Here is a 285,243-nt window from a genome sequence, read left to right as displayed (position 1 = left end):
CGGGCACTTTGTATTTCTGCAATTCGATACCTCACACGTGAGCCTGCGGGGATGGCAAACCTGCAGAGTTCTAACTGAGAGGCTGCCAATCTAATACTGTCCTTAGCAGATTTAAAAGAAAAAAAAAAATTAAAAAAATAAAAATCAGACTTCCACCCATTTTTTGAAACCGACTGCTTTTGCTGCTGTGCCAGGAGCCAGCCATGCAATAAGAGCTCTCACTGCATCTATTTTCCTTCCACAGAACCCTCTAACACCACACAGTTGTAAAAGCTGAGGGAGTTTGTGCCAGGTCATGATGTGGAGACAGGCTCTCCCAGGGAAACTCCCAGCACTGACATTTTAGCAAAAGGGCTGTTAGATATGTCAGCTTGAGAGGAGAATTAAGAGATCCAGATATCATGACTGTGCATGAAATCATCCTGGGGGACAAATTCGGGTTTTGTAGTTACATTCCTGATACCTCCCCACATTCCCCTGTGCTCCATCAGCTGTGCACAGCCACACTGCATACCCTGAAGACCCAGTACACTGAGAAAAACACACACAAAAAAGGCATGTTTTGGAAAATAATTTCCAAGATAAATCTCCTAAGTGTCCGTATTCCAAAAGCAGTCGACATTTTTTGTTGGGTTTGAAATAAGCGAAACAAAAATCCAGAATATCTGATTTGAAGGTGAACACAAAGCATTGCAAGAACTTGCCAGAATGCTACTGGAGGCGCAGTGAACACCACTGTGCTCATGCCTAACTTCAGAGCAGTGCTCAGTAAGTTTTGTCATCTTTTGATGTTTGAAAATACTGTAGAACAAAGTGTTGTCTGATCTTTTAAATTCTGGTTTTACAAGCATCAAGGCTAAAAAAACCTGAGCCCAATAAAACAGGTGCCTTTTTTTGTTGGAAGTCACGGGTGACTTTTTAGCCTAATATCAGGGAAAAGATGCTTTTCTGATTCTGCTGATGGTGAGAAGTTAAATGCAGCCTTTGGAAGTATTGCAGCTTCTCTGCCTTGCTGGAATTTGGGAGCCAGAGCCCCTCAGTCCTATTACACAAGCAACAAGAAACAGCAGCACTATCACCATGATTTCAGGGTCAGAGCCCTGTTCTTTGCTCTGAAAATGATCACACCTTTTGTGTTCAAGTCTGCAGCCTCAGACTGTGACCTCTCCTCAAAAAATTGTCCTCATCCAGTGGGTGCAGAGCCTGGCTCTCTTCTCTCTCTCTTTGGACAAGTCTTGTCCTTGCAGGAGGGGAGTTATCCTGGGCAAGGGCTGCTATCCCAGGCTTATTGCACTGAATGGCATTGCTGAGTTCAGCTTCTTCTTTAAAAAGGTCCAGACAAGACCATATCAAGTGCTTGAGGCTGTACCACCTCTGGATACATGGAGCTGAAGGGAATTCAGTGCTCCACTTTCACGGCACTGAAACTGGGATTGGATTTCAGCTGAGTGGCTCGACAGAGCTCCCTCAGACCTAAAGCAAAGCTCCATCCCCTGGCTAAACTTGAGCTTAAGGAAAATTCTCACACTCCCTGAGAGGCATGGAGCTGAAAGTTTTTCTGCCACGTGTAGGAGAAACACTGGGAGACAAAGTGCTGGCCAGAGCAGGGGATGGCTGAGCAGGACTGATCAATCTGCTTCACCCTTCCACCAGCCCGAGGCAGAGCAGAGATTTGGGCACCTGCAGCACCAGGTCTCATGGACCAGGTGTTTCTCTGCACTCCCTCAGCAACCCCAGATCCTTTTCCATCCAGCAGTGAGTTTCCTCTCCAAACTCTTGTCAGCTGAAGCATTCAGATCTTACCAGGCCAAAGGCAGGAAGGACCCTCACATTCACTGCCTCATTCACTTGCCAACACCACCACAGGCTACACAGTCCCACACTGGTGCAGCTCCAGCCCAAAAGGTCTCCCAAAGTTAATAACCCCTGGTGTAACCTGGTCCCTGTCCCCCTTTTCCTAGCATGCTCCATCTGAATACCCTCGTTTTGAATCAATGCAAGAGCAATTACTTTCATTAGTAAGAGGCTAATGAGGTTATTCCTGAAGTCAGAACCAGATGATCAGTTTGAAGGCTACAAGAAAGGGAAGGCAACTCGCTTGGGGTTTCCCCTCTACACCTCTAAAAATTTAAATTGTGTTCATTAAAAAGAGATCAAAATTCCACCTTAAGCAAAAGCCCAAGACAAGGCTCAGAAGAACTCAGCCTGCTGCTGGCCAAGCAGGGGTCAGTCCCTGAGAGTGTCCTGAAGAAAAAATGCAGCCTTAATCTTGCATGTTTTACTGAAGGCACTTGTGCAGGCACTGACCCAACAGCCTGCTTCTCATGCTGGCCACCTACAGACAGCAGCTCATGCCCTGGGGCCTCCTGGATCTTCCTGGCTGTGAAATAAAACACCCAGGGGGCTTCAGAATAGGCTCGTTCTGCTGTTCAGCTGCTTTGCCCAAGACTGCATCCAGGTCTAGCTTATAAACTGGGTCAGACCCCCACACAAACCATTTTTACATCTCAGGCATCACACTGACAGCAGAGCCTGCCTCTTTATCCACCTTAAAAGGTAAAACATCAGAGCATATGGCCTGCAGTAGATATTAGGGTGAGAAAAAAGGCTTTCTGAGCTGAGGGAGAGGTAAGCATCATGACAGACTGCCCAAGGAGGTTCCTACAAGCAGGTTGGACACATATTCCTCAGGTAAAACTAATGGCAAGTTGGCCCTCACCAGGAGCAGGGCAGACCAGATCCCAGACAAGGTCTTTTCCCCTCTTGTGCCAAAGATTTTGTGCATATCCTTTGACACCAACATGGTGAAAGGGTTTGCTTACAAACATTCTCAGAAACAAAATGCTTAGATATATAAAAACTTCTCTGAGGAAATGATTAAAAGGAAAGCAGCTTCTTCTGACAGCTGATTAGACATCAGAAGGGTTGAAACCCCACTCAGTGTGACTACTCCTAGTCTACTAAAATGAAGATATTTTATTTAATTTACAGAGCGAGAAAGAGAGCAGCTTCTGCTTCTCCAAATTGTCACTGTCCTCCATGAGCTAAAAACACCTTCCAGTACATGAGAAATTTAATGTTCCTGGTCCCCTTTCAGTGCCCATTGCCACAACCTATTACACAGATGTGATGGATTTTTGAACACAAGATCTATTATGTTTCCTGCCAGAGGCTCAAATGCACACAGGCACTGCAAACACGTTGCCAGGTAGTTACTTTTTATACTGACTCAGTATTTGCTGGCAGTCCCTGCCAAGCATTTCTTGACCCTTACCAATAGGTTGGAAAGTCAGCGCTGCTAATGAAATTCTTTGTGTTATCTGAAAGATCATCTAAGATCATCTTCCCCCCCATCCCAGGGTAAAATTCGAGTGATTGGATTCTCACACTCAAAGAGAAGGCAAAAGGCAAGGCAAATTCTTACCCCCAAGGAATTTGTGATACCCAAGGCAGAACTGGCATCACCTTTCCGCCCCGCACATCATTTGTTCTACAAAATCCTGCTGGACTGGAGCGGTTTTACAGCCCCACAGGGGAATTATTGCCCCCACCTTGGAGAGCTTTATCCTCCGGTGCTTTTCAGCCCAGGCCCTCTCAGCACCACCTTGGGAACCAGAATGGCGCCGTCCCGTTCCCATCCTGTGCCAGCCAGGAAGCCCAGCAGCGCCTGCCCAGCGCCAGCCAGACACCGCCGCACATCACAAAGTGCAAGGCAAGTTCTTCCCTCGCGCAGCCAGAGCAGCCATTTGATAATTAACCACGGGGCCGAGGCAGACGGGCCCGCAGGAGCGGGCGAGGCTCCGGCAGCGCCCCGGGGGCTGGGGCTGACCCCGGCCCCGCGCCCCGCGCAGACACCGCGGCAGATGTGCCGGGCTTCCCCCCGAGCCTGGCAGATGCCGGCCTCGCTGGGAAAGCGCTAAATGGATTCTGCTGAATCACTGCGGCAGATGGCTCGGAACACCACCTGGATAGCACAGAAGAGAGGGAGAGATAAAGGAGGTTGGGGAACAGAGAGTACCTAGTGTGTGTGGGCTGAGCTGTCCCCGGGGAGAAGTAACCTGTGGGTAAGGTCGGCATGTGAACTTTTGTTTTCCCAAATTCCTGCGTTATGAAGACTGAGGACATCAATTTCCTAGAAATTCTATCCTGACATGTACAACATACATTGTTTAAACCCCCCTCCTTGGGAAAAGCCTTCAAAACCCACTGGGATGGCAGAGCCCACTCTTTGCCACTGGGAGATGCTGGCAGCACTGCCTGGCTCGGGTTGCTTTGCTGGTGGGAGCATCAGCCTTCATCCATGCCTGAACCAAACTCCTCCAGCTGGGGTAGCGTACAGACAAGACTGATGCGTTGGAGGCCAAAGAACATTAAGAAGGATTTAGGAGAAGTTGTTGGGTTTGTGTTTGTGTTGTTTGAGGGTTTTTTTAGAGCCAGGTTGGCAAATACTTCAGTTTTCTGCAACAGATCATTTTGAAAGGGCAGGGGAGCCAGCTGTGCACAGAAGCGAGCAGCTGTACAAAAGAGAAAAACAAACAGGAAACAGGTAACAATAACCAATGTGTTTGCTCACTCTCCTCCTGTTAAACAGCAATTTTTTATTTTATTTTTTTTATTGGGATGAAAAGAGCATGTCAGGAAGAGCAGAGAGCTACAGCACACACAGAGGGTGCCTGCTTGGAAAGCACTTTGCATCCCACCTCTGAAAAGGAAGAATCCGGGATGCCTTGGTCTGATTGTCAGGAGACATGGCTGCACAACCTGCAGCACCTCCAGCTGTGTGGCACATCACACCAAGTTTCTTGAGACAACGTTGCTCTCCAGGCAGTCGGTCACAGCTCTGCCCATGATTCCTCCTCCTCCCAGGACAAGGCATTTTCACACACCAACTGCACCGCAGGCTTGACTCCATTTCACTTGAGCCCAGCTTTGTCCTGCATAGGCTGTTTTTGCTGGGTCACACCTGCCATTGATTCCCTCAGAAAACAGCTGCTGTTCATGTTCTGCTGTTCACCTTGCTCAGCACAAAGACACTCGTGGGCAAGCCAGGCTCAGGGTGGCACGAGCTGACCTCGAGCACAGCAGAAACTGGAAGGTGACAGCACTGCCAGCCAGCTGGGCAATAACACAAAGATCCCTCTACTTCTCATGAGGGAACCTCCCTCATTAAAATTCATGCAATAATTTAATCAATTTAAGCAATAAATAAGATCCATCCTCACAGTGCTTCCCCACAATGTGGAATCCAACAGCACCAGGGACACTTTTATGGGTCAGCATGAACTCTCCTCATGCTTTGGAGGCACTTGGTCCAAACCCAGACCCCACCACCTAAGCCAGGAAAAAGCCACTTCTCTGTGGTCTTCAGCTGCACAGCAGCACTTGGTGACACATGGCCAGATGCACCCAGAGAGCCACAGCCACCTCTGTGCCTACCAGACCACTTCCAGAAGGCACTTAAGACTTCAAAACAAAAGCTAAAAATAAACAAAACCATTTCCCAACACTCATCCCAAGGAGAACCAGGCTGTGCAAGGGCAGCACGAACCCCAGCTGCTGGCAGGGGCACAGCTGACCCCTGCCAACCCAAGGAGCCCATCACGTGCTGTAATCCTGGAAGGTGACAGCCCTTGCAGCATGGGATTAGGACAGCAGATGCTCCTGGGGGTCACCCCCTTTGCTGCAGGTTTCAGGATCATTCCCAACGTGGCCAAGAGCTGGCAGGCAGGGAAGCCTGCCCAGAGCAACCCCATTGCTTATTTGGTACATCCACAGCCTGCACACCCCCCTTCCCAGTCTCCACTTAGTGGCCTGGTTTCTTCTCAAAGCTTTTTATATTTCACATTCCTAAGATTTAATTATGTTATCAGAACAACAGGCATCAGGATTTGGAGTGCCAGAATTCACATTAGCAATTGCTATCAACAAAGAAAATGGGCACAGCATGCCCATGCCAGAGGAGATGTGGGCTGCTCTCCTCAATCTACTCACAGTTATTTATAGCCTGTTTGCAAGCCATCCACCTCCCAGGTTTAGCTTCAAGCTTGCTTCTTTCTGAGCACCCTCTCTCTCAAAGAAAAGCCTTTTGCTTCCTCCTTCCCTAGCACCACACTCAGATTTGGGCAAATTTATTTATTTTTGGGGGGGGGCAATATCAAACACCTTTGAATCCACAACAGCAGAAAAGACTGGAAACAAGAGTGCCACAAATAAGCAGCTGCAGGGCCACGTAACTCTCAGCGGTAGAAATTAAAAAAAAAAAAAAAACTAAAAAAAATTATATATATTTATAGTTTTTAACACTTCACCACATTGCAGCAGATCACCACGCATCTTCAGCAGCTTTCAGCCCTCCCCACAGATGGGGATGCAGGCACAGGATCTCTGAGGAAGGACACATGCTTGAAGGCAAGAAATACCCACCTATTTTGAGACTATTGCGGAGAAACCGCTGCGTGGTAGCGGGAGGGGAGCGATGGCTGTGCCTCCACACCAGCATTAACCATAACCTGCTCATCCTTTAACCAGCACCACGCTGAGGCAGCCCCACTCTGCCAGCATCTTTTGCTTCCAGATAATTAAGGAACACAAGACACAGTGCTCATGGTGCAGGTGCAAACCTCCCCTGAGCAGCTCGTGCGCCTTCTCCCTCCAGTCCCAGCTCCTGCTAAACCCAGCCCAAGGATTGAGGCAGGTGTTAGGAGTGGGTCAGAGCTCAGCTCCCCAGGGCTGGCAGAGATTCTGCACTTGAGAGAACGCCCTCATGCCAGTCAGCCAGCCCTGTGATGGGTCTGCATGAGTGTGCTGGGCTGTCCTCACACACCATGTCACCCCCGTGCTCACAGGTTTGTCACCTGGCCAGCACCAGCATCGCTGGGGATGGCGCTGGCCCGCAGCTCCCCTGGAGCATCCAGGGAACACTGAGCCCCAAAAGAGCCCCCAAAACCCTGGTCAAAATGCAGAAGTGGTGCTAGGTTAGGTCCACCCCTGTCACTAAGGAAATGTTCAGTCAGGCTCTGACTGAGACACGGCAGCTCCTTACACGCCTAAAATTCCAGATGGCCCTGAAAAAGAAAGACATTATTAGAGTATTCTGTAATAAATTTTTTTAAAGTGGCAAATTATCAAGTACTTGCAATTAATGTAATCATTAGTAATACATCATAAAAAATGGCAAACACCACGCCCCTTCTGCTAAAGGGGGGAGGAAGCTCAAAGCTTACAATTCTACCAAGTTTTATTTCATGTAAATTTATAAAGACAACAATCCTAGTCACGATTGTCACATTGTACAGCACATACCAATACAGTTGCAAACAGAACTCCACGCAAAACTAAGCGCTAACAGTAGCCTGAATCACTCTTCCTGCGATTGTCGGGTCTAGACTAACAGTATTACACTAACACTGAAGGAAAAATAGTTCACTATAAAACAGTGATAGAACATTTTTATAAAATATATTCCATTCCAATAGCTTTTCTACATACTGTATACTATAAAACTCTCCCACAAAAATTAGTGTCTTTAAATATACATATTTAATCTGAACTGCACCAAGATTAAAAACAATTAAAAATATCAATGATTTTTTTTTTTTTACATTAACTTCACAGTATTTGTTTGTAGTAGAAGACAAATCCAGTGTTTAAAATGCAGAGCAGGACTGTTCCCTATGGAGACAGCAACTGCCCCACAGAGAAATAGTTTATGAAGAGACAAGCCTTAAGTGTGCCATGTTTCAGTTCTTCTCCGCAGAGCCATGAACCATTTTGAAAACATGCTCCGAGCTATTGCAACTTAAAAATAAGAGACACACAGAGAAATAGCAAAAAAAAAGTCACCTTAAGAACAAAAATAAGTGCAAACATTTCTTTACTTTAGAAATTCAAGCTAAGAGGAGTGGGAACACAAATACCAGACTATGAGAACAGCGTGTTCATGATGTAGTCAAGGATGAGAAAGTCTTTTTTTTTTTCTTATTTAAAAAAAAAAAACCAACAAATTTTGCCCCATATTCACTGCAGCACAGAGCATGCTCATAGCATCAGTTTAATGAATTATTTCTATACTAAGATCAGACAAAAACTTGTTTCAACTTTTCCCTGCTCCATAGGCTAATGATGTTCTTATGGCACATCCTATTTTATGATCTTCTAAAAAAAAATAAAAACAAACAGTAATTGAAGACTGAAATGCAAACAAAAGTGTCACAAGAATGCAAAATTAAGATTACCAGCTTCAGTAATGCTGACTCTACATTAAACTCTTTACATGTTGCTCAACATGCAAAACCCATTGTTATAAAATTTAAGTGTAAATTAACTAGTTTTGAAATAGATTAACAGTAATAATTCCACTTCAAAAACAAAACAAAAAAAAAATCTAATAAATACTATATCAAGTATCTTCAGGAGAAAAAAAATAACTTAATTTTAGTAGAAAGAAAAATAACTTAATTTAACTAGATTTTGTTCAGTGCTATTTCCAATCACAGCAAAAATAAAAAAAGGAAAAAAAAAAGAAAAAACTGATTAAGTAGAATAAGACCACAGTACCAAAGCCACTTATGTTCAAGATACAGTACTCTCCCACAACTTTCATATGTAACAGGTTCAGCAAAAATATTTTACAGTTGAGAAATTAAACTGAAAACAAACCCCAAAACTATAAATAAAAGCAAAATTTCACATTACATGTACATTCATAGTTTAAGAGATGAATAATAAGAGGCTGTAACAAGGATATCCTGATTTTCCTTAAAGAGGAAGTACTTATATAAAAAAAAATTCAATCCCATATTATTTATGTAGGTAGTGCTCAGTTTTTGGACCAGAGGGGGAAAGGCATTGGGAAGGTTTTTCTTCATAAGATGCAATACAGTATTTTAAGCACAACTTTTAAAAATAATCTAAATCAGTGCTTCAAATTCATTTCAAAACACACGCTTAAGTTTCACTAAACAACTCCAGGAGTGTCAAGAAAGCTGGTGAAGCAATGCTAATGCAGCAGAAGGACATTCACACCCCTCAGATATTATTATTATTATATTTCAGTCCCATGTACATGTACCTTGAATGGGTAATTTGACTGGAAGGGAACAAAGTGATATCCACCGACATGCACAGACCAAATGATGATCTAACAGGCAAGAATGTGAATCATCTGGAGTAAAACTGGCTATAGTTACAGGCAGCCTCAGTTTACAAACAAACTAAAAAAAAAATAAAATTACCCCCAACAGCTTCCCCTGAAAAGGTGGGACCCGGGGAAGAAGTCAGGCCACACTTTTCCTCCAGCGGTTCATCTTCGTGCTGCCTCTTGGGAACACCAGCAATTGCACACAATTTGGCTCAGAGGGAATTGCCAACTTCATAAAAATAAATTAAAATAAAAAAACAATTTCACGCTGCTGGTTTTAGCACGACAGCAAACTTTTCGGGCAAGACAGCAGGGCATCTCCTAACGCACAAGGCATGAGTTACTTTGAACCAGGAAACCCCAGAAACCTGGTATCAGGAGGGGTATTTGGCCACTTTGCAGCTGCTGTTCCCTCCAAGGGTGATGGGATCAGCCTCTGGATGTCCATCTGGGAATGAAAATATTCACATATTATACACTCTTTTTGTATGTCCTAGTGTGCATCCTTCGAAATTTCAGGAGTGAACAGGCTGCAGACAGAAAGTGTTTTTCCATCCACAATTTTATGCTCAAAAGCAGCTTTTCAGCAGGTCAGCCCAGTGAGGAGGATGGGTGGGAAGGGAAAATTTAAGTCAAGTCCCAAGGCAAAAACTTCTCATTTAGATTTTAGGACCAACTGCAGAACTGTATTAATGGAATAAAGAGAATAAAAAATGACCAGTACCAAAAATGCAGCCAGGAATCCTCAACCCCTTCAAAATTTGGGCCAATTCAATGTCTCATCTAGCTCTATAAAATAAAAGTACATCTGCCCACTTGCAATGTGTGGACAGGTTTCTCTACACCAAAATGTATTTAAATCATAGTTCATCTCTTCAGATGTTCCTCTGCAACACACAGAGGGCATTTGGGGAACTTAATGGAAGGCAAATTTTTCTCCAGAATGTGCTGATAATCTTTTTTCCAAAAAAAAAAAAAAAAAGGAAAAGAAAACCCAAACCAACAAAACCCTGACCACAAAGCAAGTGCTTCCAGTGAGAAAACTGATGCTAAATCATTGCAGAATTACTTAAGATCATTTCACATTAATAATGTAACATGGGTGCACAAGAGAAGACCTAAAGGACCGTGCTGGGAAGGGTGGCAGGGGAAAGGGGGGGAGATGGAGAGGTGGAAGGATTGCATTAAAAGGCCTCTGGAGTGTTTACCGCTGCATCTTTTAAAGATCATATACCTGAAGTGAATATCACCAAAATAAAATAAAGGGAGGAGAAAAACAAAATTAAAATTCAGATGCTGCCTTTTTTTTTTCCTGTTTTGTTTTAAAAGAATTGGAGGGGGGTTGTAGATATAAAAAAAAAAAAAAAACCAAAACAAAAAAAAACCCCAAACGAAACAAAACACAAGTCACACATCTCAAACAACCAAGGACTTTACAAGGCCACAATGAAATTTGCGGATGTGTCTGTAGAGATCCCCGGACTGCGTGAAGCGTCTCTCGCACCACTTGCACCCGTGGGGTTTCTCCCTGGTGTGCACGACCGCGTGCCGGCTGAGGTTGTGGGAATACTGGAAGCTCTTCCCGCACTGGCCGCAGGTGTAGGGCTTCTCCCCCGAGTGAGTCCTCTCGTGCCTCTTGAGCGTGTACATGCAGGAGAAAGTCTTTCCGCAGAGGGTGCAAGTGGGCACCGACCCGTCGGGGGACAGGCGGGTCCGCGAGCCGTCCTTGTCGCGGAAGTGAGAGCTCAGGTGCAGCTGAAGGATGTGCGGGCTCGGGAACACCTTGCTACAGAGGGGACAAATGCAGATATGCCCAGGAGGCACCAGGACGCCCGAGGCGATGTCCGACGAATCCATGTCGTCCTCGCTCTCGTCTCGCTCTTGATCTATGTCCTCCTCTCGGGCATGAGAGCTGCCATTCCCCGCGAACATGTGTCCTAACCCTGTCACTAGGCTTTTGGCTGAATTCCCAAAATGCTGACTCTCTGGACTCCTGGCTTCGCTGTCCTCCTGATCTGACAGCAAGTCTTGTTCATCTTTAACAAGTGGCTCGGTACCCTGCTGCTGGCTGTCGGAAGCCAGCTGTCCAAAGACATAGGAGGGGTGTAAGGAATCTCTCCCCGGCACGGGCTTGAAAGACAAATCCAGCGCGCAGTCCACATCACTCGAAGCCAGGGGATGGTTAACAGACCTTTGGGACAAAGGTCCTGTGGAACTATTGACATTAGCCTTTGTTTTTCCAGCTGCTGCGGCGCACGGTTCTGCCTCTGTCGGCACAGAGCTGACACTTATATGATCAGAGGACCAGGCGGGGTGACTGCTGACCTTTTCTTTGCCTGCTGCTCTCTCGTATTCTGCAACGCTGAATTTTTGTTTGTTTCCTGGGTCAAACTCGTGGACCAGGGGCACTCCGGCGTCTAGAAAATGCTCCGCTTTCTCCAAACTAGCCGCCTCATCATTAATCTTCTCTTCGGAACATAATTCTTTATCTTTCAACTTGCCCTTGCAGACTTTCACAATGTCATACATGTGAAGGTAGCTCGCCGCAGCCAGCACATCTTCCACTGGGAGACTGTTGAATTCCAGCTTTCCCTCGTACATGAATTCGAGCAGCAGGCTGAAGGCAGGGGCTGTGACAATGTCACTGTTCAGATGCACAATATCCCTTTTGTCTAACTGGTCCCTGTAGAAAAGATGGAAGTACATACTGCAAGAGGCAAGAACGGCTCTGTGAGCTCTGAATTGAGCTTCTCCAACTAAAACAGTACAGTCACACAGGAAGCCCTGGTGACGCTGCTGACTCAGACACTGCAGCAACTGGCGGCTATGGTCTGGAAACTCCATTCTTCCTTCATAACCTGTTCAAAACAGGAAAAACTTGAATGCTACTGTAAACTAAAGCCTCCTAGCAGCTGTAACAAACAGATCGGCTTTTTGGTAACCCAAGCCAAAGAAACAGCCTTGGAGATAACATTTACTGTTAATTGTCTGTAATAGTTTTATTAAGGGGGGAGGAGGGAAAAAAAAAAAACCACCAACACAACATGTTTCTCATCCTTTCGCACCTGCTCCGAACAGGAAAAACTTGATTGTAAGTAAACAAAAGCTAGTAAAGCAGCAGCCCCTCCAACCTTTGTTTCTCCCACTAAGCACTTTAATAAAATTATGCAGAGGAGAGCGCACACACACCCCCGAAAAGAAAAAAAAAAAGCATCAACTCCCAGGCTGTCTTCCCAGCAACGCTAACTTGGGGCATCTTTTAATAAAGCATATTCCCCGCGTCACGCACGCACACACACGCACATTTAAACTTTATCCTCAGTCGTTATGCACCGAATCACAACAAAACAGCGGCGGCTGGCGCTGGGGGAGCGGCGGCTCTGCGGGGAGGGGGGCGAGAGGCCCCGGCCCCCGCACGCCAAAAAGGCGGGGGGGATAAAGGGGGGAGGGAAAAAAAAAAAAAGTTTCCCTTGAAGTTATTAAAAGGCAAGGAGGGAAATAAGCGGCGGAAGGCCGGCGGGAGGGCAGCACGGAGGCTGCAGCCGGCGGCGTGCCGCGGCCGGGCGCTTACCTTGCGCGGGGCGCGGCGGGGCCGGCCGCGGGCGCGGAGCCGGGCGGGCAGGAGGGAGCGCGGTGCGAGTGCGACCGAGGCGCGGCGGGAGGGAGGGAGGGGGAGAGAGAGAGAGAGAGAGAGAGAGGCAGGCGGGAGGGAGGAGGAGGGAGGGAAGGAGGAGTGCTCGGTTTGCTAATTACACCGCAAGCTGGAGAGTCAGCTGCTCTGACTTCACTGCGATGGAAATGCTACCTCCAGCTGTGCGCCTTTTAATGCCATATGTTACTCCAAATCTCGCTACCAGCCAACCACAGCTTGCTGCCTTTTAAAGTTCCAGCAGCCCCATTTATAGCCCGCGATTAAATCCCACAAACTTGCCCCGAGCCCGCCCCCCCCTCTCCGACACTCTCGCCACCACCAGCCCCCAGCCCGGACCCCACCTCCCGCCGCAAAGTTGCTCCCCGCAGCCCGCCGCGGTGACCTTCGCCGGTGCCCGGCTCCGCGCAGCGCTGAGGGGGCCGCCGAGGGGAAGCGCCGCGGAGCCGCTCCCGGGATCTCCCCCTCGCACAGCCGCGCTCCCCAACTTTGCGGGGAGCACTTTCCCCCGCCGGGGTGTGGCGTGGCGGCGAGTTCCCCCCGCGCTGCCCCGCTCCGCGGGTCCCCCCGCGTTACTCACCGGCGGGCGGCAGCGGCGGCGCTCGGCGTCCGCATGTGCGCGGCGGCGGCGGCGCGGGCGCTCCGCGGGCGCGGCGCGGGGCTGTGGCGGAGCAGGTTGTTCGCCGGCCGCTCTCGCGATACTTTGGCCGCTGCGAGCCGCGGGTGCGGTGGCGAGCGGCCGTGTCCCCGTCTGGAGCACACAATGGCCCCGCCGCCCCGGCCAGCCCCGCCGCCACCGGCCGGTGCGCGCTGCCGGCTGCGCCCTCCCCCTCGCCGCCTCCTCCTCCTCCTCCTCCTCCCGCTGCTGCCGCCGCTGCCGCTGCTGCTGCTGCTGCCGCCCTCCCCTCCCGGCCGCTGCATTGGCAGCGCCGCCGTCCCGCTCCCAACTCCGCTGCGCCGCCGCGGACAGGGCGCGCCCGCCCGGCCGCTGCAGCCCGACGTGCCGCGGAGCGCGGAGCGCGGGGCCGGGGCTGCGCGGCCGCGGGAGATGCGCGGAGCCGGGCCCGCCGCGGGGCTGGGGCGAGGGGCGCGGCGCTGCCCCCCCGAGACACACACACACACACACACACACACACACACACACACACACACACACATACACAGCCCGGGTTTGTCTGTAGTTGCGCGCCAGCCGATAAATACCAAATGCCGACGGATTTCTCAGGATGACCTTTTCGATAGTTGATTTGAAATTTAAATTTTAATTAGCTGTAATCGCATCAGGAGTGAGCGCCCGGCGAGGAGGGGGCGCGGGGTTCCCGCCGGGGCTCCCAGCCCGCTCGCACCCGGCAGGCGCGGCCGAAAGCGCCGGGAGCTGCCGGAGCCCCGGTGCCGCTGCCCGGGATGCCGCGGCTCTGGCCGGTCCCGGAGCCTCGGGGCTGCAGGGGGCTGTGGATGGAGGCTCCGGGCCGAGGTGGATGTTGGCGTTTTTGAGGGATGGTGGGTGAGGGGGAGTGCAGAGGTGGCGGAGCACCGGGGGCACTTCAGAGCTCCCCAGCGAACGCCGTGCGTGGTGCCAGCTGCAGTCTCCAGACTGTGCTTTAGTCTCCAACAAGTACGGCAGGGAAACTCCTTTCCCTTTCCTTCCTCTAGGTTGCTTTGCCTAGATCGTAATATCTGCAAAATAGCAACTTTTTTTTTTTTAATTAATCCATTTTCCCCCCACATTTTTCTACAATGGTAGCATTAGCACCTTAAAACATCAGGTTTAATTTGGATTTAATCTAATTTAATTTGGATCTCTGATATATCAAGGCTCTTTGTCACAGGAGCTGGGGTCTGCATCACCAACACCACTTTTCTTCCACAGACCTCAACTGTTTAACTCCATTGGCAGTGAATGCCAGGATATTTGGGTGGGTTTGAGCATTAATGATTGCATTGTCACAAAGCCCTTCTCAGAGTAGCAGCATTTGGTAATACTGTCAGCTGTAAGGTTCAAACTGGAAAACTCCAGCTCAGAATGTGGAGGTGCCCAGCTTCAGCAAAAGAGTTAAAGGTCCTGGGGTTAAATCAGTCACCATTCAGTAAAGCTGAGAGCTTTATCTGTTTGTCCACCATGGCAGACAGGACTGGGGAGCTCTGTCTGGTTAAGACAGTGTCATCCTGCAGTCACAGCCTGCACAGGCTCCACCAAAACTGGAGTAATTTCTTCCCCAAAATGCAAGAGCAATCTCCATGAAGTTACCCCATGGATTTGCTAACTTGTGGAGTTTTGTTGTCTTTGTACATTGGAAATGTTAGGCAGAATTTTGTACTCGTAAGAATTAGGATTCTTGGCAGAAATACCTAGTTTTGTGTAAGTAATAATTCATGTTACCCTCTCCCCTTTAATGAATAAATTGGGAAAAGACAAGATTACAAAAAGAACCCAGGTATTAGTTCCTATTTGGGTGCTGTAAGCTCGGTGTAACTGCCTACAATCCAGCAGTGTCTTATTTTTAGGAAGCCAATTACAATTTCACAGTAAGTCCGTGGTCATTATCGGGTTAGAAGTGTCAGAAAATACAACAGCATTCCCATTTCCTCTAAGTATCCATTTGGCATGTTGCTGGCTTGCTTTTTCAGGACCCAGACACACTATACTCACCTTCACACCAAGGCAACGCTGGGTACAATGCAGGTGTTGTACTGATTTAGCCACGGCTGTATAAAATACTGGTAGTACAACTCACTAATGTAAACAAGCACAAAGTCATTACTGGAAGCAAGGCAACAGGAAGAACTGCCCCAGAAACTTTATTCTGAGAGCTCCTGCGCTTCTGACAGCCCTTGTGGGAGCACGACAGGGTGAGCAAAGGATCTGCTTTCCTCTGCCTGGCCCCTGAGCCCTTCTCAGGCTGAGGGCTCCCCTCCCACAGGCCCAGAGGAGGCTCTGTTTTCAGCCCTTCCCCAGTGGAACAGAGCCAGGCAGAGCTGCTCGGCCAGCACTGAGCTTTGTGGCTGGTGCCTGTGCTCACAGGAGATCACAGCCCCCAAGCAGCACGATGGCTGAATGGGGATGGGGGCTGATGGAAGCTTTGGGAGTGACTGTGTTCAGCATCCTTGTGCAGCTGTGTGCATTCCTGGGTCTGGCTAAAGCTCTCCTGGGCTCCAGCAAGTCTTTTGCTGCCTATGGAGCTTTCCAGAGTTGAGAGAAAGCCCAGCTTTAGGGCAGAGAGAGTAAAAATCAGTGGTGCTGGCAGGGCCTCCACTTGCCAGGCAAGGCTAGCCCTGCTCCTGGTTGTTTTTGCTGCCTGGACACCAGCCAAAGCCCACAGAAATTAGTAGAAAAACCAACTGGATCAGGTCCATAAAGCCTGAGGACTCGCTTCCATTCTTACCCCTTTGATCCAACAAGAGTAGGTATTTACTGAGTGGGGCCTCTCTAGCCCTCTTTGTTGGCCAGATGCAGAAGCAGTAGCAACAGGTTTTTCATGCCATTTAATCGTTTTCTCTCTCACCGCATTGGGCAGAAGCCTCTTTGTGTTTGTTCCTACATGATTTCAGTGCTTTTATGTTCCTTTTTATTTTTAATAGGACATCTTCTTTGTGATAGTCCAGTTGTATTTCAGAGGGAGAGTCAGGGCCTGAGACTGTCTAGTACTTGCAAGATTGAAGCTATTTTAAGTGCATTGGTCATAGTGAGGTTTATTTGCAGAAGTTCTTCCAAACTTTTTCAAAGGCTGTTTTATCCCTTGCAGACAGCAGCGAGCATTAGAAGGACCGAATGCTTCATCCTCTCCTGTGAAACAGGGAGGAATTTAACCCCAAAAAATGCAGACCTGCTGGTGGTAAGACAAGGAGCTGCCCTTGGCATCCACGGGACTTCCCCAATTAGCAATCTCCTCCAGCACCTACCCTGCAGTCAAACCCAAGGTCAGCATTTGGGGGTTGCTCAGTTTGCAGCCAAGCCATAAAAGTGGGCACGACTTTCCCAAAGATCTTTTCAAGCATGTCATCCAAGACTCCAGAAAGCATTAACTTGCACTGCTGCCATTCCAGACATTAATCAGAGCATATATTGCAGACAGTCTCCTCAGCAGTGTGCTTATGTGAGTCGTATTTGTTTTATGGCTGTCCTGCTGATTTCTCCCCGATAACGAGACCCTGCGTGTGCTGCAGTGTTTGTGAGAATATATTGGAGCAGCCAGGGCCATTGTCAAATCACCCTAGCAAATGGAGAGGCTGGTGGCACTAAGCTGCATGTATAAATTACATATTGTTCTATTTGCCATAACGTGGCTGTCAATAAGGCTGCATCAATCTAGGAACAGGCATTAAAATCAAAAAGGACTCTGCAAAGGTGCCACTGGCACAGGTCACATTTGACTCTGCAGTGAGAGCTTGTAACATCCCTGTCCAAGCCAGCCAGGCATTTAATATCACACCTGTACCTTGGCTCCCCTGTCAGCTTTCACTCAGTTATTCATCTTCATAGTTTTATTCAGCTTGTCTAACCCTTGGCGTCTGGTTGTTTGGGTTTTTTACAGTCTGCTGTATTCTGTTTTTCTGGAAATGGTAAATGAAGGTACCTTTTCAGCCTTTATAAAGCCATTGCTTTTTCAGTAAAGAGAGCATGCTTCTTGCTTTGCAATGGTGAAGGAAATTTGCATGGCATTGACAAGGCACACTCTTCTTTTAGAGTTTTTTTCCTCTTTCACTCTTGTACATCACCCTGGCAACTGTATTTTAACATTGCTTGGGTTTTCTTTGCCAAATTAATTTAAAAATTCAAACAAAATTAAGCAGGTTCCTTCCTTTTTAATATTTGTTTTATTTATTTATCAATGCCCAGGAAGGAATCTGAGAACCCACATTATAAAATAACAGGTGTACAGAAGTTTTTAGCAGGATAAATAGAGAAGGACAGTGAAAGACCAGTGGACAGTAAGAGACAAAATTGGTGTCTGTCAAAATTTATCAAACCCAGACAAAAGTCTTTAAAACAGCTCAATAAGGGTCCAGTGTAGAGTTACTAATTTCTTATTAAAGGAGAGAATTTAATTGGTGTTGCTCTATTTGTAAGCAAATAATGCACCATGTTAACAATGCACTTTATTTTGGTAACTCCCAGAAGAGACCTTAATACTGCAGAAGTGTTTTGCTAGATTAGGACTGGGAAATCTCAGGATGAAAATACTTGCTAAGCAAAAAATATAACCTAGAATAAAGGGCTTTCATTCTAAAGATGTTCTCACACAACTTTTGCAGCAGTTCCTCAGAAAACACTGCATCCCAGGACAAATCAGTGTTACCACAACTACTGCCCTGAGCTTTGTAAGGCAGAGATCTGGCATATTTATCCCACTATCTGCAAAAGGTCTCTTAAGCAGGATCCATTCCTCTCCTGGGACTTGTGGGGTTGGCAGAATGTGTTCTTGAAACAAGTGTTGGGTTCCTCATTAGATAAATCAGCAATCTCAGGGCATAAAAGACTCTGTCTTTTCTCACATGTGGGGTATATAATATCAGTCTTCTCTTTTGCTTTTCCATGGGGTTTCCAGATCAACCTAGCCTGAGTACAAACAAACAAGCATCCCAGATGCCTGTTAAAATAAGGAAATCCCAAACATCTTGCTTTTCTCCATTGCCCCTATTAAAACCTCCCTGTTACACAGTTCAGGCTGTCCTTGCTACGATGTGATACCCACTCCTGCCTTCCCAAACACATCCCCATAGCTGCAGCAATCACCTCTACTATTCCCTTATCCTTTTATCAGGGGCTGAATCAAAACCAACCTCTGTAACTTGGGGTCCTCACACTGGTATCATCTGCTAACCCTATTCCTTACCCTCCTGGGATGTTTTCCTCTTCCCTCACCCTTGTATCCTTTTTGTGCTGGCCCCTTCAGCAAAGGCAATTCCTGCTCTTTGCTGTGCCTCAACCTTGGTGTTGCTCACAATGTAGTCAGAGGAGCTGGGATGAGGATTTTGGTGACCCTGGATAGGAAGGATTTTGGGTGACTGAGGGAGCTCTGTGCAGAGAGAAGCTGGGTTCAGTGGGCTGTCTCTGCTTGACTCCTTAGGGAGCCTGAATTCCAAACCTGTGCCTCTGAGAGCAGCTCAGCTCCAGGTATGGATAGAGAAATGGGAGGCTGGGCATGAGGAGAGCAAGACAGACCATTTTTCTAGTCAAAATGAGCTGCTTTTGTCTCAGGGATGTACAGTAGCCATCACACTGGTTGCTCCACTTCCCTCTCATGTATTCCAGGTGGAGGGGAAGTCCAGGGAATGTCATGTAAGAAATGCAAATAAAAATGTCTTTCTAGACTTCCTTCTCTTACGTACTGTCTGCCAGAACCTTCGCTCCCCTCTCTTACTGTTTTGCCTATGGATGCATTTGATGCTTTTATGTTGCTCTTCTGGTAAAAGAAGAATTACTTGCTGTGAGTTTACATAACTTGCCTTTTACTGCTCTGGAAATGAATATGGGACTTCAGTCTTAATTAGACTTTCAGTGTAAGTCCTGCTTTAATGAATTGCTGAAAGATGTGAATAAAATTAAACTTCAGAATGTGGCTGCAGAGTTGGATACCTGAGGCTGATCACCCCACTGGGTCTGTGGGAGGAGGAGCACTTAGTACCAAGGTGAAGGTGCAGTGAGGGGGAACAGACTCCCTGAAACCTGAGTAAGTTTGAATTTAGATGCAGGTAGACCCCTGCCTGTGGAAGAGTTTTGATTTCAGAGCCTGCATTTGTGTATTCAACACTTTGCTCCTGCATCATGGCTTCACAACACAGCAACAGACTTCACTGCTTCAGGAAGTTCAGGCTGCAGGCTGAGATCCAGGCTATCACATTACCGAGTTCCTCTTGCAACACAGCCACCAGCCTGAGCTCCACCTCACCCAGGGAGGAGAGGGATTTCAGCGGTTTGCTCTTGGAAATAAAGTGGGATGGTAGAGATGTCAGAAAATGTAAAAAGCCTTGAGAAAAATATACCGGCTCGTTAAGATATACCCCCGATGCTTTTGCAAAGTGTCTGTCTCACCTGGTGAGCCTGGTGACACTTCCTAAAGAGCAAAAGACACTCAGCACCACACTCAAGCTGGAGGCCAGCCCATAGCAGTTAATAAGTGAAAGGAACCACCTGGAATGGTGATCACCTGCCAGGGACCTGCGGGTGTCGCTGGTAGGATGTCACCTGGTCACAGCACGGTGGGATGAACGGAGCACTGCCCTGGAAATGGTGCTGTGACCATCTGTAGACAAAATGGGGTTTTGTAGAAGCTGGCACCACAATGAAAGGCTCCTTTGCAGAAGACGAGGAAGGGGCCAAACTAAAAGTAAAACTAAATGGACTGGGAGAGATGCAGAAGTAGCAGTGGGCCAAAACCCCGTGGTTTTTACATCTCCCTTTTTTGCCTGACCTTCATGACCCAGACTTGATGATGTGCCATGGGGGAATGGACCCCTAGGCTGGGGTGACTGTAGGATCCAAGGTTTTTGTAGCCAGCAGTGTACATGGTGTGAGGTGCTGCTGCTCATGCCTGCCTTTAATTCCATAGTCCAAAAGGCTAAGTGCTTTCTTTCAGCTGAGTGAAGCAGAGATGGCCTCCAGCTCTAGTCCAGAGCAACGTTCAAACTACACCTTTGTAATCAGGATACTCTCAGGCTCTCTGCTTCATCTCAGTGATGATTATAGGAGAGTATTTGTGACTATATGAATTTAGACCAGACTCCTAAGAAGGCAGGGACAGAAAAGGAAAGCAGAGGTCCTTTTAAGATCAGTTCTAACAAAAATATAAAGAGGAATTTTTAAAAATTTGGTTATTGAGATTTACTTGAATTTCCCCAGCTCTTTCAGCACTGCATTTGATGTGGAGTCAATACTGAGAAGATCAGCTCTGATGGAGAAGCTGAAATCCAAACAATTTCTCTCTTCTTATTAGGAGATCAGATTGCCCACTTGATTCATGTATCCAGGTAAGGTGGGCAAAAGTAGTAAAATTTATGTAAAGCAGAGATGAGAAAGAAAGGAATTGTAAGGTAAATGATGTTTGGAATCATAGGGAACTCTGGGGAAATAAGCAAACACAAAGGAACAGGATAAGGATAAGGAACACAAAGGAAACACAAAGGAAAAGGATAAAAATGGCCAAAAAAGCAAGTTTTATTTACTGGAAAAATAAGATGGGTAAAGGCGAAATCCCACTATCCTTTACTCATGCAAGGATTCCTGTTGACTTAAATACTTGTGTAAAACTATTTCTCTGGGTAAAGGATTTGTTGGACCGTGTCCAAACCCGGGTTAAGGTTGATGTTTTCACAGAGGCGGCAGCAGCCTTTCGAATGCCACCCTGGGCAGCAAACCACATCCATGGGACACCTCTCACAGGACACAGCACACAAGTGAGCAAACAACAACAAGAAGCAGCCTCTGCTGAGGTGCTCGGGGTGGCGGGGGCTGGCAGGAAGGTGACTCAGGGCTGCAGGAAGGGTCGGGGGTGCCGGCTCCGCGGACCCTCGGCCGCAGCTCACGGCTGCCAGCAGCACAAACTCACACAAGCTGTTCTGGCACCTGGCCCAGAACAACACGGGGCTGTTTTTTCCCTTTTGTGCTCAACTCTGTTGCACTGGGACAATGTGAGATTTTTAATTTTATATACAGAAGGAAGAAAGAATTCGACCTTTTCCTTTTTTTTTTTTTTTTTTTAACTTTTCTGTTTCTCCACTGTACTTATCTTTATGTGTGGTGGTGTTACAAGGCCAGGTCAGCAAATACTTTGTTCCAGTGGCAAGTTTTTTGTGCAAAGGTCGTAAGGGGTGGCTATGAGTGATCAGGGCCTTTTTAATAGTCACAGACAGATGTGCTCCTCCTGCCTTTAATTTGCTGCTTCTTCTGTGGGCTGCCAGGTCCAGCTGTTGCAGAAAGAGGGAGAGAACAACAAGAAGAGCAGTAGAAGGGAGGAGTTTGGTGCTTAAAGCCTGACAGACAAATGAGATAAAAAGTCCTGTGTCCCCTGTGCCCTGCTCTTGGCACCAGTGACTCAGGGAGCCACGTAGCAAACCTTGCACTTGTCCAGGTGTGCCTCGATGGAGATGCAGAACTCTGGCCAGCCACGGCTCTTCCCACACCTTCAGCAGAGCCGTCAGAGTGAGCCTGCATGCACCTGCCCAGCAGCACCAGCCAAGGCTCCACTCTGCCAGCCTGAGCCCAGTCTGAGGGAGAGCTGCTCATCACCCTCATCCTCCTGCAGGAGTTTGCATTAGGTGCCATCAACATGCACAGCCCTGGTGTCACTGAGGCTTCACTCCAGGCAGGTGCTCCCTGGATCAGGACCTAAATGGTTAATTTTCAAGTGGCTTCTTAGAGCAGATGTTCCCATGTGTATCCCCTCCTTCCTTCTTCTGACACATTTCCTACACAAACAGCAGATTGCATTGCTGCTGTCCTTTTGATCTGTGGGAGGGGGAGGAAAATCCCACACAAATGATATTAGTTCTCTTTTCAGGCAGGCTGGTGATGGTGGGTATGGGCATGTGCCTGCCTCCCACCTCTCCCTGCCCAGATGCTTTTTCTGGGACTTTCTTCTTTGGTCCCTGCCCACTTCTGGAGCTGCTTTTGAGGTTGCTTGCCTTAAAGTCTGGAAAGAAAGAGGAGGTAAGGATGGGAAAATTGAGGAAAAATTGTTGTTGCAAAACACTGCTGTCTGTCTAAGCATATCCAGAGGCTGGGATACTGTCTGCTCCATCTGCTGCCACCCTGCTGGCTCTTGTGCTTGGGTACCTGCACTCTTTGTGGGCACTGATGAGTTCAGCCACACTTCCTGGGTGAGGCTTAAGTTCTTTCCAGTCAGAAGACTCTCTTTGAGCTTGTGTCTAGATCATTCCCAACCCCAAACTTACTGTCCAGCCTAGTAGTCTCAGGTTGCTGAGGGACAGCTCTTGCAGCCCCAGTGAGAGGTGACTCAGGATGGGGTGGCAGCACACTGCAGGGTCAGATTATTATGGGGAGATCAGGCCTTCCCTTCTTCTTCCAGGATAAGAACCAGGACCAGCAGAAAACTCTGCAAGACTGTGGGTTCAGGATGAATTAAAGGAGGTGATTCTCTATGGGATTGTAGTTTAGGTGTGCATCTCCTTGATACAGCACCTCTGGGGTGTCAAGGCTGCATGGGTTTGGAGGACCATGAGGAAATTTCATGGTTAATAAATTCATCAAAAGGTGTTAAATGCAATGCAGAGATTTGGGTTTATAAAGCCACACAGTGCTGACAGCGTGAAGAATATTCTGGGGTAGCATCACTGATTGCTTACCCTGTTCTTACATTCATCTGACCACATCACTGCTGTTCTATTTTGGAGAGAAGGCACCAGACTTGATGTTCCTCTGCTCTGTCCCAGGATGACCTTTGTTTGTACATTATTATCCTGAGACAGAAGAAAGCTTCCTGTCACTCTGCCATGGGTGGCACTTGCAGAAGCCCTCTAGATATGTGATGGGGATGATGGAGGTAAGGTGTGATGGAGCTGATGGAGTCAGGGTGTGGTGGTCACTAATTTTTCTAGCATCTCCCACCTGTGACTTGACTGGGGTGAACAACACAAACAGTTCTGCCTGAGCTCCTTCCTAGAAAGGCATTGCTGTTCAGGAAGGAGTTTTTAGGATGTCTGGGGAGGCCTAACACTGCAGTGTCCCTGTCCCTGCCACAGCAGCAATGTGGGTGCACTGACACAGGGCAGGATGCACATGTGAAGTAGCCTAGCACTGAGCTGCCTGCTGCTGAGACATCTAAATGTAGCAGTGGAGTTTCAGAAATCAGATTTTTTTCTTTATTTAATTTTGTATTTTTTTCTTGCTTTAGCATCATCCTCATTTCTAACCCTCAGCAGTGGGCTTACAGCATCAGTGCTGTGTGCCATGGCCTTTGGAAGCTCCCATAACAAACACCTGATTATGATGAGGTCGATGATTCTTGAGGCAGGGGATGGGAGGGCTCAGACGTGACACTGTGACCAGCCAAAGCAGCAAGGCAGGGAGTGACTGATTGAAATGCTCTAAATAACAAATTCTTCTAAACCAAAACCAATTCCAAAGAGACTCAGCATATTTGCAGATGTTATTCATATAGAAGGAGAATCAAATATCATCAAATAACCCACTAAGCCTGACTTGCTCACTGGCTTAGATGGGATAAGCTAAGCTTTGCATGTTATTTCGCTCGATTTCTTGAGCTTGTAACCAGAACCAGGCAGTTTGCAGCAGTCAGCCCTCACGTTCAATTCAGCTCCTTCTTCTGTTGCTAAATTTATTCAAATTGCCCAAGAGTGTGCACTGGAGCCATCTCCATGTGGCTGTTCCCCAGCATTTCTGCAGAGACATCGAGTACACAGGGATCCTGGGTGCGTGTGAGGGGGAGGATGTGTGCACCATGAGCCTGGCTGGGCACCGCCAGCACCTCTGCCTTCCCAGAACATCTGGGAGAGAGCCAGAACATCTGCCCCTGGCACAGGCCACCGGCCTCAAGCAGTGCTGCTCTTGCAATTGCTCCCACAGCAACAGGCAGCAGCGGGAAAGGGAAGAACAGGCTTGTTACACTCCTGCAAGGAAAAGTGCAGGTTGCTCTTCTTTCTTTTTGCTTTCTTCTTTTTGCTCTTCTTTCACGGTGTTTCACACACAGTGGCTTTTACAGTTTTGTTTGGAATGTTTCCTAGATGGTGATTTATGGATATCTCTGGATTTCACAAAGGTCTGATGATTGGTGTTTCACCCTGTCTGCAGGGGAAAAAAATCACCTGCCCAGTTCTTTGTTTTCCTCATTTACATTTTTTCATTATTCCTCATTGCAACCCATCAAGTGAGCTCTCAATTCTAAAAGTACAGGGGTAGAAAAGCTACAGTTTGCTCTATTTTCATTTCCCTGAAACTTTTTTGAAATTCATGAAATGATGAGAAGTTAGAGACTGCAAAGAAAAAGCAGCCAGAAAAATGGGGACAGGAGAATCCCTCCCACTTGTCACCCTGGCATCACCCCAACATCTTTCATTTCATTTTGTTCAGCAATAACAATAATAGGAAACAGACTTTTTAATCAAGTTATCAAGTGTCCTTTGTGAATACTCAAAAAGGTAATTGTTTTTTTAGTTTACTACCATAAGCACTGGGCTTCATGGCTCAACAACTGGAAATGGAAAAGTTAAAAAGAAAAGCAGGTTATGGTAGGGACAGTCCCAGTCACCAGGAGCTCAGACTGAATAAGGGAGACAAGGATTCCCCCACAGGCATCAGAACCCTGAGGTCTCCACAGACCATGAGGGTACACTTGCTCTTAGACATTCAGTCCATCAGACCATATTGGCTCTGCAATATCAGTAAAAGCTGAAAGCAATTCCTTTGTGCCTTTCCCAAAGTTGCCAGCATCCCCCAGTCCCAGCCAGCATCTGTCCCGAGGTACAAGCTGTCCTTCCCTGATGCTTTCACAGGTTATCCCAGGGCCTTAGGTGGTTATCTTTCACATCAGGAGACTGTATGATGCATTTCAGCTCTTAAAAATATAAACCTACCAGTTTCATTGCCTTATGTATAATATGTTTATGAAGAGTGTGTCCATACAATTTATACCACTAAATTTTCAATGCTGTGGCAACCCTTAGTAGCCTTAGATGCATTCAAGAATCAAATTCTTTCCCTTTAACATCAAATTGTTCGTTATTATGTGATTTATTCAAAGGCTGCAGCGTGGAAAGTAAGAAATGCCTGTTGTTGCCAATAATATAATCACATGTAGGGCTTAATCCTGTAAACATGCACAAGGAAAGTTACTTACATATCTAAATCTTTGGTGCAAGCAGCCATTTGAATAAACTCCTCAGCCTGAACATGCATCTGTACAGTATTTAACATGTAGGGTTTGAGCCAGCCTGGGGTCTTTGTGCTAAATATATAATAATTATTATAATGAGGGTATTAATGATTTGTTTGTGTGCTCTCTTACATCTAGTGCCAAATATTATACAGAATGCGAATCTGGGAAGAATTTAGCCCTTCACATTTTATATCTGTAATAATCCATGACTGAATTGCTGGATTCCATCTCATTTGTATATGCCATATTTTTTTCCAGAACATCTGTTTAAACCCACACTGGATAGCTGCCAGATTAGTGGAAAGGATATGGTATAAAGAAGACTTTTGTTTCCTCCGAGCAAGGAGAAAAAATAAGTTACAAGTTGGTGCAGATTGCCGAGAAGAAGCAACTTTTTCTCTCCAGAAGCAGATGTCCTGTAGTGTTTGAAAATGAAATGTTTTTGTGTCTTGCAGGCAAAGGTTCTGTGCTTCAACAATATTGATTGTCAGTTAGTGCAGGCTGTCAGCCTGCCGTGGTTAACCTACCAGTTGTTGGAGAGACAATCACGAGCAATTAAGAATCACATTTCGCAGTTTCAAATGCATCCATATTGCCACTTCATTCAAAATCCTTTTTTTTTCCATATTGGAAAGTACATTGGTGAGAGAGAGAGAGAGAGAAGGAGTTTTCTTTTTTCCTCCTGCCAACCATATTTTCATTGCTGGCCAAATTAAGAGAGATATATAATGCTCATAAAGTTGCTGCAGTTTCTTGATTAAAATCTTACATCCAGCGCTCCCTTCAACATCAATCTATATTAATAAGGAGGGAGCACATTGCATTGCATGTCTCTGTGTTGTGCCTTAGACACAAAGCACCAGGGAAGCACCAAGGAAAACTCAGCTGCAGAACAAGCAGAAGCACAAAGAGGAAAGGACTGTTCTTCATGAGGACGGATCTTTGTGATTTGAAACATGAAAATGGATAGGAAGATTAAAACCAAGAAGAGCCAAGGGCTTAGCAGCTGAAATTACACCAGTGCTGGCTATGCAGCAGCACTGGGAATGGCTGATAGAGGCAAGGTAGCAAAGAGCTGAAATCAACCTGGTACACTGAGAAAAACAGCCCAGGTGAATGAAAATGGAGCACTACAGATTCCCAAAATCAGCAGTGCCTGGCAAGCCTGTGGCTCTTGCCACCCCTCTGCCAACCATCCTTCAAGGCTTCAGTAGCTGGTGGCCCTTTAAAGAGGAATATCAGAGACACTGGGTCTGGGCACTCTCTTCCCATAACTCAATTTGTCACAAAGCCTGTGCCAGGCACAATGCACGTTAATTTGTGACAAACTGTGCAAACTGTCACCTTAGTTGGTGGTTTCAGTCCAAACACCTGGGAACCATCTCAACATCATAAACCAGCATGACTTAGAAGGACTTTAGGCAAAGACAAATCCTGCCTCCTTTTCCAAAACTATTCAATAAAAAATCATTTCCTAAAAGCAGCAAAAAAATCCATCAGTTCTTACAAGACAGCACACCACTCACAGCCTCAAAAGAGGTTTCTGATCATCAGATGACTCCCATCATGGTGTTTCTCCCCACCCCAAACCTCAAAAGGATTAATACAGTGAAATCTTCAGAAGCCCTTCCTGTGCCTCTGTAACCCACCTCTCATGAAATCCTTGTGTTGTCTGGGTCTATAATGCTCGGGGGAATGGGGCTGGGAGCAGCACTTGCAGGTTTTGTTGGTGAGAATATGGCCCTTGCAGACACATGGGGTTCTGCCTTATACACAGGGAGAGCAAGAAAATGTCAAATCCTAAGCAAACCCATATACATCATTCAGAGATTGTCAGGAGCAACCAGCAGAAAATGTCAGCACATGCTTCACAGCTCAGAGGATCAGAAAAAGAAGTTGGCTGTGACCCTGTCCTTGGGAAGGGTTTTTCCCCCACCCTGCACTCCCTTCCAACAGCATTGTAAGCACAGAGCAGCATCCAAACACACTAAGCCAGCAATGGACTTGAGCTGAGTCCCACTGAGCTGCTGTAGCATTGCAGCACTGATGGGTTAATACAGCGAAATCTTCATGATTTAGGATCTCAGCAGAGGTATTTCAGAAAGGATGGGCAATTTGGGTCAGCAGCATTGCAAATGAAAGATGCTCAAACTGGGGAATCCAAAGAAAAAAGGGAAATTATGCAGCTGAATAATATTGAAAAATCATTTCCTACATGCAAATGCACACAGGTTCTGATACCAAGGCTGATGTGAGTGTAGAAGTGAAGAGTTTCATGTTTAGTAAGACTTTGTCAATTCAAAACTTAGATTAAAGGGATTTCTGCGCAGTAGCACTCTGACCATCTTCACCTCCTCTCTGTACAAAACACAAGTTTGTGGTTTTACAATCACATTTTCCTATTTTTAAAACATGTTTTCTCTGCTGTCTTGCTCTGTGAGAAAGACATTGAAAGTGCAAGAGAAACTGTCTCAACAGAGGAAACTGAAATGGTTTCGTGCTTGACATGTGAACAAGGGAACAAAGTAAACACCGACAAAAATAGAAAGCAGTGCTTTATTTTCTCTCTGATCTTTCATTTTTAGGGGATATTTGTGATTACAGAGAACTTCCAACATTTCAGGCAAATGGGAAATTTTTAAACAACTGATGTAAAAGCGAGTTTAGGTGCTAGCATGCGATGAAACAATATCTTATTCTTACTGACAGCAGGATACAAAGATTGTTTGTGTTCAGGACTCTTCCTGAACTGAGCGAGAGCAATGGATAAATGGCTTTAAATGGACTGCAGACCTTTGCAGCACACTCCATAACTCTGATAGCTCTGTCTCTTTGATTCATCTAGGGTTAAGCATTCAAGAAAACTAAACATGATTTTTCCCCCCTTCTCCTATGTCTGTCTTTGAGCAGAGGAGGAATTTTCTATCAAGCAATTCAAGCTGTGGAAAAGTACCCTGAGCACCTCACTGCTATTTATGATCCCCAAAATCTTGCTCCTGGTACCAGAGATGAGAAACTTGAGAAAATCACTTGGTCTTATGCTAATCTCGATCAAACTGTTGACACTGACATTAAGCAAACATACTGGGGTGTAATTACATTTCACACTGATCCATGAAATATTCATGTAATAATAACGAATACATACATGCAATCCTACAATATCATCATCATAAACTGTGGTCAAATACGTATGATATTTGCAATTCTTATACCTTGTTCATATAAATAAATATTCATTAGAACTGAAACTAATTACTGCATGGTTGATGACAGCTGAGAATATTAAGCACCACTACTGAATAATGCCTTCAAAGACAATGAAATGACATTCATTTTTAAGTTGGGTCAGTTTATTTCTCCAGCTATGATAATATTTTTTCCCCAATGGAAAGAATAATGTTTATACTAATTGTCATGAGAATGTTTAAGCATTTTCTGTGACTAGTAATCAAATTAGGGAGCTGCAAGTGTCTGAAAGTACACCAATGTTAGTCTATTTTCATATTTAAAATTGGCCTTTCCCACAGCTCATTCAAGTTTATGTTCTAGCCACATGTCCCACAGATAAATAAACAGATGCTCTATATAAAGAGTTAGATCATATTCTGAATGAGTGAGGAACATATGTCATCATTAAGGGAAGCTTCAGTGCCAACGCTGGCATTAAGGTAGAGGAAAGAAAACAAGGAGGAACTTGAAATAGAGCAACATAATCCCAAGGAAGTTGTCAAAACCAGAAGAGAGGTTATTTGTGCTAGAGTTGGCAAGAAAATGTTGTTCGGCAGTTTTTACTGAAAAACAAAAGAATAGCTAGAGGAAATTTTGATTTTTAATTAAAAAACATCCTCTGTTGTTGGTAGTTCTGGCCTGAAACCAGAGAGTATGTTTTTTTACCTTAACATGCCAAATCCCTGTGTTTTGTTTGCACTGAACTTTTTGTGCAGTGTTTGAAGCGCCCAGTTTTCCAGTGAAAACAAGAAAACAAATAAAACTGAAATTTCCTAGGAATATTTCTCTTTGTTGGAAATCTAATTTTTTTTTTCAAGTGAGAAATTTTCATGTAAGTTTTTTTTCACATGCTGCTGATGAAAGGAGGATATCCAGATATAGCTGATGATAGATCTTTGCTGTCTGAATGCAACCAGATGACATTGCCTTTATTGTTACTGTAGTGTTGTGTGCTTCATAAATAGAGACTGGAAAGACAGTTCATGCCCAAGAGATCATTGTAATCTAAATATAAGTCTAGAGGCTTTATTTATAAAATGTACAGAATCAGGGGTTTTTAATTGCATGCAGAAATATTGTTCAGAGAAAAGTACTATGCACACATAAAAAGAATTTTAGTTCTGAAGTTTTGAGAAAATTGTAAGTGAAAGCTCATGCTATAAGTGACAATAAAAAAAATAAAAGAAGAAAAAAGATATTTGCAAATACTTTAAGGATTTAACTACAATTCAATCATAGCAAATGAGCAGAGGACTGACACAGAAAACCTGGAAAAGACCAAAATCCCCCTGAAGAACCAAAAGAGGGAGGTGAAGTCTGTCATGGGCAGAGATCACTGATGCAATCAGAGGGTTTATGCAGGATATTGATCCAGGTGATGGTTGATTTCCCTAAATAACAATCTTTCAAAGATGCATCCAAAGGTGTGGTGAATAATAATGCACAAGATATCGGAAGGAACAGCAGAGCTGCTGCTACTCCGATTTTTATTGCTAAATTCCCTAAAAAAGGGTCAATTTTTTGGTTTTGGGGTATCCAAGGGTGGGAAGGGAGAGACTGTCTAGAGGAAGAGGAAAGACCCAGTTGACTGCTATCAGCATGGGGGGATGAGGATCAGGAAATTGGGGGCCATTTGGCTGATGGTACATGGAGAGGAGGGACGCTCTGCATCTGCACAGCGCGCACCATCCCTGGGAGAGGCTGCTGCTTTTAGCAGCCACTTTTGGCTGCCAGTTGCATTGGTCAGTGGCAGTGTGTAAAGGTTTGGCAGTACACAGCCGGATCTCTGTGAGACTTGGCTGCCTGCACCATCTTTTTATGTACTTGATTTGAGAAATGAGTACACGACAGAAATTTCTCATGGCCTGACGCAACAGAAAACATCCAGTGCTTTGTAAGCTGAAAAACTCCCTTAAAGCCCCAGATCCAGGAAACACCCGCCTGGCACTCTGCATTTGGAAAAGAAACTTTACAGGAAAGTTGTTGAAAGGCTATTTGGGGCAGGATTGTTTATACCAAGAAGCTTTATGGTATTTCTTGTCCATGGTTGTGTAACTGCCCCTCTGTCCAGGTGCCCAGCGTTGCCACAAAATGAATCTACACCAACCAGTCTCGGATAACAGGTCCTGACCTCCTGAAAAGGGAGTGGGGGAAAGGGTGGCCTAGACCAGGGTGGCCACTGTATTCTGAATATTCATTCAGAATATGATCTAGCCATTGTTGTGGCCATGACCATCTGCTCTGGGACCCTTAGATAGGCCAGTCTTCTGAGGCTGACTGGAAGAAGAGCAGAGCCATAGGTTGCCAAGCCCAGTCAGCAGGCACTGGCAGGCAGTTCGCAATCAGGTATGTTCCTACCTTGATTCAGCTATTTCATTTATGGGACTGTTTGGGGGAAACATCTGGCACAACATCTGACTGACACATATACAGCTACAGAAAGCTGATAAAAACCAAAGCAGCTATTAGGGATAACAAAATGAATTTTTGTGCATCTTAAGCCTCATTCTTTTCTCTCAGCCACCAGGAGTAACTCAGCTGAGGTCAGTGAAGGACAGGCTAAAGACGGTGTGAGTTTTGGTTAAAATGTTCCTGTCTGATGAGACGTTCTCTTAACCAAGCCATCCATTTCCCCACTTGCACCATCACTGATTTTGTGTAGGACCTGGGATAGTAATTTTTCTTTCCCACACCTCAGTTTCTCTCTCTAAATGACAGAAACAAAAGGCTGCTTTGGTCATACAAGTTGATATCTGCCAGTGCATTCTAGAAGAGCTAAACATAATTACAGCCACTTTGGCTCCATTGATGATTGCATGTAACTTTTGGTGAACATTTAACAAGCAAAGGTAAAACAGGATCAGGAGCTGGAAAGTGAAATACTTGCAGTTTAGCCTGAATGTAAAAAGCACGTCTTCAGGACAAATGATGAACATTTGTCATCATGAACAGAAGCTGTTCACCACTGCAACAGCTTCCCAGCAACCATGGTGGATTCTCCATGCAGAGCATTTACAGGCTGCCTGGCTTTTTTTCTAACATTAAAGACAGAGGATCCAGAGGACTAGAAATGTGCTTTAACATTTAGCTTTCCTGTATCCAAGAGCTGCTGTCCCCAGTACTTTAAATTAAAGATAAGAGGATGATGTGAGGGAAGCCCAGGTCCCCGTGGGGCTCAGATCCAGCTACCGCGAGCGAACAAGCCGCCTCACGTCAGCTGAGATGTGGTAACTCTGTGGGTGCTTGCTCCTACAAGCAATAACAATAGCTCCCTACAGCAACTGCAGGCTGCTGCCTCAGCCCTGTTTCACCACAAGCCAGGGCCATTCTGCTGCTTTTACAGGAGGCAAAGCAGGGCCATGGCTGTCACCCCGCTCGGCTGGGCTGACAGGCAGCAGCTGGTCAGAGGGCAGGAGCTCCACTGAGACCTCTCCAGGGATGTGGTCATCCTTCAGACATCTTAGAAGTGGATTGTGGCTGTGCAGTGGCAAAGTTCAAACAGGAAGCCCACAATCTTCTCCCCAGGTCTACGTGAAGTTCTACGGCTTCACAAGCAGTCGCTGCTGCTGCTGCTGCTGCTGCTATCCAAAAGAAATGCTTAAAATACTTTCTGCTGTTGGAATATGCCAGAACAGCCCTCCTCCCACATCCAGCCCCCATATGAAACGATCTAAATGCAAAAGAAATGACTAAAAGGGTGTTTTTGGAAATAATTAGGTCAATTAGAATGTAACAAGGAGAGTGGTCTAGACATAGAGAGCATTTAAATTAGAAACAAACTACTCCATTTGGGTTCTTCAGTTCAATCAGCTATTTAATCATCAATTCATCTATGTGAATTCCTAGCAAATTAGGGAATTTGCTAATTTAATGTACCCTCAAGGTGGTGACTAAATTATGTATCAATGTCACTGATGCCTGCTCTGTCTAAAGCAGGAGAAACACAGTCAAGCTCTTCAGAGTGGGGCTTTGGTGTCACACACTCTCCAGGGATCACACAAACTGATGTGTTTTAGAAAGGTCTGTAAGGGTAAAATAGAGACTTTGGTTCTGCATTAGCCACTCTGAATTTTCTTTAATGTTTCCTTGCCCAAACCTGGAGCCCAAGCACAAAACTGCTAATAAATGGGAGGGAATTGAAAGGAATTTGTTTCTCAGCTTGTCCTGTACTCTGGAGTGGCAGGTGGCCATTTTTGAAGCCAAAGGTAATAAACAATAATCACTTTTATAACTGATACAGTATGAGCAGGTCTAAAAGTGGAAGGTGATATAGGAAACCATAGCATCCTCTTACATGATGTGTTAAGAAAGTAGTCCTGGGGCATGTACAGCATGTCTCCCAGGCAATAGGAAATGCTTTCAGTGTCTCAGAAAATGCCATCAGTGGAGCTAACCCTTACCTGGGTGAACCTGGCCCCTGTGCAAAGCCACACAAGAGTTATCCATCACTCAGGTCACTCCTCTAATTGTGACTGACACATTAAAAAAATCTGTTCTGACTCTATAATTGATGCCCTGCCAGAAGCCAAACTGTCCCTCCTCTGGGGCTCAGATGTGATCATCTCACATCCTTTAGGACTGACACAGACTGAAGTCAAGCTCTGAAGAAAACAAGTGTGTGGTGTGTCTCTGAAAGGGACCTTTGCAGAAAACATGGGTGGGGAGGAAATGGAAGGTGAGAAAGTTGGGTAGAAAGGAAAACAAAACTGGAATTTTTGAAAAATTTTATTTTGTGCTGCACAATCTGCATGTTTTACCCTCTTTGCCATCCCTTTCATTTAGACTCAGCAATCTGAGGAAGCCCCCACTGTGTAGTCAATAACAGGATTCAATCCTGGGTCCTGCCTAGAGCAAAATGGATGCTATTATTTGTCACACAGTAGCTCTGCTTAAACACCCCATAGAAAAGGGTGTGCTGCTGTGTGCTGAGAGCAGGCTGACAGCCCCAGAGATCCTTTCTGGATGGAGTGGCACCTCTACAGGCAAGAGGCAGCATCCTTCCAGCACGAGGTGCTCTCTGTCAGACACTGTCATCTGCAGGGGTTCCTGAGAGGTGGCACGGTGACGGAGCCAGGCTGAACGTCACAGGGTTCAGATGTTTCTTGAGTGGTGTTCAAATGCCTGGAGATAGAGGGATGGGTGCAGCCTTGGCAAGATCTTAAAAGCAAGATAAGGAGCAAGGAATAATTAGGCATCTGACTGGAGCTGAAAATTCACATCTCTCCTCAGGATTGGTGAACAGCTTTGGCTAAAATAAGATGCAATTTGAATCTCTGCCAGTTGCCTGTATTAAGCTGAACCCTGCTTTTCTTTTCTTTTTTATTTTTTTTCTCCTCAAGATCAGAGATTGCTTTGTTCAATGTTGGAGCACGTCAGAAATTCTTCTGTGATCCTTGGAAGCCTAAGTGGGGGAGAAGAAGGAGTTGCCATATTGCTGCATTTCACACCTGGTGCAACCAAGTGAACGCTGCCTCCAGGTCTGGGTCTGGGATTCAGCAGGGATTTTGTGAAATTGCAGAAGCTGCATAGATACAGTTACCCACTTTGCTACCTCTCTGTGCCTGTTTTTAGGACATTTGTCTTGGTTAAATATACACTCCAAAGAGAGGGACCCACTGCTCATGCTGGGGCTGGCTGTTTTCAGAGATGTTTGCCCTTCAGCCCAGGAGCTTGCACAGAGATCCATAGCTATTCCTTCCATAGCTATTCCTTCCATAGCTATTTGCTGGCTTTAAAATGACTTGCACTCTTCCCACATGGGCCTGAAATGGCACAGAGCTGGCCTCCCCAGGTCCTTGGGATTCTGAAAGCTTGCAGGCACCATCACTGAAGCCCAGAGCAGACCCAGGAGAGGGGTTTCAAGAAAAATACCCTTTGACTTCAGCAGAAAGTGAGATTATTTGGGCAATACATGAATACACCAAGTATAGACTAATGTGGTCAGATCTGAAATGAAAATAAAGACAATTTTAGCATTCCTTTACAGTGCCTGATTGAAGAATTTGGTCACATGGCAGGAAAGAAGGTCACTGATGAGATCTCTTTTAACAGAAGCTCATTCGTATTTTAAACTGGTCACATGCCTTCTCATTTGTGTCTTCTCTGATGTGAGTCCCCTCTTCCTTCATCTTTATTTACACGAATCTGTTTTCATAATTTGCTTTGAATTGCAAGCAGACTTTTCTCTGTCAGCCAGTTTGAAGGGGCAGCAGAGGCATCCCCCTCTGCTTGCCCTGTGCCCAAGAGGAATCGTTTCTCCTAAGGAAAGCATCATGGCAACTGCTCTGACACGATGCATTTCATGCTGACTGGTCAAGATCAATTTTAGAAACAAACTGTAGCAGGCAAGTGTTGCTACTCTTCCATTTGTCCCTGCAGTCAGGCTCACATCAAACACACTCCACGTCACGTCGCGGACCCAAAGAAAAGGTTTGCAGCCAAAGCAGTGGGACTCACAGCTAACACTATCAGAAGTGTTCCATAGTGATGGCAAAACACAGATTTCTATCACAGAAACATGGATCATGCTCAAGAGGACAGCAATGTTTGCAAAAGCGTGCAGTACATAATGAGGAGAATTTCACCATGCACAGCAAGGAGATGTGGCGGCGGCTACAAAGCAATAGATTTAATTCATACCTGCAAATAATTTGATCTTCAATTTTCCTCCACGTTACTTTCAACATCCAAACAGCTTGTACAAGCTATCAACGGGCAGAAATTGTCAAGGAGTTATGGCTTTTTAAGATCTGACTTTCTCAGCAGTTGCAAACGCAAGAGCAGAATGCTGATTAGCCCTAAGATGACATATGCATAAGTAAAAGGACCCCAGGAATACAATAATTCAAGGCTACTTCAAATGGATTGTGTTTTTGTAAACACTACACAAACAGTGATTGGGGGAATCTGAGCCCCGAGCTGAAAGCCAGGCTGAATGCATTTCCAGGGAATGTGCAGTTAGCACCTCGACTGTGCTAAGATTACAAGGAGCATTTTTGACTATTGCTAACTATACATTGGAGCTGTGTGGGTCAGCGTGGTGACTCAGCAATCAAAGTTACTTCATCCTGCTGCAGAGGACTGCAGTTTGGTTTCCAGCACCACATTTAGGATTTCCAGGGGGAGCAGGAGATGAGTCAGGGAATTAGAGCAACCTTGCATTACTTAACTAGTGCTTGTGGCTTGATCAATGGCACTGGGAAGGCTCTGCTGTAGGGAACCCCTGCAACAGTGTCGCAGTGTGCTCGCTGCTACAGAGCGCTGTGGAGGCTGCCAGCGCACTCAGAAACAGGGGGGGAAATAGAGAAGACAAAAAAGATACATACTGTGAGCAAATAATGTGAAAAATTGCTGTAGCATCACATGGCAGGTATTATATACCTTATTGTGCATGAAGTGATGCATACTGTATCCCATCTGCGATGCAGGCAGACACAAAACTTCTGAATAATAATAAAATTACTAAAATAAAAAATACTGCTAAAAAATACTGCTGTTTTATAGGTATAGCCAATTCCTGGAATGTACACAAACCCCACAACATTCCTCAGAGCAGGAGTGTGTCCTCGCTGGTCAGCTGCAACATCGGGCAGGTAATTAACAAATGCCTGGATAAAACGAGCAAGGTCTTGTTTATCAATCAACATCCTATTAATTAGCTCACATGCCAATTTAAATTGAAGTGATTTGTATTAATAATGGTCGTCTGTGCAAGTTGTGTGGCTTACCTGCAGGAATCTGTCCTTGCTCCTGGGCTTAAATTTTGGCACGTATTCCAGCCTAGGAAATACCTTCACAATTTCAGAACACTGATTTTTGAAAGCTAAACAGCTGTGTAACTGATAGCTACTTATTAATAGAACCTTTACATGGGAAACCATCACCTGATAACTACATCTGAAGTGAAAACAGAATAACAGTGTTATGTAAGAAACTCTCTAACTGAAACCATGTCATAAAAAAGCTCCAATGACACACATAAAGGGGTAACATTATTTGCAAATTATAATAATGGCTTTCCACATCTGTTCTCATGAAGAGGGAAAGCTGTGTGGCTGCTGGTATTTTATTTAAGGTTTGGATCCATCCCATATTGCTTTACATTTTGCAAAAAACCCACAAAACTATTACTCATTCATTTTACCTTTCCTTATTTTGTTAAAGGCAGTGCTGTAGCTCAGGTTACTCTGAGGTTGTCATCATCCTAAGATCAGGTCAAGCCTCTTCTGGAACTGAATTATCCCAGGTGTGCTTTCAATTTAAAAATGACTCTGTGAGGACAAATATTAGGACAATCACACCTGCTTCTGTGCTACTGCACGTGATTGTTATTTTATCATTTATAGACTTGTCAGGGCTCCCTGGTGCTGTCTGCTGTCCTCACACTTCACAAGAAGCAATGCCTGCCCCAAGGAACTTATAATCAAAAACCGCAGAGTGGGCTGAGAGAAGGGAATTAATCAATGATTGACTTTCTCTGCATTAAATACAGGAGTATCTGAGGCATGGAGATTCAATGACTTGGCTAGGTTATGCAGAGAGTCTATAAAAGAATTGGGAATTGAAAGTAGCCCTCTTCCATCTAAATCCAGACATGTTGAGTCATCAGTCAATAACAAGACTGATTTCCATGGCAGTGGTGTTTGGAGGCTTTAATCAGGTTTCATGTCCTATTATGCTGGGTACTGTGTAAATATAGAATAACAGATACTCTCTGCCAGCATGTCCTTAAACAGATCCCTGCTGATTTCAGTGGAACTCTACACATCCAGAAGGGTACCCTGGGGTAGATCTGATTTTCTAAATAGGGATGAGGCACAGTAGGTGGGAGTAAAACCTGCAGGATTTATGGGGAATATACCATTATAGGCAATGGGTAGCAACTTATTTGATCCCTTGTTTTATTTTGGAAAAGGTTAAATGAACGAGGGAAAATCATTAACTTTTTCAGTGATAGTCTGGTACCTATACGCTTTGAAGTATCTCAGTAGTGATGTTTTACTGAAATGTAAAATTTTTCTGCCCAAGAATAAATCAAAACCACTTAAAACAACTTTGGCAAAGCTCATCTCCAGTTTTGAACACAGTCTTTAGCAAAGAGCAACCTCATTTCTAGCTGGAAAGGTGGGACTGTGAAAGGTGGATGTAAAATAAAGATGCTATAATGGGAGAGCTGTGAGCACGTTCGGAGGACATCTGCTAAGATGTTATCGGTGGCAGAGAAGCCCTGCCCATTCGGTGACATCATTCCCCACAACTGCCAGCCTGTCCTGGCAGGCTCCGGGGCTGCAGCGGGAAGGGAATGCTGTGTGAGAGCCAGGCTGGATGCGGCAGAGGAACACAGTGGGCTCCATTCCCTCCGGGCTGCCAGGAATAAATGGCTGGGGAGCACTCGCTCCTCCAGCTGAATGCAGATGACAAGGCTGAGGGCGGGGAAGACTGCAAGGCCAGTGAGCAGATTGATTTCTTTCACGGTTGCCTTTGTTATTTTAAAAGCTGGTATGTTAGATGAGCACCAAGAAGCTGCTGCAGAGATAGTGCTCAGCACAGGACATGGACATGTGGAGAGGTGGTTTCTGTCCCACACTATCCCCTGTCCTGACTTACACAGGCTCCTCTTGGATCCAGCTAATGCATGAGCCCTTCTGCTCAAGGCTGGGAAGCTGAGCAGACAGGCAGTGTCCAAGAAAACTGATGCTACGTGCCAAGTATGCTGAAGGGTGGGGTGGGCAACCAAACAGGCACTTGTTACATCAGCACGTGTGCAGGGGCTTTGACCCTGAATTTTGCAGTTCATGTGTCTGATTCTTGCTCCTAATATCTTCTTAAACTTCTCCCTAATATCTACTTTTGGTTTCAATGTCTTACTCTACTAGCGTGCTTGATTCAGGACTGTGTTGTTGAGGCAGACCTCCAGATCACATTGATTTATTGCTGTTAGGTTTGTGTCACAGACCAGTCTGGCAGTGCATGAACTGAGCGCCCTTCCAGTGAACCTAAAGCAGTGTGATCCTGCAGAGCAGTTCACATGAACTCCGGCCATCAGAGTTATCCCTTATATATGGATCCCATATTCTATATACTACTGGGTATATAGTCCATGGGACCCCATTAAAGCTACCCTGAAACACTCCCTCTTTTCTGAAACACTGGTCTGGAGATGGAGTCCTCAGAAGACCACTCCTCAGAGCCACTACTGCTCACACACACCAAGTGCATTGCAGCTTGTTGCTCTCAGGGAACTTCAGGCTGAGGGTTTGGGCTTGGAGAGGAACCCAGACCCCTCAGAGCAGGATGGACATAACTCACTCTGGCCACAGAGCACAGCAGCCACAAGCCTATCTGTAGGCACAGCTAACAAAACCAGTATATAAGTAGCCAAAGGCTAGAAAAAGCACTCAAAAGTTTTGTGACAAAAAGACATCTTACAGAAAAGGAGAACTCAGTGATTTCACTGAAGGCAAGTGATAGCATAAGCTTAGGCATCAAAGAAACATAGGAGAGAGATGCTCAAACAAACAAACAAATATTTATAATATATAAATTATTACTGCACCTTTCCTTTCACAGGACTGCTTCTTGTATTACAAATAAAGCAGAATCTGAATATAGATTAATATAGATCAGTAAGCACAATTTTGTGGCTGCAGTAGCCAGAGTGTCAGACCAGACTGATGCTGAAACAATCACTTCTCCCCTTAATTTTCCAAACTATATAATTTTGAGCAGGTGATTCAAAGCATAGGAGATTGTTGTGCACATGCAGATGCCATTGAAAACACACTGAAGAAATTACAAGCAATCCCCTCTCTTCTGACATTATTATGAAAATGATAAAAACATGTGCCAGTCCCCCAGGTAAATGTCATAGGTATATACACTTTAAAGAATATGGGAAGCCCCTGTCACCATAATGGTCAAAACCTTAAAAAGTTGATTGCAACTCTTGCTCTTTAGGAAACCGCAAATATCATGAGGAAGACTGAGCTGCTCTGTGCTGGCTGTCACCTGGAGATCCATGTGGCACAGAACCCACTGCTGTGCCTGTGCCCTCATCCAGCAGAGTGGCTGCTGCTCCTTTCACAGAGATCTGTTTGTGGGGATCTGCAGGGGTAATCAAACACTGAAACAGCCCCCAGGTTAATATGCCCACACTGTGTTTGGCTCTGTAATTTTGGGTGAAGAACATAATCAGAACTGGGTGTGAGAGGATTGGGAATGCAACAGGAACCTGAAAGATTTTGCTTTTCTTTTAGTCTGTGTCTGTAATGTCAGTGTTTCAGTCTCAGAAGATTTGCCTATCTGACTATAGTTAAGATTGTGATGTTGTCTCCCACAGATCATTGAAGTTTAGCTTTTCTGGGTATCTTTCCTGATCTAAGAATTCATGACAAGTCACTTTACAAGGAAGGGGGAAAAACAGTGGTTTGAAGCAGACTTCAGTCCCTTCACATCAAAGCCCAAGTGTTCTGATGTGCCTGCAGTGCCTAACGGTGCCTAGTCCAGACTGAGACTTGTGGTTATTATTGTAACAACAAAAGCAACTGCAGTGGGGTATGGCACACAACTGAATATTTGCCATTTTTGTGTTTTATTCAGTGCCTTTCTATGCAAACCAATTGGGTTCCTGTTTATGCATCAAACTCCCCACAGCACGTTTGCCCCTTGTCATGGCTATCATATTCCTGGTGAAGAGGACTGTACTGCTCTCACTTTGGGGTTAACAGCATGACACCCTGCCATCCTAGGGCTGTCTAGCTTTAGCATCCCAGGAACAGAAGCAGCAAACCAAAGCTAGGTCTCCTGTCCAGCCTGTTCCAGGACTTCCAACAAGCCATGAGGAAGAGCAGCAAGGCCTCATTCAGCGCTGCTCTCCAGCAACCTTACCAGTTCAGCTGACAGCAGTTTTGTAGGAAATTTGTTGGAGAAGCACAGATGCACTCACACATCTATTCAGTCTCAAGATGAATTTCTAAAAAGCAAATGCACAATGTTTCAGCATGACTATATTTATTATTTTTTCCAGAGAACCTGGTATTGTTTTGCTATTGAGAAATATATCTTCAAACATTGGATAGCTCTGTTTTAGAAGCATAACTATGTTTATTATATTTGGCACTGTGAAAAGCACTTCTAATTTCTATTTTTATTGAGCTAGATTTTTCTCTGAGTTGTTTGTTTAAAAGTTAATAATGCCTAGACTGAGATACCAGCTCTGTAATTCTAATAAGATGTCATATAATTTTTTTCCTCTGAGTATGTCTGAGTACAGCCCACCTTTTAAAAAGGGAGGAACAAATTCATTGTTGGCCCACAGAGGTCCTGTCATTACTTGAATCATGGAACAGAGCTTGTTCTACTGGGGATTAACTCAGTAATTCCACTTCATCTTACCATGCTAATCTTTCTTCTTATGCCTGACTGGATAATTTTATCCAAATCTTCATAATTTAAAAATTTAGAAATAACTTTTAAAAGTGATGTTGAATTAATTGTTACCTATATATGTGTTAAAAATGGATGGGAACAGGAGTGCCTGCTCCTCTGGTGTGGTATCAGTACACTGTCTGGAAATCATCCATTCTTTGCCACTAACTCCTACATGCAGTATTTTCAGGTAATGTAATACCAAGGCTCAGCTGATGCACCTTATCCTGAAGCACTTAATAAACCAGAGTTAACAGATGTGAAATCTGAGGAAGCACTCAGGGAAATCTAGGGACTTCCCTGAAAATTAGGGTTTATAGACTATAATCCCACTGATGATAGCTGAGTGATAAAACCCACATTGTTTGTATTTATAACAATTCTTGAGTGATTTCATTGTTCTCAAAAAAAAAAAAAAAAGCTGCTTTTGTTCATTGTTGATACAAAGTCACTCTTGTTGTTGCAGACCAGGCACTTCCTACTTTACCTGGGTATTTTTATCCACAGTACTTTGCTGTGTTTGAGAGATAAGCCCTTTCTCCAGACTCTGAATCACACTTCCCCCTCAGATTTGGGGAATGTCAGATCCAGATGGGGATCCAAACTTTCTAGTTTGGGCCTGTCTTTCATCATGGTAAATCAACAGTCGGCAAATCTAAACAATATGTTCATGTTGAAATCTGGAGGGTTTTTTTTAATTGTACTTCCTTTCTAGCAAACAACGGACGTTTATTTTCTTCTCTTCAGGACAGAAAACTGTTTACTCTATGATCTTATTTTTTAAACTGCTGCTTCATTTGCAGGGGGAAGTCCTAATGACCTTGCTCACCACGAAGCCTGGGAGCTTATCAATCAGGAGAGGGTTTGTCAGGAAGGTGAGAAAGCTCTCCTGAAATCAGATCTATTACCAGAGATCCCCCTGCCCCCACTGTCTCACAGCCAGTGAACTCCTATACTTACACACATTCTTTATTTCTAGATGTAACCACAGCCTGAAGGCTCAAAATTAGTTGATAAATTAATTTTGTCCTTGTTTTTGTGAAGTAAAATACATGTCCTCTGAGCTGCCTGCAAGTTTTGCACACTGATGATGAATTTAATTTTAAATATATCTTTAAGGACTACCTACATTTTAATACACACTAAGTATTTTGTAAGTAATGCATGGTAGGTCAAAATGTGATCACAAACCCAGATTTTTCTTTTCCATTACCTTTACATCTTAGAGAGTTCCTACAGCCATCTCATTCTGCCCTGGGTAACTGGGCCAGTACCACGGGGCCTGCTTACTCTGCTAAAGTGCCTGAATGGTACATTTTTAAAACTGTGCTGAAATATGCCCCAGTAAACCTAAAGGTGAGGCACAGAAAATCCCACACTGATGTAGCTGCTCTGCCAGCAGGAACTGCTCTGTATGTTGGTGGGAAAGGAGGCATTACTCTTTCTTCACCCTCCATGAAGAAAAGTGAAACATTTCTCCTCTGCCTCATTGTTGGCTCCTCTAGCACACCAGTGTACCCAAAATCCAGGAATCCATTTGATGCTCAGGAACCCTGATGACAGATATGATCAGTCAGACCTAGCTGATCAAAACGGAAGAAGAAAGTGAATTTCAGTAAACATTTACAATCATCAAAATGAGGTAGTAAAAAAGCATCTTATTATATCCAATAGGTTGGTAAAGGCAGAGCTGTATTCCCCAGCTTTAGTGCTGTAAATGCGTTTTATGCACTTTTATGTTGCCAACAGTGCAAAGCTGTGGGAAGATGTGCTGTTTCCTAAATTCCAGGCAGCTTCCGATTGCAGAAATGTGATCATCAGTAATCGTACGTTTCTGAAGAAATCCAATCAGTTCTTACAGCCCAGTTAACGTTTATGGCACTGTCAGTTTGAGAATAAGCAAGATCTCTTAATGACCGAAGAAGACAAATTTTGATAGTGGGAGGGCGGAGAAATGTTAATCTGTCATTGGTGTTTCCACAACATTGTTTTTTAGAGCAGAATGGCTCTCAAAAACCTTACCAAAAATATTGCCATGCTGTAAGCAACAGTTGAAGCAATTTGTCATGTTTTGAGCCATTCCTACCGTGAAAGCAGGACGGCCTTGAGTGCAACACCCAGAATCACTACCCCAGCCCCTCCACGGGCAGTTCCCTAATTCAGCCTGTCCAATGTGGAAAGGGATATTGGAGCACGCTCCAATGTACTGTGGTACCTCATTAGTTAATCATCTGGTATTTTATGGGAGTGTAAGGAAAAACTCTGAGGGCAGAGAAGCAGAAATGGCACCCCATGCTTTTGGGGGGAGCTTGCTGGAAGCACCCCAAGAGGTTTAAAGGAGCCCGGCCCTTCCTAGAGTCTGAAATCCTGGGGCTGCCTGAGCCTCTCATCTATGTGGGGCAGGGTCCCTCTTTTTTGGGGTTGCCTTTTGTCCAGAGAAGGGCACTAATCTGGTGAAGGGGCTGGAGAACAAGTCTTACAAGGAAGAGCTGAATGAGCTGAGGGTGATTAGCCTGGAAAAAAAGAGGCTCAAGGGGATTTTATAATTCTCTAGAACACCGTGACAGGAGGGTGTAGCCAGGTGGAGCTCGGTCTCTCTACCCAGGCAATCAGTGACAGGACCAGAGAACATAGTCTAATGCTGCACCGAGAAAGGTTTAGGCTGGACATTAGCAAGAAATTCTTCACAGGAAGAGTGTTTTGACATTGGAAATGGGCTGCCCATTTCAGTGAGAGGTGGTGGAGTCACTGCCCCTGGAGGTGTTTAAGGAACGACTGGATGTGGCACTTAGTGCCATATCTAGTTGACATGGCGGTGTTCGGTTATAGGTTGGACTCGATGACCTGTCCTTTCCAACCTAATTGATTCTGTGATTCTGTGAAATTGTCCATGCTCCAGGCAGCCGTTCACAGGCCGAGTCAGGGCAGGCCACATCCCTCCGCTCCCGGGGCACAGCGTCCCCAGCGCTCTGCTCCGGGGCCGGGCCGCTGCCAGGAGAAGGGGGAACACCGGGCCGCCCGGGGCCAGGAAACGCCGCCCCCGGGGCCTGGGGCCGGGCCGGCGGGTGGGCGGAGGGGGCCGGGCTGGCGGGCGCTGCTCCGCCGCGCTGTGGGAGCTCGCAGGGTGGCGAGGCCACGAACCCCGTCCGGGGAGCGGCGCAGAGCGGGGCGGCCCCTCGGCACGGGCGGGAAGCGGCGGCGGGACCCGGCGGCCGCTCCGCGGAGGGTGCGAGCGAACGAGCGCCGCGGAGACGCGTGCGGGACGAGCCCGGCGCGGGCGGCGGGAGCGCGGCCCGGGCTGCGGGGGGAGGCGGCGGCGGAGCGAGGCGAGGCGAGGGGCGGCCTCGCAGGGCGGAGCGGCGGGGAAGGCGAGCCGGCAGCCGGAGCGGGTGTGCGAGCCCCACGGGCCGAGCGCCTACGAGAGGGGGAGGAGGAGCCGCCCCGCCGACCGGGGATGGTGAGGAGGAGGCGGCGGCTGCCGGGAGCCCAGTGAGGCCTTCGCTCGGCGCCCGCCGCAGAGCCCGCCCGCCTCGCCGGCCGCCCCCTTCCCCCGCTCGCTCGCTGGCTCGCTCCCCGCCTTCCCTCCCCTTCCCCTGACTCCCTCCCCGGCTCCCTTCCCCTGCCGCCGCCGCCGCCTCCTCCCCGGGCTCCAGCCATGTAAGTGACCCGCTCCCCGGCTGGGAAGGGCTGGGGGAAGGAAGCGCCGGGGCCGGGGCCTGCTCGGCGCGGCCGCATTGTGCGGGACCGGGAGGGAAGGGAAGGGCCGGGAAAGGGGGCGGCCGCTCTCCCTTCGCCTTCCCCGGGCGTGGGCTGCCCCGCCGGCCCCCGGGCACGGCCAGGCGGGGTGGGGGGCGAGGAGGCCCGGGCGGTAGGCGGCCCCGGCCGTCGGTCCGTGCTGCCGGCGGGCCCGGAGCGGACAGGAAGCTGTTGGCTCCCCGGGGATGCGGTGGGTGAGAGGGCGGCGGGGCGGGGGTCTCCCCTCGGGCCTGCCCCCGCCCCGGCCCCTGCGCGAGCATCCCCCGGGGAAACGGCGGTGGGGGCGGCTGGGGGGTGCCTTGTGATATTTCTTGTGATATTCCTGAAACAGCGTCGAGCAAAGTAGCCGAGGGCCCCCCATTTTCCCACCTCCCCCGCCCCCATTTTCTCCCCTTGTCTTCTGCGGCCGCGTTGTTCAGCCCAGCTCCGCTTTGCGGACCACTGAGTGTTTGCGGACGGGGGTGTGATTCCCTCCGTGGGCATTTCGTGTGTGTAGGTGGCTGTGCAGCGCTTGTGGACTTGATTTTTTTTTTGTCTGTCTTTTTTTTTTTTTCTTTGCAGTCGTGTTTTGCAGAGGTGTAGGGAGCTGTCTGCAGAATCCCCCCCGCCCCCCCAGGTGAAGCAGTTGCCGAAATGTTCTTAGAGACTTATAGGACTCGTGTCTGTTTCTTTGTAAAACACGTAATCAAGCATATAAACGTTCTGGTACTTTCAATTCATTTTACTGACAGGACGCTACTGATGCAGATACAGCTTGCACCTTATTGGTGGTGTGTGCCTACCCCCCGGCCACCCCGGTGGGAAATATTTAACTGTTTTGCTTTGTTTTCCTACCACCTCTATCATGTAAGAAGCAAATCCATGATTTTCACTTGTTTGTTTTATTTATACCACAGGAGGGATGTACATTTCAAAATACAGTTATAAAAGGGAGTTAGTAACACTTAATGCTCAAGAGTATTTGTTTGCAGGTAAATAAATTTGACATACTGCATGACTAGTAATTACTTTCATGTAGTAGTTAGTTTCATGGTGACAGCCACAACATTTGTCTGACTTAGCAGATTTAAAGACACTGTGGAACTACCTTTGATTTTTTTTTTAAATAGTAGGGTTTGTGTTGTGTGTGGTGTTTATAGAACTGTTTTTGGTGTGCAGCAGCCGTAAATCAAATTTAAGAATTGATCCAGTGTCCACAAGTCACTTTCAGCTCCAGTATTCACTTACGGTCTTATAAAAATGTTCTGCAAGTGATTACATTAACGATTAAATAGTTTCACAACTGTCTTGATTTCTTTGGGGACTGAACAAAACCTCAGTTACAAATACTTTAAAATGGAATTTGATTAAATATATCTCAGGTTGGTAGCAGAGTTCCGGGCAGCACAGTTCTTAAATTATATGAGCATAAACTGTAAAAAGACTTGTTCTTGTTTGGGAGCATAAAGAAGATATTGTCTGGGCTGCAGAGGGGCTTATGAAGAAGTCACTTTTCTGCCATCACTCAGTTTTGAAATAGGTAGCTTAGTTTGTCCTGTCAAACTGTTGTTGTGTTTGCAGCACAGACAGTGGATCAGGATGTCGTAACTGTGGCCCCTCACCTGAACAGCATTAACCTCCTGTCTATTGATCAGAGACAGGAGAGCACAAATATTTCAAATTACAGTTTTGTAAACCTAGATTAGGCTAATAGATTGGAGAAAAAAAAGGGGGGGGAGGGGGGATGTGGCTGTAGAGATTTTTGTTTTCCAGTTGCCATTTTCCCCATAACTTAGTATCTGAGAATCCTTTGTGAACCTTGTGATCTGCTGCACTTGCTGCCATGAAATTCCAGTATGGATGTGGTGTCTTGGACAGACAGAGCACACAGTAGCAAATACTGGTGGCCACACCTCAGTCGTGGCCCACAATGCCTTTTTGTAAGGGAAGCTAAGATGGTGGCACAACCTGGTCCTTCTAAGCTTCCTTGAAAGCTGTCTGCCCAGATTTGGTAACTGGGTCATGGTGCGAAGCTGCTGCCGGCTCAGAGGGCCTTGAGCGCGTTGGAATCGCTGCAGCTCCCCTGAAACAGCCGGGGCCGGGTTTGCGTAAGGCAGGAGATGTACTTCACTGGTCAAAGCCTGGTGGGAACATCTATCTGTACGCTCCACTTGGAACGCTGGCTGGAGCCCAACTTTGTTGTGTCTGTGCTGTTTTGGTGCAGTTGGCTGTCAGCTGGGAGCTTGCACTGGGGAGAGAGGGAAGGTTGCTCGTGGCATCCCATGTAACGGGCCTGAACGCACCGCCCTGGCCTGGTCCAGCTCCTCATCTGCTCTCATGACAGTGTCATGTGGCCACAGTAGGCAAACTTGGGCAGCTGGATCTTGTTTTGCCTGGTCCTGCTGCTGTGCGTTATGAGAACATGTAAGGATGTGCAGCACGTTGGGCTCAGAGTGTCCTGGGAGAATCAGGACAGTGCCACACCTGGGCAGTGGGCAATGCTGGTGGTGTGACAGGCAGTGTTAGCCCAGGGGAATGCTTTTTTGTAATCTGCTTTCTGATCTGGGCTAACGAGCGCAGCACAGACACAGTGTGATGTGCCAGGACTGAGGCTGGTGGGTCAGTCTCCCTTTAGTCCCTTGCTTGCTCTCCCTCATGAAGATGAGGTGATTACCGTAGGTGCTCCTGCATCCCATAAGCTTAAGCTTCAGCTTAATGGAAGACTTCCTTTTCTTCCTGATCTGATCTAGTGTGAGTGGAAACAAATACAAAACTTTGCACTGAAAAGAGGACAGGAAGTACGGATGAATATTTCTACTTTCTTAGAGAAAAAAGAAAGTGAGGATAATGTATAGAAGAGAACAAGAGAAGGAGCTCTAACATGACTCTCCCAAATACGGGAAAGGTGGTTCTGCTCCACCTTCTGTTGGATACTTGGTTTGACTGACTCCTTAAAGCAGGTTTCATTGCTGCAGTGCCTACAGAAGTGAGTTATCTCATTATTTATGAAGAACTTAATAACCTTTAAGGCATTAATATGTATGCAGAACTGGTGTCACCATGATACAATGCTGATGTCATGCCATTCATGATTTACAGCACTTCAGCTGCGTGAGGACTATTGCAGCGTTAAAAAAAGTATTACAGAAATGCATGTTGAAAAACAAGCAGAGAGAAGACTAAGAGAAAGACCAAGTTGTTTAGCTTTTGACAGTATTCAGTCCTGTGCAGACACAGACTGGAGCAGCCAGGTCATACTTACCTCAGATGCCCTCTCTTCACTGGGAACCATTCCTAGATGGCCATAAATGAGGACTGTAATCATTCCTTTTCTTTTTTTTTTTTTTCTTTTTCCCCTCTAAGGATTTTATGGAAAAGGAACTTTTTCTGGTTTACACATCTTCAGTAGCACATTGACCTATAGTTAACTTGCTCTTCTATTCCGAGAAATCACTCTTGCTTGCTGCCACTGTCTTCAATAACATCTCTTACTAAAACAGATGTATTAGGCACAGCTTGAATGTGTGATTTAAAATACAGCAGATAGAGCAGGTTTGCTGCTGCTGGAGCTGTGCCTATGGACATCTTGTTAGACAGTGAGAAGGGATCCCCAGCTCTTCACATTGCAAATTAAAAATAGCTTAAGTTTTTCCATGTGAATAAGTGCTCTGACATGGCTGACTGAAGGACTGAGGTGGGACCCATGATGCAGGTTGGTGTCAGGAAGTGTTTAATGTTTTTCCACTTTGTTGTGCCATGGCTTCTTTACAAAACTCTCCACCCCCTTCACCACCCCTCTCCCCTGAAAGGAGGTGGGCAGGTAAAGACACATCCCTGAGAGCACGGCTTCAGTAGCAAGTGGGAAATGTTTCTTGGGTAGAAATTGTAGGGAAAAGGCAGTCCAAGCTGCTTGGACACCACAGAGAGTAGAAAAAGTAGTCCCTCTGAACTTAGTATTTCTTTGTTGATCTGCTTTTTTTGGCTCTGTTGTCATTCAAATTTGGATTATTAAATGACAGCTGAGCTGATGACAAGCAGGAAGCCGCCAAGTTGTAATCCTGACAAGTGTTAAAGCAGGAAAACCTGGAGTAAGTTAGCTGCAGATTGGAGAGTTATGGTCTTTCATGCTTTTTTATGTTTTTAATAATAGTATTGCCCTTTCTACAGCCTAGTTTGTCTTGTAGCTTCCATTTTTATGTATGGTTGTTGGAAAGGATATTGATTGCTCAGTGCCTCTAAATGGTTGAATTCAGATGTAGGATGCAGAGGTAGGATTGCACAGTCCCTGCACCCTGTGTGACATAGAGTTAAAGTGCTAACTTTCACACCTGGGTGTTGCATTTCCATACTCAAGCTGTGATAATCTTGGGGGTTTTGTTCAACACTTTGCAAATTGCTCAAGCCTCTGACTGAGGTCTAGTCTCCTCTTGCCATCAGCAAGCAAGTCTAGCTTGCATGGCTGTTGTGCATTGTGCATGGCCATTTTGAAAGGAAAAAGCCTGCTGTGTTTGTCAGGTTCTATCCTAATTGCTCTGGAGCTCAAGGAGTTTGTTCCAAGGTATCTCTGGCAGCTGTGGATTACTGGTCTCTATTCTGCAGCATACAGTGTTCTCATATTTATTTATGAAATTAGGAATTATTACATGTCACTTGTTCCAGTGTAATTTTTTTTGTGTATCTTCACTCCCTCAGGCAAACATCTGTTTCATGGAGTTGATAATTCTAACTAGTGAGATCAGCAGATTTGTAATTTGGAAAAAAAAAATCCAAACTCACCTTGTTTCTGGGAGAACTTCAACATAAACTGTTAACTGGAAAAGCTGAGGAACAGTAACAAACAGTGTAGGTTTGTAGGCAGAGTGTCAGGGGAGTGACCTCCTTTCTCCATCCATTTCTGCTGGCAGTGATGGAACTTGTTCAAATTCCAGCTCTGTGCTTTGAACACGGCCTGTTTCAGATCACTGGGATGTAGTACAAAGCCCTCTGCCCCTGCTGGGGTTTCAGTTCTAGGTTGAATTCATTTTGACCAGCTGTTTTCTTCCGTCCAGTGTTGTGTCTTAGTGAGTTATGGGGAATTAGTTGCTTTTTAATCTAGTTTCTGATGGATGGCTATCACCTGCAATGCTCAGAGGTAATTGATGCACACGTGCCAAATGCATGCAGAGATGGTATATATTTGTCAGGTGGGAATGGGATGTCTCTGTGGTAGGTGAGAGACTCCAGTAAAAGCTGGGTCTTTGGTGGCAGTTTACAAATGCTGCTGGGTTTTGTTTTATTAAACTTGATGGTTACTGCTGGGAATTTGTCACCAGTTGGGTTTTTTGATCATTCAAATAATACCAAATTGGATGGCAGCATGGACACTTCAGCGTGCATAGAAGAAATAAAGAAAACAGGGAATATTTGTACCACAAGGAGAAAAATAATCAGATTCAATTTAGAAAAATAATAAAAGTTAATGCATTTGGGAAGAGATTACATTCAGTGAGGGAGAGAAATGCACAGAATGTTTCTGTGGTAGTCAGCCACCATCAAGGCACATTTTCAATAAGAAATGGCAATCTTGAGCTATTTAGAGAGGGATTTTGTCTCATAAAACAGAGGGGTAAAAGTCCCAAGTTGTGCTTGGGTATATTTCATTGTGAGAAAGGCAGCAGCAAACTGCAGTACAGTTAAGAAAGAGCAATAAAATTGATCAGGGTGCTGTAAGGGCTGGTTTGGTAAGGTACGTGAGCTTATCTGTGGTTGTTTGTATACATCTAGGAGAGGTAGAAATTAGAAATATCAAAGTTAGAGAAGATACTTTTTGGGGAGTCAAGGAGATCTGAGTGGGATTAAGGGGATGATGCTGAAGGTAGGAAAATATTGAGCAGGATAGGAATATTTACTGTCAGAGGTTTATCTCTAAGACACACTGTGTGCTGGTTAATAGACTATTATAAGGCTGTAAAGAAACCTTCCAGGAAATGTTCTGGAAGTTTTCCTTACCAGGAAACATTGCAAACTGGTTTTTGTGATATTTCAGAATTTTTATTGTTGCTAAGAACGAGGTGGTGTTGCAGAGATGGAGGACTACTAGGGAAGGTCTTGAATCCACCTGTAATTCAGACAGCACCTGGTAGTGTTGTGAGTCTGCCCATGATCAGCCTACTCAGTGAAGAAGCAGGACTTTAGCAAACTTGTATTTTGGCACCTCTACCCGCCAAGATAAATTCTTGTGGAGAGCTAAGCCCTTGCTTAAGATTTGTAGTAATAATAGAACAGAAAAGTCCCAAACCAGCAATGCAGCAATGAAAACTACTCCCTGTTGTACACGTTGTTGTACATCTGCGACGTGCTTTGAAATGATGGTGTACTCTTCTTTTGATCCTTTTAGAAATAGCTGGAAAGGAGGAAAACGGAGGAGAAACCCTCATCCCTCTTGTGGAGCCTTCTGCTGGAGTTCAGGAATTTCAGCTGAGTGATCTTTTGCCATAAACTGGTTTTCAAGAGACATTCCTGCCATTATGAATGAAGTAGCGATAGTGAAGGAAGGCTGGCTTCACAAACGAGGTGAGTGACTCTTCCCTTCTGGACAGTGAAATGACTCCAATCCCTCTAATTTGGTGTTTAGCAGCATGTCCTCAAATAATCCAGTATTTTCCTGTTCATCCTAGTGGGAAACAGCACATAGGGAGTGTGCCTGACTTTTTTTCAAGTGTTAGAAAATGCATGCATAAGGGGTTTTCTTGTGTGTGTGTGTGTTCATGTGTTCACCAAAAATAGGTGTCAACTGCTTTGAAAATGATGATAAAAGTAGCAAGTGAAGGAGATATTACTTAGAGTGCTAGAGGTTAGACTGTAGTAAATAATTTTGGTTTGTTTGTAGCTTTCCTTTTTATGCTAGAAGGGACAATTAAGATCAATATTTTTGATCAGTGAAAAGTATGCCTGTATTTTGTGAGCAGTTCTGCGCTTTTGCAGAGACTTGCTAGAAAATGTGCTATTCTGTGTGTGTCTGAACTGCTCTGGGTACCAGTGTCCTGGACAGGAAAAACGGCCTTGAGTTTCTGCACTCTGCATTTTGCTTGTACCATGAACAACATTTGATTTTTATAAGAAGTCTTTATTCTTGACAGAGTGGCAAAACTGAAAAGACAGTCACATGTATGGTTAGGCTTTTGCCTTCTTTTCTTCCCAAAACAGTGTGTTTGGGTTTATTGGGGAGGTTTTCATTTTCTAGTATCACAGCATAGATCCTTTAGGGTATTACCTGTTCCTTTGTACTCTACTATTGTTTCTTGCAAAGGAGAGAGCAGTGTTAGGTACTTTCCATGATAGTGTCTCTTTTTTGGACCAAAACCAGGATCTGTGTGCTCTAGCAGTAGGGAAACTTACATGGTTCTGCAGACTCAGGATATTTCTAGAGGGTTTGCAACAACTTGCCTGAAGGTGCAAAGGTGTATCATAATCATTTGTGGAAGAAATTTGAAATGCATTATCATAACCTTGGTAAAGGCTGGTGGTTCTTTGGCAACAATAAGAAATATCTAGGAATTTAGAAAACATGATCATGTGTATTTAACAGGGTGGAAGTGTACATTTCTAACAATAGGATATGCAGTGTAGTTTAGCAGATTGATGCTTGATGTACAAATGTTTTGTTTAGGTTTTTTTAGAGGAGTGTGTGGAATTTTTTTTGTTCCGGTTTATTTCAGTTGGAAACACCTTTGCACTCATTAGCTTAAGTAGCTCATTCAGTAATTCTGGTGTACCCAGGCTGCTTTGTTCTGACAAAGTATTTGAGAAATATTCTGTGTTTGGATTAAATAGAAGAAAGAAACACAGAATTATACTTCCCATTCCCATCTATGAATGTAGAAACTCTTCAAATCAGAGAATTTTTTTTTTTTTTAGTTTTAAACAATGCTTTCAGGCTGAGGGTTTTTGATCATCTGTTGTTGCAATTCTTCTTACACTTACCTGTAATTTAAAACAAAAGATCTGTTATTTTGAGGTGCACTGCACAAAAATCTGAGGGAGAGACATTTATTTTAAACAGTGTGGAAAAGGCATTGTCAGGATGATTCAGAGGCACATGTGTCTGAAACTTTTAAACAATCGTGTTGTATTTCAAGTTTGTCTGTGTTTAGTTTTGGGAATTGAATTTTTGTTGTTTCTAGGATTACAATAAAGCTACTTTCGAGTAAGGAGACCTCTGGAGGAGGTCTTAGTAAAAGATGCCCAGATCTCCTGATTTTTTTTTTTTTGTTATTTTAAAATTGCCTTAGAGAAACAGATTATTATCTCTGATGGATTGCTGATAATATTATGATGAGATTACGTGCTGAGCACATTCCAATTTTCAAAATGTTACTCTGCATGTTCCGCATATTTGATGCTGCAAATTTGTGCCTAAACTCCTAAACTGTTAAACATACCTTGGCATTTTTTGGATGCCAGGTTTCCTAATCTTTTTAACCTGTTTCCCAGTGTCCTTTTGCCCTCTTGGTATGTGCAGGACACCTATTTCATTCCAGTCCATTGGCTTTGCAAGTGTTAATTTGGTGTTGAGGAGGTTTTTAGAAAGCAATGCTCTATTTTCTCTTCAGCCTGCTGGTGTCAGCCCTGGGAATCTCTTGGTTTTTGTAGCTGTTCAGGGATGAGTTGACAAATTCAGTTCATTTGGCTCTGTCTTTGCTGGCGAGTAATTTACCCACTCTGTGTATGCATGTGTTTTGTTAAACATCTTTTTTTTTTTAATAATCTACATTTATTACCAGACACTATCAGTTTGCTGGCTCTACTAGATTAAGTGCTTCAACCACAGGATGTTTCCAAAACTGATGTCTGATACGGTGAGCTTCTGAAGTCAAGGCATAAACAATAATTAGTGCAGGGAGGGACTGCTAAAGGGGGGATTTCAGATACAAGAAACATATATGTGTGTGTGTATATGTATATGTGTGTGTGTATGTATATATATAATATTTTAGATAATTTATAAAATCAAAATTTGCGCTGCATGTGCACTTTAAAGATCCTAAGGTTTTCCACATGCAAATATATTAGGTAGTGACTGGCTAAAATCCAGACTGGGCAATGATGTTCTCTGAGCCTAACATTCCCCATGGCTTTGGTTGGATTTGGTGTCTCTCACAGTTCCTGTCCTGTCACAGTCAGACAGCATGGCTCGTGCAGTTAAACAGTTGCCACGTCTCACCCCAGCAGTGGCTTAATTTTGGTGGTTTTAATGATTTGTGTATGTATAAATCAGGCTGCAAAGTGCTCTGGAGCCCTTCTGGATGGCAGGTGTAAGTAAGCATAAAGCCATCATTAGCAGGAGCAGGTGTTTCGGCCTGGCAGGGAAGTAGCAGGGCTTTCTAGAACTGTGTAGTTGTTTTCTTCTGTCAGCATGCTTTACATTTATGTTTTTGTTTCCAAGATTAAAAATACAAATGGAGAAATGAAATTCAACATTGCTGCCTGACCGAGAGCTCTTGGCAGTTCTCTAAGTCAGTCACTGAAGGAAGCTCCACTTCCAGTTTGTGCAGGGGCCAGTTGTGTCCATGACATGTCTAACATCAACCAGGCAGAAATAAAAGAATTAATGAATGAACTCTGCCCTCCCCATCCCTTTCCCCATTGGTGCTGTTACTCAAATCCCAGCAAGGACAGACTCCTGTGTGTATACCTGCATGGCTGGACTGTTCCAGCACACCGGTGGGAGCTGTGAAGGAGCTCAGGCTTGGGTTGGTGCATCCAGCCTGTGTGTGTACATCCAGGGTATGCAGCCCCTGCTTGTGTGACACTGAGGGTTTTGTTTAGTGTGAAAGGATGGGGGAAATGGTTCGATGTAGAGGTGCTGTAATTGTGATTGAATATGAGGAGAGAAGGAGAAAATTATCTGCCCAAATTGCTGCTTGTTGAGCTCTGAGATTATAGGTTTTCTGAATACATGTCATGAGGATCCTTCATTTTGGTTGTGTGTGGGGAACTTTTTGGAGAACAGAGGTGTACCCAAGTGTATTTTACTTGCTTTACTGATCCATTTTAAAGATCTCATTGGATTTCTTGCATCTTTCTGCTCTTATCCCTGTTTATAAAGGTCCTTCTATTGTTTTCAGTCTTCATCCTGTTTTTTTTTTTTTTTTTTTAAAGTCTTTCTGCATGGCTAACAAAGAGGGGATTGTGTGTTTTGATACTCTGTCATCTCTGTCCTCCCTAGTATGTCCGGTTTTCTTATTAGGGCATAAACTTGTATGAAAAAAAGGAGTCTTTTGGAGGCAGGGAAAGAGGAGGAGGGAAAAATACACACTGACATTTGAAAAAGGAAATTGAAAAATCTCCATTTCTCAGTCTGAGAAATCAGAAGCAATTATAAGGAGCTGGAGAGACTTGTGTATTCATCCATTAATATTTAGCAGGAAATGCAGAGCTATTTTGTTTTTAAATAGCATATTAACACCACATAGTAATTTTAACCATGAAAACCATAACATGTCCTCCAAATGCCATTTTTTATGGACTTCAGGCAGGTAAAACTATTTGACTGATGGAGTCTGTAGCTTACAAACTGATCAAATCTAATAGAGGCCTTAAAAATGAGAAATAATACATAAGATACCTACTCCACTTCTGGATATAATACTTTTTTTTCTTTTGGTTAAAGAATTATTTCTGTAATGAATGGAGTGATACAGACAACCTAATAAATAACAAGTGGCCCATTGTGATTTTTCTTGCTATAGCTTCATTGCATAAAGGGGATGCAAGATCCGTACGTAAAATACAAACCAGGACTAAAATGCTGATTGTTGCTCTTTTAACTTTCCCTAGCAGAATAGCACAGATGGTGAACTTTACCTTTGTTATTTGGAGCACAGGTTTGTACTTCCAGTATTCTGTTAGTGTGAATCAAAAGAGGATTTTACAAGACGTGACCAGATGTATTTTTAAGCCAGGGAGTCTCTGGTGTTGCTGTTGTTCTTCACCTCTTCTTTCCTCTCTCTTTTGTTCTCACCATGTTCCCTACCTCTTTTTCTCTGTGTATGTGTGTGTGTGTTTTATTTTGGGATGTTTTTTTGTTCTTGCCTTGGCTTCTGTCTGTCCCTGGGATGTAGTGATGCACTGTCTTGGTGACCTGTGTAGTCAGAACCTTTGAGGTTCAGATTAGTTCAAGGATCGTCTGCCTTTCATGGCATTTCAAAGAATGGCTGTGGCACTTGATGCAAAGGATCCTCAGAGCCATCTGAAAAGATGCCAGCTACAGAGGGCACAGCTGCTTCAGGGGGGAATGGAAAGGTAAGAAACAAGATAGGGGCTGAATGAAGAATGGAGTGGGGAAGTTGTGACAGAGGGAAAGAAGCTGATGCTGTTTCTAGAACTGAAGGGCTGGGTTTATAGGGAAATCTGTTGCTCTTCTTGTTGGAAACAAAAGATAAGCTGTGTCAGTTTGTGGTTTTCCTTGTGTGTCTCTTTTTCAACACAAGGGGCAATAGTTTTGCAATTCTAGCTCTTGGTTGCTTTCATTTTGCTTGTCCTGTTCTGGGAAAAGGGGACTGGGGAGGAACCAGGAAATTGTCAACTAATAAATCTGACCTTGGTGGTAGGCAAGATGCTAGAGACATTAAGAAAGGATGAGATCACAAAACATCTGGAGAAATATGAGCTGATAATGGCTAGTCAGCTAGACGTTTGGAGGGTAATCTCATCTGATGGAATTATTTGTGGAGTGATCATAAGAAACAGGCTGGGTCCAGTGTACTGTAAAAAATTTGCTCTGGATGACAGGAGAAGTCAGAAACTGAGAATCAGCTGGTGCAGTGTAACTGTACTGTACTTCATCTTTGAAAGAGCTGGTGTAGCCTAGAAATGGCTCATCTTCCTTTCACAGAGCAGACTACTTGTCTTGGAGTGTTTCTGTACTTTCCAGCAACCTTTCAGAAAACTGTCTTCCAGAACATTTTTGCATGAAACCCTTTCTTTATTCTACAGCTTCACATTTTTGAAGGGTGACATCCAAATGTTTCTTTCTTCGGTAAAAATTACTTCCAAAAAGTCTTTATTCTAACATTTTCACAAAACATTTTCAGTTCTTTAGAGAAGTGATGCTGGGTTAGATGTGTTTTTCACTGATTGTAAACTGACTAGAGCTTACTTGGAAGTGAGACTGAGCACTCTGTCTTTGAATGGCAAAGAGGAAGAGCTGGGATGTTGATGCCCAGGTTATTTATGTCAGTCCTGGAAGTTTACTTTCATATTCTGTTTTATTGCACATCAGAAGCGAAACAAACTAGGTCTCAATTTTATCTCCAAAAGTGGGGTAGCGTCATAGATTAATGTTACTTGTTATTAAAAGGGATTTGAGAATGAGGGATCTAGGACGTTGCAAGCCCTGTAAAAACAAGTCTAGGAGTGCATGATACAGTGGATCATGCAGAAAGTGCCTGTATTGGCTTTGATTTTCTTTTTCATGGTTCCTTCCTTTTCAAAAAGGGAAAGGTAGGCCTCTGAAAAAGAAAAAAAAAGCTCTCCATGTTTTCTGTTCTTTTTTTCTCTCAGTAGGCATATTGAGAAGTCATCAGGTTTGGATGTAGGAAGAAAGAAGTTCTGAGTGAGAATGCTATTTTGAGGTAAAGAGAAAGGAAGAGAGCAAGCTTGCTCATTCCTGCAGAGGTGATTTTAGGCAAGGTGCTGTGCCATGCATTTAAGATTTGGCGCCTTGTCCTCACTTGGAAATATCTTCCCCTGCAGCCCCTGTGTGGATGCCAGAAGGTTCCTTCCCTTCCAGCTGGTGCTGCTGCCACTGTGTAAGCACTGTCAGCTGCACTCCTTGTCTTTGCCTGTGCCTTCCCCTGCCCAAACTTGCTCCTGGTTATCCCTTGTAGCCTCAGATTTTGCCATCTGAAAAAGCTGGTGAGGACTTCGATGTTCTAAGAGCAGTACATGGTGACATGAGGTCTCTCTCCTTTCATACACTTTCTGTGTCACTGATAATTCTCTTAAAAATTGGAGTCAGATTCATTTGGGAAACAGACCTTGATATCTGCTGGGGAAAAGGAAAAGGATTTGCTTAATAGCTCAACGTTTAATTTTAATATATTTTAAAAGAGAGAGCATTGTAAAAACCAAATACTTGTCAGCTGTTTGGGGTTTTCCCCATTTTACATATTGGAGTAACTGATTTACAAAGAAAAAAATTAGTTAAGCCTTATTTAAAAGTCATCTCTCATGGGGGAAGACAGAGGAGGGATTATTATTTTCAGATGCATTATGTTGTAGGTACAATATGCTTCTTAAAGGGGGAACAAAAACCAGGAAACTATGTGAGGAAAGAGGAAGAAAAAGAATGGAGAAAGAAAAGCACCATATTAGGTGTGAAGTAGTGTGTTTTTGTGAGAAATATTTACTGCAGCTGAAAGGGGGAAATAATGAAGGCTGACTTTGAGTGCAGTTGGTAAGCATGCTACAGACCTCTGGGGTTATTCTCCCACCTCTTCAAGCTGAGCCAAAAATGTGGAAAAGATAGCTAGTCAAATAACATTGTGAAATTTGTTAGTTTATTCAAAAGTGCATGGTCATATTTGAGGACAGCTGAGGTAAACAATCATCACAGACTGTGGGCAGTCAGTTACTGTTTCCCCTGAGCCTCTTGGGTAAGCTGGGAGAGCATGTTTTGAAGTGCTGTCTAAAACCCAGGCCTTTGGTGAACTGTGTGTAGAAATACACTTTGGAGTCAGTGGTTCTGTGCATGGTGCAGTGGTATTTCATGCTCTTAATGAGAGTGAGTGCAGCATCTGAGTAATTCATGGGGCTGTCAAATCAGTCTCCTCTGCCTTGGCTTTACTAATGGTCTCCTAATGAGAACCACAGGATAAGCATGCCAGAAAAGTGTGCTTTGTGTTGGTGGTGAACCAGAGCCTTCACAGGAGATACCTGTTTTGGGAGGGAGCTCCAGCCTTGGAATAGTTGGGGTTGGAAGAGGCCTTGGAAGATGATCTAGTCCAGCCCCTGTGTCAGAGGCAGGCACACCTTGCCCTAACTAGACCATGTTGCTCAAAGCCCTATCCAAGCTGGCCTTGGACAGTTTTGGGGATGGGACATTCACAGCTTCACTGGGCTGCCTGTGCCAGTGCCTCACCACCTTCAGAGTGAAGAATTTCTTTATTAAATATTACATAGTCTAAATCTACTCTCCTATATTTTAGAACCGTAACCTGTCACAATAGGCCCTGATAGAAAGCCTCTCAGTCTTTCTGCCCTCAGTATGTATAAAAAGTGAGCAGTAAGGTCTCTAGAGCATCCTCTTTTCAGGCTGAACAGCCCCAAACTCTCTGAGCCTGTCTCCATAGGAGAGGTCTTCAAGACAAGCATTATTTGCTGATGGAGACTCAAGAGGTTGACACTGGTGTGCCCTGAAGTGAACTGGTGCTGATGGAGATCAGGCTGCTTACAGCAATTGCTACTAATTCTCAAATTTTAAGTGTAGCCCTTATGTTTATGTTGGCTTTATAAATCAGTTCCCACCTGTAGAAGTCCCAAGGTTTTGAAAGTTTTGCCTATTTTTCTTCCTGAAACAGAGAAGTTTGCTAGTCCTCATGATGTTGAGAAAAATTGGAAAAGATAAGCAGAGCCTGCTTCATGGTTTAGAATAAGCAGAACAAAAAGGGCTGTTTAATTACTTGTCAGAAAAAAGCTCAAAAAATAGAGGATTTGAAATAACTTGTAGTGTGTGTTTTTGTTTTTCTGGCCTCCCAGCCTTACCCTGCTATTTCTGCAATTGTGTCAGAGGGTCTGGGGATCACAGAGCACATCCAGAAAGCAGGCAGTATGAAAAAAAAATTCTGATTACCTGCAAGATGCTTGACAGGTCTAATTGTTAATAGAAACATAGAAATGAAACCGTATTTGAACTGCTTATTTTTTTTTCAAATTCCTAAAATGAATCTTAAGATTCAAGAGAAAAAATACTGAGTCAAAATTTTGCTGTATCTTCTGTACAAGCCTTTGTATGTGCCATATTACAAATGACAACATATTGCTGCTTTGTGCAGAGTGCTGTAGTTAAACTGGTGTGGAAAATATTTGCACTGAGTAGGGTTTAAGCCCAGAATTACAAGATTGCACACAATTCTGTTTATTTTTGGTTTTATGCCTACATTGGAGTTTCTCAGTTGGAGTATTAGTAAATAGTTACACCCTTGAACAACCTGTTAAGCAGCTCAAAATCCATTGCCAGGCCTCTGCAGTGGGAATACAGCTTTTTATGTGCTGGTTGCTTTTCAGGGGCTTCCAGGCATGGATTGTCTGGTCTGGTGTTTATACATGTCATATACATACTGTGCCTGTCTGTGGTCAATACATCATCTATAAATAGCAATCATTTAACTAACTGAAAGTGTTTTCTTTGTAATGTAGATTTTTCTTTGTCTTGTTTTATTATTTTTAACTTTTGATCATGTAGTCTCTTTGCCTTCCTATGCTCATTAAGCAGAATGAAAATTTGGGAACACCGAGGAATAATTCAGGACTCAAATGTGTAGTTGCATAGATTTAGCTGTATTAAATGTTTATTATTCTACTGGAAGTTTATGCATAGAGCAGTCTGGAATCCAGTTGTGATTATCTGTGGTGACAGTGCTGGTTGTAGGATTTGGAAGTTGTTTTCTAGGTGGACTTTGATTTCTTGGCATAGGATATGAGTCCTATGCCAGTATAAATTCACTGATGAAGTAATTTTATGGGAAGTGGTCTTCATGCTGCTAGGGTAATGTATTGAGAAGACCACCTTTCAAATCATCATGGGTTTTTTTCCATAATTTTTTTTAAAGAAATCCTGCCTTTTTACATGGTTGTTACTAAAAAAATTGTTTATCTGCTTTAGTCATAGAATGGATTGAGTTGGAATGGACCTTCGAGATCATATAATTCAACCTCCCTGCCATGGACAGAGGCATCTTCCACTAGATCAGGTTGCTCAAAGCCCCATCCACACTGGTCTGGAACACTTCTAGGAATGGGATATTCAAAGCTGCTCTGGGCAGCTCATTCTAGTGCCTCACCACCTTCAGCCTAAGGAATTTCTAACCTAATCTTATCTAAATATTTTCTCTTATTTTGAAACCATTCTCTGTCGTGCTGTCACTGTCTGCCTGTGTAAGAAGTCATTCTCTCTTTAATCTCTCTTAAAAAATGAAATTGATTACTTTAATGCTGTCTTTGGTGTTATTTTTCAGACAGTGGAAGAGTAGTGTACTGTTTGACCTTTCTGTTTGGAGTTTTCTTTGCATCAGGGATAGCTGTAAATCTGGTCTTCCTTTCTGATGTAGGTATATTTTTACTCTAGCAGGAACATTTGAAAGGTATATAACTGATGTATCTCCTGATGTGGAAGTCAAAGTTGCCTTATCACTTGCATGATAAGAAAAGCATTTATTCTAAATAAGAATTAGGCGAAAATTACGTTTTCATTTGTGGAAAACCACTGCAAACTTCCTGGCAACAACCTCCAGCTGACTTGCAGTATCTCTATATTGCCTATTGAACACTTGTGACAGCTTGTTTCTGTTGTTTCTGCTGAAGTTTAGCCTGTAAAGTCAAGATATCTTGATCTGAGAGATGGGAAGATGGTTAAATTGCATCATCATGGAAGAATAGCAGCATACTTAGCTTTAAAGCCATTCACGACTACATTGGCACCCCTTTGTTATACAGTGTAGCTGAAAACGAACTGCAGCAATAATGAACCAATCCATCTAAATCACAGCAGCTGAACAACTGACTGTTCTATCTCAAAATGCAAATGCTTTGTGCAGAATGGATTTAATTGTAAATGTTTGCTTAGTAGGGAATATGAGCCTTTTAGTTTGTGACAATAATTGTGAATACAAAGACCCGCAGAATTTTAGGGTTTACATAGCTTGTCCCTGTTCTCATAACAATATTTCAAAGTCACTTTTTTAAAATGTACCATTTGGCTTTTTTCTAGCCAGTGAATAGAACTCTAAATGCCCAATCTCCAAGTGGTGTTTTGGAAACTGAAGGATAAATTTAGCTCTGTGTACTTTGATCAGGCAGAATTTTTTGTTATATTTCTTTCAAATCTATGCTAGAGCTTTTATGTAGCTTCAGATAATAAGAGGGAAAAAATGCTGACTTTCAGAACTTGAATTTGTTTTGCTGTGCAGAAATGCCAAGTGTAACTTAGAGTATTAAGCATTTTCTTTGAGATTCTAGTAAGGTGCCTCTCAAACAATTAAAAGGTTACTGTGAGGAATTTCTTTTGTAGTCAAACTAACAAGCAAAACCCCTCTGTATTAAAATCTTCATTCTTTGTTAAATTCCTGAAGCCTGACCGCTTGAGTGCAGCTCAAGAGGGTGAATCTCTCTCACTGATTTGAATTAATTAAAATAAAAGCAGCATTGTAATTTTGGGAAAGGAAAAAGCTTACTGAGCTTCATCAAAAAAAGCAAGAAAGCAGGAATACCTGCCTCCAGGCTGTTCTTAGGTATCTGTGCAAGGAAAAACAGATATAACTTGGAAAACAGACACACAAAATGTGCCTGTTTATGCTTCTGTTGGCATTTTGTGTGTTCTTTAATAGCCTTCACATGTGGATTAGTCCTTGTGAAAAAAAAAGGCAACCAAGCCCCCTGAAGAATAGGCCTTTGTGACACTGGAGAAGTTTACTGTGCCAAAGTTATGGTAAGAATTTGTAAATTTTGGCTGCTGAAGTACTTCCTTCCCCTGCTATGTTTTTATGTTGGAAGCTTGTAAGTGTGGAATAGAGGGTGTTTTTTGGTTTGAGTTGTTTTTTCTTTTTTTTTAATGACAATGCAAACATTCATTTCACAAACTAAACCGCCCGTTCACATGACACTGCTGCTGTATATAAACACCCTGTTGATCTTGTTCTGCAGAAGTGTTTGTTGGGCTTCCTGAGTCATACGGAAATGCTCCACTGCTCCTCTTGCTGCTGTGCTGTGCACTTGGGCTCTATCTGCTCAGATGTAGTTTCCAAATGTATGTCCCTGAAAGACATGGTTTTTCTTGGAACAGGGCCTTCCAAGTTGGGATGTTTTCCTGCGCCTCATTTTCTCTCTGTCTTTAAAATTTTTCATTCTGCTATCTCAGGAACAGGTTTTTACTTAATTAAAGTTGGACCTATTGAGAAGATGTTTGGTGCTTCGTAGTTGCAAACCTTTCTTCCTCTTATATGTGATATTGTTTCTTCACACAGATCTTAGTTTGAGGCAGGCAGTAACTCAGGCTGAAGGAGCTGTGCAGAGCACACAGGCCCAAGAGGATGCTGCTGGCTGCACTGCCAGGTGAGCCTTCCTGGCAGCCGGGGATGCAGTGTGCAACACAGTTGACTTCACAGGGGTTCTCTGGAGCAACCAAGGGCAGAATTAGAGTCCAGGGCTAGACTGTCATGGTGACAAAATATTTAGAAAACATTTTCTTGCTTGAAACAAAAGCTTGGATTGTGCAACACAAAGTGCTGTCCCAGTGTAATAAATGATGCTGTGTATTTTTAAAGGGTTCTGTGTGTTCCCTGACTGTCAGCTCTTGCCAGATTCAGCATGTTCAGGTAAAATGAGGCATTTTTTCTCCAGACTCTTGCTTTTACAAGCTGGGTTAATTGTCACCCTTTATGCAGTGGGGTTGCAAAGATGTGGCAGCCAAATGTGACCTCACATTTTGAACACAGTGGGACATCCCTGTTAAAGACAGATGCAGTGGAGCAGTGTCCTCCCTTCAGCCATAGTGGCACAGCTGCATTAAGATCTGTTGCTTAAAACTTACACTTTGTAATTGGCCTAGACTGATCTGATTTCTTGTGTGCTCTGTGACTAGACCTGGTGATTGCTTTTATTGGGTTAGAATGTGCTGTTCTTGCTGCAGTAGGAACTTTTTGTTCTGTAGGTGTTTCATCCTTCTGTAATAACTCATGTAACTTTCTTTTTGTTAATGCCTGAGGTTTTGTGATGCCCCAGTCTTACCAATATCTACACTCTGACTTCACTCTGACAACAGAAGCCACAGGTCTAAAGTGTCTGTAAAAGATTGTTCATTGGGAATAATATAAAATGATTTTAAGATGAGCAAACCTATGAGAACAGAATGAAGACTGCTAGCCAGCCATGCACAGTTCAGTTCAGCACACTGCACCATTTGGCATTAATGCATATTTTTCCCAGTCTAGTCTGTGTTTCCTGGGTAATATCAGTTGTAATTTCAGAGAGAGCATGATTTTACATGTATCCCGCCTTCTCTGCCTAGAGCAGCAGGTGGCCAGATTTCTTTCTGAAAAACAGTGACTTGTCTCAGCTCTAAGCAGATCAGCTGCAGCGACTTTTTTAATCTTCTAAGTTCCTGTAGTTGTTGGACTGTACTGTTATTCTTGAAAGTGGAAAACAGAAGCAAAACATGGAGGGGGGGAATATACTTTTCTAAGGTTTGCATCATCTTGCATCTTTGTATGCTTGTCATGTAACCGTGTCCCATTCAGAGTGCTGCTCTGAACAGAGCAGAGCTCGTTCTTTAGGCTGCTGCTTTGTCCCTACCACTAGTTCCTCTGTTGCATTGAGCTACAAAACCAGCTGCTTTTTCTTTTCATACCTATTTGTACCATCTCTAATTTGCTATTAAGATGTTAACTTCTGCCTCCCCTTAGCCTAGCATGTGTCTATACTGTGACTGCAACGTAGAGGCAAGCAAGCAGTTTTTCCTGCTTTCTCTTGTGCTACCCTTTCACACTTGGGAATTGGTCCCTGTAAACAGCTGCAGTGCTGCTTTATTATCCTCTTCAAAAGCTCTGGCTCCTTGTGTTGCTTATAAAAGGCCCCAATGAACTTGTAATGTGTATGTACTGAGACTGCTGTTCCCAGCAATGCCCAGTATTGGTCCCCTTTTTGTGTCTGTCTGTGTCTGGCTTTCCATTGTCCCTGTCCTGTGACAGTCAGCTCCCAGAACAGGGACTGTCTCGTTGTTCCATGTGTACAGCAGGTGGCTCAGATCCAGATGTGTATCTGAAGTTGCTGTGTACTGCAGTAACACAAATCATTATGTTACAGAAAAGCTGCATCTAAAATAGGGGGAAAAATTCAGGTACACTGTAGTAAGTTTTAAGTACTTTTAAGGGTTGGGGTTTGGGTTTTTTTTTTTATTAATCCTCTGGCTTGTTACTGGTAGGATTTTGCAAAAAATGGGTATATATGAAGTTCTCTTCACATTTTAAGAAACCTTTCCTATGGCCAGAGGAAAGCTTTGTTCTTGGGAGCTGCTCCAGGCTACAAGGAATGGGCTACTTCATAACAGCTCTTGTTGGTTTCTTGGAGAGGTTTGTTTATTCCTGTGAATAGAGTGGGTGTGCTTATGGCAAAACCTCATGTTTCTGGAGACTTTCCTCTTTTCAGGCATTATTTTAGAAATGGAATGACACACAACAGGATGTGTGGTTGTAGATACATGTTCATGCTTCAGGGCCCATGCATACCTTTGTGACCATGTACAATCCTGTGCTTTTTCTCTCATCATTCATGTGGTGAAATAAACCAATGGAGGAACAGTGGATTCATTTCTCCTTTTTATGCCCAGAACACACAGAGAATGTATTGATACTCGTCTTTCTGTTGACTCTTAGAATGCTCAGACCAGTTATTGGAGGTAAGGAGATAAAAATGAGGACACTTGCCCATGCAGGCTTGAGATTTATTCCTCAAATTTGATTTGAAAATTTCAATTTGACAAAATTGCATCTGATCTATTTCTTGTGTTTGTATGGTTTTTCATTCTGAATTACCTACATGTAGTATTAGTGCTAGGAATTCTCTTGCAGCATTCTGAGTGGCTCCACTTTGGGAAGGGTGATCAGACCAGATCACCTCAAATGGCTCTTTTTAACATAAAGTATTCTGTGGTTCTTGACCAGTTTAATACTGGGATATTGGGGATCTCATGCAAAGCTCACCCTGATTTTGAAGGAGAAGAGCAACTTTGTATGTAGAGGTGTTTGGCTTTATGTTTTCATATTCCTTGTGATGGCCATCAAAGAGAAAATAAATAGCAATTCCTCAGTTGTCAACAGGCCTTTTAATGTTTCAGTGCTGGCATGTCTGTTCTTATACAGAAGTTGGCATTTTTCAAGGGAAATGTTCAAAACTTGGAATAATAAACAAACTGTGCTTATTTACTACTTTTTGTAAGTGCTCTGGGTCTGAACCCAAAAGTTACTTTTTGCTTTAGTTGCTAGAATTTCTAGTTTACTAAGATTGCTATGTAGCTGTGAAGCTGCTGGAAGTTTTGCTTTCGTTTGTTTATTTGGCTCTTGTTGCTGTGAGGCTTGCTGTCAGAAAGTAGAAATGTTTCTAACCTCATCCCAGCCTTTCTCCTTCCCTTTTTTATAGTCTTGGTATATAAGAAAGGGGAGAAATTTGGGTGTAGCAGGATGTGTGGTGGAACTAACTCTGTTCTTTCTGGGCACCTTCAAGCAGTGCTTCTATTTTGTCACTGGCAGGAGTTAAATTAGGTGCCTGATGGTGCTGCCTTCAGAAGAAGCTGGTTGGCTCCAGCTCCTTCAGACTCTGTGGCAGGGGAGGTGTGATTTAGGTGCATGTTGTGTTGCTGGTGGCTGGAGTTTGCAGCAGCAGCCTGTTGTGAAAGTTGAGGCCTGGGCCATGAGGTCCAGCTTATCAGCAGCAATTGCCAGAATAGTCCATGGATAGCAGAGGTGGCCTGGAAGCTCATCATGGCTGATCTGGTGTCCTCAGCCACCACCAACTCACAGATTTCTTCCTTTGACCTAATCATTATAGTGGCTGTGTCATTCATCAAGGCCTGTTCCTGATGGTTTAGTAGCAGTCTTGTCATTTTTTGGCCACTGAGCTGAGCAGTCACCTTTTGGAGTCAGATTTGATAAACCTGATGATCCATGGTGTGATGGATCTCTGCTGTTTGTTCCAGGGTAATAGTCACCTCAAACAACTGACATTAAATGCTGCTTTATGAATGCCCTTAAATTGTAGATTATTTCATAACAGGTTCCCTGGATGGTTGCAGCTAGAGTCCCAGAGGACAGAGTAAATTTTGGACCTGATGTGCTGTTTCACTTAAAAAAGAGAGCCTTTGAGGGCAGGGTTGAAGCCTGGCTCAGCCAGGAATGGGAAACCTTAAGTAGTATGCAGCCTCTGGAATTTGTTTTATCTGACACAGTATTGTGTGAAGTCTGGAGCCAAGGTCTCCACATGAAACTACATTAGGCCTGTGTTTGGATCTGTGTATGAAAGGAGATAGCTGTACTACTGAAGGGACTTTTTTTTTTTATTTCTTATTGTTGTATAACCTAAACTATCTAGAGCAGGGAGATTCTTGAAGGATGCGTGTCTAATACCAGCTTCCTGTTAAACTTTCACTAATTATTTTAAAATTATACTTAGAATCTGCAGTGGATGTTTTTAATTTTCTGCTTTGAAAACTTGATACGTCTTCCTTCCTTTTCCCACAATACCAGGATAGTGGTGGTTATTTTGGAAATTGTTTTCCTTGTTCAGGTTTGGATTTTTGCATGCAAACAGCCCTTATGTCTGATACCCTCTTCCATTTTTCTTGGGCTGGAAATGCTGTTGCTAAAAGACATATCCATTATCCATTCCATGGGGCCCAGAGGAGCTTGGTAGGTCAGTCAGATTGAAGGCAGAGCATCCAGGAGCTGAAGAGGTGTCTGGAGCAGGAGGGTACCATCCTGGAACTGAGAATTGAACCCAGTCTTCCCCTGCTCTGCCACAAACTTCCTCCTTATACAATCACCTCGGACAGGGTTATTTTTCTCTCTGTGTGCCCCAGTTCCCTCTCTGTAAAGTGGTGATAACAGCACTTCCTTGCTTCATGGGGATGTTGTGAGGACAAATGCAGCTCAAGCTGTGGGGCTCTTGGATACTGTGGTAACTGGGAGCACAGATGGAAGAAGGGAAATGTTCCACATAAAAGCTTTCTGTTCTTTGAGCCCAGTGATAGATTATGGCACTGATGTGAGTGTGGCTTCCACTGAAGTCGTGGCTTGACTGGTGCTGTGTCTTCCCTTCAAAGGTTTCCTTCCTTGTGTTTGCCAACAGGGAAAGCCCTTGACGTGGATGTGATTGTTTGGGTCCTTGGCTGCAGGCTCTGTGAGCCCAAGAGCCTGGGTGACTCTTGCTGTCTGTTTTCCAGTCTGGCCTGCTCACAGTACTGAATGGAGTGTGTGCTTCTGGCACCAGTCACCCAGGGCATTTCACAGACTAACTCACAGCCTGGAAGGAGTTAAAAATATGTATGAATGTATTTTCAGTTGTGAAATCCAGACTGCTGTAGCAGTTACTCTGAGCAAGCTCTGGACTGCAGTGTGACCAGAAGAAAGCAATTGTCCCTGACACAACTGGTTAAATTTCATAGAAACCACATCCTTTGTGTTGCCACTGACAACATAACATTCCTTAATGTTTGATTTCAAGCACAGCTTTATTACCCAGCTGTACATGCAAACATACTTTCTTCTAAAGAATTTCTGTCCAGAGTCATCGAGTGAAGCTCTTTCCATTTTAATGTGGACTTCTGGTCTTGTTTATATATAGTACAACCAGGTAAGAGACAGGAAACCTATCTGCTTAATATGTACATTGTGATGTGTCTAAAGGGAAGGAGCCAGTGAGTTGAGTATTTGTTCAATTGAATCTTGTTCATGCAAATAAGTTTTGTTTTGGAAGCTTTTTGGGCCTTGAAGTAGAAATATATTTCATTTATTGCTTACTCCTTGAAACATGGGGCTCATGTCATCTTTCTTCTTCACCTGCCTTGATAAATTCTATATTTAGTCATCTCTGCCCATCCACTTGAACAGGACAAAAATAACTTCAGTGTAATCCATCCTCTCCTTTCCTCTCCACTCCTTCCCTCCCCTTTCCTGCTGCTAGGTTTAGGGCATTCAGTTGTTTGGGAAGTGGTGTTTGTTTTGCTTTGTTTCCTTACAAGTAGGGTTGGAGGGCAGGAGAAAACATTTATACTCTGGCATAAAGTTGTTGTGAAGAGTATGCAAACTGTCAGAAACACTTCCTCCTCTCTTAGAACATTTGCTGAGGGGTCAGAGTGTGTGCAGAGTGTGTGGAGGGAGGTGGAGCAGAGAGGTTGGGAAATGACTTGCATGTGGCATACATCTGTCTGACAAAAAGCCAACCGTGCCAGGGGATAAATGGACAAACAAATAGTGTTTCAGTTCTGAACTCAGAGGTTCAGAACTTAAAGTTTGCACAGGAGCAACTCTTCAGATAAGTTTCCAATTGGACCTTGACTTGTGTTGTGCAAACACATAGTAGCTAGCACAGAGGAGTCTGTCCTCTAAAACCGTGCCTGGGAGAGGATCTGGGCACAGGCTGTGCTTTGCATGGCTTCTCCTGTGTCCTTCAATGGGCATATATATCTATAAAAATATATATATTTGTGTGTGCATATATACATGGCCAAACACAGATCAACACTGGCCAAACCCCCAGAAATATTTAAGCTATAACCCCTTGCCTTTAGCATGAATTAAGGTGAAGTAGCATTTCTGTTAATCTGGCTGTGAACATTGGCTATTTTTGGGTTGGATAAAGAATGTCCACTGAATTTACCAAAATGCTTGCTGTCTGTGTTATCTGAAATATTATGGTCCTCCACTATTAAGCTGATAGGGATTTAAGGGAAAGGGTATTGTTTTGGTGGCTGCTTTGAAATACAGCCTGCCAAGTTCTTGTATCTTGAGCTGAGTGTTGGGTATGTTGTTGTTCCTGACAGACACGTTGTCTGGAGATGTAGAGGGACTGATTGTTCCAATAAAAAATGTTGCTTTTTGTAACTCAAGCATTTTTTTTATTAAAGGTGTTAAAGAGGGTGATGTGGAGCAGAAAGATTGAGGGTAAACCTTTTAATTGATGCCTAATAGAATTCAAGCTGTTTTTCATTAAATTTTTCATTTCAGTATCTATTTTTCAAAAGAAAAGAAAGTGAGAAATTTTCCTTTTTTTTTTTTTTTTGCTTATTTTTTCATTCACAGAATTGCTGCAGGACAGAAGGAAGAAAGAGTTGGTTTTGAAAATTGGTCACAATTTTAAAGATTAAAATTGTTTGTTCTTCCTCCTCTTTTGCCTGTGTGCCAGCAAAAGCCTGAGCCATGTGGCAGGGTCAGAGTGGCAGCGCAGCCCCATTTTGAGTTGCACCCTGAGTGATGTGGGTGTGAAGGACAACTGATTGGAAGGACACTGATCATGGAGGGTCCTCTTTAGTGTGAGCTGTGTTGGGCAGTGCAGTGGAGCCACTCACCAGACCTGGCTTGCACTCAGGAGCCAGAATCCTGGTTTGAGCCTCCACGCTGTGAATTTGTAACAGGGCTCGCTACCAGCGCCCACCTCGCCTCTGTGCGTGGTGTCCGATTCCCTCGGCCCCCTTGCTCAGCCCTGCTTTTAAAGCAAAGGGCACTTGAGTTTCTAGGAATGTTAATTCCTTACTTTGCAAGCACAAATACGTGCTCAGAGTGTTTGGAAAGGAGCAGGCCCTGAATTTAGAGCTTACACTCCCAGGCACGGGGTAATCCTGTTAGGAGTCTGGACTGCTGCGAGGGTCCCGGGCAGGCTGTGCTGCCTCGCAGGCATCTGCTTCTCTCCTGATTGAGTCAAGTCAATATCCTCAAAACTGTAATTTACACTGTAATGATGGATTACACTTGTCATGGTTTACAGAATTTTGTGTTGTGTGTTTAATAAAAGAAAACGCTTTCTAATGCTTATTATTTCTGAAGTCCAACACTTCTGGACTAAGGCTCAGTGTATGCAAGGCAAACTATGCCTTAATTTTACAATTGTCTGATGGGACTTTGCGATTTATTTGTTGTTACTTCCTTAATGATGTTGCAGTCAGAGGCACTGTTTTGCTAAATGTTGTGTAAAAAGTAAATTGTAGCACAGCAGATGTTGGTATTTGGATGGATGTCGGTGCAATGGGGGGACAGCAACAGTCATCTCTGTCAGCTGTCTTCAGGCTCGGCAGGCCTGCTGCGTGGTTACTTTGGTGTGTAAAAACAGCTCGTTTTGCAACTGGGAAGTTTGGCATTACATTTGGCACTGAGCCATGTAGCTGGGTTAACACAAGTGTTTATCCAGTGATTTTCTCAAAATTGGTAACTTGGAGAGAATGTTATTAAACTTCAGTACAAAGAAAGGGGGGATATGGATGGATCTCTTTCAAAAAAAGGCATTGATGTTTATAATCCTAAATTCCATTTAAAAAAAAAAATCCTTTTATTTCCCTCATCCCTGTATTCTTTGCTTTTTCATCATCATCCTTTTTCCAGCTTGCTGTTTACAGTTTCCTTTTTAAGGATTAAGACATGGAAGCATACCTAATGAAATGCCATAACCACCTTTTTCTCCATCCTGTGTGCTGTCATGAATCAGGTGCAAAGAATAGAGGACTGCAAATTAAGGTGTTTAATTGCCACCACCCAAAATTTGGTAGAAGTTCCAACTGCAGCATGAAATGAGAACCTGCTTGTATGCATATCTGCAGAGCAGTTGATTTCTATAATATAAATTATTGTAAATTTTACCTTTGGGTTAAGTGCAATATTCCTTGCAGGCCATCAATAATTTTTCATAGAACTCCTGTTAGTTTTGGATGTATTTTTTAATGGAAGTAGCAATTTAGGCTGCATTTTCAGTGAGGACAGGCAGGAGCATGTAGGTGGTAGTTTTGCAGAGCAGCAGTTTCAATCAGATTTTATACCTGAAATTTGGAACCTGTTGATTTAATGCTCATTCGGAAACTTTATCATAAAGGATTAATTTTTCAAAGCCATTTTAATCTTGTATTGCATCTGTGATTAAATATCTAGATTTCTTGGAAAGGCTTCCATTTCTTTTGAAATTGGGAAAATGATTATACTAGGAAATTTGGATTCTCTGATGAGGGGAAGAAAAGTGTATAGAAAAACATTTTCTCAAACCAGTGATAGTGACCCAGTAGTGGACTTGTGCTTAGTTAATCTTGTAGTTGAGCTGCAATTTTACCACCAAATAAAATACCAGTACAGTAATTTTCATTTGGGTCCTTTGTTCTCTCTCTTTTTTTTTCTTTTTGTCTCTTTTTTAAAGAAGAAGGTGTTACCTGTATTGTCCAATTTCTGTAGCCGAATGTGTCTTCATTTAGAAAACTGTAATTTGCAATCAGTCTGCCCACAACCAAGGTTCGTTTAGTATGCTGTGGATAAATGAAAATTTTAAGTGTTCAGTGACTGCTTTTTGGAAACATTTTTGTCCCTTAGTTTGATACCCAGGCTGTAATCCTGAAGTTAAAAAGGGGATGCGGAAATAAATGTGCAACAGCAGTAAACAGGAGAATAATCTAAACCCTACAGCTTCCCCAGCCCAGAGGGTGGTACAGTCTTTGTGGGCAGTGTCACACAGAAGGATTTTCCTGTGTGTTGGCTGTGCCTGTGAAGGAGCAGGGTCAGTGCAGGGACCCTGTGCTCCCAGCCAGGCTCCACGTTAGCTCTGTGGAGCATCCCTGCGTGTCTCTGTGTATCTGAAGGATTCAGCTTTGAGATTCCAGCTTGCTGCATTTGGCTGCATGTCAGCAAGGAGGTGCTGAGTGGGGAGCATACTCTCCCCACATACTGGGCACAGCCTGTGCTTCAGCTGCCTGTGTTGGTGCTGGGACAGGAGCAGGAGAGGACTGGTGATGGCCACAGGCACAAGTGGCATGGCCTGGGGTGGGAGTCAGGCTGCAGCCTCTCCCTGCCCTGCCTGTGCTCTCAGCCCAGTCAGTGCCTTCCCTTCTGCCCACCGGAGACCCAGCTTGTCCCTTTGTCAGCACTGCTCCCATGCAGCTGTTTCAGCCAGAATTGTAACCATGTCTTAACTCATGTCTAGCACAGTTCTCAATTCCCCTCCCACCTTACTGGCAGCTGCAGGGTTTGCAGGGTGGCCTTGCTTGGCTTGACCTTGCTTGGCTTGGCTGAAGTGGCAGAGGAGCCCCCAGCAGCTGCCACCTGAGCTGGAAGCATCAGCTCAGGGACCAGTGGCAGGCAGTGCTGTAAAACAGGGTGTGCTAAGCATCAAACAGTGCTTGCACGCAGGCTTTTCTGTACATGTGTCTGTACCTTCCTTGCCAGAAATCCCTGAGGCACCTGGCTTTCAGGAATGTTACCCCAGGTGACCTGTAGGGCTCTTTCTCTCTCCTTTTTTAAAAAATGAAATTAATAAACAAGAAAATGGAAAATAAACAAGAAAAGGCAAAAAGCTGTCATCTAAAAGTTAAAAGCTTTATTTATGGTTTTCTGGTGTTCTCAGAATGTGGCCATCTGACTTTCCTGGAGAGTTGTTGTAGTTGTTGCAAGTTCTACACCTGATGGGTTTCTGTAATGTGGTTAGGTGAGGGATGTGTTTTGGAGTTTCTTTGGCTTCTGTCCTTTGGGGACATCCTAGTGAGAGTGGGAAGGTGGAACTACAGAGTGGGCTGTGTTCAGTTATGGGATGGGGCTTTCAGGATTTGGGTGGATGGAGGAATGTGAGCTGTGTGGTGTGCTGTGCATGAAAAACCAGGTGTGGAGGAAAGGTGAGGCTGATGTGGCAGTCCCTGACCTCAGAAGATCCAGTGAGGCAAGTACCAGATTTGATGCCCACAGAAACTGGTGTGAGTTCAGGGCAGGCTGGGGGTGATGTTTATTTTAACACTGCTCATAGGAGCAGTTTGAATAGAAAATGGAATTTTTGCCATGTCCTTCCAAAACAAAAGTAAGAGGCACTGCAGACTAGAAACTGTAATTCAGGCTCCCATCTTCTGTGTCCATCTGCTTTCCACTTCTCTGTGGGATGTACTGTTCATTTTTTATGCTATTTTTAAAATGAAAAGTGACTTTAGCGTAGGAAAATGCTGTTGGCAACAAGAAAATTAATTTTTGGTTGCAGTGTGAAGGTAGGTAGGTCTTTATTGTGTCTTTTTTCAGGTTGATCTTCATTTCATTCATCCTTGTGTAAGAAACAGATCTTTGTGTGACTGAAATGCATTCTCTCCTAGAGCTTGGAGCTGTTACAGAGAAGTATAATGAGGTTAATATAATAACTTCGAGGCTAAAAAATAGTTGTGATTATATGCATGTGTTTTTAGTTGTATTTTAGACATGTTTCATTGTCACAGGGCTAAATTGTGGTACCACTGAAATCCAGCATGAACTTTGCTGTTCGATTATATTAAGACTCAACATTTTTACTGTCTTTTAAAAAAATAAATGAGATGTAATAGTGTGTCTGACTGAGCTTGTGACCCTGTTGAGGCAGCAGTGTGGATTGTGCTCTGCTTTACAGTGACAACACACCTTAGTTCAAGGCACAGAAGTCCTTGGCAGAGTTTCTTATGCCTGGGTTACTCAGCTAAGCTTAGCACCAGAGCTGCTGTGGCTTTTCTGCTCTTACGCTACTCAGTGGTGAAGTTGCTTTAATAAATTCTCAGCATGCAATTAAGTTACTTTGCAAAATTCCTCTGAAATGAGGCAGCACTCCTGTTATCTGGAGGAGATTTTCATTGCTGAGTTTGGGGTAGTGACTCAGTAAAACTTATCTGTGGAATACTAAATTTGGAGGCGTAACCAGGAGGTTGCCATGATAACAAATATTAGGACTTGCTTTCTGGGAAGTGCTCCTAATTTTTCCATTGATGGCCATTAAATGCCTCAAGATAGATGAAACTTTTTATTAGAACTAACATGGTCTTCTTGTCCTCCTCCAGGATTTTGTAGACTTGCTAGTGACTAAATGAAGAAGGGAAATCCAAATTAGCCCCAGCCCTATAAAGACACCACCTCTTATTTAATGCCGTTTCTTATTTTTTCCATTGAAATGTTTGTTTAACTTAGCTTTCATTCATCTTTCTACGAAATATTTATCAGTTTGTATAAACATTTTAAAATTCTACATTGATTTTATTTTCTTGGCACTTTTAAGAAATTTCCTGATGCACAGCATGATCACACAATTACTGGTAGAGCTTTTATTGTAAGTGACCGAAAACAACTCAGTGCATTTATGTTGAAAATTAGGACTCAAACCCAGAAGCTAAAGAGTTACAGTACAATGTGTTAATTTCTTACTCTCCATAAATTGCTTATTTATTAAAATCCGTGTCCTGCAGCTTAGTTTTTACTAAGAGAGCTTTTTTCCCCCTCTTCAGACTGCCTCTGTAGTTGGTTCATATCTATTTTAGAAATGCCACTGTTTCCATAAATCTCCCCTAAGGTCCTTTAACCTTTTTTTCCCCCTCCATTTCTTTACAATTCCCCGAGGTTTTGATTCACTTTGTGAATGACACAATGATGTGGTAATGGGAGCCTAGAAGAGCAAGCCAGGGACTCAAGGAGTGGTGGACGAAAACATCCTCAATGTGGATGTTTTCTGTTTTCTTCGAGGCTGTGTCCTGCTTTTTCCCTCCCCTGTTCTTGCTTTCCCATGGGCTCCCACCCCTCCAAGCTACCAGGGTATCTCTCAGCCTCACCAGCTTTGGGATTTTAATGAGGAACCTCTGCTGAGTACTTTCCAGGTTTAATGTTCATAAAACAAATAAATGCATCATAAAAATCACTCTTGCCCGAGTGTTTGACTCACCTAATTTTTTTTAATGGGGCAGAGTGAGAGAAGGGTCCTAAAATAATTTTTAATCAATTCATGGTGCTTTTCCTGAACATCCCCTATGTTTAGGTTGCTTGAGGAATAAAAGTTAAAAACCTGACCTGTGATTTCACCTTGATTTGTTCAGGAAAAGCTTTGGTTTGTGGATGTTTTTTTGCTTTGTCCCCTCAGACGCTCTGCCAGTCTCTAGATGGGATTTACTTAAGAGCAAAACTGGATATGTCATACTCAAATCAGGCATGTGTTCAGATAAGCACAAGTGTCATGCCTAAGGATTCTTAGGCAAAAAGGTAAAATCGTTGAATCAACTTCCAGAAGCTGTCTAGAAAAGCCCATCCTTGTTCAAATACACCAGGGTGTGGTGTGTTTGGTGTTTCTGCTTTAGCTTTTATTTTTCTTTGTATTTGTAGTAGACATAAAATCTTTGGAGCACCAAGTCATGCTGTTTGTATAAGTACATGGGGTGTATTTAAGAGCCTGATTAGCAGAAACACTGACCATATTCAGACTGAGCTTGAGGAATAGTTGTAGCTACCTCCTTCCTCTAAGGGAAGATATTTAAAAACTTGCAGAGGCTCATTAGCTTAAGTGCCTTGTTAGCTGCTTGTGCTATTTTCCATCATAGTGTCAAGGTAAAAATTACTTGGGGAGAAATAATTGTTCTAAGTATGCTTAATTCAGTTCAGTGAATCTGACACCTCCTCTGTCATTTTTATTTATTTATAAAAATGGGAGAGAGTTGGGCACCTGTCAAAAGCAGAGAAACACATGATGGCACTTTCTGTTACAGGAATGTTTTATTTTGTTAAAATCCTGTAGCTGCTTGCAAGTTTATTTCTAAAGATTTCTCTAATCATGTTGGACACCTCATGGTAGTTTTAAGTCCTTTTGTTCACACCATGAGGTAGTGAAGATGCAATTCACTCTGAGATTGTTTCCAGTATAGCTTAAGAAATCACTTTATATTTTCCTGTAATTTATGTAGCTATCCTTAAAACTGCTGTTTTTAATGAAATTTCATTTACATCTTCTCCCACTGGAGACAGCTGTAGGTTAGGACTAGCCTGACTAAGCTGTGCCAAAGGTAGGAGTAAGGAGTTTTTTACATGCTGATTAATTCTCTTTTGCTCCTTTGGGAATATCTGGTATTGCTTAAATTGATTGCTGTAAGCAATATGGCAACATTTTTGACCTTCTAAACTGAAATTCAGCAAAAAAAGAAAATAGAAAAATATAAACCTCCATGTTTCAGTTTTACATAACTATACAGTTGAAGTATAGTGGTAAAAACAGGGGTGTCATTTTCTGCAGTGGTGGTGTTGGCTGGTGATCTCAAACCCTTTGGGAGAGATAGAATCTGAGAACGTGGTAGTTGTCCGTCCCCTGCACAGAGAAAGTATCGGGTGAGAATCTGTTTTTCTTTCTCTGTAATCTGGCTTCTCATCTCTCCCATGGCCAGCTTTGTGAATCAGAGCACCCGATGCCTTCCTTAGGTGTCTCCCACCTGCACTGTTGTGTAACTACAGACAGGGGCAGCTTCCACTACGTTTACTTCTCTACCGAGCTTTGTGGGAAGCCCGAAGCCAAGGCTATGTGCTGCTTTCTGAAGTTAATTTACAGATGTGGGGTGCCAGGTGACCAGGAGTGTCCTCCCACAGCTCCCTTTGTCGCACAGAGACCAGACGGCTCATCCATCACCCTTCACCCCACCTCCGGTGCCCGCCTCCCTCCTCCCCATATTCCCCCAAGATATGGTAATGAAGCAGGTGCCCTGGACTGCAGCTCTCCCTGAGCTTCAGAAGCAGCAGGAGGTTTAGAAAAGCTGAAACCAAGGAGGAGGAGGCAGCACTTCTCCTGAACCTGTTGGCAGTCGGGTCAGTCACGGCCATGCACCCCACAGCCATCGCACTGCCTGCGGGGGGAGAAAGTGAGGAACCGATTTATCACACCCCAATCACCCCAGTGGGACCGCGGGACCCCACAATCGGGCCATGGCAGGCACGGAGGAGCTGAGCCGTGCAGGGCTGGCCTGGTTGGTGGTGGCCATGCTCAGAGCTGTTCCCACAGTGGCCGAGGGCTGCGGTGACCTCCCCGCCGGGAGAGCCCCGCCGGAGCCCCAGGCTCCTCATTGAGATTCCAGGCACAGGGAGCGCCTCTGCAGCTGTACGCTGGAGGCCGTGGCCGAGGAGGCATCCAGAGAGGGGCCCCAAAAAATCATCAAAGAAGCGGCCCCTTCGCTGCGCCTCTGAATAGGCAGACAAACCAGAGGTCCTCCTCTCTCCGCCAGCGTGTTGGGAAAGACATTAACATAACCTCTTTTTCTTTCCTTCATTTTAATTTCCCCAAGCTACCGAAATGCTACTGTGTTTAAATATCATGTTCTGACAGTTTGCATCGGGGAGCGAAGAGTGGTGCACCAGCCTGGTGGGTGTCTGTGCAGCTATTTTTATAAAAAACGAAACTTACTTGAGCTGAGAGTTTTCATTCAGGTCACCCTAGACTTAATTGTTTGGTGTCAGGTCGTTAAGATCCAGAATTAGCTCCCTGCACTTGGAAAGGGCTTGCTTCCGAGTGCTTTAGAAATGCAAAGGCAAGTTTTCAAGCCCTGCTTTCTTTTTCCAAATCTGTTTTGATTTCAGCTGGTTTTGAAGCGAGTGGACACTTACTCAGTTTACTCAAGCAGCAAGAACTAACTGTAAATCCGCATCCCACTCTTCAGCACGAACGAGATGGCAGCTCCTGAAAGGTTCGCATCTTTAAGGAAATTGGCGTCTGTTTTCGGAGCCCTTATTAGGCTGACAGGATGCAGACCACTTCTCATGGCCATTGAGGCTCAGAAATGAGTCACTGTGCTTTGATGGGTGGCACATTAGCGTTTCGATTGGAATAACTTTCATGTTCCCTCGGACAGGAACTGGGGCTGTACAAGCAGGGAGTGCCCTACATCATCAGAGCGTGTGGGAATGTACAAAAGGCTTGCATAACTCAAAAGCTCTAATTTTTTGAGTGTTACGCTTAAATGCAATGAAAGGTGCTACTTCTGATGCTCAGAGCAGAAAGTTTAATGCATTATTTATTGGTAGATTTGTGGTAGCCACCTGACTGCATTTCATATAACTGAGACTTTGTTTTCAGTCAGTGCCCCTGGGCTTGTTACCTGGTTACTTTGGGCCATAAGAAAGTTAATAGTCGCTCGGGTGCTTTTGTAAATATCAAGGGTAGCATTGGATGCTGACTTGGTTAACCTAATGATTTTTTTTTTCAAACCATTGGTATGTATGAGTTGATTAAAACAAAAGCAGAGGCTTCTTAAATATAGTATGTTCTGAATTAAAGGGTGTGGTGTTGGCTTTGAATGAGCTTGATGCAGCAACAAGCATGCAGCAGTTGGTAAATAAAGATGGATTTTCTTTTGTTCTGCTGGTGCTTGCTGCTCATTATTCTCCACTTACCCCGTGAGCTTCCCAGGGAGTGGCAGCTGTTTCTGATGTTAGACACTCTATCAGTGGTAGACAGCTCCAGATTCGGTGAGATACTGTTGTGGGGAGGAGAGGAAAATAATCTAACCCTGCATTATTGTAAATCCTCAGTAGAATTAACTTTTCATGAGCCAAAGGAGTTTTGTGTTTAACTTTTTCTGAAATATTCAGGCATAAGAGTGCTTTGCAGTATGTGTTACAGCAAAAAAGCTTTTCTGGCATGAGATGGATTTACATTCTGAGTGTGTGTTAAGTATTTTAATGTGCAGTGTGTGGGGGCAGGCACAAGGCAATAAAGGGAAATCAGTCTATAACAATCTTTGTGTATGTTTCCAGATATATACAGTTTGGGAATCTTTGCAATTTGGAAATTGCTCGGAGTAAACAGAATGATACATAAAGATTTTAAATAATAAAGCCAGCAAGCTACAGAGGAGTCTGTTTGGTTCCAGGATTTTATATGTAGGATTTATAACCCATGCTTTTGCTTTCCTGTCTCTGCAGTGTTAGCATTCTGTTACTGAAAACAAAGAAGGCTCTGCCAGGGCATTACACAAGCAATGAATCACAGAGGAAAAAATGTTTTGCTTTGTAAATTGTTCACTTTTCCATGGTGGATCACTATTTTTTTTTTTAGTGTTGTCTGATAGAATTTGCCACACATGCTTGCATTTACTGTACTCTGTATGATTCTTTCTAGTGTGACTACATAACTGCTAATATTAGTGACTTCAAGTAACTTCTTCTTGTGATTCTTAAAAACAAAACCGCAACAGGAACAAAGAACACAGGGCAAAAATTGAAACAGCTCAGTTCACTCTTGAGGCATGACAGCTTGCTGAGTATATTGGAGGAAGGAAAAGGTGTTGATGTTTTTCAGACAGCTTTGTCCCAGCAGTTCCACATAATTATTTTTTTGTCTGTATTGACAAACTCCTTTTCTGCCTCCAGTACTCAGATTTGCTGTCACCTTTTGATGTGGTCCTCGTGGGCTGTAGGCCATTTATAGTCTTTTAGCTAATCATAAAACTATAAACTTGTTTCTTAAGAATATGCACTTTGTACATCTTTTTGATGACTGTTGGTGAGTCTGTGTTTCCGAGGTTCTGCAGAGGAGTGATGGCTTGCTCAGGCTTGAATGTAAAATTATACTTGGAGATCATTTCCTTGGGAAGTCACACACCAGGCAGTGTCTTGCCACTTTTTTGCAGGATGCAGAAGTACAACCTCAGTGTGTTATATAACAAAAGCTTGTACCACAGATGCTGCACTGTGCCTCATACTCTCCTTGGCAAGAACAATAATCAGTAATATGTTGGATTGCCATATTACAGTATTCATTAAGCTTCAGACACGTGGAAAAAATTTTAAATAAAATCATGTTACTTATTTGCAAATTAAAAAGGTGGATCAGGAACCATAACCAGCTAAAGCAGTGCTTAAAGGAAGGTACAAGTAGAATGATCCCTGCAGAAAGGCTGGTGGTAATGAAATCCTGGATTTTTCACACAGAAGCAGTGAGTGTGGAGGAGGATGCTATATATGTATGGAACGCACAATTTTAAAGACTGTGTGATTAATCCTGTTAGAGGATGTGTTTCTAACAGAGAAGCAGATCGGTGGGATAAAGCTGTAAGGAAGTATGAGAGCCAAACATAAGCATCTAATCTTAGAGAAAGTCTCCTGTGACAGTACAGTGTCATTCTGTTTAAAATTATGTGTACTTTGCTGCAAATAATCAGATAATAATTTCAGAATCTACAAAAAATTATTGTCCCCTCTGTAAATGCCAGTGGGGAGGATGTGTAGCATAAATGAGGGAGTAAGGGAAGTAAAAATTCTCAGTCTTGTCCCTTTTCAGATATTATTTGTCCCATCCAATCTGGGTTTAGTCCTAAGTGCAGATTTGATAAGAGGTGTTGGTAGTCATTAGGTCTCCTGGGTGTGCTTTATGCAAGAGAAGAAAATACCAATGAGTCAGGTATGTAACAGCCCATTCCAAAATCCTGATAGTCTAGGCAGCCACCTTCCCAGCCTGCTTACCTGGCAAACCTCTAGTCAGGAGCTGGGCTGAGCATGCCAGTGTCTTCTCGCCCCTGTAGTCACATCTGTGGTGTAACAGTAATGAGATTGGAGTAATCTCGCTGATCTGGGCCGAGTTGGACTGATAATTTAAATGTGAAAGGCTTCATAATCTCCTGCTGATCCCAGAAAGTTTTTGGCATTTAATTAAGGTCAGAATTAAAAAGATGATGACAACAAAACCTTCTACATTTACCTCCTTGCCTATAAATGTTAAACCATGACAGGTGAGTTCTGAAATTCCTGGAGCGATGATGACACTTTCGTAAGCACCTTACAGGCTGGTGTAACACTTAGGGCAGTAACAGCCCTCGCTAAAAGGAACAATGAGAAGGTTTGTGCTCCTTTTCCTCTCCTCTTTCTTGCCCCATACCTGTTTCATTAGTTCACATGGTTGTTTTCTGCAGACATGGCCACTGCAAAGGTGACTCTGTGTGACTCTCCCTAACAGTTCTGTAGCTCTTAGTTTTTTGGTTTAGATGAGGAAATTGAAATCCCAGTGAGGGCTAAAGAGGTGAAAGCAGCTGGTGGGGCTGTGCACACCCATGTCTGTGTTGTGTGGGTGTCGGGGTTGCTTCTGCTTCTGTGTGCAGGAGGGAGAAGGATGAGTGTGAGCAGAGAAGTGACACAGCTGCTGCCCAGAGCAGGTTGAAACTGCACCACAGATGGAGAGGAGCTCTGTGGGGACAGGAAGGAGACAGAGCAGCTGCAAGGGAGTTCCTGGGGCAGGGTGCACTTTCCTGGGAGAGAAATCACCAGCAGAGGAAAACTGAGCAATGGGAAAGCATGAGAAGAGCCTTGGAGAACAGCAGAGCCGCAGAAGGTTGCCAGAGCTAATAAATCTGGTGAGCCTTCTCTCATCTATCTTGGTTGTTTGAAGAGCTTGCCAGGAGGTGAACCTGTGGTCACTGGGCACCAGCCACTGCAGGGCAGCATTACAGGGTGCACAGTGGTCCTGCTGTGGCAGGCTGGAAAGTTCAGCTCTGAGTGTGCTCTGTCATCTTCTCAGTGTTAAACAGACCAGTGAGAAACCATACAGAAGGGAGGAGGGCATGGTTGATGTGTGGCTGTGGGTGGTTTGTAGTTGACCTCTTGCTTTTAAAATGTTTAAATCAGTTTTTGGGGTGAGCAGAATTGGAAAAGTGTGGCCAGTACTGTGTTTAGAATAACACCTTGAATGAGATTTTTGTGACTCAGCTGAGTAGAAACAGGACCTTTTAGGACCTAGAGGGGCAGCTTGACACCATGAAAAGCTATTTGAGATTCTTGAGACTGCCTCAGAAAACAATGATCTGGTAAATGAGCAGAAAACTCAGGCATACTGACAGTCATCCAGAAGAGCCATCGATGGGATTTCTGCTTCCTTCCCTGAAGACCTTAATAAATCCAGTAAATAACTGAGGTTTTGATTAACTCTTTTCTTCTTATTCTGCTGCTGAACATTTTGAATGTGGCTGTAACGCAGTCACGGAAGTGTCACCTGTGCAGGTTACTCAGATGAGCAGTAGCATGGTGTGAGCAATGGGTGTTTCCTCAGACAAAGAAAGGTGGCATATCTTTCAGAGTAGATGTTTGTTTTTGACTTTGTGGTGGCTATACATCATCCAGTGTTTTCTCCTTCATATTGTGATATATCATCTTGTGTTTCATGCTTGAGATGTTGTGAGAGAAGTGAGTGATGTTATGTAACATAAGCAGAGAATTATCTTCTTATGGTCTGAAAGTGACTGTTGGTTTGATAAAGCAGTTGACTAATTAGTAAATTACCCATTCTTGTTTAAAATACTTGCGCTGCAAAATGTAAATGAAAAAAATTTCTCCACTTGTCAGTATGAAAAATGACAATAGCAAAAATAATACATAGGACATCTGCTCTGATTTTTTTTAAATTTACAATGCATTTAAGGCAGATGTTGCAGAATTTGAATGGAAATCAAAGTAGATGGAAGAACAAAACATAGCTGTTTACCTTTTGTGAAGTCCCATTTTTATGGCTAACATCACTATCAGTATGTGACTCAGTGCCTGTGTTTTTCCACTGTTTGTATCAGACTGAACTGAATGTTCTTACAACTGCTGCTGTCAGGATGACATACAGTTCCAATATTAACAGAAATTATTGGTGTGTCAGTATTTTGGGGTGTTTTCTGATGTTGTTTCCCTTTGTCCATCCTCTCTTTCCAGGAGAATACATCAAAACATGGAGGCCGCGGTATTTTCTCTTGAAGAATGATGGCACCTTCATTGGCTACAAGGAGCGGCCACAGGATGTGGACCAGCGGGAATCACCTTTAAATAACTTCTCAGTAGCTCGTAAGTGTTTCTAGCTGCTTCCTTGTCCACTTTGGGGCTGATGTCTTCTTGTAACATAGCTGGGAGGCTGCATCAGTAACATTCAGATCTGCCCAGAGCACTGACTAAACACAAAGTGTGTTTATTTGAGCTGATAAATCCCACTGTATTTCAGGAATGATTGTAAGGTGGAGGTTTGATGCTCTACTTATTTTTCTTGGTTTTTTTAAGTTTTCTGGTAATTTAGCATTTCTGGTTATTGAATAAAATGGGTTTATTTGTTAATATTTTGTATATATGTTAGTCAGCAAATTGCTTTAAAGTGAAAATTCACTCAGGTGCATGTACTTGGTGGGTAGGTACAGCAGAAGCATTTCTGCCACCAGATCTGGATTCCAGTGGCATTGACATTGGTCAAAGTTATTTAATTGTCAGCAGAAGAGAAAGCAGAGTGAGCACATGTTTTCATGAAGCACACTTGGATTTTCTTAATTTTGAACACAAACCCATAGTTCTTCTATCAAAGCCAACAAAAGGGTTTGGAAATAATAACATCTCCTAACCTCTGCACTCTGTAGTATGCAAACATTTCCGACTTTGCTCAGGTGCTGCAGCACAGGATGTGATAGAAGACTCTGAAGATAATTTCCTTTTCTTGCTCATGTTTTTAACTTTTCACTGTATACTTCCAGCTTTTATTTTCTCCTGTTCTTAATCTTTCCTGTCTCGTGATCTGCCTGTGTCTCGTTCCACCACTTAAAAGTAGATCATTGTGGCACGTTGTATTTAACAATGATCTGTTCCATGTTCCTGGTGACTACTGGAAGCAAAGCTCTGCAGAGAGAAGGGTAGGGGCTTTCCCTCTTCATTACAAGGTAGCTCAAAATACAGGGGATTCATCTTTGTAGCTGATCATTAAGCAGGTATTTATTTTAAAACACCTGCTCCTGGAAGAGGGCTGGGCAGCAGTAGGAATTAATGGAAATGTTCATTATTTTTCCTCCAGTAGCAGCACCTACCTGTTGTGAGTGATGAGGGAATACATAATGGACATGCTGCTTCCTGGTGCCTCTGTGCAGGATTCCAAGAGTGCTTTGGGGCTTTTTGTGTCGTTTGAGAGGGAGAATTCTCAGAGTGTTTTCACTTCAGTAATGACATGGTACTTTCCTCTTTAGATTGGTATCTTCTTACAGATCAAGAAGGTAAAGCAAAGCAGAAGAAAGCCATTAATTTATAAATTAATTCAGTACTTGGTCTATAGCCAGAGGCTTTTAACAAATGCACTTTCTGGAGGACACTTCCATCCTCTTGCTGCTGCTAACTGCATTACTTGGGCAGCTCAGTACTAAGGAGTAAAAATGTGTCCATCACCTTTTTTTTGTCTAAGATGCCTTTAAAATGGGTTAACTTAAATCAGTTTTCTCAACAGCAACATGGTGCTTTTTTGGCAGATTGAGCCCATTAGTCTCAGCATTTATAGATAAACAGGTTTGTTACCATGGCATTGGAGCATTGTCAGAGAAGACACAGCACGTGCCTATAGATAGATGAGTTGTGAGAGTTGCCTGTAAGAGGCACTGTGGGCTGGTGGTGGGTGGGAGGATGTTCCTAGCAGTGACTCTTGCCTGGTGGCATCTCAGGAAGGCCTTGAAGATTGGAGTGGGGCCTCCTTGCTAGAAGTCATTATTGTGGATTTGGGCCCACAGAAGCAGCTGTTTCCCCACCAGGATTTAATTTCATGTAGGCAGCAGCAGGCAGTGCTGCCAGCACTTCTGTCCCTTCTGGGTGCCCTCCACACTTCCACAGATTGACAGAATATTCTGAGTTGGATGGGACCCACAGGATCATCGAGTCCAACTCTTCATGTAAATGGCCCATATGGGGATTGAACCCACAAACTTGGTGTTATTAGCACCAGGCTCTGACCAGCTGAGCCCATCTCAGGGATCACTTTGGATGTACTTTGCACCACAGGCTTTCCCTTTGAACCTGCTTGCCTGATCCTTTCATTCAGGTTAACATCTTGTGTTAGTGTGAATGAATTTGAGCTGTCTCTGGAGGAAGGCTCAGGCCAGAGCACAGGCCTGCAGAAGCCTCCTGCCAGTGAAAGGTGGGGGAAATTATTTTGTAAAAAATGAATTAATTTAAATATCAAGATTAAATATTTCGTAAAAATTAATCTTTGTTTTGTTTTCGTCCAAGAGACCATGATAGCCCTGACTTTTTTTGTTAATTAGTGAACCAGATTTTTTTTTTTAATGAGATGGCAGGCTGTCTCTGTCAGTCTGTTCTTTGGAAGTGGTCCCATGTTTCTGATTAAAATCTTTACCCTCTTCTGCTGTACAAAAATGTAGGCTTTTTTATCTTTGCAAGTAAAAGGAGGTTTTTTTTAATGGGGGAATTTTATTACTTGTCGTGTAAAATTCATATTGAGTGATTTTGTCAGCACATGAGACGTGGGAAATAATTAATGAGAAAGCTATGACAGAAGATAACAACTAATGGTCACCTGTCTTTTCCTTTAATGGGTATGAAGAAAGTATAAGCAATAAATAGTGTGTGATTTCCATGTGCTTGACAGTCCTTTCTTTCTCCCACAGTGCTTTTTCCTTTTGGTCTGTGAGGGTTTTAATTGTACATTTTTGAAAACTTGTTTCAAAGCCCCTCTATCTAAAGAGAGGCATACTATTTATTTAAAATAACCTTTTCTCCACCTAATTTTCCTTTTAAAATAATTATATACTGATGTTTGCTGTGCTTAAGGAGTTTATTTTCTCTGGAATTAACCTATTGATGATTAAAAAAAAAAAATGACAACAGACAAAAAACAAATACAGAAGACCCCAAAGTAACACTTGTGAAGCATGGTGCCTAAATGTTTGAATTTTATTTGTGTTTTGTGTTCTGTACTTTACTACTAATAAGGTAGAAGGAATAAAAAAGTCTGTACCTAAAAGTTCTGCTCCAGAGCTCCTGCAGATGAATAACCAGTAGAGGCTGAGTTGTAAATCTGTGAGATAAGTAGCCTTCATACCAATTGTAATCTCGGATTATCATCTATGTCTCCCTATTAGGTTATAAGCCTTTAAAACCATATAGCTGAGAAAAGCAGTATATTGTGAAAAACCACATGGAGAGAGAGGCTGTTCCTGTTAGAAAGGGATTATTGCTGCCGGCTGTCAAAAAGGAAGATGGACTGTGGTGGTTTTGTTGTACTGCTGAAAACATAATTGCTCAACAATACGAGAGCTCCTTTTGGGACAGGACTGTGTGTCTGCAGTCAAGCAGTTTTCAGAGGGCACAGGATGGCCAGATTAGTGGTTGGATTTTTTGATTTTTTTTGTGTGCTGCTACTAAGAGCCACCTTTGTGCAGGTCTGTAACTTGGTGCTCCTGGCCCCTCACTTTTGCCGTGCTGAACAGTTCAGAGTTGAATCCATCCAGTGATGTTACAGAAAACAGACACTTCAACATAATATTTGTGTTTGTCTTCCAAGAGTTTTATTTCTTCATCATTCTATTTTCCTTATTTACCTTTTTCCTTTTTTTTTTTTCTGTTTTCTTTTTTCTGTTTCTCCATACCCTTCCTTAAAGAAACCAAAGTAGGAATAGGAAGGATTCTTCCTTGACATTATTGTTTTAAGTGTGATGTCATTATATAGGGAGCAGAGTTTGACACTTTCATCGAAAGTAATCTGCCTTTTAGCTTAAGTGCTGGGAAAGCAAATATTGTGACATTTTAGAAAGTCACTGGGATAATACTAAGTGTCTTTCAAATACAAAATGGTAATTTACATTTGAATGCCTTGGTGTCTATTCCTGTTAGGAACAATTTCTCTGTCCTACTTACTTTAAAAGACCAAACGCCAGGAAAGAATCAAGAGGTTCTTTAGAGAAATTTAAAGAATTTTCAACAGGCTGCTGTTTATAGTACCTACTCTAGTGCAAATGGGGAATACTTTCCTGTTTCACAGGAAAAACTTCCTTCAAAGTGGGTAAGCGACCCTCAGCCCCTATTTGAAATGGAATGTTTTTATAGCAGAATCCCCAAACATGCCATAAATCAGACCTAAAACTAACACAGCATCTCTCTCTGCTCCGCTGGAGTGGTGCACATTGCAGTAATACATTGATGATTAGAGAATGTCAATTTTGGATTTCTCTAACTTCAGCTACAGTGAAGAGCACGCAGTTGAGTTTAAAAGTAAGAAAAAAAATACTGTTTACTTGTTTACAAATCCATGTGATTATCATACATGGTGAGAAACAAGTGGTAGTTTCAAACTTCTAGAACCTATATGGTATGGCATTTTGGTAAAGGAAAGCCTTCTGTATTTCTTGATATGTGCTGTTATGATTGAGCAGGGTAATTAGACAGCATATTGTTCACTAAACAAAACAATTCTGGGTGACATTCCTGAATTATAGTGGTTATTAACTGACAAATCTCTATTATTCATCTTGCTGTATGCCTTAAAGATTGCTGGATCAGCAAGCTTAACAAATATCAATGGACAGTGCTGATTTAGGGGAAGAGTGACATGTAATTGGTCCCTGTCTACAACAGGAAAAACCTTGTGTGGTTTATCATGCTGTAATTAAATGGTTAAATCTAGAGTTCTTGGCTAGTTTAAATATCTATACAGCTACTTCAGAATATGAATCTAAAGTGTTTTTAAAATCTAAGCAAAACCTCTGTGGTTATTTCTTTATGATGCTGTACTTTGGGATAAGTATGGGAGAACAGCTCTGGGTTAGGAAATAGCCTGATGTTGTTCTTGAGTCTGCAGCCACATTCGGTGTCTTAGGGCTGCATTGTGCAGGCTCCTGGAGGACAACCTCAGCCTCCCTCTAATGACATTAAGCAGATAAAAACGGGAGGCAGAACAAACAAACAACAAAAAAAGAAGGGCAGCTAAGGAGGTGGGAGGTCTGGAAGCAGGAGTGAGATCTTTGGGGTGGAATTTATCAGCCCCAGGCTCACCCCGGGCAGTTGTGTTTGGCTCTCACAGAGGTGGCTGCCAGCCTGAACCCAGCACGGCCACATTGCTGCGTGGAAGTTGTTTAATCTGAATGAAGGAGTGCCATTTATTGCACTAAAGCCTTTGCATGACTCATTAATAAACTTTCTCTTATCTAATTGGAGTGCTTTAGGAGGACGCAGTATAACCTCAGCGTGCTATTAAAGAAAAATGATATTTTCTTGTAATGAAAAATGCAGAGTTACTAATTGAAAAGCTTATAATTCCAGCAGCAAATGAGGCATGAAATACACTGCCAAAAATACAGTGCTCAAAAACACTGGCGGTAAATATTTTATCTTGGTGCTAATTAAGAGCTTGAACTTAAAACTGAGCATTCTAAATTTACACAATAATGAAATTAACCTAATGGTACCAGTGCAACCTTAGTAATGTGTACTGTTATTCTGGTGGATTCTGTCCTCCACTTGCACATTGCTGATGGTGGAGGAAGTTCATAGCTCTAGCAGTAAACAGAAATTTCTTCTTGTCTTCATAGTGCCTTTTTATTTATTTAGGAGTCTATTTAGAAACTGAAGACCATATAACAGCAAGCTTGTGGTTTCATTAACTGCAAGGAAAAGAGTTTAATGCAAGGAAAAAACTTCTACAATTAATTTTTTTTTTCCCCTGCTGACTTGGTTTCTTAATTTGACTTTCCTCTGGCAGGATCTGTTTAATTAATTAGCTTTTCTATTAACGTTTATCAAAAAAATGTGGTGGTTTGGCTCCTGTTGTTATTTCATTGATTTTCTTCTGTTTTTCAGATCTCTGTTAGTAGAGCTAAAGTGTACCCTTTATCCAGGAGCATTTTCTGGCCCAAATTTGAAGGATAAACACTTGTAACGTCCTAAGAAGCTTAAAGTAAAATTTAAAAATTAAAAAAAAAAAAAAATTAAAATTTCAAGATTAAAAAAAATTTAAAATTAAAAAAAAAAAAAAATTAAAAATTACACTCAGGTCTCGACAGAACATTTTGATGAAGGAAGTGGTGGCTTAGCATGTAGCTGTAATTCTGTAACCTTTTTAGGCTATGCTTAGAGCCTGGCAGGGATGGAAGCTGCTCACACCCAACTGCTGCAGCTCTCCTGGAGGCTTTTGGAGTGGGGTCTTCTCAGGGGGTGCCTTTGCAGTTTGATGTTCCCTCTAGTGTTTGAGGACTGGAAATGCTGAGTCTGATCTTCATCAGGTTGCTGCAAAATGATCAGATGTTCTTCCTGCAGCTCCCTGGAACCCACGGACAGGGTTTTACGTGGGAAAGTCAATAGGAGGGGATGTGGGGGCTTGATTTTAGTTTCAGTGTATGTAATTGCTGCATTATCAAATGGCTTTGGCCGTGTGCTGTGCTCTGGATGACCTTTAGAGTATGGGACCTGAGTCTGAATGGTTTCTGTGTTATCACATCACATTTCTGCTTACCTCTATGGGCAGACCCAATGTGGAGCCTTTCAAAGCAGAATTTGATTTCAGAGCTGCTTAGATGGCTATCTCCCAAGCTATTTATTGGTTTCATCAACACAGTAAATTGTCTCAAGTCTCCTAAAGAAGTACTTACAGAGATTTCTATGGCTGATTAATTGCAACAGTTTGCTAGATAAGAATAAAGACAAATGATTATTTAAACCTGCTTATGTACCATGACTCTTTCTTCCTTGATTGTGGTAGAGTGCCAGCTGATGAAGACAGAGCGACCTAAACCAAACACATTTATCATTAGATGCCTCCAGTGGACCACAGTAATTGAAAGAACATTTCATGTGGAGACTCCAGAGGAGCGGTATGTTTCATTCATATTTAATGCATAAACTCCTTGCAAAAGCAGATGCAAGTGTTCAGCATTAATAGTGAGTCCTCTGCTGAAGCTCTTATTTATCAGATGATGTACGTCTGGACTGAAAAGTGACAAAGAATTTTTGAGTGCCTTCAGTTTTAGTGCATTTTCCAGTATAAAAGCAACCCTAAAGGAGGGTTTCAGAGAGTGGATTTTGAGCAGTGTTTGTAAGTGAATTGTTGCTAGGTTGGGTATCCAAAATGGACAGGTGCAGGTGTGTACCAGCACACAGGTAGTTATTTCTGGAATGTAAGGTTCATTTCTCACTGGAAATGTTGTGGTATGTAAAATGAAGGGTTTCTGACCTGGGAGTTTCTGGAAGGATGAGCACAAATGAAATAGAGATTCAGGCAGAGTTGAGTTGTACCAAAATAGTGACCTTTTAAAGTCTATTTAGACACCCTATTTCTAAAGGAAAAGTTAGTTGTATCATTGCTGATTGCTAATGTTTTATGCAAATTAGATAATAAAGGTGATAGTTATCTGCTGCAGGTGCAGATTTCTGTTTCATCTTTTAGGAAACAAAGCTAAGAGCTACATCCTGTGCTCTCATCACTGGAGAATTGATCTCTTACCTCCAGAGAGAACAGTTTTCCAGCACAGCTATAACACAGCAACTGAGTATTTAAATATTTACTTGCTCTCCAGAAACGGAACTGAAATTATTCCAGTATCATTGCCCTAAAGGAATGGATATCTTAAAAGCCTGGTCCTCCCTAGATATGATCCTAGCACATTTTTATTTTGAAGACCACTAAATTGTACCAAGAATTACTCACTTATTTCTTTCTTAACCTTTGCATGCACTTTGCATGCTCCTTATTATTGTTTTTGATTCTGTTACAATGATCACAAGAAGGTTTATTCAAATTAAAAGCAAAGAAAAAGAAACTTGTCCTTGTTTCTTTTAGGAACTTCGTGGTCACTGACCCTAAAGGGAGTGAATAGCAGTTTCCACTTGGGGGAAGATTGTATTTCAGTCTTGTTTTGTTCCCTCCTAGCCAATTAAGTCAGCTTTGTGACACTTCAGGGCTCAGAGTGTTAGTCACCTCTGTTGTGTATACTCTTGAGACATAAAAGCTGAGGGTGAAATTCTGTTCTCTCAGAAATCAAAGATACTCACTTCAGGAGGGCTGAGATCTCAACCAAGTCAGTAACAAAAGAGATATGAAGGTCAATATGCCTTTAGCTTCCTATATGCCTTTAGAACCAATGTTTGCTTTTTTGAAAGAAATGGAGAGAGAAAAATGTGGAAGAAGAAGTTCTTTTTGTAATAATTTTGAATGTAAAAATATGATTAGTAAATAAGGGAATTGTTTAGTGTTAGTGGTGGTGAATAGAGCAGTCTGTGCTGGGAATATAAGGAGAATGTTCTGAGTATTTGACATCACCTTGCTGCCCCATATAGGGCTGGGTGAATTGTGCACAATTCAGGCAAAATCCAAAATAAAAATGCACAAGGCAGGGAAGACCTTGTGTGGTGCAATTTTTATTAAAATCTTGTATTGGATACTTTTTCCCATGGACTTTGCTTCCTCTGGGGAATGATCTGCCTCTTGCATCCATTATAAATGGAAACTCACATGTTCAGATATGATTTAAAGAAAAAAAAAACCAGCTTCATAGGACCAGTGAAAAATTGGACATTGATAAGGATGGCACAGCTGCACTGCAGATTGTGCACAGAGTTGTTCAGCATTGGCTGCTGCTGATCCTGCTGTAGTAGCAAAATATTTTACCTGAGATGTCCTTAGGAGTAGAATTGAACCAGTCCCTAGAAACACCAACTAAATCACCACATCCTGTTCCCTGCATATTCAAAAGACAGTAAACATGCAAGTGCATATAGTCCACTGGAGGTGTCTTCAGCCCCTGTGTGTGTCTTTAAAGCCTGTCCTGAGACCCTGGAAGCCCTTATGAGTTGTACTCTTTATGTTCAATAAATTTGCAGTGAAATCGAGTGAAGGCCAAGAACTTTCACTTCAGTAGCTTCAAAGGTGTGAAATCTCCCCAAGGACACTGGAGTGGAAGTTGTCTCCATGGGAGTTGAAGGGGTCACTGTTAGAGCACTGGTTGCTGAAACAGCTGTGGAAACTTTATCATAACCAAGACCTGTGCCTAAGATGAAATGTCACTGCTTTTGCTGACATTCTGCTAAAGTTTACACAGCAATTGCTGTACTAATGCCATCATCTTTACAACAGAAGAATAACCTAAGTGTCCTGAGCTTTAAGACCTTTTCCAAGAACATCTCTTGCCACTGCAGCCACTAAAATTCGGGATCCTTGTTTGAAGAGGTGCCATAGTGTCCCCGGAGTTGGATGTGTGTTTCAGGGCACCACAGAAATGTAGAAACTGTCTTTAATTGCTTTGTGTAAGCCTTTTGCTTTTTGGTTTTGGCAAGTCTGTTTTGGTTATGTAAACCTCTGTATGACCAGGTCATATCCTGAGCTGTTGACTGACTGCCCATTAGAAATTCTGTTATCCAAAAAGTCTTGTATTATGTCCAGACTGGGAGGACTTCAGTTGTCTCTTGTTTCTAGTATGATTAATAAAGATTTTAAAAATGCATTTTTACAGTGCTTGAAAATGCACATAATTCATATCTTCCATTGATTCATGAGAGAGTATTAGTGGCTCTGTATTCCTTGGTGATCCTTGCCATGGCGATGGTAATCTAAAGCCACAAGTAATTAATGCTTTTGCCTATATTTTGCCAGGGAAGAATGGACAAAAGCCATCCAAACAGTAGCAGACAGCCTCAAGAAACAAGAGGAAGAGATGATGGATTTCAGATCTGGCTCTCCCAGTGATAATTCAGGTGCCGAAGAAATGGAAGTTTCTATGACAAAGCCAAAACACAAAGTGGTAAGTGGGTATAACAGGAATGACTCTTTTAGGTCTTCTCAAATATAAACAAGAAGTAGCCATCAAGCTGTGTCTGTACCCCTGACAATTACATGACTGGCTGTAGATGCAGCTTCTGGAGGAAACAATTGTCTCAGCTGAGCAGAGCCTGCCTGGTCTGCCAGAGTTCTGAGTTCACGTGTCCTTACTGGATGGCTTTCAAGGCCAGCTCAGGTCTGGCTTTGGTTTGCCCATTTTCCTGTGGTACAGAGCTTGAAACCAAAGCTCCTGTTGGACCTTGTGACTCTGTAAACTCCTTGCAGGCTGGTGCAGAAGTATTCTGATGGATTTGCAGGGTTTAGGGTGGGTTCATGGATTTAATTGCTCTGAACTAAGGGTTTAGGCTAACTCCAGTCAACCACTGCAGTGTCTGTCCATAGTGCTCCTACAGTTTGGGATTTTGCATTAGGCACTACCTAATCTGAATGCAGAGGGTCAGCTAAGGAATGGCCTTCCATGGCATGAGTATGTGCCAGAGGAGATCTTTGTCCTGTTGAGCCTTTTTAGGTGTCTGTCTTCAACTTCCCTTTATTTCTTTCTACCCCATTGTGTTCTCTTTACTATTTAGAAAATAGTATTTCTATTTTCAAAAGTTTTCCCACCTGTTCCTGCAAGAGGGAATTGATAGAACCTTTCCCCATGCAAATCCATTGTCTGTGGATTTTAGGTGGCCAGTTCCTTGTGTCTTCATCTCACCATTGTCATCCTCACCCACTTCCATAAATTTGTTTCCGTTTTGTGAAAACCAATGAAGTTTTTCTATAAAAAGATATCCACCAGGGTCTTCACTAAGCTTGTGTGTTACCCTTGTGTCATGTCAGTGCTTTCATAGTGATGTGGTTGGCTACTTTAATGCTACCTGTGTCAGAGCTTGCCAGCAGGCTTCTGGGTCTTTGGCTGAGCAGATCCTGCTCTTGCTGAGGAATCCTTCATAGAAATGCAGGAACCACCTCATTCATCATCAGATGGATACAGTCTTCTGAACACAGCGAAAATCTCTTCCTGGACATGTTAGTGAGGATAACCAAATTATTATCGGGGTCCTGGCATCCACTATATTGAGCAATTTGGCAGAAAATCTCCTCACCCAGCTCTAGGGAAGAATATGGAAGTTTGCTGTTAGGGGCATCTTAAATTTCTTCCCAAACTGAGGCTGCAGCAGCCTCTGGTTGTGTCAGTCCTATTGTTGCCATGTTGGCAATGGTCACGGATCCAATGGTAGAGTCTCTGCTCAGCCTCTGATTCCTCCAGTGTTTTTCCTCATGGTGAAACTAATCAGAGTAAATGGCTGATCTGGGAGGCAGTGTCAGAGACTGGAAAGATGTCTCAAGATATTTTGGGGTGCATGTGTGTGAGGTAAGGGGACAGTCAGCCCTTGCTCTGGTGAGACAGTGAAGTGCCCCACACCCCCCTAGAGCCTGTATCCCAGCCTGGCAGAGCTGCCAGTCACTGACACACCAGAGGCAGTGCTCCATTCTCCCTAACCCAGCTCCTGAGAGGCCAAATGAACACAAGTCCCACCTGGGGGAAGGGCCAGTGAAGGCCAAGGGATATTTAGGGTCCAACACGAGGCCATCACCTTGTCTAGATTCTGCCTGTACTTGGAGTTTCTGTCTGAACACATCTGGAACCCAGGAGTTGGTAGCTGTATTTGTGCTCTTCTAGATATTTTCTATCTTTTTCTCCTCATTCCCTCTTGTTGGCATATTTTGAGTAACTTACCATCGAATGGATTTAAAGTTTGCTAAGGTGAATGGTCCAAGTTAATATTGTGAGAGGTGTTTTATGTTGATTGGATATTGTAGTAAATCTTTATCCAAAGTTGCCTGATTTTCTAAAGTTTGCCAGGAAGTGTTTTGTGTTGTTTTTGACCTCATGAGAATATCTGGTTGGTATTTCTTCCACACGTCTAGCTCAGAATAAGGAGAAGGTAGTTTTCAGTCAAAACCTGTGTTTGCTGGCAAAAAGGTCATGGAATCCCAGGTATGGAAGCTTGATCAGACACAGACATGTGGTCTGAGAAAATCTGGCAGAAAACACTGGTGTATATTGAAGCTTCGTCAAAAGAAAGGAGGAGTTCCACTTCGGAGTGCTAAATGGCTGCCCAGAAAGATAAAGCAGCACATGTTGGAAGGGTCAGGGAAAGAGCTGATGAAGTTGCAAATTGCCTCGGAGGCTGAAACAATAGCTCGCCTCAGGGTGGAGTGAGAATTAACAGCCCAAAAGCAACTAGCCCGAAACCTGAGAAACCAGTTAAACAACTTCGTGCGGGAACCAAAGAGCTTTAGAGTTGCAAATTAACACCATTGAGGAAGCTGTGGAGGATGAACCAGGGAATCCAGCCTAGGGGAGGAGTTGTGCCTCCCTGAAGGTGTTTTCAGTTCTCTTTGCTCTTCGGAGGAGTTTGATGCAACAAAGCCAAACCCCTTCCCAAAACATAAACGCCGCCCATCGGTAAAAAATGACGTGGTGGGACTCTCTGAGCCTGATGTCACTGATGTCACCTCTCTCTGCACCTTGGAGAAGGGGTTTGGCTCAGCAAAGCCAGCCCCCACTGCCCCCCACCCCAAGTCCTGCTATCCAAAGGCAAAGGTGATGGTGATGATATGACACTCTGCAACAGAATTGGTTAATTTGCAAGGGAAAATTAGCAGTCCTCCTAAAGAAAATAAAATTGAGAATGTTTTGAAAATTTCACTGATGGGGAGTGAAACAAAGCTTTCTGAGGAGGGAGTGACGTATTGTGCGAAAAGTTTAAACCTGTTGAAGTGTATATTAATTTGTTGGAGGGGGAAGAAGTCATCCCTCTCCCCACTCCAACCTGTGGTAAACTGCTGGAAGAGTATGGCAGGCAGTGGGCTTCCAGCCAGTGCATGGGAAACAACCAGTGCCCTGTTGGCCTTCTCCAGTGTTATTGTTATTTATTGCAAAATTTAAGGATCAAGCCCAAGATAAAAAACTCTCTGTGCCAGCTCCAAAAAGTGGGAGAGGGTGTTGAATTCAAAGTTTCTCTGTATTTGCAATGAAGTTTTGCAAGCTCCTCCTACCCTGCCTCCTCCTGGCAGCAAGGGGGTATTGAGCCTTCCCACCACCAGAGGTGGGACTGCAGAATCCGTAACCTCTGGGGGAAAAATACTTTTGTCATTGTACAAATTTGTTGTTCTGGTCTTGGTAATAACTCTGCATGTTCAAGTACATCCTGACCAGACAGAAGCCTAGGTATGTATCTGGAAGTGGAATGAAGAGCTTCTTAAGCATTAGTGGAAAGGACTTTAACTATACACACAGCTGTGAGATCTGCAGCTAGAGACATCTAAATTATGTGATTAAAGTCAGCTCTGGACAAAGAGGAGCACAGAGGGACTGTATTGAACAATATAGTAAACAGCAAATCCATTGGAGAGAAAGCTGCTGTGAAATCTGAAATCTAAAATGAAATACATTAAATGGTTTATCATCTTTATTTTCAGAACAGTGTCCCGAGTATGCCAGCACTATTGTTTGCTTCTGGTTTAGTTGACCATCCTAGCAGGACATAGTTCCTAACAATTGTAGTAGCAGGTATGGTTTCAAGGTAGTGAGCAAGAAAGAAAAGAGAATGGTGTCCTTTTCCCTAAGGACCACTGTAACATCACACACATAGAACAAATGTATGTTATTGGTTGGCTTTTGGACTGGAGTCCAAATGTGCAAAATTGGATGTAACAGAATATGTAGATCCAATGAAAACTGTTTTGTCTAAAGTGAAAAGGCCTCAAAAGTATGGCTGGCTACTCTAATTCAAGTTGGCCTACGTGGGTGAGAATGCTCATCAGTGTTAAGGTACTAGATAACTTAAATTTCATTAGTGATGGTTGCATTTTTTATATGTTCTAAGGTTATTTTCACAGTCTGTTAATTATTCAATTAAACTTTCTATAGCAGAGAACACAAAAGATTGCCAAGTAGATGCTTCCTCTTTTTGAAGTAGGTTGGAGTGTGACCAAGTTTTCTCCTAGAAGTGTTCCATGAGAGGATGAAGTGATGATAGGACAGAGGAGTTGCTGTTCTTTGCTGCATCAAGCGTTTACATGTTTTTATCTTGAAGGGTTTTAAGATATTTATGTTCATATATGTTTGTATAAGTTTGTTGCTGCAATATTTTGAGATGTTCATATTTTCCCTCTGGTTGCCAGAGTGAGTGGAAAGATTCCTCCCCCCTGTTTAGTTCTGGGGGCTCACACATAGGATTTCATATGATGATGGAAACAAGTTTGTGTACCTCTTCCTGTCTTCTGAGTGCAGAGTATAAAATTACTGTATTGAGGGAAGTGTATGTAGTAATGATGAGCAATGTGTGAGGCATGATTGTACAGAAGCAGGGAATGTTGAACTGTTGGTGGCCCTGGAATGAAGGAGAAAAGGGGCTTCCCAGTGGAGCTGGGAAGTTCCAGCTGTAGATGAAGAAGGCATAAGTGATTAAGAGAAAAAAAAAAGGGGGTTTGAGAACTGCTGAAGAGTCTGGTAAAGTTGGAAAGTATCTGGTCCAAACTCAGGACCTTGACTAAAACAATGTGCTGAGGAAGTTGGAATGACTGACTGAATGTTGGTGTGTATTGGACCCCACCCCTGAGGCAATTCAGACAATTAGTAGAATTTTACTGAATGTTTCCCATGGTGCCCACTGACCTCTTCCTCTTTCCCTGGGTGCAGGTTCTGGTAATCCCCCTGAAACTTGCTTGGTGGGAGGGATAACAGTGGCAATTTGGGATGTGTGTATTTGTTCAGGTGGTGCTGATACCTGGATTATCTTGAAGATAATGGACTCCAAAAGACAAAACAACCTAACTATTGATCCTTACAGAGTTTGACAAGGAGTGCAATGTATTGCACTATCAATAAGTCATAGAGAATCCTAAATTGAACTCACCAAGCTATTTTGGAACCCAGCTTACAGGTCCACCAAGTGCCAAAAATAATTGCATAAAATTGTATAAAACCTCACAGAAAATGAGTGCTGTCTCAAGAAACACACAGGAAATCATGAACCAAACTTCTGGACTCTTCAGGCACTGCGGCTGAAAGAACGGTTCATGAACTCTTCCCCTGGATCGTGATTAGCATCTCACCTCACCTGCAGTGAAGAGGGAGGGGAGAGCACTGCATAGGAGGATATTAACTAGACTTATGTTTTGGTTATTGGAATAGCAATTGACCATTATATGAGTTTTAGCGTACTTTCCTCTTCTTTCCTTTCTGCCGTCTGCTAGATCAGACCACAGGAGGAAAGGTACCATTACTGTGGTCCTGTCTCGAGGCATGGAATGGTTGTCAGAGACTGGAAAGATGTCTCAAGAAATTTTGGGGTGCATGTGTGTGGGGGAAGATACAGGTGAGGCCTTGCTCTGGTGAGACAGTGAAGTGCCCCACGCCCCCCTAGAGCCTGTATCCCAGCCTGACAGAGCTGCCAGTCACTGACACACCAGAGGCAATGCTCCATTCTCCCTAACCCAGCTCCTGAGAGGCCAAATGAACACAAGTCCCACCTGGGGGAAGGGCCAGTGAAGGCCAAGGGATATTTAGGGTCCAACACGAGGCCATCACCTTGTCTAGACTCTGCCTGTTCTTGGAGTTTCTGTCTGATCACAGCTGGAACCCAGGAGTTGGTAGCTGTATTTGTGCTTTTCTAGATCTTTCCTATCATTTTCTCCTCATTTCCTCTTGTTGGCATATTTTGAGTAATTTACCATCGAATGGATTTAAAGTTTGCTAAGGTGAATGGTCCAAGTTAATATTGTGAGAAGTGTTTTATGTTGATTGGATATTGTAGTAAACCTTTATCCAAAGTTGCCTGATTTTCTAAAGTTTGCCAGGAAGTGTTTTGTGTTGTTTTTGACCTCATGAGAATATCTGGTTGGGATTTCCCCCATATGTTCAACTCAGAGTGCATGAACCACTGGAAAGCCCTTTCAAAAGTCCCATTGAGCAAGTAGATAGAGACCTTACAGGGTGTAATTTTGTCTCTGGTTTTTGGTACTGCTCAATGAAGCACAAGAAAACTGATCTCCTAGAGAGGTGGGGGACATCAGAAAAAAGGTGTGGGTTTAATCCCTGGAATCAGAGCAACATTTGCCTTTTAATGAATGTCTGCACTGGCTAGGAGGTCAGAATGGCCGTGGATTAATATGTTCAGTGTTACTTGTACAGTTCAGTGTTGAGTCATGCAACAGAGCGTTCAGTTAATTGAAAGCTTATGGTTTTCTGTAGATAGTTTGATTGATTATCTTTGGGAGTGCACTGGCATTCATTTTTGTGGAAGAATCATTTCTGCTCCTGAATTCTACTAAACAAAAGGATTAAAAAACCCACATGTGCAACATATGCGATGCATTCTCATGTGAATGAGAAATTCTAGTCTGAGAATAATACACTTCTTGTTAGATCATGTAATTAATTTCTTCTTTATCTGTATCGTTAACAGACCATGAATGAGTTTGAATACCTTAAGCTACTGGGAAAAGGCACTTTTGGAAAGGTCATTTTAGTTAAAGAAAAAGCAACTGGACGGTATTACGCTATGAAAATTCTGAAGAAGGAAGTTATTGTAGCAAAGGTGAGTAGATGGGAAACTCTGGGATGTGATTTACCCTTGATACAGCCTGTGTCAAAGTCATGGGAAGGATTCTCAGTAGTTGTTAGTAATTGCTCTGTTAGTGTTTGAAATGGACCCCTGATCTGGGGAATCACTTTGCTGATTTCCTTCTGCTTGCGTTTCAGGATGAAGTAGCGCACACGCTGACAGAAAACCGGGTTTTACAGAACTCTCGGCACCCCTTCCTAACAGTAAGCATTTCTGCCTCTGCACAGTGTAACTTGATATCACCACCACCCAGGCTTTCCTTATATTTTGTCTCTTAATGCATCTGAGGTCTGTGTTTACAGAGTGGCTGAGTACTTTTGTAGCCTTCCATTTTAGGGGTGTATAAATGAAAATACTTTTTCAAGTTTTCTGATTCTTGCAGGGCAGGTCCTCAGCACCTCTTGAAGAGAGTGTTTCAGGCTGTGGTTTGACATTAGGGCTCACCCATTTAATTGCTATCTCAAGAGGAATATCTGCTTTCCTTGCCCTTCAAATGTTTGGTCTCCCTGTTGTGGCAGAGGTCAGGGTGACTCTGCTTTTGTCACAGACAAATTCAGGAAGATATACTGGGCAGAAAAAACTTTGATTTTGTCTTTGTTGTTTTTTTTTAAGCTCCCAGATACAGCTCACCAGTGGCATCAGAGCACTGGTAATGCCAGCCAAAGGATAGTGGTAGGAGCATGTGGAATGGGAAGGAGAAGAGCAGGACTGTGCTTTATCTGCTGCTTTCTTTTTGAATTGTAAAGTCAATCCATACTTTCATTTTAGACCTCCATTGCCAGCAGTCTCTCTGGGCTGAGTTCAGATATCTAAGTTCCATCTCAAGATTTTGTTTGTAATATTTACTACAAGTTGTCCTGAATTTTTTACAACTGCTTAAAGCCTCTAAGAGACTGTGTAGGATCCTGGTTGTTTCATTTGGCCAGGTACAAGGGCTTAGCTCAGGAACTCAGACCTTTTAAGCATGACCTCTGGAAGTAAATATTGCTTGTATTGAGTAAAGTCAATAGTGTTGACATGTCTAAAACCTGGTTATTCATTTTTCCAGAAAAAATATGACTGGTTTAGAAGTGCCACCCTTTATAATGAAGACCACAATATCATATTCAGTATTTTCTTTTCAATGCTTTTATAAACCGAAGTATCCAGAACAAGGGCTTGAGAGAATCGCTACAAGACTGGGTCTAGCTTGGGTGCTAGGAAAAAGTTCTTACCCAGAGAGTAGTTGGACCCTGGAATAGGCTCCCCAGGGAAGTGGTCACAGCACCAGCTTGTTCACCAGAGTTCAGGAAAAATTTGAACAACACTCCGAGGTCCCTTGTGGGATTCTTCGTGTGGTCCTGTGCAGGGCCAAGAGTTTGGCTTGATGATCCTTTTGGGCTCCTTCCAGCTCAGCACATTCTGTGATGAAAAAACTTAATACTATGGCAAACAAGTTGATGTTACTCCAGGAATCCCTGTGGCAGGACTATACACGGGCACCTTGTGACTCTCCATCACAGCCTCCATGTGGTCTGTTTTTGTGAATTGCTCACAAATTGGTATTGCCAGTGTTGGCCAATCCCCTGGCAGGCTGTCAGCAGCAGCAGGGCAGAGGCCAGGGGGCTGGAGTGTGAAAATATGTGTGTTTCATATAAGAGGTCTTGTAGCCAGTGTGGTGAAACCTTGTGCTCCAGGGTTTGGTTGTGGCCTCTTTTCTGTCAGTTGAACCTGTGGCCAGAGGAGGAAACTTCAGTCACTGTTGATGCATTCTGAGTCCCTGTTAATGGGCCAGAACTTTGTTTTGCAGCATTTTAGGTGATGATGATAACTTTTGCAAGGAATTTGTTTAATGTTTTATTAAATTTTTTTAGTGAAATAAGTTGGCAGTTTCCTCAGCGGCAACAGGAAAATAAAAGTACTATATAAGATTTAAGGACAAAACATTCACTAAAATAGAAAATTTCATGTCTGCTTCTGAGAATCTATTAAAAATGCTTTTCTGATTGTCACTATGATCTGTCTTTTAAGTTTTGGTTTAAATCTGTTTCAGGCTTTGAAGTATTCCTTTCAGACACACGATCGCTTGTGTTTTGTTATGGAGTATGCTAATGGAGGGGAGGTAAGGGAAATACAATAATGTTTAATACTTTAGGATTTTCCTGTTCTACTGCTAATTTTGCTTGACATTATTTAGCTAAGGCCCATTTTTGCAATTCTAATTAATCCAAGTTGTCCCAATTAAACAGAGCTGTTCACAGGTTTAACTAATATAAAGAAGTGAGACTCATAATTTTTTCAACTCCATTTTTAGAACATAGAGGTTTTGGGCATAGGTTCATATTTTACATGACAGCAATATATTGTAATCTGACATTCAGAAGTTCAAGAAGGCAAGGTTGCTTTCTAGTTGCTCTAGCTGTCAGACAAGTTTTAACACTTAATATTGTGAGTATACTTGGAGGGAGAACTAGCAACTGCTGTCTGCTATTACAGTCAGGAAAGAAAAGTTGGAATATTAACATTTCTCTTAAATCATGCATTAGGCTTTAGTTTTAACATGTATTTGTAGTTCAGTCAAAAATAGTTTTATAATTTTCTGACCCTGTAAGACTGTAGTACATGTACTGGTTATTCACATGTACTGGTGAATATGAGACATAATTATCTAGTAATTTAATTTATGATGCTTTTTAACACATTTGGGAACTCAGCTGGGTGAGGGCGGGAAGGGGTTTTCTCTTAGTTAATAGCATCTTCCAAGCAGGATGGCTTGTGAACTGCAAGGCATAATTCAGACACATTTAAAGGTAACAAATTACTGTTCTTGTAGTTATTTTTCCATCTGTCAAGAGAGCGTGTCTTCTCTGAAGACCGTGCTCGGTTTTATGGGGCTGAGATTGTTTCAGCGCTGGATTACCTGCATTCAGAGAAGAATGTGGTTTATAGAGATTTGAAGGTACGTAGAAAAATCATTTTCAGGCTTTTGGGGTTTGGCTTTTTGTTTGTTGTTAAAAAAAGCAAATGATCCTGAACTATTAAGAAATCCTTTCCTGACTGAACTTTATCCAAACTGTTGCTGCAGCTGTTGGGCTGGACTTTACAGGATGTCTAAAGCCTTTGATAGTCCAAGAAGCTGCATAAGGCATTTATTGTGACTGGCAGCATTTCAGAGAACATGAAGGGTTACTGGGCTACAGGGGTTTCATTTTCACTTGCCTGCTTATGTTCTGAGAGAAACTTTGCTGGTGCTTCTGCACAGTGGAACATAATCCTGGTCTTAGCAGAGAGATGGAAGTTCACACTGCATGGATGTTGTGCTTCCTTGCAGTGTGCTCACATCATCTTCATAGTAGCTGCTTGCAGTTAGAAAACTGCCTGTGTTTCAAGTTTCTAATTTGTTTGGAGAGCACAGAAGGGGCTGTGATTCCCCTGTAATGCACTTTATTGATACATTGAGGAAACTGTTCTAATACCTGGGTGACTTTCACAAAAATTAGAGGCTCAGGGTGGGATGAATGCCATGTGCTGAGCTGTGAGTAAATGTATGTACTGATTCTCATTTAAAGGGTCTCTTTGGAAGTGGTTCCCTAACCTTCCATATGATTTCTGTTTTATTTATTTTATGCTATTACTTACTGGTATAGATTATTTAATAAAATCAGAGCAGGGATGAAGTTGTGTGAGGGAGAATACTTAATATACTTTCTAAAGAACTGGTGTTCTATTGATGATGATACTGTAGAAGCATAAATACAATGTTCATGTTCTGCATTCTTTCTGTATATATGGTTGGTTACCCCAAGACTACAAATTAGTTACTTTATGTTCCCTAAAGAATTGAGCAAAATGTTACCAATGTATATTTACATTTTACATGCTCTGGCTATGGTCCCAGTGAGGATGAGGTTCAAAACTGATCTGCAAAATTCATGTCTTCGATTATCCTGCTCAGAATTAGTGTATGTTACAGGTAATCATGTCTTTTAATTTGGCTTTTCTTCCCAGTTGGAAAATCTTATGCTGGATAAAGATGGACACATAAAAATAACAGACTTTGGACTATGTAAAGAAGGCATCAAGGATGGAGCAACAATGAAGACTTTCTGTGGCACTCCAGAGTATCTTGCACCAGAGGTATGTTTATGTTGGCTGTTGTGTTAAATTGCCTTCTTTCACGCCTTCCGTGGTAGCAGTAGGAGTACAGAATAATTCCTGTGCCATGATGTGCTCATGCACTAACTGCTGTTATATAATTACACATCCTGAGACTCCTTTATTCATCATGATCTGGAACACATCTTTAGCATAATGATACATGATAATTTTTTGGCAGGGTAGTTTCTTCCACTTCACAGAGTATGTACGTTTTACTGGAACAGTGCTTGTTTCTTGTATCAAATACATAATTTTTAAAAAAGCCCTTTTAATCACTTCAAATATTTCATGATAGATTATCTTTTTTGCAGCTTGCTATGTGTTTTCCTATTTGAAAGGTTATCAGTAGGACTTCACTTGAGAAGTAGAAGTATTGTCCAATTCTTTTACTGTTTGAGGGCAGTCAAAGGTGACATGCTTTCAGAAACAGGACAGACCAAGCTGTTTCTGCATTATTTAGCATGGCATGCATTAAAAGTGCTGACTGTTTTATGACTATAAAAGCGCAGGATATTTCTCAGTGTTGATTTGAGCACTCCTGTTTCAGAGGAAATAAATTCAGGCAGGGGATCTCAGTTCCCAAACAGTCTTGGGTAATTTTTTTTTGTGGAGATTTTACTTTTTCCTTTCCAAGTGCAAAGTTCAAATACATGTTTGCAGGTTTGTTCCTGGAAGCACTCTGAGTTGTGCACAGAGGTGGTGTTAGAGCTGGGGGTGAGTTGGGGTGGATGAGAAGTGGGGTCAGGTTGTAGGGGATGTGTGTACACTCGTTGCTCTGGGCATGTTCTGAGCAAACTCCTGGACTCCTAGGGCATGAAGCCCAAGCCAAGGTGGGGTGCCTTGTACAAGGGATGCTTCCCTTGCAGTTGGGCTTTGCTTCCCGTGGCATTTGCATTTCCATCCTGCTCAGAGCACACAGAGAAGTGAGCCTTGGGCTGCCGGCAGGTTATGGATTGTTGGCACAGCTTTCCTCTGAGTTGGGAGACTTGAGCATTGCAAACCTGCCTTGAATTGAACTGTGCAGAAGTAACAAAGATGGGAAACCAGCGTGGAGGAGGAATATTTCTGCTGCGAGCTGATGTCTTTGCTGATCAGCACCTTTGTGCTCCCTGCTTTCATAGTGGTGGCAGCATGCTCTTGGGTTTTGTTTGGTTTTTGTTGTTTTGGGTTTTTTTTAACTCCCAGCTGCTTTCAAGGGCCTCCAGTCCTTTGTAATAATGAAGAACGTGGGCACCTGTCGGAGTAGCTTGCAGCAAAGAGGTGGAGCCAGTCTCGTGGTGACTGCCAGCTTTTCCATGGATCACCAGAAGTCTTCAGTGAATCTAAATTGGGGTCCATGCACCACAATTTGAGATTTACTGATGCAGAGAGTAATTAGCAGCATGACAGAGTGTTTATTATTCATAAACATGCCTTTTATTTAAGCTTCCCTCTTCAAATCAATTGCTGAACTTCAGTTTCTCATCAAGGATTTTATGAGGATGCTAAAAATATTTATTGTTTTGGTTTTTCCTAACTTGAAATGTGGGGATTCCATGTGCAGACAGTTGGGCTGTTCTTTCTGTTCTGTTACTTGCTGTTATTTTTTCTTTTTTAATATTTATGATGAGTTGGCTCATCCAAAAACCCTGAAGGACAAATCCTTTTGATTAACTCAGTTCTCTCACTTACTTGCAAGTCCCATCTGTGAGTTGGAGTGTTAAATTCTGGGGAGGCTTTTGTCATCTGGCTGATAGCATGCAAAAATCTGGAAATTGTGTGCAAACGATCTTCTGTGCATTTGAGGTCATACATCCTTCAAAGCAGGGGTGTCAGTGCTCCTGTCTGCATTTGTAACTCGAGTCCAGCACAGCACTGTGTCTGTACAGTTGTTGCATCGTTGTTTTTAGGTTCATACTGGAATCTCATGCATGAATGACAGTGACTGAGCCATGTCAACTTTGATGTGTCAGATGCATCAATGGCTGTGATGTGTACAGCTGTTCTGCCTTCTCTTTTGAATTCCATCTCACAACAATCTAGAGCTGCTCGTTAAGAAATTATGATCCCTTAATTTAGGTGAAATGACCTTGTTACTTTACTGCTCCCCAGCTATCCAGTGTCTTGCAGTAAATCATGGATGAGTGCAATATTTTTTTTGTTACGGTGCAGTGTTGATACTCACACCATTGCTCTCTTCTACCCAATCACCAATATGATGATATGTTCATTGTGCTAAAGAACTTTGAAGAAATAAGCATTTTATATTCTGTTCAAAATTAATGGAAGTGAAGGAAATCGTTGCAGTTAGTAATCTAGTTTATAATACAGAGCATTAATACACTTTTTAAAGTAACACGTGAAGTGTTTGCTGCATTTCAGAAGCACCTGTAACATTAACTACGTGCGCAGCAAAGACCTCTGTGGTTTTCTTTTTCTTTCAGTCTCTCCTATTGCATCTCTTGCAGCACTTTAAAAAACAAAAATACAAATCGGAGGCCGTGTGAGTGTTTTATTTTAGGCAAGCCGAGCGTAGGGGAGTGTGAACAGGAAGCGCTGGTTGAGCGGGGTGACTCAGAGCGGGAACTGCATTGTCACACAAACTCCGTGAGCCGAGGGGAGCCCAGGGCTGCCGTGCCTCGGGACGGACGGGGCCGGCTCCTGGAATCCAGAATTGCATTGTCACACAGTGTCCATGAGCCCAGGGCTGCCGTGCCGGGGCCGGCTCCTGGAATCCAGAATTGCATTGTCACACAGTGTCCATGAGCCCAGGGCTGCCGTGCCTCGGGATGGATGGGGCCGGCTCCTGGAATCCAGAATTGCATTGTCACACAGTGTCCATGAGCCGAGGGTGCCGTGCCTCGGGAAGGACGGGGCCCTTTCCTGGAGTCCCAGAACTGCGTTGTCACACAATCCATGAGCCCAGGGTGCCGTGCCGGGGCCGGCTCCTGGAATCCCAGCCGGCGGCAGCTGTGCCGGCCGCTCCATGGAGGGGGCAGCTGCAGAGCCAGCTGTCGTTTGGTGTGAATCATCCGGCCGGGGATGCTGGAAATAGACCGACGTGGGGTAATCCAATACCTGGCAGCCTTTTGATTTTTACTGCAGGCCCTCTCCCTCGTTCAGATAATTAAGGGGAATAATTAGTGAATAAAGAGAGGCAGAGTGCAAACAGTTGTTATGTGAAGTGCCTCGATGGTTCTTTTTTATGTGCAAAACCTTTAAATCAAGATTTATAAGATGTAAAGATCTTGCGTTTGTTAAACTTGCACTGACTTGGGCTCTTTTACCTTTTTAATTTTGAATGTTAAGTATTCTGAATCTCAGGAATGTAAAGCTCACACAGACACTGTCCAGTGAGAAAACAGGATGGTGGTGCAGTTGTGGTTCATGCTTTTGGCAAGAGTAAGCAGCTCAGTGCAGGTCCCTGCAAAGAGCAAAGATGATAACTAAAACCTGAGGACAGGGTTTGGAACATGAGATGTTGGTGTCAGCTACGGACAACTGCATAGGAGACACAAAGTCTGGAGAAGTCCTGGTAACATCCACTGCACAGGCCACAAAACACTCCCCACTCCCTTCAGCAACCCTCTGTGCAGCAGATCAGAAATGCACTGTGGCAGGGCTTCTCTGGAGCAAGCAGGAGAGGTGGAGAGCACTGCTGGTGTCCCAAGTCCCTGCACCAGCTCCTGCTTTGCTAGGTGGAAGTACCCAGGGGAAGGGAAGAATGAACTGTGCTGGGCTCCTTTTGCTGTGAGACCTGGCAGAAATCCACCCCACTGACTGTTCCTGTGTTTGCAGCCCTCTGAGCAGAGGCAGAAGAGCCTTTGGAGCGGGGCAGAGGGTTGGAGGGGAAACATGTCCAGACAATTTGGCTGCCATTTTACAGCCTGAGAGCTGGTCAAATGTTAGAAGTGTTGTTCTGGCTCTTAGTGTTTAATATAGATTAGTCATTGAGTATTTGTGGGTGGTCTTTTAGGATGTGCAGAGCCACCACTTTGGGGTGCAGGTTGATAAGATGATGGATATGTTTGGCTTTTTGCTTGTGAAGGAACAGGTTCATGGCCTTTTCTCCATGTACTGGCTCCTTGGTGGGTTGGGGTTTTTCTAAAAACTTGGGTCCTGTTTGGAACAGTTTGTGATGAATAAGTGAGAGTTTAACAGCTCTGTAATGTGAGAACAGTTCTTGGCCTTTGGACTTTCAAAGGTTGTGCTTATCATGACTGTAATATGAGGGAGGATGGGAGAAGGAAGACAAGGAAGCTGCTGTGACACTCCTGCTGCCTCCTTTTCCCCCTCTGCTCACTCAGGGTGGTGAGCATGGATGCCAGTTCTTTTCACATGGTTCTTCTGCAAATACTCTACTGTTAGATATGGCTGTGTGATCAAAGATAGACTTGCTGGGGTAAATTTTGCTTCTTGAGTTCTGTGTTCATGCCTGGTGTGGGAGTATCTTCTAAAGCCTTTTCCTTGCAATCTGCAGGTTCTGGAGGATAATGACTACGGCCGTGCAGTGGACTGGTGGGGATTAGGAGTTGTGATGTATGAAATGATGTGTGGACGGCTCCCTTTCTACAATCAGGACCATGAAAAGCTCTTTGAACTCATCCTGATGGAGGAGATCAGATTTCCACGCACATTGTCACCTGAAGCAAAATCCCTCTTGTCAGGCTTGCTGAAGAAAGACCCTAAGCAAAGGTGAGGCTGTGCTTAATAGTTGCACTTTTTTAAGGTATTTGAGACAAAATCATAATTTAATTTTTAATCCATTCAAATTGATTATCCAGCAAGATGCAGCAAGTGGATGTGCTCATTTATTTTTGACTTTTTAAATGAGCTGACAGTGTAAATAGTGACACGAAGCAGCTTTGGTGCTGAACTTCAGAGTATGGCTGCCATTAAAGTAAAACTATAGCCTGGGAAAAAGCAAGTTAACCCTACCTTTGGCTGTAATGAATCCAGTGGCTGCTGTGATGCTCTACCCCAAATGCTTTTGCCTTCAGTTGCAGTTGAGGCTGCTGTCCCTTTCCTGAATTTTTGTCTAGATCTGTGCCAGTGGTTTAGCATCCTGCTTTGGACAGTAGGTGGTGGTGTTTGTACCATGTTTGTAGTGGAGTTTATACCATGCTCAATTGACTTTTCCTATTTCCTCCTTTTATTTTTGTTTTTCTTTTATTGCTGTATTTTTTAAAAAATAACCCTTGATTTAAAAACAGAAAAAAAAAAAAAAAACATTAAAAAAGCTCCTAATGGCTAACAAACAAAAAATGGAACAAGATCCAAAAAGGATGTTGACCTTGACAGAGATAAACATCAGTTTAAAAACCTGCCATCTTGTCAACCCAGACATTTTTAAAACAAATAATATTGTGACTCTGCCCCTGATCTCCTGTCCTGAACCTTCCACTGTTAATAGGCCCCAGATAGGAAACCTTTCATGTGAGGTGCAAGCAGGGAATTCCGGTTTACTTTCTGGTGTTTGTTTAGTCTCTGTGCTTGTGTGTGCACATAGCAGGAAAATGGGATTGCCACTACCTGGATACTTGTAGAAGGATTTCTGTCATCCCTGTAGGCTATTTCCTTCACTATTTTTTGATGGAAAATCCTATTGGGAGGTCTCATAATGCAAATGCACAATTTTTAATGTTGGAGGATTCATCTTGGTGGTGCTGTGGGGAACGTGGCCAGCCCTGTGCAAGGTGGCAACAGCTGCAGCACCTCCTGAACCCAGTGCCTGTGAGGGGACCTCCAGGAGAAGGTTGTGTAATTGATGAGCCCCCAGGCTCTGCTCTGCAGCCCCTGCCAACAGCATTCCTGTCCAGTAAAGCACTGGGTTAAATGCAATTGTGACCCTTTCATAGCTTATTCAGGTGGGGCCTTTCAATCACTGGGAACACAGGCAGCATCTGCTGCAGTTTGTTCTTAAAGGAGCATCTCTGATGAAGCAAAATGCAATTTGTTTACAAACAAAGAATGCCCACTCGTTTCTAATTACAAGATTTTCCCAATGCCAATAATTACTCCACAATATGCTCACTTCATACAAATAGCCACTTCTTCACATGGATCTTCTGCAGGCTTGGAAGCAGTGCTGCTCTGATCTGGTGGACAGATGATTTTCATGCTGCTGATAGAAATAACTGTTGACTAGACAAGCCTGCACACGTGCCTTATTGTAATTATGCCTAATTACACTGGTGCTTCCCAAGCTTTTTTGGATCATGGACTGTTCTTAAATACTGGTTTCCCCCCAGTCACTGTTCCCATAACTTCTTACCTGAAGTTGTAGTTCAGCAAATCCACCGCACTTTGTGACATTTCAGGCAGCATGGAGAACTGATCTGGAAGCACTGGAGTGGAAGTCCTGCATCCTGCCCTTGTAGTGTTATGTTCTTTTTTCTGGGTGGTCTGGGTGCTGGGGAGGATGCCTGGCATAATTGGTAGTTGACTCACAGTGTGCTCATGGAGCCATATGGACAAAAAACAGCCAGAGAGCTACTGAAATACATTCACTGAAAAGTTATGTAATGTGTGATAGTCTGTGCTTTGGGGAGCCACTGTGTAATTCAGCAGAAATGCCCTCTGGTGCCAGTGGTAGACAGAAGTTAGTGTCATTGTAATGTTTGTGGCAGAAAGCGTCAGAATTGGCAGCGTAGCTTTGGATGAGCTTCAGAGTGAGATGGAGGAGGCAGCCAAAACCATGGGAAAAAGGAAACTGAGAGATGTTGTCACTTCCCCTGAAATCATCAAAAAAACCTGACCAACCCAACAATAAAGGTTGATACAATGAAGCTTAGTGCCAAGGATACTTTAGGTTAAATATCAAGGAGCTAAGTAATTGTGATCGGTATCAGTGAATTAAATCTTAAAAATTACCTGTTGCACCTGAACTGGATATACTGAAACTGTGTTAGCACACTCTATTCAGTAATACCAGTTCAGCCTCAAACTCCCAGGCATATGGAGAAAATGTGAAGAACAATAAATTGCATTCTGCTTTTAATCATAGCTGTTTTCTCAATTTGGTCATATGAAATCCATTTTGTAAGAGAAAAGGAATTTTGAATTTTCTTTTGGGATTGATAGAAGTTTATTAATCTTGTAATGTGAGTCCTAATTTTCCTAAGAAGGAAAAAATCTATTCTGTAAATATTTCCTGTTAATGTGACCTGAAAATCCCCTTTGCTGCTTTGTGACATGAATCAAATGAAAGAAGGTAATCAGAGCATATTTTCGTACATGAAACAACAAATTTTTTACCTTTTATTGTTCTTCCTGTGGCTGTGGAGACTGCAGCCTGTGAAAGTGGGCATGGATCAGAGCACCCTGTGTAAGCAGGCTAAGTTTAGATGGCTGGGTAGGTTTACAATCAGTGTCTTGCAGGCTCTGAATCTTGGCAGGTTTTTAACTTGAGAGAACTTGAGGATGGTTTAATCTGAAGTGCCTTAGTTCCTTATCATGGGCCAGGGTTGTTCAGCCTTTCTCAGATGGGGTTTGTCACAGGCTGCTTCACCTGCCTCTGGTGCTGTTGGACCTTGCCATTCAGCAGGAATGAGAGGAAGATGATGCAGCATTTCAAAAACACCTGTTCGAAACATGTGATGCCTTCAAAGAGTAGCAGTTGTGGCTTTGGAGAGCTGAAGCTGCTCCCTGGAACCTGGTGGTCAGTTCTTGCAGTCACAGGGAGATCTGGTACTTCATTCTTCCCTGGCCATGAGGGTTCTCTCCATATCCAATGAATGTTTGGTCACAGAAGTTCAGGAATGTCAGAGTCAATCGAGCCCTTACTTGCATAACTCCTTGGTTTTTTCCCTAGTGAAAGGAGGAGATTTGTAGTTAAGCTGTGTGTCCTCTCTGCTGCTCTGCCACAGGAAGCTTAGGTGGCTCTTGAGCACCCTTGCTCTCAGGCACAGGGAGATCTGCAGCCCTCACAGCCACTGCTGGCATTGGAAGAGTTAGAGGTGACACTTGTGGGGACTTCAGGGGCCTGAAGGTGCTCCCAGCTAGCTGTGGCCAGCAGGAGGAGGTAACCTTGAGGAGCTGGTCCTCTTGGAGAGCACACTTGGGTGCCTTGTGGACATGCAGAGTTTTGGAGCCACACATGACAGGTGACTTGTGTTTGCTCTGAAATGTGTGTGCCTTGAGTAGGAAAGTGCTTCTGTCTCCAGGCAGCTTCAGGGTCCTGTGTATCAGCTGAAGTGCAAAATGCTCATGTCTTCATGTTTCATCAGGTGCTTTGAGACAGGCTGAGATTTAGCTGTTGTGTATGATAATTTTAGTCAAAATCAGTTCTGTCCACAGTGATTTAGACAAACTCAAACAGTTCTCCCACAGAGATCTAAATTGAAGCTGAGAAAAACATAAAAGGCAAGTTTACAGGATTTTTTCTCCCAGCTTTCCAGAAATTACTATTTTAGAGACTTCCCAAGCTTCACCAACCTCAAAAATGACTTCTCTCGATTACTGATGTGAAGTGGGAGCTTTTCAGGGCTTTTTGGATCTGCCATGTTTGTGTCACATGCATGTGGTTAATGAAGAAGTGGGGAAGTAAAGCTCAGCAGACAGCTGGGAGTTAGCATTAGGCTTTCCAAAAGTTTTAATCTCTGAGCAGGAAAGCACCCAAAGACTCTGTGTACAGGGCTTTGGGAAGATTGTGGCCTTTTCCTTCCAAATATGGAGTCTTCCAATCATGCTATTCTCAAAGCCAAAGACAGCTTCTCTATGCTGATAGTGCCAGTCACGGGAAACTGATGTGGATAGAGCTCCCAAATCCTTCCTGTGGCTATTGGAAGCCTCTGAAGGTAAGGGCCATAGTAAAGTAAACTACTGGTGTCCATCCTGACTGTATCAGAGGAGGAGAAGTAGGAGTCTGTGTGCTTGGAGCTGGTGAACACCAACAGCCTTGGCTGGGCTATCGTTCTTGAGCCTGGAGGAGATGTTTGTGCCATGGTAGAATCAGGTTTGGGGGCAGGGCTGACTCAGAGAAATCATGTGAAGACAGGGCTGGAAAACCAGAAGTGTGCAGGTTTCTTTTTAAAGAGCTGGGAATGGACCTGGGAACTGAGCACTGTTTACTTCTACAAGTAAGTGGGCAAGGAGAGATACATTATTTTTCATGTGATTCACTAATTGCAATCTTCCTATGTGTTTACAGACTATATTTATACATATATGTTAAAAATACAGTACAGCAATTTTTAAAAATTATTTCTGTATGATATATCTGTGGAATGATGGCTGACTGCCCTCAGTTTATAGAGCACAGACGTTTGTCATTAAATGGTTAAAGGGACTTAAAAGCAATATGCAATTTCATAAAAATTTAAAATGTGAAAATAATTTCATTTTAATATTGATGTTGCACTTTATTAATAATTTTCACTTTTGGATTTAACTAAAATAAGAAAGTCTCTCAAGTGTAGATAGAAGTTGAATGAATTACCAGAATTGTTTGGTGGTCAGGTTTTGAGGGGTGTTTTTTCTTGTTTTTCTCTAAATTGATTTTGGCTTCCATACTTTCTGTTCTGTTTCTTTATATACTGTAAATTTCTGTAGCTTTTGCTTTTCAAGTCCTGTATATACTATTTTTGATTCTGTCTGAGGACTTAAATGTGCAGAATTTAATTTATTATCCAGGAACCTCTTCAGAGCTCTTATTTTTGCTGCATTTTACTTTATTTATTGCATGTCCCTATGAAAGATAAACCTGCTGCTCTTTACATTCTCACTGGTGCCTAATCATGATTTTTGTGTTAGTTGCCAATTTAATTGTGTTGTCCTTGAGATGGACCTTTTGTAATAATTCTGGAAAACAAAACTGTATTTTGGAATAAATCCATATCCAAAATACGAGGTTTCTATTGTTTCACCATTCACTTTGACTGGATTTGTGTCATTTTTAAAAGGTAAGTAAAACATCTGGAGTCTTTCTTGGCATTTCCCTGAATATGTGTTTGCCCTTCATGGAACACAGGCTCGCATTAGATAACATATTCTGCAAAGCACTTGTACATGGCTGCAGCCAGCCAGCCTTCCTGCCTGCTTCTGCAGAGCACATTCAGGTGCTTCTTAGCTCAGAGTCACTGCTGAGCTCCTGTGCAGTCTGTTGACATCTGTGGATGAAGAGGATTGACTCCACCCTCTCCATCAGCCATCATCATTGTGCTGTGGAAGCAACAAGGAGTCTGGCAGAGCCTTGGCAAAGCCACTGCACCTGGAGGGAACCGGCCGAGAGATGATTACTCACAGAGTTTGTTTCTGTTCCCAGGCTGCCCTGGAGTTTGTCTCTGTTCCAGGCTGCTCTGCAGCTGTACAAAGTGCTGCCAGGCAGATGGGAGAGCTCTCATCCAGCTTGCTTTGGCCCCTGGGGCTCTGGGGTGGACTTGGGTTGGTCTTAGAGCTCACCTGGGGGGGAGAGAGTCCCCCAGGTACTGGGAGGCAGGGGAGCTGTTCCACTGCACATTTCCAGAAGGATGATGGGGAGCAAGCCCCTTAGGTCACTGTGGCACTGTGATGGAAGAGGGCAAGAAGCAGGAACAGCCCCTGGACTGTCAGGCACCTGTGCTGCTGGGTGTCCCTGGTACAGCTGTGGCCTCTGCCAGTTTCCCTTCTCTGAGATGGTGCTGGGGCATGGCTGAGGGCTTGAGTGCCTCAGGATCCATTCCCAGTGAGCACTGAGAACAAAGTGTCACAGTATTTGACTTTTCCATGCTGAGCTGTCATCCAGTGCTGTCCCAACAGCATTGTGCTTTCATGCTGCATTCCAGAGCATGCAGTGTAAAAATACCACTTCAATGGGTTTTAGCACAGCCTTCATATTTTCTCTGATATTTTGAACCAAACCCCTCCCCTCTGTTCCCAGATAATCATGAGCTGGGGCATGGGGTTACCACAGGTGGCCCAGAGGACATTCAGGGCCAGATGTTGTGCACAATGGATGAGGCCTGGCCAGGTGTTGGCTCCAGGCCCAGAGAACAGCCCTTGTCCCTGATGTCTGTAACAGTATAACTCCAGCCTGGCTCTTGTAGAGTCATTGCTTCAAGCTCTGGAAATGGGGTCAGTATCTCAGCTTGCCAGTGGCACCAGGCATGGGAGAACAGGCAGATCCTAGAGATCAGCCTGGGTGAGCATGGTAACACCTGAGCATTGTTTTAACCTTGTTACCTGAGTCTCCTGCTGATGACCCAGTATCTGTTTTGTTCTCTCAATGCCTCCTTTGCTTGCAGATGTGGTTCAGTCTTTTAGAGAACATTTTAACCTCCACAGCAAAATTTAAGCATCAGTTAGCTCAACACTGCAGCAAAACTGATTGCATCTATAAGCTGTGTGGACAGTTTTATTTTGGAATAAAAGTGCTTTATCTTGATATACCTCAAGTCAATAAAACACCCTTTGTGCTTTCCTGAAGCCAAGGAAGAGGAAAGATTTGCATATGCTGTGATATTATCACTGCAGTTGTCAACTGTTTTCTTTAATGGAAATTTAAATCAGGTTGCATAAATCAGTTTGCCTTAAAAAGCCTGGTCTCTCTTTCACTTCAAATTCAGTTTTACTGCTGCCATCACTGTGGTCTAGAAGACTGTAAGGGGTAGTTGCATGTTAATACAGAGAGAAGGATTTGTGGCTCAGACCTTTTACTTTACAGGATCTGCTGTGGTCCCCAGGACAGCATCATTCCTGAAGGGCAGCTTTTTTGAACTGTGGTTATTGTTTTTTCTTTGTCTAAGAGAGACATTTTTTTCTAATTCTGTTTGTTATCCTGTTTTTAAATCTTTTAGTGGAACTGTGTTGAAACCTAAAATAGGCCTTGCACAAAAAAACCAAACACACAGCAAATGCTAGAACTGCTCCCAAATGCATTATATAAACTCCAAATTTCTTCAGTACACTGCAATAAAAATTGTATTAGAAAAAATAACTACTCAAACATTTAATTACTTATTTTGCCTCCTACAGGTTAGGTGGTGGTCCTGATGATGCCAAGGAGATTATGCAGCACAAATTCTTTGCTGGCATTGTTTGGCAAGATGTATACGAGAAAAAGGTATTTATACAACTGTTCTCCCAAGGTGAATTGTAGCTGTGGATGTATCAAATGTTTCAAATTTTGTTGCTCTCTAAAGGTACACAGAAACCCTCCACAGAAAAGGTTTGTAGTTGTTTTTAGCAACAACTTAAAATACTGTGATCAGATTACTTCTGGATTTTTATTTTGCAGTGATAGGAGTATCTTTTAATGAGATACATGGTTTTATGGCTCAATAAATAGGATGTAATCAAAATAGCTTCCAAATTTAGGGAGTATATAAGCTTTTAAAATGCCTTTTTCTATGAACTCTTGCTGCCATTTCTTGCTGTTGACTGAAGCCTCCCTTGCAAGCCCAGAGTTGCTGTTGGTTCCTGAGCATCTGAAGCCAAACTTCCTTGAGGGAGTAGTAGAAAATGAGCTCTTCTTGCCCATTGCACTTTTCCTGCCCTTTCAATCTAATGTCAGCATTCAAGACAAGTCCAAAACTGGACTTACATCAATCCAAGCCTAATACTATTTTTTGTGTGTGACAAAGGACTGATATGATGTGTCTTCACTTGGTGGTATTTCTCATGGGTTTTCTTTGAGACCCACTGGGTTTGTTGGCTTTTCAGTGGGAGCTGAAGTCAAAGAGCCCAACCCTTCCTGTAAGAATGTGTTTCATCAGTTGTCTGTGCCTCAGTGCCCCTTCTTCTCAGATAACTCTTTCACACCTCCAAGATGCCCTGCTTTGTGCTCTAAGGGTGGTGTGCTGTTGTCCTCTCACTTCAGTTCTCAGCAGACACATTCTCATAGCACTCATGAAATGCAGCCAAATGTGAGTCTGCTGATTCAAGGCTCCCATCTACTGGTGCCACATGATCTCACTGAATCCCAGCCTTTCCTGATTTCCCTCCTTCCCCCAGCAGTCCCTCGTGGTATCAGATCTCATTTGATCTCTAAATGCAGTTTGGTTGTCCCTCCAGTTGGTGGGAGCAGGTAAGAAACTTGGCAGAAACTGAGTTCCCATATTGTAGTGCCTGTATACTGCTACAGAGAGGGCTCTGTTTCCTTCTTTTCTTTCATTTCCTCACAGGTCTGTGTGGCTAAAAGAACTGAGAAATCATAAAACAAGTTTTTGTGCCTTGAAAGTGTGGATAAGACATTAAAACCTCAGTCCTTTCAGAGCATCCCTTGAGGGAGAGCTGCATGCAGTCATGAGGGCAGGAGAGAGTTCCATGGAGTTTATTCAGTATAACATGAAAAGAAGATCTGAATTCTTATTTTAAACAGGAAGTTGTCCCCATTTTCACCCAGCTGACAAACTGAATGCTTGAGGGTTTGCTGGTTTTTTGCAGTTTAAGGTAAAAAGCTGACAGTGGGGCTCAAATATTTTGAGTAATTTGTCATTTGGTAGTAGTGTCAGTTCCCTGAACAGAAGAGAAATCACACAAGCTGGAGACAATATTTTATTTATCTACAGGACTGAGAAAGCCTTCATAAATTGTTCCATAGTGGTAAGGATTCTGAAAACTTATCAGGAAATTCCAAATACTTGCATCTTTAGAGAAAACTGTGTGCTGATTGAGACTATTCCTGACCTTGGCATATCCAAGGAGTCCAGATCCTGGCTTTGCTTGTGTCCCATTAGTGTTTGCATCTGAGGCAGGCACACTGTGCAAATGGAGAGCCTGTGAGTAGTTTCTGCCTACATTCTGGTGGTCCAAAGGGGGCCTTGCAGCATTTACCTAAAGTGCAGTCCCATGGATTAAAGGTGCATTTTGTCAGCTGCTGAGAGCTGTTTGTGTGCTAAGCCTGGTTCCCCACCATCTCCAGTAATGCTGGGTATTTGTATGAGTATGGGCTTGGGTAATCCAGAACATTTGCTTTGTAATTAAGCTTTTTGCAAACATAGCCTTGCTTTAAATTACAAGGAGCTTTGAATAACTGGAGTTGTCCCCCAGATTTAAAATGTTTATTAGCCTCACTTGGCAGAGTGCTGTCTGTCTCTGGTGCAGAGAAAGGTGCAGCTTAATTTGCAGTATTTTGCCCACCCACAAGCAAAACATACTCAGAGATTTTAATCACATGGAGATTTTTTTCAGGTCCCTTTTCTCTCTTAAACCAGCATGAGCCTGTGGGTACCAATGCAGGTCTGCAGCCGTGGGAGGCTACAGGTGGCACCTCCCTGCCAGTTGAACTGCAGAGCTCTTGCAGTGACAGCTTTCCAGTAAAGTGACATATTTGCTTGTTAAAGGCAGCGTTGGAGCTTTCTGCGGCTTCCCCTCTGTTTCCAGCTTAGTGCTCAGAATTTGACAGCGAGGGGGAAAAGATGTCTTGTGGGTGCATCATAATCTGTCTCAAGTTGCTTTTAACAGATAGTAAAATAAAAAGGAAAATGATCCAGGCAGTGCTAGCCCATTCTACATGTGTGCTGGCTTGGGATTGCTGCTCTGAGTGGCTCTAATGTGCTCAGTTCAGGTGGCTGCTGCAGTGCCCAAGCCCTAAATCACCCCGAGCTGTGCACAGCAAGCAGAGCAACTGGGGGCACTGTGAGTGCCAAAACCACCATTAGCTTAAAAGGACAGATAGAGCTGCACACACACACATGCACAGCCTGTCAAACCCAGGCTGCTTTGGGAAGTAGGCAGAAGCTGCTGCAAGGAGAGAGAGGCAATAGAGTTACATGAGGAAGAATCTTCCTGCTCCACAGGGCTTTTATATGTAATATGTTGGTATGATTTGATTGAGAAGTGTTATTAACATTATAATGTAAAGCATTCCCTCTTCAATAGCTTCAGGCGATGCAAGGCTCAGAGTAACTCCTGACTTTAGGATATCCTATTTCCTGTTCTTTTTTAAATTCAGGACATAAAGACCACTTCTGAGGATCTAATATTTTTTTTGTAAGGGTAATGTACCCAGCTCCTTTAAGCCATTCTTGGGCACAGAGAATTGTGAGTAACTGGGAAAAAAAGATGATGAATATATACTATAATTGGGCTCTCTTATAATGAACAGAGCTTTTATGCTTGTAAATTTTTAAGGATTGATTTTAAACAGTAAATGTTTCTTTGTATGTGGGAGCACTGGCATATGTATACATTACATTTCTTAATGTCTTTACATTGAAAATGAATGCATTTGATTGGATTGCTGTTTGTAAGACAGGACACTGTTAGGTGCTCTCAAAACAGATCAGAAAGACCATCCTGGTGATACGGAGATTGAAAGTTGACAAACAAATGATTCTTCACATCCAAGCAGGAGGTAGAGTTGGAGGTGGGGAAGAGGTATTTTGTGTATTCCAAGATTTGCTGATGTTTTCCAGGTAGTGATTTCTGTTGGCGTCGTTCTTGTTTGTACAAATGCAGGAGTGCATGTCTGGGGTCACTGCATAATTCCAGTTGGAGCAATTTACCATCCACCTTGCTAAACCTCTCCCTGCAGTTTTGGATTGGAAGCTTGAGGCTTCCTCAGTCATGCTCCTGAATTGCTGCCCGGTGTGGCTGTGCGCTATTAAAAGGCGGCCCCGCGTAACCCCGGTGGTGGGCGAGCAGGATCCCTGTCCCTGTGCACATCCTGGTTCTGCCCCCATGCAGGGGAAGGTGGGCAGGGTCTGAATCCTTCTCCAGTGCCCTCCAGAGTTGTCCACGTTCCAAGTGTGTGCATCTGTATGCAGCCAGCTCCCCGTCCCGCTTCCCCGGCGCGCTCCTCCTCCAGCCCCAGCCAGGCAGCTCCGCTCCATCTGGAGCTGCTCTCGCCAGAGCTTGCCTAGGTACACATGGAGGATTTCCAGCCTGTCTGCCCGAGTTTCAGGAATAAACCCCAACAAGTGCAGCTCCTGGTGTAGCAAGAGGAGGATGTTCACTGCTGACTGGGCTCAGGTTTTTGTAAGCACTCCAGGTTTTCGAAGTTCAGAGTTGACATCAAACTGCTTTTGGGGACTGTGGTATTTTCAGGGTCCTCCGTGGCAGGAAGGAATGATGAATCTGATTCCATGTTCTTAGAAGGCAAATTTATTATTTTATTATATTATATTCTATTAAAGAATACGATACTAAAACTATACTAAAGAATAGAGAAAGGATACTTACAGAAGGCTTAACAAGATACTAATGAAAACTTGCAACTTTCTCTAGAGTCCTGACACAGCCTGACTGTGATTGGTCATTAAGTCAAAGCAATTCACAAGTTGGATAAACAATCTCCAACCACATTCCAAAGCAGCACAACACAGGAGAAGCAAATGAGATAATATTGTTTTTCTTTTTCTCTGAGGCTTCTCAGCTTCCCAGGAGAAGAAATCCTGGTGAAGGGATTTTTCCAGAAAATAGGATAGTGACAGGGGACCAGGAATATTAAAGCTTAGTGTTGCCAGAACCTTGGCCTAGGTTCTGCTGGGTTGGTCAGACCTCCAGTGTGAGCTGCATGGGCACAGTAGCACTGTACCTGAAACTTCTTGGTGAATGTTACAGCCCTTGTGGTGACACACAGGATTAGCTGATAAGTTTCATATCACTAAGCATCTTTCTTAAAAATTTTCATCCTCCTTAAGCATAAATCTGACTAGATGAGGTTGACAATTTCCATATAATTATGTGGTGAACTAGTATGTGTTGTTATTTTTAGACACTGGTCAGCATGTTATTACTTGAAGAAATTTTAGGATTCTAAGTTTTCTTGGTGCCGTTAAATCCTAGAGAAAAAAAAAATGCCTTAAATGCCCCATAAAAAGTAAGTGCATACCTAAGTATTTTTTACTATTTATGCTTCCTTCTTTGTGAACTGGTGTTTTTTAGACATTTTAGGAAGATAGAAAAAGGCACTGTAGCTTATAACTGTATCAAGTTCTACTTGTTTCAAACAGCACTGCAAGAACCTGTAAAAATGGACACATTTTTTTTCTTTCCTTAGCTTGTACCTCCATTCAAGCCACAGGTTACATCTGAAACAGATACAAGATACTTTGATGAAGAATTTACAGCACAGATGATAACAATCACTCCTCCTGACCAAGGTAAAGGTTTTCCAAATGTTTCCCACTGTGTTCTCCATACCACCAGAAATAATTTGCTATGATGACTCTCTTCTACCCATATGAAAAATTATCAGTTTAAACTTGAGGGTTTTCCATATGCATTTGACCAAGAAGTTGGTAAAATTAAAAACCTGCTTAATAAGAGTGAAATTATTTGTACTGTGGTCTTTTCCAAATTTGCACACCCCCACTGGAAATCAGTGATAAAAATGTTTGGCTCATATACATATCCACACATACTGTGTATATGCAAGCACTCAGTTGAGCATGGGCTAATGTCCCATCAAAATATTGTATTTTTGTGATAACTGAGCATGTTTGATGCTCTAAAATAGCAATTGCCAAAAATTCAGAACAGTGAGTGTGGATTTAAGCAATGCAGCTCCTAGCAATTTTAAATGGACATCTGAACATCTATTTTCTGAAATAACTTTACCATGCATTATCTTATTGTTGATTTGCTGAAAATAAAAAGGTAGCAAATGTTGCCTAATGTTTTTTATTCCTCTTTCAGATGACAGCATGGATTGTGTAGATAATGAGAGAAGACCTCATTTTCCTCAGTTCTCCTACTCAGCCAGTGGAACCGCTTAATGTTTTGCCATTCAGAAACAAAACAGACTGCATTTTGGGGACCTTACTTCAATGGACACTAGAGAACTTTCTATATTATCAAGTTACAAACTGTGTTTGTATTACGACTTAGATGAATTTGTAGGAAGCCTCACAGATTCTGTATTTAAAACAATTCTTAATGCGTTTTTGAGAAGGAGAACAAATCCATTCTTTAAGTATTATGTCAAGGCTTTTATGCTGAATCACCATAGGTTTTTAAGAATATACACCAAAACTGTTTACTTTAGAAATAATTAAGGTATTCAACATATCAGCAACTCTGACCAGAAAATCCCCTTATTTTATTTATTTCATACAGTTCATTATCTAAATACAGAATCTGCACTCTGATCAATTAGATTTATATAGGAAGATATAAGACTTTAGTAGCTAGTGCAATAATATAAGCAACAAAGTGAACAAACTCTGGAGGGTTAAGGTTCAAACTCATTTTGGACAGCAGTGAAATGTCATCCAACTCCAGAAAACCAACTATAGGAACAGCATTAATGGCCTCAGTGAGGTAAATCAAAAAGCAAAAGTTATTTTTGTTATAACATCTGCTACAAGACATTACATATCAAACTGAATCCGGTGGGATTGCCACACCGTACAGATGAGTATTTCATTCTAAGCAGTGCATTTAATGATTCCGTTTGCATAGAATCTAGGAATACTTCATAGGATTGGCTTCTCAGAACCTAGAAAACGCTTGATTTACCAATCTAATATGAAAGGCAACAACACAAAATCACCCACTTCCACCACTGTACAGAAATACCACACAGGTCTAAGTGAGAATCATCCTCATGAGCGAGTCAGCCAGACACGAGTTCATTTGGCACTGAAGTAATGACTTGTTGCCGCTTTTTTTTTTTTTTTTTTTTACGAAAAGATATATGAATATATATAAACACTTAATGAATTTTTGCATCATGCCAGATCATTTCTTCTTTCTTGAGTGTGCATTAAAGGTATCAACCAACAGTTCATGGTGCCTTCTCACTCTTGAAGATTCAGTTTAACAGTGTTTCCCATGTATAAAAAAAACTAGGTTGAAACTTCATATGTGTTTGAATAATAATGGTGTTCAAAAAGTGAACTCTTTTTTTGTTTTTCATTTTTAATCTTAGTGGGAAATTCCCCACACCCTATTTTTGTTGTATCATGTTTCTTTGTAATTTTCATAAAAGCAGTCTTATTCTGTCTCTGCTGCAAATAAAGTTATTCCATTGTAGGTTGCGTTCTTTAAATTGCGCTTTTTTTTTTGCTTTTTCATTCTCTTGACTGTATAAAAAATGATGACATGTATTCCAGTTAAGTAGCATTTAATATTTTTATTTGAAAGGAATTATATTATGAAAACCCTCCCTTCCCCTCTCCATCAGACACTGCTGTGTGCTTGCACAGAGAGCCCATCATCCTGACTTTTTTTAACAACATTCAACTCTAGTATTTTTACTCATGATATGAAAATTTCCCTCCAAATACTTAAATAAAATTGCTTTAACGAGTTAGGTTCTTATGTCTTGTGGTAGGAGCCTTCTGAATTTATAGAGATGCAACAACTGCTCCAGTTTCTCAAGTGTGATGTGCATATCACTGAGGGATTCAGGTTGTTCTGTTCCTCCTCAGTTGTTTCATCTCTGTGCTGATCATTATGCAAAGATAATTTTGGAAAACGCTTGTTCAGAGAAAAGCAACCTGTGCCAGGAATAAATTGTCTTGAGGTGAATGAGGACTGGCCTTGTTTTGCTGCCCTCCTGGTGCCAGCAAAAGGCCCTGATCTGCAAAGGTATTTCTGTTCCACCACCCAGGCCAGCCTGTGCTGCACAATCTCCAACACTCTCCAGGCACTAATGTTAATCACAGTTGGGAGGTGCTTACAGGAGGCTGGAATGTCCCTTTTCAAACAAGAATACAAAGAACAAGATATGAACATCCAAGAACAACTGCAGTGTGCTTCAGAATAAGCAGCAGGAACTGCAGCTGTGGTAAGCCGTTAAACATCCAGCACGTTTTTTGGTTCAAAGAATAAGCTGTAATTCCCAGTGCAATTTACTGTGTGTTTGTGCAAGGGGGAAGGGGAAGAAGAGATCTGCGTCTCTGTAGGACTGGTGCTGGACAGCCTGTCCCATTCAGCAAGTCTGATCTATCTGCTCTCCCTCCTTTGCTTCCAAGCCTTCATCTACATCTCCAGCCAGCCCAGGGACCAAGTCCAAGGAAACTCTTCTGCAAGTCTACAAGTCTTGACAAGTTCTGAACCAACACAGCTTTGTGCATCCAAATATAGGCAACACTACTGAGCAAAGGTTACCATTATCTGCCCCAGGAAAATCTGCTGTGTCAAGTTCAGGAGCAGGCATGGATCAGGTTGTTTTGTTGAGGCTGATTATGTCTCAATGTTTTTCTGCCAGTTGTTGCTGATGGATTGTGTTAATTCCCTTATATATTAAAAAAAAAAAAAACCAGCTGCCAGAAATCTCTGAATCTTAATATTGTTAGCAACTGAGAGCTGTGAGGGCCACACCTGAATGCTGGACACATTCCCTCATTTTGCCAGTGATTGTTCTAAATGCCTTACTTGTCCATAATTGAATGGTTATGGCTGTTACCAGCTGTATATCTGCAAACATCAAATGTGTTCTTTACATTTTTAACACAGCAAATCCTACTGCAAAAACCTGTGACCTGTGTCATTCATCTCAGATTCTTTTTGTACTGTATATGCAGACTGCTTAACTCTTACATGTTTCTTTAGCTCTTTGATTTGAAACCTCAGAACTTTTCTAACAGTTGTCTACAGCCAGAACCTCCCCATTTTTTCTTCTGGCATTGAAAAATGTCATCTTGCTGAGGTGTTGCACATTGCAGCAAAGCTGGTGCATCCCAGGTTTTGAGCACCAATAGTGGATCTATGTTACAGCCCAGGAATGTTGTTGTAAATTTGAACTTGGAGAAAAACAGGGAGAAAGCCCCTTGGCAAGAGCACATGGGTAAGTTCTCTGTGTGCCTGTGACTGCAGTGTGGAACTGAGGACAGCTGGGCAGTGGCTGAAACAGATCCACTCTGAGTGCTGCTTGGGGTTGAGACATGGGCTGGAGCCAGGTAATTCTGCAAATTCCATTTTATACTCCCTGGTGTAACTAAAGCATCCAGTACAATCCCATTAGGATATGACAGGCTGTTCTCCCTTTGAAGTGGATGAAGATAACTCTGGTTCATAGCATTCCAAACTTTGCTCAAACTGTGACCTCTGCCCCCCACCCCCCCCCAGTACAATAAGCAGCTTTTTCTTCATTTTTCTTTCTGCACCTTCACTCCTCCAGCAGGTGACCTCCACCTGCTCTCCATCTCTCATACTTGCCTTGAGTTCTAGCTGTTTTTTTTGAATTTGTTCACAGCTTTCCACCTGAGAAACAAATTATTATAGTTTTGGAGGTCTGGGGGCAAAACCTTGCCTGGATTGTTTGAATTGGACGGTCTTTGTTTTAACTAGTGGGAAATTTTTGTCTGCTGCTTTGGATTGTGCCCATGTGTTGAAGTGCTCAGTACACCAGCACTGTTTTCATACCCCTGAATGTTTGTGGGGCCTTCTCAATCTTTGTCAGAGAAAATACCCTTTGCTTCTTAGAGAGCACATGCCAGAACAGATTTTTATCTCCAGTAGCTGGCGGTAGGATGGTGGTCTCAGATCAGAAGTCACAGCCCACAGTGGGCGTGCAAACTCCAAGGAGAGAGAGGTGCAGAGGGGGAGCCCACACACAGAAAGTGCCCATGCAAGTTGTACAGATGTGCCTGAGAAGTTTGGGAAATGATGATTTAGCAGGTCCAGTTTATTTCACTTTTTTTAGAAGAGCTTCAGAGGTAAAAACAAAATTGAAGAAACAGGCGAATGTAAAGGATCCTGTTTCTTCAGCGTCGCAAATGAGTGTTTGTTTTCCACTTTGAGCTCAATTTTTGTAATAACAGGGAGGTTAATTGCCACGAGGAGTAGCAGGCAAGGAACACACAGTGCCTGTAGTGAGCAGGGTTATTGTCCCCCTGCAGCTGAGAGTGCAGCCGTGTGCCCGCTCCCTGCTGCAGCATATGCTGCATTCTAATCAGCTGGTGGCCTCTTGCTCTCTGCCCAAAATCATTTTCAACAAATGCAATTTGTTACAGTAGTTCCTGCTTGACACTTTTTAAATTTTCTGTAACTGATGGTCGCCACCCTGGTTTTGTGAGCGTGGTGGGTTCCTAAGGACCAAATCAAGGTATTCATGTGTAAAAACTCCACTTCCCTCTGTGGTTTTTCAGCCTGCACATAGCTCAGTTCTGTTTCCCGTTTGCTGAAGTGCTGCTTCACATGGGTTTTTTTTTGCCTGTAACTGGGTTTTTTTGCCTCCTCCCAAAGACGGGCTTTGTGTTAAATGTTACCCTGTTTTCCACACTTTGTTAATGTGTTTAGTCAGGTTACTGTAACTGCTTCTAATGCTGCATTTCACTGGGGCTTTGAATTTGTTTCCCGAAGATAAATGGCAACGCAGCATTTGCTTTATTTTCTGGATTATGAAGGTCTTTCAACTTCTCTACAAATTATTACATTCATCCTGCAGAAGATATAATTATTTTTATGCTGGAGTCAAAAGTCTTCACAGAGGACACACAAACTCTTCCCAAACACTGTGATCTTTAGTTATTGGTAAACTCCCTGTATCTATTCCTTTGTGCTGCTGTGTCCTTACAGTACTGATGCTGTTGCCCAGGAAGTTGTGTAGTACTGAAAAAAAATCAATATCAGAACAAAAAATAGTGATTGTGATCTTCAGCAGAGTGCCAGAGAGTTCATAGAAATTGGATTAAAATGAACATGAAATCCATTCTTAAACATGCTGGACTCGATGGTCCTTGTGGGTCCCTTCCAGCTTGGTTTATTCTGGGATTCTGTGCCCCTACTCTGCATTAGGACTTACTGCACTTTAGAGGCTCCTTACTCTTTTTATTTTAATTTATTGGGACACAGATCTGACTGCAGAGAACAATTCCAGCACCATCTCCCACACACAGGACTGGAGTTCATACGGCATTTGAGTGATTTTTTTTTTTCCTAAATAGCTAATGAACTTTTTTCACATACTTGATAAATCGCTCCAGTGACTTTTAAAGGCTTTATAGATGTGCAGAAAGATCAGAACATTAGCCCTTCAATGAACTTCCAGAACAAAAATGGAGTGATATTGTTAGGATGGTTGCAGCACATGGTAAATTTTCCATATGATATCTTTGGCTGTTGTGATTGTTCCTTATTCTGATAAGATTGGGAGAAATGAAACTAAACAGGTAGACAGGAATACCTGGTGCCCATTCAGTAATGAGTGTAGAATGAAACTGAGTAAAAAGCAGAGAGAACAAAGTCTCTTGGAGCAGCTGCAGATTGGAAAGTTGCAGAGGAAAGAAAGTGGAAGAAAGCGGAACAAAATGTACTTATTTACGCAGGTGAGGTCATAAATTTAATGTGTAACTAAGATAAGGGATTAAACTTAGTATCTCCCTTTACCTGATTGTAAAACTTAGAATCAGGTTACCTCTCCAAAGTTTTACTTTCTGTGGTGACTTGCTCAACGTGAAGGAAGTGGGGATCAAAGGTGGCTGCTTGGTATTTAAAATGATATTTTTTAAAATTCCCGTAAGTGGCAAAGGGAGTTGCAATGAGGGCGATGCTTCCTGCACTGCCCAGTGATTTTTCAGGTAACTTTGAGAAACCTCTCACAGCTGTGCCTTGCTTGAGGTGGGAGAGGCATCCCAGCAGTGCAGGAAAGCACCGAGTTTGGCTGGAGGTCGGTGTGTGAGTGGCACGGAGCTGTCTGGGGTTCCCCTCTGCAGAACAGTTGTGTCAGCTTTCTTTTCAGATCACTGACAGTAACTTGGCCTTTATTAGCAATCTCTCTATAATCTCACCTCACAAGAAAGGAGAAGTCAACAAGGACACCTCAGACAGGGAGAAAACCCTGGATATAAATCCATGTATTTTCCCAGCGGGTTCAGCTGCAGTTTCTCTGAGCAGCACTGGATCCAGGCACGCAGGCTGGTGGAGCCCCAAGCACCCGAGGCTGCTGCACAGGAAGGCTGGAGCAGCACAAAGAAGCTTCCAACTCCCCATCTGGAAAAGCCCCCACAGGAGCACAGGCAATGGCAATGCCATCTGTCTTCTGCTGAGCAGAGCTCCTCTCCTGGGAGCAGGAAAAGCTGGCACATGGAGGTGGGCTTTCGGTTCCCTGCTGCACAGAGGTTGGACGCAGATTGCTGGGTGGTACCTGTAGACACCAGCCTGCACTACTGAGTTCCTTTTCCCTGTTTTTCAGGGTTTTTCTTTTTCAGAATTCCAGTTCTCTTTATTTGCCTTTTGCCTTATGACATCATTCTCCTATCTATGCCCAGCAGACAAGGAACAATGGATTCCTTCGTCCTCTTCTCCCTTGCTTTCATTCTTTTTTGTGCCTTACCCTGTCTCTCATCTTCTGCCTTCTAGAAGGGTGTGTTATCAACTGACAGAATATCTCTTTAAATAATTATTTTCCTCATGCTGGATGTTCCTTGGATCACTGTGGAGACCTCCTCTGACCCCAATCCATAGGAACACTTACACTGTCTGTACAGAGCAGGTCCTCAAGGTTCATCTTGACTGGTGTATTTTGGCATAAAATACTGGCCTAAACAAAGAAAAGAGCAAGTCTCCCATTGAGTTTTAAAGTGATTTCCTATTCCTATTGGTATTTTTAATATCAATTCTGCTGCAGATAAGAGGAGGAGATAAGTGCCCAGTGCCTTGTGTCACACACTGTTTCTGCTTTAGTAGAGTTAGAAAGGAATTTGGTTACCTACCCCTTACTGTCTGGCATCCATTTCTGTTACTGGACATACCTAAATTTGTGTGAACCTGATAAATATAAAAAACCTGGGGAAAACAAAACAGAAAATTTGTCTGCCCTTTATCTCACTTTGCTTTGCTTTGTGGTATGAACTATCAAGTTTAACCTATCTAGAGTTCTCTAAAAATGTAGAGTTAAGTACCTGATAAGACACTAACTGAAAATTGCTGATGGAAAATATTTACATCTTCTCTTTAAAACTCTTACAAACACTTAAGAACTCATTAAAATGTGGGAAACTAAACCCAAGCTACTTCAGCATCCTCAAGTTCACAGCTTCAGTCTGCAGCCTGTATATCCTGAGACCAATTTACCCACTTTTCTAGGTGTGAAAGGCTTGCAGTCCAACTCAACAATATTGATAAATCTCTTGGAACTCGAGACTTAATGCTGTCTTTTCCCATCCTACTGCAGAACCAGGGAAAGCTTCCCCTCTCTGGCAGCCAGCCCACATTATCCCCTGGGTACCCACTGATCTCATCTTCTAAGAGGAACTGAGAGGGAATTCCTGCCAGGCAGCTCTGTGGAAGTTGCCCAAGAAGTTTTAACACCCTATTCCTGGATGATATTGTCCCATCCTATAGTTACCCTGCTTGGCTCCAGCTAGTCTGCAGATGCAGGTTCAAAATAAAATCAACCTCCATCCTGCTCCCTCCCCCCTTATTTGGGCAGCTAAGTGAAATCCAAACATATGGACTCCATAAATCCTTTGTAAATGGTCTCGTGTGAAACACTCAGCCAAAGCCATGGTTATCATTAAACAAATAATGACAGCACTGGAACAGAACACGAATTACACACGGGGCAGATCCTCAGCTGTGCAGCCCAGTTTGCCCAGTGACACCAGGCTCACTGACACTGGTCCCTTGGTGTTGGTGCTGCCTGCTATGAAACCAGCCTGGAACCCACACAATCCTCCTGCAAGGATTCCAGGGGTGCCCTGCAGTGCCAGCCTCTGAATGGAAGGAGGTTCTGCAGAGTTTGTGGAGCAGCAGGATGTGAACACCGGGACAGACTGCCCAGGGAGTGGTGGAGTCACCCATCAGCCTGGGGGTGTTTAAAAGCTCTGTGGATGTGGCACTTGGGGACAGGGTTTAGTGCTGGGCTCGGCAGTGCTGGGTGAATTGGATGGATTTGATGTTTTTTACAACCTAAATGATTCTATGGTTTTGTGAGAGCGAATTTTCAATAAACACAGATTGTAATCAAGAATGCATCCACAGCTAGGCAAACCAGAGTAAAACAACTGAAATAAAATACTGCTAGAGAGGTTTAAATATAGACTGACTCGAAAACACGTGAAGAGCTGTTCTACTGCTGGGGCAAACTGTCTCTCAGTAATATGAAATGCCACAGGGAATGTGTCAGAATAGTTTGCCACAACAAATAAACACACACACACCCCAACCCACTGAATTTTTTCAGTAATTATAAACTCTTACATGCAATCTAGGTAATCCCAGAACTTTCTGAACAGTTATGAAACTGTGGAGCACATTGCATTAAAATATGTATCTAAATAATCGTCTTAAATTTATTTTACACCTTCCAAGGAGCTCAGTTCATCACACTTTTGCTTGTGTGGCATCTGACCAGATTGTCAAAACCCATTCTTACAGGGTACTGCAGGGTACTATAACTTAAGTGATTCATGCATGCAGCTGTTGGAACTGCTTGTTGGGTTGTGAAAAAGCTTGTGGTGCCAAGTGCTGATCTAGGAGAACTCAGATCTCCATCAGCCGCCTTGGCTCCGAGCTGTTACTGAACAACAGATGGTAGCAGGAGTGAAGCAAACTAAGAAAATATTCTAAGTTAAAGGCCTCACAAGAACTGAAATTCTTGAGAAAACACAGAGAACAAGTGTTAAGGTTGGAACTAGTTTCCATGTCCAAGTGATGTATGCTACTAAACTTTAAAGGGTGCTCTCATTTCTGGCAGCACTTGTTTTGGTGGAAGTTTTCATTTAACTTGGGCAGAGCAGCCATGTATGGAATTAATATCCCAGCCATTTCAGGGACAGCTCAGAGCCACGATTTCTGCTCATGTAGCTGCACTTGCCACAATGTCTGGCACTAAGGGAAAGAGGAAAGAACCTCAGGTTGTGTTGTTCTACAGTAGATCACAGCAGCAGCAGCAGCAATGAAGGGACAGCATCACGAGCACTGATGATTTGTCCAGCAGAACAAGGACAGCACTGCAGTTCACAAATGGGAACTTGTTAGTGCTAAGGGGAACAGAAGTGCACAGGCTCTCACTGTGTCCTTATCAGCAGCAACAGCACAGAAGGGACAAAGCCAGTGCAAGATGTAAGAAAAACTGATCTAGCAATGATCTCTAACACAATAGTGCACAGTGTAAACAGAGTGAAGTCAAGTCTTGTACCAGGGAAGAAAGGAAGTCCCTCCAACTCCATGTTCAATAACTTCTAGTTTTTGGTGTCACCAAGACAGCACACTCCAGTATCAGCTAGGTGAGGAACAAGAGGTATTTTCAGGACTTATAGAAGTTTGTGTTCAGCAGTGCTGATCCAAAGTCACAGGAATAAAGCAGTTTTCTATAATATTTCTTTACTCCCTGTCCTGGCTGAGCAAGAAAGACCCTGCATTCCTGTGACACATCTCAGAACACAAATTCTTCAAACCAGCTCTGTAAGCAGCAGTACAGGCGACTACACCCAACTGAAACCAAGTTCTCTCATTTTTAGAGAAGTGAGGACTTCCAGAACAACCTGGAGTGAAACCATTCAAGAGAAGAGAAAACAATTTACAAAGGAAATATTCAAACTGGCTTTCTTAACATTTTTGGGAGGAGACCATGAAAATATGCACATTGACTACATATTTTCAACCTTACATTTTACTGTACTTTTAACTCCTTATACTGGTTATCCCAACTGATCCCAGGTTTCATTTTTACTGCATTTAAAAATACTTCAAAATCTATTTTGGGGCAGTAAATAATCTTGCTATCATGGAAAGCAAAATGAGAACAATCAGATTACTCATTTGGGGAGGTATTACTCAGTGCAAGAAAGCGTGGGAGAACCAAGCTCCAATGAATGCAATGAAACTCACTGGGATGAAATACATAAAAGTGCATTAAATTCTGTATGTAAACTACTTGGTTGAAAATTGAATCATTTCTTTAGGTTCAGAAATCAATATTCAGCAACGTGCTGCACTCTACAGCGCATCCCACCAAAACACCTAAGGATATGAGTAAGTTTGATCATATCAGTAGTTCTAGCAGAGTAAACAGGATGTAGGAGTGGACATACTCATTGCCTTTTACCAGTTCCTCATTTCTGGCAGCAGCAATCAATGCTCAGGAGAGCAGAAGATCTCAGAGTGCTGAAGAGTTTCAATGGCACTATAAACTCCTAAGTGTGTCCACACCTCAACACAGAGCCTTGAAGTCTTCAGAAACTCATGAAATCCTCATGCTTTGGCAGACTCTGAAGAGCACAGATGTGCCCCACGTGTGCCCTGGAAGTCACCAGGCTTCTTATTCCCCTCTGTGGTTTCTCTGCACTGCAGGGTCTGCAGGGCCACCAAAGCCTGTGTGCAGCAGCAGCAGCAGCAGCTCTGGAGCTCTGGCACAGTGGGGTCTGTGCTGTCCCTGCTCCTGCAGCCCAACAAGGTTTGCCTTTCCCCTGGCAAGGACACCTCCATTTCTCTCCTCTCATCCAATGCTGCTCACCTCATCTCACCAGAAACACCAGTGGCCACATGCAATAGGTCCACGATAAATCTGTGTGACTGTTCCCAATTATGTTCCCACCCTTCCTGTGCCGGGATGTGGAGCTGGACACAGCTTTTGTGAGGATTCACACCATAACATTCCTGAGGGCTGAGGTCACACTGACCAGCCCATCTTCCCCAAAATGTTCTCCTCAAAGACTGGCACAACTCTCACCTTTTTTCCACCACCAGGACCATCCCTGAGGTGCCAGTGCCAGTCAGCACCCCACTGTACATTTCCTGCTCCAGATTCACAGTCCTACCCTTGGCATGGACATCACTGTACTCTTTCACATCTTTGTGAGAAGCAACTTGAGTAGGATATTGATTAAATGCAAATAAGTGTGTAATGTGTAATTTGGTTTGTTTTTTTTTTTTTTTTTTTTTTTTTTGGTGGGGTGGTTTTTTTGTTGTTGTTGGGCGTTTTTTTTTAAAGAAAAGTGTGACATAACTTACATGTTGGCATATAATCACCCTTATTTGTCATACTGATACATTGGAATTCAAAGAAAAAATGGGATCAATTTATACTTTTGCATCTGATTTACATTTTGCTCTCGTCTTTGCAGGCAGCAAAATGGTCTGGTCTGAATTTCAGGTCAAATTTTATGAATGGTACAAAATATCTGGGATTAAAAAAAAATCTATTGTGTGAACATTTGACCTACAGATTAATGAGGGGAATATTTTAAAACACACTTCCTCTCCAAACTAGCAGTCCAATTACTACAGTATCAATAGAGCAGTGAGGACTTGAGAAGAAACCCAAGAATTTGGGTAACAAAAGGCATAAACCCAACGTCGTGCTGCCACCCCGTGGCTTGAGGATAAAACTTCTGCTGCGAAGCTTGGAGGAGGGATTGTTTTATCTTAAACCTCTAATCAGATTAAAGAGCACTTCTGCACAAGGAGCCGCTGGCAGCTGGTGGAATTCAGTGCAAGTCTGAGAGAATTCGTACAGAACAGATCAGGACAGCACTGGTGCAGGTTACCTGCCCTCAAAACCTTCAACTGGGTCTTTGTCAGGCAAAGAAGAAACAGAAAAACATCTGAATCTTACAGAATAAATGAGAAGAGGATCATTATTTAAACTATGACACTTGAGCAAAACAATGTAAGAAAATACAATTAAATAAATCCTAACATTTAAAGTAAATCCTATAACCACAAAATGTTCAAACAAAAATAAGCTCTGCAAGAGATAAGTAACTTAATATCTATCACAGGGTTTTAATGCAAATCACAGCCATGAGAGTAAAAACTTTTAATAAAAGTGTAACACATAATAATTTGATTCCAGCTGAGTTTTTCCCCAGAGGAAGAAAACAAAATAACAAAAGCCCAGAATACACACCACCAGCAAATATTAAAGCTTGTATTACAATTGTAGCAGTTCAAAATTCAATCAACTGTAAAAGCTATGGTATTTTAATATCTATCAATATAAAATATCTATACAAAAAAGTTATATATGTGTGTGCGTGTGTCTTAGCCATTAAAATATACAACATTATGTGATCACTTTCACCCTATTCCAATTTTAAGAAAGTAAAATAAAAAGTAATTTGGAAGAATTTTATTCCAATTTTCTACCCACAAGTATTTGCCTTCAAATTAAACAGCTCCTACTTATTTCTTAAAGAATCATTTACATTTCCTGAGCTTCTTGGCTGCTTTTAGTAGGTTAACCAATTCACCTTACTAAAAACAGTGTTCAAAGCTTTGCTACCTTCCCTTCCCAGTAGTGAAAAGCTCTAAAGAGAGTGGAGGAAAGCAGGTACAGGTGATCTTCCTCAGCCTTACCTGTCCTCACTCAGAAGCCTGCTGGGGGCAGGATGCTCTCTGGGAAGAGCCCTCACATCCCTCTCCTTGTCCAAGCTGCCACAGCCCAGGTTGTGCTGCCAGGCTGGGCTGCTGCAGCAGTTTTGTCCTGAGTGCTGCTCTTGGGTGGGTTGAGGTTTTCCTCTCCCTCCCTGGACAGCCCCACATGCTCCTGCAGCGGTCTGGATCTAAGCTTAGCCTGACAATCCATGGTAAAGCACTGCAAAGAACAGAGGATGGAGCTGGACAGACACAGAACAGGAGGGGCTCTGCCACACTCTGTCAGCACAGAGGGCTTGGTGTTCAGGCAGTCAGGGCTCCTGGAATCCAGCTGCGGGGTAAGGGCAGCACAAAGAGCTTGTAGTTGCAGAATTTGCCATGATGAAACAGTATCACACCTAAGCAAAAGCTACAGAGCAGCAGGAGATGCAAGTTTGTACACATATTCCACAAGTGGGAGCTTAATGACAGGTAAGTTTTGCTGGGATTCAATTTTTTAATCCAGTTGGATCCTGTCAAAACCCAAAGCCATCACACAATGACTGGTAGGGAGCATAGTGAGACAGAAGTATTTATTCCTTGCATGGTGCTGGCATTTGCTGCTGTCTCACCAACCCAGCCAGAGGCCAGTTGACAGTTTACAAAAGAAAAGAGGCCCAGCAAACCTGGGGACAAAGAAAACTGTTTTCATTTCTACTTCTTGGCCGCACCTCTTCAAAGTAAGATTCAGATTTAAGCCCTTTGCACATTGCTGCCACTTCTGATGGCAGCAAACCCAGCACAGAACAAAGCATAAATGCCTTGCCCATACTTGTAAGGAAAAAAGGACATTGTCTCTCACTCTCACCTGCATTATTTGGGTTATGCCCTGCCCTGAGATAAAACACAGCTTCATTTAGTTATCACCTGTTCAGAAAGGAATACCAAAAAAAGCCTATGAACTGAGTACAAGTCAGAGCCCAAATGTGTAGGACACTAAAACAAAAAGAAGGGGAAGAAGCTGAGGTGCTGCTGTATTAAACAAAAGACACATCAATCACAGAATGGAGAGCTAACATTTATTTATTTTTAATTTTCATGTTGTCTGGATCACTGTAGGATGGCTCACCTTTCTCTTGGAGGAAAGCAGATTTCTGGACTGAACTGCAAAATACTGAGAATTCCTTTGTGTACAGGACAAATGCTATTGAAGAGACAGCTCAAGTGTATTTGTTCTTCTCAGTGAGCTTTTTTACAATGTTGTGGGTTTGTTCTAATACAGTCTGGAGATACTGGAGATTACTGCAGTCATTAACCACCTCAGACTGTCCTTAAATATCTGATGTCTACGAAACCACACATTTCTAGAACTGACTCAGTTAGTAGTCTTAAGAGAAATTGTTTTATCCTGATCAGATCAACTGACTTCCTTTTGGACATAAAGGTCTGCTCTTTGAGACACATGTCACCAGTAATGACACACAGGCCTCAGAAGTTTCTCATCCATCTGTAAAATCATTACTGCAGGATATTTTTACCCATCAATATGCTGGCTCCTCAGGGGATCTCCTTCCCTTGGAACAGCAGGCAAACTTTGATTTTTGACACTTTGCACTGAGTGGGAGGGGAAGAACATACAATTACAACAAAAAAGCACAGGATTGAACCCAATTTCCTGCTCAGCTAATAAACCAGACAATTTCTCTGGCTCTCATTTACAGTCCTAGGGGTACCCTATGTGTTGTATTGTAACAGCTCAATGATCAGTGGCAACAGACAAGTCCTTGTGAGGAGGAGCTAATTAGGCAAAGAGAAAAATCTTTGTACTTCTCACCCAAAGATTCTTCCCTTCACACAGGTTGGGGTCTTTTTCTGTAGGCATTATAAAGATTTACAAACAGTCTCCAGTCTTACCTCCCATTGTTTATCTGAGAACTGCAGGACTAGAAAAAGAACTTTCCTGAATAATATTTGAGTCTTTTGGTAAACACAGGCAGTTTTGTCACCTTCTGAAGCCAGAGAAGCAGATGTGGCAACCACTAAACCCCATTTCTCACATGTAAGAAGGACCTCCCCTCTGCAAGAGTTGGCCATGCTGCTCTGTGCTCCTCCTGCCCTTCCCCTCCCAGCCCTCCTGCTTTTCTTCTCCCAGCTCCTCACCCTGCACTGGGTATCCATCCTAATGCACAGCCATCTTTCAAGCAGCTAGAGGATAACAAATAACAACATTAAGCCATGAAATTTATGTCATTGTTTACAGAGGACAGCTTTCTATGAAATACAGCAGTGACTAAATGAGCCAAAAAACCATTTCTATCACTAGTTTGAAACACAAATCATTTGTAAACAACACATCTCATCTCTCCCAGAGCCTAGAAGCAAAACATTATTTTCAGTCTCTCACCCTCAGGAGAGACTAAGAAAAAGCAGACACACACTTAAAGGTTCCGTTTAGAAAAATATACTTTACTGAAAAATGCTTTAGTTCATTGCCTAAAGCTTCAAATAAAACACAGCCAAGTTTTTAAACTCTTTCCTAAAAGTAACATCTAAATGCAGTAAACCACAGGTTCTTCCCATCCATAAAACTGATGGATTTTAAGCCAACATTTTGTGGCTTAAAATGATTGTCACAGGAGCAACACTTTTATCTGCCCTGTGACACCAGCTGGGAACTGCACCAGAGATCTGCCACCACCCTGACTTCATCTATTAGAGCTTTGAAAAGACAGGTAATGCTATGGAATTCCTGCACATCCCAGCTAATTCTTCCACTACCAAGTCACCTGAGACTTTTTTGTTTGTTTGTTATGGGAATGAAGATAAGACACATTTCAGAGTTGCTCAAAACAAAGACTGGAGTAAGAACCAGTAAAGTCTCCCATTTTAACTGGCTTCAAAACATGCAGAACAAGAAAACCAACCAGATCCATCAGCATGTCCAGGCTGGCACAGATGGTCAGTCTAAGCTGGCACAGATGGTTGGGAGTGAAGTGACACCCCTCAGGAAACCATGGAGTGCACAAATGCTTTCAAAGTGTGCCTGCACAGTTACACAAAGTGCTACACAGGCCAGAGAGGATGTCATCCTGCACCTCACTGTGGCTGATACACCCAAAGCCATGACACTGCAGCTATGAAGAGCTGCTCTCCTGCAACAGCCACCCCCACCCTTTGCTAAAACATTTACCATTCTCTTTGGGGAGCTGCAGGATTCTGACAGGCAAACACCCAGAGTGCCTCCAACAGAATGTCAAATAAAGGTGTCCCCACGAGGGAGAAGTCAGGCTCTAAAACTGCACTGCAATGGCCTTTCTATCTCTTCAAACAGAAATGGCTAAAGTGGAGGGAAACAGGTAAAAGCAGGTTACTACACCCAAAACATACTAATTACAGCTGAGAAGACTGGGAAGCATGAGTGGCAGGCTTTGCTTCAGGAGTTCAGGGCAAAGAATTTCAGAAACGGACCATTAGCTGTGCCACAAGGATTTCTTTTCTTGTGTGTGTCAAAACTACTCCTTTTATCCTACAGTCTGAAATCAGCCACTCAAATCAGCATTTTCCTGAGGTAAAGAGCACTTTAGTTTTCTCTAAGGCATGTTGATTTGCCAGATGAAAAGTGGCTTTTTTTATAAAACAGAGCAAAATCAGTTAAAGAAAACTACTTTGAGGGGCTGTCCAGTAGTACTTTACTTCACTCTTACAGCACAAACAATACCAAGCCTCTGCAGTGATTTGAAAAGAAAATGAGGAATGAGCTGGTTTATGGAGAGGTACCCTTGAGTGCTGACCATTTTTCAGCCCACTTCATGAGCTATTTCTGAGTGTGTATTCAGAACAATATGAAGTTTACAGTGTAGGTGATAAACTCATACAGATAAGTTGCTGGAAGGTACTGGAAAATTCTCATTTACTAATGAGAAAAACTTTCCTGCTCCAAGTCTGGTGTGTTACTGTTCCTTCTATCAAAGTTACCACAGAAAGATTAAAACCATTCAAGCTGTCAGTAAACACAAGATGTTCATGATAGCTTAAAAAAAAATTAACCAGAATCAGCAAATTCTCTTATTTGGAAAAACCTTCAGGCCTGGCTGATTTTCCTAGTAAGCTCACAAAGGAAATGTTGTGTGTCCAGAATGGATTCACACTCACCTGGAAGTACAGAAGGAGAAACTGATTTCTATTCTGATCCCACAAAAGTGTGTCCTAACATGACCAACAAGCGAGGAGAATATTCTGAATCCTGTATCACATCAGGAACACCAGGTAAGAGCACAGAGTGGTCCCTTCCAGACAGGCATAGCACAACTAGGGAAAAGGAGAAAGCCGACTCAAAATAATCTGAAAAGCTTTAAAATATAAATGTTTATTTAGCTACAATATTTAAAAGTACAATATAAAGATATAAAACATAGAAATTCCATAACTAATTCACATGCTAAAAGGAGTATTTGATCAGCTGCAAGGAGAAGACTTCATGAAATTCATGGATGTTTTAGCCACAAGGGTTATTTCATCAAGTTTCAGACTTGAAATACTGAACAACCACTGCAGAGAACTTGCTCTCCCACATCACCATAACTAGGGAAAAAAACAAAAAAAACCAGAAGAAACAAAAGTCAGAGTGCCTACTGTTTCTGGAAAATAACAACGGCACACTATTCCATTATCAACTGCAACCATGGGACTCCCACACAGCACACTCAGTATTTCTTTATACCACAGGATTGTTAACAATGAGGGAAAAAAGATTATTCCTTGGAAGTGCATGCATTCAGCACTGGCCAGCATGCTATACTGCTGGTGGGAAAGCAAGAGAAATTTTTGCCTCCTAAAGCATTTAAGCAAGAAGCTGAACTAGACTTGTCCTATGGTTGATTAGAGTGCTTCACACATGCATCTTGGTTTGCACGTTTCAGACAGTTTTACTGCTGCTAAAGCATGGGAAGACTTTAACTCCTTTTTGTGTATGAGCTAGATATCTGCTGCACCCGACTATCAGGCAAATTAAAATTATCAGGTAATATCTGATATTAATACCGACTACCAGGTAATTAAAATAAGCCTCCAAACTCGAGAGGCACTTACTCAGCAGTGGAGCACAAGGAGCAGGTGACCGTGTTACAGCAGCTGCAGAGCCTGCTGCAGCTCTGGCAGACGAGCCGGTCACACTGCGCACACGCCTCCTTCACATCGGCCGCTCTCACACACGACGAGCAGGCTCTGGACGCTCCCAGCGGCGGAACTGCTCGGCAAAGACACGGTAAAGAAGGTAAAGAATGGATGAGCTTTACAGCAAGGCAGAGAAAGCAGCTGGAAGTCTTCGGGGCTGCAGAGCGCGGCGCCGTGCACAGCTACAGGTGGCAGCACTTGGGTAATGCCAAGGGACAGGGAGCGCTGCTTGGAACTTCCTTGGTTCTTTGCTCAGTAGCAAGACTAAGGGATGATAAAACAGAATATACGCACAGCAATTCCGAAATCCGAATAGACTTCCTTTAAGGAAAGTCAGTAAAGAAGAACTACACTGCACAAAACTATTCATCATAGTACAGACCTCCTTGGGAGGGGAAGCCAAGGAACAGCACCGGTCTCTGTAGTGACCAGGGAAGAAATAAAGGGAATGGTCTCAAGTTGCGCCAGGGGAGGTTTAGGTTGGATATTAGGAAAATGTTCTTCACCCAGAGGGTGGTCTGGCACTACAACAGGCTCCTCAGGGAAGTGGCCAGGGCCGCAACCCCGCCACAGTTTAAGAATCATTCCGACAACGCTCTCAGCCTCACAGCGGGAACGTCGGGGATGTCCTGGGCGGGACAGGAGCTGCACCTCGCTGTGTCCCTTCCAGCTGAGGGCATCGCGCGGTTCCGTGACACGGCCCGGGCACTCACCCCTGTCCGCGGGCCGCCGCCGCAGTTTCCCGTCGTGGCCGATGAGGAGCTGCCCGCTCCAGCGGGACCCCTCGCCCGGCGCCTCCCCGGCCGGCCCCGGCTCCGCCGCACGGGCCGCGGCCGCCGCGCCCTCCATGTACGCCTGGGCACCCCTGAAGAGCAGCCGCCGGGTCCTCTCTGCCGGCCGAGAGGAGAGCAGAGTCAGGGGCGGGCTCCTCATGCCCGCGGGCCGCGGCGGGCCGGCACATCCCCCCGGCGGGGCGGCCGGCCCGGCGCTCCCCCGTCCGCGCCCCGCTCACCGAACACCTCCCGCCGGTACTCCTCGCCCCGCACGCCGCGGCTCAGCTCCCGCAGCCCCACGCGGGTCTTCAGCTGCAGCGGGGCCGCGTCCCCGAAGGGGCAGGAGCGCTTCGGCATGGCCGGACCGACCCGCGCCCGCCCCGCCCCGCGCCGCGTCACGGCCGCGCCACCGCCTCCCTCACATCCCGGCCGGGGCACTCGGGAACCGCGGCCGCTCCCTTCTTTCTGCAGGAAAGCGAAAGTTTCGTCCGCAGCGCAAAATTTCCCTTCCCGCTGCGTCCCGAGCGCCCGGCGGGGTTGGCAGAGGCGCCGGCCCGGCCCCGCCGCCCCGCCCGCTGCCACCGCCCCTCAGGCGTCACCTCCGTGCGCCCGGAGCGGCGGCGCGGAGCCGGCGGGTCAAAGCGAAACCGATTTTGGGACTCGCGTTTGTCAATAAACTCAGAATCATGGATATGCTGGGTTGGGAAGGAACCACGAGAACTGAGTCCAACTCTTGTCCCTGCACAGCACACCCCAGGACGCGCACCATGTGCCTGAGAGCATTGTCCAAACACTGCTGGAACTCTGTCAGCCGTGGGGCTGTGACCGCTGCCCTGCGGAGCCTGTTCTAGTGCCCGACCACCCTCTGGGTGGAGAACCTTTTCCTAAACCTCCCCTGACACAGCTTGGCCCATTCCCTCACGTCCTGTCGCTGGTGGCCAGAGAGAAGAGATCAATGTCTGCCCCTCCTCTGCCCCTCATGAGGAAGTTGTAATTGCAGGGAGGTTTCCCCTCAGTCTCCTCCAGGTTGAACAGACCAAGTGCCCTCAGCTACTCCTCATACAGCTTCCCCACCAGACCCTTCACCTTCCTCGTGGCCCACCTTTGGAAGTGCTCTTATAGCTTTAATCCTTCTTTATTTTGTGGCACCCAAAACTGCCCCCAGCACTCGAGGTGAGGGCAGCCCCAGAGCAGAGCAGGACAATCCCCTCCCTTACTGGCGATGCTGCTTCTGATGCCCCAGGACAGGATTGTCCCTCCTGGCTGCCATTCACGGCTGACTCACACCCAAATTCCCATCAAGCAGGACCCCCAGGTCCCTTTCTTAGCTCCCCAGTCTGTCTCTACATTCAGAGCTGCCCTGTTCCAGGTGCAGAAATCAGCACTTTTCAGTTTCAAACTTCATACAGTTGGTGATTGCCCAGCCCTCTAATTTGTTGAGATCTGTCTGCAAGACCTCCGCCTTCCAGGGAATCAACAGCTCTTCCCAATTTTATCTGTAAACCTACTTCATATCCTTTCCAGTCCTGCATCCAACTCATGAACCCTCTTTTCCTTTCTTAGCAGGCCCCCACACCACACTGGGCTCACAGAGTTCTTTGTGCAGCCTAAAACCCCTGCCCAGGCCTGGGCTGTCTGAATGCTGTGGAACCAACAAAAATGTGCACAAGCTTGAGAATTTCCTTTTTGAAAGACCACCAAGGAGGGGGGAGAATCCCTGTCTGGCCAAGGGGCTCTGCTGGGCTCCTTGGCACCAGCCAACATCAGGAGTGGGTTCACCACTTATGGGCACAATGAGTTTTTGGGCACTGACACCCAGTTTCAGATAAATCTGGAGTTCCCCAAGACCTTCTGCTGTGAAAGGGAATTACTGCAATTAATTTGCTATTTACAGGTGGGCTCTATAGCACCCCAGGTGTGGTTACATGGGTTAAAAGTATCAGATGCTGTTTCAAGTGGCAACCAGTCTGGGTACTATGTATATTTTGAAAATACATTGTTTTCCTCAGGGCAAACAAGTTTAAAACTGATGGAGTTTAGGCGCTGTGTTTGTGTCGCTTGAAGGTGATCTGTCAAGACAGTTTTATTTCTTCCAGACACTTTCCTTTCTTCCAGAGGTCTCTGAATTCAAAACTTCCCCTGTATGTACTGTGGACAGAATCACAACCAAGTATAGGAGCGATTTTTCCATGAATGAACTTACAGTCTGCTAAGGACTTGTTCCTGGTTTCTTTGTTTTGTTCTGGTCAAAACCAAGTTATGACTTGTGTTTTTTCCTGAAAAAAACCAAAGAAACAAACAAAAACTCCAAACACCAAAAACCAAATAATAACAACCTCTTCAAATAGCAGTGACAGAATGAGTATTTTTAAAAAAGGCTTTCATTCAGAAACTCATAGAAACTTCAATGTACATTTTCAATACTGGCACAAGATTTAGAATGACATAGATTAGTGTACTGAAAATGGGCCACAGTACCTAATGGACTAACTCTTGTCTGGTTTCATTGCTTGAGTTCTTCCAAAATTGCTGAAACCCCAAGACCAGTGAGCGCAGTACCTGACTATGGCTGGAGGATCACAGGCTATCCTGAGTTGGAAGGGACACACAGGGATCATCAAGCTCTGCATCCTGGCCCTGTCCAGGACAGCCTTAAAAATCACACCAGTGCCTGAGAGCATTGTCCAAACACCAAAATGATGAGAGCGAGTTGCTGAACTGCTGATAGTTTGCAGGTACAAGCACTCTGGTTTCATACAGATTAATATGATTTTTAAATTATTTTCTGTAGAGCTGATGAGCCCAGACTTCTGGTCTGTGGAGCCAAAGCCATGGTTGTAATTCATAGCAATTCCCAAAAATCCCTTCTGAGCTCTGAAATCTTACTCCTGCCGCTCTTTCTTTATCTGCAAGGATTTATACTTTGGCTTTTTCTGCACATACCTGCAAATGCATGCTTAAGGATGTTCAGCAGACTTTTCCAACTGCACACTGAAAACTCATGGCCTTTTCTTTCTGGCTAAAGAAACTATTTTGTAAATATTCACTCTGATGTCCCTAAAGTTCTCTGAGGAATATTGGTTAATCAGAATGTAATCGCAGTGTGAAAGAGCCCTGCCAGGATAGAGGACAATGGAACACACATGTTTCACTCACATGGCATGGGATAAACAAGGAATGAAACTCAGCTGTCTGAGAACTGGATGAAATACAAAGAAAGAACTAAAAGCACTGTTCCACTTGAGGGGAAGGAGTGCTCTGAAACACTGATCTCAAATATGAAGTAGATTTGAAACGGAGCAGCTCATGGTGCAGCAGTGCTGCTGGTGCTGTCATTGAAGAGTAAATTTAAGGGCACTTTTGCAGAATCACAGGATATTCTGAGTTGGAAGGGAATCACAAAGATTATCAAGTCCAGCTTTTGCTGAGGGCTGATTACATTTGACACATTGCCACCACTACCCCATTGCAGGAATCTTCGGTTGCAGCTCTGAGTCAGCCTTGGGTGGTGACATTTCTTAATTGCTTTGTGAGACTCACCTTCACCAACATCTGCTACTGACCAGCTCTCTCCTCTTTTCAGGCTATGAGGGCAAAATGATTCTGTCTGCTCTGTGCCAGCAGGCCTGAGCACCCTGCAGGGAGGGAATTGCTTCACCTGCCTGTCTTCTGAATTGTTACCCAGCAGAATGGTGCTGAGTGTTTTATTAGTTCCAGAGCAGTGGGCCTTGAGGAAGATCCACTGGTGATTTAGAAGTAGATAAATAGTGATCCAGGCCTTAAAATACTTTACCTATTCCTTCAGTTTTACTTATACCAAAGCCCTCTTCTCAATGTGCTTGTAGTAAAATTTTCCAATTTTTTATATTCCTTCATTACTAGGCTATTTAGAAAGATATCAAAGCACATCACATACAGGTGGCACTCTGCCTCCTCCTTTAAATAGGGACTATCCTTAGGGAGTTGAATTGGTATCAAATGAGTCTTTTTTGGCCAACTCACTGGTTCTTCTTTAACGTTTTCATGCTAAAATGGTTAAGAAATAATCTGGAAATTCTTTCAAGTGGGAATTATATTGTAGTAGCTGATATAGTTGGCCATGTGGCAGCACGCAGTCTGTGTTATGTGGGGTGGGCTATCAGGGTGGGCACACATCCCCTGGTGGCCTAGGGCAAAGCACCACACCCCATGTGCTCAGTGTCACTGCACTGTCCTTTCTCTGCTCTGCTGTATGGATCTGAAGATAAAAGAATCCTCCTTGCATAAAACTGCTTTTACTGGAAGGTCTAGGGGCTGTTTCCTTTCTTCTGTGTCCTTTTCCTAGCACATCAGCCTTAACAGACATGTTTACAGCTGGGATCAGAGGGCTACACCTGGTTCAGACATTATCTGTTCACAAGAGCATGTTGTTTCATGAGGACTTGCTAGCACAGAGTTCATGCCCTCATCTTGACGAGCTCTTGATGAGGTTCATGCATCCAAAACATATTTGACAAGCCAGTGATATGCAGATTAAGGGCTGGCTCTTGAGAAATGCTGCTGTTTAGGGAAGGCTCTGCCATCTTGTCACCCCAGCCAGTGCTTGCTCTTAAATTAGCACAGCATGGTTGAGTTTCAGAGCGTGTTTCGTTCCTGCTCAGCAGATCAGAGCACCCAAGGGTCCCACTCACTAGAGGGCACCCTCAAAACTATAAATTATTTTTGCTGTTACAAAGATGTTATTGTTCTGCTGACAGGGGTTTACAAAAGGGCTGCTTTTCCCAGTTTTTTTCATGTTGTGGTTGTTGTTGTTCCTCCCATAACGTGCTTTCATTTCTGTTGCACTGTTTTCTTTCAGTTTGCTTCTTTCCAGGTTATTTTAATCTGTCATGAAAAACAGAATATGAACTCTGACAGTGAGAACTGCTATCACTGACCTAACATAGTGCCAAGGGTTCTGTTTTCTTTCTCTGCAGGCAACAATGTTTTTGATTTAATGCCAGGTGATTGTCCTAGGAATTCTTTAAATCTTTGTCCAAGTAGTGCTGTCCATTATTGAGTGTGGATTTACGTGGGAGAGGCTCTGAGAGGTACCTCTGTCCTTTCACTATCCCTGCACAGTACAAATATCCTCTCCCACACATGGCTTGGGAAGGGATGGGCAAAACCTTCCTCCCTCCACATTGCAGCTGCATCCAGCCCTGCTGTTATTATTTTGTTGTGGAAGTGAACCCTTGTTTGAGACAGCTTTATGTTGTTCCTGGTTTGCTCTCCTCTCTCCATTCCCCAGAGCAGCCATTCAGCTGGAATAACTCAGGGTGCATCTGCTCAGCTCAAAGGGGCAGTGTCAGTGCAGGCTGGCCAAGAACCCAGCCCTGCACTCACCATGTCTAACAAACCATGCCCAGCAGCAGCCCACAAAGTGTGTTTATTTTAAATGTGTGTGGCTGTGTTGTCAGCCCTGCACAGAGAAGATCTCTGTGCACAGAACAGAAGCTGCACAGAGTCAAGGCAATTCCCTGAACGTTGCCAGAATAACATGCCACAGCTACAGGGACCATCACAACACTAATGTGGAAATTTCCTGAGCACAGCCTTTGCAGATGAAGTCCATTTATGCAGGGAAGTCTTGAAGGCACTCATTCTGTGTGCTCTCTGCTGAGCAGTTTGCATGAGTGGTGTGGTATAAGCTATAAAAGTAATGCTCAATCCTAGGCCTACCATCCAGGGTGCCAATTAATAGAACGAGACTTTTTGTGCTGCTGGCATGTTTCCTCTGCATGGAAATCATCAATGCATTTTGCACAGGGCTCAGACTTTTATCAGTACCAGCTTTAGTATTTTAATTACATAGTGTGGGGAAAATCAATGTCTAATAGGCAAAATGCCTTATCCTATTTGTAATGCCTTAACTAGCTAACTTATTTTTTTTTCACTTGACTTCTTTTCCATGTATATTAGAATCTATTATAAGTTATTCTGTGTATTTATGCTCAGTAGCTTCTTATCATGTATTTACATTAATGTTTTTTGATTTTTTCTGCATGAGGATATCAGAGAAGATATTGCAACACAATCCTATCCTTCTTTTTTTCTTTCCTATCTGCAAGATTTAGAAGATCCCCAGATTGTCGGTGAAGGTGTTCAGTATTGCCTCTGTTTCTTATACTGATCCATTATTGCTACCTAAGCCATAGGAAGGGTTACTTAAATGTACAAATGCATCACCAGTGTAACTGGTTCAAATATCAAACTGTGCTACTGGCATTGAATAACTGATGGAATAATGAAGAAGAGTAGCCTGACATTCCTCCTAGCTCTTCACAATTCACAGCCCCCACCCAGGAATGGATTGTTTTTCAGGCCAGGTCCAGCACCCAGCACATAAGCTTCCTGCCACTTTATTCCATCTTCAGTTATTCTGGCAAAGAAGAGAGATGTTGCTTATTGGAGCTGTTGCCTATTCCAGTACCCAATATACACAAGTAGAGATCACTGATCACAGAGTCACTGGAGGCACATTATTTTTTCTGCAGAACATACAGTACTAAAAATCAGTGGACCAAAAACTCAGGGAATGGGTTTGATGTCTTAGTCCCCTTTTCCAATAATCTCCTTTGGAAGCTATAGATAGAAACTTAATGCTGTTTCAGAATGACAAGGCAAGCCTTTTGTGAACTTACTCAGTAAATGTCTTCAAGCTATATTTTATCTCAGACAGACATGACTGAGGCCCTGTTGGTACAGCTACAAACTGCATTCCTGAATTCTGAAAGAGCCCAGCTTCCAATGAAAGCATGAAAGACAGATAAGAGTCATTGCCAAGGTCACCACAAGGGCATAGCCTCAATGGCTGCTAGAAATGAAGCAGCAGAAAATTGGAGTACAAAATCTGAACTGTTTTCAGTGCTATGGAGTGGTAACTGAGCAGCAGATCTGTGCCTGTGGTACTGACATACATGTGACTGTGCACTGGGAGCAAAACAAGTCATCTATAGCAAGACAGAGTCTTGAAACTAGAATATCAAATTGTCTTGGCAATTCTCCCTTTCTTCTTCACCCATTTGTTTAGGATGCAAAACATGCCATTACAAGGCATGCAGTACAGTGGACATGTAGCAGGAATCTGTGGTACTACTCATCAACATGAGTAATGGGAAACACCTTCCCTGCCTCTCCTGGCCTACTCCTGGCCAGTATAGCCCACCAGACCATCTGCTTTATTCAAGATGCAAATGCACTGCTGGCTCATGCTCATCCTGACATCTCATTTAAACCTCAGGTTGCCCTTGGCAGAGCTGCTCCTTAAGCAGGTGCTTCCCAGCCTGTACTGAGATGTGAGGAACCTTGGGCCTCTTCCTGAGCTCCAGGAGCTTTCCATGGTCCAGCCCCCAAGCTTATAAATTTTTCAGCCATTCTGGAATTCAGAGCTCAAAGGGCAAGTTTCCATTCATGGTGGAGGGCTGCACTATTTTAATAATCTCAATGAAAACACAACTTTAATTACGATAGGTTTGACACAGTGAGTTTCCTCTTCAGAAACAAAGAACACCATGAAAAACCTCTTTATGATCATGACTGGTAATACACTGTATTTCCACACTCGTCATTTTGTCAGACTCACCAAAAGCTGACTCCAGCACCATTTGCTTGGGAACTTTTCCATTTACAGGCCAGGAGGCCAGGCTGACAAACCTCAGTAGCAAACACCATTTCCTCATATTTCAAGAATTAGGCCAAGTTAGCAGGAAAAGTTTTGTCTTCTGTAGCAAAAAATGTACACTGCCACCTCTGCTGGAAGGGCATGTATAGCTGACTGTCCTTAAGACAGTCTTTTGTATATTCTGCAGCCCTTAAGAAAACTTGTCTCCAGCGACTCAGCCCAGGGTATTTTAAGGATTTCAGCAGCCACCTAAACTGTCTGAAGGGCTCTGCCACTCCTCAGGCACTGTAAAGGTATCACCTGAAACCCAACACTGCTGTCTGGGACTCTATTTACAGCCCTGCAATGTAAACTCTGGTATCTACACTCAGCTCCTGAAAGGCAGTGCCTGTCACAGGAAAGGTGCATTATCCTGAGACTGTGGAAATATTAAAATACATAAGTGTTTGGGGTTTTTCTCCTGACAAAGACATTTTCTTGCCAAACACATTTATTTAGACAGTGTTCAAATTTGTACTGCTTTCATCTACTGAAAAATGCAGCTGTTGGACAAAATTTTTTACATTAATGGAAAATATAAAGTGTATGTGCTTCTCTCCTGTTTTGTTTTTCTTACCATCTCACAGAGCTGATGGGCAAATATTTAATGAACAGTGTCTGCTCCAGAAATCTACAGATATATTATCTTAGAACAACTAATTTCCTGTATGTACATAAGAGATTAAATGGCAAAATCTTGCAATCATTCTGTAAAACATGCTCATTATCAAAGCTCATTTGTGTTGGACCAGTGCTTTGGGAACAAAAGGATCCAGTTCCCTACCTCCCTGAAGCAGCCTGTACAATCCCACTTTCCCCATGCCATGGATCCATGTAGCACCGTGTCAGCTGAGCAGGCTCCATGCTTCAGGCATCCCCTTTGTCACTGGCAATCTGGATCTGATAAAGAGACAAAGCAAGCACCGACACACTCATTAGTGACCGACAAACCACCAGGCTGCAGCCCTGATGGACTGCCACAAACAGGCACTTGTAGAAATGAGATGGCCGGAGCTGGGTTTCCTTTCCTGCCTGATGCCCAGTTAAAAGGGTAATGTGAGCTCATCATTTTGCCAACATCTGACACTTTAAACAAGCTCTCTGGTGCACAGGACATGTTACTGTACAGGAGGCAAGGCCACTTCCACAGGGAATAATTAGAGGGCTAGAGCTTGACCCGATGTAAAGTATTACTGTCAGAGCTTAGGGGCAGGAATGTATTTTTTTCCTCCATCCCAAACATCAGACACAGCTCTCCAGCTTGAGGTTTTTTGAATTTTTTTTTTGGGTGTGTGGTTTTTTGGAGGTTGTTTGGTATTTTGACTTTGGCATTGCCAGATTGACATGAATTTAGATGACACTGCCTAAGATGCTTCAGCTACCAAAGACCATTCTATGTGAAATTATACATATGTGTGTGCATATATGTATATAACTGATGCAAAGGAAATGAAGAAATACTAATTAATTAGCAGATCAAGTCTCTCACAGGTATCAGGCATTGCCCTGAGTGCTGTGTGAGGCATTGACCTGCTGTCATTTACTGGAAAGGACACTTACCTGCTGTTTCTGACTCCTTCTAAAACAGAAGAGAAAAGGAGTGGTTTCTATGGAGGCTTCTGGAAGCCCTAACACACATGCCTGAAGCACAGTCAGTTTTAGAGGTGGTAATTTTTATCTGAGCCAGTATTGACTTTTGCTTTCTCTCAGTGTTGCTGATAAAGAGCTTCATGGAGTTCCCATCAGTTGTTCTGAACCAACTTTTATTGCAAGAGTTTCTGCATCACTTAGAAAATGTATTTTTCCTTATGAAACCATTGGTGACTCAGGTGAGCTAACTAAAGATGACTAACCACAAACCCCAGTGGTAAAGGTAGATCCCTGCTCAGTCTGTGAATGGGAAAGGGAGACAAAGTTTGTGGAATTTGTGAAAAAAGGCCAAGTACTGAAAATCTATAGACTGAGAGAAAACGTACCTTCATTCACTAATGCTGCTACTTATTTTCTAAAATTCATGAAATATTAAACCAGGTTTTGTATGAAGTTTATTTTGTTAAAGAATAAGAGGAATAGAGACCAAGAACTGTTACTTCAAATCCATTTTAATACATCTTCAAGGACAAAATAAACAGGTGTGGATCAAAAATCATTTGAAAAAATCTGCATAAGTTGTAAGTATAGATTGCACATTACTATGGAAATGCTTCATTTTCTTTCCTGTTATAAAGTGCATTATGCCAGAACTGTAAGACCATATATAGCCAAATACAAAAGCTTCAAAATCCTATCCTGAATGTGTTAGGAAATGTAAATCTCACTAGGAAGGCCATATTGTAAGTGTCAGAAAATATCTCAAAAACATTACTATGCAGGAGTGAATCTGTAACTGCTATTTTAAAAAACTGTAATCTTTACCACAAATTATGGATTTTCAGTAAATATTTTCCCTTATTCTTCCATCCAGATATCAAACAGGATGATGCATCAGCCAGTTTTAGCCATTATTATTGAATTTGGCTGGGGAGAAAGAAGTAGTTAAATTAATCACAGTGATTGTTATTAAACGAAATTCCAAACAATACAAAATAACATACATGGAAAACAGCCAAAATTAAAGGAAATTTATGTTAAAATGTTCCTATTAAGCACTGTGTCTCTCAGTAGATTAAAGAGATTTTTCATAAAAGCCTGAACTTATTCACATTTAACTCAATGACAGCACATGTAAAATTTAATAGGAGTAGAACTTTTATTTAAAATAGCCATGCTATGAAATGAAATGCATGATATTATTTTTATGGTAACAGAGTAAGTCATGGGATAATTGCCTGTTACATCATGCTCACTGGCAACATCACTGCGTTTTTTGATGAATCCTTGAAAGCAAGGACAAGCCATGTGGATTTAATGGATACTTAATGGAAAAATGGAAAATAAAAAGATTAGATGGAAAGCAATCCTGTGAAAATTATGCTATAAAAGCTATTGTCTCCAATATGCCAAATACTCAGTTTGGAGTTGATAATTTAATCCAGTTATTCAGCACACCAAGTGGCTCGTTAGTCACTGTGGACTTTGCCTATAAATCAACCAAAGTTTAAATATAGTGGCCACCTCCCAGCACAAATGCATGAGGAAGATGGGGCCAAGAAAAGGAACAGCTCTAGATCATTCAGAAGGCAAATGTCACAGGGTCAAGCCGTGTGAAAACAAAACTTAATTACTGTATCTCCAAGCATCTTTATGCTTCAAGTACCTCATATGAATGAGGCCCACTTCACAGTGCTTGTGATAATTAGCACTTAGCAAGTACCTTTCAGAAGTGCTTGGCAAACATTAAATAAGGTCAGAAATCTTATTGGTCTTTCATCAGCTATAACTATGATGGGGAGAGCTTCCTCCTCAGTTCAGATCAAGGACTGCAGGGCTTGACCCAGGGAACTTCAAAAGGCAGTACTGAAGAGGTGAGGATGTATTACTGACTGCAATTTTACAGATTGCAAAACCAGCAGCAGTGAGATTAAACAATTTGTCAAAGATGGACAAAGGAGTTAAAACAGAAGTAAGATTCACAGCTTTGGGATCTTTTTTGTTGGGTTTTTTAAGAGACAAAAGGTATTTGCTTGTGCATTAAGCCAGACTCTATAATGAACTGGGGCATGGAGAGACTGCACCAGAACTGGATAGTGTAAGAAATCTGCATTACAAGCAGCAAAACATCCAGAAACAGTTGCATTTAGTCCTTTGCACTGGTACTTTTAAAAGTGTTTTTTGACAGAAATGGCTTTGAACATTATTTGCTAATTGATACTGAGTGAGATGAGACAAAGGGGATGAGTATTGGACATTTTCCTGACAGGTTTTCCTTTTTTTCCCATTTTTAATGCCAAGTGTCATTGTTTTGTACCCTTGGAGTTACCATGTCAGAAAAGGGCTGTTTTTACACACTGCATAACGGCACCACTGAGGATGTGATGCCATTTCTACACCCCATGGGAATGATACAAAAATATTGTTTTAGCTCTCTGAGACATATATTAAAAAGGAACATCTACTTGGAGAATTTTGCAGTTAGGGAGTAACTCTGTCTCTAGAATGATCTTGTTCCTCTACAAGAGGTAGGCCTTTTTTGAGAGCTCTTGATGCATAACCATTACAAATTAGAAGATCCACAAAGAAGTCCAACTACATTCTTGAAAGTTCTGGGACCTCTCCACAGCTTCTACATGTCCCAACCCTGGCTGCCACGTGTCATCCCCTTCTATAAATAGGCATTACATTTTGCTGAGGAAGGTCAAAATGTGTGAGGGGTGTAAATACTGCAGCAGTCATCATTGAGTCATGCATTGATTTATTCTTGGAAACCTCTGAGCTGTGGAAGCCTTACAGAGCCACAAGTCCCAAGTTCCTCAACAGAGTACCACAGGAGAACTTGGGAAACTTCAATCACAGCACTAGCAGGAAGAAATGTCCCAGGTTTGTGGAGAAAATGCAGTGTGCTGTTTCAGCTCCATTCTTTTCATGTGTTTTGTACCCTGAGGACTCTCCTTCCACCTTCACTCATTCCTTTTCCTACTGCATAAAAGGGAGGCCCCACACCTGACAGTCTCCAGCCTGTTAGTACTCAGAATAGGTCAAAGAATTATTAAACAGGTCAGATTTCCCCAGTTTGGCCCCTTTACAGATGTTATCTCAGTTACTTGAATAGGCTTTGTGATAAATACATTTTACATTTTAGCTGCTCTCCATTCATTTTAGTAGGCTATCAAAAAACATTATATAAAAATTACATATAATTGTGTTTGCCTTGCTTTGTGCAGTCAAAAATACTCACCTGACTTTGCTGTGTTTTATAAACTGAAAATATTTATAATTCAACCAATTTCAGTGCATGGTATCTATTGTAGTACTGCCAACCCAGATACACAGATATTTTAACATATGAAGAAAAAATCCAAGCTTCACAATTCTAAAGTTACCCAATAATTACCTCATGAGGCTTGACACTGGTTTCAGCAAGGAGAAATACTATATAGGTGTAAAGTACTTTCAAATAGTAACATGGATCAATTGAAAAAAATTATTTCCATATTTTGTTAGGAGTACTTTTTTGATGATGGACACCAAGGAGATTTTACACTGAATTTACTGAGAACTTAAATAAAATGTTACAATACAGAATATATGTTTTTTTTTTTTTTCTATTTAATTCCTAGAAGAATTTGTTTGTTTTAAATAGCATTTCCATTTCAAGAGGAAGAAGCAGTAAGGAACTGATGAACGCCAAGTTGTGCTTCTCATCACTGAAGTTCTTCATTTGTTTAAAACAGCTGGATCATCGACTCTCTTGATTTCCCAACTCCAACCCATTTAACTAGGGAGGAAAACACATCTGTTAGAACAATTACTGAGAGTAAACACTGTAATCAATGAGCTGGAATAATTTTCACCTTTCATCATGTTTCACTACAGACTGACCAATTTTAGGGAGGAAGTTTCATTGTCAAAAATCCCTCTACTCCAGCTGCACTACTGGACTAAAAGTGGAGTATACTGAAGCTTGAAAGCATGAAGTAATAATACCATAAACACAAAGCATTGCAGATGAAAGGCCTAATAGAAGGTCAGGAATGTTTGTTGCAGGTTTAAGTGCAATTGTTTTGAGTGACAGGATGTTCAGCTACATCCCTGCAGAGAGGAAGCCAGAGTTATGTCAGACTCTGAAGTCTGCATGATGTGGAACAGGAGATAGTGATGCCTACATACTGTAATATTTTTAAATGTAAGGCTCTAACTATAAACATTACCCAGTGTGAGCAGCCACCCCAAATTCCACACTGTAGCAGTTCCACTGCAGTTTTATTGCCCATGCTATGGAATTGACTGTGGGTAGGTCTCCTTTAGCCATCAAACCTAGCAAGGCATCTTGACTTTGCACAGCAAACCAGAGGAGTAAAGGTAAGGGGAGCTGTATTTACACATCCCTTGTGTGTCCTTGACCACACACAGGCCATTCTCTGAGTTTCAGTCTCTGCTATCAGATGTTTTCTGACCCATGACTGATACAAGAATTGCCATGGCTGTAACCAGCCTGTACTCCACTGATGTGACCTTTGAGGTGCTTTATGGAAAACAAAAGCACACATGCCAGCTGACTAAGTTTGTTACTGTGGAAATTCTCTTGCAAATGCCACCATTCATGCCACACCTAGCTCTTGGCACATCGAGAGCTCTAGCAGTTAGGTTTGAAGAAAACTGGGTGGCTTGACCTTTGCAGATTGATGTTAAGATTCTCATTTTTCCAGAGTGGAAGAACTGGGCTAAGCAATCTTGTACCTGTTATGCAACACAATTCCTTGTATGAGTAAGAATGGAAAAAAACAAACCAAAACAAAGACATCTAAGTTCAAACAGGGATGCAGTGCAGGATGCAGAGAGAAAGGGGGAGATGAGGACATCAGCCTCACTACACACTGAAGCACAGTGCACAGACCCCCAAGTTTTCACTGACAGAAGGTGGCCATTTGCCAAGAACAACACATGTTTATCCTTCCTCTGGTTAAATCCTTGCCAGCAGCAGCTTGGAGCTCTCTGCAGCACTGCAGACCTGCCTGCTGAACACCCCCCTTTGCTGCTTCTTGGCAAGCTGTCACCCCCATCAGCCCAACCACTGGTACTTTCATTCCCTCCTGCCCAAATAAAGTGAATCCAACTACCAATTGAGCACTTTCACAGAGCTGTGTCTGTCTGCTGTGGCATCCTCATATGGACACCTACAAAGGAACATACCTGGCACACCAACATGGTTTTCCACACAGCGGATGTAATTCTGGGCCTTGGGTGGGAGGTCCTCCCATTTTCGTGCTCCAGTTGTGTCAGCTTTCCACCCAGGCATTGTTTCATACTCTACTTCTACCTTCTGTAGTATCTCCTGGTTAGCTGTGGAAGGACAACTTTTGTCACATTTGATTTTAGCTGCTCTGCCTGAAGAGAACAGACCTATGGCTCTTGAACAATAAATTCCTTTGACAGCAAAAATCTGAGAGATGAGGAAATAGTATTTTTACAGGTTTATTCAATCATTCACTCCTTTATTCTTAATTGAGGTTAAATTCTGATAAATCTGATTCAAGAGGATCCAGGCATGCAGTTTCCTCTTCCAAAAACTGTAGAATGTACTCTCTGCTGTCAACATGGAGTCAACAACAACATTACAGTTTTATTTTTGAGGAAATAAGAGTTTTTGAGGTTTACAGTACTTCCACTTTTTGTTTCAGATTTGCATAGAATAAAAGAGTAGACAAGGCATTACTGTGTCAGAAAGTTCCATCTTTACACAACAAGGTTAAATCAGTCTTCTGAAAAACTCTGATGTCTACAAGCTTTTCCCCACTGGAATTCTCATTATGTCCACAGCCAGGAACCACCAAGAGTGGTGGGAAAGCTGGCTGCTGCCAATCCACCCTGTGGCTCTGGAATCCCCTATAGCTCAGCAGAACAAACCCCTTTTCTTGGCAGAGACTGTTATGTATATCTTGAAAACATCATTAATGTAAAAACATTATATATCATTACATCTAAAAAGTGAATCATTATTGAGAGGGCAATATATATTTTTATTAATCACAGTGTTGTTGCTGTTAATAAAGCTTAATAAAGCTATCTAGAAGCAGATTTATTCTGCTGGTTTCCATCTCATTTTTGTACAGCTTTTATTTCAATTTTGCTTCATTAAATGCTATTGCCAGTGATGCACAGTCACTGACTCGAGTCTTGCTGACTTTCAGCCTCCTGATTTTGCCAATAAAAAATATAATGGCACAACACATTAGGGCCTCTCCCCAACAAAAGATTTTATTTGTTCTGAAGTTCTTGTACATTGTACACAGATGCAAAGTAAATGGAAAATTCCAATGTAATGGTACAGCAATCTTTACACAGATACTGCATTTCCATAAATTGCCATAGATTGTCTTGTGAAAAAGAAATCAAGTCTGATTTTAAAAAGCAAAATTGGCTTAACAGGCAGGAAAGAAAAAAAGGAACATAGAGGTTTAACAACTTACCTGGAAAATATGGAATTCTTTTTCCACCCAATTTGTAGGCAACACCAATTTTAATTTCATCAAGGACATCAAGAATATCCAGTTTTGTCAATGCCAAACTGCACAAAAAACATCAGTTAGTTACACACATGATGAATCCCCTTTTTAATACTTTCCTTCTTTTTTTTCCCCTTTCAAAAATCCAGCTCAAGCAACCCAGCCAGAAGAAAGACACAAATGTATTAAACTGTTGTTAACTGGATTCACACCTCTGGGATGAACACTCGCCTGAGATACCACAAGACATTTCCAAATGCTTGGCTGCTCACGCAGGTTCAGCTCAGTGCATGGAAACACACCCTGACTGTGGAAAGGGGCACCTGCTGGGCCTGGTTTAGATGGGTTTGACACATAACATCACTGACAGGGACTATTTCTGTTATTCCTACTCATTCACAACAACTGTCTGACAGATTGAGTGACTGAGTACACTTTTATAACAGAACAAGCATAGTCTGGTTACTAAAACCACATGTGCAGCTCATTAGGAAGGATCCCATCCCGCCTTTCAGTGACTGGGCTGTGCTGTCAGTTTAATGAACCTTATTAATTTTGTGAATGAACACATCAGGAGATAAAAATGGAACCTCGAGAAGAGGCATTATTCCACTGTATTATTCAGTGAATTGAATAAAACTGCATTTTAAAACTAGTCAAATTCTCCAAAACAATATTCTAGATGTTGCCTGGCATGAATCTGAGCAGCTAAGGATTTAGACAGGTACGTGCATATAGTCCAGGCTATATGTGCTCAATAAGTACATGATGAATGAAAAGATTAAGAGACTTTTTGAGAAAGAAGCACCATAGAGCCAGTTCTTCAACTTTTTTTAATCTCCCCATGTTTTTTAGCTATCACAGTTATCAGAGAAGACTTAGTTTTGTTGATAGGAGTGCAGTAATTACACAGAGCAGAAATGGAAGGAAACGTAATGCCTTCTTAAAATTTTCCACATAAACTAGAGCTGCATAAGTTAAAGCAAAATATAAATCCAACTAAAAAAACCACCAAAGGTAAAAACCCCTTTTGATAAATTAATGAACAAGACCATTGTTCCTTTGTTACATTAGTAGCATAAATGATATTAAATTATGTTTCAGTCTATAATATATTAAAATGCCCAGGGTCATGCATTTGCATATATTTATAGTTTGTCTGAATGCATCAACCAAAGAAGCACATGGTCTCAAAGAAAATAAAACTTGGCCCATTAAAAGCAGAATTTATAACACAGTATTTCACTACACCTTTGTAAATAAATGAATCTGGAATGAAAGCTGTGCCAGTTGCTGTACCCTTGTATCACTCCATTAATTTCACTTATCAAGGCAGTGGCTCCAAATGTTGCAGAATTGGTCCTACAAGTAGGATCCGTAAGAGTCAGCCAAACTCAAACCCAACAGGTTTTAGACCACGGCACAAGTCAGTATGAAAGCAGTGGATCAAAAACACTGGAGTAAACTGTTAGAAAACCAATATATTGATCCAATCTACACTGGCCATCTGATGAAAGCAAAATGAAAACATGTACCAAAAAGCACAGCTATCATGTTGCAAAATCACTTAATTTGAAAAAAAAAAGTCAAAGAAATTAGATTCTTATTAGCATTAAGACAATTCTCAGTTGCCCACTGTGCATCATTGTATTGCTTAAAACGTGACACTTTACTGGACTTATATTATTGTTACCTACATATTTATTCTGCGAAGCACAAAATTATCCCTTCCAAATGTAGCGCAAAATCTGTGATGCTTACGCAGTGAATCCGTTGATCATATGAGCATATTTCAAAATGACCAGATCTAACCAGCCACAGCGCCTCTTTCTGCCCGTAGTTACCCCCCACTCATGGCCACGGGACTGTAAGAGATCTCCAATTTCCTAAAATAAGACAGAGAGAATGCTGATGGTGTTTCACTGAAAACCTGGCTGGAAAACAAATACAAACAAATACAGACAAAGAGCAAGAAAAATACAATTTTTCCAATTTGAAAGCTTTTTTTTAGGAAAAAAAAATTACTAGGAGAGGACTAAGGCATTTAACAATCCCCTCATGCACAGGATTTTTGTATTGCTAGCATTTCAATTCACATATTTAATATAACTTTCGTGTTCCAAGGAGAGACTTTTCTCCCTTCTTCATCCAATAGGAAGATTTTCTTAACAATTCAGTCCTTTATAAAATTTCGTTTGCATTTAATTTCTTCATCTGTTTTTTTGACATCTTTTTGGGGTCAAGACTTGGTAAATGCTTGGGACAAGACCAATGCTTGTACAAGGTCTAGGTCAAAACACCTCCTTTCTTCTACCACAGTGTGAGACTGCCAGTTGTTCCATTCAGACTGTCAGTGGCTATACTATGGAAAAAATAAAGAAGGAAGAAACTTTATGTTCATGATTCATAAACCCAAAGGATACCATCAACTCATCTGAGCCATTAAAGAAAGGATTTCAGTGACTAAATCCTTAAATTAGATTCAGAAGACTGCCCTAGAGATTGCTGCTTGCATGGCTCACAATCAATATCCTGAACTTTCTAGTTTCTTGATAATGCAAATAAACCAGACAGTTTAAAATAACCAAAATCTCCCCCCTTCTTTTTATCGCCCTGTTTGTGCATGGCTGGCTGACACACACACCACATTTATTCTATAAATCACACAGAACACAGGCTGTTAAGCACAGAAGTTGTTGTAATTTAAGCTCTTCTGGGATGCACTGACAGTTCCAGTCCACAACAAACTCTCTCCACTGAAATACACCTAATGATGTTACATAAGATGATGACATCTGTTTTCACACTGATCATTACAGCAGAAGTGTGGTCACTGCAATGTAATATCATCACACTCATGTTTCTCATGACAAACACCATAATGTAATTCTCTTCTCTTCATGGGTGTGCTTGCTCAGCATTATTATCACCCTGCTTATTTATCAGTGGAAAACCCTTACCCCATTGTGTCAGGACCCAGGACATTCCTCTGGCTGCCCTGGGTGATTTGAGACCCTGGCAAAGGGCTCAGAGACCTTGGCATGGAGTCAAAAACAGCTGTGCCTTTGATTTTAGTCAATGGAAAAAATTACCAACTTTGTGTGAAGAGTTACAAGCCACAAGAGTTTGAGTAGAATGATAGTTAATTTGTCACAGGGTGAAAAAGTAGAATTTTGGGATTTTAGAATGGGGGTTCAAGAAGCAAGATGGAGGAATCTGGGCATGTCCCGTCCTTCTTCTCTTTCTTCTTGTCCTCCATCTTCTGCTGGGATGGTGACACTTTTTGATTGATTTTGAGTAGAGACAGAGTGTATAACATAGGTGATAGGTATTGGAAAATTATTGTAAATGAAGTATACGTAGTTTGTAGTATAAAAAGTTAACACCATCCCAAGGGCAGTCACATAGATAAGAAAAAATAAACAACCCTGAAAAGCAGAACCGATGAATCTTGACTTCTTCTTTGGTTGCTGGGCTGGGAAAAAAAAGACTTTCAAATAACTCAGAGGTCATCTCAACCACAGAAACCTTTACCCCATTGCACAGTTACTTGTTGCCAGCTGTGCACAGCCCATTTTGTAGCCTACAAAAAAAACCTACATTGATCTGCTCGGTGGGGAAGGCGCCGATGCCCACGCGGGTGGTGTACGCCTTCACCACGCCGTACACATCGCCCACGTGCTGCGGAGGAACGCCCAGCCCGGTGCACACGCCGCCCACGGTGCAGTTCGAGGAGGTCACAAAGGGATACGTGCCTGCCAGGAAAACACAGCAGCACAGCCCTCTGTCAGCAATGGGTAACAAACAAAGACTGGTTTTTATCCGTTCAAAGAAGGTTTTTGCTTCTATGTTTGGCTTTAAAGCTAAACTGGAACTGCAGCCAAAGAGGGAGGCAAATGCTTTTTATTATGTGTCATTCATCCTTTACATCTTTCACCGAGGATTGCACACAAGGGAGAAATTCAAGAGCATCTCAATATTACCTCCATTAGGCATGGGATCTATTATATGATGCTTCTGCTGTGTAAAGTTTTTTTTTAATGTTCTGTGTATCACAGAAATTATTTCCATTACGTTCATGGAGAGCCTGGTGTAAAGGTCACAGACTGGCATTCCCAATGCTCTGCACAAGTGGCTCTGAGTATTTCCCACAAATTGTCTAAGTCTTAAGAGTTACTTATGATCTCTACACAGTGACTCTGGACTGGAGAATCTCTTGAGTCCTTAATTTTTTCTTCATTAATTTAATTAGACTATTGTTAAGAAAACAGAGCAGAGACCAACTGTAGTGGCAAGATTCAGAAGTTGCTGCACCAGTTTAATCCTCCTCCCATGGCAGAGGAATTACCTAAACTGCACTGCAATGAGTACCTGGATTGTTTGGCAACGTGCACACACATTTAAAAGCAATCAAGACAAGAATATCTGCAGTGAAATTTCAGCTGCACTGGAATAAACTTCAGTAAAAATCAATATTTGAGCACTAAACACTAATCCTGCTAATGATACAATCTCTGTTTTAATGACTTTTACTTCTGGGAGATCTGTTCCTATTAAGGAAAGACTATTTTCTCTATTTTCCTGCTGTTTGCAAAGTCAATATAAATACAAATTAAAACAAAACTGATGTCTTAGGAGTTAAGCTGAGTTCACAATATAACTTACCAAAGTCAATATCAAGTAGTGCTGCATTGGCTCCTTCAACAAGGATCTTCTTTGGGGAGCCATGAAGAGCTTCATACATAAAATACACACCATCTCGAACCATGGGTCTTATTTTTTCAGCATATCCCTGCAAATAGAGTACAAATGTCAGCTTCCCCAGACAATAGCTGCAAGCAGGGAACACTGTGTTCACTTTTGAAAGACAAAACATACAGATAAGTCTAAGCTTCCAGCCTCAATAACTGTGTTTTCCTGAAAAATACAACCATTAGTTTATACTCCTTTCAATCTATTGAACCACTCATATAAGAAAACTTGACTTATTATGGCATTAGAATGCCTTAATTTCTGTGTCATTGCTGTTCACAGAGATGTGGTGTGCCTACTGAATTTTGTTGCTATAGTCTTTAGATAGTGTGTTATAGTCTAGCCACTGAGAATGGGACTTAGAACTAGTCCAAGCACCAAAAGACAAACATATCAGCCCTTTTGAATATTAAAAAATATCCTCAGGGTGTCAGCTCCAAAAACTTATAAGAAAAAACACGGGAAAGGTAAGAGATATTTTTAATATCCTCTTTTCTTACATATCCATGAAAGCTGTTTTACCTGCGGGTCTTCTAGATTTATTTGCAAAAAGACAATTTTCTTGTAATACCAGGATCTTGAAACATGCTTTCAAAAACAATTCTTCAGTAAGCAAGGAAGTCCCACTGACACACTGGACACTAATTGAAATCATCACCCTGCATTCTCTTCTCTTCTTTGATACAACAGTAATTTTAAACAACATTCAAAAAGTAAAATATTAGAGGAGAGTTAAATCCTCCACAGAGCTTACATTAATGCCTACAGTAAGAGAGAACATTCTACTAAAAAGCATAGCTACTGTTTATTAAAGCTTTCATAATAATGAACATATGTATTTTTCATATAAATTAGCTCAATAAGTGGTATGTCTGGTACACTTCATTTTTATCTTTTAAAATTAAAATAAATATTTCAAGTGATAAATCCTTACCTTTAGCTTTTTCAATTGTCCTTCTGTATCAATTTCCAATGAGGGAAACATTGACTTGTACTGTTGTGCCAGGTTTTTAAATCTGTAAAATATTGAAATTGTATCTATGAGGAACACAGTCACAGAATCACAGAACCTTTGGCAAGAACTCAGTTTTTATTATGCACAGTATATAATGAAAGCTATAGGGAGAAAATACTCAGAACTCTGACACCTCAACCAGTGCATTTCCCAATTTTCAAAATTCTAGTTTAAATTATGAGAAACTCTGTGAAGTACAGGAAATACACACACACATTCTTTCCAGTTTTCTTCTCCTTCTAGACAATTTATATACATAATTCAGACACATATTTAAAAACATCTCCTTAAAAGCAAATCTGTCAGGCAAAATGTATCACTCTTTAACACAATATTTACAAATGAAAATAGTTGTACCTTGAAGAAAATTCATCAAAGTCAGAGAGGAGGTCACAAATCCGAAGGCCTGTTCGTGCAGCTTTGGAAGAATATGTTGGTCCAATCCCCTTTTTTGTTGTGCCAATACTAAGTAAAAAGAAACACCTCCCTCAAAATGTATAAATACATGCAAAAATACACTTTATGCCAAGTAATTTTGTCAAAGCGAAATCATATAATGGGCAGGATGTCTGAGACATAAAAAGATATTTAAGTTTTATAATAATAAATATATTAACAGCTTTCAGGCTTTGCATAAGTATTGCTAATATTTATGATATTCAGTAAAGCATGAGGCCTTGAGTCTGGCTGACAGTTTGTTCACTAACATAAGTAAGGACAGAACAGAAGCAAAGAATTATTAACATCAACAAGGCTCTTCAGAGACAAACAGCATTTCTGTTTTCCAAAATTACACCGATTTTCCAAATTTGTGTAACTATTAATGAAATGAGGGTGTTGGAAATATTTACTTTTTGCCTTCTTGTGCTTGACGTTGCACTTCCTGGAGCCCATCTACTGCCTGGTGAAAGTCAAACACTGCAGTGGAAAATCAAATGAATATAGTGAGACAACAAAGGAGAAAAATATTCTTGAAATCACAGACATCCATAATTTCAAGACAAAGTGCCTCTGCTGTCATTGACACTGCACAGGCCTTCTCAAGTGAAAACAGAGGGAGAATTCCTTAAACATTGTGAAAACATGTAAAACATCACTCTTCAGTGGACACAGACTCCATTATCATGCTTCAAATTACACAACATAATAAGAAGCTGTGTTAGATCAAATACACAGCCGCTCTGTGGAATAATAACTTAATTTAACCTCATGAGCTAAGCAATCATTTGTGAGGGCTTTTTCCCCTTCACTCTTCACTTACCTATGTGTGCTCTATCTGATATAATCAGTCTTTTCTCCCAGTCTTTCAAACCTGCCAAAAGATGAAGAAAGGTAGGGTTTCAGCTGTGCTGATTGGTTGAGCTTTGGCATTGATTTTTACTTTTTCTGTCTTTTTGCTAGTTTATATGGCTTCTTGTTAAGATAACTGTAGACAAAACGGATAAACCACAAGACAATATCAAATAGCAGCAATGTTTCTGTTGAGGAACTTTTCTCATTTTTGACTTATCAGCTTTCTCATTTTGGTATGGACAAAGATACTTCTTAAATGCCAGAATGCTGTGGCTTACACAAAATTCTTTAAATAAATATTCTTGTTTAATTTGCTACACAACACATTACTTAAAATCTATTTGTGCCTCAGAAAATAGAGAATTTCTATATAGAAACATAAAACAATCTAAGAAGTACAGGATTTTGGAAGTTCATAGGGTCTAAAACCTTGCTCAAATCAGAACCAACTGAGTTTATATTTGGGCACTGAAATTTTGGGTTAAATCATTCCTATTTGAGGTCAAGGGAAGCTTAGCACACACTTCAGCATTGATTTTCTTTCCAATGTGGCATCAAATGCCACAGAACTCCAAGAAACCCATGAAAAGACTGCTTTTGAAAATACATCTAAAGACTGCCACACATTTCAACATTTTAAATACTGTTTTCTCATTTAAAATGTTATTAGTGCACTGAATACTTATGGTCAGAAAAGAGCTTACAAAAACACTCAATGAGGCTGCCAGTATAAAGGTAGGTTAAAAATTACTTGATACAAACCTTTCTTTTCATTCTTTTCAGCTTCTTCAAACAGGCCTGGTAAATGTATAACCACTCCATTACCTTTGGGAACACAAATGATTTATTTTAAAGCAAGGAATAAACCACTTATTTTTAGAATGTAAGGCCTGTAAGGCATTTTAGTATGTAAGGCCTCTACTTGCTGTCTAAAATTTTATTTAAGAAGTAAAACTAGAGTTCACACAAAGTGATCTTGAGGACTTTTTGGATAAATCCTGATTTGGGGTAGGCAGCTGCTGGGCTGCTAAGCTCAGGGAAAGCAGAGCTGGTTTGTTCCAGGCATGAACACCAGACTGCTGCACAGCCAGCTGAGCTAAGCAGATTCTTGTCTTTGTTCAGGGTGGACTTCACCCTGCGACTCCAGCCTCAATTGTTCACAGGGAAAAGCTCAAAGAACTCCCTGGCCTTACCACACTGACAGGCCTGTGTGAAAATATTTAAATCTTCTTCAATATTCAGGTCTTTGTCTTAAACTCAGCTCAAACTAGTGCTGTGATACATTATTAATGCTTTCCCCCTGCTTCTGAGCTACAAAATAGAACCCACGAGCAATAAAGAGCAGTGCTGGTGAGACATGGAGGATTAGTGATGCAGTGGGCTGGAAACAGCTGCTGCCTCCTTCTTGGGAATGTCAGAAATATATGCAAGAGCCTGTCTCAGCCTAAATTTAGCATAACTCAAGTTATAGTCGTTACTAATTGATGAGGGAGTAAATAGGAAAGCAAGACAACACACCATATTTAGCTGAGAGAAAAAATGTTTAATAGATTCTAGTTATCCATTTGGAAATTATTATATGGAACAAAACTGAAACTCTATGACTCACTAGAACTTACACTCATTTCTTGAACAGTCTGTACATGATTTCTCTCAGAAATAATCAAAACTTTGGACAAGAGGCTTAAATTTGCCTACCATTTAAATATGAGTTTAATGTCCAGTGAATGCTGCAAATCTTTTTATGATGCCATCTGCACCAAGTATCTTTATAGCACAATACAGCATCACCCTAAACAGCTGGTGATGTGAACAAAAAGGGGACTGGATAATGACCTCCTAAGTAGATCCTTGCATTTTGGGGCCTATTTCTGGAAGTCAGTAAAGAGCTGTGAGAGACAATTTTTATTATTTATTTAGCTAAGTCCTGTCATTTGTGTCCTCAAAGAATAGCACATCTATTTCTGAAAGTATAAAAAGAGAGTGCAAGTAGATGGTGGGGTCCAAATTTTACCATAAAGTATAAGAAGGAACATGATAAGATGTTCTTGCTTTCAGTTTTCTAACAGTGGAAATTAAACTGACACTGAAAGTAGAGTAACTCTTCCTGTTAAAGCAGCAGTGAAATAAAAGTCAAACAGCTGAAGCTAAAGCAAATCTGACTGAGAGTTATGTTTTTCTTTCCTTGTTACTGCAAAGTTCTAGCTATCCACCACACAATGTTATTTTATAGTAATTTCCAAAATGTCTTACCAATAAAAGAAATTGCCTTTGGATTAATGATGCCACTAGGAAATAGGTGAAAATCATATTCTTTCCCATCAACAACGACAGTATGGCCTGCATTATTCCCACCCTGCAAGAGACAGAAACGTGAAGAATAATGGTGTAACCTCTAAGAGCAGATGATTTGGCAAGAGTATCTTTCTTTTATTTATACATTTCTTTGGTCACTCCTTCCTCCACCTTACAGTTTCTTAACATGCTTTAGCATTGTAAAAAGGGCTCAAACAGGACAGTGAGGGAATTAAAGGAGTTCAGCAGGAGTGCAGAATTGGGAAGCAGAAGGATACCACGAAATCAAGGCAGGGTTGGTGCAGAGCAGAGTTAATACAGGAGTGGTGGCATAAGCTAGGCAAGAACTGAAGCTTTCTGGGAGAAGAAACTGGAGACCGCCCTCGGAGTCCTGTCCCTGACATGCCTACAGAAACCCATCTTTTTAGGCATCTTCTGTGCATGGACATTTCCTTGAGTTTGAGCCCAGTATTGTCCTTTGAATGGAAGCTCTCCCACCTGCCCAACCACGAACAGCTACTGCTTCTCCTGGTGTTCAAGACAGAGGCTCTCTGTCAGGCCGGAACCATGTGCACACTGAATGACCTTGTCAGCCACAGAATGTCCTGAGTCTGAAGGGACCCACAGGAGTCCAACTCCTAGCCCCACACAGGACCACCCCAAAAATGGTCAAGAGATGATCTTCCCAGTTACCACCACCACCACTTTATGGAGTCTGCTACAATTCATGACTTACATGACAACATACCAGAACCAAGAATAGGAGCTAGTATTTTCCTTACTAAACTGCTTTTCCACAAACTATTTTAAAAAAGAGAATGATGTGGCAACACAGAAACTTAGAAAGAAGTGAGCAAATCAAGGTAATGAGTTGATTTGACCTGAAATATTAAGAGTTAAAGGTCCAGATTTCTCAGCAGGCTTAGTGTATTTTCCTGCTGTGCCTTAATGTAAGTTTGTCTCCTGCTGATAAGGTTGAAACCTGACTACTCATGTGCTGTGGTGCTGCAGGCCTTCAGTTTTCCCAAATGATTACAAATCTTTGTGAGTTTGATATGAGAACTGGATGATTTAATCTGTCTAGGAAGAGGGCAACTACTGGAAGGGGAACTGAGACTGCCACTGGTAATTTGCAGACAATAAAGAGTGTTGGCTGAATGAGTGGAGTTACATGAAAATGCTGAGAAAGAACAGTCATTTATGAAAATGAATACTAGAATACACTTTAATTCTGAGTTTTAATTCATTCTTCATTTACTCATTTGCCTTTTTGTATGTAACACACAGGAAAATGGCAAGTGAAAATCTTTTCAAAATGTGGATAAATGCTGAAACACAACATTAAGAAAATATACAAAAAGAGAAAGTTTTTTAATCAGTGTGATGGAGAACCTTAGGAAATATGTCTGCAAACATGATAAAAAGAATTTTTATGCTCCAGAACATTTGAGTTCAACAATTACTTTTAAACAGATTACCTGCTAAGGGAGAGCTGGGGAGTTAGAACAGAAAAAATAGTACACACAGATTTCATTTGACTTAAAAACTGATGGAGAGCTCATCCTTGGGATGGGAAGGATTCTGAAATGTCTTGCTAATGCAGAGTTATAACTTGTCCAGAGAATCCTGGCTATTTTTCTTGCCTCCCAGATATAATAAACCAGTTGCAGGAATCTGAATCTAATTAAAAGCACTCAATTATCTAGAAGGTTAATTAATCAGGCAGGAGAGTACTTTACATGATATTTAAGAGGTCTGACTCTGGTGGATTGCATTGATGGTTGGTTGAAACACCAGTTTATTTTATTATCAGGCTGAAAAAAAAGCTAGCAACTTCTGGGACTCCCAGCTTTCCTTTTCTGCTCACCTATAGACAACGGCAAGATGGAAACTTTAAAAGAATTAACTCCATCATTTAACACCAATTTAACCTCTACTACAAGTAACAATTTCCTCTTTTCCTCAGAAAATGGGGAACGAGGCTGCTTCAAAAGTATTTGTTATCACAATGTTATAGTTACACTCTGCTTTTCATAATCAACATGAACAAATGAAGGCAGGCTTGAGGACTCACAATCTGAGATGACAGCGTTCCTAAATTATAGTCAAAGGTATTTTCTTGTATCCTAAAATTTCAGAAGGTGGGATACATTAGTATGAGAATGCTTATGAAAGACAGTTTTTGCTTTTGGAAAATTTCCTGAACAACTGACATCCAGACAAACGCTCTTTCTTTAGCAAATGCTTAAAAAAGGGATGCTAATCAAGCAGCTTGTGAAAGTTGGCATACATAAAAAAAATGCTGAAGAACAGAAACACCATCAGATATTGTACATCCTCTAATAGCCAAAATCCCTGATACAGTTTCAGTCCCTCTGGATAGATAACAAGCATCAAAAATACAGTGACAGACCACCTAACACAGAATTTCTCCAATTAAAAACTAGTATTGACATCTCTGGAATTGCATTTTGCACCTCTCCTGTTGGTCTGTGTTTGCTAAACAAGTGTTTTCCAGGTATATTTCTACAGCTCAACTAATTATGCTTTTATAAATATAATTGGAGTGATAGCAGAGCATTGAATTACCCAAGAGACATGACCACACTGGCAAAACATTACACTGATAATATCTGATGAGATATTTTGTTTATTATCTGGTCATCTCAGTAATTTCTCATGTTCAGTCACATATATATTCTAACAGCATACTGGCAGCCTAGCAGGTGAGATATTAAAGACATCCACTCCTTTTCTAATTTTACTCCAGTTCTGAGAGTCAATACATGGCTTGTATGAGCCAGTTCTTCTCCTAACAAAATATAAGTGAACCTAAAAATCTTATATGGGGTTTATTTGAAGACTACACATTTGAAGGTGCAGAGGACTGCCTGGTACACTGCAACTGTGTGAGCTCCCCTCTTTCCCCAAATGGTATTTCATTAAAGTGCTGTGAACACTAACACACCAAGTGAGTGTTCTCTGGACCCTCAGGACACTTCCTTCCCCTTGGACCAAAAAAATTTTAGAGCCTCTGCTTGGCCCTTGTTCCAAACACAAGGACATCATAAACTTCCATTTAATAGCCAGACTCTGCCATGCAGCACTGAGCCCACCTGAAATTTATTTCTCTTCAGCCATTTGCAGCTTCCTAGGTCTCTCTAGAGATGGTATTTTCTGCAGTTCTTAAAAAATGTCTCCAACCAAGGGAATGTTATGGAAACAACTTCTGATGGATTATTCATCAGTGCCATTTTGGCATGATCTGTATTGTGAAATGATGGTATGGCTAGAAATAAGTTGCTGTGTGGTCTGGGCATCCCCATTAAACCACTCTGCTGTAGGAAATGCTGTTCCCAGGAAGGCACCAAGACAGCAGCTGTTCCAGTGGCATCCATATACACTCACACACTTCCTCTGCTCCAGGGTGTGTCCCTTCCACAGGTGCAGTGGGGTCTGGGGTTTATTTAAATAATTTAAAAACTATTACATTGTACTCAGATAAAAACTGATTCTTTTCTGTAAGATTTTGATCTATATTTTCTGAATTTTTATAATCCAAGTGTAAAATTACATATTGTCCCAGTACTAGAAGGAGCTAGAGGAACTAAACTACCCCATGCAACATTGTACAGTCTTTTTTCAGTACAGCACTTTGTTTAAAAAACAAAAAATCAATTTCCAAGCTTCTGTGTACTCATCTACTTGTGGTATTGGATTGATGCACTGATGTACATTGATTACAGTTCCAGAGTGCTTGAACACCAGAACTGTATCAATACACTAAACTGAGAAGCTATATTTTACCAGTGGTAACAATTATAGCTGGCATAAACAGCACCAGGGAACTGATAATTATTATGAACAGGTTGCCAGAGGACAGTCATTGCCTTTATAGTAGAACTTAAAAAGCCATGAGGAAACAAACCCACCTCCCAAACTGCTTAAAGGCTGCTGCTTTGGCCTGTATTTATTTTTAAAATCTCTTTATTTTCTGCAGCCAAAACATCCCAAGACAGAGAATTTCTCTTGAGAGGAGCAGTGAGGCTGTTCAGTACCTGCAGCAGGAACTCAATTCTCCCAGTTAGCCTAATGATACATGTTTGAACAGGAAGGAAATGTGTCCTGATGTAAGCTACAGGTGCTTCTGCCTGCTCTTGCCAGGCAGGTAGTGTGGAGGAATGTTACCAGATGCTCTCCTGGTTGGCACATCCCTCATTTGCTCAGTGCTCCTCACAATGTCTGAACGCAATTCCATTAAGTGGATTCATATGAAAAATCATCAGATCACATAAAAACCTTAAAACCAGATGATTGCTTCAAGCTATAACTAGAGTGTGAACAAGAAACAGGTTTATTTTTGATGGCTCCCACAGTGATGAAGTCTCCCCCTCTTCCAGTTAACAATGGGGAAATAACAAACTGGTTACTGAAGATCTGCAGCCAACACCACCGTGGTGTGACACACCAGCAGCACACAGAGCTCCTTAGCCACTGCTACATGCAGTGAATGCATGAAATGTCACAACTAGGTTTTGAATACACAAATTAGAAAGGAATACGTGGTTCAAGGAGATATCTGTGCTAGGAAGCACATGGGGCTATCTGAACACAGTTGCAGTACTGGCTGACGTGCCTGAGGCAAACCCCGCGTGTATAAATGGGAATATCAAGTAGGAGTAGGAAGATTGTATTACCTCTCCTTTTGGCAGTCGTGGCACTGCCACTAGAATACTGTGTCCTTGGTACGGGGACAAGATTACAAGATGATCCCCTCTGGCATTATTATATGAATTTATAATCTATGAATTGAAATACCAGCCACAAACCAGCAGTTTGGGAAGCCTTCATCTGAAAACAAATGCTGTGACTCCTTTATCTCTCTCTTCATGATAACTGCCACAGTAATACAAATTCCAACCATCAATGGAGCAAAACATTTTCTGAAATTCAACTGTAGCTGCAGGCCAGATACCTCTCTCATCATACTATCAAGCAGGCTACAAAATACTTCTGTTTTGTTACCAGAATTGACTAATTTTGTTCAGTTTGTTATAGCATTTTTAATGTGAATAAACAAGAAGGAATATTCTTACATAAACTGTTTATTCTCTTTACAATTTAATTAACAATGGCTATTTCTAACTTACATCAGCAACTGCCTGGAACTAATTTGAATAAATGTAGCTAATAACTGCTACCAGCAGGACTGGCTCTGACATGAACTTTATAATAATATAGATGCATTGACTTTCATGGGATTTCTTGTTATTTACACCATTGCAAATGAGGTTTGAGCATCACTGGTATTAAAATCATCCAGTCAGACAAGTGCAATACATTAACTGCTTTGTACATGTAGACCCTTCAACAGGATGTCACCGAATCACCTGTGTGCAAACACTTCTGACAATGACTGCAAGTGCTACACATTCCAGCTGGAAAGTTGTTGCCAGAGGTGCTTGTTAGCTTCCATTACTAGACTATAAAAACTGGAAGGTTTTTTTGCCTTTTTTTTTTTTTTTCCAGTAACATCCTACTCAGATTTCAAGAGGTGAACCATAACTTTGTTTTTTATTTTTTAACTCAACCCATTCAGGAAAGGTGGGTTGGGAATATTCAGAAGTATCCTTAAGACCACAAGAACTGAGGCAGCGCTGATTTTTAAATCTGTGGCGGTGACAAACAACTGGTCTGAGTTTATCTCCAGACCCTAACCACCCTCAGCCAAATCTAGTTTGTTTGGCTCTTCTTTCCCAAGGCTATGTTGCAGTAATGACTTCAAGTACAAACAACTCTGCCCAGAACTGCTCTGACTCCTGCCCTGTTCAAGTGTGCCCCTTTGCTGTCTCAAAGAAGGAGCCAAATTCATAGAATCCCACTGTCACAACTAAAATAGCATTCTTTTCAAAAACTCCCCAATTCCCATGGGAGGAGACCTTCTAAAACCTTATGAGATCATTAGTATGATTATAAACACAAACTTTCTTGAGAAGAACTGAGCAAGATTTTTGATGCTTTAAAGGAACATGAAATTATTTGTGGCACAAATAAAAACCCTGAAGCTTATATCACATACTGTACCAATAATGTAGTATTATTTCTTTACCACAAAAAATGAGTCTAACTTATACAGATACCTTGGTCTTCCTAAGCATCTGAAAAATGCAACTGGAAAAGCCAAGTCTAATTCAACTCAGGTTTCAAACAAACAACAGTGTAGGCAGACCAGACACACACACACTGGTTATTTTCTCTAAATCTGAATTAATTGTTTTGTCAAATCACATCAAAACATACCACAAGAGACCACTATAACAAAATACATATTTATTCCAGCAACAGATTCAAAGAATATAAATTCAAGGTGTATTGTTAGAAAATGCTACAGTGGAAAAAATATTCTAATGCTAGCACAATACTAAAATAAAGAAAACCAAACATGAAAAAACCTAGATAAGTCTGCTCGTCTTTAATTCTCTCTGCTGAAGAAGCATAGTCACGTCCCTGTGGGAGGTAATATGATCCAAGGATATGAACATAACTTTTCTTATATCTGTAAACAAGTTAAGAACAGGAATGAAATACAACAGATGTAATTTCAGTTTAATTTTCAGCTGCTTTCTTTTGATGCTTGTAGAGGATAATAAATTCATCAGGCTTTATAAAGGGGATTGAAAATTAAGCTTGCTTTCTTATGGAGATTTGGAAACTTTAAACCTGACCTTCTCATACAGTATTTATAATCCTGGTGGTCCTGAGATGATCTTGCTGATGCCCAAAGGAAAGGCTAGTTTAAAATAGCAGTGTCACCATGTTGTTCTAAAGCTTAAAATGATATAGTGTGGTGTGTAAGTATGTATAAGCATAATGAAAAATAAAATTGGATAAAGTACCTCAAAAGCGACAGATTGCTACAAAACTTTTCAAGTTTGGAAGGGTGGACTACTTCATTGTAGCTAAAGAAACAACTCATTTAAATCCTCTCCTGTGTTGAACAGTGAAATAAAACCTGCTTGTGTTGTTGCAGGGAATCTTGCAAAAAATGACTTAGAAACCTGTATGAGCGTACATGCAAGTGGGATTATCAACCTTCCCAAACATTTGAGAAATCAGAAACAACAGTCCTGCAGTCACTGTACGCTCATGACTTCAAGGTCATCAATCTCTTCACTGAAGATCATCAAGCACTAAATCATTAGGAGATTAAAACCTTTCCATGCTACTTTATCCTGTAGGCAAAAATTACACTAAACATCACAGTTAAATCTCATTGAAAGGAGAACAACACATGACACACACACACAGAGAAAAACAGCAGCAAACAAGCTCCTGTAACTCCACATAATCATCACATAAAACTGCCCTAATTTAATCCCTGCTGCAAACAGTTCCACTAGTCCATGATCAATAGGGACAAGTCACAACAACGTGTGGCTGCTTCCCCTGCCCTGTCAGCAGCAACAGGGGAACAAAGGAAACCTCCCCATCTCGCACCTACAGCACCCAGAGAAACTACCGGGCTGCCATTTCTGCCACGCTCGGCTTTTATTGTTCAATTGCTTGCTCACAGTATTTTCCTTTGCATTCCTCAAAGCACTGTTACTGAAACAGATGAAATTTACATGTATTCATTAAAACACTAACACAAGGAAATAGGGAAACCTACAATAATATACAACAGTTAATTGTATAGAAGCATTGGGCACATCCCTTCACTCTTGCTTAAATTGTTCCTTAATGTTGCAATGCTTCCTCAAACCCAACACATTGCCAGGATTTTCTTACTGGTAAAACCTTCTCAAACTTATTTGTTTACATGCACTACATAGAGAAAATAAGCCACTCCACACCCTTGGTTTATGACCTGGTTAAACCTCAGTCCAAGGAACTCTGAACTACTCAACCACAAAAGACCTTAACAGTCATTTTTTCTGGCACTCTTTTCAAGCTCAGCTGTTCTTCACTATTAACATCAACTGGAAATTTTGTCCCTATGTCTCAAAAGATTAGATGATCTTTGAAAATAAAGCAATTCTTAACCTGAAATCATAGACTTGATAGAAGAAATATTTTAAAAAGCGATTGCATATTTTGTGCAAAATGGAAACTTTAATATGAGAAGCTTAAGAAATCTAATAACAGCCCTTAATGCAATCTTATTTGTACTATTTGTGTTGCTCCTTACAAGTCACTTCTTAAGTGAATGCAGATAACATCAGGCAGATTGTTTCCAGATTTCCAGAAGGCAGAATTGTCACAGGACTGACACATCCAGCATTGTCACGGGCAGACTGGAACAGCAGCACCGAATGACAGCTTGAAAAATTTCTTAAAAATGCCTTGGCCTAGTTGCTGCTGCTGAATCACTGCCACTGGTGCTGGTGTGAAGGGAAGAAAGGCATGCACTGGTGTGGCAGCTGGTTTACACATCTATTCAGTAACCATGATGTGACCTGTGACAGGTAGAGGTGATTATCAAAGGGCCTCTACACACTTAGGAGCAATAGCATTCCTGTCTTTCATCTTAGGCTTTTGGGAAATCTTTCTTTTCCTTTGAATTTATCAGGTTTATGGGGCATTTTTAGTGAAAAGTTATTATAACAGCGTACCTTCCGTAGTCTCACCTTAAGGAAACAGCTAGAACTGCATGACAAGCAGCTGGCCTCAGTTAACTGAGAACTTATGATGTGTGACTTTTTAGGAACAGCTCTAGTCCAAGCAGGCCCTCTGGAAGCACCACCTTGGCCCCTGGCACTTGTGACAGGTGACTCTTTGATCATACTCCAAAACTGATCTGAGAGATCAGCTAATTAAAACCCTGGTAGCTAACACCAGGCACCAGCTCTGCTTTGAAGGCAGACACAAAACAAGCAATGAGGTGATGTGAGAAAGGAACATCTGGAATGAGAGCTACCACAGATAAAGCCACAATCTGAAATCAGGTTTTGATCAACACCAAAGCTCTCTTCCTATGTTAGATGTACCCAAATTACTTCATCTGATACTCTGACAATATGCTAAGAGCCTACATAAAAAGTGAACTCCCATCTTTATGACAGAATATTCTCTCAGTCTTTAACAAGGTTTAAACAAATACGCAAACAATCTTTTTTAAAGAAACATAAAAACAAAATATTTACCACTGAAATCTTTGTTTTTACTCTTTCCTAAAAATATATCAGGGATTAAAAGTATTGCATGGCATTATGTGACAGCTCCATGCCCCAGGAGGCCACCACAAGAAAGAAATATTGGCCTCTTATTCTTTTCTTCTGAAAGTCTTTGCTTGCTGAAAGAGCAGTTTACAGGAAAAATGTTCTTGATGTTCTCCATTAAATCTACTCAGTTCCTTAACAGCCTGCTGTTCCTTAACAGCCTGCTGTTATTAGTTAGTTTAGAAATACCTTTTCTGCCTCTTTATATGGCTTTGTGCACCTGTGTATCTGTATTGTAATGAAAGCAGCCTGTGAAAACTTTTGTACAGCATCATCCATAAGAGCATTCAGAGATCTTTTACCCTTTCTGAAACAACCTCCTTCACAAAGAATGCTACATGTATAAAGGTGAAATGAAATCCATTACTTCTAGCAAACTAATATTTCATATTTAAATTATGTCACATATTTCACTTTCACTGAATGGTGAACTCATTATTTTGAACTCAGACTGTATAATCTAAGCCCTGGTCAACAAATTAAGTCATCAATTCATGTGAAATTCTGAATGCTCAGGAAAATTACAGAGGCTGGGGTTTTAATGCAGAATTTTCTTTTAATATACTTTAAAGCTTCCCTTGTGCCTGTGATGGACTTGTATTGCCATTCACCTGCTTGCCTTTTATTTTAGGATCCTAGAAAACAGAATTTCATTTCCTCTGCAGATGTCACAGATTATTTTTATGCACCCAGCACACTAAAATACTTGAGAAACATTTAATAAAAGTTATTTACTTTCCTGGAAACATTAGGGAGTTACTGTTTTCTAAAACCCCTTTCAAACTCAAATCTGGTCCTGAATTTAAATCCCTACACAGAGAGGAGGGCAGCCTCACCTTTTTAAAAGTTAGCTTGAAGAGTATCCTATTGGGATGAAGAATTACTCTAGCTGGGACATGATTTCAGAAGATCTGAAAATCTGTTTTTCAGATATTAATTTTCAAGTTTTCTCTACTTCCATTTCACTGAAGACTAAAACAGGCTGTTCAACATCCTTTCCATTAATGTCTCAGAAAATGGAGTGGACAAGATATCAGATAAATAATGTTGTCAATCACCATATTCTAACAAAAGAGTCTGGTGCAAATTCTTCTGACATTTTCTCTAAAATCTCTATTAAGTCATTCAGTATTTCTTGTTTAAGAAATTACTTCTAATACACAAGTTCTAAGAAAGTTTTTCTTCCTTTCCAGAACTAATGTGAAGCAACAAGGTTCTGGTCCAAACACTGAGTTTCTTCATGGCACTACACAGCATTAATGAAGTGCTCCTCAAACTGATTACATCTGTAAGTTAATGACCTGCCATTATCACACTGAGAGAACTCATCAGTACTGCTCACATCCTTAAATATGTGCATATCTTTGCTAAACCTTAACAGAGGCAAAAATCATTCACCATTATCTAGTTGCATGATTGGGTTTGAAAATAGGAAATATTAAATGATTAAAATGACACAATTAAAATTACCAAATGCACAAAACAGCCATTGAAGTATTAAAAAAACACAGCCCTCTTTAAAGTTACATAATATTTGCCACTCAAAAATAAATCATGACTCATATTTTCTTTTTCAAATGCTTTATAGTTGGCCCTAATCCTGAAGACATCTCCTTCTAACCAGTGTATCAGGAATGCCATTGTAGTCTCACACACACTGTATTGGGGAAGACACTTTTGAAAAGAGCCCAGTGATTTTCCAGCTCCACCTGCCTTCCATCCATGCTGCTCCCCTCAGGCTGCAGGAAGACAACCCAAGGTGCCCAGCAGCACATGAAACCATCTCAGCCATCACACACTGACCCTTGTGGCACGCTCAGACACACTCCTGCATCCTTCACAGGGCATCCTGAGGCTGCACCTGGGGGCCACGCCGCCAAAGTAGCTGCTGGACGGGCAGCACATCTGTCCTGAAAGCAGCTTCAGGGCACCCTACAAAATTGAGCCTGAAAAAGAACCAGCATGAGTCCTCGCAATAGTAACAGTAACCCCATGAGAACTCACTGCTTGAGCATTTAAGAAATGCTCCTCCTCAGCTAAAACTTTTATTTTTTTTTCTCACCAAAGTAATCCCTAGACCTGAGTTTAAATTCCTAGTAACATATTACTGGGGGAGGCAAGGGGGAAATAAACATGAAAAAAAAAGGTATGGTCCTGGTAATGCATATTCATTAGCTACCTTTTGCAGGGAAACTTCTCCCCAAGGTGATTCAAGATCTTGGGAGTGTAATGTCCCAAATGAAAATACTTCTTCCACCCTCTAAATATTTAACCTGCATGATAACATTTATTTACATAATATACTTAATTAGAAAAACGTCCTTGGAATTATTACCTTGGATTCAAGGATGTCTGTAGCTTTTTAGTAGCTATCACGCATTTTAAAGCGGAATAAATTTCATGGCACATACCAGCTGAGCTGGACTAAACTGACTACTTTTTAATGTGCTCACATAGTTTAAAGGGACAAGAGACAGAATATTAGCTGTATTGGTCTAATATGCTCATAATTAATGTTTGAAAACAGTTCTTTAGAATTATTACCTTTACTGATGCCCCATCCCTGGAGGTGTTCAAGGCCAGGTTGGATAGGGCTTTGAAACAACCTGGTCTAGTGGAGGATGTCCCAGCCCATGGTAGGGGGATTGAAACTGGATGATCTTTAAGGTCCTTCCAACTCATTCTACAATTCTATTTGGAATCACCCACATGTCTAATTCGTTTATATTATGCACACACATTGTTTTGGGAATCCTTACAACCTATTCAACTCAAAAATAACTATAAACAAAGTCATGCAAGATGTTTCCTGTTTTCATGCAACTCTAAATCCTTATTTTTACATGAATGGTTTTTTCCCCCCTATTTTACTGATGCTCAACTTTATTTTTTAGAATAAACTCCCAGGCGCTTTGCAGGCAACACAGCCCGCCCATCCAAAACATGCCCTGCAGTAAAACTTTGGCAGACTCCTGAGGTTAATCACGGCTGGCCTTCAGGCCGGCTCATGGCTCTTTTCCCCGGAGCAGCAGCAGCCCGGAGCCAGCCCCGCACAGGCAGGGGAACATCCCCGCAGGCCCTGACCGCACCCCGGCCCGCGGGGCTCGGCTGCCCGGACAGCCCAGGCCCGGAGCGGCTCCTCCCCGGGCCCCCGCCCGCCGGCACCTCGGCATTCAGTGTCGCTTATCGTGAGGGGTCAGCTATTTATATTTATAGCTCAGGGCTTGTTTCTTTCCCAGTGGCATTTGGAGGCCCGGGGGGTGTGTGCGGCACACGGCTCCCGCCCGGGCACGTTCGCGTCCCGCCGCTGGCTGTGGGAGAGCGACGGGGACCGGGGAGAGGGAGCGGGGAGGGAGAGAAGCGGCAGGAGCAAGGAGCGGCAGCTGAAGGAAAGAGCGCTGGAGGGAGGAAAGGCGGAGCAGCGGGGACAGAGGGGACCCGCACGGGCCGAGAGGAAGCGGGGGAAAGCGGGAGCCGCAGGAAACGCAGGGTGGGGAAGCGCCGAGGGAGCGGCTGAAGGAGCCGGCTCGGCACCCACCTGGCACCGGCACACAATATCCGACTCGGTGGCCAGCAGGTCGACCACCTTGCCCTTGCCTTCGTCCCCCCACTGCGCCCCCAGCACCACCGTCACTTTGTTACCGCCCGGCTCGCTGCGCGCCCGCTTCAGCCCGCCGGCGGCGGGGTGACCGCTGCGGTCGTTGGACGCCCGGGTGCCCGACATGCTGGCTGGGAGGGTGGCTGTGGCCGCAGCAGCCGCCGCCTCACGCTGCCTCGCTCCCCGCCGCCGCCGAGCCCTGCGCGCTGCCCGCGCCGCGCCGCCGCCGCCGCCCGCATTTAAGGGCGCCGCCAACGCCGCCCGCCCCGCGCCGCGCTGACGTGCGGGGCCGCTGCCCCTCGGGCTCGGCCTCGGCCGCGTGCCCGGCCGCGCTCGCACGCACGGTCCAGACACACCGACACACAGACACACACACAGACACACACACGCTCTCACAGCACCTCTCACACTCACAGTCCCCTCACACACACACCACACGCTGTACTCACAGACACAGTCCCCTTACATGTGCTCACGGAGCACCCCACACAAGCACGGTCCCCTCGCATTCACGGTCCCCTTGCACACAGGCACAACTGACGGAGGCGGTGGAACTGTGAGGAATACACGGCCCCAGGGCACGCGTGCAATGGGCGCCTCAGAGGGATGCAGGCAGGCCCTTGTCACCCTCAGGGAGACACATGGGTCTGAGATGAGCCTGTGGTAGGGACAGACAGATGGACAGACATCAGTCTGTGAGGCTCTCTCATGCAGGGATCTGTGTGTCACTGACGGGGCTGCATGGCAGAGTCACAGCACATGGGTGGGTTCAAGGCATGTGGCTGTCACAGCAGCCTGAGGCCTGTGGGGCTGTGTCACGCGGATGTACGGACACGTGTCATCCTGAGGTGCATGACTGTCACAGACTGTGACACTCACAAGCACTGACACTGTTACTGAGGTGTCGGGGCCTTGGGCACAGGAGCTGTTGTCCTTGTGACACACACACACACACACAGTCCTGAGGTGCATGACCCTGTGACACAGACAGACAGACAGACAGGCAGACAGGCAGGCACTGCCCCGAGGAGCACAGGCTGCTGTCACTGCAAGACGGATGCTGCCCTGAGGCATTTGGGGCTGTTGCTGTCAGACATGTGGGTAATTGCACCCTCAGAGAATCCTGGCATGCGCACAGGTACTCTCAGGGTACCCTGTGGTACGTGACAATCGGAAGGAAAGGGACAGGCGCACAAGCTGCTCCAGCGCACAGGGATCATGAGACACAAACATCCACCCGCTGGCCTGAGAAACGCAGGCAGGCGCACTCTGAGTTTGACTGACACACACGTTAGCCTAAAATACATGTGACTGTTGTTACTGCACTGGCACTTACCCTGTTGTCAGGCACATACATAGTCTGTTCTATGGCCTGAGACACTCGAGACTATTTTGGCGAGGCACACATGCACACCCACACATGCGCTCACACACTGACCCAAAAAAACCCCCACAGGGCCCTCCGTTTGAGACAGATAAACAAGGAAGGCATGTGGAGCTGTGTCACAAGGACAGATTTAAGCACCCAGTTCTCTGTTGTGACAGGCGAACAGACCATGCCTGTCACCTATAATCCCTTCCCCATACACGATCACAGGCTAGGTTTGGCTTTTTCTGCAGCACATGCACTGTAGCTCCAGGCATGTTGGCACAGTGTCCTTTATAAGAGTGAGTTGAAATGTGTAAGGTTAACAGACTAGACTGAGGTACATACACCGGTGTTGGTGTGAGGTGTATAAATACATGTATGTACCAGCACACATGCATGGAGACAAAACAGCAGAACACACCAGGCTGCAGCTTCAGTGCAGGGGGAACTGCACCAGCTGCTGCTTCCATGCTCCTCCTGGCAATTGCGTGCGTGTGATCCCTACCAAGAGAGCAAGGGACAGAAATTCAGCATTTTCCAGTGACACGCTCCCTCTCTTACACTCTGACTCAGATGAGATGCTGTGATATTTATGAGATTACACAAGCACATAGTTTGTGCAGTGGTAAAAAATGCAGAAGGGTAGCTCCACAACCTATTACTCTGGCAGAAGGATGAAAAGAAACTATTGGAATACTCTAATGAACTCCTGAGAAATAAAAATATCCAGCGTGTACAGTCCACTTAAAACATGCATATTTTTGCCTTGTATATGTCCATGTAAATTTCTACCCGTTCCTATAGACATACATGGATGTGTTTATGAATGTGCGTGTATAGGTCATAATCCAGACTCCAGCTCCTTGTAGGGATTCATGATGGCAAAAGGAGGAGACAATTGCTTTACTTCAATTTTCCCATTTGCAGTGATTCTTCTATGAAAGAGAGGTAGAGAAAATTTAACACTCTGTATGCTTCAGCTGAGTATAGCAAGAAACAGTGGAGGTAATAAATATGGAAGACAGGAAGGGAGATCCTGATGTTTGAGCCTAGTTCTCTGGCTTCTGCAATCAGTGAAATCATACAGCACCTCGCTGTTCCTACTGAATAAGTTCCAGAGCTGTTCTAGTTAGAAACCTCTGCTAATTTCCAGCCTTCTGGCTGATTTATATCCACATGTTCTATGCTGATGTTGCCATTTAATTTAAATACTTCTTCCTTTCCCTTCCCTGTATGTTTATTTATAGACATAATTACACCCAGTCTCCAGCTTTGTTTTGTTCAGCAGAAAATCAAGAATTTTTTTGCTCTTCTCTCAAGGCAGACTCTCAAACTGCTGATCATTCTCACCTGCCAGCCCTGCACCTGTTCTGATTTTTGCTCATGTTTCCTGAATATGGGCAGAGAGAATTGTACACTGTGGTCCATGTCAAGTTCCCTGTTACCTTCTACCAGGCAATTAGTCTTCGATTTTCACGTGGAAACATCTCACCTAAGATATTCCTGGACCTGCCAAGTTTCACATACGTGGTGAGAGTCAGCTCCTTTCTCACACCTCACTGCAGGGCTGGTATCTCACACACTGAAATTCCGCTGACTCTTTCTGCCATTCACACTTCACATGCACAATTCAGCTGCTTGGCATTTCATGCATATATTCACAGCCAGATGCCACATGTGATCTATTGTGGCCTGATGACACTCCAGCTTGGGCTTTGGAATTTTGTATTATAGAATTTTAACCTTTATTTTTATCCTGAACATTATTTCGGTTTGAAGGATGTGTGGTGGGCTGACCTTGACTGGAGCCAGTTGCCCCCTGAGCTACTCTATTACTCCCCTCCTCAGCAGAATGAGGGCAGAGAAAATAAGATGATAAAACCCCTCATGGGTCAAAGTAAAGGCAGTTTTCTGAAGCAAAAACAAGAGTCATGTGCACACAAGCAAAGGAAAAACCAAAAAGATGTAATTGTCTACTTTCCCTCAGCAAACTGTGTTTGACCACTTCCTGGGATGCAGGGCTTCAGCACATTTAGTGGTTGCTCTGGAAGACAAATGGCATAAATAATAAATGGCCCCCTTCCTCCTTTCTCTTTGCTTTACCTGAGTAGAGTCTTTGATCAGTTTGGGTCAGCTGTCCTGGTTATGTTCCCTCCCACAGCCTACTTGTGAAGGGAGGAATGTTGGAGAGATGATGATGTGTGAGCATCACTCAGCAGTAGCCAAAACACTGATGTGTTATCAACACCCAGCTACCATTGCAAAGCACAGCTCTAGGAGGGCTGCTATGGGAAAAATTAATTCCATCTCAGCCAGACCAAATACAGGAATTAGTTACTGTGAATTCTTTTAAGACATTTGGTTCCTTCAGTCTAATATACACCACAACTCCTTGAGCACAGGCTTTACTCTTTGGGCTTCTTGCCCTGGTACCTGGCAGTCTAAAGCTGCCCAACATGAGACCACTTGAGCTTGAACTTGTTCCATCTCACGTGGGAACACCCAGCACTGGCCATTTTCTCTTCCCAGTCACACAGTGACAGCTTGTGGAACTCATCTAAAAATTTCTGCACTGGTCTGTCATTCCCTTAAACATATGCAGCCAGTCTGATCCTGCTGAGGAACAGAAATTATTGCTAATGACTTTTCTTTAGCTGCCTTTGTAATTGTTCTCAGCCCATACTCTGCACTACATTGAGTATCTTAATGAAGTCCATGTCTACTGCATTTCATCTGGCTTGATAGCTGTCAAAGGGAGCCAGTGCCAGAGTGATCTGGTTTGGCTTTTGCTCTTCCATTTTGGAGTTTACCTCGGTTTCATTCACCTCCAGGCTTTATTTTCTTTAAAGTTTCCTCTAAAGCTTCCCTTACCATTCTGGCATGTTTTGTAGGGTTTTTTGCAACTTAATAACAAAATAATTTTGTCCATAAAGTAATAAAACCTGTGCCATCTCATTATGGAATATTGTGTTTATGACTCTTTTTACAATTTGAAAACAGGAGCCCCAAGGACAGTGAAATGTAGTACCATCACTTAGTTCCCTCACTGATTCTCCTCTAATTCTCCTCAAAACGGATGACTTGCAAGTCAGCTCCACACAGAATACAAAAACATCCTTTGATTCAAAAATACATATTCCTGGTGGTGTTCCTCTGCAGAAGCTGTTTACAGCTACATTTTGGAGTCAGAGAGGATGTTGGTGCTCTATTTATTATTGTTTTTATGGCATTTAACATTGCCCTTCTTGCATGTTTGGTTTTTTTCCTCTCTTTATGGTACTCTATACCTAGTAGTATAGAACTCAAATGTTTTTCCAGATTAATGTTATTGCTGTTCTTGCATTTGGTTGGGTTTTAGTTACGGTCTGTTTTTTTTAAAAGCAAATCATCCTGATGTGACCACATGTAAATTGGCTGCTTAAGGACAGACTCCAGTCTTTTTGACAGGAGATGACACACTTTTGTGCTGTTTGGTTATGAATACATTTATAACTTTAATATATCTTCCAAAAAGGTACATTCACATTCACTGTCCTTCTGAGATGGCCATAAACTCCAGTTTTATTTTCTTTCTTGTGCCACCAATGCCAAACCTTCTGTTTCTATAAACTGTTTTACTGGTCACTTTGAAAGCAAACTAATCAACCAGGGGAACACTTCTTATTATTAAAATTCAAATGATTTAACTAATCACAGAAATAATACCAAGCAGGTTAATTACCTGAAGTGAGAGACCAAGTGCCACACTTTTAACACCAGGATAGAAGGAAACTTAAGTCCACTGAAATCGATTGATTTAAATGCATTTTGGTGTGTGAGATGGAAAAAACAAACAGTTCTCCAAGGTTGATTTTGCTCAGTTAAAAGCAAATGTTTGACTTTTAAATTGAGTAAGATATTAACAGTGAGGTCATGTAGAGTGCCATGAGACTTGTAAGGGCCACAGGAAGGCAGCAGCCTTGTCCCCTGTGAGTCACCTGGTGCTGGGTGCTGATAAAGAAGGGAATGAACTGGTAATAATCAGAATTGGTTAATAATCAGAATCTCAATAATCAGAATTGGTGTCTCTGTTCCTCAGAGCTCCTCCATCAGAACCAGTTCACCTGGCAACACTTGACCTTTGCAAATTCACAGGAAAAACATCAAGCATTTGCCTTCTCATATGAAAAAATGCAGTGCTTTTTAGTTCTGGGTGACTAATGATAGCAAAATACGTGCACATGATTAAAGCAATGCACTTTGGATTTACTTCAGAATAAATTAACCCAAACTATACTGCTTCTTTTCAGAATTGCACTTTTACCAAACACCTGTTTGTTCACATCCCTGATAAAAATAGTAAAATGGTGCAAGAGCACATGAAGATCTATACTTGGAGAGTAATAAAGAGGTAATTAATTAGATAAAGTATATATCAAATCAGAAAGGCAGTATTTGTGGTTCCACTTTATCTTCCATTTCCATGAAAGACTTGAAGCATGCAAAAAAAGTGTATTGAATGTGCAGGTGAATGAAAGTGAAAGCAAAAAGTATCATGCTGGAGAACAAAATGCCTCTGTGAAAAAGGGTCAAAATGTTAACATGGTTGCAGAAGAAGTCAAATATCTTGCTGAGATGGAAGAACAACCGGTAAAATGCAGGCAGGCATCCTTTCACTGTCCTGAGCCTTGCTGAAGATCCAGCACTCCACAGTGGAGAAGATGAGATCCAGTTGAAAAAAATCAGGAAGAGATCCCCAAGTGCATGAACACAGGTGTGGAAAATCCTGAGATGCAAATGCTAGCAAAGCCCTGGGCTGAAAAGCTCTTAGTCCAGTAAAAAGGAGACCACAGGTGACATGATAACAGCCTGCAAATATGTAAAGCCTGCTGCAAATTACAGGGGAGTGGTAAAGTGTTTTCTCTGTGGTGTGTAGGGTGAAATGAAAAGTGTTTGCATGTTTTATTAGATTAACAAACTAATCTGATAAGAATGGACAGGTGTGTAAAGCTTTAGTAAGCTTGAAACAAAAGCTGTGAATAAGACCATCTTTGCTCCAACACTACTCATAAGGATCAAATTTGAGCAAAGACAGACTTCTGGATTGCTGTTGTCCTTGGGTGTTTTTGAGAAGAATTTAGGCAGAAATGATTCAACATGAATTGATTTGAGTTAGACCAACTTTTCTAACTGTCTATGTCCCAGAGGTGTAGGTATTTTCTGAAGACTTTGGCCCAAACTTTCCAAAGGTACATTAGAGGTACACCTGTTTAGATGCCCAGGTCAAACAGTTAAGCAACATTTAAGGAGTTATTTAGCTGCCACCTAAACCTGCCATCACTTCCATGTCTGTGAGCGTGCTCCCCATTCAGCCATAAGCTCTCTAACCAGGTGGCTTTGCTACCAAATCCCTCCCTCATGAACACTGAATGTATAAACCACAGCAAATACCCCACAAAATTGTATTTGGGCTGTCTCTCCCGATTGCCTGAGGATTTAAGGGTTTCAGGTGGGATGTGACAGACAATGCTGCTTTAGATCTCTTTTTGCTGACTAGAAATGTGAACATTATTTTAGTCTCTGGCATCCTAGACTGAAACCTTGAATAGGTGAATGATTTGGGTTGGAAGGGCCCTTAGAGATCACCTCATTCCAACCCCTCTACCATGAGCAGGAACACCTGCCAGACCAGGTTGCTCCAAGCCCCATCCTGCCTGGCCTTGAACACTCCCAAGGACTGGACATCCACAACTTCTTTCTCTGCCCAACAAATAATCAAGCTGATACCAAAACCAGAGGTTTCTTCATGTCGTTTCAGCTATTTGAGTAAATATTACACACAGAAATAAGATTTCATAAAGCCTGTTGAAAGATTTAAAGACACATTTCAATGAAATGAGCTCAACTTGAATCTTTCCAGTCAATAAAGAGGTGGAGATTATGCAGGGGGATGTATATTTAAAAAGAGATTAAAGGAGCATTGCAATTGGTTATGCTCATTTTTGCCTGTGAGAGCATGGCCTGAAGTCTGCCAGGCTCTTGGTAAAAAAACTGTGGCAAACTCATTGAACTCTGGGGTACAGGGTGGTACCCAAGAGGGTACAAGATTACAGGTACAGGGTCAAGATTTTTTATTTTTTTAATAGAATTTTTGCAGTTTTCTAGCTCTCACAGGGAATGGGTTTAACTGCTCAGCAGTTTTATTTTGTAGATACAATTAAGAAGCTTTTTTTTCCTCGTTTATTCACCATCGTTTTGGAGATTAAAGTCCCGATAATCTGGCCTATCATGTGCACTTAAAAATAAATAAAATAAAAATACCATTACTGTATTCACTATCAGCACAAGAAAAGCACTTGCTCAGGATCTCACTTGCTAGTAGGTGATTTAAATCTGCGACTAATAAGCCTCACAAATTCAGGTACTTTTGTTTAGCTCTGTTTACTAAAATGAAGATATATAAAAGTAAAATACATCCTGGATTACAAACACATACTAGAATACAATGCAGTTGTAAGTAAACTCTGCACTGAAAGTTGTGCTTATCCTTCATATACAGTTTCTAAATCATTATTACATGCTTTATAAAAGCCAAAGCAAACAATAGAACAGTGACCCAGTAAGACTTTAGCAGCACAATATCAGCTGATTACCCCAGCTCTTGGAGACTAGATGCTTTTACTATTGCAAGAGCAATTTGTGTTGGTGACATTTTATCATGTATCAGCTTGTTACTTACAGCCAAACAACTAAGTCCTGTGTAAAAGCAGACAATAAGAATTTTGCTAGAGGAAAGCTCTTGTATTTGACCCTGCATATATGAATATATGGAATTGAGTTAGGAATCTGCTTTTGCAGTTGCTTTCTATGTGTAATGATAGCAGTTATGTTGTAGAACTTCTGTACCGTTCATCAAAAATTTACCTCCTCTTTATCTTTTAACAACATTTCATTTTCTGCTGCAGTTACAGTATTATAGTGGCATATGTAAATTCTCACCAGGTATTTAAATTAATATTCCCATATTTTGTTCTTAAGTGTTCTTCTTCTGTTGCTTACTCTGGTCATTAGCTCTATCCCCAAAATTCCATTAGAAGCAGCTAATTTTTCCACTTGGTAAGTAGCTAAAGAAATCTCCTGCTATATTGTATATATGTTACTGCAAGAGAAATAACATGTTATTTTTCTTAAAATAGCATATATAATATAGTCCTTGCAATTATCTGATAGAATTGTGTAGAAGAATTTAAATGCCAAGTAATGAAAGCTGCTGCAACAGAAGCTGAAGGAAATAAAGCAGGGGAGTTGCTTAAATCACTAAGAAGCATGGGGGGGGGGGGAATCAACATATATACATATATAAACATGTCTAGATGAGGTTAAAAAAAAAAAACAACCCTAGAATGTCTGAGTCCCTGGAATCAGCATGAGCCTGTCACCAAATTATTTTGGAAATGCTGTTTTAAATCTTATTCACATGAAAACTGTTTTCAATATATGGAATCAAGTAAGATATTGCTCAGTTGTCCAAATAGTATCCTCCACTTGGATTTTGGTAGCAGTTTTTGACTCAGCTTTGTTCTCAGCAGCTCAAGTCCTCACTTGTAATCTCTAAATACATGAGCAATGGGTGCTTCTGACTTTAGTCTCCTGTTTGAAATCCAGAGAGCGAGATTATTGCTGGCCCTGAGGGACATTGCTGCTGTGTGCTGTCCCTGGCAGATCTGTCAGCTGCAGAGAAATGATCCTCAGACAACTGGACAAACCAGATATTCACACTGACAGAGCATGTGACTGCACTGAAGGTCAGAGATTCAGAGACTGCAGGACTGGGACCTTTAAAGATCCCTGCACAGGATTGCCCTGTGTGTGCTGTGTGGCACTGGCATTGAAGGAGATCCCTGCAAAGTTAAAGGGTTATTTCATTCTTTGTGGAACCAGGCCTTGACAATCCTGTAAGCACAGGCTGATAGGCTTTCACCAGATTTACTCTTTTCATTCCCTTCTTCAGAAAATAATTCCTCACCTTGCTTATATGATTAGAAAAACCCCAAACCCCCATTTTACATAGAATGAAGAATGTTAAGATGAGCTTCAGCATCCTGCCGTGCCAGATCTGATACCCTCTGTTATTTTGTCACCATACCCCGACTGAGATTAAAATAGATTTTAAAAGTTCCTGATTGTCTTTGTTACCACTGCTATGCACAGTTCTCTAAAATGAGTACTGAAAAATAACTCTAAATGCTCTTTATGTTCAAGTTTATACTCCCCAAGAATTAAATCCACCTCACCTTTGTTATCACAAAGGAACAAAAATAATGACAGTTCCACCCAAACTATCTCCTGGAAATACAGAAGGTTCTTCTGGTTTGGTGCTCCTTTTCTTCACAGGGCTGAAGCACACCTTTCATTCTTACAGCTGATAAATGTTGCTTCCTGATTTTTTATCATATACTACGTTACTCTTTTGTATTTATAGCAAAAAGGTTTTTTTTTTTTATTTTAACTTGCAACTTTACATTAAGTGTGTTATGATTGCAAAGTATGTAAAACATATTTGTGGTACAACTTGACAAGACAATATTGAAAACTTTGTTTTGGTCAGTTTTCAATGGACTTCACATATCTTAATCTATTTCTAAAAGTGAATAACTGTGAAAGAGGATCTAAAAGGAGGCCATCTATTTAGACACCAGATACAAGATAAACAACAATCTTCCAAGGGTTGAGCATCTAGCACAAAATTTACATGAACTCCACTCAGATGGAGTGGCTTCTGATGGCTTCTTTGCAGTGGTGCTCTGAAGAACCAAGAATTGTAACCAAATGTTATTGGCAGAAACTTTCAATAAAAGTGGATGCCAAGTATTAGCCAAAATAAGAATTTAAAATATACACATGCCAATGGTAGCACTGCTTCACACCCAAGGAGGCCCAGCACAGCAAGTGCTTTTCTGCATCAATCAGCACAGACACTTCTTTAAGATCTGACATACCTCCTTCAAGGAATCAGATCTCTGATCAGAAGAAAGCAAATGTTATGATAACAATAACACTGCACACAATTTGCCTACTGTGCTGCATGGAGTTAAAGTGTTTGCAGCTTTCTATAATCCTAAAAGTCTCCCAAGAACTATTCAGAACAATAGCAGGATATCCTCCACTTCTGAGCAAAGTAGGAGAAACTTGATCATTGGGAGTGGTATTTTTTTCTAACATTCCTATCAGGATTTCTTCCAAGCATTCACTTGCACTCAAAAATTGGTAATTGATGTCTCACTATTCATCTGCTTGATAACTACATCATTTAAGTTACTCTCATTGCATCACATCTGCCAGAGCTAACAGATAAATTCCTTCCAATTAACAAAAGATTAGCTAATAAAAAAAATTAATTGCTAAATGTATGACACTTTCCATACTCTCCCTTTAGCCTCTTTGCATCTTCTCCTTTAAACCATTTCTTCCTTTTCTCAGATTTTGCAGCTTGCTCCTTCCTTTCTTGATTTTCCTGCATTCAGACAGAATGACAAATAAAACAATAAACAAGAGTTTCTGAAGGAAAAGCTTGTTAGGAAACTCTCAGTTTGCAACAAATAGGTATTCTGAACATGACCTGTGTGCCCTTAAAACTCTCAGCTGCTGGGGTTTGGGGGTAAACAGCAGAACAGAGCTTCATGGTCAATCCCTTTGGCCTTCTCCACGTGATGATGTTACCAGCAAACTATTTCATCAGTTTGAACTGCAACTTTCAACTATGGACTGAAATACATTCTTCTTAATTAGTCCCTTTGTCCACAATAGAGAACATTAGTTTAACTTAATTAGCATTCTAGAGATTTATCCCATAGCAACCTTGTTTGTATTCAGGGATTTCTACCAGAATTTTCAGGAGCTGTTCAGCTGTGTTAAACAGCAATTCACAGTTTCTCTTCAGGCTCTCATTAAATTTGCCAGTAGTATTTCTGCACTGCAGTTCAGGGCCAGAGTCCAGGCTGGATGTTGATTGGTACCACTCACACAATTGCCAGAATGGCATAAATCCTTTTGGGATTTATGTAGATAGGCAGGATTCTGGTTTCCACAGAGCTGCTGGTACCAGAATAATAAAATTAATGGAGGAAGAAAAAGGATTGGAATGATTACTGCTAGCAAAAGAAGATGATTATTCAGTGGAAGAGTATTCCTGGCTTTTGATAACTAGCACAACAGTGGGAGAAGGTAGTTCTGAACAACTGAGATAACTATAGTATAACATAAAGATGATAAAATCCATTTTCTTAAATGCTCCTGCAGTTCTTGTTCCACAGCTGCATTTGTCACCAGAACATTGCCATCCCACCTGGAAGCTTGCCTGCTTTTGATTGCAACCAGTGAGTAGTTAATCTACACATTGCAGGTAGATGAGTACTTAATAGGCTGCTGTGTCATATGACAAAACCTAATAACATCCAGGAAGATGCTGATGATTTGGTGATTTTTGATGAGACATGTGTGGTCTGCTTTGCAGAGAGTTTGAAGCAGAAAATACAATTTCCCACAATAGTGATAAATCTGTTTGATTGCTATGGATCATCTGCCACTATTTCCATAAGATGAGCTGAACAAGTCCAAGAAAATGTGCACAAGTTTATAGAATCAGCCTTTATAGTAAGTAAAAATCTAGGATCAAACAAAGAAAACTTGTGAGCACTAACAGTTAATCTGTTTGAAATATAGGAAAAAATCTGTTTGAAAAGGAAAAAATCTGTGAACTCTTGACAGAGAAAGAAAATGATCCATTAGCTCCAAATAGAGGGTGCTTCTGAAAGAATGGGTGAAGTTTTATGAGAGGCTAGAAGATTCCATCAGTATAGGGCTCCTATGTGCTTGCCTGATGAATTCCTGCTGTCTTAGCATAACATCTTTGAGATACTATGGCTGCTGGGAGACTTGCAGATTTGTGGGCCCTGGGAGAATGTCTCTATGTAATATGCCATAAGAAATAAAGGAGGCGAATTCAGAGATGTGTTGTTCTGCTTATTGAACAGCACACACAGTAGTGAGAACAAGCTAAAACACATTAGGAATAAATTGATCAATTGTGCAAGCCTGAACCAAATTTTTCTTCAGAAAAACTGTAAAAAAACCCCCAAACAAAATAACAATTCAATGTAAACACACTTCAAGTCTCTTCAACACAAGAAAGCCCCAAAAGGTACAGTGGTAGTAGGGCAGAGGAATGAATACTCACAATCCCTTCTCCACCTTCCTGGATTAGTGAAGGCAGCTGCAGGGATGAGATTTGGTGAAAGAGGGAGTCACTTTGGATTGGCACTTTGTGGGATGTTAGATACTTGCTTGAATTTTGAATTAAAAGATGCTCCAGGACAACTGTTTATCCCCACGGTATCTAAAGCACATCCTGTTCCAACACCACATGCACCCTACAGAGGAGCAGCTGCTCCAGTGTGGCTGTCCTAGGCGAGGGACACAGAGGAGCTATCCCTGTGCAGACCTGTCTGTATAACCTCTGCTATCAACTGAATGCTTCCTAGAGCAGATTCTGTGGAACATTCTTCTCCTTTTCCTGAGATTAGACCATCTCTTGGCTGGGAGTTCCCTTCTATGAACAGCTGCAAATGCTGAGGGAGATCAAATGTTTCCCACAATCCCCTATAATCACGCAGTGATTATTTTCCCCACAATTTTGCCATTCAGTTCTCAGCAAAACTCCATTTCTGATTTTTTGTCTTTGAGCTGAGGAGCTATTTTCTCCCTGTCTCCTTCCTCCTGCCATCTGCTTCTTTTATTTTTTGAGAACTGGTGAAACAGTCATCAGCCCTGGGTGACAAGCCAGTTCCCTTGCTTCCTTGCACTGTGTCAGTTTTGGATATCATTTGGGTATTTGGAAAGGCTTTGTTGATTTGGGCTTTTTTCCTCCAGGTAGATGGAGAGAAAGATGGCAGAGTCTTATTAAAGTAATTCCACTTGTGTAACTCAATTTTTTGTTATCTGAAGGATAAGGGATGAGAAAGAATCCTCATGGAAGGAAGAAAGATTTTGTTTGAACAAAGTAACAAACCCCAAATCTCTGTAGATAAGCTTAGGAGACATCAAGAATCACTATTTATCGAAACTATTTCCCTTCTTATTTGATGTGGGAATGGAAAGATAGCACTAACAATTTTGGCAGTGCTAAGAGACCTGCTTTACACAGAAGACTCATCTCAAAATAAAAGTTACACCTTAGCAGTAAAGCTTAAAATAAATGGCACTGGGAAGAGATGATGCCTGCGGCTAATTCTTGTGTAAAAATCAAAATCACAGAAAAAAAAGATGCTTTAAAAATTAAAACCTTTAGCTTTTCAGCATGTGGCTGTTTTCAAGTACAAAAAGATACTACAAATAGTATCTTTTTTCAGGTGATAGTGAGAAAGCAAGCAAGAGAAGAGGAGATTAATTCTAGGTCTGCAGTGGAAGAGAGGTGCAGACAACATGGCTGATAGCTGTGGTACCTTTGAGGTGAGGTGCTGCTGAGAAATGGAACTCAAAATAAGATGAAAAGGAGTTTTCATTTTGGGATATAAAAAGAAGCTTCTTTCTAGTTGCTCTGACCTGGGTGTGAGAAAAAAGCACCCAGAAATGTAGTTTGAGTCTCCTGCAGCTGTACTAGGACACTCATAACCTTTACTGGGACTGTTTCTTGAAAGAACTGCCATTGCTGAAACTCCCTTCACAGTTAAGTTCCAGTATAGCTCTGCACAGATGCTGACCCATTATGTTCTTGGCTCTCTTCATTCTTTTCTTCATACCTAGATTGTAGGAACTTTAAGGATCAAGCCTATTGCCAAAACATCTGTGCTTCATAGAGTTAATTTTCCAGACTCTCTGTGGCAGTATCTCATCTTTTCAGAGTCCAGGTAGCTGCATTGCTTGGAAAATTTCAGCTCAGTGCTTTGATGGAGAAGCAGGTAGTGGGAACAGTAGGGGATATATTTTTTGCCTTTCATCTTCTGTAACTTCCTCAGAAACTTGATTGTTTTCATCTGGATCCATGATCTGCCCTGAAGCTCTCTCTTGGCAGCAGAGCTGTCTGTGTTCTTGCAGTTCTTCTTGCAATGCATATGGCTCTCTCTACAGAAGGTTTATCCAGGCTGGGGCTCTCCTGGAGTCAGCACAGGATCTGGTGATTCTTGCTGTTAAATGTGTATGAATGTGAAGCCACTGGCATTAAGAAAACCCTAAAGGAAGGACTTTAGTCCAGGTGTGAAGTGTGTGGTAAGGGAAATGAAATAGAGCTTTACTAGAGAGTTTACAAATTGGAAGGTGCTCTAGAAAATTTTTATGGTGAAGTTGCTGCTCTCTTACTCCTCATTGCAAGGAGTAAAGTCCTATAAGTTAAGAAATAGAATCCATTGGGAGATTTGGAAGGGATTTTTGGAACACAAAACACACTCTTGGGAGCTAACTAGTACAATGAAATACCAGCACATAAACACACCTTCTGCCTATTGGAAAATTTACCTTTTGGCTATCACCAAAGTCTATAAAGCATGTCAGGTTGCTCATTCTTTCACATGCCACAGAGATCCTATTACACTGAGGTTTGGTTAATAATTGTCAGTGGGAGAAATTACTTAAACTGTTCTCAACAGCAAAAAATCCCAACCTGTTCCCCCCCCCAAAAAAAAAAAAAAAACCAAACAAAAACAAACCAAGCAACTAGCAACCAGCCAACAAACCTAAACCCCACAAAAAACCAAAAAAGCCCCAAATTTTATATGTGCCCACAGCCTCATTTTCTGCTGCAGTTTGCAAGCACATAAATTTACCTTCATTTACTTCTGCAACCAGGGTTACATTGCCCAGCTTAGAGTAGAAAAAAATAGAAATTATTGCTTGATTTAATAAATAAAAAATTCTCAACTTAATTCTAAACAGCCACAAGGGCAAACTACCTGTAAGGTCTTGAGGAAGATCTCTCTGAATGTCTTCATTGTGCTGAATACATCTTCCAAAGACAGTTTTTTTCGGTCTTCACAAAGATAATCTGCAAGTTCTTCCTTCTTCTTTTCAATGGTGGCAAATTCCTTCTGCAGGTCCTTTGAAGCATTGAGGCTGCCCTGAGACACATTTTTTAATATAATTTATGCATATTAAAAAGTAGCATATTCTCAGCTGCCCAGAAGATTTCAGCCACTTAACAGAGAGCAGTCAGTTTTTAAAAAACTGACAACAAAGACTGGTCCACAATGCGTGATATTTATTTCTGAATTGAATAATCTGCATTTTCCCTCATTTCATCATACAATCATGTGGAAATGTGGCACAACCTGGGATGACTGAGCAAGGGACATGCAGCACCAGGATTTCTACATTACAGCTTTAGTTAAGTGACCCATTCTGAGTATATGAAAATCTAAGATGGTAGGAAATATAGTTTTGGTGGAGGGGAGGGAAAAGCATATTGCAAATCTGTCCACTTTTTTCCCCCCACAAAGCACAGTGAGACAAAACATTTCTGTGCTGCACTGTACACATTTATAGTTGCAGCCTACATTTCATTTTTAGGGCCTTCCTTTCTTTTACCCACAGAAAAATCTGTCTGGTCATCAGCTGTTTCCATATCCCAGTACCACATTAAAATAATTGAGGAAAATCTGGGATACTCTTATCTTTTGGGGCACAGTGGGAGGGTAGTAATGACCCCTTTCCCACAGGGCTTTATGTCCAGTTGTAACCTGAATTACACAGCCTTTAAGAAGAGAGTGCTTAGGAAGAAATATGGGAAATGTGTCACACTCACATTACCTACTTGCACAGATTTTCCATGCTGTATTTTTAAATCATCCGTCGACAAAAATAAATGTTTCTCTATTTCCAGCAGTTTCTTCAAATTGGCACCTGCCTCGGCCTGCATGGCATCAAAGTGGATTCTGAAAGGTCCACAAAAGGGACAGGACATTGAAGGGGTCAGTCTTTTGTTTGCATCAACTTAAAAGGTTATTATAAACATTGTCATCTCTGCAAATGAACATGGAATTAATTGTCCAGCCCAGCTTTTGCAGGTAGTTCTTTTCTGTATAAATGCTTTTTTTCATGTGCACAAATCCTCATCTAAGAAAGACTCTGTGCTTTTGCCCTCACTACCTCCCTGGATGGACTGTGGAAGAACCTCACTGTCCTAGCATTCAAAAAACTCCAAGAAAATTCCAGCCTGTTTTTATTCATAGGCAACACAAGCTCATCTCCCCTGTGCCAACACTGTCCTTATGTAGCCGGTTCTTTTCCCTCCTTGCCTTTTCTCTCCAGTCTATTTATAGTCCAAAATTGTATCTCCTCTCAGTGTTACTTTAGCTTGTGTGGAGATCCAAACACAACCACTGCCAAACCAACATCATCTGGAGTTCTGAACTACTCTCTGTGCCAGACAAAATTTACTGAATCAGCAAAACCTGGCTTGGTGTTTCACACTGCATCCAGATGTGAGCAGCATTAGGAGAGCCCCTTGCAGGATTTGCACCATGCACAGTTCTCCACAGGTTGGTTAGCAAATCAATTTTGTAAGTTTGAGAGTTTGACTGAAGTAGAGGGCAATTACTTTATACAAAGAGTACATCTATATTCTTGGCCAGCAAGATCTAGTTTCAGTCAAGAAATGTATTTCTGTCATGACACAATCCAAAAAGAAATTAATGATTGAAACAACATTCAGTTTAGCTTCTGCAAAGCTAACTCACAAAACCCACAGGAATTAAATTATGGAATTAAAATACTTTCAAAAATTATGTAGCAGCTACATAATAAATGTCAATCCACTGGCAGATTTAAAAGTTACTCCTTTGAGTTACAATGAAATCTAAATCACTACAAGGTTCCTGTGAATCCTCTGAATTCATAACAGGATTAAAAATGTTGATCCTGGTGCTACAAATGTGGATTCTGATTGGTGTAACTGAACATATCTCCATGTGATTCCTTTGAGTTAAAGGGAAAAAGCTGGTGATAGACCCATGAGGCTTTCTGACACATGGGAGAAAGTCAAAAGTCTCCAGAAACAGGTTTTTTCTTTCTACCCTCATATATTAGAAACACATGCTGATAGTCAACTCTGAGAGTCCTGAGGTTCCCCCCAGTTGCCACTAAACCACACCAATCATTCCCTTCTTACATAAGCTTTGTACCTTCAGATGGGATTTCACCTAAAAATGACAGAATGTGCTGAATTGGAAGGGAGACTAACAAGTCCAACTCCTGGCTCTGCACAGGACTTTACCCAAGAGTCACATTTTGTGTCCCAAAAATATTGCCCAAACACTTCTTGAACTGACTGAGAAACCTCAGGGACGATATGTTTTTATTGCAATATGTAGAAGAAGAATCTGGTCCTTGAAAATGAGGGAATTTCACTATCTACACAGTTTTCCTCTAAAGTAGTACTGGATCCACAGAAAGAAAAATCACACTGAGCCCCACCTAAAAGTCTTAACCGGGCTGAACTATGAAAATTTCAACACTTTGGTGTTGAAGGGAACCACTCTCTCCTACAGCAGAGAAATCCTGTGACCTTATTACAGCACCATAAAATGAGTCAGCTCCTTGCTGGCTTTAAAGAGCTTGGCAATCCATACATGACAAAAACAAACAATAATGTCCTACCCCACTGCCTTGGAAACAAAGTCAAGATCTCTGGGAAGCTGCAGGAGATCTCTGTGTTTTTTTTCAACCTCCTAAAATTGAAGAGAAAAAAATTATTATCTTATACAGACTGTCAAAGAGCATGAAAGGTTTTCAGCTGGACAACATCAGGACTGAAAACTTAACACTTCATTTTCGTTCTTCTAAGTGTAGGGATAAATTTAGTCTTGTTCATTCTTTTTCTCATGTTGGCATCCACAGGGAGTTAAAAAGAAAGGAAGAGACTCATTTAAAATGCTCAGGCTGACATCCCATGGGCTGCCACAGTGTGCAGGCTGACCTGAGATTTTGTCTTCATACCACAAAAATAAATTTTATTTGACAGATGCATTTGGGATATGTGTCAACACAAGGGAGCAGTTGAAGAAGAGAAAGAAACCAGCAAGCAGACTTGTCAAGTGAACTTGAGGAAGGAAACTTAGTGTTTCCACCCTAAATATGACTGTGTATGGATTGATCTCATCTACACAGAGAGCTGTGGAAAAGTTTTAATGGTATTCCCAGCACAGAGCCTCACCCTCCAGGTACCTATAGTGGAGTATTACTGAGGTAAAAGCCCCTCAGCTTCTGGGGAATTAATATTTGAGAATAATGCACACAAAATTAATATCTCAGTTTTTTTGTACCTCCAAAATGTGGTGAAGCAGAGTAATGTTGTTTTGGTTTGCTTTTGTTTCTGTTAGTTTGAGCAAGGCACTAATTTTAAAACCTCCAGCATCTCCAGTGTGACGCCCCTGGAAGATACAGAAAAAAATTCCTTCCTTCAGTTTTCAAGTCTTGCATTATTTTCTGTTATCTTTAGAATAAACAAGTAAAGAAATCATTTTACTTACATAGTTCAGAAAGTTTCCAACTTTAAGAATCAATTGGCAGAACACTGGCAGTCGGTGACTAGTAAGAATTGCTAAAAAATAAGAGAGACATTTTCAATAAATTAAATTAAATTATCTGAAATAGAATTTTCATTAGGTTTGACAGTGATGGTAACAAAATTTTCATCCAAGATTATGTCAAGCCATTATTATGGATTTGGAAAAATACCAGTACAGAAATAAATCAGCTGAATGAAAGTCAAATGAGTAACTTTCTATCGTGATTTTTTCTTTACAAGTAGATGGAAAACTAGTTTTTCCATTAAGTTTGGAGTATAGATGTGTCAACCCTGCAGCTGCCTTATGAAGGAGAACCACATACAAGAAAGTGTATAAACTTGTGAAAGTCTATAGTCCTCATTCCCAGCACATATTATTCGAGTTAAGAAAAGGGCTTTGTGCCTTGTCATCATTGTTAGTGAGAATGATAATGAAAAGATGCACATTTTCTCAGGAGAATCTGGGGTAAGAATAAAGTTTTTGGCAGAATTAGAACAGAAACTCTGACCCTCCCCATGGGATGGAGGGGGAGCAGAGATGTCAGGGTGGGACTACAGAGAGCTGTTGATTGCACCCCCACACAGAGTAACCACAGCACTGACATCAGACATCCAGGTATAGCCCTGTTAGGTGTGTAAACATAAAATTTTTCAGTTTAAGTGTTTAACAGGAGATCAATGACTCTCTGAAACCATTGAACTGAAGCTGGAATGCAAGAGCATCTTCAATAAAGAGACAAAACTAAAATCAGGGCTAATTTTGGGTGGAGGAGACTCCTGAAATCTTGGTGAACATCATCTGGGATGCCTTTTTCTGGCAGCCACATCAGATTCTGGTATGTCACTGTGTCCTGCTCCACCACAGAGCTAAGCATCAGTGCACACTACAGGAAAAACTGAAATTGATCCATTGTTATGGACAAAAATCTCCTCAGCACACAAAAATGTAACTTATCCAGGATCTGGGACTGACACCTCCATCTCAGGAGAGACCTTACTGCTGAAAAGTTGCTGTCAGAGGGAGTTCAGCCTCTTCTCCCACTGCCAGGAGGAGAGAATTCAAGCTGCACCAGGTGAGGTTCAGGTTGGACATCAGGAGGAATTATTCACAGAAAGAGTGGTTAAGCAGTGGAATGAAGTGCCCAGGGAGGCAGTCACCATTCCTGAAGGTGTTCAAGAAACAACTTGGCACTTAGAGTTAAGGTTTAGTTGATAAGGTGTTGATGAGTTAAAGGTTGGACCCAGTGATCTTAGAGATCCTTTCCAACCTAAATGATTCTGTGAACCCTGGAAGTGTTCAAGGCCAGATTGAGCAGGGCTCTGAGCAAGCTGGTCTAGTGCAAGGTGTTCCTGACCATGGCAGGGAGGTTGGAATGGGATCATCTTGAAGGCCATTTCCAACCCAAACTATTCTGTGATTTTTCTGATGAAGGAAATTTCCTTGTTTCTCTTCAGAACTACTCCTTCAGAGCAGAACAGCACAAACTGCAATTTTTCAGAATGTATTCTAGGAGCAGGAATTTAAGAATCATTTTGATGTTTTCTACACATTCAGCAATTAAAAGGTTAATTTTGATTAGATTATAGCATAGGCTGCCACTGATGGTAATCCAGTAAAGTGGCTGAAGCCAGGCAGCACTGATGTACTTACTTTCACAGGCTGTCCTGATGGCTTGTGCTTTTGGCCACAGACACTCCAGAAGAATTTTTGTTTCCTCACAAATCAGCATACATTCAATCCTCAGCTGGTAGCTAAAAAGAGATCAGTGGAAAAAACCACAACAAACACCACGAAAAACAAACCCCATGGGCCTGATTAATTGACTTGTGTTCAGTAAGAGCATCATCCATTTTAGGCAAAGCACAGTACCAACATTCTTATGGTCTCCTTAATGCTCTGACATGAGAACTGGATTATAAATAAATCAAAGACAGATATTTCCAAAGATGTCCTAGAAACTATTATCATCTCCTCTTTCAGAGAGCAATGCTGGACTGACATCTGGCAGTGACTACCTTGCATAATGAGACCATAATTTTTTACAATTCCTGGGCAACACTAGCCAGGATTTTTAACTTCACAGTTCTTTTTAACTTCACAAACAAATTTGAAATATTTTAGCAGTGATGTCATTTAATGACATTTATGCTTCATCACGGATTAATATTGTGGAAGGAAAACATTTTATAAAGTAGTTTTAAATCTAGCTAGAAGTTTGAGAAAATGAAAAGCCCCATTTTCACCACCACATTTTCAAAAAAGTGTCTCTGGTTGTGTCATGGCAACTGTTCATATTTATGGAGGGCTACTGCTATTAATTATAATATATCACCATCTTTTTGTGAGCAGCTCTGAGTTCTCTGTGTGCACCTCATTTGCCTTGGTAAAAGCTGGGGAGGTGGTGAGAGCACAGGCACTGCTGTGATTCACTCTTGGCTCTGTGGGCTCTCCAGTGGGTGAACTGGGATCTGTAGCCCAGGGGTGGAGTGAATCAGCAGCCTGGTGACAGGATTCAGTCTGCAGCTCCACACAGGAATAGCTGCTCAGCAGTCAAGGGTTTTTTCATACCAAGGTTATTTTAACTGTGGTTTGCCAAAGGTGTCTGAAAGTCTCTCTGGCCTTTAAGAAGGAAAAAAAAAAAATCTCATGCAAGGTCTACAAATAGCAGTCAGATGGTTTGTCCTGAAGACTGGATGTCAGGAACATCCCTCTAGCACAAGAAACAGAGGTCTTAATTTTTATGGACAAGGCTTGTAAGAACCACACTCATGGAAAGAGATAAGGAGGATTTTGCTTACCTGGGAACTTCCAAAAGATGGAGGTAAAACTGATCTGCATTTGCCAGCTGTGATTTTTCTTTTTTGTAAGATTTCAGGCTATTTATCTAACAGGGAATAAAAGAGCAAAATAACCACACAATTTAATTTAACAGGGAAAATAACCATCAAACATTTCTGGTTTCTTCTTATAGGCATGTAACTAGATTTTCTGAACTTGCCGTGTGCACAGGCAATGGGAATGAAGCAGATGAACAATAAATTCTACATATGAACTGGTTTGCAAGGGCAAACATGTAGGTTTTGTTTTGACTGGAAGGCCTTTTACCTTTATACAGCATCTCCTAGGATGAATTCCTGACCTGTAGGCAGAGATTCAGGGAGCTATAATGCACAGGCACCCAGAAACCCTTTAAAAAGATGGGTCCTTTCCCTTCCTCCTTTTTGAAACTTGCTCTAAAAGGCTCTCTATTCACCTAAGTCTACAAATCCTACTGTGCTTCGTCCACTTAATTAAAATAACAGGACAGAGAGCAGCACTTTGTCTGCACCTGTGTTGAGTCTCCCAACATGTCCTTGCTCAACCTTAGTGTGAAGAGGCCAGGATGCTGGGATGGACTTCCCACCACTCTGCCTTGGAATTTCATTGACCTAGAGGCTGCAGAAGGGTGTGGGATCCAGTCATAGCTTCTTGCTTTAGCAGTGCAAATATTTTGAGCTGAACTCCACCAGAATGACACGTTAATAGATACCTCCTGGTCTTCAGGCAGCAGTTTAAGCAGCTGTCTCAGTATCTCAGCATCCAGCTTGGATCTGTCCCCTTTCTGAATCATGGCAGCAATCTCTTCATTGGAGCTGTAAGAAGGAGAGAAATGATGGGGAGCACTGGGGGAGTAACAAGGCAAAAAACACCTCAATCTCTCTGGCGGCGCTCCAGGAGAACTGAAGTAAATCTTACTATACTTGCCTGCCATTATAATTTGGATCTTAGTCCTCAAAAGTACAGTGGAGATGTGAAAATGTGTTTCTTTTAAGCCTAAAGCACTATTCCTTATAATTTAGATGTGCTTTTTGGCCTTTGTTCATATTTACACAACAAACCCCAAAGCTTTGCTCTTACTGTGGGTATCCACTGTCACTGAGAAGGTATTTACATTTGAATTCCTCCACCATTTGCAGCAAAGACAAGGATAAAACCAATGGCTCACAGAAAGTTTTAACTCAAATCCTTGCCTGAAACTTTGGCAGGCAGCAAGTGTTGGAAATGCTTCCAGGTTGCTGAGGTTTGGGCTCTGGAGAGCTGGGCTCCCTCAGCCACCAGGGCTAACAGAGGCAGCGCCCGGCTCCAGAGCAGCCTCATCCCTCACAAGGGCAGAGGGACTCAGCTCTTTGATCCCAGCTGCTCCCAGGAGAGCTCAAACACTGCCCAGGGAACCATACAGGGAGGGGAAATAGCATCTGCATTAGGCTGTGCACCATTCTCCCCCACTGAGAAGCACTTTGTCATGGGAAAGGAATAATAGTAATTAAAAGCATCCCTCTGAATGACTCTGATTTGTTCTTAATGAAAAGGGATTTCTTGGCCGAGTTTCTTCTTGAAATCCTTTTAACATGGGCCATGACACAAGGGCAGAGAGAGAGCAGAACATCCATCATCATCCTGCCATAGTTTCAGGGAATCTGAGAGTAAAGATATTTTCCCAAAAACTAGCACAAATTCCTTTCCTCCTCCATGAGGGCTGTGACTTAGTAAATTTCCATTTGTTTTGTTATTCAAACAGTTTCCTATTTATAGAAAAACTGCACATAAAAACCATGTATGATTTTGAAACTGAACCCCTGGAAGAGCTTCTTTAAAAGCAATGAAGTGACTTGGAACTTCCATTCAACAATCTTCACTAACAGTTCCTGCCAGAATTTGATATTTATGACAATAATACCAAAGAAAAACATGTTTCTACATAACTGTACTGTTATTTATGAATATTGTCTCTTTAGGAATCTGTAGTCCATTCTAGATTTAATACCAGTTTGAAAAATTATATTAATTGTCTGAAAAGAGACTGTCATCTATCATTATTTTAAAAAAATAGAAAAAAGTTGACTTCTCATTAAAGAAAGATAGTACTTGCAAAGTATTTCTGCTAAATTAATTTCATTTAATATCTGAATAAACACATAGACACATCAAATCAGTAGTTCAGATGCTATTCTCCAAATCTTACCATTTAAATTGCTTCAGAAATATACTCAGAAGGAGGCTTTTCTTTGGACCTATGAATGTGATCTGTAAAAAGAAAAAAAAAAATCAATCAGCTAGAAAGACATTTACTTTGGATTTAACAGGTTTTCTATAGGTTTTGTTTCTTTATTGGTTGAGATTTATTCTTTTTTGGTAATAATATAATCAATAACCTTCATTGATCAAATCCCAATGACAACAATTCAGCTATTAGATATATTTTAGAAAGAGGCAAAGGCAAAAGAAGGAAATTGAGTTGCTTATTCCAGTTCATAAGAATTAATATTGAAATTACCATGTCCTCCCTGCCTCAGATGAAGACCTATCCCTCAGCAGAGTTACTTCAACTTGTTTCATTCTAAACCTCCCCTGTGTTTTATTAAGGCAGCCTCAGGCAGTGGATCTCAAAATATTTCAAACTTTCTTGTCATAAATGATTGACAACAACAAAGAATTAATAAGCTTTTGACCTCCAACAACTTTGCCATTTTCTGCAAAAAGTGGCCAAGTACCTCTTTTGTTTTCTTTATTTTTGGCCCTGTTTTCTCCATAGGGATTCTTGATGGGACGGAGAAAAGGAGCTCCAAGCTTGCATAGTCAGGTTCCACAAGCTCCTTGCTGCTGCTTGGCATCACAGCCCATATGGAGTGGCTTTCTGGAGGAGAATAAAAGCTCAAGATGGACCACAGAGGTTGAGGAGCAGTTTCAAGGTAGTGTGATTTGTAAAAGGGAAAACACTTTTGAGGATGAATGAAATATGATGCTCATTAGCCCTGGACAAATGTGAACCATTTAAGAGTGACAGCTCCCACAGAGAGCATCCCAAAGGTTTGAAGCCTAATTAAAGCTGGAAGATTACTGCCACATTCAATTCACTGAGCTGAAGGCAGCAGATGAACTTAATGGGCTGCTCCAAATTGTTTTTGCTGTTGCTGACCCATTGACTGTGGTACCAAAACAGGGGATGCTGCATCCAATTAGGTAAACATCTCTTTTTGCAAGAGATAAAGACTCCCAAGCTCAACATTATTACCAGAACCATTGGGACATATCCAAAAAAAACCAAATAGAACTTCCAAACATGATTTTGTACAACATGGGAACCTTTAAGACAGGATCTCAGCTCCTTTTGGTTTAGGAGAGATTACAACAGTGACACTGAATGCATTGGGGATCAATCTCAGTTTGTGTCTCTGCACAAGAAAAGTGATCCATGGCTCAGGTTTTTCTATATCTGTGTTTATATATTTTATCATAGCAGCAAGTTCTTGCCCTTATGACCCCTTGTCCTGGAGATAAGCAAGGAAGAGCAACTGAGATCTGTCTTGTGTGAACTGAATATTAAAAACAGCAGCAAAACTGGAGATGTGTTTCCAGCCTCTTTGCTGGAAGTCAAACAAGACCTTCAAGCCCCTTTGCCACATGCTAACCACAGACTCTTAGGGTTATTGTGTGTGTGTGTGTGTGAAACACCACACAAATTACATGCCTGTAATGAAACTGGGGGCTACCCTGAGGGTACACATTCCTCAGCCCTACCAACAAGAGTTTTCAGCCTTAGATCTTGGCTGATGCACCTTTTGGCTGTGCAAGAACATAAAAAGCAACGTAAAACCAGCTCTCAGCTGAGAGTTCACTCACTGGTGATGCACCAGCAATTCATTAAGAAGAACCACAGAATGTGACCATACAAAGGATCTTTCCACTCCACACACTCAGAGTGTTTTGCAAACCTCAATCCGTGCAGACTCACAACACCTCATCAACAAATAACAGAGATTGAGAGGTTAAGAGAAGGTAACTTCAGCAGGCACAGAACCTCAGCACAGAGCTTCTCCCAAACTACCATTTCCTCCACTAATTGGCAGAGGACTGCCTTTCCATATTCATTTTGTGATTATGATTGAGAGCAAGCAATGGGACCACATGTGTGACCTGACTTATGAGTGAAGGTTAATGCCCCCAACATCAGTGCTTTCCTCTGGCTGCAAAGTGCACGAACCCATCAGCCCAGTGTACAAACAAGCACGTACGTCTCACCACGTCACAGGGCAGCTTCTGCCAGTGGAGCACCTTCATCCTCAGTGTCGGTGTCTTCCTAGCCTGGGGCTGCTCCCCACAGCCACAGGCAGGATGGCTGCACCCAGGAGTGCTGCATGGCTGAGGAGATGGCAGTGATGGGGCACTCATGCCAGGTGTGGAAACAGGGGGAAGAGGCACCTTGCCCCCAGGAGGGAGGGGTGGAGGTGGGGGCAGCTGCGGCAGCAGAGCTGGCATGACAGACTGTTGTGGGGAGGAAGAGGAATCTTTCTGGGTGGGTGATGTGCTCCCTGGAGAATGCTCTGACTGCCTAGAAAGGCTCAGGTCTGCACTGGACCTCTTCTCTTCCAAGTCCATGTTAACCTGAGTGCACTTGTTCACCTTTGGAACAGATCTTCTAGGCACTGTTTTGGGGTGGTTTGAGCAGTGCATGCTTGATAGCAGGCTCTCCATGGTTTGCCCCGGTCCCATTTTCCTGCTCTGCAAGACAACAAGGAGGTGCATGGATTAGCAAAGCTCCTCATGACTGCTCTTTATTTGTAATTCCTACAGAGACAGAAATAACAGCAGCTTTCACATTAAGGTAAGCAACAGGAATATTTCTAACTGCTTTGCAAGTGGCAGTTTGTAGCAGTTTCAGGAGCAAGACAGTCCTTCTGGCCATAAGGCTCATTTTTGACTTCTCTTGATCCTTCCACATTCTTGTTATAACACATAAAAACAGAGCAAATGCTATCAGCATAGTAAACCCTTACCTGGTTGTTTTTCCCCCTGCTGACAGCTGTTTGGTGGATGAACGAAGGGCTGAAGAGATGCCTCCTGGAGAACTTAGTACAGTTGTTCTATAGAGGGGACATCTCAAACAGCAGGGACACAGCCAACCCTGCAAAACCACATTGCCACAATTCACCTTGAGTGCAGGAGGATGCAGGGCATTTAAAGAGAAGCTCTCAGAACAGCCTAATAGAGCAAACAAGTTGCAGCTGAGGAGGAGGAAGATTCAGGTTGAGCTGCTTAGGCACTTGTGACTACACATGGAAATGACTTGCAAGCATTTCAGTAAATAAGATTACCTTTCCTGTTTTGCCCTTAAACCAAATTTTATTCAAGGGAAAATCTTTATATTTGTCTTTAGACTCTACAGTTTCTCTCAGAGCTTCTTGGAAAAGACTGCAGAAGTCCCTATCTTGTATGTATGCCCAGTTTTTATCATGGAGACACATGATAAAAATGTGTCTACCTAATTTAATAAAGCATTTGCTGGCTCAGGACTTTGCTTTGTTTGCTTGACTGAGCAAACCTTTGCAAACAATTGCATTTCTTGTGGATGAGCAGTGTCCTGGGACATTTACTCTGTGATTTCTCTCTTTATAACCTCTACAGCACTGACCATCAAAAATGGCAGGAGCAGCACGTGCTAAAAGGGGAGCAGTGAGCAAAATATCAGTGCTGCAGAAATGACACAGTAGGTGAGTAGGTGCAGCATTTTTTAGGGACTATATGTAGGCAGAAACAAAGCCCCCTGTCATCACATTATTGAGTAAAACACACATCAATAGCATCAGCAGTTTTAACTAGGTGGGGACTTTCATTTCCAGTGCAGCATGAGATATTTTTTTGGTACATACACCACATTTATGTTCTCAAAGAGCTAGGTTAATACCCATGAATAATGATATATTATGATCTATCATAATACTTATGAACCATTTTCCTCCTGACACAGCAATTTGGGGCAGTTACCAACACAGAAAAAACTCATTAAGGGAGCTGCATTAAAACCTGCAATTGATGGATCTCTAGTCCATAGCATACCTGTAAAGCATCTCCTATAATTTGGAACAGTTTATCTTTGAAACCTAGCAGCTCATAGTGATGACAGTCTCAGCTCCTACAGCCCCAGTAAAATTGTGAACCAATGCATCTAAGGCAAAAGAAAGCAATAAAATTTTGATATATTTTTCAGTCTTAATTTAGTAAGAATAGCTTACATTAGAAACATTAAATGTTAAATCAGCCAGTAAATAACATTTGATTTACATACTAAATGGCACCAGTTAAAATAACTAAGTCAAAGGCCTGTAATAGAAAATTAGTATTAACCACATTTGCAGTTTACTTGAATTAATTTGTTGTTGGTTTCCATATTTCTTTTTGCACAAATAAGCAGTTTCCCCAAAGGTAAATCAGGCTTACATTTAATTTAAGTAAACAACTTAATGCATCCCCTTTAGGACTTCACAATCTTTGTGGTAAACTTGTACATATGTGTGTAATTACCCTAACAGGACAAGTGAAGTATTCAGCCCTATGAAAAAGCCTAATGAGAAATAAGCCAATTTTTGCTAGAAGTATTAGGAGTAAAATGAGCTGATTAAAAAAAAAATCTTATTAGAAATGCTCATGTTAAAACTCTGCTGCTTGTTTATTTTAATTAAGCTATAGGGAGAATCAGCAAGACTATTAATTAGGAAGTTCTTTTTCTTTTAATCAGAGTGCTCATCTAAATTGCTACAGGCTTTGTGTAAAGAAAAGTCATATTTTTAAAAATCCTACTAACAAGTAGAACTGTACAAGAAATGGCTAATATGCTTTGAATGATAAATAGGCTTATAATAATGTATCTCCAAAGATTATACTTTAGAGACTATGTAAAAAACCCCATGCTTTAAAAGGATTAAAGCTTTGGTTTAGCTTCAAGGCAGCTGTAACTTACATTGCTGATAATGTTCAAATGAGCTTGTGGGTATTTATTAAAAAGAAATCTCTGTGTGAAATTTCCCCTTGGAAAGTGCAGCCTCCCCTTGCTGGTGACTGCATACATAAATAAACACACATCTCAGTGCAGCCACATGAGCACTTGCACTGGCACCACTTAGGGCAGGGGACAGAGATGGACTCAATACATCAGCCCGGTTCTGATGATCCTGTCGGATCAGTTAACTTGCAATTAACTGTGAAACTGTTTTCAGTGCTCTGCTACTCCACCTTTTGTTTTATGGGGAAAGCTGATGATGCTTGAGGACCACAACAATACAGGCTTTCCTTTCCACTTTTTTATCTGACTACTGACATGCTAAAAATAGGCACACATCTCATTAGCCTTGAAAGATAAGCTGTATTTTGACAACATAGGGTTTAGAATTTTAAGTCAGATTAAAAAAATATCTTAACTCTGTAATTTGGATCATGTAAGCACTTCCAATTTTTCACTGCTTGTGCTGCTAATGGACTGATATGGGACTACCTTGTTTTGTAAAATCTGATTTTCTTTGTAATGGGAATTTCATTCATTGGTCACTATTATACTACAAGCAGGGGTGTCAGTGAAGAAACCTGATATTTCCCCTTGAATACTATAAATACCTAAAAGGTTTCTCTTGAGGGGGAGCTGTTTAAAAACTGTACCCCACACACATTCAAGGTAACCACCAAAAGTGTCAGCACAGAGACAACACCTGCAGCATGAGATAGTTTTGAGGATATGAAGATGTATTCTTACCTAATGGCTGGAGTTGAGCAGCAGGAGGCACAACCCAACTGGGGCCAGGGTTAGTCACTTGTTTATGCAGACAGCTGCTCCCTAACTAGAACAAAGCTGTTGTTCATTAGCTCCCAATGGGCTCCCCTTGCTCTGCTTTGGATTCAGGCACTGACTTGCATTAAGATGTTCCTGGTGTAATATTCCTCACTGTTGACTTTGCAACTCGTGTAATTTATTTGTGATGATTATGATTCTTACAAGGATAAAAATAAGAAGCAGGAGAAAATAGAAATCTTAATCTTTTATTGCACAAGCAATCTTCTCACTGTAAGATTCACTCATTTCCTTTCAGATAAATTCCTAGGGGGTTTCAAGTTTTTTCTGCAACCTAGGGTCAGAGAGGCCTTTGGGGAATAGTAATTCCTTGCAGGTTCCCCTCTTCCTTTTGTTTTGATTCTAGTATGGCTGCAAACAGTAAAGAGAAAAAGGGAATTTTCTTTTTCTCATTGCTAACAATATTTCTGTTGTGGTATTTTTCATCAATGTTTGTTAAAGTATTTCAAATTAAGCCCTTACCCCCATTTTAGAGATGGGGAAACTGAGGCACAGGTTCTCTGCTTGCCCACTGCCTCTTAGGGAGCCAGTGGCAAAAAATGAGTAATGCTGGCATTTTATTTCAGTGCTCTATCTGTCAAAACCCTCTTTAATCTTTGCAGTCCACCCCTCATTAAGATCTAGCTGCTGCTGTGCCTCCATTTGCTCTTATCAAAAAGCTGGAAGCTGTTGGAAACCGGAAGCAGTTGGAAAAAGTTGGAAACAAAGTGAAAGAGTTCACTTTTCCCTCTGTAACTGCCCCTGCTGCTGGCAGGAATGTGGCTGTGAAGTGTGTGTGCTTAAAGCCTGTGGACTCTGCCCCAGGGATGGAGTTAATGGAGAACTCCTCTCAGGGAGCTGGCTCCACTTTTTGGCAGCTGGAGGTAAGGCAGGAACCCTGGGATGTGCTGCACAAGGAGCCTGGGCCAGCAGCAGCAGCTGTGGGTGGCAGATGTTTGGAGCACTGCTGCCGAGACCATTTTGCTGGATTCTGGGCCCTGCAGCAGTGATGGGGCAGTGCAAGGAACCATGGAAAGGTGTCTGTAGAGCATGGGGACAGACTCTGAGAAGCAGGAGGCTGGGAGGAGATGTGTTGTAGGATCAGCAGAGGAATTTGTAGAGAATCGGGATGAAGTCTTCAAAATTGAAAGAAATGTCAACAGTTACTTCAGCTGGGCCTTGTATGGCTAAAGGGATTAAAGACAGCACATAATAGCTTTAATCTTTGGATATTTGCTAGGTTTGAGATAGGTCATGGTTTGAAGACATTGCTGTGTTCTCTCTCATTTGATCTACATGCATTTGTGCTATGGTTTGCACGCAGAGCTGGGCAGGCAGCTGAGTTTGTCACAGAATATACCTCATGGAGATGAGGGTCTCTTCTCTGTCCTCTAGACCTCTAGCAAGGTAGAGCAGTTGAAAATATTTGGAGGGAGAAAACCTCCTTCTTGTGTTGTTGTCTCTCCAATTCAGGAGGTGTTTTAGGAAAACAGACCATTGTCTGTGATTCAGGATGGTTTGCAGACTGTTGGTATGGGGAATGCAGTCACTAACCCTGGGGCATACTCTTCTGTGTATAACACTGGTTCACCAAAGATGATTAACACACACACCTGAAAGGGTTTCTGGACTCTTATTACTCCTACCTTTTCTACTTCCCTTTTATCTGTTTCTTGCTGAACAGAGAATCATAAAAACATTGTTTGGAAAGGACTCTGGAAATGGTTTTGTCCAAGCTCCCTTTCAGAGGATCACCATCACTGCCTTGGATTTGCCTGAGCTGTGAAAATCTGAACACATGGAGGTACAAAACATGGCAAAGTGTACAGAAAAACCCAGGTCTCTAAGGATGAGTCCTGGGAACTGTGGGCTACTGAGGGTTTCATTTAGATTACAAAATCAAGTTGTGGGTTTAAAAGGATTACAGGACTAGATTTCATAGACCTGTTGCCCTTTTTGCTTGTGCTGATTCTGCTTCTCTTTCTTCACCTATTCTGACTGATGGATTTGATCATTAATTGTCACTAATTCATGACTAAACTTACAGCAGATTATGCTGTATGAAGGCACATAAGTGCCAGACAAACACATCAGGTTCTGCATGCCCTGAGCAGGGCAAACCAACCATGACCATAATAATGTAGGTGTCATCAGCAAAGACTGCTGATCTTAGAAAAAACCTTCTTTGATAGGCTTGGGAGTGTATCTAAACTGACTTGATAGGAGCTGACTGCCACAGGGTGATTCTTGTCCTCTGACTTTGAGTAATGCAAGCTGAGCCTGCCTAAAATCTCCATTAGGGAAGCACAGGGCTCCTGCTAATTCCTGCAGACACCTGGCTCTGTGTGGATTGTCACACACAGCTCTTGCAGGAGTTGTTTATGCTGCAGCAAAGAGAGCATTAGAGAGTTCCTAATGTGAATGAAGTGCTCGCACAGCATGGATGAAGGGGTGAGTTACTCACAGAGCTGACTGAATATGCTGATTAACTTGCAGTGATCAAATTCTCCCCTGGTATTTCAGGTCTAGTACCTCCTCTGTACTAAGGAATTGGAAACATTTTTCTTTACTATGGACCTAATTTCTGCTGCAAATCATGTGGTTATTTTGCAAGATAGACAGCATGCAGTAATTGCAAACATCTAGAGAGGTCCTGTCACTATCACTGCCCCATTTTTAACCCTCTGTAGTCACACTTCTAGTAATGGGAAAGCTGTTTATCATATCCTGCCCACTTTTGATTGTGAGGTGACCAAACAAAATGTGGTTTCTTATGGTGTTGGTTTATGACTGTATTTGCTTTCAGACACATTATGGGGACATAACCTCATGACTAACATGTTCACCCATATTTCATGGCCGTGACTATTACCACACAGACACGATGAGCCAGGGTTCCTACAGTGCTGATGTTCAGCATTGGTAGGCTTGCATGTTGTACTTGTTTGATCACTGTGTACCAGAAATATGAAGCCATAGATCCAGGCTTTACATTTAGATGAAATGGAAACTGGTTAATTTTCCTAAAACAGGCTTATACATTTTTCTTTTATTTAAATTTATCCTGCCTCTTTCAAACTGGAACAGAAGGCATTTCTCAGCCCCCTTGGCTGCATGGAATGTAGGAGAGGACCAAATCATACACTCAGTCCAAGAGATCCAGGCACAGCTTTGAGATTTCAGCCATTTCAGCCATGCTCCAAGCAGAGTGCAAAGCTGTGTGGTGCTCATGAACTAGATACAGCTCCATTTATATCCCTCCTTCTTTTCACAGCATCATTAAAATTGGAGAGGGACCTCCAAGATCATCAGGTCCAACCTTTGACCAAACACCTCTGTGCCAACTAAACCACAGCACTAATTGTCACATCAACTAGTTTCTTGAACATTTATAGGGATGGTGAGATGTCATGCAGAGAGAAAATTAGGAAGGCAAAACTTCAGCTAGAATTCAATCTGGCCACTGCTGTTAAAGAAGATAAAAAGTGTTTTTATAAATGTACTGCCAACAAAAGAGGGACAAGGAAAATCTCCATCCTTTATGGGATGTGGAGAGGAACATTATCACCACAGATGAGGAAAAGGCTGCTTTCTTTGCCTGAGTCTTTAAGAACAACTACCCTCAGGGCAACCAGCCCCCTGAGCTGGCAGACAGGGGCAGAGAGCAGAATGGGTCCCCAAAATCCAGGGGGACCAATCAGACTCACAAATCCACGGGGGTGGATGGGATCCACCCAAGTGTAGGGGGATAGAACATAAGTAAATAAAGGTAGTATAGAAAGTAATCTTATCCCCTAAGGAGTTGCAGCTGAGCCAATTATTAAAGATTAGGAGCAGGCCTGATGTTAACAGGCCACACCTGTAACCAATAAGAAGAGTTTTATAAAAGAGTGGATTGGTTGCTTGAGGGGAACTGGAGTCAGTTGGCTGCTGTGAGGACAAGGAAGAGTCAGTGCCTGGAGGAGCAGCCTATGAGAACCGTCAAGGAGCTACAAAACTCTGGCAATATGGAACTGTTGCAATATACGACAACAAATGGGGACTCTGATGTGATTTGGGATTAAACTATATGACCCTGTGGATGTGGGGAAAAAGGATTCAACTATATAACCCCATGGATTCAGGGAAAAGGACTTGAATACTAAACTATTGTTAAAATATATCAATTGCAGCTATTAGTGTTTGTTAAATATGAGTATAAAAGATTTTGAAGATAAGTACTTTGTAAACTGAGAAAAGCTGCAAAACTGAACCAACACTCAGAAATATATATATTCATACTATAATGTTTTGTCTGAACATTTGTATAACTCTTACTTCTAAATGAAATATACAAATGTGTCATGATGTTAATTTATTTGAACGTGTTCCTTCTAGAAATGCTGCAACTCTGTAATTAAAAGAAAAAGGGGGAATTGTAGAGGGATAGAATGTAAGTAAATCAAGGTAGAATAGAAAGTAATCTTACACCCTAAAGAGTTGCAGCTGAGCCAATTATGAAGGATTAGGAGCCGGCCTGATGTTAACAGGCCACACCTGTAGCCAGTCAGAAGAATGTTATAAAAGAGTGGATTGGTTGGCTTGGGGGAACTGGAGTCAGTTGGCTGCTGCAAGGGCAAGGAAGAGTCCGTGCCTGGAGGAGCTGCCTACAAGAAAATATCAAGGAGTACGAAACTCTGGCAATATGGAACCTTTGCAATGTAATGAACAGAACTCTTGCACTATAAGACAACACCCAAGGGAACTGGAAGAGCAAAACAATTTCTAATTATTACTAAGCATATATGACAATTACTTGCATGTATGACAATTATGCTTAGGTGCTTTATATACTATGTGGAAAATATAGGCCTTTGATGGATGAATTCTTGTGAATTATAGGTCTTCCCCATCCCCACCAGAGAAGGGAAACTCACCAAGTATTTATTTTTATTCTAAACTTTGAAATATTTTCAGTACTGGGGAAAAAAAAAACCAAACAAACCCCACCAAAACTCCCCAAAAACTAAATCTCATTAAACAGACCTGATTTTTGATGTGGAATATTTGGAAAGGACTTTGCTGATTTCTCCTGTACTTCCATTTTATCATATCTGCTTAATTACAGAAGATGCATTTATTTGGCAGCAAGAAGCTTGAGGTGGTCACAGCCTGGTTTACATACCTGACTCCATGTGCAGTTGCTGTAATACACCACAAGAATTCTATTTTGAGGTCTGCACTCATGTTTGACTTAAAAGACCAAAGCTCTGTTGAATTGGCCATTATATTCTTTTCACCAACAATTAATTTTGTCTTGCAACCACTGAAAAATCTTCAGGGTCATGAGCTTTATTTCCAGCTCATAAATGGAACAAAGCCCCACATCCAAGTTGAATTTCAGTCTTTGACCTGCTCCGATTCTTTTCCTCTGAAATAATCTCTGTAATGGAAGCAGAGCTGCTCTGGAGCAATAAATTATAAATGTTGTGCTTGAGGCTGCTGATTGGGATGTGATTGAATAGATAACTTACAGATGACTATTGGACAAAGAGCCTCTGGTGGCTCAAAATAACCCATTTCTTTGTAAACTCTTGAAAGCAGGGGAAAGATAATGCCAAAAGCCCTCTCTGTTAAGGCCAAGGTAAGCACACAGAGTAATAAAAACTCTGGCTGTGGAAATGAGCTGCTCCCTCTGGGAGGAAATGAGGGAAGCTGGAAGACCCAGATGGAGAAGTGGACACATGCTGTAGCATCTGAAGTGAGCAGCCAGTGGGGCATCAGCAGGAAAGGTTCCCTAGGTAACACCCAGAGAACCTGTTTGCTCCCCACTCCTGCATCTCCAAATGATGATGTTCCAATTGATCAAACAGTGGGGTGGAGAGGAGGAGGCTGGCTGTGCACAGCCAGCCTGGGCTGCACAGAGCTGGAAATAATGTGTTTAATACTCAGGCTCTTGCAGCTTGGAATCTAACCTGAGAGCAGCAGAGCTAGACTGAGGAGTGAAAATATGGTGCTTGGGTGATGTGCTCTGAGACTGGAAAAGAGGGGGAAAAAGGGGAGATACCTGTAGATGTGATAGAGACAATGCTGCAAATCAAACCTGGGTGCATGGCTCGCCAGGGAATGCTGGGGGTTCTCCATGGTTCTCCAAGGAATTCTGCCAGCAGAAATGGGTTTTCTGTTGCAACAGGGCTGTGTTACTCTGAGTGCCTCCTGCGCTGATCCTGCCCACGTGTCTGTTCTCATCTCTGCTTCTGTTACCCAGTTCTCAATATGCTCATAGTGATGCCTTGGTTAAAGCAAACCAGTGATTTAATTCTTGGTTTCACTTCTAAGTTTTCAGTATTACAAGGACATTACAAGTCCTATTAAGCAGAGCAAAATAAGCTTTAGCCTGCACATTAGTTTAGCCACACTGAGTTACCATATAAATGAACAGTTCTGAAATGTACCCAGCTCTTCCACTGGATTTATGTTTCAGCACATATCACACCATAGATTCAACAAACATAGATCATTTTAAATGGACAGCTATGTACAAAATTATTATACAGTGTTATTACAAAACTTGAGAAATAAAGCTCTGAATTTTGAAAACACAGTACTGCACAGTCCCAGTTTTAAAGCCAAAGTAACATGATTCCACACGTTCTGCAGCTTGGACACAGACTCTCGAGTACAAGCAGCTGACAATGGAAATCAAACCCAGAGATTTACTACAGGATAAACTGAAAACGTGTCCAATAGAACACTGGAAAACCTCTTCCTTTTGCTTTAGTAAGAGAAACCAGAGCCCTGGCTCTCCAAAAATTGATGGTTGCATCAGCAGGTGTGACAAGACTACTTAAGACTACTGATGCACTTCAACTTAATTGCACATAAGCATCATGTAGGAACCAGACACTGCTTATATGGCCATATGCTTAGTAAAATAGAAAATACATTTTCTTTTACTTGCCTTTCCCCCCCGTAACCAATTTCCCTTGCTTTAAGTGATTAAGAGTGAAAATATATTTGTCTAATCTGGGTCTTGGACGTGGTCTGATATAAATCATCAGTGGGCAAGGAGAAGAGGGACTTAACACACCTCCACTTGTGATGGTACAGCCACTGCCTAATTTATACCCTTAATTTATTATAATTAAGGGTATAAATCATATATATATAAAATATATATAAGGGTATATATATTTAAGCTGTTTTTAACACTTCTTCAAGGGCTAACCACTGCAGTCTGTTCTTGGGCCACAGTCAGCTGTCACTTCAAGAGGAGTTTGGCCCAAGAGCAGGTTGAAAGCCTTGGCTTCCAGGACAGTGGGTGACAGGTCTGACCCTTTCACCACCACTATGCACAGCCATCCCCTATCCCCAGAGGTGCCCAGTGCACAGCCTGAGGGGTCCAAGGTCTCTGGGGAGGCTCTTTAGGTCCTGGGGAGGGGAGTGAAAGGCTGCATGAGGAGAGGCTGTGGGTCTTCATGGGGCAGAAGTTGTCCATGGTGGCATTTCATTGATGCAGAACCTGGAGTCTCAGAAGCTGGCAGCACCCCAGGGACACATGAGAGGTTCTCTCATACCTTCTGCCTTGCCATGACACCTGCAGGAAGAGGGGGAAATGCAAATCATTTGCAACTGTGAGTAAAAGTGGTGCAGTTTTGCATGCATGTGTATGTAATGGTTGAGGTGCTACTAGGGAAATCAGTTTCATCTGTTCCTCAGATAACCTAAAAACAGGTAGTTTGATGGACTTAATAAAAACCTCCTGTTTCCAGAACCAATCTTGAAACTCCAGAGTTTGGGCAACTTTGCTTTAAAGTTTAGTTCAATAACATATATCCTTCTAGGTATTAAATTGCTGAGGTAACTAAATCTAGAGGATCTAGGAGGACTGTCAGAAGGATGGGGCAGCACACTGCAGCCTGTCTCACTCCATAACTGATTCAAATACCATTTCTGAAGGCAGACATGGAGGCAAAGGGCTAGCAGGGAGATGAGCATTAGATCGATGACATTCTCACAGTCTATTTAAAAACTCCCCATAGACAATATGGGTCTGGAGAAGGGGAGGTGAAGCATCTGTCCCTCAAGAATGAAAGGAAAACCTGGACTCTCAATCCCTTCTGTGTCTTTGCAGGGGAAGGTTGATGTGCCATGTGCGTGTCACAGCTGCCCTTCTGCCTTTTCCCTCCCTCCTTGCCAGGCTGTGGTCTGTACTCCTGCTTTGGTTTTCCTTTTATTTTCTAGGGAATAAACCAAGCAGATTTGTGAGCAGGGAAATTACTAAAGCCCAATTGCTAAAGCCCAGTTGCTCAAGGACTTGAGCTTTCAAGGCTTTTCTCTCCCCTAACCATTCCAAGTGACACAAGTGACACAGAAGGGAGGAAAAGGGGAGCTGCACAAACAGACATGAACATTTGTCTCTAGGAATTCTCTAGGGTTTAGGGCAGGCACACTCAAAGAGCAGCTCTCTTGAGTTCAGGTGTTTGTACAGTCTCTCCTCTCTTTTACTGTCACCTTTATAAAATGATTCTTTAAGCTCTTGCTGGACTTGGCTGGAAATGAGTTGAGATGTTACCAGGGTGCACACAAACAGTGTGACCACCAGTGCCTTGATTCCAGAGGAAAAACACCTAAACCATGTCTTTCAAGACCAGGAAGATAATGTGGAATACCACTCTTTAGATATGAGAGCTCACATTTAAAGACATTATTACAGGAATTGCTGCATAACAAGATATGGTCAAAGTGAGGCAAGAAATCAGTAGCTCATTAGTTTTTGAGTGCTCTGAAATATTATCACAGAGTCTCTGTTCCTGCCCTCTGCTGCTGTCAGGGAAGCTCTAAAAACTCATAAGGGCTTTGAGTCTTGATCCCTGCAGCTGGAGCTGCACAAGAAGGAAGAAGATTTCTGTGGCTTCATGAGACCTGTTAACCTCCACGTCAGCAAATCCACCAGAGAAAGAAATATCCTGTACCAAAAGAGGACTAGTGGGGACCTGAACAGACCATGTATGCTTGGGGAAAAACATAAAATGTAACAAAAATCAGGTGGAAGATCCTAGGAAAAAATACTGATTGCTAACACTCCAGGCTTGTTGAAAGTGTCTTATCAAGAAGTTCTGTCTTATCTGTCTCATCAAGACAGGAGCTGCATTTGGGAGAGGAAGCTGTCTGCAGGAGACTAAGACAAGGAAATGGGGTTTTGCTTCTGCTGCCCTTGCTTTGTGACAGTAGAAGAGGAGAAAGAGAAGTGCAGGTTCCAAGGTGCAGCTCATTGCTGCCCTCCTGACATCAAATCCCAGGTAGGCTCTGCTGGTGCAATGCCTGCCTGACTTCATAAAGGTCCTGTATGCCCATGCATTTGTCTGTGCTGCATTTCTATGTCTTCCCAGGACAAAACAAAACAAAACTGTGTTTCATGCATTTTTTTCAAACATGACTTTTTTTAAGCCTGTATGCTTAAAAAAAAATTTGAGTTAAGCTTAACTGGTGGTTCCAGCTGCCCTTCCAATGCAGCATGTGCTCTGGTCCTGGTGTACTCATCACCTATGCTCCATTGCTAACATTTTCTGTTCCTGCAGGAAATCTTCCTTAGGATTTTTAAACCAACAGAGCTACTTGCACTTCATGTACTCCTATGGTAGTGCAAGGAAAGGACCAAAAGGAGGGCAGGAGTAGTGAGGACTGTAACTACCCAAAGTATATCCCCTTTTCTCTTGCTAGCAGTGATGCTCCAGGTGCAGGAACAAAAGCAGCCCTGTGGGGAAATCCTGCACAGATTCCTCCTGTGTCTGTGCAGGAGCAGGGCTCCCAGCTGGGCTCCCAGCCCCAGGGAATGGGGATGCTGGACAATAAATACATTCCTTTCAGGAAACAAGACAAAGAGATTTGATGATATTGATTTAGTTCATAAGAGATGCTCATCAGCATGGAAAGGACAACGTGTAACTATGCAATTTCAGTACAGTGGGGGTTTCACTTGTTTATTTTTCTTGCTTTTCTTTCTACTTACTGTAAAAATGGGAAGTTTTTCAAATGGAAGTCTCATCCTAGAACTCCTTTTGAGGGGCAATTCTATGTTGCTAGCATCAGTGAAGGATGCAGGGATGCAACTCTGGAGATGAATTTATCTTTGAGTGGGAGCTGGTATCTTGCCCCAGCTAGTATTTGCCCCTGGATCCAGTGTTTTATTCCCTTTTCCAGATATCCATATTTAAACAGTGCTATAGAAAGTGGCTACCCACAAGCAAACCAAATGTTCTTTGCTGGAGGTAGATACTGAAATTGCATTTTTACAGTTTTTGAGAAAATAATGTGATCAAAGCAAGGACTTTGTTCATCACATGAAGTCTGATTGTTTGGTTAGAATAATGGCTTTTAATTATCTGCAGGGAGAAGCAGTTTGGCTGCTGCTGACACAGAGGACAAACATGTGGGCTGTGACCCTGTGTCGAGTGGAGATCAGCACTGACTCCACTCAACACAAGATCAACACCCTGGAGAGTAAAAATCAGAGTAACAAATTCATTTCACATGTGTTTGTGATTAGACACAAAGACAAAAAGCTCAGGTGATATGCTGAATACTGATTAGGTCTGTGAAGTCCCAGTGTTGTGGTTAGTTCACAAAAAATTTATCTTTGTGAGTTTACATACCTCATTGTGCCACACAATCTTTTTTTGTTTTATTATCTCCAGAATCAGTCTCAACCTCTGCTTTTGAACAAAAGAGAGACACCAAATATATTTGATCATGGCAAGGCCAAGGTAACAACAGGGAACTTTTCATGATGAAAACACTGTCTAGTAGCAGAGAGGTCCCTAAGAACACAGAATCTTTGACTGGTTTGGGTTGGAAGGGACCTTAAAGATCATCTAGATCCAACCCTCTTGATGCCACCCCTGGATGCCCAGGGAACTCTGTGGCTTTTGCAGGCTGGGGTCAGTTCTTAAGCCAGAAGTCCTAATTTCAGGTGTCAGGAAAGAATTGCCAGGATGGGAGCATGGGATGCTCCCATTGCTGCAGCTTCTGCTCCTCAGATGAAGAAAGTTCAGGAACCAACATTACAGGAAACAACTTCTCATTTGTGGCTTGTTTTTAATCAGTAGCGTGTTTAGAAATGTAAATTACTACAACCCTGGGGCATGCTGCATTAAAAGGGTAAGTCCCTCTGTGGTAGCTGCTCAACCTATGCTGTCTTTCTCAGCAATGAGTATTCAAACCCTCCTTTCCTTTCTCCTTGAAAGGAAAAACATCAAGCATTGGTAAAAAGAGACTTTCCCATTTGCCTGCCCATTTGTTTACCTCAGGATCTTGCAGGAAAGAGGCTTTGGAAAGGATATTGTAAGTTCTAAAGGCTGACAGACCGATCTGTCTTCCCCATGAGGCGTCTCCAATTTGGGATTAAGGTACCCACCCAAGGCTGGCAGGATCTACAGGACCTGGACACTCTTCCCAGGTTTGGGACTGGCTGAGGATTTTGGTAAGGAGAGGGGGGCCTGTGTGGCTCCAGGAGCTGAGCTCCCTCCCAGCCCAGCAGGGCAGCCCAATGGAGGATGGATCCTTGGTGGAAGCATCAGCAAGATGCTCCTTTTCAGTGACTGACCTTTCCCCTCCCTCTGCAGAGATGGTTTGAGGGCCTGATGTTTAGAAGCACCTAAAGCACCCCTGGGGCAGGCTGTCAGGCAAAAGTGCTGCTGCAATGAGGGGAAAAACCAAACAAGCCCAAGGCAGCATGGAGGCTGCTGCTTTTATGTGTTTATAAGTAGTTCAGAGGGGTGATTGCTGATTAAGTACCGAGTATTAACTGCTCTTAATCACTGCTCTGGAGCCTAATGGAGCTCTTGTTTGCACATAACCGTGCCTGTAGCTGTCTTTAGCACACTTGACAGATGTGCTTATTGCCATCTTTACTGCATATGTGTAATGGGCTTTTGAATTATTGATTCATCATTACTCCTTTATAAACTACTTATACATGTCACCAGAATGAACTACGCTTGTGTTTTTCTTTTTAAAGCTCTTTCAGGTTTGAAAAATATAATAGCTGCATGAAACAGTGTGACTCCAGGGGCAGGGGGCACTGGGCCTTGAAGTGGAAAGAAACAGGTGTGTACAAATATATCAAGAAGGTTTATACAAATATATCAGGAAGGTTCCCACATTTAAGTCAGTCCCCAAGGGCTATTTATAAAATAGGCTACCTGAGTAGCTTTTGCTGTGCCTCTTCTTCTTCTTCCTTTTCCCTGATGGCCTCTGCTTTTCCCTGTCACTGTGAGGTTGCTCTGGGGGAAGTGTTGCTGAGCAAGAGGAGTCAGTGGCTGGCTCCTCTGAGAAGGACTTGTCTTGAGAGGTGTCCAACAGCGAGTCTGTACCAGGGTCTTCATTTTCTTTTGTCATTTCTTTAGACTCTGCCTGCTGAGCCTCATGGCAGGGGGCAGGCTGAGCACTGTCTGAGCCATCAGCTGGGCACTCCTTGTCCTGGCCTCCTGACATGGCCCCGTTAGCCCAGCTGAGTTGGTCTGGCAGAGCAGGGGCTGCACTGCTGCTCACAAAGCTGATCCTTGAGCCTATGTCAGCCACAGAGAAGCCAAGGGAGCCTCTCTCTGTGCAGGGCTGGAGGCCTTCCACGTTGTTTTTCTGCTCCATCCCAGGGCCCAGCGTGGTCTGAGTGGCTCCATCAGCTTCCACCATGCTCTCTGAGGGGCTTTTGGTCTGGGACTCCAGTGGCAGACTTCCTCCAGCACTGTTTGTAGATAATACCTGGCCTGAAGCTGAAGCATTTGTAACACCTCCACCTGTCTCCATTGGGGCAGTGGATGAGGGAAGAGTGCTTTCTGAGGGATGATCATCCTTGTTTTGCTCAGTCTTGTCATCAGTCTGCTTCCCTGTTGCTTGTGGGTCCTTCATGCTCTGTCCTGTAAACAGAAACACACAATCAGCCACAGCTGCAGTCTCACCAGGAATCAGCCAAGATGCACCTACCCTGCAGAGGTTACAGGTCAGCAGCTGCCTGTGGAGGGAGCACTGACCCTAAAGCAGCTCCAATGCAGAGGCAGCACCAATTTATCCTCCCTGCACCTCCCCTCCTTATGCCCGTGTGGTCACCCTGGCTGGACTGCAGGCTCCAGCTCAGCTGTTTGTTTTCAGCAGGTGTTAATGTCTCTGCTACAAAATGGCTGAATTCCACGGAGGCTCCAGGACTTGCAAGGAAACCTTAAAGTCTACAGCAGAAGAGAGACCCTGCCTGTGAGGTCCTGGACCAGGCTGGACTGCTGGCTTGGTGTGTGAGGACTTCAAGGCTGCCCATTAGCCAGCCTCAACCTGCCCTTGCAGAGCAGGCCTAGGAGAGCCATGGACAGACCAATGTCCTTGGATTTGCCTAACTGCACTGACACCGAGGTCAAGAGACCTAAGAAACCCATGAGGCTGTCTCCTCACAAGCACCTAAAGGACTTGGGTACTTCTGCAAATAGGGTTTCTTATCTTTTTTTAAAGGGTTTCTTCAGTCTCCCAAGTGCAGACTAAGATGGGATGCAGCAGTCTGTAAGACAGGAACACACTGTGCTACTGAGACTTGGGAGCATGCAGGGATAACAGCAGTGCCCCATCAGCATGGTGCCATGGCTGACACGTGGGTCAAGCACCTCAGAGGGTTTATCAACACAGATGCAGGGCTATGCTGCTCCAAATTTCTGCTAATTTTGGTACAGACCTGGCTAGCAACAGCTCAAGGCTCTCTGCTCCTCTTCTCCTTGGCACTGGCTGCAAATAAAATGCCCCAAATGCAAACACAAAGGCTTCTGGCTGGTGCATGCTTGGCTCAGGCTCAGAGGCAGATGGGAATGAAGAGCTGCAGGTACAGTCAGGTCTGTGTCCTTACCAGACTGGCTTTCCTCCAGGCTCTCTGCAGATGAGGGTTTAGGAGCTGCCTCTGACTCGTGTCTGCTCTTTGTCTTCCTCAGCGTGAAGCCTTTCCTGATGTCGGCGAGCAGGGCGTCGATGACACACACCTCCTCCTGCTTCATCAGCCCCTTCTTGACTGGGGAGAGATGGGAGTTACCCCTGCCCCTGAGACAGGCCAGCAGGAGCTGCAGGGATGCCACTGCTGGAGGTGCCTCCTGCTGTCCCAGCACAAGCAGCCACTGGCCAGGAGCAAGGCACCCACAGCAGACCTGGGAGCAGCTCCATGATCCCACAGCAGTGCCCATGATCCTACAGCACTGCTCTGTGACCCCACAGCAGTGCCCATGATCCCACAGTGCCCATAATCCCACAGCAGTGCCCATGACCCACAGCAGCGCCCCATGGTCCCACAGCAATGCTCCACAATCCCACAGCAGTGCCCATGGTCCCACAGCAGTGCCCTGTGATCCCACAGCAGTGCCCATAATCCCACAGCAGTGCTCTGTGATCCCACAGCAGTGCTCCATAATCCCACAGCAGTGCCCATAATCCCACAGCAGTGATCCATGATCCCACAGCAGTGCTCCATAATCCCACAGCAGTGCTCCATGATCCCACAGCAGTGCCCTGTGATCCCACAGCAGTGCCCTGTGATCCCACAGCAATGCCCATAATCCCACAGCAGTGCCCATAATCCCACAGCAGTGCCCATAATCCCACAGCAATGCCCATAATCCCACAGCAGTGCTCCATGATCCCACAGCAGTGCTCCATGATCCCACAGCAGTGCTCCATAATCCCACAGCAGTGCTCCATGATCCCACAGCAGTGCTCTATGATCCCACAGCAGTGCCCTGTGATCCCACAGCAGTGCCCTGTGATCCCACAGCAGTGCCCATGATCCCACAGCAATGCCCATAATCCCACAGCAGTGCCCATAATCCCACAGCAATGCCCATAATCCAACAGCAATGCCCATAATCCCACAGCAGTGCCCATGATCCCACAGCAATGCCCATAATCCCACAGCAGTGCCCATGATCCCACAGCAATGCCCATAATCCCACAGCAGTGCTCCATGATCCCACAGCAATGCCCATAATCCCACAGCAGTGCTCCATGACCCCACAGCAGTGCTCTGTGATCCCACAGCAGCCCATCCTGGCTGAACACAAAGGATTTGCTCCCAAGTCTTGGTGCTACAGCCTGGCACAAGTGGCACCAGCTCTGCCTGGGCACATCCCTGGTTGTCCCACGACCGTGAAATATTCCATTTGTTATCAATGTCGGTGGGAACCTTTTTTTTTTTTTTTTTGGAGGAAAAATAATTCTGACTTTTCTTTCCTCTCTGCTTCATCCAATTGCATTTTTTTAGTCTTTCATTTTCATCCAGCAGAAGGCATATTTAAGCAATATGCAAGATTTTTGGGACAACTGTGGTGAAGAGAGACTATTCAAGTGTATACAAGGAGCTTGGATGGTGGATAAGTCAAATGTCTCTTTTTAGATTTGGGATTCAAAAGTTATGTTTAGAAACTGGAAAAGTTAACTGAAATATTTAATTTGTGGTTATTTTATTTCTTCTTTGCTGTTCAGTCAGCAAACCTAAAATTAACTTCTCTGCCCAGCTGCAACTGTGGAAAGTCAATTCTTAGCTAGGGCTGTAAGACACCTAAAAGCCTTTAGTCAGCCAGCACCTAGAAACCTACAAAATAAATTACCACTACTGGTCCATTAAAGCAGGACCACCAAAGAGCCCCTATGGCTCCATCTCTATTTTTGGAAGCCATTTCAGATACTCACTGACTTTTCCATTTTCTCCCCTCTGTCTCTTGCCCTCTTCCTCTTCTAGCTGCTTTTTCCTCTTTTCTGCTTTGGCAGCTTGCTCCTTTCTGTCCTTGTTTTCCTGCAGGGAGGTAACAATGGCATGAGAAAGTGGGGTAAAGAAGCTGATGAAGAGACAGGAGATCTATAGATGAAGGAAGAGAAATTCTAGCTTTGTCCTGTGCAATAATTAAAATGGGCATTGGGAATAAGGGCCAAAAATGGTGAGAGAGGACTGGGGGACTGCTGACTTGGCCAGGACTCTGCCACATCCCAGCTGGAGGTGGCAGTGGTGCTATGCCTCACACAGCTACCTGCAGTGTGCTCACCTGCCTGATCTTGAGCTGAGGTGAAAGTGGGAGACACTGAAGCCACAGTTTTTTCCACAAGGTGGCTTTTTTACTACATATCCCCCTTCTGAGCCTGTTTGCTCAGGTTGGAGTAAAGGGTGAAGTTTTTAAGCCCCTTTCTCCACAACTTGCACACTTGGCCTAAAAGCATCTTTGTGATTGACTCTGCAGCTGAAGTTGCAAAAGAATCACAAATCCCTGGTGTTTGGGCCAGGCCCAGCAGCACCAGAACCTCGATCCACGAGGATGTAGTGGAGAAGGGATCAGACACCACTTCAGTGGGAGACCTGATGCCAAGTGCCAAAAGGAGGAGGCTGTAGCCAGGATCCCCCCTGGATTGGGGTGTCCATCCCACCCCTGTCCATTGGAGCAGCTTCCATCTTCCAGGAAGGGATGCTCAGGATCCTGTGTGCAGGTGCCAACCTTCAGGGCTCGGATGAAGAGGTCTCTGAAGGTCTTCATGATGCTAAATATGTCCTCTAAGGACAACTTGCTTGGATCTTCACAGAGATAATTTGCAAGTTCTTCTCTCTTCTTTTCAATGGTTTCAAATTCTTCTTCCAGTTTTCTGGAGGCATCAATGCTGTCCTGAAACACATTAAATGCACACTGTAAAACACCATCCAGAGGACAACGAGTGAAGTGCACTCGCAGAGAAGGGATTAGAGATTAGAGCAGGACTCTGGGTCCTGGCTTTTAACTGCAGCTTTTGGAAAGCAGGTGGGAAGAAATTAAGATTTACAGATGGTCTTCACTCTTGGCAACTGTGCTGTGCCAGTTTACAGGGGTGTCTTAAGCAAGACACGGATAGCTCCATGCAAAGCTTAATCCCAAGGAAAGGGCCTCACTCTGGTGATCCACAGAGAAGGTGACCATCTTCTCCTAAAGTGAGGAGTCACACAGAAGCATGGACAGAGCAGTTGGGGCAGCATCCTAAGAAATCAGCCTTTCCAAAGGTATCTAAGTTTGGGGTGCAGCTGGCCACTGCATATTTGGGTTGTACAGCATTGCATCTTATTTCCAAATCTGAGAGCATGTCTTGTGGCAATATTTTCTCCCCTATCATGAGGCTCCTGAGCTGCAGATGTACCATGCAGCACCTCTCTGTGTGTAATGGGGGAGATCCAAGGTAGCTCTGTTACTGACCTGGATGGGTTTCTCATACTGCTGTTTCACATCCTCGTTTGATGATAAGACTTTCCGCTGAAGCTCCAGCAACTTCTTTAAATTGGTACCGGACTCCGTGCGTATAATGTCAAGATTAATTCTGAAATCACACAGAACCCTGCCATTAATTCTGAAATCACACATAACCCTGCCATTAGCTGACACTCCAGCATCTTGAGCTGACCAAGGAGTGGACAAGTGTGAACTGGTGCTTTGGTCACCCCTCTGCTTCCCACCACTTCCCTGAGCTGAACCCTGTGCTGTGAACTCTCTATACAGACCAAGCTCAGGGAAAACAGCTTCCCCCCACAGCACTTATGGAAAGGCTGCCAGGCCTAGCTACAGTTCTGTGTATTGGGTAGATGGCTGCCAAAAAAAGCCCACCCCTTCAAAAGGCTGTTCTCCACCCACCATGCTCAGCATTAGCTCACTTCCCCTGCCTGGAGGGACTTCAGAAATGTCTGGGTAGCTGACCCTCACCAGCTCCTGCCACCACAAAGGCAGTGCACGTTTCAGAAAGGTCTGGGAGGCAGCTTTAACTGACTGCTCTGCAAATTTCAGTCCTAAGTGTTGCCAGCTGTAGTAGAATTATTATATATTAAAGGCCTTTCAACATTCATCAATCAAATCTTTCAGTTCAAACTATGTAAGATGCCATCTTGTTAATCTGTATACCAGCTGTGTGTGTCCTAATTTCTGGTACATTGTTGATGTGCATGAGATTTATTTTTGTTTTTAATTCAAAGGAAGTGACACACAATTTTACCCTGCTGCTTTTGAAACATATTCAAGATCCTTTGGCAGTTCCAGTAGGTCCTTGTGGCTGTTTTCTACTTCCTGAAGAGGAAGAGAGAAAGAAGTGTTATTTGGTGTGTGGCAGGAGTCAAGGGGAAGCTGGGGGGAAGACACATGGACAGAAGTGTCCAGGAAGGATGACTGTGCTGTGTTCTGCTATTGCCCCCCTGTCTGTAGTTTGCACATTCAGAGAGGAAAGGCATTTCCCATGGCTATAAAAACACAGAAGAAAACTGAACTCTCAGAAATACTCATAGTTCAAAGCAAAGCAGAGCTCTTCTTGAGCATAGAGGGAGGCAGCACTGTGGTTTGATGCAATCTGACACTTCCCACAGTCCCAGAAGGATATTAAAAGGCCTTGAGTCTTGCATTCTTTACTTTCACAGCTGTCCTTGCTGAAGCCACTGCCAGCTAAAGTGGGGCTTGAACATGAGCAACTGAAACCAAGGGACATTGATGAATGAAGGTGGCAGAGCAGAGCACGGAGAAAGAAAATGATAAAAACAGCATTGCAGGGAATAGGAGAGCCATGGGGGCCTGAAGAGAAGCATGAAAAGCCTGAGCACAATCTGGAGGAAGAGGGAAAGTCCATGGAAAGGCAGAAAGGCTGAATGGGTACAGATGAGCCAGGACATATTTGTGCTCTGTGGTTTGCAGCTGCTGATGTGCAGATTGCACAAATATGAAAGGAAGTTGCAGACCCTGTGGGAAAAGATGCTGGAGGGAAGCAGATCAAGTCCTAAAATAAGGAGCAGTGCCCACAAGCAGTCTCCACCAGAGTCACCAAAGTGATTCAAATCCTCCTGACTTGTGACACTCTGGGGTTTGCCAGGGAGGATGTGAGTATGAGCATGTGGCATTAGCCAACAGCAGAGCGGGAGAAATGTGTCATCTGTGATAAAACCCTCCCTCTTCCCTACTGTGCAGGACTTGGCAGTGGTACCTCCAGAATATGGTGGAGCAGGGTAATGCGGGTTTGGTTGGCTTTGGTTTCTGTTAGTTTGAGTAAAGTGCTGATTTTAAAACCATCGGCATCGCCCGTGTGACTTCCCTACAAGAGAGAAAAAAAGCAGATGTAACTCCTGTGTCCATCCAAATTACAACCCTAAAGGAGATCATTCACAGACTGTGATGAGGAAAGGAGAAGACAAAAAAGTCCTTACGTAGTTCAGGAAGTTTCCAACTTTGAGAATCAGTTGACAAAAGACTGGCAGGCGATGACTGGTCAGAAGATCTGAAAAACATAAGGGACTTTTTAGCAAAAGCTTGTGTTACACCAGAACATTTCCTAAACTGCACTGAAATTGGGGTTCTGAATTCCACCAATCAAATCTGGTATTTGGCTTTGCAGCCCAATGCCCAACCAGCAGAGAAGATGATTTCATGTTGATTCGGTTCCATGGGTTGTCAAAGTCTTTGTTGACTTATGTTTCTTTCTTTACATCTGGTCTCTCATTTCCTAATGGTAAATAACCTGCAGTGGGACCCTCCTCACTAACAGCAATCAAGATCCAGCCTTCCTTGCACGTTTCCCAGAGTGGGCAATGGTAACTCAAATTTAATCTTGCAAACTTTAGCTGTGCTGTGAAGCCAGTTCTGACTGCACTATGATCACCTGCCAGCTGCTAAAACCAGGCACGCTCACCCTGTTCCTGGTCTCTCATGGTGGAGGTGATTATTGACCAGGCATGAAGAGTGCAGTCCCTGTCCTTGCTCTTACAACAGGGTGCTGCAGTGCTGTGCTTTCTGAAGCACTCAGCTTTGAGGCAGGAACAGCTCCAAAAAAACAACTGGGCTGCTGGGAAGTCGCTTCAATTTATCCCAGCAAACAGCTGTAATGCCAGCTGGAGAAACCCCCAGCAGGAGTTGGGGCAACTGGCCCTGTAGAACAGGTGACACTTGACAGTGCCAAGAAGAGCATACTGCTCTCAGAGGAGTGGGACCAAAGGTTTCTGCCACAGGAAGCCAAAATCTACTGCATAAACTTTCTGTGTACTCACCATATTGGAGCATCAGCAATTTATAAACCAAAATAACAACCTTTTTCTTCTGGTTCCATTTCTAGGCAGGGAAATACTAAAGCATTGCTTTTGGGGGAAGTTTTCTGGCAGTAGAGAAAATTGCTGTATTATGAAGTTCTTAATTTGGGAAATAATGCTGGATGGATGAATTAGCTGCAGCAGGGCCAGCTCTGCTGTCTAAATTCAGCTCCTTTGAAAGGGCTGATGAACTTCCAGCACTTCACCATTCAAAGTGTTTCAGAAGAATACATCTGCTGCAGAAAAAGTGGGATGAGGATGACAGAAAATAATCTTTGGTCCTGTTATGGGCTTTGGCCATCAGTGGAGATACCTAAAGTTGCATCCCATTTGCAGCAAACCAGTGAATGGATCACATAGGAGTTCTTTGGGGTTTGGGTAGTAATACTGCAGAGCTCCAGGGGAGTTTTGGGGGTAACACTGCAGAGCTCCAGGGGAGTTTTGTGGGGGTTAAAATTTCCTGTCTTAAATCAGAGCCAGTAATAAGCTCAGGTCATGCATACCTTCACAGGCTCTGCGGATGGCTTCAGCTTTGGGCTGAATCATGTCCAGCACGACGGTGGTCTCTTCGCAGATCAGCATACACTCAATGCGCAGCTGGTAGCTGAGGGTGGAGATGGATCCTCAGCTAAAGGCACTGGGATCCCAGCCAGCACAGCAGCCCCTTTCCCACATCACCAACAAGCCCATGCCACCCCACAACATGCCAACCACATCCACACCAAACCACCGGTGTGGCCTTGGAGGGAGGAGAGGGGCTGCTGCTGGCCCTGAGGACCAGCAGGGATGTGGGTTCTGCTGGTCCATTGTGATCATCAAAGGGAAGGGTTTCCCCTTCTTGGCACTGCATTGGGCACTGCCTTTCACCAAGTTATGGAGCCTCCTTGGGCAGACCTGACCCTGAATCTGGGCCAGCTTCAGCTGGTTCAGAGGGAGAGGATGTGCTGGATCAGGAAGAGCCCTAAGGGTAACAGAGAAAGGGACAGCTCCAAGGTGGAAGGGGAAATCCAACAGTTATATCCATCAGTGTTGGTCTGTGAGGCTCCTATAAAGAAAGTTAAACTTCCCAGAGGTAAATCAAGAAACAAATTGGGCTGAAGTTTTTGACTAAAAACCTTACCTGGGAATCTGAAGGAGGAGAAGATAGAACTGATCTGCATTTGCTAGCTTTGATTTCTCTTCTTTGAAGGCCTTCAGGTTTTCTATCTAATGAGAAACAGAGAATCAAGACTGCAGGGCTGCTCTATGTGCTCAGCTCTGTGAACCAAAGGTGGTGTTTTCCTCCTGACCTCATGCTTTTCAGGCAGCAGCTTCAGCAACTGCTTCAGAACCTCAACATCAAACTTGGTCCGGTCCCCATTCTGGATCATGGCAGTCACCTCTTCATTGGAGCTGCAGGGAGAAGGAGCAGAGCCAGCCATCAACCAAAGACCTCTTTCCAACCATCACACACTACCAAGAGATTTATCTGTGCAAGCACTCTGTGCTTTCCCTAGTAAAGAATCATAATAATCCAAAGGGAAAGGGATTTCCCCACAATTAACTTAGAATCAGGACCGGGATCCCTGCTATGACCCAAATCTTATTTCTGGCCCTGATCAAATTATTCAAGGACAGAGATGAATCCAGCAACTGAGATCCTGTCTCTGAGCTTTTTTTTTAATCTTAAAAGAAAATGGAACTCTTCATTTGTCCATTGGCCCTGATTTGAGGAGGGATCTGACCTCCAGGTGTGTCTCACAGTCTGTGTCACCTTAAGAGTCTGTGCCACAACTTTATCTGTAAAATAGAGATCTAACTCCTTTGCCAACATATGGGGAAGTTGTATGTAAAAACATCATTAAACCCCTAAACTCAGTATATTAAAGATGGTGTAGGACAAAATTGGTAATGTTCAGATGATTTAGTAGCATGGACCACCAAAGCACATTGCCTAGAAGAGATTTCGTGAGGACCTTCCAGATACTGCAAAACCTGCTCAAAGTTCTGTCAACTGTCACGAAAACTGGCCATATCTTACCATTTAAATTGCTTCAAAAATATGTTCAAATTGAGACTTTTCTTGGAGTCCAAAAATGTGATCTTCATTAAAGAAAAAGAAGATATCTCATATTAGATGAGCTGTCTGCAGGGATCTTTACTCGAAAAAACGAGGGGCTCTCCTCACCTCCTTCGGCTCTGCCTTCACTGGTGCTGCTGTCTTCTCCTTGGGGGTTGGCTGTGGGAAGCAGAACAGCTGCTCAATGCTGCTGTAGTTGGGCTCTATCACCTCCTCACTGCTGCTGCTCACAGAAGCCCACATGGAGTGGCTCTCTGAAAGAAAGGAAAAGTGTTCAGACTGGCTGCAGGGAGACCTGAGAGCTCCTGACACCTGGGACAAGGTGAGCTGCTTGCAAGGGACACTCTTCAGGATGTGAATGAAATAAGAAGAGACATATTATTATCTTAATATGACCTATTTATCCGTATTAGTGGACAGATGGTCATTACTGAGGAGGGGCAAGTGCCACAGGTGGGATCCAAAGGGGCTGAAGGGCAATGAAACCTGCTAGGGGGAGGCAGCACTGGGCACACAGAGGCTGTGCAGCTCCATCCCTCCCTGTAAAACTCTGCTCTCCTCCATGCTGGGCAAACTGGATCAGCATGACAGCAGACGTTTCATTTCTAGTCCCCTGGTTGATATTATTTTTGCTTCCTTGCATCCTAACAGAGTGACTGGGCACAACGTGAACATTTTCTGACTGTGTCTTTCTCCATTTTTCATTTTATACTCAAGTCTCCTTGTATAATGCTGGCTACAAGACTGCTTGAATTAATTTCTACTGCAATTTCTTAAATCTTAAAAAAAAAAAAATCATCACTCTAACATGCCTCTAGAAGACTCTACTGCAATAATCCCAACATTTTACTGCTCTTGTGATTGAAGACTTGCTTTATTTAGATTTCACCTCTGCCTACTTTCATGCAGTAGATGCCTTGCTTGTCTAGGACAAAGCTGAAGCTGACACAGCTTCTCCAAGCTTCTTCTCACATTTCATGCTCCACTTTGAATCCACTAGTAGAGGGAAATGTAACCCAAAAATCAAGAGATATGTGATCCTCACATGCACTCCTACTCATGACTTTAATATACCCAGATACAAGCACAGATGAGCTGGGTAATAAAAGTCTGGGGAACTTAGATCAAAGCCTGATCTAAGGCACGTCATAGTGATTAGGAAAATATTCCCATCCCTTTCTCTTCTTCTAAGTTCAAAGTATTGTAGTTATAAACAAGCTATTCCAAAGCACTAATTCAGTTGGAATAGTTACTATTACATTAGTAGTTTCATGTTACTTTTATATCAGCTCTGTAGATCAAAAGTAAAGGAAATCAGGGAAGTTCTGTATCTAAACGGAGTCAACCACATCTGACAAACTTTAAGATACTATTTCTTCCCCTGGGAAGCAAAAGCAGCAGAGTAAAGCACCTCTAAAGCAGCAGTGACTTTATGCCAGAAGCACCCACCTCTCACCACATTGGAGGGCAGCTTCTGCCAGTTCAGCTTCTTCATTCTCAGCGTTGGTGTCTTCACTGTCTTGTGGGGGGGCCTGCCCAAGCCCAGGGGGCAGCTGAACTGGGAGGCCACCATGGCTTCTATGTGATCTCCTGGCATGCCAGGAAGGAGGGGTGGAGGGGGAGGGATGCCACCCATGCCAGGTAATGGAGGTGGAGGGGGAGGGATGCCACCCATGCCAGGTAATGGAGGTGGAGGGGGTGGGATACCAACCATGCCAGGTAATGGAGGTGGAGGTGGTGGGATGCCACCCATGCCAGGTAATGGAGGTGGAGGTGGTGGGATGCCACCCATGCCAGGTAATGGAGGTGGAGGTGGTGGGATACCACTCATGCCAGGTAATGGAGGTGGAGGAGGAGGAATGCCCCCCATGCCAGGCAATGGTGGAGGAGGAGGAGGAGGGGGTGGAGGGGGAGGGATGCCAGGGAGTGGAGGGGCTGGGGGTGTATTTGTCATGGGGGATGTGGGGCTCATGGCTGCTGTGCCAGAGGGTGGAGGTGGTGGGGCTGGAGGTGCCGGGTTGGGAGCGGTGTTGGAGGGAGGGTTGGATTTCTCTGGCAGGGCACAGCAGGCTGTGAACTGGCAGGATGAGATCTTCTTTTCGTTGTCCAGTGGCCCTGAGGGTGTTGCTGGTGCCCTGGTGGGGTTTGCTGACCCCACTGCACACCGAGCTGCCCGTGCACACGGCTCTGGCTCAGCCTGGGCAGCTCCAGCTGCGCTCCCAGACAGGCGGTGCTCAGCTCGCTTCTGCCTGCCTGGATGTTTCTTGATAGACAGCAGCCTCTCAATGACTTCTTCAACTGTGTTCCCTTGGACTAGAGAAGGGAGTCAGGGTCAGGGAAGGGAACAAGGCCCACAGTTCATCCTTTCTAACCCTCACCAAGCAGTAGATCTGGAGCCATGGAGAGTCCATTTCCTGGTGTCACTTTACACAACTACACTTTTGGCTTCTAGGCAATTTCCTTCCCATGCGCCCAGCCCACAAAACACTTCACAGCACGCCTGCCAGCAAGACAGGCCAGCACCAGTGGCAGGATGCCAGTGAGGACAGATTCCCACTGACTCCCCTGAGCCAAAGCTCAGGGATTAACCATTAAAACAAGACTGGGAATCCCAAGCCCACTGCTAAATGTGGCCACCCACATGGATGAAGCTTATACAGAATGTATAACTTTGTCTCACTTCTGTTCAGCTCTCACCAAGTCCCACAGATTATTTCCTGCACACTGGGGAAAGGCTTTATGGGACAAGGGGAAACAAGAGGAGTGAGCAAGGCTGGATGGATGTGTCACTCTTACTGTCATTGGCGAGTAAAAGGGCTCTGTTCACTACAGCATCCAAGGACTCCCAGAGCAGGAGGCTGGAGTGATGAGAGGGCTCCAGGTGCAGCAGGCTCTGCAGGATGGACAGCAGCTGGACAGAGACTGGAGAGCGGCTCACCTGGAAGACAGAGCAGCTTCTGTCACAGCCAGGCAAAGTGGATTAACTTTGCCATTGTGTGAGGGGCACCCCATGTGAGGGGCAACTTACTTTGTTGAAGAGAGATGAAAAGACCTCATGATGATCATTCATGTTTATGCCATCACATATCCTTAATAACTCCTCATCATCCTCTATTTTGAACTCCTCAAATGTGTCACACTGGATAAGCAGATCCTCCTCCTCGATGTCTCTGCAATATTACAGCATTTGTTTTCAGTGGAGAGCCCTTCACTCATTTTCAGATGACTGTTTTTGTTAAATGGCTTTCATCTCTTTGCCTCTCAGACTCAGCCAGTTGGTGTTGAAAGCACCCAACTCTGCCTGATTTATGAAGGAGGAGATGCCATCAGTGCATCCTTTCTTGAACTGCATGTACCTCTTCCTACAACCAACAGATAAAAAGGAATGGGACTTCTCATGGCATAACCTGGCCCAGCACAGGCTTGCTATGGAATTCTCCTCGGAGCTGTAATAACAGAGTGGCATTTTGACCTTTCTGAAACAAGGCCACCTTCTTTATTTTTTTAAAGTCAAGACTAATTGAAAATATTTCAGTGATGTCTCTATTTGAGAAACTTCCTTCTCTGTTATTCAAAACTGGATTAAAAAAAGTGACTTTTTCAGCACTCTCAAGACTACTCAGTGTTAGAATTTTACAGTTGCTGCTCTAATAAAAGATCTTCTCTTCCCTAATTTTTTATGGCGTTGGATGGAGCAATTTCAGTTACATGGATAACTGCAACTCACATAAACTGCATTCTAGAATTTATCACAGATGTTTCTGATCGAACATGATTTTTAAATTACATTCAGATATGCATTAGTAAATTGTTTTAGCTGGAGCCTCTGGGACCAACAGCAGCAGTGAAGGGGTGTTGAACAGAGTGAGCTGCTCAGTGAGCCCACAGCACTGCTTCAGATTCAGTCTGGAACAGCCTGAATGAGGACACTGCCACTCCATCTGTGCCCAGAGCCTCTGTGCATGCCATCTGTGCCAACAGCTGTCCCTGTGACACTGTGGTTGGCAAGAGCATCTTAACACTGGCCAAATGCCTCTAGCTCCCATGGAATGGGTGCACAAGCATGGTCCACTCCACCCAAGCACACTGCACTTCACACAACAGAAGGCTGGATAAGTATTAAGTTTCCAAAGCTACTTCACTGTGAATTGCATTAAAAATAATAATAAGTAGAGATCCTTACCTTAGCTTGTCTAAAACATCCAACAGCTGAAGCCCTGGCAGGTGAAAAAAATAGATATAGTTGCATTATGACCCACTTGGTACTGAATTGTTCTGATCTTTATATATGTTATGTTCATAAACACTTTTTGTAGAGAGAAGAAGGGAAAATATATTCAGATGGATCTATCAAAGTGGATAGAGTCATCTGGTAAATGATGAGACACCATAGCACACATCTGCAGCACCTGTGTGAACCACTGCACAATCCCCCTGGGGTTATTGAGTGACACAGGCACTTTTGAGGCACAAGTGACCTCAGTCCAAATTAGATATCTAAAATCAGTCTGCTACTGTCAAATGTTCCTAGATCTCCATGGAGAGAAATGGAGCCCAGGCTCACCAACTCAGATGCACCCAGCACGTGAGGTGAATCCCAACAATGGTACCTAGGAGCCTGGGATTCTAGCAGTTGGAAACTTCTGAACCATGGGAAAGCCTCTGAGTACACCCTCAGTGAAGCTGTGTCGCAGACATTTTTTCATGGAAATCCTTTCTTTGGGATTTTTGCATCTTCTGGGAAGCTGAGGCCCCAGAGGGAGAATGTAAACAATGATTATCAGCTGCTGTGACATGCAATAGGATGCACCTGTGATTGGTTCATGTTCCATGTGTACAATTAAGGGCCAATCACAGGGCAAGCTCTCTGGAACACAGTGACAGAGAATTCTCTTGTTTTTGGATTCTTTTCTATTCTATTCTTAGCTTAGCAAGCCTCTGCAACTTCTCTCCTTATTCTTTTTAGTATAGTAATAATGTATTATATATCACATATCAATAAATCCAGCCTTCTGATCATCAACTAAGATTCTCGTCCTTCTCTCACCATGGAGACCTCCTCAGGTCGCAGTAATAAAGCTGTGTGTACTCAACTGAGTACACAAAAAGTGAAGAAACTTTATCAAGTCTTATGAGTAATTGCAATATATGGAAATGTGGCTACATAAGATGGTTGGTTATAGAAATGCTCTGAAGAAGCTTAAGTGATACAGTGCTGATGGGATTCCAGAAAAGATCAAAGCTATGGGAAATCAGCAAAGTAAAAAAAAATCTGACAGAAAGGCTTCTGAGAATAAAGGTCAAAAGAAAGAAGAAAATTAGTGTTTGCAGTTTTGCTCCCCAGCCCCTTCAGGTACCTTATGGACACATCTAAAAAAAAAACCGTTTGGTAACTGACTCTCTCCAGGGAAAGGTGTAACAAACATCCTTACCTATGAACTCGTTTCTGATCTGTGTCCTTGTTCTTAGCTCCTCTTTGCCCAGGATGATGGCATTGATGGCACTCAGCAGTGTCACCATGTAGGGCACGTTGTCTGTGTTGGACAGCTCGTTCATGATGATGCTGAACCGGTACTGCTGGTTCTTCACACTCTGAGGGAAACACAACTGAGATTATGACAAGGATGGGCTGTACAGACAGAAATGCCCATGAGTGTGGTGCAGGCTCTCAGGTGGAATTAGCATCTGAAATCCTCAGTTTGTCCCACTGTGCACAGGAAAGGAAGACAGGGGTAAAAGCAGCACTCCTCCATCATGGAGCAGGGGCTGGTTGGCACAGAAAGGCATTGAAAACATCTCTTGGATCCCCTTGTGCTTTCTGGTAAATGTACCTGAGCTCGTGGGCAGTGAAACCTGTGGATGTGGCACCATTTATTCTGCTGATCTGGTGGTGCCAGAAAGCACCTTGTGGTTGGCAGTCATCTGTCCACACAAGTCACAGAACAGCACCACAGACCTACACTGACCACAAAAAACTTCCTACAGCTTTCACTTTATAAACCCCTACTTCTCTTAACCAAAACAATGCAAAATAAACTTTATTCCCACCATTTTCTGTGGTATATGGATCTGTCTGCATGGATCAAGGCTGAGCCATTCCTCCTGCTCCAACCAAACACTTGCCTTGTAATGGTCCAAAGCATCCAGAGCCAAAGAGTGGCCATCTGATGAGTAAATGCACAGTGCAGCCAGGAGCTCAAATATTTGCTTTTTGACCATGACATTAGTTGTGTCAAGTGCTGTGGGAAAAACAGAACAAAACAAATCAGAATTTATAATGACATTAATGTTTTGAATCTCAGTGTCTTCTGCTACATGAATTATGAGCAGTCATAGAAAAGAGACTGAAGAAGGGGACCCAGTACAATGGAAGATGAGAAGAGAAATATCTTAATGTACAGATATCCCATCCCAATAGCATTATATGATGATAACTTCTAGAGGGAACAGTAAATGCTACTGGTATCCCCTTGGCATTTTGGTGCAGCCTGTGGTTATTCCTCTTTTCCATGTCCCAGTGACATGCTGCAACAGCAGCCAAGATTTTTCCGCACTCACAAAATTTATTTCCCATTTTCACATATGGGTATTTTCTAGAACAGCAGATGAACAATTTGCTTTGATTAATGACATTTATTTTTTGTGCAGAAAAGCTCAATATGCATATGAGTTAGAGCAATTGTTCCAATGGGTCCCATGTATTCCCTTTTTGTGCTACTCTTTCTCTATGAGCCTTGGGAGCTGGGAGGGAATGCATTAGGCTGTCTTGTTTTTCCTATATTAGAGCACAAAGAAGCTCCAACACTGAAAATCCAGGATATCCCCCTGTTTACACAATACAAAAATGCCAGGTCCATATTTTATATGGACTAAGAAAACACAGGGTGAAAAGGAAAGAAAGGGACATCAAAACAGAAAAGAGAAGCAAGTCAGCTTTCAGACTAAAAGCATTTTAAAAAGCTATTGGTAAGGGTTTCTGGGAACACAAGTTATCCTTCCAGCACCATTAAGTGCTGTACAGTAAGTCCTACAAGGTGCCCTAATGAATCTCAAAGGTAATGATGAGCCAAGTGAATGGCAGGAGAATGTAAGTGGTGTTACCCACCACCTTCCAGGAGGAGCAGAGTGAGCAGCACAGAGAGCAGGCTCTCTTGAGTCCAAACATGCCACTTGCCCTCCTCTTTACAGGCTACAAGACTCCAAGCCCTTTCAGTTCCTCTCCTCTGCCCTCGGGGCTCTCAAAGATTGAACAGCAAATGTCTGCTGACAACCAAAGGGTTGAAGATTTCTCATGCCTGTATACAGGTAAGGCTGGGTTTATCCCCAGCTTCTCATCAAACTTGGCAATATTTGTAGCACTGGGTGGCAAAGGCAATGTGACTGCATAGAAGTTTTATTTTAAAGAAAAGAACAATCTCATGAATCAGTTGTGACCAACAATTTCCAACTATCCTGGTGCAGGGCAGGAGGATAAGCAACAGGAAAGTGCCCCCCTCAATGCTGCATGTGATGGATGAAGCAGGAAGGTGTCCTCTCACCTTGGAAGAGTTTTCTGACATAGCCCTCGTTGCTCACAATGTATTCTATGCCCTTGTGGGAGTTCATCACTGCTCTCACACAGCTGATGCAGGTGAGCTGAAGCAAGGCATCTGATATCCTGGCCACTCCTCGCCCTGACAGCCTGTCCAGGGCCTCCAGGAGCAGATCCAGCCCAGACAGCTCCAGGAACTGCACCATCCAGGCATCATCACTGTTCTCCAGCCTCTTCCTCAGCCCAGAGTAGTTCACCACGGAGGGCATTTGCAGCAGGCGGATGCACAGCTCTGGCTCTGCATTTTCCAGGTTGGCCTCTGACTGGTCGGTCTCCTGGGGCCCCAGCTTCTCCTTCAGGGCAGCCCACTTCTTGTGGGCACCTTCCTTTTTGATTGACATGGTGAACGGTTTGTTCTGAAAGAAAAAGAAAAGGCAAAGTGAGACATTTGTCTGGACTGACCAAAAATGATCCAGTAGCCCTGCTTTTTAATTAGTAAATTAATTAGTAATTTTATTAGTGTTTAATCAGTAATTGGGATGTAAATTACAGCAGGTAATTTACTACAGCAGGTCTGAGCTCTCCAGCATGTAGTACGTACACTGGAACCAGTCCTCTGTTGAAGAAACTCAATATATGCCCACCTTACCCACACACATTACATTCAGGCTCTGAAGACTCTGTGGAGAGACTTTTAGCACATCCAAGGCAGCAAACACAGCTTTAAAAGTAGCCAATTTGCACCACTCAATTGCCACTACCTGTTTTCATGCAGTGAAAGGAAAAGGTTGGAAGCAGCATTATCAGCTCTGCACTCCTAATACCCATTAAACCACTTCAAAATCTCACTGTGCTGGAGAGGCTGTGCAGTTTCTAAGCATTTATAATGGGATGGAGAAATAATTTTGAGCATATCCTGCTCATAAGAGCATCTGATTACCCTGTTCCTTTTTTGCTTTCATTTCTTTTGACTGATGTTGACGTTAATTTTATAGCACTCACTTAATCTCTTCCTGTCTGCTGTAATAGCAAATATGTTTGTACACATGGTGTTTATGCCTGATAATGTCAGAGCCTGACAGGCTGAGAGTGCAGGTACAGCAGCAGGAGGCTGGCTACAAAAACAGCAGAGCAGGTTTTTAGGACATGGGGAGCAATGGCCCATCTCCCTGGAGGACATGGCCTGGCTGGACAGGAGCAGCAAGGAAGGCCAGGAACTAATCCAGCACCCACAAACTGCAAAGCCAAGTGTAACTCTTGGTGCCAGATTTTATGGTTCTAGGCAGGATTATTATTTTTCAGACTCACAGGGATCAAGCCACACAATGCAGGTCCTTTTCAAGGCTGCATGCAATGATTGTGGCCACTGAGATTAGCTCACTTGGTCAGAGCACCATGCTAATAATGCCAAGGATGTGGATTTGATCCCCATATGGGTCTTTCACTAAAGAGGTGGATTTGGTGATCCTTGTGGGTCCCTTCCAACTCAGAATATTCTGTGAATCTGTGATTCTGTTTTAAAGCTGAATTACTCCCATAGATGACAGTTTTCCCCACAAAAATTGATGCTACCTCCCCGTCCTGCCACACCACCACCTCTGTTCCCCTGGGCTGCTGAGCCTGCAAAGAGCTCAAAATAACCTGGGGCTGCTTGGCCCCAAAACTCAGCACTTAGGGCACTGAGGGGATTATGGGAGACTCTTATTTTCCCTTCCCAGCTCAAGCACAAGGCATTCTAGAAAACCAAATGGAATCTTTTCTAGAGAAAGGTTCCATCATTTCCGACAAGAAAAAACCCCCACCCAACAAAACCCCACAAAAAACCCCCAAAAACCCAAAAGCAAAAAAGCAGAAGTGGAGAAATTGGGCTGAAAAGCAGGAAAACCAGCTCTGAGGCTGCACTGTTCCTCTGCAGGCCACATGGACATGAACTTCCAAGATTCTCAGAGAGAGGGCTAAAAGGTTTTCCCCCAGCAAATCAGCCCAATTTTACCCCAATTTTCTAGCAGATGATTTGGTGGTGCTCTGAATAGTAACTACACCAAAATCAAACAGATTACATCAAGAATTAAGAGTTTAGTTCCATGCTAGGTAAAATATAGTGACTAGAAAAAATGCTTGAAAAATATAAACTAAGTAATCTCTGGAAGGTTTTGTTTCCAGAAAGCCAATATAAAGGATAGACACTTTACACTGGTTGGAAAAAAATCTCATTTTAAAGCCTGCCCTGTGATTTTTCCTGGGGATTGCGCCATTGAGAAAGGTCCTGGCTCCTTCCCTGCAGCAGAGCTGCATGACTTCTGTTTTACCCAAAGAGTCATTTTGGCAATCTCCCCTTGGCAAATATGCAGCCAAAAGATTTGCTCACTGATTAGTGACAGGCATGATATTATAGGCCTAAATATGCCTCTTGGAAAGATGCAAAGTGTGATGGGGTAGGGCACTTGAAAAATTTCCCTGAGAAAATGTGATGGTGGGACTTTCTGGCAGCTCACAGCATCAAAGTCTGCATTGAGAGGTCAGAGGGGTGGGAGAGTTAGCAGGATTTGGTGACAGAAGATCCATTTAGAGAGCTCTGGAGAAGCCCTCTTGCAGAGTTTTCTTTTGCTTCAGTGGGAAAGAAGCTGGCCAAGCACCCAGTTGCTCCCTGTTTTGTTAGCTGAAAAAATGATGGTCACGATCCAAAAACATGAAGTGGCAAATATACCATCTGAGAACACACTGTACAGCTGAAAAGTGATAAAAAGGACCATAAAAAAACCAACCCAACCAATCCCCAAACAAACCTCCTTGCCAAAGCACAGGTTTGAGTTTCCAAGATTTGTCATCACTCCCTGCAGTCCAGAGCCCTTACTCACTCCTGGTAAAATTCTTTTTGGGATTAGTCAACCCCAGTCCCTCCCCTGTATTCAAGTGAAGGAATTTGGGTTAGGCTTGATGCAAAGGAGAGGAGAAATCCTTCCTCACTGGAGGGAGAGAAGCAAAAGTTTCACAGCCCTGGGGATGGGGCAGCACCCTACACCTCTCACCAGCCACGGTGATGGCAAATCTACAGCCATGGGGCTGGAGAGTCCACCTGCAGTCAAATCCTCCTCCACTCTGTGCATGGAGCCCAGACACCTCTCTCCAGTTCTGGGTCAAGCTGGACCTTCAGTGCAGGGCAGTACTGAGAACCCTCTGACCTGGGTGCTGGTCAGCCCCTGGGGCTGAAGAACTGGCCCCACCTGCAAGCTCCTCTTCTCTTGTGTGAGCTCATTTATACTCAGCAAATCACTTTTTTCATTTGAACATGAATAAACATTTCTTATCCGGCCAGAAAACAAAGCAGGCTGACTTTTTGCTCCCAGATGTACTAATGCCTCATTATATTGTATTTGTATTATATTGTATCAAGTCAGAGAAATTACAACAGCATTATTGATCTCAGGCTTAGCTGATTCCTGAAAATTAAACTCCACCAGTGCAACAGGAGGCAGGAAATACCGAGAGAGCATCCTGTTTACCAGCAGATTTGTTCTGAATTATCCTTCCCTCCCACCTGCTCCGCACAGATGTGAAGAGATGAGAAACAGAAGCGGGCAGCACCTCTCCAAACAGCCCTGGCTTGTGTTTTCATGCACTAAAATGAACAAATTGGACTGATTCAATATTCTTCCCCACAGAGAGTGCACCCTTTTTGCAGGAAAGGATGAAGGTAGCTAATGTATCTAATAGTAAGAAGGGAATAAAATAAACAGGAGCTGTACTATATAAATGGGAAGGAAATTAATATGGAGGAGATGGCAATACAACTCTGCAGACGGTGTGATAAATCTGTTTACAAACACAGATAAGAGTGATATATTGTGAATGCAACATCTTCCCATATTTTCCATGAAGGAAAATGTTGCAAAGATTTTTGGATACATCCTTAAAGGGCTGCTGGTTTTGCCTTTTATCTCTGACCACAGGAGCTTGTTAGCAGGTAAATGATCTCAGCAGAGTGAGACAGACAGGGACTGAAATGGAACACATCTATCTGGCTGCCTCACAGAGACCATTTAAACTGTGTTGGCCAAGGGAAGGAGAGTGCCCTGACAAAACCAGACAGGACAGCTAATACACCTCACCTTTTGCCAGCAGAAGGCCACAGGGAGCTTTGCTTTTTGTCTCCCAGGGCAGAGAGGGGGCTGTGATGGTGGAAGCAATGTCCCCAATGTCCCCTGTGTCTGACCATGCCTGCAGCCCCCTGCTGTGGGGACACTCACAGCCACAACAAAGAACCACAAAATACTTCAGCTTAGCTTAAAGACCTTTCAGATCATCAAGTCCAACCATTAACCCAGCACCACCAAGCCCACCACTAAACCATGTCCCCAAGTGCCACAGCTGCATGCACTAAATGCAATGCTCTCCTCATCTTCTAAGCTGGTTAGCCCTGATGGGGGAATCACAGAATGTTAAGGGGTTTGAATGGACTCTAAAAATCATCTTGTCCCATTCCCCCTACCATGGGCAGGGACATCTCCCACCAGACCAAGTTGCTCAAAGCTTCATCTAGCCTGGCCTGGATGCCAGGGTTGTAACATCCACAACCTCCCTGTGACAGTGTCTAGCAACCCTCTTTCAATCTGTACCCATTACTCCTTGTCCTGTCACTACAGCTCCTGATGGAGAGTCTCTCCCTGGCTTCCCTCTAGGCCCCTTTCAGATATTGGAAGGTTGTTATAAGGTCTAAAGCAGCATCAATGTAAAAGTACTCTTAATTTTAGGAGATTGCTTTGGGAAACATAAAGGTATCCTGAGAGTTTGTGCTCTTGCACGTGGCAACAGCAACATCACAATTCATGGTGCCAGCTCCTTGGATCACTGGGTTTGCAAAGTTATAATGTTCCCTGCATCCATCCAACCTGGTCTGTAGAATTTCCTCCTTTCTTTCTAAATCAGGTGCTTCCCAGATTCAGTTTTCTGTGCCTCTCTGTCCTTCAAGTCCACTCCTAGGGAGATGACATCTGTGGGAGATAAATCAGGGCACATCAATACTCCCTCCATCCTGTGAAGCTGCAGAGGACAGAGCTGCAGAGCACAGCTTTCACTCTAAATTATTACATGCCTCCAGGATGACACGGATCACAGCAAGGACTGGGGAGGAGATGTGAAAAGAGATTTCTCAGGGCAGCTAAGTATAATTGAGTGAGAACAAAAGGGAAAAAAACTGCAGGTCAAAACTATTCTGATTTTTTTGGGGGAGCAGACCCACTGCCTATGCAGAAGAATGGGACTTTGGGGCTGCTGTGTGTGAGGGGGAACAGCAGCTCCCTGCTGCCCTTTGAAGAATCCTGGGAGCACTCCAATCCCACATGCTGCCCTCACAGCCCTCTGCTCCCCTCCACAAGGCTGCCAGGGTGAGGAAAGCTCCTTTATGCTGCTCAGTCCCCCCCTTCCATGCCTGTTCCTGGCACTCAGGAGCTGTTCTGCCTGGCTGACTGCTAATGACAGGTTTCACTTCTGGGGAGCTCCAGTTTTCCCTCTGCTGCTGGGAATATGCCAAGCCTTTGTATTTTGCAACATGTCAGACTACTCAGTCCCTAAAAAGAAACAACATCCTGGCTTTGTGCTTCCCAAAGTCACTCCTGGAAGTGTGATATGTTTCCTTCACCTCTCGTTTTGCTTTCATTTGTGCTGTTGTTTTCCTATGCAGTGTTGGAAGAGCTCCCCCACACAAAGGCCAACAAACCATCCTCCCATGCACCAAGATGAGCTGGGGAAAGCACAGATCTCTGTTTTGGACACCAGCCTGACCCCTTGGTGTGGGCCCATCAGTGTGTGTAGGAGCCAGCAGCATTTTCAGTCTCCCAGGGCAGCTGGGATAAGGGCATGGTGGGAAATTCAGGCAAGCAAACCAAAGGCATGGTTTGCACAACAGACCTTGCCCCAGCAAGTGCTGCTCCATCCTTCTGCTGCCATGGCCAGCAGCCTCAGCAGTCCTCAGATCTACATATTCTGTAGATCACCTGTATCAGAGGCCAGAATGTGTGATTTATGATCAAAAACTGAAAAGGTTTTGGAATGAGTGCCCACTCTTGCTCTTTAGTACTGAGGAAAGTCTCTGGCACACTGTGCTTTGCTCTGGCACAGCCTAAAGGAGCTCTCACAACACAGCCCAGGTCAGCTGTGGCCTCAGCAGTGCTGCAAACCATTCTGGAGAATATTTTGAGTTTAGGAAATGAGGGAGCATAGACACACACCCTGCTGCAGCTGTGGGCAGGAACTGTGCCATCCACACTGACTGGGCCTGGCAATGGCTTCTGCAATTTCCCAGAAAAGAACTTCAGTGCACAGACAAAGGGTGGCCATACTGGTATAAATTTGTATGTATTTTGCCAGTATAGCTTATTCTTTCACAAATAAAGGAAAAACATGTTGTTCTGATTCAGCCCCATTCACCACCATCAGGATGCTGTGTGCCAGCACAGCTTTTCTCTCCTGGGCAGCTACAGACTACACTATTGTGTGATGCCTCACAAAATGGCTAAATGTGTCCATTCAATATGTACTGCTAGCACTGGAGTTACACCAGGTTTAACCAAAGGAAAAAAAATTTCCAATGCCTTCTTCCTCAGTAAATAAACACATTTCTCACTGTGCTGCTGCAGGACCACAAACAAATCAAGCTCAAGGACATTTATGTCAGGATCTTCAGTGGCCTCTAAACCCTTATTAATGTGAGAGGTTCCATGAGCTCAGCTTCAAATGGGATGGAAACCACTCTTTGTAAGTGTGAAGACACAATTATCACTTCCCTAAATGTGGTGAGCCAGGCTTAAACCCGACTGGTGCAGCTGTCAGATTTTGATTCTGTAATTGCCACTGCCACTCTGGGGGCAGGGGAGGGAAGTGCCTTATCTGTGTGAGTCAGACAAGCCAGTATCAGAGGCTTTCCAAGGTGGGTACAAACCCTGGGCACCCTCAGGTGCTGCCACAGCCCCTGGCAGGCACAGCAGGTTCCACCCTGGAGGGATGGAGGGATGGAGGTGGTGCCCAGCTCTGGCCCCCAGTTCTGCACCAAACGGGGCCACCAGTGCTGAACCCCAGTCCTTCCCCACTGCTGCCAGCAGGCCCATGGGAGCCAGAGGGGCATCCTGACTCCAGCCAGAAAGGAATGGGACTCGGGTCCTGGTCCCATGGAAACTCTGATGGGAACAAGGAGGGTCTGGAGATTCCCCTGCTCCAGGGCCCACACACTCAGGCAGGGGCAGCAGCTCCATCTGCCAGTGATTTCAGCACCATTCTGCATTTTGGGATGCAGTTTATTATTATTATTATCATTTGGGGTCATGTGAGGAGCAGAAACTGTTACCCAGCAACAGGGACAGTGCAGTGGTAACTTTCTAAGACTCCTGGCTTCTGCTCTGTGGGAAGCTGTCACACAAGCAGATATGACAGCCAAAACCCTTTCATAGCTTTTTTATTTGTTGTTGCTGATGTTTTTAAAAACCTCCCCACGATGCCAAGAGGACAGAGAAAACTGTCAGAGGGAAGAATTCCTACCTCAGAGCTGAAGCCAAATTATTCCATTGTCTCTCCCACATGGAAGGATACTCCTCAATCAGTTGTGTGAGCCCTTCCCCAGCCAGATCCTTTTCTCCTTCTCTCATCAAGCAACCTTCACTCAACACACTGTAAATCCCCAAAGAGTGTCTCTATAATTCACACACTCTAAGAAAGTTCAACAGGATGTCAGTGTCTGATAGTATGCAAACTCCCCAGAAAGGTGCAAGGAAGTGACTTTTCTATGGCCTCCAGGGAAGGCATTTGCATGTCATTTGTCACCCTCATTCACCCTGTGCTGGTGGCTGGCTGGTGTCACTTCCCCTGGGCTGGGAAGGTGGGAGCCTTGCCCCCACTCCATGTCTGTGTCCCAACATTAAAAAGCACCACTGGCATGGGGTGACTCAAAGCAGGGAAATGACCAAAGCAGGGCAATGATCTGTAAAGGAAAGTAAAAACAATGAGAAGGACAAAAGAGGATGCAGGGTGGTCAGGGGTGGGATGGAGATCCCAGCTGTGGGTGGGACAGCCCCTTGCATCTTGCATCAGCTGAGCTGGGGTTTCTGCCTTTGTGGCAGCAGAGCTTCAAACAGTGCAAGGCCTCAGGGGTCTTTGTAATGCTGGAAGAGTCAGGACAGCTTAAAATATTGGGGATGTCTCTGACCCTAGGAGTGGGGCCAGACAGCAAGGGCTGGGAGCTCAGGCAGTGTCCCCTGGACAGGGGCTCAGTGACAAGAATTCTGCTCTCATTGGGCACCACTGAGGTCCTGCTGAGCTTCAGCCCAGCTTTTATGGGCTGAGCAGGCTCTGAAGACATTAAAAGCTTTTTTTTTACAGAAAATATCTCTGTGCCTTTCTGGCTGATATTTAATGTGAAAGCTAGTTTGTGAGCCACAGCTGTAAAATGCATCCACTCAGCCCCTTGGGAGGTGTTAACTGAAACCCAGTCTTTATTAAATTGTGAATATTTCAACATGGCCCATTTCAGCAGAAGCCTCCTGCCTGGCTCAGGGGTAGCAGTTAGGCTTCAAATGTTTATTTCTTACTCTGTGAAGTTCTACCCTGAACTGAACCTCCCAGATCAAAAGTTGGAACCCACATCAAGAGTCTTCCTGCCTTGGGTGGCAAACTCAAGCCTTGTGTACATGAGCACGACTCCACCAGCATCAGAAATCCACTGATCTGTCTGCCCCTTGGTCCAAATTCAGTTGGCCTTTAAGAGCTCAAACTGCCCATTTGCTTTCTAACTAAAACAGTTTCACCACAACAATGCAATGTCCAAGGAAATGACTCTGCACAATTCCCCATCCTGCCATAGGAAACACTCTGGGGGTGTGCCCATACAATCCAAGGCTATTGTTAATTCAGGATAGGTTTTACAGCAGCAAATGAATGTCCCTTTACATTTCATGCACTCCTGAAGGGTAATCCCCAAGGCCTCAAAAGATTAGTCACTAATCTGGTTCTTGGGAGCAGGACCAGCCTCACAGCCGGTTTTAGGGGAAAAAATAAAATTTAGGAGAAAAAAAATCCTGCAAAGAAAGGATTGTGATGATGCAAATTCCTGTCCCTGAAAACCATGGAAGCAATGTGAAAGGTTATCAATCAGGGCCCATTGGGTTTCATCTGAAGCTTGGATCCGAGAAATTACAGAAATGTTTCTCCTTTGAGAAAGGTTCCATCATTTCCGACAAGAAAAAAGCCCCACCCAACAAAACCCCACAAAAAAACCCCAAAATAACCCAAAAGCAAAAAAGCAGAAGTGGAGAAATTGGGCTGAAAAGCAGGAAAACCAGCTCTGAGGCTGCACTGTTCCTCTGCAGGCCACATGGAATTGAACTTCCAAGTTTCTCAGAGAGAGGGCTAAATGGTTTTCCCCCAGCAAATCAGCCCAATTTTCTAGCAGATGATTTGGTGGTGCTCTGAATAGTAACTACACCAAAATCAAACAGATGACATCAAGAATTAAGAGTTTAGTTCCATGCTAGGTCAAGTATAGCAGAGACCATCTACTTTTTGAGTATCACTCTGCTGCCTCTGAACCACAGAGCAATGCTTGACTGCCCACATGGCTGGTCCACAAAATGCAGGAATCCAATTAAACAGCCATAAATACAACCCCATTTGCCTTAAGGAATTAGATTATTCCTAATTACAGCAATCAGTGTCTTCTTACTGCTCTGTGTTTCTGTGACAAATTCATTTCCATGCCAGTGTCTTTTCAAGGAAGTCATGTCAAGGGTTTGGAAAGGGAACACCCAGCTCATTTTGGGCTGGCAGGGAGATCTGTGCCAACCAGAAATCCGCTGCAATGGCTCTTTCTAGGTGATCCTGCCTAAAATGCCTCCTATCACTCCCTTCTAAATCACTAAACATCAGCACAGGTGTTATTCAAGAATCCAAGGTGCAACATTCACCTCTGCATCTCTGTAATGGGCTTTGCTGGGTACTCTGGCACCCATGGGGCCAGTGATAACAACTACATGTCTATGGGGGAAAATTAGGGAAATAAACTTGGATAATTCAATTTCCCTGCTCATCTGAGAACTGAACTCTGAGTTAGGTAAGCAGAAGGACCAGTGTCAAACAAAGTGCTGAAATGGCACTGAAGGGGAATTAGGCATGGATGAAGACACACAAATTTAGGGAGAGTGTAAAATAAAATTTAAGGCAGGAGTCAAATCCTCCCCCTGCCCACAAGGTTTCTGGCCTCAGCAACATGACCTTGTACACTGGGGACAGCAGGAGACGCCAGAAGAGCTACTGGGATGTAAATGTGGTGAACTAATGATGACCTTCCCAGGTATTGGGACAGCACAGTGACAGCAGCCAGTTTGCTCCCTTGTGGGGAGCAGAGACATCTGAGCATCCTCAGGAAACCACAGGAGCAAGACAGGACTGCAGAGCTGACTGCTGCTGGCTCTTACTGAATTTCTCTTCTCTCCTTGAAGACTGACATCCCTCCAGCTCTCTTGTCACAGACCAGCTCTCTGATTGCTTTGTGGCTGAATGCATTCACTTTAGAGGATGTTAAAAGGAGGGGGGGAAAAAAAGCCTTCTGAAGTAGTCTATATCTGATGAACACTTCAGATAACAAAAATAAAAGATTCTGCTACTGCCAGTAGCATATTTCTGGGAACTTTGTATCTATCTGCTTAAAACATCCTTAACATTTGCTCTGCAGCTCTTTTGGTAGAAAGCTTCTGCAAGAAAGAGACATGGGGAGGGTGCTTCCTCCTGAGGAGATTAAACCATGTGAGGAACTTGGAGTTTAATTTGGAAAGGTGTTGACAAAAAACTCTGCCAAAACCCCAAACTGCACCAGCAGTTCTGCCCAGAGCACAGAGCCATGTACAGGTTTCTAAAGGATGTATGTGCTGCTAAGCACAGGTAAGAAGCCTAATATTTATTGTTTATTTTTCCTGCACACATCTAGTGCACCTGTGCCAAGGCTGCAGGGGAACTAAGGCACTGCCAGGACGAAGGGTGCCACGGCAGCTGGACTCTGCTCCCTGGTACACATGCTGCTGCTGCAGCAGCAAAAAGATGTAATTACAGAAAAAAGACCTTCTGAGCCCTGCCCCAGAGGGAGAGAGGCAGCAGGTCCTGCCCAGGGTTTAGCTGTATCCCTCCAGCACAAGCACAAACCCTGCACAAGGGGGAGGATCTCCAGGCAGGCAGCAGCTCGTCCCTAAAACCAGTTTGATGCTGGAGGTCCACAGAGGAAAGGGTTGAGGGCATCACTGAGCCAAAGAGCCACCCAGACCCACATTTACAGACATCCCCTCTGAACAGAGCTCCCAACACACCAGCATGGTGCAGAAGGGGAAGTATTTTTCCAGCTGCTCTCCAAACAGGTTGCAAATGCAATTCCCTTCTCCCAAGATCAGCTTTTCCGTTCAGCTGCTGCTGAATCACAGGGGCTGCTACCTCATCTGCTGAACAGCCCAAATGCAAACATCCTGAATGTTTTTGTTCAGATAAGGCTGACCACAGCCAGGACTCCTAATGGCAGGGCTGAAGCAGTATTGCACACGTTAGGGAGACCAGCCCCAGATGCTGCCAGGTACTTTCCTGCTCGCTCCTGTGAATGTGAACATTACCAAGGCTAATGAGAGAACCTGCTCAGCTGCTAATTCAAGAAGTTAAGCATTTGAGCTGTTTAAAATAAATGCTTGAAGAAGGCTGGCTTAGCATGATTTCAACATTAATCCACTCCAAAGATGCCTTCAGAGTATTTACTGCTGGGTAAAAAAGTTTCCAGAGCCTATTTTGTAACACAGTAATCCTAAAACATTAATGGGTTTAACCTTTCATTTTGCTACAGTACTCATTCCAGCTGTTTTGAGAGGACCTAAAATTGTCCCCCTAGATACAAACTTTCCAGCTCCAACCCAGTCTTTGCATTAATGTGGAAAGATTTTAGTATGGCCCAACTAACTGGGGATCATGGGAAAGGTCTCATGCTTCGTCAAAATTACCTTACTATACAAGCAAGATATCTGATTATTATAATTTTCACCTTTTTCAGTCGTTCCTTATCACTTTAGATACTGTTTTGTTCTTTACAAAGAAATCAGTTGTTCAATCACATCCTCAGGTTTGCATAGTCCAAAGAGCTGCAGTGCTTTATGCCAGCTGAACATGTGGCTGTCATTAATCTTCAAGAGGAAAATCACTATACTGCTCTGATAAGTTAATATACAGTGAATATTAGGATATAATTTTATAAGTGATTCATCTCTTTACATATGGCTTGCTTTCTTTCACGTGTTATCAGAACAGGGGTTTGGGAATTACAGGCTTGTAAATCAATTTGGCTTTGTGTTAGTCCTTTCCCTTCCTTTTCAGATAAATAGAGGCCTTATTTAAGGCTTGGTAATGTTTGCAGAGGTTCAGTCCATTTCCAGTAATGGAAACAACAAAACCCAAAATTTATCCCCAGGCTTATAAAAGAAGCTTCAGGACTGGGTAAATATAAAATAACTCATGAATATTGGACAGCTTGTTCTGCAATGGGAAACTACAGCCCATCATTGCATAAACAAGTGAGCACAGCCAGGCAGGCTTGGAAAGCAGCCTTCCAAGGGAGAAATGGAGCAGCTCAGCCAGTTTCCAGATGAGAGCTACTCAGGGAGCCTGCTGCCACATAGGCATGACACAAACCAGAAAGGAAGCAAGTTATAAAATGTATCAGGGAATAAAAACATTTGTTCCCCAGTTAAACTTCATGGCAGGCTCACATTTTCACCATTTGTTATATAAGTCAAGAAGAAGACACATTCACAAATACTTTCTAAATAGCAGAGCCCACTGCTGACATGACAGGTAAATATTGCATTCTTACTGTAAGAAGTGTGAACTTTTCTTTTCTGGCTCAGAGCAGATTTGCTTCACTGCATTGTGCACGCAGTTGAAAGTAAAGCCGACCAATTCTAAAGGATTTATCTTTTTTTTCCCCTCTTTTCTAAATAGCAGAAGTAATTAATCTGCTTCAGAGAATGAATCAGCCTTTTCTGAGCTAGAAACACACAGAGGAGATTGTGGCTGTTTCTGGGGCAGGAGGGAGGCTTACTCACACAGCTGATGCAGCCACCCAGGGCGTGCAGCTGTGGGACGCAAGGGGGGCAAAACCCCAGAGCTGCACCCCAGAGCTGCACCCCAGAGCCCCCCAGTGCCACCAAGGGACCTGCTGGGACACAGGGAACGGGCTCAGCACTGCAGTGCTGATGGAAGAGATGAGCCAGAGCACCAGGAATGGCCCAGGGAGGGCTGTGTGGCTTTGCCTCTCATCCTGCAGCCCCTGGGTGGCACATCCAGCCCCTGAGGGCAGCACCCACTCCTGGCAGTAAATCCTCTGGCAGCAGGGCCATCCTTTTATTTAGGGGAAGTACCTTGATCTGGGCCAGGTGGTGGGATGAGTTGATTTGCACAGTTTGACTACTTGGTAGGCTGTGGGAAGAAAAGCACTGCTCACAAAAAGCTGCTGCCCTGTTCTATAGGAACCTCTGTTTCCAGCTGGGGCCTCTGGCAGAAAATAAAGGTAATGCTTAGCTCACTGCTTCCAGCCCATGCTCAGCAATGACTTAACAGAAAAGCAGGACAAGCAAAGAGCAGAGAGCTCCCAGAAAGGGGAAGCCAGCAGAACAGAAGCAGCACGGAGATAGCTGCCTCATTAAAAATAATGCAACTTAACCCACGGAGCCAGTGTAACAGTTATGCCTTTGCTGCATCGGCAAAAGCAGAGCTGCTCACCAAAATTATAAATAAATCAATCAATCAAGATGATGCCAGCCTTATACATTGATCTGGAGAGAAGAAAGGGCTCTGCTGCTGCTTCCCTCCTTTCATCCCCTCTGGCTGTGCCTCCTGCAAGGGAAGGGCTGGCCTTGCAGCCCCAGGACAGCACGGGGCTGGAACGTCCCTCCCTCTGGGGAACACAGGTGCCCATGGCTCCCTGTGCAAACAGGAGTGGAGATCACTGGACCTCTGCACTGCCAAAATCACCAACATTTTCCATCCTAAAGTACAACTAAATATAGAGGTTTTATGGTTGCAGGATGCCTCCTTTCCCACACTTTCCTGGAGTGATCTCCAAATTCCTCTGCTGTCCTTGCTTGTTAAAATGTGACTCAGCTTTCCCATCTGGAAAAGTGGAGACCCACATGGCTCCAAGGTGGCCAGCTGCCACCAGTGATGTCCTGTGTTAGTGTTAGCCATCAGCTTGGGAGCAGCAGAGCCAACGGAGGCTTTGCAAGCTGGGTTTGGGGTGAAATCGGTGTCAGAGAGTCTGTAGGTACCCTGTGAGCAGCAGTGCAAACCATCAGCTGAAACCTCCTCTTGTACCTTGTGGGGAAGTTCTCTCAGCACCAAGGAGTGACTGAGGACACCTGCTCACAGACTGCACTGGAACAGCAGTGCAAAGAGCCAATCCCTCCTCTGGCCTCCAACATTCCACAAAATTAATCCTGCTCACACCTCAGCTGAATAATGATCCTGGTAAAAATAACAAGTGGGAAGTCAATGCCAAGTAGCACCACCTGGTGATAATTACTCCAACCATGCCAAGTTCAACATGAGGCCTTACCAACTGCAGCATTTGGCAGCTCTGCATTTGTCTGTTCTTGAGATGGAGCAATGTCCCTTCTGAAGTGAGCTGTTCCTTTTGTGGTCATTAAACACTTTGGAATCAGCTGAGTGACTCCAATGCTGGAATGAGGACTTCATCCACTGTCTCTCAGTCCTTTCTGCCTTTGTCTGGTGTCCTTTATCAGCTCAGATGGTTTTTCAGAGACCTTGAAATACACCATTAAATGCTACAGAGCTTTTTGCAAACACTATTGCTTGCTTAAGAGTCTCATTGATCTGTGGCTCCAGCATTCCCAGCACTTTGAAATGTCAGCTCAGGTATTAAAATAGTAGAAAACAGCTGAATCCATGTGTTCATTACATCAAACAGAAAACTCACCCTGCTCTCCTGATGCTTCCTGCAGATGTGAAAGGCTGGCTGACAAAGCAGCAACAAATGTTCATCTGCCACATTACACAATCACTAACTTTTAATTTTGGGCACTCCTGTAGATGCCAGACAATGACTCAGGGCCTCATGCTTGAGCCCCACACCCTATTTTCTTCCATATTCAGTCTCATAAAATCACCTCATCTACCACTGACATTATCTGGTAGCAATCATAAAGCTTGGCTGTTGCTCATTATTATTTTTCTCCTAGGAAAAAGGAGCCAGAGGATACCTGCCCTTGACAAGGAATCTGAGAGGCACTGAAAAGTCACTCAAATGCTTTCTTTAAGTATTCCCAATTTGTGCTTCACTCCAGCCCTTAAAGCATTCCTGCAGAACTGGAACCCCTGGAATGGTATGACAACCCCACACCAGACCTGTGAGCATGAATCTGCCCTTTGTTAGAAGGAGACAGTCAAACTCAAAATTTGATGTGACTTGTTGCCTTCCCTGAATTTGTTCTTAGCATTTTGACTGGCAGCACAGGACTGGAGAAATCTCAGTAAAATTAAAATTCAGATTGTTTGCTCACTTGGTGCTCTCAGTGCTTTTTCTGGCCATTGGGAGATGAAGGCAGCCTCTGCAAGACCAAGCTCATGAACCTGTATGATGAACTGCTCACAGGCAATGCTGAGAAACACTGGAATAACCCTGAGCTTGGTGGATAATGCCAAAGGGATTATACTATATCAGGTCAGAAGCAGGTAGTCATGCACTGAACATGAGGAGTATCATGCTGCAGGGCTGTGTCTATCTTCTGCAAAATATTTAGGTATTTTTCACTTAATTATATAAAAAGCAATGTACAATGTTAATGAATGGAGCAGGGATAACTCCTTATGTTTATCTGAACCTACCAATTGCAGTGTTTTGGACTGTGCAGAGCTGGATTTGTTCAGTGTCACTGTGTGAGCCCATGACCTGACTCTGTTGGTTCAGTGGTATTTTCTCTGAATCATTATTGATAGACCTTACTGCAAATATTAAGAGCAAGGATATTCAAGTGGGAGCTTAACCTGAGCTCAGATATGAGCACTGAGCTTGTCTGAAGTTCCTTCCGCTGTTTCAGCTGGATGAATGTTGTTCACTGCCCAACCTGCAGCATTGTGCTGCTCCCCACTGCTGAATTACACCCATCTTCCACTCACAGCTGGCTGCAGTACAATTAAACCTCCTCATCAACAGAATGATCACTGCAGAAAAGCCCCACATCTAATAATCAATGCCATGGAAGTAAATCGGGTGGAAAGAAGGACAAAATGCAACTTAGCTTGCTTTGGTAAGAAAAATTTTCTGCTCAGCTACTCTGGGAAAACTATCCAGCATAGCTGGCACACAAGACAGGGATAAAGTTCAGCTTACAACGCATTTGAAGCATTTGCTGTGCAGTCCAGTGAAATCAGAAGTGTGCAAACAGAAGATAAAAATGTGTAATAAGCAGGGCACAGACGTAGAAGGATCAGACAGACAATGAAATGGAAGGGGTCAGTCTGAATTTAGCAGGGAGGGACTGAGTGCAAGTGAGGGAGACTTCACCCTACTTAACTTCTCCCTTCATCACAGAGCAAGTGGGAGAAAGCTGAGGGAATACTGAACCAGCACAGAACATGGAGATATGCAATAAAAATGGGATTAACAGAATGACTGGAATATGATGAGAGCTGACAGCAGAAAACAAAAGTCATATGGACACCTGGAGAGGAAAATCCCTGCTTCCCACCCCCCATCACAGGACAGGAGGAACCTGAGGAGGAGGTTAACTGCAGCACCTACCTGGTGAGGGATTTATTTCTAGGGGAGGTGTCAGAAAAACATGAGAGGCACAGGACAGACCTCTGAGCCCTGCAGCTCTGCCCATCCACAGGGAACTCAGGGATTAGGAAGCCCAGCTCACAACTGCCAGGGATCAGCAGAAGCTGGAGCCTGCTTCATGAGAGCAGACAGCAGGTTGGAGCTTGTTTGGCATTGCACAGTAAAGAGAAAAGCATGCAACCCCTATTTCTGCACTGATAAGAGAAAAGCACCAGGCAGGGAGAACGAAGCAGTCACAGTGCAAATATAAAGTAAGAGAAAGCCATATATTGGAGAAAGGGTTATAATACCAGTTCTATTAAGGTGTGAAATTTCCTTTTCCCACAAGGCTGGCAATAAATGAATTAGTCGTGTGGAATAAGGCATAATATCATTCTGTGTTTAGATTTGCTGACCTGCCAGGTCTCTTCCTGTCCTACACTTAGATTATCTTTTATACAATGGGTCTTGTACACTGCTTGCATTTTTTCAGCAATATTTTTGGATGACAGCCTAGAATGGGATTATTAACTTATAACAGGACAAAAAAAAAATCTCATATCCTCACAGATTCCTGCAATCCCTTCCCCCCTGCCCTCTGGTTTTGGCAGCCTCTGTTTAGTGGAAAAATAAGCTTAAGGGGATGGAAGAGAAACGAGATTAGTGGCCAGACAGCCCAAATTCTGAGCAAGTTCAGTAGGACCATGGCAACATCACTGTAACTCTGCTGACTCCAACTTTCCTTTTCAACTAACTCAAGCCAGAAGTTTCCTTGCAGTCTACCAGGGAGCCTGAGGTGTTTTGCACTGTGTTTACACGGAGAAATTATTCAGTCTTAAGAATCCCCAAAAAAGAACGTACAGTTCACAGTGCTGGTATAGGGAGGGACAACCACAAGCACCGTTTTGGGGTATTTCTTCTAAAATCAGTATGTCTGAGCACTCCTTCCCCACCCACGAGCTCTGGAATTCAGCTCTGTATAACTGATGTTGCAAGAAGCCATTTAATCACTGCAGAGTTATTGAGCAAAAGGGAGGATGAGGTTGGAGAGAACTATGTGGGAAAACCGGGCAGGACTTGGGAGATCTTGTCTGAAAACCACTGGATAACAGAACAGAATCCGTCAAAATAAAAGCCTGAAAGTGGCCCAGCGCACACGCAGGCACGCCATCCATGCGCTCCGCGCTGGGAGATGCTCTGCCAGCCCTAGGCACAGCGGGACCACATCCCGCTGCCATCACACCTGCATCCCGCACCACGTTGCACCTACACGTGCAATCGGGACCACATCGCACCCATACCCCGAGTGCCTGCAGTGCCATCCGAAGGACACCCAGCACGGCAATCCCAACACCCGAGCCCTCGCACGGTGCGGCTGGGACCCGCTCCCACCTGTGCGCTCCACTCCCGCACCTGCAATCCGGACTCCATCCCGCCTATGAACACACCGCGCTGTTGCATCCGCAGCCCGGACCGGCTCCCGGTCACAGCGGCGGCGGGGCCCGTCCCGGCGATGCTGCCGCACCTGCAGCCCGAACTGGGTCCCACCTACACCTCCCCGCCGCTGTGGCGCCTCCATCCCCCTGCGCTCAGCATCTCTCACCCGGTGTGAGGGGGCAGCTCCGGCCCGCCGAGCTCCTTCCCCCGCGGACACCGGCCGGTCCCAGCGGTCTGCAGCGGGGCACGGGGGATGCCCAGCCCCGGGAGGGGGTTTAGCCCAACTTCTCCCGACCCAGAGGACCCCGCTCCCGGCGGAGCTTGGCCTTACCGCGGCGGGGACCCTCACAGCCACCGGCCCTGCTGCGCGCAGCGCCCCTCACGGCCCCCGGCCCTGCTGCGGGCGGCGCCCCTCACGGCAGCCCCTCCGCCCGCAGCCGCCGGGCTCTGCCCGCCCGCGGGAGCCGCGCCCGGTTCCGGGGCGGGGCGCGGGCGGGGCGGGGGTCCGGACCGGCCCTGCCGGGGAAGTTTGTCCCCTGCCGGGCGAGGGTTCCGCCGCGCCGCCCCAGAGCTGTGTTCCGCCCGGTGGATTCCCTCAGCAGCCCCGCTGCCGTGTCCCGGTCTCGCCCTGGCGGATCAATCCCGGGGGAAGAGCTCCCCGCGGAGCCAGTGCCGTGTTACCCTCGCTGCAGAGGGTGCTGCCCGTCCCGGGGGGCTCCCCAGTGTGCCCCTTTTCCCGTGTCCTGTGGGCATGCTGGAGGCGAGCGCTGCCCGCTCTGGGGGTGCTCCCCAGTGTGTGCCCCTTCCTCCCGTGTCCGGGGACCCTCTCAGTCCAGCCCTGGCGTTTGGATCCGCGGCCCCGGGCTGGGAGATCCGAGGGGAATCAGGAAAGCTTAGGACAGGCTGCCCAGGCGGTCAGAGACCCAAGGGATCCTGCAGCCTCCTCCAGGGATCCGGCACTCCGGTCTCTGCAATGTAAGCACTTCACTTTTAGCCCAGAATTATGGCATCAGTCCGGTTGGAAAATACCTTTAAGATGATCGAGCTCAAGCATTAGCTCATCATTGCCAAGCCCACCACTAAACCACATCCCCAGTGCCACATTGACGTGTCTTTTAAATACCTCTAGGGATGGTGACTCAACCCGCTCCCGGGATAGCCTGTTGCAATGTTTGATTCTTGTACCTTGCACTGGGCTAGGAAAGCTAATATTTGAGCATTTTGCACAGATTTTAGTGTGTCACCGTGTAAACATCTAGTCAGATATGTGTATCACCATGTAAACATCTAGTCAGTGCAAGTTTAACATCTCATGGTACTTCAGATGAGCACAGTGGGCACCCAACCCAGCAGAAGAGAAGAAATGCCTTTTCCATTAGTAAAACACATCAGCTCTAGAGATGGGCAACAAAACAGTGGGGTTAAGCTAAATATTGACAGCCAAGAGGAGAGAATTTGGTGGAAAAGAGACTCCCTTTGTGGGTCAGAAGTGCTGTCTCCTATAGGCATTAGGGGCATGAGTCAGTTCTGATTTCAGGCAGAGCCACTCAGCTTTGCCATCCAGAGAAAACCTGGCAGGGAAAATCATGGAGGGGGGAAATAAACTGATGAAGTGTTTTTGCAAAGGACTGCTGCAAACTGCTGAGAGCCGAGCTGGGACCACTGAGTATGATTACAGGTGACTGGAGGATAGTTACAGGGTGAGAACACAGGGCTGAGTACTTCTGAGACTTCAAATTGGAAAATGAGACCTGAGCTTTCACTGTTTGCTCATAAAACACTCCTCTGTTTTTAGTGGAAGAGAAGACAAATGGAAAAAGACTGCCTCTCTCAGAGATGGCAGTTAACCAGAGTGGCTCATCGCTTCTTCTTTTGCCCAAAACAAATGTTTCTAATTGGTGTCTTATGCAATACATACTTAGCTTTACAAATCTACACAGTGGGAAAAATGGATGTGTCCCCTGCAGTCTTTCTCTAAAGGGTTTAAAACTGTTTTTGGAAGAACTATTTATTTTTTAGGAAATAGTACTTGTCTTTGCCTGCTGCTGCTGTTCTTGCTTTAGCCTTTTTTTCCATTCTCTGCAAGTTTTTGCTGCTTTGGTATATGAAGAAGAACAGGGAAACCAAACTTTTCCTGCTTGAGAGCATTTTTCTTCTTCTTTGTGTTTGTCTGCTGCCTTTGTATTCTGGAGTAGTCCTGCCATATGGAAGTCAGACAGGTAGGACGCCTTGATGTGGCCCATGGGGCTTCCCTTCCTGCTGCCTCATTCATACACTCATTTCAGGCATTTTCAGCACCAGGTTTGTGCCCTCTGTCCCTCATGGTGACTGTGAGTGTTGGGACAGTTGGACTGTAGATCCCTTAATGCACTTTCCTGTTATGTCTGCAGGAGCATGGGGCAGCAGGGAGTGTGGCCATGGGGCAGCTGGGTCACACACAGGAGACCTGCAGCTCACAGGGCAGCTGAGAGACAGGGAGAGGAGCAAGGGAACTCTTCATCCTCTGTGTTTCACTGCTTTATTCATTACTCTAATGCTTGGAACTTGTCTGTCCTGCTTGGATGTAGAAGGACAGTACACACTGTAAAAACATCATATGGAGGATGAATTATAACTGCTGGGCCATACGGGCTCTCATCGTGTAGGAATGAGGGGCAAAGCTCAGAAAACACAAGGCAAAGAGGAAAAATGAAACTCTGTGTAAATGCCCCTCATTTTCACCCAGATCCCTTTTGACCCAAGCAGATATGACTGTGGGGGTGAGCAGTGAACACACAAGGGCTCCTTTGTTGGGATGCAGCCACGCTGTGCATCCATGTCCAGAGCTGGGTGCACACATGCTGTGGCCGAGGGGGTGCAGTCACTGGTTTGCTTCCCCAGACCTATATCTGCAGTGTGCTTTGAACTTTGGAACCTTGCACCCACAAAAATCAGACTGAACTCTCCCTGGGCTCTCCATCTGCCTGCCTGGAGGGGCTGTGATCACTGAATTTGTTGTTGATGGTCTGAATTGCCATTTCTATTTGGTGTAATCACTGCCAATTATGTCAGAAATGTGTACATAGAACTCTACCACATGGACCAAATCCTTCTTTGGTTACACCATGAGCCACTATTTGCTCTTTTAACCTCCAGCTGGCCATTTTTTTTTTTTTTTTGGTTTGGGCAAAAGGGCTGATAGCAAATTCATTTTTATTCAACAGCATCCCCATGCTTGGCTGCTCAGTCCCACTGTGAAAGGGCTGGAAAGAAATATAACAGCAGCTGGAAGATGGGGCTTTGAAGCTCAGGGGAATTGTTGCCCTGGCTGGATTGAGGTCCTGAAAAGCAACTTTTTCAGTAGACCAAGCTACTTCCAAGTCATTCTTAGCATGTATTGCTTTGTCTTCTCACTACCTACACTTTATTAAGTAGAATAGAAGAGAATAGAAAATTTTCAGTTTGAAGGGACCTACAATGACTATCTAATCTAATTGCCAAAAATATGAATCAAAGTTTTTTTTCTTCTGACCTCTTTGTTTTTTTCTTGCTGTCCACAGACCTCTGTCAGGTTCCTGATATTTTACCTGCAGTTTTGCCCTGCCCTTCAGGAGAGCTGAAACATTTATTTGGTGTTTTTGACATGAAGGCAGGGCTACAGTAGAGCTCAGGAATGCAGAGACGTGAGTGTTTGTGCAGACATTCCTTTTCCTTCTTAGCAGCAGGGTTTTAGACAGAGATCTGCCATGCTGAGAATGTCATTTCTGCACAGCTGCAGGAATTGTTGTCCCAAGGTCTGATGACGAGAGCCGGTTTTGTGTTTGTCCCTGTTCAGATTAAAGTGGGACTCGTTTCCAGTGGTGGTGAAGGTTAAGAGCATGTACTGCACAGAAGGATTCCTGATCTTTTGTTTCTTCACTTAAGCCCTTTGCAATGCTTACAGCGAAGGTCAGAGCACAGAAGAAAAATGCTTTTTGGTTTTGAGTCGCAAAGCAGTTGTGAAAGAGTTGAATTTTCCTGAGGGAGAGGCCCCGAGAGAGTTGAGAACCTTAAAGATAAAGATATTATCTATAATACCAAGTGCAAAATAACCTCTGTGTTTTAGTGTTCCCTGAACCACAGGAGATTGAGTAACAACGCTGAGCAGCAATGTGGAATTTGTAAGTCAGTAATGGTGCATACACACACGAGGATTTAGACACACATTTGCAGTTGTAATGGGAGGAAGATAAACCTTCCCTCTCATTTAAGAAGCCTAGAGACACTGAGTGGATGAAATGCCTCAGATTGTGTAATTTAGATAAAGACTCAGAGATGTCCTACTATATAACACACCTAAGCACAGTCAATTTTTCTAAGATGTTTTCAGTCACTTTGCTTAATGTTTTGTTTTGTTAGAGGCTACATTTGGAGAGTGAGAGTCCTTTGTTTCATCAGGGCTCATCTGCTACTCTTGCCTCCTCCCCACTTGACAGTGCTTTTTTCTTCATGTGCCATCATGTTTATTTCCCCAGCAACAGCAACTGCATCTCAAACATGACTTCATAGAGATTAAAGGCTTTCAGAACGAGAGTCCACAGCAGAGACTGAAGTCTTCTTCCCTTCATTGCAATTTAGGATTAATGGCTTTATTTCCCACATAATGGATTTTTAAAGCACTGTGATTTTGGCACTGATTATTCAGCCACACTCAAGGCAGACTAACGGGATGTAATTTTGTACTGATTCAGTGCTCTGGTTTTCTTATAAATCTCCTGCTCCGTGCTCTTCCTGGTATTCTTCCAGGTGCTCAGCAAAAACATGCTTGCTGTCACTTGCTATGGATGAGGGAATTGTTACAAACTCAGGAGACAGTATTTATCCAGGTATCCCATTCACTGGTGGGATACACATCTGTCAGCCAAACTGGCTGGACAGGAGATGTGTGGCTCTCTGCTCCTATCTCTTATCCAGGTGATGTAAAGATTTCTAAGTCTTCCAGAGCTTGGAAATGTTTCCAATTCTTACAGCATTCTGCTTTTATGCCCAAGTTGCTGGAGTTCAGGTTCCCATTGCTAATAACTCACCTAGAGCATTCTTTGAAATCCTGTGTGTAATGTCCAGAATGGTGAATTTAAAGTGGGACAGATGCTGAGAAGGGCGATGCTAGTGGGGTTTTACAGCATGAAATTAAAAGACTTTTGGCTGATAAAGCATAACAAAATGAGGGTTGAGAGAGGGCATGTGATCATCTCTGAATAACTCAGGAAAGGTGTCAGTGCCATGCAGGAGCAAAATACCCCCTGGTTATTCAAGTGTGTGAACCGTGCTAGCACAAGAACAAATGGCTATTAATGAGAAATAAACCCATTTACACTGGGGAAGAGAAAAAGGGTTTTAATGGTCAGAAAAGTGTTATCTCTGTCAGGAGATGAAAGGCCAAAATTCTAGGCTGAGTTAAAAGGGAGCTTCATTTCTTTATGAAAAGTGATTGAAGAGGGATTTGTCTGCAACAGCAGATGCCAATTTCAGTGACCACAAAGGGGTTTGATCTTAAATTCTCCTTTCCTTTTACTATAAGCATCTGTTTATAGCTTGAAGGGATGGAGAAAGGCTGTGGTACATAGCTTGCCCTCCCATTTTGGCTAGTTATTTAGGACAGCTGCTCTCACAACATGGGGGTGCTTTGAGATAGGTCAGCCCTCCTTTGGCTCCCTCCTTGTTCCTCACATACTCATGTCAGGCTCAGCCTACATCTCTTGGTCGTGGTTGTGGTTCACTGTTGGTTTCCCTTCTCCTTTTGCATCCTGGATGCCTGCAGTGTTTTGTATACTTTGAGGCAGGAGTTTCTGTGTAGGTTTCCCTGAATCTTGTAATGGAAACTCCCTCCATCAGCTTTTGGATGACCTGCCACAGAAAGAAGGACTGAGCAGCTTAAGATGTGTGTAACTGGTTATAATGAAATTACTTAATTAATGGCACAACTCTTACTTCTTTACCCTTCCCAGAATATTGGACATGGAGATATGGCAAAAAATAGTGCCACATTTCTGGGAAAGGATTTTTGCAAGCACTTGGGCCCTGTGATTTGATCCAGCAGAACAGAATCCAGCTATTTTGTGCCTTGTCCAGTAAAGATTTAGAACTTCAGAAAAAAACCCCTCATCCAACTAGCAGAAGACAAGTTTGTGGCAAATAACAAGAGATGATTCCTCACACCAGGTGACATAAGTTGAGAAACTCCCTGCTGCAGGATATTATCAACAGTAAAAAATCAGTGGAGACCAATTTGTGGAAGAAAAATAGACAGAGGGCTATGGAGATAATATTTTTGGCTCTGGAAGTTCCTAAGGTGCAAAATGTTGGAGATGGAGGAGGAGTTATGGGTGGATATGACTATATGCTATAATTAATTATAGCATAATTATTTGTTATTAGCTTGGTATTATTAACTGTTAGACTGGACTAGCAACTATGAAGCATCTTGTTTGGCCACTTGCAGACAATAAATGTGGGTCTAGTTGGATGGAAGCTTTGGTGTGGCCCATTAGAGCTTGTCTCATATTTTGTGCTTTCTTCCAGCCTGCTCCTCATAGGAAGAGGCAGCTTTCCACCACCTGCAGAGTGTGGTTCACTGCCCACTCTTTGATCCAATGCCTGTGAAAGTTTTAGCTGAGGGACTTAGAAATAGACTGATTAAAAGTATGATAGCTGCAAAAAGCTGTCAGATCTTCCCCAGAAGGTCTTTGTTCTGGTTTTGAGCAAGGCATGGGGTTTTGTTTCCAGAGACAGCTTAGTGCTAGGAGTGATTCAGCCTGGGATGGTGGATGGATGGAATTACCATGGCAGGACAAGGCATGGTTCCTTCTCCTCCAAGATCCCTATTTTCACTGCCCTTGCTTCCAGAGAAGCAGCATGTTCTGCATGTTAAGTATCAACATGGCTCCAAGTTTCATGCCCAGCTTTGATAAATAAAATCTGTGTTCTAAGCAAAGGCACCCAGACAAAGCCCCTTTGTGAGAGCAAGACTTAGGCCTAGTGTATGTCTTTGGGAGAAATGCAGAATTAATTTTGGGGAGGGACACTGATATGAACAGCAGGCCATTTTCTTCCACAAAGGCTCTCTTTCAGGGCTGGTACATGCAGCAGAACAAAGGCTGACCCCATAATCTCTACTCAACAATAGCTTGGGATATTTGATTTGATTTTACATGCATACATCATGCCTGGCTGTAAATAAATAGAGCCATGATTTGATGCATTGTGAGGATAAAGTCAGCCTGTTCCCCTTACCACTCTGGTTTCAAGGAAATGCTGATTTTGTCTCTCTGCCTTTTCTTGGCTGAGGGATGTCCATCTTGCCACCAGTGCCAAAAGGTCTCAGTTTAAAGCCCAGTAACAAAGACACAAAATGTTTTGCCACCATTCTATGGGTGCCAAATTGGTTCATCGCTTCTTTCTCTAATCCCTGTAACTTCTGGGTTTTTTTAAGGACCTTTTCTTGGCTGAATTCATGGCCAACAAACAAGTAGGCCAAGGAGAACTTAGGTTTTCCCGGTAACTTGACGCCCATGCTGTGGTAAATTGTTTTATATTTAGACTAACTCTCTACTTGTGTTCCTCATATGTAAAAAGGAGGAAGATTCAACTCACAAAGCTCATCCTTGGATGCCTGAGGTACTCCTACAACAGAAGAATGTCTCCTGCTCAAGCACATAAAGCAGTGGTAGTATGCAGATAAGTGGTAGATTTTATAAATTGTCCACAAAGTTTGTTGGGAATGAAACATATTTGCCCAGCACATTTTGAAGTTGTACTCATAATGCAAGGAAAATTTGGGCTGTTGCTCTGGAAACATAGCAAACCACTGGCCTAAGACACAGTGCGTTGGCAATGTAAACATTTGTGCCCTTGTTTGTATAATTGTCTGTAACTGGAAAACAAAGCAACCATAGTGAGCATCCTGCCTAATCATCAGTTGTTTTACTGGATAAAACAATTTTTACTTGCACATTTTTATTCCACTTGGCTCATTGATTAGCATTAGGCAAAAGTTTGTGCAGCAACACTTGTCAGAGCCTGGCATGAATGGCTCCTATGGCATAACATCATATGTAACAGCACACAACAACAATTTTCTAATAATGTCAAGGTCTTTGCATATGCTTTAATATTTAGGCCAGGAACACAGAGCTCTGTTTCAGCAGAAGAGCTGATGAAATGTATGACTCAGTACATGGAATTGCCTCTAAATACAAAAGCACTTGATTATCATCAGCAATTACCCTGACAATTTGTGACATTCCTATAAACTGATCTGGTTTTTTTAGCATTTATTATTTCCATTCATCAAATATTTTAAGACACATAGTGATGAAAGGGCAGATTTTCTGGGGATCTTAGTGTCAGAAGAGTACAGGAAGACTATGTGAGGAAACTTCAGATTTTCCTTGGAAAATTGGTAGAAAAGGAAAAACGGAGGATTAAACTAGTAGTCAAAGGGGTAAATATGAAGCCACTTCCGTGGATTAATGACTGGTTAAGGCATATGTAGTAAAAAAAGATTTCACAGCTGAGGAGGAATGTACTTACATCTGGTTTAGCCTGGAGAAGAGGAGACTGAGGGGAGAGCTCAAGAAGAATTTGGACAATGCTCTCAGGCATATGGTGTGATTTTTGGGGTGTCTGTGCACGAGTTGGACTTGATAATCCATGTGGGTCCCTTCCAGCTCAGGATATTCTGGGTTTCTAGCAGACTGCTATAGAGATTTATCTTGTGTTGCTTTTCTTACATATTCACAAATGATCTACAAGAGCAGTGAATAAAGAAGTGACAGCAGCTCCGGATGATACAGGGTTGACTGAGGATAAGAAAAATGAAAACTGACAGTAAAGACTTACAGAAGGATCTCACAAAGGTTATTGGATGAATGGGAGAATAGCAGATGCAATTCATTTACTTAAGGAAAACAAGACAATCCTAGCCATGCACAGGTCTAAAATTAGCTATTGCCACTCAGGAAGAAGAAATTCAGCTCATCATTATAACCCCATGAAAATGTCAATTCAATGCTCAGCAATTAGAAAATGGTAAATCAGATGTTAGGTATTGTTCAAACAGGAAAAGTGCACAAAAAAGGAGAAACATAACAAGCTACTATAGAAAATGTTTTGCACTCACAGCTGGGAAGCTGCACAGAGCTGTTCTTAACTTTCTTGCTGAAAAAAACCCAAAATGAAGTAGAAAAAATGTGGAGAAATCAACAGGAATAGTAGTAATAGGAAGGACCTCTTTTTATAAGAAGACTTTACTGAGTAGGAAGAGGGGTGATTGAAAGGGTCTGTGGTTGAAGCTGCAATGTCATAAGTGCAATGGAGAAGGTGCAATAGTGAACAAAATTATCCACCTGTTTCCTTGTCAAATGAGAGCTCAGGGTCCCAAGATTAACTCAATTTCCTTCAGTAGCAGTTTTGAAACTAAACCCCTGTTCTTTACAAGGTCATGCTTTAAACTTTAGAGTTCACTGTACATACTCAAGAATAAAAATCTTCAAAAAGTAGTTAGAGAAATTCAAGGGAGAAAAGTCCATTGAGGCCATTAATCACAAAGGTCTGGTGTGGATCAGCAAGTCCAAAAGCTGCACATGAATTAAAAGAGTGTTTGGATTGAATGCCATGTCCTTGTTGCCCAAGTGCTCACTGCTATCCAAGACCACTGCTGTGGTCCCATACATGGGACACAGGTCCCACAGCAAGGGTTCCTGCCTTCTCCCCCAGAGCTGTAAAGAGCTCAGCAAATTTGGTGCCAAACTTCTCTTAAGGATTAGTGTTAGACTTTGAAGCTCTGATTTTTCCAGGGTTACAGAGGAAGATGGCAACAGAGTCTGCAAGAGCACTCAAATCTCCTGTGTTCCCATGGGATCATGCACCATGGGACAAGGCAGCGTGCCTATGAATGTGCAGTTCTGCTTCTGTTTTTTGCAATTAAGGCACCATTTAATCATTTGCCAACATTTTCAAAACATTTATCCCCTGCCACTGACAGGTTTTGAGCTAACTGTGGTACAGAGAAGCTGCTTTTTTGGAAACATCTGAAGGCACTCACAAGGCTGATGTGACAGAGTTTCCATAGCTTGCTCTTGCTGCACAAAGGTTTGCTTCCTTATGAGTCAGCCACTAATGTGCCTTGGTTACTCATCAGAAAACTGCTTGAAGAATAATTTTGAGCTGAATTTGATTAATACCTGAACAGTGGAGCTGGGGCAGAGACTCAGAGCTGGGGTTAGCAATAGCATGGGGTAAGGAGGACTGACAGCTTTCCACAGTTCACTGGTGGAAGCTTCACTTTCCATAATAAACCCTTTCTCCTTCCAGCCCCACCAGAGCTGCACTGAGCCCCAGGGGTTTAGGTTAACCCCAGAAACAGTGTTTTTAGTCCTGTAGCCTGCTCAAGGGACCTGCTTGTGTGTTCCTGGATGCACATGGGCTGACGTGTGCCCTCCTACAACAGGTGAGCTTTGTGTGGAGCTCATCACCTCCCCACCCTGTGCCTCTGGGGCCAGGCAGCTGAGCCAGCATGAGAAAGGCTGTTATTTAACATTGCCCTGGGCCAGCAGAAAGTGCTTCTTTCAGTTGCAGGAGAAAAACAAAAAGGAAGTGATGATTCTTGGTGAATGTGAGTCATGAGACTTGAAAGGGTTATATAAGGGTAGGGCAGGAAATACCCCTTACTTGATGGAGACCTTCAAATCACTGCCTGGTTCTTCTTTCCTTGCTATTACCAGCCTGTGCTGCCTTGTGCTGGTTTCATTTGCACTGTATTGCCTTGCCCTTGGACTGACTGTTTTGATAAAGAGTGAAAATCATGTTCCTGCCCTTGGTATTGTGCAGTGAATTGCTTCAGGCTGGACAAATCTGTTCTCTCCCCCAAGGCCAGGCTTGGAATGAAGGATGGGCCATTGCAGGGGGCTTTTGTCAGCAGCTGCAAAGCCAAAACAGTGTGGGTGCTTGTGTGCACTGAGAAATTCATCTGTGTCTGGTCCTCTCTACCTGTTCTTTGTAAAGTTTTTACTGCTCCCTGTCCCCTACATGTCTGCAGAGAGAGACCAGAGGGGAACTGAGGCTGGGCAAACACAGGAGGCTGCAGAGGTTGGTCCTTGCCTCACAGGCAGCAGAAGCTGGCAGGAGAGGGAAAGCTGGAAGGGCATTTCCAGTGCTGTCTTTCCACACTTGGGTCTCACACAGGTTTCAGAGGAACCACTGGGGGATTGCAGGTGGCTTCACAGCACTGGAACCTGCTTTCAGGGTTTCTTGTGGCTGAAGCAATCAGGTAAAGATGGCTCATTGCAGGCTGCCAGAGCTGAAGGATGAGTAGTTCATGTCGTGTCTCCCAGCTGCACAGATCCTGCTGGATCTACAGCACTGCTGGCTGCACTTGGCTGCAGATCTGTAACTCTTTCCAGAGCAGAGGAAGACCTGAATTACAAAGGCCATCCTGTAGGAAGTCAGACCAAATTCTGTAGGTGCTGCTGAAAGTTGTTGAGAACCCTTGAATATTCATGCAGCCAAGAATTGCCTGTTGCTGTGACGCTCTGAGGATGGAATCCACATGAGACACGCAGGGAGGGAGATCTTTTGTTATACTGACTCCAGTTTTCTTTTATTTATTAAGAAATCTGTGCAGGGCTTAGGAAAACTGGTCTTTAAAGCTGTCATCAGCTTTTAAAAGACAAGCACAAAATCTTCAGCTTACCATTATCTGATGAGCTTGTAAAATAAAAGCTGTGGAGGTGTGTGGGTGCTGAGCTCTGTTTTCCAACTCCATGAATGAAGCTGTAAATGAATGGGGAATGGATAGCTCATGTCTCACACCTGCATCACCACCTCTGCAGGAAGGGACCAGTTTCTCCACTGAGATCACCTTACCAGAGGTAATGAAGCTGGTGTAGGACAATGCCAAGTCACAACAGCAGATTTGTTCCATCTCACATGCTGAGCATAGGATTGACTCATTTGACTTCTCTTTCCATTCCCTCCCTGTGGAGGTAGTGTGTTCACAGGCACTGCTGTAGTGTGGTAGTTTTCCTCTGTTGGGATCCCCTGTGTCTGGAGCAGTTGCTTTGCTTGATCTGTGAATTCCTCATCAAACACACAGAGTCAATCTCAGATGGGAGCACACAGGCAGGGTCACTAAAGCACCTTGCACTCATTTTCCCTCCAGAAACTCCAGATGAGTTAACACCAGCCATGAAGTGGTTTCCTATAAAACAGCATGTTGTCTTCCCTGAAAATGAAGAGCCTTTTCCCATTTACAGAAGCAGCATGATAAATATTTTGATTTCAGCATGTCTTTTGTTGGGAATCATTTCCATTTAGTTTCTTACCACAGTGACTTGGGGGCTAAGAATAACTAGAGTCTAGCAGTTCCTAGCTGGTGAGACATGTATTTTGAGAGCTAGGTTCAAACTTGCATTACTCATAAGATGTAGAATCTGCTCCTGCACTGTGCTCAGCAACGTGCAGCTACTCCAGTCTCTTTGCACTGAAGGAGCTTGATAACAAGCAGGGCAGGGATAGCTGCCTCCAGCCCTCTGGCTGGGAAGAGCTGATGTTTCCCAGATAGCCACAGCTGGACATACCCACACAGAGCTCATTAGTGCAGCACTTCTGCTCTGGAGGGCTGGAAGATGCTCTGTACACACAGCTGAGTGCAGCCCAGGGCAGCCAGCAGGTTTGCATTGGGGACATGCTCTGATCCTCTGCTCAGTGGGGCAGCTGGAGCCTTCCCCCAGCCAGGGAACTGCCTTGGATCCATGGAGAGCTGCTCTGGATGCAGCATTGTGCAAATATCCTGTGTGCTCTGGCTGTCCCTTATCACTGAGCAGTGTGATAAGGGCACAGGGGGCTGCTCTCCACAGACCACAAGCCAGGTGAAAGGTGTGATCTGGTGAGTGAGCTGCTTCCTCAAACAGCTGGGTTAAAGCTGTCACAGCTCTCTGGACTGGTGTCTCACCTCTGTTTCACAAGGATGAACTCCAATTTGTCTCAGAAATCTTTTATGGAAAATCCTTTCCTTAGGATTTTTCCTCCTGAGAAGCTGGGAGGCCTCAAGAACAAAATGTAAACAATGGTTATCTGCTGCTGTGGAATGCAACAGGTGCATCTGTGATCGGCCCATGGTGGATGTTTCTAATTAATGGCCAACCGCAGTCAGCTGGCTTGGACACAGAGCCCAAGCCACAAATCTTTGTTATCATTCTTTGCTATTCTATTCTTAGCTAGCCTTCTGATAAAACCTTTTCTTCTATTCTTTTAGTATAGTTTTAATGTAATACATATTATAAAATAATAAACCAAGCCTTCTGAAACATGGAGTCAGATCCTCGTCTCTTCCCTCATCCTAAAACCCCTGTGAACACCATCACACCAGTTAGGTTCTTGGAGGGTCCTTTTTGTTTTATCCTTTGATGGTCAGAGGAGGGAGAAGGGAGAAAAGGGAAATGCTTTTCAGTCAGAGATGCTCAGCAGGGCTGTGTGCTCTGAGTGCCCAGCACCAACTTTTAAGCAGGCAGTGCCATTTGTGCCCTGGAGCTCCCCAGCTTGGGCATTTGCAGTCCCTTGGGACTGAAGGGAGCAAATGAGGACAGCATGGAAAGGTCTGGGTCGCCTGTAATGTGGGAGGGGAGCAGAAATGCCAGAGGAGTCAGGCACTTGGAATGGGAGGGGGCAGATAAAGCCTGAGGGACTGCCTGGGAGGGGCAGGAGGGAGTGTAGGAGGCTTCACTGCCATGTCAGGGACAGGGGAATTGTAGAGTGTTCCAATTTTCAGCTTGGAGGTGGGATTGAGAGCCTCAGTCCTTCTTGCCTTCTTCAGACCAAAAAAAGAGTTCATTTAAATTATTTTTTCTGGTTGAAATGCAGGTTTTATGTGAATAGAATATAGAAAAGAGAACTAATTTGGGTCAAATGAGAAAAGGAAGCAGAAGCAAAGATAAGTGCTGAAGTGTCTGAAATGTGGTGTGAAATGAGTGGCCAGTTGAGGAGTTGCATCTGGCCAAAGGCAGTGTCCTTGCACTGAGGTGAATGAAGTTTATTAGATTTCTCTGCTGTGCATGAGATTACACCCCCGAGAAGCCAAAAAGGAAGCTGTGAATGTTGGCCACTTTTAGAATCACAAATCACAATATAGCAGAGAGAAGATTTGGGATCTGATTAAAGACAGAGAATCACAGAGTCCCTGTGAGCAAGGACTGATGCAAAGGAAGGTTCAGCTATACAGTGCAGCTGGACCCCTGCCAGTCAGCTCTGGTGCTCTCCAGGAGGGTGCAGGGGGATGCTGATATTGATAAAAAGCACAGTAGAGTTCAGCTTGCATGAAGGAAGCACTGTCACACTCCCTTGCTGTAGCAGGTATTGGTGTGGAGCATCCACTGGGGAAATTATAGGGGCAACCAGGAGGGCCAACATCTGGCCAAACTTCTGGAGAAGGGTGTGACTCCATTTGCAGAACCCATTAAGTGTCCAGAGGCCTTTGGAGATGTTTATCTTTGTCCCTGTGTCCTTCCATTGGGCAGATACACCTGATTTGCCTGTGTTAAGTGCTTTGAAAGCTGCTGAGCTGGGAAGTTTAGTGTTGTGATCCTTGCCAGTGTCTCTGTGGGACATGCAAAGGGCTCTTCACAGATGGTGTGCTCACTCTGCTCCAGCCATCCCCAGCCCTGGCAGGATCTGGACATCCCTACCTGCCCAACTGGGCAATCCATACCTGCCAAACTGGGCACTGATGGAAACATAGAGAGGGTGATGGACTTTGGACGAATGACTGACTGTTGTTTGAAGGAAGACATAAAAGGGCTGCTGGCAGCTGGGATGGTGACACTTTTTGATTGGTTTAGAGACAGACTGTCTAACATAGGTGATAAGTATTGGAAAATTATTGTAAATAAAGTATGTGTAGTTCTTAGTATAAAAAGGCTGGTCAGTGTGCCTCAACCCGCCCTGCTGGACAGATCTCAGCAGGTCAGAAAGACAGTGTATTAGATAAGAGCAACTAAACAACCTTGAGAATGAGAGCCAAGGAATTCTGTCTTCTTCTTTGGTCTCAGGGCTGGGAAAAAGAGAATTTCTAACACCTCGGGGTCATCTCTACACCAGAGACCTCGTCAGTTTCTATCCAAGACTCAAGCACATGTGCTTATTGTGCCTGTAACTGGATGTGAGCTACCTTTTGGAATTTGTGCTGATTTAGAGGAAAAAAGCCCCTTTCTAGCTGTCCTCAATGAACACAATAAAAGCACTGATTTTGTGCTCTCATGGTACATTCATATGTCATTTTTGGGTCTGGATCTAAGTGGGGCTGAGCTGGAGGTAAGGTCCCTCAGTTGTTTGTGTGGGCTGGCATAGCATACTCAGGGCTCTTGTTCAGCACAGTAAACCTGGTTCCAGGTTCAGAAACCTCCAGGCAGAGATGTGCAGGTGCTCATTCCCCACTCTCATCCCCACCTGCTCTGCAGTGACCACAGACTGAGTGCTTTGTCTCTACTCCCCATTTTTGCATCTCTGGTTTGATTTCCCAGCAGGGCTGCCCTTGCTGGGGGCTGTGGCTGCTCTCACAAGCTCCAGCTGCTGTTCAGGAAGGACACCTGGAGCCAGGGCTGCAGGAGGAGGCTGTGCTTAGGCAGGTGCTGAGAAGGGCTTTGTGCCCTGACTCATTTTTGGGTGAAAACTCTTCCTCCCCATCCTCCAGGATGTACCTTACTCCGAACACCTGCCTGTGATGCTGGCAGCAGGACAGCCCCTTCTGTGTGGCTTGGGGAGAAACGTGTGTTGGCTTTCTCATTAAAATCATGTCACATGGGGTGACATAATTATTAATTATGTTAATAAGCTCAGAGGAGTGCCATGGAAATGATCAGAGGGGCTGGAGCTCCTCTCCTAAAAAGACAGGCTGCGAGAGATGGGGGTGCTCAGCCTGGAGAGGAGAAGGTTCTGGTGAGGACTTACAGCACATTCCATTTCATAAGGGAGCTACAAGAGAGAGGCACTTTTAATGAGGGCATATAGTGATGGAACAAGGCTTAATAGCTTTAAATTGAAAGAGGAGAGATTTAAATTAGAGATTAAGAAGAAATTCCTGTCAGTGAGGGTGGTGAGGCACTGGAACACATTGCCCAGAGAACTTGCAGATGCCCCATCCCTGGAAGTGTTCAAGGCCAGGCAGGAGGGGGCTCTGAGCAGCCTGGTCAGGTGGGAGGTGTCCCTGTCCATGGCAGGGAGGTTGGAATGAGATGAACTTTAAGGTTCCTTCCAACCCAAACCAATCTGTGATTCTGTGAAATTGTTCTTGGCAGCAGGAAAACAATTGTCAAAATTTTGATTGTCAGATTTCAATCTACATGGAGAGGGAGAGGCTCAGGCATTCAGCTGGGTAAGAAGAAAACCTGGCCCTTTGGGGTCTTCATTCCTCTTTCTGCTCTGAATCATCACTGTCACCCTGGGGCAAAACATGACAAACCAGTCACAGCCCTGTTCAATTTCTCAATTTTCTGAGAACAGACCAAATGAGGTCTCTGACCCTGGGACAAGAGCTGAAAAAGCCCTTTTTTTTTTCTCTGCCTCTGCCCTGCTGGGGAAGTTCTCTGCAGACCAGGCTGGGTTTTGGTTTGACTTTCTTCCCTAACACCTGTAATGCTGTGGCTGTGCAGGTGTGAGGAATACCCAGAGGGAGGAGAGCCCCAACCTCACTCACCACTGAGCTGCCTGAACCAAAGAAAAGGAGAATGGCCCCTGCAATAGTGCTCAGGATGAACACTGGACTGGAGAGGTCATGAAATCACTGTCTAAATCCCCCCCACTTGCTATTTGAGCACATAGAGGCTCTGTGGTACAAAATGTGACCTTCAATAAACGTCCCTTGAGTACAAACTGTGACCTCCAATAAATGTCCCTTGAGTACAAAGTGTGACCTCCAATAAATGTCCCTTCTGGGGACTTTCCTGGGTAAAGCTATCAAATGAGGACATGCCCAAATGAAGTGTGCCTCAACTTGTCCATCCCTTCTTGGGGTCAACCAGTGAGAGCCTGCACTGTGTTCCCCAGTGCCTCTGTCCCTGCTGGTGCAGTGCAGCCGTGGGGCTCACACTGGAGTGCATCTCCCTCTCTCATTTGCAAAGGAGTTATTTATTGCCAGACACTGCAGGATGGTGGAGTGGCTCATGACAGCCATGTAAAATGCCTTAACAGCTCATTGATTGCCACAGATGAGGAGACAGCAATTACACTGTTTACACCACAGTTGTTTTGTTTTACAGCCTCATTCGCATCCATCCCCGTAACAAACTCCGAAGGAAAAGCAGCCCTTCATTGCTGTTACTCATCTGTGTAATTAAACAGCAAGTGCCTGATCTGTCAGAGAGAGAGAAGCTCATTCAGGTTCTGCCTGAAACGTGTTTGCTCAGCTGAAGGGTGGAGTTCCTCAGGATTGGCACAGCCCTGTTAAAAACAGCTCTGTTGAGGATGTGAATGGAGGTCTGGGTACTTACCCAGGCTGCTCTTATGATGGACATAGTGTTAATTTCAGATCACAAGTGATTCCTTAGATTTTGAGGCTCTATTAGCATCCCTAACTTGCTAGGTTGAGTGGGCTGAGTACTAAAACTGCTTCAGATAAAAGTGGAACCAAGTATGTCCCCCAGCTCCAAGCCCTTTCCCAGGGTATTGGAGAGGATGTGGGGATGACCTCTTCCCTTCTTAAAATCTGAACATGACGCTTTCCAAATGAGATTATCATTTAACAGCCCTTTACCATGTCTGGTTTTTGCACTGGGCTTGCAAATGGGGAGTGATTGACACTGATCACTCCAGATGCTATTTGATTGTTTGCTTTATAATTGGGTTGCATTTCCAGCTGCCATGTGCTCTTTGCATTTTGCAGGGAAGTGAGGCAGTGGATCTTTGTGGGCACATCTCCGTCCCAGATCACCCTGCCTGTGCAACATGCTGCATCATCCTGCTCTGACCACCTCTTTTTGGCTTTGTTTGAATTTCAAGCAAGTGCAGTTATGAGGTTCTAGCCATTGCTAGCCTGGCTTGCAGGCGTCATTTATGAGTGTTGGACAAGCTTTACCTGCCTATGTTTCTTTCCTTTACATGGTATGCATCCTCCACTGAGAGTGAAATTTGTTTTGAACAAGGCTTGGGACATTATTTCTGCCTCTTTTCAGATAGTTTTGTTGCCAGTGAATTCACCACAAACATGAAAGACCTTCTAAAGTCATCCTAATGACCAGAGCAGTGCTCCATCTCACTGCTTTCTCTGACCATTGCTGTCTATGTCTACTTTTCCTGTGCTCCATCCTGTTGCTGGATTTCACCAGACCAAATTCCCTGAAGGACATGAAAAATGCTGAAGAATGTTTGCACTGGCAGAAGACCAAGCTTTTAGGGGAGGCTTTATAAGCAAGGTTTATCAGATCCAAAGGATGGGCTTTTTTGGGCACAACCAGAGCAGTGAGATTACAGTGAGAGTGTTTGAAATTTTACATTTATGCAGAAATGCTAAATGAATATACATTGAATATGTGGGCCTTTGAAAAATAAGATTTCCCTCCTAGAATATGAGGAGAGGCATATTAGGTTTTTCCAAAGAGTCCTCACTTCTTGTGGCTCAAGCTTGAGAGTATTTTATGATGAGGCATTGACAATCCTTGACACGGGTGAAGGAGAAGGAGACGTGCTGGGTTCTGCTCTGGGACCTTTGTGAATGAGCCTAGTGACCAGCCTTTGCTGGGGGTCGGCCTGGAGACAAGGTGACACCTTCATATTGCATAGTTCTGGTTTAGTGAGATTTTAAAGGTTTTGTTTTTGCTTTTGTTTTTGTTTCTTTTGAGAATAATGTGTCTCGTTCAATGCCCTTTTATGAAATACAGGATTTTAGAGAAGTGATACCTGCTGTTCCTGTGCAGACAACACTGGGGATAATGGGTAGTGATTAAAAATGGATAAAAATCAGATTGTTCTGCAGTGCTGTGAATTCAGAAAGAGGAAGTAAAACCATTAGAGATGGATCAGACCTCCCAATGTTACCCACACACATCCTCCAAACTTCTGGCGCCTTGGCATGAGCTGCTTGCCTTGGGTGTTGCTGGTGAGTCAGGCAGACAAATGCAGTACTCTCCCCATTTAGGTGCCTGTACTCTTAATGTAGCAAGTATTTGTACTTCAGGATTGTATACATGTAGATCTCTTTACATTTCTAACCTTTCTACCCAGGCCTGTTTGACAGCAGTAAGGCATTTATTCAGCTGTTGGTTTAGATTCCTAATGAAACATTGTCTTAGGTGCCCACCTTGGGAAAACTAAGCTTTGAGTTACTTAGGGAGCTAATTTTTTATTCAGAAATGGGGATTATTTTGGCAAATAAACTGAAGGGAGACAAGAAAAGTTCTGGTCACTCTGTTGTGGCTAATGACCCCCACTTTGTAGTGACACCTCCCTGTCCCTTTCCTTCTTGGGCACCCCAAACCTCCCAGAGCTGCTTTAGCTGAGGGTGGCAGCTCACCATCAGTGCTTGAGCAATTAATTCCATTTCTCCTCCCTGCCCACAGTAATAACATTTCACCATCTCTCTGCCATGTCTCACCTTTGAACAGAAATTGCTCCTAAATTTATTGGTATCTCAGAAGTTTCAAGTCTTTAACCTCCTTTTTTTTTTTTTTTTTTTTTTTTTTTTTTTTTTTTTTTTTTTTTTTTTTTGCTTTCTGGGAACTTTGATTTCATCCACTCAGCAGTGTCTGCAGCTTCAATTGAGGTTGAGGAAGCTCTAGGGGCAAGAAAAGAGCAGTGCTGGGAAAAGGCCAATGATTTTGAGGTTTTTCCCAGGAAAGGAAGAATCCCACTGAGAGGCAGGACAAGACTTCACAGGCATTACACTGCAACATCAGCCCAGGGATCATATTGCTGATTTTCCCTTCATAACCCAAGCCACTCCATGGTCATCTTGTGAATCTGAGACCTTAATTTGGGCTGAAATTCTCCCTTCCCCTGCAGTCTGTATGCACCCCTTCAAGCAGCAGCCAAGCCAGGAGGTAACTTGTGAACTGGCTACTCTGGACAGGTTTTCATGGGTCTGGGAAAACCCATATTCATCACCCAGAATTTAGTTCACTGCCTGGTTCCAGGTCTTGTCCCTAAATGACACAAGAAAAAGGAAATTTTGGGTTTTGCATGGGCAAAACATGGTGTCCTCCCCCTTAGCCCTGTTATTGGAAAGAGATGATTTTCTGCCTGGTTTCTGAAATCAAGACCAGCTTCCCTGATATTCAGCCTAGAATGTGTACACAGTGGATAAAACTTCAGTCAAAATGACAGATATCTGAAAAGATCTAGGGTAGAAAACCAAGGTAAATCAAACCCTTTTCAAACCAATCCTACCAAACTGATCATTCCATAGCAAAATGCTGCCTGCTGTTCTCTCTGGTGTTCCTATGGGCAGCCAGCACTGAATTTATGTGATTAGATAGTCTATATCTGCAAATCCTGCTAAGCACACAGTGAACCAGAGGAGGAGATTTATCTCAGTTCTCAGGCAATCTTGTTCTTTGTGTTCTTATCCCTTATGATTTAAGACATGACAACAGGAAAATAAGCCACTGGAGTTGGGAAATTCCATGTATTATCACTCTGCTGTGATTCTTGAGTAGAGGAAACATGAAAAGATGTGCATATTTCTAAGAAATCACCTCCTCAAAAACTAAAACCAAGGAAGTAGAATCTCCATAAAATACATTACCTCTCTGTTAGTCTCTGCATGTCTGTTGTTAACAAAGATTTTTGAAGTTGACTCAGCCTCCCACTGAAATCTCCAAAAATATTTATATTCCTCTGAGGGATGTTTGATCCAGGCCCCACACAGAAAATCAAGCAAAATAGCCCAAGAATCAGTGTACGCCCACAGTATTTGTGTGTCCCTCTCTCTGAGAGGTGTCTGAGTCTGCCCCTCCTGTTTTTAATTGCTGCAGGGTCTTGTGCCACTTGTCCACACTTGCCCTCCTTTGCAGAATTTGTCATACTTGCTGGCACTTTTTTTTTGTGGAAGCAGGGTGTGTTGGCAGAGGGAGGGAAGGGCTGGCACATGCCCACATCCCTCTGATAGCAAACTGGGAAGTGTGTGCCATCTGGGAGCTCCCAGATAACTCAAGCTGGCTTTATCATAAAAGTACATATCCAAGCCCATTTACTGCCTCTGCCCTGGAATTGAACCAACACAGCCACATTCACTGTGCACCTTACAAACACAACCAGGAAGAGAACATTTCAGGGTGATATTTCCCATAACTGTCCAGGAGTTTATAAAAATACCTAAGTCATCCTCCTGGAGGAACTTAAGGCAGGAGTGATTTTGGGAGACTATTCCCAAAGTGCATTTTGGAGGCACACCTGAGCAAAAGGGGTTTTTTGGTGGCTACATCCTGCCCTGTGACCTGCTCACTTCTGCAGCACAGAAGCATTTCAGGGCAGGGAGCTGGAGTGGACCAGCACAACTAGTGGGTTGTGCTGGCACTAAGGTGTCAGGAGAAGGTTCCCTTTTCTCCTTGGCTGCCCACTGTGAGTGCTGGGCTGCTGTAAATACCCAAATTGCTCTTAGGCAGCTCTCAGGCAGCTGTGCCACAGCCCGGGAAGGCAGGTGCTGTGCCTGGCTGCGTGTGACAGTGTTCACAGGGGTCTCAGGTTAAGGGAAGAAATGTAGATCTGATTCCATTTTTCAGAAGGCTTGATTTATTATTTTATTATATATATTACATTAAAACTTTACTAAAAGAATAGAAGAAAAGGTTCTCCTCAGAAGGCTGGCTAAGAATAGAAAAGAATGAATAACAAAGGTTTGTGGCTCGGACAGAGAGTCGAGCCAGCTGGGCTGTGATTGGCCATTAATTATGAACATCCAAGATGGGCCAGTCACAGATGCGCCTGTTGCATTCCACAGCAGCAGATAATCAATGTTTGCATTTTGTTCCTGAGGCCTCTCAGCTTCTCAGGAGGAAAAAAAACTAAGGAAAGGATTTTCATGAAAAGATGTCTGTGACATTGCTGCTCTGCAGCTGAGCCTGACCTGGCAGAGCTGAGGGAGGAGCTGGGTTCAGTCCTGGCAGGCCCAGGCACTGAGGCTGTGCTGGTGCCTTCAAGTGCCAAAGAGGAAAGTCTGGAGGTTTCTGTGGTTATGTAAAAGATAAAAGAAGGCTTTTTTGAACTGTGCCTTTGGCTTTGTACCAAAATTTGGCTTAAATTCTTTGTTGCATCAATTCCTCATTCATGATCACAGAGCTGCTCCCTGCCCTTACTTCAAGGTGTTTTCACATTGGTGCTTTCACATTGGTGTTTTCACGCTTCTTAGAAGTGCACATTTTTATTTCATTATTTGTCTGACTGTTTGCCTGGGCATTTTTTTGTTCCTTGTTTGGGACCTCCCACTTTGTCCTCTCCTATTCCAGTGTGATGACAGCATGAGTTCTTCTGGTGTGAATGTTTCTGTGAATATAAATTCTCACCAGCTCCTGCAATGCTTCATGTGTGCCAACATCCACGGAAAGTGTAGAGATGGGGTAGCAAATTCTTCCACACAGTCTTCATTTGAACAAAATAAGAAGAAGGTTGTGGGAGATGTCTCTATCTGGCTCTGGTTTATCTGAACATCTGCTAGGAGAATGGGACTCTCCAAAAGCAGACATCATTATTAATGGAACTCAGGATTTATATGTGTTAGCTGAATTTCACAACTCCTTCCGAGTAGTGAGGAAAAATATTTAGGCCTGATAATAAGTAATGAATCTAGATGTTTTAAAAAAACATGAATGTATAGCCACTGGTTGTAGATAAATCTTTTTTTTTAACCAAGCATTTTGAAGAAGAGTACAAATTATTTCAGTAGTTTTGAACTCAGATGCTGTCTGAAATTCTACCTCGCATGTGCTCCAGCAAGGCTCTTGCTTAGAGGATGCAAGAGGCAGCATCCATTGTTTGTTTTTTCTCTGCCCTATTGCTGAGCAATTGAATCATCCCAAGCACCAAGCTAATGTTTTTCCTCCCTAGGAGAACATAGTGTTACTGGGAAAAGGAGAAGAGGGAAAAAATCAAAAAGGCATCTGCAAGTATTTGTTCCAAATGCCACACAGTGTGTACCTAAGACTAGGAAAGAACATTTTTGTAGCTGAAGAAAATGTTCAAATATCCAAATAAGCATGGCTGATGGTACTGAGCCCCTGACACCTGTGGGGTCTAGGAGGGTGCAGCACTCCTGGCTGATGGCATGTAAATGCAGATTTGAGGCAAACCCAAAAATATAGGACTTCACTTTTGGTATATTTTTTAACACTCCATGGGTGGATATCTGCATTATTGATGTTCAGAGCTGCCAGAGCTCCAGTTCAACAAAGTGGCTATTGCAAACAAGATGCTGAAAGAGGACAACCTGGGCTCATCCTGACTCTTAGTGAGGACCCAAACAAGTATCCATCCCTCTGTGATGTGGATGGGCTAACTGCTTTGGGCCAGGCCCTGCTGTTGGTTAGTTTTTAATTCAATGTCCTGTGGGCAGGCAGAGAAATTAGGCAGAAACTGCTTCTCCACTGTTCTGGGCACAGGCTGGCTGCTCATCAATGAATACCAAGATATCAAAAGGATTTTCTTTGCCAGTCTGTCTTGGTCTGCCTACCCTTAGAAGAATATGAGCACTTACCAAAAGGAAATAATTTTTTTTCTCCCAGTAGTGTTGTCTCACAAGGGAAGTATCTTTGGGAAAAGGATGGAGAGGAGCTACCAAACCATGGTAGGCTGCTTTAGCAAGAGCAGAGGCAGTACAGGTCCCTTTCCACATGAGCTCAAGAGACTTGAGTTGTACAGAAGATCCCAGAGTGCAAAGAGACAACACTGCCAGGCAGGAAGCCTGGAGACTCCAGTTTCACAGATAGGACATGCCTGTGGCTTTTGCAGCCTATCACATGCACATTGTCCCTTGGAGAATATAGAAGGAAAAGGAAATAAATACAATTAGTTAAATAAAGCAAGAGTTTCCTGCATGTCTGGTGTTTGCTGCTTCCATGGACAAGGTGCTGGGGCCCCAGCAAGCATTTTTTGATTTTGCAAAGAGAAACTGTGTTTTGTACAAAATAGGTGTCTTTTGAATGTCTGGTTTCTGAAAAAAAGATTAAAGTTTGGTTTTTTTTTGGTTGATGAAATGTGTCTGTGGGGTTTCGTTGAAGCGCTGCCTTTAGTTTTCTCCATTTTTTTAGCTCCACAAAGGCTTCTTTTTCCAGAATAAAAAGAAATTATATCTGTATTCAGCTGGAGCACTGAGTCAGGCAGGTCAGTGGCTGCATTTCACCTGTCTGTTACAATCTGCATCTCAGTTATCAGTGTCTCATTAGTGTCCCTGTTCAAAGAAGGAAGAAGAAGCTCCTCACCAGGCAGAGCCAACCTGGTGGCAGCAATGCCATTCTGGGAGGTCCCATGTCACCAAGCTCCTCCACCCCTGACAGTGCTCAGAGGTGATCCAGGTGGCCATGTGTTTGCTTTGCTTAGCTAAAAATATCAGAGTGTCATCTCAGAAGTTGCACTGCTGTGGGCACTGTGGTTTCAGCTGAGCTGCAGCATCCCCAGAAAGCAGCCTTGTCTGGGTGGTGTCAGAGCCCCAGCACAGAGTGCTGGTGGCAGCTGTGCTGGGATGCAGATTACTGCCTGCACTGTGTGGGTGAGGAGCAGGAGCAGTCCTGGTGAGGCTGCTGCAGTCACACGAGCACAGCTTGGATCTCAATCCAACCCTGACATTAAACAGCCACGAACGCTGAGATTTATTTTAGGATAATGCAATCAGTGCTTTAAATAAGGAGTTTTAATGGGAATACATTGCCAAGGTGCAATTTCCTGCTAGAGGTTTAGAAGTGCAAATACAGTTTAGGAGAATCTCTAGCAGGGGTTTAGCTGTAATTTGTTGGAAACAAACCTGCCTTCCCAACAGGGACACAGGAACTTACCAGTTCTTCAGACCTCTTGTGTACTGTGATTTGATGATACATAAATCCAGCTTAAGGGTTCCCAGCACCAGAACAAAAGTACCAAACCCTATGGCCCAAAGCTGATATTGCTGCCCAAACTCCCTCTGTTGTCCCAGTGTGCACTGAAGGCACTGCTGGTGCAGTACTGCCCTGATGAGCTTTGTGGCACATTGGCTGTCATCTGCCTTCCTTGAGCTGCAAAAACAACCAGCCCCGAGTCTGACCAGTGCTTTATGGCCAGGTGGGAGAGTTTGATACCCCTGGCTGCTGCAGGTGCCATTGACACTGCTGAGAGCTGGGGCACAGCCCTGGGCAGCTGCACCCGGAGCTGCAGAGCTGCCTGAAAGCAGCAGTGCAGCTCCACGCTGTGGGGAAGGAGGGAAGCAGACGGGGTTCTCCATTCTCTGCCACTCGGCAGCTTCCCCTTCTGCTGGGATATGAGGGAGCTTTGCTGACTCCTCTGACCCCCCAGTTTCCCCTTTTCCCTTCTGAGGTATGGGGCTGGGAGATCCCCCCTTCCTCAGGCTGCTTTGCAATCTCCCCTGAGCTCTGCTGTGACTCCTGCCAATTTACATTTTTTCCACTTGCAGGCTTGGAAAACAGCAGCAGGTGAGTTTGGGATGCTATAGGATAGGGGACCAACAAAGCCCTGTGGGGGACTTTGCTTTCTTTCTTTAAAGGTGTTTTTCTGCCCACAGGGGAAAAATCCCTGTGCTTCCATGGGGACTAGCCCTAAGGAGGGGTTAATGTGCAGTTGCTTTGCTGCTGCTGCCAAATCACCTCTTTCAGGTAACTGTCCCATCCTTTAGGAGAGGGTGCCCCACTGCTGATGTGGCACACAGAAATCTCCAGTGCTGCCCTGCCAGGGCTGGCTCTGCACTGATCAGCACTCACAAGGTGCTGGTGAGCTCCTGAGCATCCATGGCTCTGGCAGAGCCTCAGCTGGGTGTGGGGTGAAGCCTTTCCTTGGGGCCAGGCAGCCCATGGTGCACAGGCAAGGCCAGTGCTGAAACCAGTGCTGAAACCAGTGCTGAAACCAGGCTGCTGTGCAAACCAGTGCTGAAACCAGGCTGCTGTGCCAGGGCTGCCAGCTGGGGGAGAGGGCTCAGGACTGCCAAAAGACAGGGCTGATGCAATATTCCTGGCAAGGGTGATCCCCTGTGGGATCAGTCAGGCTTGGCTTCAGCAGGGATAACTCACAAGACTGATCCAAACAAGTTCCTGCTCCATGTGACCCCTTGAGTGGCAAGTGCTGAGGGTGTTTGGGGCCATCCAGCAGTGGTTTCATCTTGAATGTTTTGCCCTGGTTTGAACTTCTCCCAGGCTGCCATTGGAAGATCACCAAGTGAAGAGTGCAGCAACACAATTTCAGCTTGGTATTGTCAAATGGGCCCAATTGCTTTCCTGTTATTTTGGCTGACAAAGCCAGTTGTACCCTGCCACTGTCACAGCTTCCAGCAGGCTGTCTGTTCATCTCTACCCCTCAATGTCATCAACAGTGACATAGATCCCTGAGAGCCTTGTTAGTGTGTCTTCCTGGCAGCATCTCTACTTTTGGTCCCAAATGACAGTCTCAGCCATCCGCACTTGGATCCTGGTACTCCTAACAAGGCAAGAAGAAGTCCACTTTCCTTGCCTAGCAGCTTATGCCAGTCATCAATATTGCCATCCAACACTGGCAATGCCCTTGTTTCCCTTTTGCCAAGCCAGGCAAGGTTTCTTTGGTGGTAGACACCTGGATGGAATTGTGTTCAGTGCCCCATTTAGCTTGCTTGGATCTGTTCAAGTGCAGCTTGTCTCTGCCCTGTTAAATGTGCAATGGTTGGAGGTTGCCTTGAACTGCCTTTGGTATTTGTTGTGCTTCTTTTGCTATATTTTCTCTTAACATGCTGCATACACATACAGAAGGTGCCTGCTGACTGCTCATGTGCCTGAAAACTGGAGGATTTCAGCAGCAGGGATGTGAGGGGATTGGGGATGTAGTCTGCTTTGGTTGCATGCTTTAATCTGCTTGTGTTTTCACCATATGAATATTTCATCCCAGGTCTGGTCTCACTTGGATTGCAAAGTTGCACAATTTTACTGAAGCTGTTGTATCCAACACTGGTGGCAGCCCCATTGCCTCTCCTTCCTGTCTCAGGATTGTCAATCCCAGATCTGGGGCTCAGCTGGGCAGGGTGCTCTGGTGGCAGCTGTGTCCTGCCACCTCTCCAGGCCCCTCTCACCCCTGGGGACATACCCAGCTGTGTCACAGGCTGCCAAAGAAGGCACCTTTAGAAGGCCTGAACATCTTGTGTGTAATTTAGAATCTCCTCGGGGGTATTTGCATCCTGCCAAGCTTTAATTTTGCTTTGCTTAATTGCAGGTTTGTTTTCTGTGTGGTGCTGTGAAATATCTGAGAACTCACCCTGCTTACCTTCAGTCCCTGTGCCTGTTTGCTTTCCGCTTTCTTCTGAATTAATATCACTTCAAATTAGTGCTACCTCTCCCCCCTCTCTTTCTTGAAGCTTTAACATAATTATTTCTCTTGCAGTATTTACTGTTGCTGACCTGTGTGCCATTTGCTGATAAACCCTGCCCTTCACCATTCAGAAGTAAAGCATTTGCAGTGCATTTTTTTCCACCAGATTTTCCTCCTCTGCTTTGTCCTTTGTCCTCCTCTGCATTTCCTTGTAAATAAATTCTGGTGCTGTTTTTCCATGTGTTTCTGGGCCTTTCCAGGCCTGTTTAGCAAAGCAGCTCTGTGTCCATTTCACGCAGACTGGTTTTGGAAAGGGACTTCTTAATCACATCTGTGCACATTTCCAGCTCTTGTGTGGCAAACAGAGCTCCCTTGGGCATTTCTGGACCCTGCCCTGGCACCTTGGGGCTGTACCTGTTATAATCCATAACCCATTGGATCACTAATAAATTAATCCATAACTCACTGGATCGCCAATAAATCAATCCATAACCCATTGGACCACCAATAAATCAATCCATAACCCACTGGATCACCAATAAATAATCTGTAACCCATTGGATCACCAATAAATCAATCCATAAGCCACTGGATCACCAATAAATAATCCATAACCCACTGGATCACCCATAAATAATCCATAAGCCACTGGATCACCAATAAATAATCCATAACCCATTGGATCCCCAATAAATCAATTCATATGCCATTGGATCACCAAAAATAATCCATAACCCATTGGATCACCCATAAATCAATCCATATGCGACTGGATCACCAAAAAATAATCCATAAACCACTGGATCATCCAGAAATCAATACATAAACCACTGGATGACCAATAAATAATCCATAACCCATTGTATCACAAATAAATCAATCATATGCCACTGGATCACCAATAAATAATCCATAACTCCCTGGATTACCAATAAATAATCCATAACACATTGGATCACCAATAAATAATCTATAACCCACTGAATCATCCATAAATAATCCACTGGATCTCCTCACTGCTGCCTGTTAAGGACAGGCTCTTTCCCCTCTGCTGTGAGCCCGCAGATCCCAAACAAGTGACCCTCTGAAGCATTTGTCCTGGCTGTGGTGGAGCCCCTGCCTTACCCAGGGGTGCCAGGAGGGGTTTTTGGGGTGCTCCCACGGGGTGCTGGCTGTGTGTGTGAGCAGAGGAGCTGCAGTGTCCCTGTGCACGTAGGCACACACAGCTGGCACTGCTGCCCCTCCTCCTCCTCCTCCTGGACGTGACTGCAAGGAGCAGCAGCTTTGGGCCCCAGGGGAGAGCAGGGGTGGCTGGGGAGGAGCAGGAAGCTCTCCAGAGCACCAGGATGCTGCTGGGAGCAGGGATGCACTGCTGGAGGGTGGCTGTGAAAACAATGGTGGCTGCAGAGCTGCTGAGATGTGCAGTCAGGGCTGCAGGGGAGCCTGGGAGCCACTGGTCACTCTGCAGGTGATGGGAGCTGTGCTGTGGTGTGTGATGGGACCTGGGCTCAGCTCTGCTGCCACCTTGCTCAGTGTCCTTGGTCTGGTCACTGTGCTCCCCACACTGAAATGTCTCTGCCCATTACATGGGGATTTTGTGTTTTCTTTTTTGGGTTTTTTTGGTTGTTTTTGGTGGTATATTTTAAAATTGTCAAATTGACACTTGTACAAAAGATAAATCTTATTCTTTCATCAGTGTTTCCCTCAGCAGGGCTAACCCTAAGCTAACCACTGATCCAGATGCTCTTGGAACCTACTGGGAGTTTATCCATCAGTTTATCCTTGCTGAAATGCTGTCACATCCAAATTGTGATTTATGCTCTCTGATGCTCTCTCAACACCTTTATAATTTTTTAATAGATACTTTAGCGAAGTATTCCGCTTCAAGCCCACCATTATTCATGTGTTTAAGATATAAACAGAGTAATTGGTGAAGCAACAGCTTCATTCAATTTAACAGTTTAACAGAGCAGCATGGCTGGGGAAGGAAAGCTGCCTCCTGGAGCTATCCCCAGGTGGCAAGTCAGGAAGGCAGAACAGCAGATTAGTAACTGCTCTGCTGATGTCTTCTTACTACACCAGCATTATATTGGCAAGGAAATTGCAGGCTTCCCTCTTTGACATGGTTATGGAGATAAATTAGGTACACAGAAGAACTAATGATGAAATTAAATGGAGTTATGAATATATATAAGATCTCTTTCCCAAGGTCAGCTCTGGATGACACAGCAAAGGCATTACAATAACAACAGGTGAGTGT

At 43.4% G+C, this 285,243-nt stretch overlaps 6 protein-coding genes across 14 annotated transcripts; 1 reads left to right on the top strand and 5 right to left on the bottom strand.

The window, feature by feature from the left end:
* Positions 1-6,885: 6,885 nt before the first annotated feature.
* Positions 6,886-11,989, bottom strand: ZBTB42 (zinc finger and BTB domain containing 42). 2 transcript variants are annotated; one of them, XR_009418722.1, is made up of 2 exons: positions 9,234-11,983; positions 6,886-7,064 (listed from the first exon to the last, which is right to left on the bottom strand). XR_009418722.1 is itself a non-coding variant. In XM_059475365.1 (1 exon), exon 1 carries the CDS (start codon positions 11,981-11,983, stop codon positions 10,556-10,558), a length of 1,428 nt encoding a protein of 475 aa, XP_059331348.1. In that variant the 5' UTR covers positions 11,984-11,989; the 3' UTR covers positions 7,220-10,555. The 2 variants fall into 2 exon arrangements, 1 of the variants encoding a protein (XP_059331348.1); XM_059475365.1 differs by lacking the exon at positions 6,886-7,064 and having other exon boundaries at positions 7,220-11,989.
* Positions 11,990-44,679: 32,690 nt separating this feature from the next.
* AKT1 (AKT serine/threonine kinase 1) lies at positions 44,680-122,940 on the top strand. Of its 2 annotated transcripts, none has more exons than XM_059474069.1 (14): positions 44,680-44,953; positions 51,408-51,583; positions 83,443-83,571; positions 90,236-90,347; positions 93,122-93,269; positions 99,769-99,900; positions 100,065-100,130; positions 101,960-102,028; positions 102,740-102,865; positions 103,915-104,043; positions 108,524-108,738; positions 115,996-116,083; positions 120,965-121,067; positions 121,603-122,940. In XM_059474069.1, exons 2-14 carry the CDS (start codon positions 51,538-51,540, stop codon positions 121,680-121,682), a joined length of 1,443 nt encoding a protein of 480 aa, XP_059330052.1. In that variant the 5' UTR covers positions 44,680-44,953; positions 51,408-51,537; the 3' UTR covers positions 121,683-122,940. The 2 variants fall into 2 exon arrangements, with proteins under 2 accessions (XP_059330052.1, XP_059330053.1); XM_059474070.1 differs by lacking the exon at positions 44,680-44,953 and adding an exon at positions 45,079-45,242.
* A 15,556-nt stretch (positions 122,941-138,496) lies between these two features.
* On the bottom strand, positions 138,497-140,644 carry SIVA1 (SIVA1 apoptosis inducing factor). The gene is made up of 4 exons (XM_059474759.1): positions 140,339-140,644; positions 140,040-140,216; positions 139,243-139,399; positions 138,497-138,735 (listed from the first exon to the last, which is right to left on the bottom strand). The coding sequence occupies exons 1-4, from the start codon at positions 140,454-140,456 to the stop codon at positions 138,678-138,680; spliced, it is 510 nt and encodes a 169-aa protein (XP_059330742.1). The 5' UTR covers positions 140,457-140,644; the 3' UTR covers positions 138,497-138,677.
* A 9,220-nt stretch (positions 140,645-149,864) lies between these two features.
* Positions 149,865-178,237, bottom strand: ADSS1 (adenylosuccinate synthase 1). Its single transcript, XM_059475419.1, has 13 exons — positions 177,994-178,237; positions 165,196-165,298; positions 163,705-163,767; positions 162,911-162,961; positions 162,501-162,567; positions 162,007-162,114; positions 161,569-161,650; positions 160,548-160,674; positions 159,483-159,637; positions 157,644-157,768; positions 155,847-155,944; positions 154,570-154,719; positions 149,865-153,154 (listed from the first exon to the last, which is right to left on the bottom strand). The coding sequence occupies exons 1-13, from the start codon at positions 178,177-178,179 to the stop codon at positions 153,102-153,104; spliced, it is 1,368 nt and encodes a 455-aa protein (XP_059331402.1). The 5' UTR covers positions 178,180-178,237; the 3' UTR covers positions 149,865-153,101.
* Positions 178,238-187,869: 9,632 nt separating this feature from the next.
* On the bottom strand, positions 187,870-205,938 carry LOC132074633 (inverted formin-2-like). Of its 3 annotated transcripts, none has more exons than XM_059474564.1 (14): positions 205,831-205,938; positions 204,771-204,898; positions 204,009-204,495; positions 202,488-202,630; positions 201,959-202,020; positions 200,486-200,588; positions 199,755-199,840; positions 198,607-198,707; positions 196,918-196,988; positions 196,711-196,818; positions 196,046-196,116; positions 194,193-194,322; positions 193,345-193,509; positions 187,870-188,915 (listed from the first exon to the last, which is right to left on the bottom strand). In XM_059474564.1, the coding sequence occupies exons 3-14, from the start codon at positions 204,484-204,486 to the stop codon at positions 188,796-188,798; spliced, it is 1,638 nt and encodes a 545-aa protein (XP_059330547.1). In that variant the 5' UTR covers positions 204,487-204,495; positions 204,771-204,898; positions 205,831-205,938; the 3' UTR covers positions 187,870-188,795. The 3 variants fall into 3 exon arrangements, with proteins under 3 accessions (XP_059330547.1, XP_059330549.1, XP_059330548.1); XM_059474566.1 differs by having other exon boundaries at positions 193,345-193,504; positions 194,198-194,322; XM_059474565.1 differs by having other exon boundaries at positions 194,202-194,322.
* An 8,093-nt stretch (positions 205,939-214,031) lies between these two features.
* On the bottom strand, positions 214,032-255,946 carry INF2 (inverted formin 2). 5 transcript variants are annotated; one of them, XM_059474559.1, is made up of 23 exons: positions 255,850-255,946; positions 237,249-237,657; positions 235,834-235,949; positions 235,143-235,302; positions 233,894-233,927; positions 232,739-232,880; positions 232,507-232,648; positions 231,160-232,023; positions 229,819-229,964; positions 229,672-229,733; positions 228,941-229,043; positions 228,772-228,857; positions 228,155-228,255; positions 226,776-226,846; positions 226,556-226,663; positions 225,584-225,654; positions 224,797-224,917; positions 224,074-224,238; positions 223,280-223,382; positions 221,454-221,612; positions 219,775-220,488; positions 218,227-218,286; positions 214,032-215,168 (listed from the first exon to the last, which is right to left on the bottom strand). In XM_059474559.1, exons 2-22 carry the CDS (start codon positions 237,640-237,642, stop codon positions 218,228-218,230), a joined length of 3,921 nt encoding a protein of 1,306 aa, XP_059330542.1. In that variant the 5' UTR covers positions 237,643-237,657; positions 255,850-255,946; the 3' UTR covers positions 214,032-215,168; position 218,227. The 5 variants fall into 5 exon arrangements, with proteins under 5 accessions (XP_059330542.1, XP_059330541.1, XP_059330543.1 ...); XM_059474558.1 differs by having other exon boundaries at positions 255,685-255,909; XM_059474560.1 differs by having other exon boundaries at positions 218,227-218,283; positions 255,685-255,909.
* Positions 255,947-285,243: the final 29,297 nt, after the last annotated feature.

The sequence above is a fragment of the Ammospiza nelsoni genome, chromosome 6, assembly GCF_027579445.1.
Source record: "Ammospiza nelsoni isolate bAmmNel1 chromosome 6, bAmmNel1.pri, whole genome shotgun sequence".
Taxonomy (NCBI): domain Eukaryota; kingdom Metazoa; phylum Chordata; class Aves; order Passeriformes; family Passerellidae; genus Ammospiza; species Ammospiza nelsoni.
The sequence above is the reverse complement of the archived record's forward strand: the minus strand, read 5'-3'. Positions and strand labels throughout refer to the sequence as shown.

Excerpts from the sequence above, each read along its gene's own strand:
- ZBTB42 (XM_059475365.1), bottom strand. The coding sequence starts at position 11,983 with ATGGAGTTTCCAGACCATAGCCGCCAGTTGCTGCAGTGTCTGAGTCAG.
- AKT1 (XM_059474069.1), top strand. The coding sequence starts at position 51,538 with ATGAATGAAGTAGCGATAGTGAAGGAAGGCTGGCTTCACAAACGAG. Across the intron at positions 102,866-103,914 it reads TGGTTTATAGAGATTTGAAG|TTGGAAAATCTTATGCTGGA; the intron begins GTACGTAGAAAA and ends TTTTCTTCCCAG. Across the intron at positions 104,044-108,523 it reads CAGAGTATCTTGCACCAGAG|GTTCTGGAGGATAATGACTA; the intron begins GTATGTTTATGT and ends TGCAATCTGCAG.
- SIVA1 (XM_059474759.1), bottom strand. The coding sequence starts at position 140,456 with ATGCCGAAGCGCTCCTGCCCCTTCGGGGACGCGGCCCCGCTGCAGCTG. Across the intron at positions 139,400-140,039 it reads GCGGCGGCCCGCGGACAGGG|TTCCGCCGCTGGGAGCGTCC; the intron begins GTGAGTGCCCGG and ends TTTGCCGAGCAG. Across the intron at positions 138,736-139,242 it reads TCCTTGTGCTCCACTGCTGA|TTATGGTGATGTGGGAGAGC; the intron begins GTAAGTGCCTCT and ends TTTTTTCCCTAG.
- ADSS1 (XM_059475419.1), bottom strand. The coding sequence starts at position 178,179 with ATGTCGGGCACCCGGGCGTCCAACGACCGCAGCGGTCACCCCGCCGCC. Across the intron at positions 162,962-163,704 it reads TGAAAAGAATGAAAAGAAAG|GTTTGAAAGACTGGGAGAAA; the intron begins GTTTGTATCAAG and ends ATCTTTTGGCAG. Across the intron at positions 159,638-160,547 it reads ACTACTTGATATTGACTTTG|GCACGTATCCCTTTGTGACC; the intron begins GTAAGTTATATT and ends TTTTCCTGGCAG.
- LOC132074633 (XM_059474564.1), bottom strand. The coding sequence starts at position 204,486 with ATGGGACCGGGGCAAACCATGGAGAGCCTGCTATCAAGCATGCACTGC. Across the intron at positions 199,841-200,485 it reads TGCTGCCTGAAGACCAGGAG|ATAAATAGCCTGAAATCTTA; the intron begins GTATCTATTAAC and ends ATTCCCTGTTAG. Across the intron at positions 198,708-199,754 it reads CATCTTTTGGAAGTTCCCAG|CTACCAGCTGAGGATTGAAT; the intron begins GTAAGCAAAATC and ends ATCTCTTTTTAG.
- INF2 (XM_059474559.1), bottom strand. The coding sequence starts at position 237,642 with ATGTCAATCAAAAAGGAAGGTGCCCACAAGAAGTGGGCTGCCCTGAAG. Across the intron at positions 229,044-229,671 it reads TTTTTGAAGCAATTTAAATG|CTCCAATGAAGAGGTGACTG; the intron begins GTAAGATATGGC and ends TTCTCCCTGCAG. Across the intron at positions 225,655-226,555 it reads TGCTCCACCATATTCTGGAG|GAAGTAGAAAACAGCCACAA; the intron begins GTACCACTGCCA and ends CTTCCTCTTCAG.